Source organism: Cryptomeria japonica, chromosome 11 (genome assembly GCF_030272615.1).
Source record: "Cryptomeria japonica chromosome 11, Sugi_1.0, whole genome shotgun sequence".
Taxonomy (NCBI): Eukaryota; Viridiplantae; Streptophyta; class Pinopsida; order Cupressales; family Cupressaceae; genus Cryptomeria; species Cryptomeria japonica.
This window is the reverse complement of record NC_081415.1, coordinates 732,490,331-732,778,688: the sequence shown is the minus strand read 5'-3', so window position 1 is coordinate 732,778,688 and position 288,358 is coordinate 732,490,331. Positions and strand designations below refer to the sequence as shown.

The window sequence follows — 288,358 nt, the reverse complement described above, 5'->3', positions numbered from 1 at the left end:
TGATGGAAAGTTGCCTTTGAAATGTTTATCTTGTAATAAGATAGGATATTTTTTTTAATAGATGCCTGGAGAGAATGGCTAAGTATAACAGACATGATAAGTTTGATAAGCATGATAGGAATGATAGATATGACAAGCATGAGAAGTATGATAAGCCCTACAAGCCTAACCGAAAGTATAGAAATCAGAAGAACTGTTATTATGCTGTTGATGAAGGTATTACAAATGAAGAATTGGAGGGAGATGAAGTTGTATTCCTTGCCATTAAGAAAGATGGACCTGTACCTGTTGATTCCACTAGCTATACTATTGAGGAGAAAGCTTTAGCTGCTAAAGTTAAAGAGAAAGATGAATGGGTGATTGACAGTAGTTGTTCACATCATATGACCGGTGATAAAAGCAAATTTGTGAGTATGGAAAGGTATGATGGTGGAATAGTTAGATTTGGTGATGACAAATCCTGTGTGATCCGTGGGAGAGGTTCTATTTCTTTTGATGGTAAGCATAACACTGATGATGTCTTTTTATGTTGAAGGTTTGAAACATAATCTTTTGAGTGTTGGACAGATGGTTGATAAAGGTTATGACCTACAATTCAAGGATGGTAAATGCAAGATCTTAGATGCCTCCGGTATAGAGATTGCATCTAGAACTAAGACTGAAAGTAACATTTTTCATTTGAATGCTGGTGAGAAAAGCTATTTGATTGCTCAGATTGATGAGAGTTGGTTGTGGCATAGGAGAATGTGTCATGAGAACTTTGATTCAATGATTAAGATCAGTTTTGCACATGCTGTTAGAGATCTGCCTAAGATTGTTAAGCCTGTTAATCGGGTATGTAAGGAATGCCAATTGGGTAAGCAAACAAGGATTTCTTTCAAGAGCAAACAGTATACATTAGATGGACTACTAGATCTTGTGCATACTGACCTATGTGGACCTACAAATGTTAGAAGTGTCCAGGGTGATAGATATTTTATGCTACTAATTGATGATTATTCTAGGATGATGTGGGTTGTCTTTTTTAAGGAGAAATTAGAAGCATTTGATAAATTCAAGATATTCAAAGCTAAGGTTGAGATTGAGTCTGGATTGAAGGTGAAGTGTCTAAGATCTGATAGAGGTGGAGAATTTTGTTCCAGTGAGTTCAATTCATTTTGTGAGATGCATGGGATTAGAAGACAATTATCTACTTCTAGAATCCCTCAGCAGAATGGAGTTGTTGAGAGGAAGAACATAACTGTTTTGGATGCTACAAGAACTATGCTAATTTAAGGAAATGTTCTGAAGATCTACTGGAGAGAAGTTATTAGTATTGTTGTTTACACATTCAACAGAGTTCACATCAAGGGAGATACCGATAAGACCCCTTAGGAGCTTTGGTTTGGTCATGTTCCTACTGTGAGATATTTCAGAGTATTTGGTAGCAAATATTATATCAAAAGAGATAAGGATATAGGAAAGTTTGATGCTAGAAGTGATGAAGGTATTTTATTGGGATATTCAACAAAGAGCAAGGCCTACCGGTGCTACAATAAGAGACTAAGGAAGATAGTGGAGAGTGTAGATGTGAAGGTGGATGAGAACCTTGGAAAAGAAATCAGAGCATGTGGTTATGATGATGGACAACATATTGTTTTAGCCCCTATTCAGCCTGAAGAGCCTAGGTAGAATGATTCGGTAGAGACTGTGAATCCGGATGTTACTGGTGAAGGAGTGCAGGAACCTGAGAATCAGAACAATCAGAAGACTTCGAGGTATGTAAGACTGAATCATTCTAAAAATCAGATTATTGGTGATAATAATAAAGGTGTGATGACTAGGAGAAGGTTAGCTGTTGAATAAGTAGCTTAATTTCCAAAGTTGAACCTAAAGATGTTGCTGAAACCTGTAAAAATGAAAGTTGGATGAGAGCTATGGAAGAAGAACTAGATCCGAATTGAATAGAATAACACTTGGGAACTTGTGCCTAGACCTAAGGATAAGAATGTTATTGGTACTAAATGGGTATTTAGAAATAAATTGAATGAAATCGGTGAAGTCAGAAATAAAGCTAGACTGGTCTGCAAAGGATATTCACAGCAAGAAGGGATTGATTATGAGGAGACTTTTGCTCCGATTGCTAGACTTGAAGCTGTTGGATTGTTACTTGCTTATGCTGCTTATAAATATTTCAAGGTATATCAAATGGATGTCAAATCTGCCTTTTTGAATGGTGATCTTGAGGAAGAAGTTTACATTGAGCAACCTGATGGATTGTCATTATCAGATGATGGAGACATGGTATGTAAGCTAAAGAAATCTCTTTATGGATTGAAACAAGCTCCTAGAGCATGGTATGCTAGACTAGATAAATATTTGTTGAAATTGGGATTTAGTAAAGGTGTTGTTGACAGTAACTTGTACTTTAAGATAGAGAATGATAACATCCTAATTGTTGAAGTCTTTGTTGATGCTATTATCTTTGGTGGTAATGATAACTTGAGCATGAAGTTTGTCGGTGATATGCAAAAGGAATCTGAGATGTCTATGATTGGTGGGATGAAATTTTTCTTAGGTTTGCAGATTGCACAGACTGAAAAAAGTATATTCATATCTCAAACTAAGTATGTGAAGGAATTGTTGAAGAAGTTTGGATTAGATGACTCCAAACTGGTTGGAACTCCTATGGTGACGGGCTGTAAATTGTCTAAGAATGATGAATCTCCTAAAGCTAATCAGAGTTTGTACAGATCTATGGTTGGTGGATTGTTATATCTTATTCAAACTAGGTCAAACATTATGCATGTTATGTGCATGGCTGCTAGGTATCAAGTTGATCCGAAAGAGAGTCATGTCACTGTTGTGAAGAGGATATTCAGATACTTGAAGGGAACTATGGACTATGGATTATGGTATTCGAGGAATGATGATTTCATGCTATGTGCCTACACTGATGTTGATTGGGCTGGTGATGTTGATGACCGGAAGAGCACTACCGGTGGAGCATTCTTTTTAGGTGAGAAGTTGGTTTCATGGGCTAGCAAGAAACAAGATTCAATGTCCTTATCTACTGCTAAAGCTGAGTACATTGCTGCTGCTAGTAATTGCACTCGGGTAGTTTGGATGAAGCAACTGCTGAAGGATATCGAAGTTATTTATGATAAGCCTACTGTTATATACTGCGATAATTCCAGTGCTATTAACATGTCAAAGAACCCAGTGCAACATTCAAAGACTAAGCATGTGTCAATCAAATATCATTACTTGAGAGAGCAAGTCAGTGAAGAGAAGGTGAAGCTAGTTTTGCCTGCAGATACATCTGTCTATTTGAGAGACAAGTTAGGGGTATCCACCCTTCCTGATGAGAACTAGATGCATTGAGTTGCATCAATCCGATGGACTTCAGAGCTTTATCTCTTTATCCAGATTGGTGAGTCGGTGTTGCTCCTCTGCTGAAGTAGTCTGTGTTTTTCAAGTAATTTCAAAGATTCATGTTTCTGTTTTGGGGGGAGAGAGTTTTGGTTATCTATTTTGAGAGCTTTGGCATTGTTGTCAAAGGGGGAAAGAGATCAGGTGAAAAACTGCTTTATCTATCCTGATCTTAGGGGGAGTTTGTTGGAGATATCTTCTTTTCTTTGCATTGATTGTTTTTCACATTCATATGTTGCCATCAATGCCAAAGGGGGAGATTGTTCGATACTGTTGGTCATTTCTGCTGCTAGGATATGTTGTTGTCATTGATGTCAACATATTCATGTGTATTGCTCCGGTGATTGCTATTTGGGAAGATCTTATGATCCGGTTTGTAGTGTTGGTTTGCTGATCACTGTTTTGCAGCGTTTGGTATATCCTCTGGTATATTCCGGTGTGATCAAATCTGGTGCTGAGTTTGTGATCAAATCTGGTGCTGAGTTTTTGGGAAATTGCTTGAGATGGTCTTGTGTATCTTCATTTCAGATGGATCATGATTTGGTGCTCCGCAAGTTATCTTTTCTTCGTGATAGTTGCAGATTAGTTGTGTTCTTGAGCTTTCAGACGTTGACCGATGAAGATTTGATAAATGGTGTTAGTGCAATTGTTCCTGATGATTCTAACGTGCTTGTTGGTGTTTCCTAGTCATGTCCTATTTGTTTTAGCGATCCGCATTGATCATTGTGCGAGTTTTTGGTGGTTTCTATCAACCAGTGATGATTTTCGTGTTATGCGGTTTTCCTGGTGGTGTAGCGTGTTGCAGTTGATCTTGTCGTCATTTCCAGTGGTGTTGTGCATTTGGGAATTTGTTTTAGGACAATGTTATGCTATGTAAACCATTATATTGGTCCGATGGTCGATCTTTGTATCATGTGATGTAATTTTGTAATTGAGGGTTCAGGATTTAGCCGACCTTATTGTCAAGGTTGATGAATTGTATATATAGGTGATGTAGTCATGTAATTTAGTTGTTGATGATGTGTTTGCATTATCAGAGAGAGGTTTGTGTGTGAACAAGTGATTTATCCTTCAGTGTTGAGTTTGAGGTGAGATTGGTGTTGCAGGGCAGACATCTGTGCTTAACCGGAACTATGATCAGGCATTTGGAGATGTTTTTTTGGGCCATTACATTTGAGCAGTGAGCTCTAGGCAGTGTGACTAAATGCATGTGCATTCCCCATTGTAACATTTTCACATACTACTGTAGAGTATCATCTTACTGTGGGTAGGTTCCCACCGTGGTTTTTCCCTTAACTGGGTTTTCCACGTCAAAATCTTGGTGTTGTGTGTTGAGTTGTTAATTTGCTTATCTGTCTTATTACTGGAGTTTATCAGATTTGTGTTTTGTTTGTTATTTCGGTGAAGGCCGATTCACACCACACCCCCCCCCCCCTCCCCCCCCACCTCTCTTAGTCTTCCTTCTTGGCTGCTGCTAACATAAAGTTCCTACATTTGACACCATAACTCGAAAGTTTAATGTTGAGATACTTAATAGCCTCTTTCACCAAATATACATTCTCTCTATATGCACAGAGTCAGGAAAAAGTGAAGACTGTATTTGGTATAAGAATTGAATGGCATTTATCCACTTTTAAAGCATGGGGCAATAGCTCTTAATTCCTCACTATATTAAGTATAGCTGCAATCTCCTCATTTACTATAATTTTATTATGGGCAAATAAGGAGATGGGATCATTCTTATTAATCATTTAACTGAAATAAAGAAAGAAATTCTAGAAATATCAACACATACCCGAAATAGGCATTTATTCATGCAATTGTATTGAAAGCTAGAAAGAATGCAGTGGAGAATTAAGGTAAGATGTGAAGAGAAAACTTGTCAAAATATGTTGGAAAAAGTCCGAAAAAACTAAAGGAAGAGCACTCTCAATTAGAAGAGAAAAATAGCTTGCTTCAAATATTGCAAGAAAACTAACATGCATATCTAATCTCCAAAAAGATATCAATTCATGGGCTAATTTAGGGCAAAACTCCAGAAAAGGCTGGAACATATACAAGACGAGAAGAGAAATGTTGAAAGAGAATTAATGAAAAGATGGTCAATTTTGATGATGTTAGATCTTGGAGGACTATCGAAACTGGAAATCAACCTTTGGAGATTGGGACTGGTGCAGGGCACCATAGCAATTTTGCTCCAATGTTGTCAATAGATGTTCTAGGTTGAGTTTTGTCATTTCATGGATGTAATAAGGTCCATTAGGACCATCTTTGATGTATTTGTGTCTTGTAGGGTCCGGGTGTTGAGTTTTGTCAACTTTGTCAAAATCTTGCAGAAGTTGCAATGTTGCACTTTGTGCAATTTTGGTTTGTTTGGAAGACCAATGGTCAGTAGTTCAAGAGTTGGTTATGGACTGTTGGTTTCCAACTGTTGGTGTTTGTTAAACTTATATATTTGCCTTTCAGCCTCGAAGCAAAAGTTGTTGATGCAAATTTTGAAGAAAAGCAATAAAAACTACATCATTTTCCTGCGTTTCACTGGTTTTTTTCTGTTGCAGCGATTAGTCTGTACTGGTACGGAAGAGTGATGACTCAAGACCAGATGAATTTGAAAGAAGAGTGAATCCCCTTCAGTTCGGAACCAGTTTTGTGAAGTTTCATTAAGTTTTGAGTATTCTATAAGAAATTCTTTGGAAACAGTCCTGAAACCCTTGTTTTGAGGGTTTGAAGTGAAAATATGTGAATACCTGACCATTCCACCATTGAAATTTGGCCAAAATCGGTGGAATGGGTGGGCTAGGGGTACTCCACATGGGTTTTGAAGGATTTGTGCAGGAGATGAAGTTTGAGGCATTTTTGAGCTAGCTCTAGCCTAACATCTTCATGTGTTAGGCTTAGGAGTGTAGGTAGAAGTAAGATTTTGTTGGAGAGCAATTGGATAGTGGAAGTGGAGGCTAAAAACCACTTATTGGGACCCTACGTGATGTGTTTGAGCCTGAGGAGTGGAGGTTTGAAGTTTGGCACTTGTATTTCTAACACTTGCTTTGTAAAAGTGGCCTAATTATGCCTAAAAGCCACATTACAAGTCTAAAACAGAGGTATCCATTAAAAAACAACCCCTAAGGCAAATTGGATATGTTGTAGACCGGCCAAAAGGGTATCCATAACTGCTTTTGTTTGTCTTGAAACTGTCCATATAGAGAGTTAGGTTGGAAAAACCCTCTGAGTAGGGCTACATGGAGTCTAGACTAGTTGTGAAGCAACCCCCCTCAAAGCAAGTCATGGAGCCTAAACCAGGGTATGATGAGTGTTGTTATGATGCCCTTAGTCGCTTAGAAGCCTGCCTTTGAAAGGTTAAAACATTTTGAGGTCTGTCCTAAGGTTGTGTTAAAATTGTCATTGAGTTGGGGTCTAGTGAATGGATTAGGTGAGTTGGGAGAAGATTCCCACTTTGAACTTTTGTGAGCTCTGTTAGGTGGTTGAAATGTGTTAGTTTTGACTTGATGTCCTGCTCTGCATCAGGGACTCACTTAAAAAACAATTTGAAGGTCAACATAATCGACTAGGCATAACTATCAAATACAAGCAGTGCAAGCATAATAACTTGTGGTTCTAATCCAGTAAAGGTTTGGGGTTCCCCTTCTAGAGAATGTCTTCATACAATGGGACCAGTGGCAGATATTGTAGATGCATTTGCACTACGTTTCCTTGAAGGCTAACTTGTTGATGAACAAGTAACTCATGGATCGAGAGAAGACATAGTGTCCACTATAAAAAGACTAATAACTTGGCCATTGAAGTTATGGGTTTCAGACTGCCAATTTGGAAAAGTGACTTATGTCACTTATTGTACTTAGTTGGAAAATAAGCTTTCTTTCTGGGAAAGATGAGTGAAATCTAACGAAATGAAGCTTATTTTTAAATTATTATAGTTGCCACATAGTTATAGGTGGTTATCAAGAGGGAGCCTGTAAATACAGGTCATTTTGTATTGTAAAAGGGAGACTTCTTTAGAAGGGGGAACTCTTATAGGGAGATTCTTACAATGGAAACTGGTAGAAGATAGACTTTTTGAGAAACTTGTTGAAGGGCTTTTGTGTTCACACTACAAAATGGTTTATAAATGTGTATAATTTCACAAAGATAATAGAGAAAACTTTTGCATTGTATGTTCTGGATGTCTTTCTGTGTTATCATTACTGATTTCTCATACATTAAATTGATAGTTCTTCTGTGTCATTGTGTAAATCATAGGTTATACATTGAAACATTTATAAACTATGCAATTGATGTAATAAAACACAATCATATCTTTGAGTCTTGGTTTGAATGTGTTGAAGTAGCCTATCTCTTCTTACATTGAAATTTTTTATCCTTCTTTCATTGCATATCAAAATATACTTTGTAGTCAAACTCCCTTTGTAATTTCTTACAGCTTGTGAAATCCCAATTGGCATTTGTGTGTATCACAGGGATTTTTGTGAACAACTCTCCTTTAGCATTTCCCCTTTCCTTTCTATACTTTTAGGTCAAAACTTAAAAGAACACAAAAACTTTAAAATCCCTCATCATACGAGGGACCCTCTCAACCACAGAGGAAAGTTGTTAGTCCAGTAGTAACTTATTCAACTGTTGGAACATTTGTCACTACCCATTAGACGAGTCACTTTAAAATCTGCAGTGACAATCTGTTTACTAATAGTGATAAATCTCACTTCAAAACAAAAAACAACCAATCAAAACAGTTCAAAGCATATACAAAAGGTAAAACTAATAATGTTCTTTTCTTAAACTAAGCTTTACAATCTGAAACTAACTCAAGGAACCAGTTTGAATGAATACAGAGACTAAACCTATAATGTTTTCCCTTAAACTAAAATTCAGAACAAAAGCTAATTCTTCACATTAGTCTGAATCTATAGAGAAAACACCTAAATATTTTTCCCACGTAAAAAATTTCAAACCAGAAGCTAAACCCAAAAGTTAGTTCGATATTGACAGAAGCTAAAAGAATAAGGTCTTGCCAATAAACTAAAATTCAGAGCTAAAACCAAGAAACAACTTGAATTTATATAGAAGCTGAACTCTAACGGTTTCCTAATACCTTCCAATTCGTGGCTAAAGCCTAAAACTAATCCAAGTCACAGTTTGAATAAAGTAGAAGCTAGACCTATAATGCTTTTCTCATTAACTATATTTCAAGGCAGAAACTAGGCAAGACATCAGTTTAAATATAAACAGAAGATTAAACTTCCGACGAGACACTTAACCAAGATATCAGTTGTTTAAACCTATAATTTCACATCAGAAAGTAGCTCAAGACATCAGTTCGTATATAAAGAGAAGCTAAACCTTTTTTATTTTCATTAACTAAACTTCCGACCAGAAATTTAACCAAAATATTAGCTAGGTTTAAATCTGTAATGGTTTTCTCATAAATTAAACTTCGTATCAGAAATCAACATACTAAATTGTCTTTCAGATATCATAGATTTACCCAGAGATTCGTCAAAAATAAACATCAGAAGGGAGAAAAAAGAAACCAAAGAAAAACCCACTAGAAATCGCCCAAAATTTCCAAGTATTATTATTCAGAACATACCAGAAAATGTAGACTCACGTCAGTTTGCATTTTTCTAATAGGCTTTACATAATCAGAAAATGTAGTAATGAGAAATTAAATAGCCCACCTCAAGAAGGATGCTGCTCCAGCAAAGATTTCTAGACTCCAATTGCTCTATATTTACTGAAATGAATCTACCCGTGGATGGAATTGATCTATAAAATGCAGGAGGAACCTATTAAAAACTCAGATCTGAGTTTAAACTCTGAAATTCAGATCAGTGAGATTTCACGGTTAGGAAGAGGGAAAGCCATTAATGACTCAGAAAATATTGGATCATAGGGGCAAGCAAAAAGAGGCGGGGACTGGACTTATACACCATTCCTCCTCCTGTCTTGTGTTGGAATTCTGAGTCGCTGCATGGTCATTGATTAGAGAGTAAACGACATAGATTTACGCTTCATTTTTTATTTAGTAGTTAAAGACACCTCATAGTCGGTGTGACAAGGAATTTCATAAAAAATGTATTGCACCTAAATATGATAGATTTGACCACTTAACTGAAAGGGCTTAGAAAACCTTAGCGTGAAGAACAAAATTCGGTTGGGAACAAATAATTACGATATGCCTTAATTGTTTTCGATTGTTTATTTGTTGTGCCTGTGGATTAGATTTTTATGGATTTAAGTAATGTAAAATTTGTGTTTTTAGATGTAGAAGTGTAATGAACGCCAAATACGTACAAAGATGTAAGTAGAAAAGAAAGCTTAACAATAAGATTTTATATATCGACCAAAAAAAAAACAATAAGATTTTATATTATTTTTGAGGCGTTATTTACAAGTGTGCTTTAATAGAATTTATATTTTTACTATAAATATTTAAGATATATTTTATTGAAGATGTTAGTATAATATAAAAAAGTTTTATTTTAATTAATTACTGAAATATTTTATGCAGCATATATCAATATTTTTATTAGTTCTGTTACGGGAGGTTTCAACTTAAAATAGTGATTAAACTCAATGTTCATAATCAATCAAAAAAATTCTCTTTCTAAGATTTATTTACGTTTGCTAGTTTCTTCGGTAAAGTATATTTTTTAAGAGAAATATTAATTCAAAAAAAATGTCAATTGTTATTGGCATGTTTGTACAGTTGCAAGATGTCAAAAAAAAACAAAAATGTTCCCGATACAAGAGAACACACATCTCAAGACATTGCTTTGTGCTTTGCAAAATTGCAGACGTTTCAAGGCAAAGATTTTCTCAAATTATTGGGTTGCACAAGAGTGCAGTGGTTTCAAGACCAGAGCTCAAAAGAGATGGAAATTAAGTGGTTGAGTGGCATCTTGCAAGGTTATTCACGTAGCCAATTGTTTCATGAATGTATCATTGCATGTCAATTTGACTTCGGAGAATACAAGAGATGGTAATGAAAGAGGGGTTCAAATTGGTGGTATGGTGAAGAGATTGTTTTAATCTAGATGAGGGGGGTTGTGCATAGAGGTGGCAATGTGTTGCTATTGCTTCAAATGTTATACGCAGTTTTTCTTTTATGCTAGAAAATGAGACAGTGTTGGCTCAACATCGCCACTATCTTGATATTGTAATTCAATGCATGCAAGACCGTGACACCAATAAGAAATGTTGAAATGCAAAGAGCAATTTCTTGTATGTCAGAAACATTTAAAAAATCAACTATTTGGGATTATATGAGATTGGGGTAAATGTTTGTCATTATGACTTTTTCTTAAAATTGTTAAGAATTTTCTATAATCTAGCTTATGTGATAATGTAATGTCCTTGTTAGGAACCTCCTATTAAAAAAAAATCAGTGAAAGATTGCACATCGGTACCAAACATGACCTGTAGATCAAAATTTGCAATCCTTGTGCTATATAGGAACACTATGACAAATGTATTCAATTGTCTTGAAACTTATTACATATTAATGTAGAATTTTAGCTATGGAGGGGAAGTAACTTTTGACACAACAGGACTCGAATCAATCTGGATCTCTAACACAACTTTATTTTTTATCTATTAAACTTCAAACCACATCTAACATATTACTTCAATTAAATCATGAAAGCACAAAACATAATCAACTCATGAACACCAAATTTGTGTGGAAAACCCAAGAAGGGAAAAACCATTGTGAGAATCACCCACATAATATAGATATAAATTCTTACAATGATTAGGCCACAGGCCAGGAAGCTCACTACTCTGGACTTGCTACCTAAGGCACACAAACTTAGGACAAGATACAAAGGACTTGCACAACTGAAACTTGTTTCGGGGTAAGTTACAGAGAGTTGCCAAAAGAGACACGTTATCTTCCTGCGGGAATAGGTAAACTGAAAAATGAATAGTATCTATTGATCATGAAAGTGACCTTGAACCTATGTGTTAAGTATCCAATATCATGGAAAATACATCCGACCTCGAACTCTATTACCAAACACTATCAAAACTCTTCTTAGCTAACTTCAGCACACCTTTTCCATCAAATCTATTTGCATATCATTCACACTCACATCACATCATTTCAAACACATCTCACTCTTTTGTAAACTTCAACACATACATTTACTCAACCTTATATACAAAGATATTCATTAAAACTCTCAACTAGGTCAGCAAAATATAGCATATAAAATTATATAAACTAAGTCATCCAAACCAATAATATCCAATGTGATCCATTGTAGGAGAAAGAGGGGAACTAAAATCAACACCACGCATCCTTGTAAGTTGATTCCAATGAACCACATACCCTAACACATCTTCTAAAGTTGATTCCAAATGAAACATGTAGATAAACAATAAAACTTAGCAACCAGTCAGCCCAAAAGCATCTTCTAATGCAAATTACCTAATGTGGATCTCCACACACCACAGTGAGACCTAAAATAATATTCTAAATCAACCTCCAATGAATATCCAAACCAAAAAAGAGTGATCCAAACAAGATAATCCATCTAGGCACACTAAGACCCAACACAACTGACCATACCAAGCACAAACTAGCATAACTTGCAAAACAAAATCAACACCAGATATTCAAATTGGAACATTGTACAAACCAAATAAGCATGTCCTCCATGTTGTCCTCATTTTTGGGATATGTCACAAAAAAAAGGATAACCCCTACAAATTTTGTCTAATTTGTAGCCCATGTGCTCTAAGCATATTTTTTGAGGTAGTCTTCATTCCCCCTCATGCGTGATTTAGGACCCTCGATTCTTGATTCAGAGTTTCTATTCCTTTTCTGGGTCTTTAAAGTTAGTTTTTTATGTTTTGGTGTAAATCGGGGTTACAAACCCCAAATTACACTTCCCCTTCAAAAAATTTAGCCTGGTGCAAATTGAGTTTGTAATCCCGATTTACACCACTTCATCACCAAGTCCTATTTTTGTTGTAAGTTGGAGTTGTAACCCCGACCTATACCAAGTCCTCCCATTTTGGTGCAAGTCGGAGTTACAACCCCGACTTACACCAAGTTCTCCTTTTCTGGTGCAAGGCGGGGTTATAACCCTGACCTGCACCAAGTTTGCTCATTTTGGTGTAGATCGGGGCCGTAACCCCAACCTGCACTGAGCCCACTAAAAATAGTGTAGATAGAGACCATAACCCCAACCTACACCGAGGCCTTATCCAATGGTGCAATTTGGGGTTATAACCCCAACCTACACCATTTCCTTTGCATTTTGCTAAGTGTTGGTGCGAATCGGGGTTGTAACCTCCACTTGCACTGTGATTCTTTCTTAGGTGTAAATTGGGGTTATAACCCCGATTCGCACTAAAGATAGTTTCTTGTTTTTTTGCGTAAGTGCATTTTGGACTTATAAGTCTAATATGCACCTTTATGATTGTTGTGTTAGGGTTTCAAGTAGATCCGAAGCAAATATGAACTAACAATTATATGCAAATTTAAATAAAAAAGATAAAAGAATAAAACTGAACATAGATAACATAGAGATTTAACGTGGTTCACCCATAATGGGTTACATCCACCATACACAGTCGTCCAATATTTCTTATTATCTAGCAAAAACAATACATCAACCTCACAATGCCTTAAGCATCCCAGCCACTTATAACATGTGTTTTTAGGGCAACAAACATAGTCGGCCTTTTTAGGGTTTTATTACAATGTCGGTTTTCATCAACAAAAAAATGGCAAAAAAAACCCCGACAAGAATACGTGCTGAGTGTACAATACTTTGTTGATCAGTCGCCACAAATCAATAATCTTCCAGTGGAGACTAATCAGGCTCCACACCAAACAATCTCCCACTTGGAGACTGATACTAGATGACACCATTGTACTTGCAGCATTCGTTGGATAAAACATTGGGACTCGACTGGTATAAATTCCACAATTATCAATCAAGAAGACCAACAGAAACTGATGAAGAAATCAGCTTCTCCTGTGGAACTGCCTTCGTGAACATATTAGCAGGATTCTCACTTGTGTGAATCTTCTCAAGCCGCAACTAACCCTCCTCCAAAACAGTCTGGATGAAGTGGTACCTGAGTTGAATGTGCTTTGTCCTTGAATGAAAGGCAAAGTTCTTCGCAAGATGAATGGCACTCTAGCTATCGATATACAATGGGCGATCATCCTGTGTCTGACCCAATTCCTCCAAAAAACATTATAACCAAATTATCTCCTTGTTGGTTTTTGTAGCAGCAACATACTCAGCTTCAGTGGTTGAAAGTGCAACAACCTTTTGCAGCCTAGAAATCCAACTGACTGCAGTTCCCCCTATAGTAAAAACATACCTTGTAGTACTCCTTTGTGAATCAATATCACCTGCCAGGTCAGAGTCAACAAATCCACTTAGAGCAGCAGTAGATCCTTTAAAATATAATGCCTTCGTAGTAGTTCCTTTCAAATACCGGAGAGTCCATTTCATGGCATTCCAATGTTCCATACTGGGATTACTCGTAAACCTGCTCACAACTCCCACTGCATATGCAATATCTGGCCTTGTGCAAACCATTGCATACATCAGACTGTCAATAGCTGATGAATACGGGATGTTAGACATTTTGTTTACCTCTTCATGTGCCTTTGGGCACATCTCCTTAGTCAATTTGAAATGACTAGCCAAAGGTGTACTAACTGTTTTTGCATCCTGCATGTTAAATCTTTTCAACACCTTTTTTATATACTCGCTTTGGGACAAATTCAAGGTTCTATTTTTCCTGTCCCGTGTAATCCTCATACCAAAAATTTGCTTAGCCACACCCAAATCCTTCATAGCAAATGACTTGGTTAATTTATTTTTAAGATCATTTATATGTTGCATGTTAAACCCAACAACAAGCATGTCATCAACATAAAGCAACAGGATAATATAACTGCCATTATCCAATCTCTTAAAATATACACAATGATCATAATGACATCTATGATAACCATGTTCAGCCATGAAACTATCAAATTTTAAATACCATTGTCAGGGTGCTTGCTTTAGGCCATACAAACTTTTCTTCAACCTACACACCAAGTTCTCCTTACCTTTGACCTCATATCCCTATGGTTGCAACATGTAAATTTCCTCCTCTAAATCTCCATGGAGAAAAGTTATTTTGACATCTAATTGTTCAAGATGTAAATCATCTGCAGCCACAAGACTAAGTACGGTTCTAATTGAAGTCATTTTTACAACTAGAGAAAATATTTCATCATAATCTATACTCTTTTTCTATGCAAAACCTTTTACCACAAGTCTGGCCTTATATCTTTTCTGACCTCCTTCCTCCTCCTTTAGCCTATAAGCAGGTAAAGGGACTAAGTCCCAGGTCTTATTTTTTATTAGGGAGTCCATCTCCTCTTTCATGTCTAACTCCCATTGTTGTTTGACATCCACTTGCATTGCTTCTTCATATTCTTCTGGTTCACCAAAATCAATTAATAAAATAGAATACAAAGAAGGAGAAAATCTTTCAGGGGGTCTACTTGACTTCGTAGAACGTCTAACACTTGCAGGAGTTTGTGGGACAATCTGTTGTTGCTAAGAATCAGGTACCTTTGGCATTTCATTTTTAGGAATCTCATCCAACACCACATATTCTTGTTTGTCATGTTCATGCTTCTTTTCCTGCATCTGTTCTTTATGCATAACCTTCTCATTGAATATAACATATCTACTTCTAATTATTTTCTTATTTTCAAAATCCCATAACCGACAGCCATATTCATCTATCCCATATCCAATGAAGGTACATTTATGAGATTTAGCATCAAGCTTGGTTGTGTTTTCTTTATCAACATGGACAAAAACTTCACAACCAAAAGTTTTCAGAAAAGAATAATTTACCTTTATACCAGTCCATGCCTCCTATGGAATACCACCATCCAAAGGGGTTGAAGGTCCTCTATTTATCAAATAGATAGTAGTATGTGTAGTCACACAAATCTGTCCAGCTTAATTAAATAAATATTCGCTATTTATTTGATTAAAAATCTACTAGCCATCAATTAATTAAATTAATATTTAATTAATTCATCCCCAAACATTCTTCTATTAATTAAATAAATTATTCAATTTATTTTAATTAATTCATTAAATCAAATTCCATTCAATTAAATAAATAAAATCTATTTATTTAATAAAATCCCCTTTTCCTCTTTTAAATAAATTAAATAAAAAATTTATTTAAATCATTATCCCCACCCCACTTGCATTTTCCTACAAATGCAACTTGCACACATTTATTGAAATAAATAAATTTTTATTTTAAATAAAATCCTATTTTCCCTCACCCACCAAATCCACTTGCAAGAACTAATCCCCTTCTAGATTCTTCTAACCCCTTCCTAATTAGCCTAATCCATTCCCTAATTATTGTCACATTCCTAAGCAAAATGGAGTCACTTCTCAAAGCCTAAAAGTCTTTGATAACCATTAAAAGCTTTCAACCTTCAACCACTAAATGTCTCAAAGTCTTTGATAACTATTGAAGGCTTCCAACTTTCAACCACTTAATCCACAAAGTCTCCAATAACCATTAATGGTTAACCCAAACCCTCCTACATGGTTAAAACATTTGTTTTGACTCAACCTTTACCCAACCCAAAGGTCTCATCAGGCCTTTAATGCTTTGACCATGATTATCTCTTAATCATTTGCACAAAGGTTTATCCTTGGATTAACTCTTAATCCAATGGGTAATCTTAATTTAGGCTTGACCCTTACCTTCTAGATAACCATGAGGTCTTCTTAGGCATTCAATGCCTCTAACCCCTTTCAATCCAACCTTATGTTGACACTTGTCACCATTTTATTGGTGCAAATTATGCACATGGATCCCCAACTTTCAAGCTTGATCCTTGATTAAACCTTTCAATCCTGGCCATCCATTGCTCCATTTTTCTTATAAATAGAGCCCATTCCTTCATAATCCAGATCCTGAAAACTTGTATGCATTTAGGTTATAGACATTTTTAGAGAACATTTTAGCATAAGCAATCTAACATCTTATCATTTTGGTTAAAATATATCATTTTAGCATCAATAGATTAGTATTAGCTTTTCATTTCACATTTAGAGCTATACTACAATCTCAATCCTCCATAAGCATCCATAGTGCAAAAAGATGTTGAGAGCTACACTATTTTGGAACTTGGAGAGGAGAGGAACAAGGGAGAAGAAGCTAAGACCATGCTAAGAGGCAGTTGGAGATGCCTCATAATCTTTGTTTTGTTTATTAAATATATTAGCATGCTCTTAGTGTCTCTTTTGGTATGCCTTTTTAGATTAGTTTTTGATTGACTAACACTAACGGTTTTTGTTTCTTTTGTGTTATTCTATCATTGACTAACCTTGTGCCATTTAGGAGGGCATCATTTGGTGAACCCAACGTGAATCGAACACCAAAAACATATCCTTTTTTTTTAACTCACATGTTTGCTTGTTGAAAGTGCCACACAGGTCGCGCTTTGGCGCTATTGAACACGTTCTAGCGCTACCAACACTTTTTCTTTCAGCGCTATTGTCCCTACAATAGCGCTATTGTAAAAGTTTCAGCGCTTTTGACATTATTCTAGCGCTTATGTTCTTTTTCTAGCGCTATTGGAAAACTTCTAGCGCTTTTGCCTTTCTGTCTCTCCTGTTTTTTCAGCGCTTTTGTGTAAAGTAGCGCTTCTGTTTAAACGTAGACTAGTGCTATTGCAACAGAATGTTGTAAAAATCGCATTGTAACCCCAAAAATGGAAAATTCTTAGGCTTGTGGAAGCCCCCCTTGAACATTGATTTTACTAACTCATTTTTGTTCATGCAGGTTAAAAACTTATCATAAAAATCACAAATTTGTCCTTTGGTGCTTAAAAAACTTTTTAAAAAAAAAAAAAAACACAAAACAATAAATTTTCATTGTTTTCTAGTTAGGCTTCATCTTTGTTTTTGGTGCTTAAAATCAACACACAAATTTGCTTCCTTGCATCAAATCTAAAAATCACAAGCCACACTTCAATTTTGGGCAAGTAAAAAGAACAAACCACTTGTTTTAGATTTTTTGGAAAAACGCATTTTTTTACTTCAAGCAAACGTGTTTTTCATTAAGTTGACCAGGATTTTTTGAATTCTAGATTACACAACACATTGCTTTTGAAGTTAAAAAGAACACCATGTCTGTTGGAGCAACATCTCCAAATAGTTAGATCACATTTTGACTTGATGGATTAAAAAGAACAAGTGTTTTACGTGTTTGGCATGCTTGTGCACAAAGGTCAGTCGAGTGGTCCTACCTCTAACACACACTATCCTCTCCCTTGGCTCTCATGGTCCCAGGTGCAAGAGAAAAGTGTTAGTAACACTCAAATTTTATCTTTTTAAGAGAGGCCTGCCAAGGGATCGATACTCTTGGGAACGACCTTGAGCGGTAAATCCTTCGAGCCGCTATAGAAATCAGGTGAGAGCGAAAGTTGTAGCCTTGGGTATAGCTATTCCTACAGTGTAGCTGGCCGAAAGGACAAATGGGCCCCACCACCAGTTACAAGGCTCTTAAGTGAGTCACTGCAGAATGAACTTATGTCCAAAAACATCGAACATGACTAAACACCTTTAAGTAGTAGCCCACCCGTTCTATTGATTGAGGATATTTCCGATATAATTTAGTGCAAGAGCATAGATGGTTTTACTCCCAAGATACTCACCATACATATTTCCTTGAGTAGAAACATAGCTTTTTGAAAAGTCGCTTGTGGCTTGAGAAAAATGGTGACTCCCCCATCATAGGGATCATCTATTTGTTATGCTCGTGCAAGACTTAGTATATCACATCCTTACCTGCCACGGCGGGATTCATAAGGTATGTAGTACCAAAGTCGAAGAAATATCAAGATGTGGGCTAAATTTATCACAATTGGCCATTTGACCTTAGGGATAAAAAGTGTTTGAAGTGTGTTCATTTTAAAGACCTAGTGCAAATTGAGCCAACTTCAGGCTTTGGAAATACACCTTAAAATACATCTAAAGGAAGGGTCATATACAAGTCCAAGGATTGGGTTGATCTAGACCCATAACTCATTTGTGCCTTTTCGGCAACATTCTTGTGTTTGTGTGCTTGCTTTGTTTTCTTGTCAAAGAAAAATCAGAAGATCAATCCCAAAAGCAAAGTATTCATCCAACATTTCTAAAAAACAACCAAAAATACCAAAAACAAAGTGCAAACAACAAAGAGTCAAATTTTATGACCATTCTTCACATCTTGCGAAAGAAGAAGTGTCATCAGAATATCAACTTGAAAAGAAGACCATTAAGCTCAAAGGCTTTGATCAAAAGGAGGAAATTCTTCTATCTCAATAGACAAATTTTTGTCTCACATAGAGTCTTTCTACATCGCATGTGTCTATACCTTCAAGGTAGAACAAACGAGTTTGATTCAGAATCATTGAACCGCAGAGCTTTTATGCAATATAGAGCTCTGAGTTATCACAAAAATCAAGGAGGAAAGATTAATCCCAATTTCTTCCCAAACATCTGTATCACATACAACACAGCTCGAGAAATACCACCCACACCTGAAAGGGAAGAGGTAGAGTTTGTCCCATTCGTAACACAAAGTTTTTATTGAAAGTTGAAAACGTTTCATCTATCAGCTATTCATACATCATCATTCCATCATCAATCCATCCCAACTCTCAAAACATTAAGAGGTTCTCGTCCCAAGATTCTTTTTTAAATATTGCTTGAATCAAACACATCACATCACTTTTTTAGATTGTTTCTACATCTAGGATAAGCTCATCCTAAGAGACACATCTACGCAGGGTAAAACTAGTTCATGAGTGAATCCTCTCATTACTAGGTAGTTCAATCTGTAACACATCTCAGATTTCTCTACACCTTATCACATCCAAACTCTTCAAACAAACAAGAAATTCAAAGAAGGAATTTCGGTTACATCTACCTTAAAGTGCTAGAGATCCACATACAACACAAATCACCAATCATCAATCTTTCATTTCATCAACAACTCATCATCATCTTCAATCAACTTCAAACAAAAAAACTTGCAAGCAAAATGGCTCAAACCCGATCACGGTCAAGGCAACGAGAAATAGAAATTGAGGAAGAAGAAGACGAAAATCTCAATGAATTTCAAGAAGCACTTGGAGGAAATATGAATGACGAAAACCCAAGTACTCCCACTCCTGCAACAATCGAAAGGGCTCAGCATAACCCTCACTTTAACAGATTGTTTGATGAAATACTCAGGAGCAATGCGGATGCTCACTTCTTAAAACTCGCTCAAGAAGGAGCCAAACTCCCCTCTGACTTTGATCTTGCCCAATTAAGACAAGCATCAGAAAGACAAAGTCGCCATGAGGAGGAAAGAAGTAGAAATCACATCAGATATAACATTCCTCGAGGTAACCCACCACCTCCTCCTCCAAATGAAATGGAGATGTTGTGGCAACAAGTCGAGAATCTCACCCAACAACTTCATAGTGGTGTTAAGACCAATCAATTCTCACTTAACGACATCTGTCCCTATCCGTTTGATAGGAATCTTTATATGCCGCCCTTTCCACGAGGATTCGAAACACCCAAATTTGAAAAATATAGAGGAAAGGGGGATCCCCGTGATCATGTCCGAGAATTTCATTCCGCTTGTCTTGAAGTGGCATATGAAGACACATACCTAATGCGCTTTTTTCCCCAAAGCTTGGGAGGAACAACCACATCATGGTTTTCCCGACTACCAGGTGGCATTAGAACATTTGAGGAACTCATCCAGAAGTTCCTATCTCATTACTCTTATAACATTGAACGCGACATCACCATGGCTGATCTATGCAACACAAAACAAAAACTAGGTGAACTCTTCTTAGTATTCCTGCAACGATGGTGCCAAATGTCTAGATTACATTCTCTTCAATTACCTGAACGAGAACTAGTGGAAATATTCATTTCCAACTTAAACGAAGAAATGGAATTTCACCTAGATGTCAAAGACACAGACTCCTTTAACGATATGATCACCAAGGGTTTAAAATGTGAAAGGGCACTCATCAAGAAAGGACTCATCAAAATCTTTAATGAACCAAAAGATGGTCCTCGCCCGCCAAACTTCTGGAACAAAAACAAGAATATCTTCAACGATGGAGTTGTGGATGCTCGGACTATCCAAAATGCACAACCTGTGGTTCGGTTTGCAGGACAAAATCCTCCACCTCAGAATAACACAAATGTTCCTCTTAATCAAGGTCGCATCACATCTCATGATGAACCAAGACCTCGTCCACAAAAACAAAAATGCACATACACTCCCTTAGGGGAACCCATTGAAACAGTGTTGCGACAACTCATTTCTCAGAATTTGGTCACTCTACCTAAACTATCCAACTATGAGCCTCAGGTCAAACCGGCATGGTGGAGAGATACTGAACACTGTGAGTTCCATCAAGGAAGAGGACACAAGACAAGTAATTGTCACCGATTGAAAGATCTCATTCAGGATCTTATTGATCGAGGAGAAATTGAAATTGAAGGACATGACCCAAAAACAACCAATAATGATCATCTGATGTTCAAGAATCCACTTCCATCACAACATCAAAGGGGTCCTTCCACTTCCAGGCGAGGCACTGATTCCACTGATTATACACAGGCTGCGTATAATTACACTGTAAATCATCTGTATGATGCCAATGAACAAGTTGCAACTATAACCTTCAAAAATCCCAACTCCAATTGCAATGTTGTTACGCGTCGCGGCAAAGTTACCATAAAGGCAGCTCCACAAGGCACCACCTCCATCCCAAAGAAATACAATCTTGTGGAACAATTAGACAAAACCTCTGCGCTTATATCCATTTTAGAGCTTTTGCGCGTATCACCATCTCATAAAACAATCTTGGATCAAGCACTCCAAGAGGCATCAGTCCCTACAAACCTGAATACAGACCAATTTCAAGCCATGGTTGGAAATCTAAAGTCATCACCTTGTCTCACTTTTTCCGAAAGTGACAACTCTTCTTTCCAACAACCTCATAATGCTTCGCTACACATTGAAGGCTTTATCAACCAACACAGGATCAAACGAGTCTTGATAGATAATGGAGCAGGCCTAAACATTTGTACACTACAGTTGGTCACAGCCTTGGGATATGCAATAGAATCAGTGGATCCTCACAAGAAGATCACCATCAAGGCCTATGATGATGCAGAGCATTCATCTAAAGGAGCTGTGGTACTACCAATCCGCGTGGGCCCTGTGGTAAAGCACATCATCTGTCAGGTTCTGGACCTTCCTCTGCCATACAATCTATTATTAGAGAGACCTTGGATACATGCCATGCAAGCTGTTCCATCTACCTACCATCAATGTATCAAGTTCCCACATAACGGTACAAAGATCACAATCCTGGGCGATGCAAATCCCTTTGCTTTTTGTCATAATATCAACCATCAACCAGAGATTACTGTTCCTAATAATAGGGAAGCCATTTTCTCCACATCATATGTAAGTCCCGCCTCTCTTGCCAGTTCGAACACCCCTATACCCAAGCAAGAAAAACTTAAAATGAAAGTAGTAGAGGAAGGTCCTAGAGAATACAACTTGAGTCAACTCTTTTGTGTGGGACAAATGCCTGCTTCTCCTAGAACACATGGTAAACCACAACAGTTACTCCAACAACCACTAATCACGCCTGCATGTGCCTTGACGTCTTTCATCCTTGGAAAGAATCAAGAGGAAGAGACACAAGATGAGGACCTAGCGGAATGGATCTATAAAGATCCCATCACCACTGATAAACCGCAAGTTACACTTCCTACGGAACAGTATAGCAAAGGCCTCCTCATTATGCAAAGAATGGGATATGATGGTCAGAGTGCTTTGGGATACTACAAACAAGGATGACATGAACCTCTGCTACCAGAATTAAAGCCCAAAGGTAATACAGGCCTGGGCTTTGAAAAAGAAATCCTAAACTCAGATTCAAAGGAAAACCCAGCAAACCATTTTGCCCACCTACTGCAAAGAGGACACCTTTCATAATCAAAGCACCATCAAGCACTATCCCCACTGCCCCATCGAGGCTCACAACCCCACTGCAACCATCATCAATGTCATTCATCCCACCAAATGAACCAGTAATCCCACCAGCAACACCATTTGTAGCAACAACTGTATTGAAACCCACAGCAACATCTATGGCACCAGCCGTTCCAACAGAAGCCACTAAGTCAACACTGCCGATACTTCCAGTAACAAATCCTTTAATCCCCATCAAAATTCCTGCAGCACCGATCACTACAAAGGTACATAAACCAATCACGCCTGTAGTATTCAACTCCAGCGACATCCCAGTATGGTATAGCAATCGGACGTTGCAAAGTGATTCAGAGACCGACTCACATGAGTGGGAATTTGATTCTATACAACTTAACACTTCAGATGAGGAAGACACATCACCACCTCCGCCACACAAAGACATCCCTATTTACGGAGAAGCACAGATAAAGACCACTTGGGTACCTGAGCTGGAAATATCTTCCACAGACCCTACGTCTCATCCTACGCCTAATTCTGACAGGGAGAGTACCATCAACGACCTTCACCACACTGTCTTAACCCTCACTGATACATCTAACGCACTTAACCTAATCGATGACATAATGCCCATTATCCACCCTAAACTCATCGAATGGACCCAATCAAATCCCCCATGTCTTGACCTCTTCCAAAATGATGAGGCTATCATTGACTTTTTGGAATTAAGGGATAATCTACCAAGCAGGGATCACAAAGTTGGATTCGCCATTCAACTTAATAGGGCAGCATACTTCGGGGCGGATGCCAAACCCTTCAGCTGCAAAAATATAACAATAAAACATGGATCTTCCAGTGAAAACCACACTGTGGCGCTGTTTGATCTGACAAAAGTAAAAAGAAAGAGCGTATCTAATGGTGAAAACCTCTCTGAGGCGCCTGAGGATGAAGGGTTTGACATTCTCCCTGCTAATACACAACAAGAACGATCAACGATTCTTATCAAGGAAACCAATGAATACAATGTGGGGACTCCTGAAAATCCTCATATTATACATCTGGCATCTCTTCTCACTCCAGAGGAACAACCTAAATTTATAGAGTTCTTCCAGCAGCGTCAGATCAACTTTGCATGGTCATATGCAGACATGCCTGGGCTTGATCCTGATTTAGTCATGCATCACCTCACCGTAGCAGAAGGAGCTAAACCTGTCAAGCAGAAGCTTTGTAAGATGCATCCCCAGATTGCAGTGCTAGTCAAAACAGAACTCAAGAAACTCCTCAATGTTGGTTTCATTAGACCAATTGATTATGCAGAATGGATCTCCAACATTGTGCCAGTTGGCAAACCAAAAGGGGGCATCCGCATTTGTACCGACTTCAGAGATCTAAATAAGGCATGTCCTAAGGATGATTTCCCCCTACCAAATATTGACATCATAGTGGATCTAACAGAAGGACATGCGATGCTTTCACTCATGGATGGCTTTTCCGGCTACAATCAGATAAAGATCGCACCCGAAGATCAACATAAGACAGCCTTCACATGTCCATGGGCACATACTGCTGGAATGTAATGCCTTTTGGTCTAAAGAATGCAGGAGTGACCTATCAACGAGCAATGACCACCATCTTCCATGACATGATACATACTATGATGGAAGATTATGTGGATGACTTACTAGCAAAATCACTCACTAGAGATGGGCATCTCCACATCTTAGATAAAATCTTTGATAGACTGGAACAATACCATGTTTGACTCAACCCAACGAAATGTGTCTTTGGAGTAACCTCCGGGAAGCTTTTAGGATACATTGTCTCAAGCAAAGGTATTGAGGTCGACCCAGCAAAGGTAAAAGCAATCATGGACATGCCACCTCCAAACAATATCAGTCAGCTAAGGACATTACAAGGGCGGCTTCAATCCATCCGAAGATTCATTGCACAATTGGCTAATAAGTGTCACCCATTCACACACCTGCTACACAAAAACATCCGCTTTCAGTGGGATGCCCGATGCCAGCAAGCATTTCAGGCGCTTAAAGACTATCTCATGAATCCACCATTGCTGATGCCACCAGATCCAAGTAGACCGTTGTTACTTTATATCTCAGCAACAAGTACAACATTGGGTGTACTACTGGCACAACATAATGCAGAAGGAAAAGAGTGTGTTGTTTACTATATCTCTCACACACTAGTGGGCTATGAACTCAATTACACACCTATTGAGCGAGCTTGCCTAGCAGTAATCTTAGCAGCCACTAAACTGAGGCACTATCTGTTAACACATAAGGTACAACTCATTGCAAAGATTGATCCACTCAAGTATTTACTCAGCAAAGCAGCACTGACAGGTCGCTTGGCCAAATGGGTAATGATTCTAAGTGAATTTGACATTGAGTATGTAGATCGTAAAGCTATCAAAGGTCAAGTTATTGCAGATCAGTTGGCCGATGCACCACTCATAGGCGATCATCCTCTCATTTCCAATTTTCCAGATGAAGAGATATTCATGATCATAGAGGTACAACCATGGAAGCTATATTTTGATGGTTCATACACTAGGCACGGCTCGGGGGAAGGCATTCTGTTTATCACACCTCAAGGTGTTAGCATCCCGAAGTCTTACAGGCTCACATTTCCATGCACCAACAACATAGCAGAGTATGAGGCCTTGATCATAGGACTCAGGCTAGCCGTACAGTGGAAATTACAAGAACTGCAAGTATATGGCGACTCACAACTGGTCATTCGACAAGCAATAGATGAATATCAGACCAAGGATGATAAACTCATGCCATACAAGCAAATGGTGGACACTCTAAAGACATCATTTACTACTATCACTTTTGAGCAGATACCAAGAGATCAGAATTGAGCTGCTGACGCTATGGCTACCATCGCATCTCTACTAGATCTTCCGTAGAGTTCAACATGCTACGAGTTCTTGGTAGAACAGCTTTGGATCCCTACTTATGATATCCCCAAATCCGAAATGATATGTCGCCTTGTTGGTTCCGAATCCCCATGGTACGGTGAGTTCTACACCTATCTACGCGATCATGCCCTTCCTCCCAACCAATCAAATAACCAACGAAAAACCTTCATTCGCCAAACTGCTCGATATACCATTATTGCTGAAACCCTATACCGATGCGGTCTTGATGGTACTCTCCTTCGATGTCTGGAACAAGGTGAGATAACAAAGGCCTTAGAAGAAGTCCATGAAGGAATTTGCGGGACTCACTCAAGTGGTCCATCACTAGCCAAGAAGATCATGCGAGCTGGATACTATTGGCCATCTATGGAAAAGGATTCCTACTACTTTGTCAGGAAATGCAAGAAATGTCAAGTTCATGGCAACTTGATACATGCACCAGCACAGGAACTGCAACCAATCACAACACCATGGCCTTTTTGTCAATGGGGCCTTGACCTTGTAGGTAAGATTCATCCATCTTCATCCAACGGCCATAAATTTATCATTACCGCTACCGAATACTTCACAAAGTGGATCGAAGCTGTTCCACTTACCCAAGTCACTGGCAAGCAGATCGCCTCATTCATCCTCAACTACATCATCTGCCGGTATGGTGTGCCCATGTCCATCATCACAGATAATGGTCTTCCTTTCAAAAATCAGGATGTCCGCGAGCTTTATGAGAAATTTCATATCCAACACCGCTTTTCCACTCCCTATTACCCACAAGGCAATGGTTAGGCTGAAGCATCCAATAAAAACATATTGAGAATCCTAAAGAAGATAGTCAATGATGCCGGTCGTGATTGGCATGTTCAATTGAATCCAGCATTATGGGCATATCGAACTAGCATTCGAACCCCTACAGGCACAACTCCCTACTCATTGGTCTATGGTGCTGAAGCTATCTTACCTATTGAGGTCGAGATACCATCCTTAGGGGTTTCCTTGCACAATCTCATTGATGATGAAGCATACAGAGTATCCCGTCTTCAGGACTTGGAGTTACTAGATGAGAAGCGACAAGCGGCATACAATCACCTCAAAGCCTATCAGCAGTGCATGAGTAGAAGCTACAATCACCGAGTTAGATCTCGTACATTTGAGGTAGGTGATCTTGTTCTTCGAGAGAATCCTCGTAACCAACCAAACAGAGAACATCAAGGCAAGTTTGAATCAAACTGGCTGGGCCCATATGTTGTCACTGCTGTATTTGGGTCCGGGGCATATCAGTTGGCTACATCAGACGGAGAACCACTCGCAGATCCAATCAATAGCATGCACCTCAAACGGTTTTATAATTAAGGTGTACAAGGCATCAGGTTCCCCTGCATATCAAAAAATACCAAAAACATTCAGAAAAATGTCCTAAAGAAAACACAAAAAACATTCAAAAAAGTAAGAAAAAAATCATACATCCAAACGGTGAACAACCACTCCGGTGGCACCTTGGGTAAGTGCGATGGTGAAAACCTGGCAAACAGGCGCCACTTGTAAAGGCCATGGCTCCAGTATCTTTCAGGCTCGTTGCGATCACATTCATACATACACACATCCATCCATCCAAACCATGGCTTGTTATTTGATCTGCAATTAAGAAAGTACTCCACGCGTCTTGCATCCCGCTTTTTCATAGTCAGGTCTAAAACTGGGGGCAATGCTCTTAACCTATTGATGGAAGTGGATTCTACATTACTGATGATTCATTGACAAAAACATTCAAAAGTGTCTCACAAAATCCAAACAAACATTCAAAAATGACTCTCAAAATACCAAAAACATTCAAAAATGTCTCACAAAATCCAAAAACATTCAAAAAAAAAAATGTCTCACAAAATCCAAACAAACATTCAAAATCGTTCCACAAAATCCAAAAACATCGAAAAAATCATCGAAAATCAAACCAAAAACATGACAACACCTTGTACATATTCATCCGAGCAGATACAAAACAAACATTGACATAATACTCACACGATGACCACTTATCAATCAACCAAAACAATCAACATCAACAATCCAAAACTATCTTAAACAAGGATACATCCTTCCTTATCAAAACAAAGACAAAGTGACGTTTTATTTGACAAGAAAATTATGTTAAGCTATCAAATGCTTGGTTGATTCGTGAGTAATTCATTTGTTTATCTATATCGGAATCTTTCAGCATTGTTTTGTATCGTTTGCGCATTATTTCTGATGAAGTTCTGGGGCATGTACTAATGGTGTCTATGTGGGCAGTTCACCAAGCTACGTGATCATAGGCACAAATGCAGTCATAGATCACTACGGCTTGCTGACTACAGTGTATACCTCGACCATATGAACATGAACCATTACCAAGGATCCATATTCTTTTATTCTTTATGTATATACTGTTTGTTTACAGGTACAATGCTCATTCTTTGCTTCCTCCTCATCCAATTTGGATAAAGGTTTTATTTTCTTAGTACGGTATGCACTTGTCTCAGGATCTGATCAGCCTAAGATCAAGGAGGATGATCCAAGTCATGCATGAATGGAGATAATCCTTGTCTGTTCTGCAAGCAATACTCTGGTCGACTTGACCCTTATATCAAGTCGTTTGTATTAACTTGCTATATAAAATCTATGAAAGGAATACTCAGGTTATCTTGAATCATTATGTCAAGATGCTTGTATTCTCTTCCAACATTTTAAAGCTCAATGATGAAAATAGAGCACTATGGATTATCATTTCACCTCATCTGTTTATATCTTGCATTCCGTTGCATATCACCCATCCATTCATTCATTCATATGTAGGATTTACATGCAAAAATGACCAACAAAGCTAGTCTTGGATACAATCATGACCGAGTACTCTGATGCATCATCAATGCATCACACAAAGTCTTACAAACCTTGCATTCCTCATGATCATATCATCCTCACATTTAGTTGCATCTTGCATTAAATATTTAGTTGCATCTTGCATTAAATATTTAGTTGCATCTTGCATTAAATGTTTAGTTATATCTTGCATTAAACATTCATGTCATTTTAAAACTTAATATTGCATATAGTTCATTTTGGACATTAGTTTTCATCAATCATTTTGCATCATTGCATTAATCATATATAGGTCGATTTATTCGTAGGATTAAATTGTCTTTGATTATATTTAGTCCTTTACTAAGCATTCATATAGTGTCAAATATCCATCATCATTTCATTATCCTTTATCATTTATCATTGCATACATTCATAAATAAAACATTGCATTCATTCATCCAGTTATTAAAGTATTTTATTATGCTCATTTTAGGATTCATTTCACATCGCATTCATTATCCTCTTTTTTTAATTGCATTAAGGTGCAGTTATTAAACCCATCAATTATAATATCATCATATTAACATTTGTACTTAAAATCATATTTAAAACCTTTAGAATCATAAATCCACTTGTTTATTAAACATTGGTTCATAACATTTTATATCCATTTTTACATATTGCATTCATTTAACACATTATTAAATAAACATTTGTCCTTTACATTGTTTATCCATATTACATTCATCTAAAAACACATCTAGATGCATATCCATACATAAAATCATTCATTCAACCATTGCATTAACATCATCACATAAATCATCTCATCATTATATTGCAAATCGAAAACACCAAAATCCTGTTCATAAATCATAAACATATATCATCATCATGGCATTACATACATAAAGCATTGCATCCAACAAATCAAATACATCATATACATATAAACCTGCATTCATATGTCAGTATCCCACATCATAAATCATCATAAAAACATGCATAAAAGGAAACATCTCATCAAAATGCATACATGTACACATATCCATCTAAGCAATAAATCATCATCATGCATAAACATCCATACATAATCAAATGCATATCATCACAATATGGGATCTCCTCATATATATCATCTCATATATCAGAGTACAATGAAGTCTACAAAAATGGGCTACCAAAAGCCATCCAAGATACAGTCCATAAATAAACAATGATACAATACATATATGCAAAAATGCTCTCTCAAATGCCGCTCTGGCCAGATGCTGTACCACCACCAGCGCCACCTGCTCTCCCACTGGTGCCTGCACCACCTGATCCATCTCTCCGTGGAGGCCTCATCGAACCCCCACTCCCTCCGGCATCCCCTGATCTCTCCTGCCTCAAAGGACCCATCACACCCCCACTACTCTGCACCCTTTGTGATCGCTCGGATCTGGTCTGCTGCATCTGCGAATAGTTGAGAGCTCACTGGCTAATTGGTACAACCTACTCATATAAGCCCCACCAGTACTCTATCTCTGCCTGCGCTCGCCGCATCTCCCTCATCAACTCCCTTATAGGACCCTGTGCTCCTACCCCGATCCAAACCCTCTCCTGCAGCTCGGCCAATCTCTCCACCATAGTATCTCTCTCCTGCAACACCACCGTCAGCTCTGCCTCTCGTGCAAATAGCTGCACATCTCTAGCTGCTACTTTCTCCTCTAAACTCTCTATCCGGGTCTGCAACTGAACTATCATATGATCCCGCAGATCTCCAGTAGCTCCCTCCCTGGTGTCCATCGCTGCCTCACATGTATCACCCTCTCCAGTAGGTCCCTCCCCTGCACCACCCTCTCCAGTAATCCCCTCTCCTCTATCCATCGGGATCTCTCTCTCCATCCCCCTCCCACTCAGCTGCACTCCTCCCTGCATCAAAGGTCCCTGTGATATCTGAAGAGGTAATCCACCTCTCCCTCTCCGCTGCCTCTGCATCCCCAACCCACCACCACCACCACCTCCTCCTCCTCCTCCTCCCCCCCCACCTCCTCCATCTCCTCCTCCTGCCCTAGGTCCTCGACCTCCTGCTCTCCTCCATCTCTGTCCCCTCTCATCCTCAAACGCTGGGATCGGCTCAGCTGGCTCTGATATACGTAGGATCGAGTGCGCCGCTTGATACTGTGTGTACTCCTCTGTCACACCTGCATCAACGACTCTCAATCGTAGATCCCATGGCCTCGCCTACAGTTTCTGAAACTCTACCAGTGCCTGATTATAAGGTAGCACTGGACCCCATGCATACCTCTCTTGAATCACCCGTGCATACTCCCCTGATCCGCTAGGCAGTCCCTGCTGCCGTCTGAACTGCCTCATCACTCGTCCAGGCACCTGTCTCTCCACATCATATGTCATCCTCCCAATGAGGAATTGGGTCATGAACACATAAGGCAGTGCCTCTGCATCATCATCCCATGGCTTACACTCCAAGTATGGCCGCCATATCACTGCATCTAAGTCATCCAATGCCCGCTGCCACCACTCTAACTTCCCCAAGTGGGGCTGACTCATCATACCACTGTACATAAACATGTACGGCTGATCCACTGCACGAAATCTAAGGCTCACCGGTCGGGTCACTGGTAGGTGCTCCCATGCCCAAATATGTAGCAGCGTCATGCCCACTGCTAGAGAACCCCTCCCTCGATACACTACCTCGTGGAGCTCCTGATACATGTGCGCCAGCACGCACGACCCCCATGTAAATCGGGTCCCCTCGGTCATCATCATCTCTATCACCTGTCCCCATCCCACTGCCAATCCATGTGACCGCCTGTCTGGACACAAAAGACCTCCCACAATCCCTGACAAAACTGCTGGAAGAGGCTCATATAGTGCCGCTATATCCTCCCATGCGATCGAGTCATCATCAATATATACGTCATCATAAAAAATCCTTTGACATGAAAGAGTCCCCCAGGATCTGTCATATGTGACCAGCTCCCCTCGAATCGGAATCCGAAGGATGCACCACACTTCCTCCAAGGTCACAGTCATCTCCCCCTGTGCCAAATGAAAGGTGCACGTCTCACTATGCCACCGCTCTGCCAATGCTGTGATCAGGCCGTGATTCATCCGAATCACGGGCATGTGCATCACCTCGTAGAGACTAGTCGCTGCTATACAATCAATCTTCGTCTGCGTCAAGCAGTCCCGCAACCCCTGTGTCGCAGGATGACGCTCGCGTAACTACAACACGCGCAGATCCTCCTGCACATAGACATTCATCAAATCACCATCAGTTGTTTTGTTTTCAAACTTTCTTAAGTTTAAACCTAGACTATCATCGGATACTTTGATCAAGTATCTTCGGGTCTCAACAGGTAAGCAATCATGGCCACCTAGACTTCAACGGGCATTTATCCTAACAAATGACCTAAGTCTCATCAGGCTGCTATGGTTCAAAACAACTCCCACTTCACCTCGCCATCCATCAATCATTGGCATCAGGAGATTTGTTTTGTCCAACACTGGGGCATCTCTTTATCCTAAGGCAAAAGCGCTATTTTACCCACAAAAGCGCTAGTTTTAAAACAATAGCGCTACAATCCTAACAAAAGTGCTCAAAAAGCTATACAACAACGCTACAACTATAAACGCACTAAACCAGCTATACAATAGCGCTCCTTAGCAACAATATCGCTCAATTCACCCTCCAATAGCGCTACTTAGTCAATAGCGCTAATACTTTCATACAATAGTGCTAATTAAACACAAAAGCGCTCAAACAAAAGTACAATAGTGCCATTGTGACACAATAGCGCTAGTTTATGGAGCAAAAGCGCCAAAACCAGAGTTCCAGCGCTCTTGCTCCGACTTGACTTGGACTCAGCTAAAAACCTATCAAAAATACATGAAAATTAAGTTTTCAAATTTGTGTACCGCTGGTCTGTAGTCCTCTGGGCGCTGGAACTATTGGACTCGCTCAAATCTGTGCTCGGTGATTGGAATCGGCATCGTAGCTACTCCTTGCTCCTCCAAATGTCACTATCAGAGCTCTCGTTTTCAACTGGTCGCGGTCACAGATGATCCTATTTTCACCCCTTTCATCCCATTTATACCCCTCGCCGTCACCGTAACTTCGCCCCGCTCATCGCCGTGGTCCCCGTGAACTTCTCGAACCCCCTATTTCTCCATGTTTCCCCCGATTTCTTCTATTTTTCACCAGTATACCTAACTTCTTCTCTTCTACCACCCTGCCAATTTTCATTCTTTTTCGATAGATCACCCGATTTTTTGAAATTTTTCGGCCCATCTCTCGAGGGGGCATACCACCCATTAAATTTACATTTTATGGGGCATTTCTTCACATCAATTTTTTTTTCTTTGAAATGACGTGATAAACCGCACCGTCTCAAAGAGGGGCAAATGTAGTCACACAAATATGTCCAGCTTAATTAAATAAATATTCGCTATTTATTTGATTAAAAATCTAGTAGCCATTAGTTAATTAAATTAATATTTAATTAATTCATCCCCAAACATTCTTCTATTAATTAAATAAATTATTCAATTTATTTTAATTAATTCATTAAATCAAATTCCATTCAATTAAATAAATAAAATCTATTTATTTAATAAAATCCCCTTTTCCTCTTTTAAATAAATTAAATAAAACATTTATTTAAATCATTATCCCCACCCCACTTGCATTTTCCTACAAATGCAACTTGCACACATTTATTGAAATAAATAAATTTTTATTTTAAATAAAATCCTATTTTCCCTCACCCACCAAATCCACTTGCAAGAACTAATCCCCTTCTAGATTCTTCTAACCCCTTCCTAATTAGCCTAATCCATTCCCTAATTATTGTCACATTCCTAAGCAAAATGGAGTCACTTCTCAAAGCCTAAAAGTCTTTGATAACCATTAAAGGCTTTCAACCTTCAACCACTAAATGTCTCAAAGTCTTTGATAACTATTGAAGGCTTCCAACTTTCAACCACTTAATCCACAAAGTCTCCAATAACCATTAATGGTTAACCCAAACTCTCCTACATGGTTAAAACATTTGTTTTGACTCAACCTTTACCCAACCCAAGGGTCTCATCAGGCCTTTAATGCTTTGACCATGATTATCTCTTAATCATTTGCACAAAGGTTTATCCTTGGATTAACTCTTATCCAATGGGTGATCTTAATTTAGGCTTGACCCTTACCTTCTAGATAACCATGAGGTCTTCTTAGGCATTCAATGCCTCTAACCCCTTTCTTTCAACCCAACCCTATGTTGACACTTGTCACCATTTTATTGGTGCAAATTATGCACATGGATCCCCAACTTTCAAGCTTGATCCTTGATTAAACCTTTCAATCCTGGCCATCCATTGCTCCATTTTTCTTATAAATAGAGCCCATTCCTTCATAATCCAGATCCTGAAAACTTGTATGCATTTAGGCTATAGACATTTTTAGAGAGCATTTTAGCATAAGCAATCTAACATCTTATCATGTTGGTTAAAATATATCATTTTAGCATCAATAGATTAGTATTAGCTTTTCATTTCACATTTAGAGCTATACTACAATCTCAATCCTCCATAAGCATCCATAGTGCAAAAAGCTGCTGAGAGCTACACTATTTTGGAATTTGGAGAGGAGAGGAACAAGGGAGAAGAAGCTAAGACCATGCTAAGAGGCAGTTGGAGATGCCTCATAATCTTTTTTTGTTTATTAGATATATTAGCATGTTCTTAGTGTCTCTTTTGGTATGCCTTTTAAAATTAGTTTTTGATTGACTAACACTAACGGTTTTTGTTTCTTTTGTGTTATTCTATCATTGACTAACCTTGTGCCATTTAGGAGGGCATCAGTATGTACAACATCTGTCCAACAATGTAAGGGCAATCTAGCATGCAATCTCATGCTCCTCACGCATTCCATGATAGTCCTTCCTATTCATTCTCTCTAACACACCATTTTCCTGTGGAGTTCCTGGAATTGTCTTCTGATTTTGAATCTCATTTAAGGAGCAGTAATCTTCAAATACTTTGTTGCAAAACTCACCTCCATTATCTAATCTGAGACACTTCAACTTTTTTCCTATCTCATTCTCAACCAAAGCTTTCCATTTCTTAAAAGTTTCAAAAACATCTAATTTTTGTTTTAGGAAATACACCCATATTTTTTCTAGTTGAGTCATCAATAAAAATAACATAATAACAAGAGCCACTAAGAGATGATACCTGAGTCATTCCCCATACATCTGAATGCACAAGCTCTAACTTCTCACTCTTCTTCTCTTTCCCAACCTTGAGAAATCTGACTCTTTTTTGTTTACCATAAACACAGTTTTTACAGAACTCTAAATCAATCTTTTTTAGTCCTGGCAATAGATTTTTGGGGTGAAGGATTTTCATCCCTTTCTCTCTCATGTGCCCAAGCCTATGGTGCCACATTATCGAAACTGTTCTTGCAACATCTATTGTTGATGTCCCTACAGTAACTTTATCTATAGCAGCTAGAGTAGAGTAAGTGTTACCAATATACAGATATAATGTGTCTACGTTCGCACCTTTAGCTACTACTAATGATCCTTTAGTGACCTTCCAGATACTGTCTGAGAAGGTAACTATGCAACCTTCACTACCTAGTTGCCCTGCAGAAATTAAATTTCTTCTTAAATTAGGAACATGTCTTACCTCCCGCAGAAATCAATCATTTCCATTCTGCAACTTGATCTTTATCTTTCCTTTTCCAACAATTTGATAGGGCTCATCATCATCCAAATATACCTGTCCAAAATCACCTTGAACATAATCTAGAAAATATTTTCTATGGGGTGTAGCATGAAATGAAGCCCCAAAATCTATTACCGAGTAATCATTAACATTATCCAAACATAAGATTAAAGCATCTTGTAAAGTATTACTTGCAATATTAGCTTCCTTACTGTCATTTTCATTTTTGTCTCCTTCTTTATTTTTCTGAGACTAACAGTATTTCTTTAGATGACCAGCTTTCCGCAGTACCAACAATCTTTCTTTCCTCTAAATTGAGAGCGTCATTTCTTTGACTTCCCTCATGACTTCTCATTCCTAGGGCCTTTTCCTCTTTCCTTTGATCTTCCTCTGTTCTCCACATTCAAAACACTACTTGATGATGTTGGAGTCTCACCTGTGCTTTTGCTTTGCATTTCCTTGCTTAGGATAACACCAACAATATTATCAAATACCAAAGTATTTTTACCAGAGACAGAGTTACTTATAGCCATAACCAAGCTATTCCAGCTTTCTGGCAAAGAACATAAAATCAAGAGAGCCCTAACCTCTTCTGCAAAAGTAATTTTTACTGAAGACAATTGATTGGTAATTGTATTAAATTTATTTAAGTGCTCCGCTACAGATCCTCCCACAGTCATTTTCAAATTAAACAAATGCTTCATAAGAAATACCTTATTCGAAGCCTAGGGTTTCTCATACAACTTAGCCAATGTCGTCATCAAATCTACAGTCGTTTTTGCTTCTATTATATTGAAAGCTAGGTGCAAGGCACAATCGAATGGATCCCAGTGCCTTTCTATCTAAAATGTCCCACTCTTCATCTGACATTGTCATCACTTTCTTTGCCTTTCCTTCCAATGGCCGCCACAAATCCTTTTGATACAGGTAATCCTCCATCTGCATTTTCCATAACTGACAATTCTAGTCGTTAAACTTTTCAACCTTGAATTTGGAATCCTCCATTGCTCCCACTCAAATCTGAAAGTCCTACCAATTTATAGAAAACCTTGCTCTGATACCAATTGTCAGGGTTTCAAGCAGATCCGAAGCAAATATGAACTAACAATTATATGCAGATTTAAATACAAAAGATAAAGGAATAAAACTAAACACAGAGATTTAACGTGGTTCACCCAGAATGGGTTACGTCCACCATACACAGTCATCCAATCTTTCTTATTATCTAGCAAAAATAGTACATCAACCTCACAATACCTTAAGCATCCCAACCACTTATAACATGCATTTTTAGGGCAACAAACAAAGTCGACCTTTTTAGGGTTTTATTACAATGTTGGTTTTCATCAACAAAAAAATGGCAAAAAAAACCCGACAAGAATATGTGCTGAGTGTACAATACTTTGTTGATCAGTCGCCACATATCAACATGTTGACCCTCTCCATGCAAATCAGACATATAAGTTCGAAATGCACTTCATGAACCACATCTTTGGTCTTTTTTGTCCAACTTTGGGAATTCTTCAAATCCATTTCTACAACTCCACTCCAAATGTTAGATTCAGCACATTGGGACTGGATGACTATGAAATATAGGCTACCTTGCGACAACATGAAGATTTCATTGGTGAAGAATGTTGGAAACAAGACGAGGCTCTAAACACTTAGTCATTTTTACGCATCTCTAGCCTAGTGTCATTTTATAATCTCAATTGACACCTCAAGTGTTATTTTGTATTCAAGTTTTTGCATCCAAAACTTGCACGTGTCCTAAGTCAAATCGAACTCTAGCTTTGACTTGGTCAAAAATTAGTTGTAACTTTCCTAGTTTCATGTTGCACCTCTCCTCTCTATATATGAGGGTGTTCATTGTAATAATTAGGAGTTAATATTAGGAATCTTTAATCTATATGCCAAAAATTTGTCGAAGTGGAGAGCAAAAGTGAAACTTTGTGTTCTTATTGTTATTTTGCAATCTTGATTGAATAAGGAGAAACCTTTGACATCCAGACTTTATGTTGGATTCATTTGTGGTTTATGGTGAGAGTGTTCTTATGTCATTCTTGTTGTAAATTCTTATTTTGCTCAAGTAAAGGTGTTTTTGAGGAAACATTGTTAAAGAGTAGAAACAATTGTTGGTTTGTCGACTTTGTGTCATATTTCAGCTTTTGTTATTAGGATTAATAGAAGGAGATAATAACTTGAAGACTTTGAGCTTTGTATTGTTATTCCAAGAAAAGATTATCAAAGTTGTAACAGGATATCAAGATAGAGACTTTGTGCTTTTCTTCGTTATCTGAGGTACACAATTGTGGGTTACAGAAGTCATATGTAAAAGGTTGATAGGATAGTGATTACAAGACTTTGAGCTTGAACAATGTTTTCCTATCCCGAAGAAGCAACAGAGGACTTTGGGCCTTTATGGAAACTTTGCTTCTTTACTTATTTGTATTTTGATCATTCCTATATTTTGAGTTAATTTATAACATTGAAAGTGTAAGAATTATTATTGCTCTATATTGTAAATTCTTTCTTGAAGAAAGAAGAGAGAATAACATCTATTCTGAAAAAAGAGGATAGGATGATGCACCACCCAAGTTTAGATTAGAAATTAGAAGTTGTGTTTTATTTTAGGAAGATAGAGTAGTAAGTTAAAGGGGTATCCTTCCCTTAGAAATTAGGAGAGATTTAAGGTCACACACTGTGTTTGAAACCACAATTTTGTAAACTCACCTAGTTTGCAAAATTTTTAGCCAACACTCCAAACCACAACATTTGAATTCACATATCCAAAAGCCACCAAGCAAATTGTGGACCAATTTAACTAACACTCATTGTCAGAGAACAACAATAACTAATCTCATCATTTGAGCAACCAGAGGATGTGCAAACTTGATAGTACACCATTCACAAAACATTAACATAATTTCCAAGTCCACACACCATACTCTTCATAGTCTGGAAGAAAACATTCTTCCATTGGGGAATTAAATACTCTTTTCAACATGTTGAAACTTTTGCTACACTGATCTTTTGAAAAATCCTCATGCAAGAACAACATATTCACTAGGAAATATGACAACATCTAAATTCTCAATACCAGACTAAATATACCATTGAACATCTGCTACAACTTTATATAACTTATTGTAACATCAATGACAACACAACCTCAACTAAGATACCAATCAAACTCAAAAACAACACCAAGAAACACATATTGACATCACACATATTTGCTCATCTTCCATGACAAATTCATCTGAGACACCAATCAAACTCAAAAACAACACCAATTTCTAACACCCTTGATCAATAGTAAAAAATAGAAAAACCTTCATATACTTATGTGACAATATAATAAACAACTCACCTTTCAGCAATTGTCACCAATAGTAGTTTTCATAGCACATGACTATATCCAAAACTGTTGAAATACCAAGATCAATGAAAGTGGGGGCGAACCATCAATCTATATAAACAAAAAGACTCCTAATCAATAAAAACTTTAACAAAATGATATTGACATTTGCAATAGATCATAGGCCAATTCAACAACATTTGATAAAACAATCAAGAGATCCAAAACATAGATTCAACACCATGACACCAATATTTGAGTGGAAACCCTTAAAGGGTGAAAAACCACTATGAACAAGTTTTATATTAAAGGCCTCATTGAAAAACCTCACTTGTTACAAATGAGGAGCACCAACTCCAAGCCTCACTAGCTAAATTAAGGACATCTATCCTAAGAGCACCAACCCCTTGCAAATTTAGGAGCACCAACCCTAAAGTGAAGAAGCACCCACTCCTTGCACATTCACAAAATGAACATCTCAGAGGATTACTCTATTTCCATATAAAACATCTAATGTAATGTCATTCTTTAAATCATTCACATTCAAATTATCACAAAATTCTAGTCTACGTTCTACATTTTTTCACAATCACAAACTGTTCTTCAAGTATATTGCAAAAACCCCTATCTTCATAACAAACTTTGCAACCAATCAAAAAGGTGTCAAAGTATACAGTGCTTGATTGAAAACAAACATCCTACTCACTATTATCATCAAACCCTTACTATTGTTATGAAACCCTAACTCACTGAATCAAATAATGAAATCAATCATAAGCAACATTGACAATAATAACTTATACAAATTGTATGTCAAAAATGTGGTATCAACCTGCAAGAGGAGGAAACAATTCAAACACACACATGAAACATTGCATTAGAGGTTAGAAATCCAAACAAAACAAGTTAAATGAATCTAAACTCTTTAAATCGTTCCATGCTCCTCTATCTCCAAGGATCTTCAAGATTCAAGGTGGCTCTCAGCTTGGAAGAGCACTTGATTCTTTAAGATGACAACCTAAAGAATGAGATTTATGATTCTAATACCTAAATGGAATGCAACCAAGATCCTAGTGATGAATTAGATATGAAACTAGATGATGATAGGATGCAAGATATTGATATGAAGCTTAAACTAGTATGAAAATGATACTAAGATGAAGCTAACATGATATATAGAAGATTATAATGCTATCAAAATGATCTAACATGCTATTCTGTCAAAGAGAGATAATATGCTTAATGTTATGAGACTATAAGTTTGATGCACAAAAGACTTTTTTTTTTTTGAAGAAAGAATGGGCTCTATTTATAGGTAAAATAGGGCAATGGATGGTCAGGATTGGATAATCTTAACAAGGGTCAGGATTGAAAGTTAATCAATCCATGTTTACAATTCTCACCAATGAAATGGTGACAATTGTCAACAAGAGACTGCTTGAGAGGAGATGAAAGAAGCATTAAATGCTTGAGAAGACATGAAGGTTACCTTAGAAGGTAAGGGATAAGGTTAGGTTAAGGTTATCCAATGGATAAAGCTTTTACCCAAGGGGTAAACTCTTGTGCAAAGGTTAAAGGGATAACCATGGTCAAAGCAATGAATTCTTGATGAGACCCTTGGGTTAGATGAAGGTTGAGTTAAGCAAAAAAGTCTCTAATCATGCTAGAGGGTTGAGTTAACCATTAATGGTTTGAAGACTTTGGGGACAAATTTGTAAGAGTCCTTCCAAATTTTGGGGTATTCAACAAGTTAGCTTGTTGAAGGCATAAAGGCTTTATTTATTTGGAAGACTTTCCTCCAAATTTGAGAAGTGACCTCCTCAAATTTAGGGAAAGGGGATAATTGATGGGTTAGGGTTAATTGATTAGGATTAGATGGATTCTAGAAGAATTTAGGAATAGGGTTTAGGATGCAAGTGGGAGATGTAGGAAAATGCAAGTGGATGAGGAAAATAGAATTTAATTAAAATAAAATTAATTTATTTCAATTGTGGTTGCAAATTGCATTTGTAGGATTTTGCAAGTGGGGGGATTTTAATTAAATGTAAATTTAATTAAATGGGCTAGAAGGGGGATTTTAATTAAATGTCTTAGATAGAAGAATGGTATATTAATTAAATCTTAATTTAATTAATTAGAAGATTTAAGAGTAATTAAATAAATAAAATTCACTTAATTAATTGTGCAACTTTTATGTGTCTACATTTTGCCCCTCTTTGAGTTGATATGTGATCACATGTTGATTCAAAGAAAATTTGTTGGATATGCTGTTGGAATTTGATCGATATGATGTTGTGGATATGAAAATATTGATTTGATATGAAAAGTCAATATGATGCCCCAGATTTGATGAACGATATTGATGATGCCCCAGATATGAAGAATTGATTTGATATGAAACTGATGTCGATATGAATTTGATGTGATAATGCCCCCTTGGGAGATCGTTCGTGCACAAAAGGCATGAATGATCTTTTGAAAGAAGAAGAATGTTATTTGAAAGATAGAAAAGTGGATAGGGCTGACATGCATGAGTTTGATAAGATTGATTAGATTGATTGGATTGAGATTAAGATCAAGTCTGGTTTCAGGTATGACACCTCCTATATAAGATATGGATGATCGAGCGTCTAGTTTCAGGAATGATACCACTTGTATAAGACATGGATGATCGAGCATCTGGTTTCAAGAATGATATTGCCTATATAAGACATGGATGATCAAGAGTTTGGTTTTAGGAATGATATATCCTATATAAGACCGATCAAAATTTCTGGTTTCAGGAATGATATATCCTGTATAAGAGCTGATCAAAACATCTAGTTTTAGGAACGATATATCTTGTATAAGAACTGATCAAAACATCTGGTGTCAGGAAAGATACATCCTATATAAGACATGATAGGAGATAGTTTGTGAATAAAGATTCCATGATGATGCGATAGATATGCATGCGAGGGATGCAATGATGAATGTGACTAGATGATGATTATGACGCAAATATATGATTCATGATGAGATGAACGAAAATGTGATGATGCATTGCTTTGATTTATGAGATGTGAGATGTATCTTGAAAATGAGATGTATGATATTAATAATGATGTGCGACTAAATGCAAGATTAAAAATGATGTGCAACCTAATGCAAGATTAAGATGATAATGATGTGTAGCTAATGCAAAGCTTAATATTCATTCTCGTTCTCAATGTTGCCATCTATTGTGATCAAAGTGTCAGTGCTTCCTTTGTTTTCATCATCGAGCCTTGATTTGTTGAAAGTTGATACAAACATCACGGTATAATTGAACCATAATGACCTGAGTATAACTTACATGGATTTTGATATTACAAGATGACACAAGCGTCGAGGTATAATTGAACCAAGACAACTTGAGTGTTGCTTGCGTAAAACAGACAAGAGTTAACCTTTGTCCCATACAAATCTGAAATGTCCTTAGCGATATGCCACCAGATTGCTTCGTAGGACAAATTTGCATGATAAAAGACCACTCACAGATAGCAGACAAATAAAACATCACATTCCTTCCTTTCTTCTCTAGTCGTAAGACATCCTAGAGGTGCTCAGGAGATATGATAAGCAAAAATTAACAACCATAAGTAAGCATGCATGCTATTGGAAATGTATTCTTGTCAATTAAAACATCTTGAAAATAGGTCTTTGTTTAGTTGAAATCAGTTCAAGTTCATGATGTCTAGCCTTCTCGCGTTGTTGTTTGTCATTTGTTGGTTGTTTTGATCCTTGTTGTCTTGCTACTTTTTTGGTCTGATGTTGAAAATGTTGAAGGCGAAATGCCCCCAACGAGGTTAGGATTTTGCTCCTTGCTGCTGATACTACTTTGATATGGATATGTACACTGATCACCAAGCCATGGTGGGATACGATTTGCATAATTGATTCAGATAAACCAAGGGCAGTGACTATGCTAAGTATGTCCAAGATTGATAAGTATTTGTGAATTTCAGGTGATGTCTCAGATGGGTGGATATGATATGTACAATATGAGTTGTGAAACATGTACTGCCATCAATTGATAAAGATGAGGCTAACTAGAATAAAATCCAGTAGTCATACTGATCTATGTCATTGTTTTGATTTGTTCGATGATTGATAAGAATGTTTGGTTTCAAAGAGTGAGTACCCCGTATAAGACCGATCTATTTGATTTCGAGTGTACTTATCTCTGTATAAGACATGTTGGTGTTGATGTTGATAGATGGATTGATTATCAAGACTCGATGATTGATAGGAATGTCTGGTTTCAAAGAGTGAGTACCCCATATAAGACCGATCTGTCTGGTTTCGAGTGTACCTATCCCTGTATAAGACATGTTGATGTTGATGTTGATTTCGAGTAATGAATTGATTAACAAGACATGTGATCAGTTTGATTGTAGAATTTTGATTTTTTGCTTATTGTTGATTTTGTTTGATGGATGGTTCATGCTTTCGTGTTTTTGATTTTTGATTTATTTTTATTTGATTTTGCCAATTTTGTCAATTTTTTGTTTTTGGATATTTTGATTTTTTTGAGTTTTTTTGGATATTTTGATTTTTTTGAGTTTTTTGGATATTTCAATTTTTTTGATTTTTTGGATTAGAAAAAAGATGTATTTGGTTGCCTCAATGTATAGAAAGACAAGGAATATTATGAATGGATGACTAAACCATTGAGGTGGAAATGGATTTTTTTGTCCATAGTTTTGATCAAGATCAAGGATGGAATATGGGATATGGATAGAGATAGGATATGGATAGCACTGGATGATAGATGCAATGAATAGATAGGATTGATAGATATTGATTAGAGGATATGGATGAGGTAAAGCAAGATTGTAGATAGAATTAGATGATAGAAGAAATGAATAGATAGGATAAGGGATATGGATTAGAAGATATGAATGAGGTAAAGCAAGATTGTAGATAGAATTGGATGATAGAAGAAATGAATAGATAGGATAAGGGATATGGATTAGAAGATATGAATGAGGTAAAACAAGATTGTAGATAGAATTGGATGATAAAAGATATGAATAGATAGGATAAGGGATATAGATTAGAAGATATGAATGAGGTAAAGCAAGATTGTAGATAGCACTGGATGATAGAAGATATGAATAGATAGGATAAGGGATGTGGATTAGAAGATATGAATGAGGTAAAGCAAGATTGTAGATAGCACTGGATGATAGAAGATATGAATAGATAGGATAAGGGATATGGATTAGAAGATATGAATGAGGTAAAGCAAGATTGTAGAAAGAATTGAATGATAGAAGATATGAATAGATAGGATAAGGGATATGGATTAGAGGATATGGATGAAGTGAAGCAAGAATAGAGTGGATGAACTTTGCCCCCAAGCATAGAGGTTTCCATTTTCAAAAAGGTAATATGTAAGATTGTCACAGTATTTAGCACCACCTGAATAAGTGTATTTGAACTTTTCAAAGATAGAGACCCAACCCACACTTAAAACCTTTGGAAAATTCAACTGAACATTTCTAGAAACTGGGAAGCATACTCAAAAGGGAATAAGAATCTCAAATTGGATCAAGGTACTTAGTCTTTGATTACCCATGTGTGTGCAAGTGAGTTCATTTTGGCTCATATGATCATTGTAATCTTCAAAATCCAACATGGCTATCTACATGAGTTATCTTGACTTCAAAAGCATCCTAGATAGAGCCTCGTTGTCAGCAAGCATCCATAGCCTCGACGAGGTTATCGTTGTAATCTCATAAATACTGCTCCATTGCCAGTCAAGTGTCCATAGCCCCGATGGAGTTATTCACATGTTCCCATAGCCAAGCATTTTGATATTGCATTTTGATTGATATCTCCCTTTTTTTTTTCTTTTTTTTTTCTCTTTTTTTTTCTTGCATTGGCTTGTAAGTGATGAAACTTACATGGGTCTGATAATTACAGTGGCACTGAAGCAAGATCTTAGATTTTTCACTAGCCATGTCTTCAATTTAAGAGACCACAATGATTTAGAGCAATCTATTAAGCGTATGAAATATAGTAATCAAAAGATGTTAGTACCAAGATACGATAAGTGGTTCTTTTCTGGATTGAGTGTTTATCCCAACCAAAAGAAAATGTTAAAGAGGAACAACCTTGAATTCAGAAGCGTTCCATGAATAGATATCTAGGAAAAGGTCTGAACATTAGATTCAAGCATGGGCACGTATGTGACAAAATGACACAAAAACCTATCTCACAGATGAAGGATTTATGCGAAGGATTGAATGATAGGGATAGAAGGATGGAAAAGAGGTGTTGGATAATAGATAGAATGTTTGAAGATTTGTGTGAGGATAGATAGAAATATATTCAAGATGAGTGTTGGTACTTGAGAAGTGATGAAGAGATGGAGGAAAATTGAATTTTGGGACATAAGGACCCAAAATAGAGAAAGAAAATGATAGAAGAATAGTTTTGGAAAGATATTTAGATAGATGGTTGAAAGAAGTTCAAAGATGTGTTCCTTTGTTGATCTTGATTATGGATCATTTGAGGTGATGGATTAGTGATGGAGGGAGGTAAGGACCCAAGATGGATGGAAGGGATGAAGAGTTTGATTGTGGAATGAAATGACCTAAGATAGATTTGGAGGGTGAAGAGATTGACTTTGGAATGAAAGGACCTAAGATAGATTTGGAGGATGAAAGGATTCCTTGATCTTGATCTTGACTTGGAGTAGGATCATTTGAGTTTGTGCTTTTCTCTTGATTTTGAATTAGATTAGTGGAGGAGATGGAAGTGATATCATGCTCTTTCTTAGGAGATGGATGTTGAATGGGACTCTGCTCTTGAGATGAAAGAGGATCATCGTGGATGGAATACCAAAATATTAGGGGATCATCATAAGATTCTTGATAGGTGGGATCTTGATAAAAAATGGGATTAGATTGGAGAGCCATGATATCTTGATCTTGATTCACGCTAGGAGTCATTTCCTTTTACTGAGTTTCTTTTTTCTTGGTTTGATAATGAATGATCAAAGTTGATGTTTTTGATAGGTTGATGTAGAGAAATTTATTCCTTTTGATAAGGGCCCTAGGACTAGGTTGTCTCTTCTTTAACTTAGTTTTGTGATGAAGACTTGTTCGTCTCAAAATATGAGGAGTGGTCATACACGAATGATCAATGGTTTCCTTCGATGTTTGGATTGAGATACTCTATTTGAAAACTTAAGTCTACTTTATCAAGTAAAGGTTTAGATGCCCCCTTACAACAAAGTGTATCAAATGATATGGATAAAGTCTCCTAATATGGAAACTTGATTTGACAACTTAAGGTTTAAACTTGGTATGTTGTTTGTTAAAATCTGTTAGATGATGGACCTTTTGATCAAGGTGATGATAATACCTGCTTTTGATAGGATAAAGTCTTATCCCTAGATAGTTTTGGATTTGACCACTTTTGTTCTAAGACTAATTTGTTTGATTTGGAAATGATTTCTTTGGTGTTTTGATTTGATTTCTTGTGACCGTGTTTGATATTGGACCTGAAAGGATACTCAAGAAGTTTGAATTTTATTTTATTTTTATTTTATTTTTTTAGAAAGGCTTGTTTTGCTCTTTGGTTTTCTGAGTTTTGACCATGCGCTAAGCCAGAGACTAGGTGCGCTAAAAAAAATTCTCAACACGCTAGAGAAAAGAATCCATGCGCTACGCTGCCCCCTGATACATGCTAACTGGTTTATTTTGCTTTTGCCTTGGTTCAAAAAGGTCATGCGCCAATATGGGCTACCAATGCACTAACTGTTAAACCCTACGCGCTAAAGTTTGGCTTCCATGCACTAAGCTAATGCTTCAACGCGCTAAACTATTTTCAAAATGCGCTACTTGAAACTACTAGAATTGGATTTCTATGAAGCACTAATGTTAAGACTTAATGCACTAAGGTGAAGGTCTAATGCGCTAAAATATGGTCCCCACACGCTAAGAAGTTGCTCTCACATACTAAACTGCCCTGATATATTTTGACTTGGTTGTTTTTTTGCGATTTTTTGAATTTTTAACACTTGTGATTTTGATGGATGATTTTGTTTTGGATAATCAAGTTTACTAAGTCGAATAGATAAATTCTTGATTACTTGGTTTGATATTTCCCTAATCTTATTAGATGAAAGTCTTTCCTAAAGATAGTTGAAATGTTGATAACCATCTCAAAAGATGTTTTGTTGGATTTGAAAATCTTCTCCACTTTATGATTTTTCCTTGTTTGAACTGACTTTTGAGTTTGATTGTTGGATACTTTGCAAGATATTTTAACATTTGTAACAAGAATACATAGCGCACATGAAGACAATGGTCATCCTAATGCTAAATATTGAGTGTATGTTCTTTTGAGGATGTTTTCAAATCCCCGATGTTATCATTGGTTTGATTTACAACAAAAGACACATTAGATAGACTCTTTATTCAAAGGTCATTGACAATATCATAGCCCACTAGTCTCGATACTCCATCAGCTCAAATAGCCTTGTCAACCCTTAGAGGGCGCCCATTTTTTTGCCTTTTTGCCAGAAACTAACTCAAAGTGAATTTCTTCACAATTGAGTAGTTATCTTGGGAGATATATGGTGAGTAATCTTGGGGGCAGATTCTTCCCCACCCTTGCACTATGATATTGCCAATGTTTGGTGATTGACTCGGTTCAAAGTTTCTAATGCTAAGGTTCATAATTAGGCGTCATGTTTGGTTGTCAGTGATAAACTCCCTCAGGAGGCTTCCCAACCTTTAGAACAAAGGCTTTACGTATCTCAAGGATACTGAGGGAAGGCTAATCGCTACGCGCAACCGTTGAAAAGGACTTTCGTCACTTTCCACTTTTGATTATAGTGGGTTGGAACACTTGGCATCAAAGTCATTTCCCACTTAGGTCGTTCCCTTCACACCGGCCAAAGAATGGCTTTAAGAGTTTTTCAACCCCTCGGGAAGGCAAGCCTGCTAAAGGATTTAAAATGCTTGAAGTACATAAAGCATAAGAGTGGTTTGGCTTTTTGATCACCTAGTTAATGGGAGAGTATATACCTTCCACTTTCGAGACAAGGCAAACAAGGTTCTTTTTAGCCTTCAAGACAATGATTTGCTAACTTCTACTTGGAGATGTTGCTCCAACAAGCATGGTGTTCCTTTTAACCCTTCATAGCAAAGTATGTATTTCCAAAAACCTTTGAAAAATAAGCCTGGTCAACAAAGTAAATTGTGATTTTGGTCAACAAAATTAAAGTTGATAGGGGAAATTTTTCCCTCTTTGCTTTGCATAAAATGAAGATGAGGTTCTTTTTCCTTTTGCAATGAATTGAGATTGATCCTTTTAGTCACCAAAGGAAGGTGAAGTTTGTTTTAACCTTGCTAAAAGTAAGTTTGCTTGTTCCCTTTAGAGCTCCAAACAAAATGTTTTCCCTAACTTGCAAGAATGAAAGGTTTGTTTAGTTTTTCTTTTTACCTTGCAATAAAGAAAGATTAATTTTCTTTTAAGCACCAAAAACGAGTTTGATGTTCATTTTATGAACTCCAAAATAAAATGTGCGGTTTATTTTAACTTGTACAAGAAGGGAGAGTGAGTTCTTTTTAACCAACTTTTGTTGAAAGAAAGGAAAAAATGAAACTTAAAGCCTCTAAACTAACTCCTTCCCCTGCACAAAAAAGATTAGAACCTGCACACAGTCAGTGATCAAATGTTAGTGTGGGATTACACAAGCCTAAATTCTGATCTTGGTTACAAATTTTACAATCTCGATCCTGAAATGCCCTAAAATTTGACTAAGTCTGAAATTTGGAGGATCTTCCAAAAACTAGATTTTGCATTATAACTCCTAGAGGTCCGAAACCCCTCTCAAACATCCTGACAATATATATGGAATATATATGTTATATTCATATATATTCTGCCTCCCACAAGCCTAATTTCTGACTCTGCTACAAATTTTTGCCTATGTCAACTCTATGCGCTAAAGTTCGATTTGAGTGCGCTATAGAAAGGAATGGATGCACTGGCAAATAGACCAAATGCGCTAAGTTGTTGCTTTGATGTGCTAAAATAGTGCTCCTATGCGTTTGACCAGTAGAAAAGGGGATGCGCGAAAGAAAAGATCAGATGCACTAACAAACGGTTTCTATGCGCTAATATGTGTGATGGATGCGCTAAAGTTTAGCATAGATGCGCTACAAAAACTTCCGAATGCGCTATTATAGTATTTTGGCATGATTGTTGTCTTCTACCTACATAAAAAATGATGTTGTTTTTGGGGACATGCCCCACGGTGGGTGCCAGAAATGTATGTCAAAAATGTGGTATCAACCTGCAAGAGGAGGAAACAATTCAAACACACACATGAAACATTGCATTAGAGGTTAGAAATCCAAACAAAACAAGTTAAATGAATCTAAACTCTTTAAATCATTCTGTGCTCCTCTATCTCCAAGGATCTTCAAGATTCAAGGTGGCTCTCAGCTTGGAAGAGCACTTGATTCTTTAAGATGACAACCTAAAGGATGAGATTTATGATTCTAATACCTAAATGGAATGCAACCAAGATCCTATTGATGAATTAGATATGAAACTAGATGATGATAGGATGCAAGATATTGATATGAAGCTTAAAATAGCATGAAAATGATACTAAGATGAAGCTAACATGATATATAGAAGATTATAATTCTATCAAAATGATCTAACATGCTATTCTATCAAAGAGAGATAATGTGCTTAATGTTATGAGACTATAAGTTTGATGCAAAAAGACCTTTTTTTTTGAAGAAGGAATGGGCTCTATTTATAGGTAAAATAGGACAATGGAAGGTCAGGATTGGATAATCTTAACAAGGGTCAGGATTGAAAGTTAATCAATCCATGTTTACAATTCTCACCAATGAAATGGTGACAATTGTCAACAAGAGACTGCTTGAGAGGAGATGAAAGAAGCATTAAATGCTTGAGAAGACATGAAGGTTACCTTAGAAGGTAAGGGTTAAGCTTAGGTTAAGGTTATCCAATGGATAAAGCTTTTACCCAAGGGGTAAACTCTTGTGCAAAGGTTAAAGGGATAACCATGGTCAAAGCAATGAATGCTTGATGAGACCCTTGGGTTAGATGAAGGTTGAGTTAAGCAAAAAAGTCTCTAATCATGCTAGAGGGTTGAGTTAACCATTAATGGTTTGAAGACTTTGGGGACAAATTTGTAAGAGCCCTTCCAAATTTGGGGGTATTCAACAAGTTAGCTTGTTGAAGGCATAAAGGCTTTATTGCTTTGGAAGACTTTCCTCCAAATTTGAGAAGTGACCTCCTCAAATTTAGGGAAAGGGAATAATTGATGGGTTAGGGTTAATTGATTAGGATTAGATGGATTCTAGAAGAATTTAGGAATAGGGTTTAGGATGCAAGTGGGAGATGTAGGAAAATGCAAGTGGATGAGGAAAAGAGAATTTAATTAAAATAAAATTAATTTATTTCAATTGTGGTTGCAAGTTTGCATTTGTAGGATTTTGCAAGTGGGGGGATTTTAATTAAATGTAAATTTAATTAAATGGGCTAGAAGGGGGATTTTAATTAAATGTCTTAGATAGAAGAATGGTATATTAATTAAATCTTAATTTAATTAATTAGAAGATTTAAGAATAATTAACTAAATAAAATTCACTTAATTAATTGTGCAACTTTTATGTGTCTACACAAATTACTTCACTTCTAGTCATATTCATAGATTAAACATCTTCTTATCCTCTTTTAACTACTCTAAATTTCATCATCAATGTCTACAACAATATTTTAGAAAGCACATTTTGTTTCATTTGAAAATTGTCATTATTATGTTCCTCAAATCATGTTATGATATACTCATGTACATCACCCTTGTATCCTTTTGTACGGTTTTTTCATTTTCAATCGAATGTAAAATTGATCATGTTATTTTACTGTTGGTATTTGAAAAAGAACAGTTACAAAAACTGTTGAGAAGGAAAACATGTAGTTATTAAACATTTAAACTATATGTTTTTTTTTAATTGTGCATAGTATGATCTAAATAGTCAACTTTAATAACAATATTTAGGCTTCTTTTGATAACAACTGATTATTAGTTGTTAAGACTTAGATTTATTTAATTGTTATAACCAATCTGTGTCATTTGTCTTTGTGTTGCTAATCTTTGGTCCTCATGTTGCCTAAGCTAAAAGAGATAAAAACTTCATCATATTTGCACAAAAACATTTATTTTAAAAAGTATGATGTGCATGATAACTATCCATTTACTATCCTTAACTCTTCAGTCTATAAGAGGATAAAAAATGATTGTGGATTCAAGTTTCTGTCACGGTGAAAGAAAAACATAATATTCTTATTAAAGATTTTACACAATATTCACAAACTAATATGCTTGCTTGTGTGCTTTACAAATGATTGAGCATTGATATTGGCAGAAGAGAATAATCACAAGATGCTTCAATATTCCAAATACAAGCACAACTTACACCAAGAGACTTTTATTCAAGTTGTCATAATTGATCAATGCAATCAGATTGAAGCATAATGAAGTGCTATCATAGTCATGTTTTTTCTTTGTCACCTTGCAATATCAACAACAAACTCATAACAAAGGCATATTGTTTTTAATCTTATCCTATCACATACATATCTTGCTCTACAAGGACACTTATTGACATCAGTGATAAACATGCCAAAGCCAACAAACTCCACCTTTGACATTGATGTCAATATCTATAGTAAATGTGTATCCCTGGACTCCCCCTGTCTACAACCATCTGTCTTCAATCGTGTTAAAGAATACCATATACACATTGTTGAACTATTGTTTAAAACATCATTGAGTTGTTGTTCAAAACATCTTTTCTAATACCAAGCAACAAAAATCTACAACAAAGACCTACCACTAAATCATCAACAATTGCATCAGCTTCACAACTACTCAACTATTGTCCAAGAAATTTACTACCCTTATCCCCCCCTTTGACATCAATTAAAATGGCAAGTAGCATGATGTTTCGGGAAAGAAATAATGAAACAATAAAAACTCCCCCTAAAACCAATCCACTTTTGAAAGAACTAAGTAATAGAAGAGAGGGGTAAGACCCCTAATTGTTGTCTTAAACTTTCAAACACATCCTTTGACAAATGTTTTGTGAATTTGTATTCTAACTTACCAATGGTTGCAACATATTCCAAAGCAATGTATCACCATTTAACACATGCTCTCTTATGAAATGATATCTAATATCTAAATGCTTGGTTCTTGAGCGCATAGCTAGATTTTTGGAAATATTGATTGTGCTTGTGTTGTCACAAAAAATTGAGACTGGTTTAGACACTTTTACCTTCATATCAAAAAAGTTTGTATCATCCAGAGCACTTGAGTGAAACAGGAATAGGCAGCAATATATTCTACCTATGTTGTTGACAAGGATACTAGTTCTTGTTTTTTACTTTGCCAACACACAAGTCTATTACCCAGAAATAATGTTGCACCTAAAGTACATTTCATGTCATCAAGACATACTACCCAATTAGAATCAGTATAAGTAGTAATAGTGAAATCATTATGCCTAGGATACCATAATTCATGGTCAAATGTCCCTTTGATGTACCTAAAGATTCTTTTAACTGCATTAACATGAGAATTTTTAGGAGAGGACTGATATCTTGCAACTAAACCAACAACTTGCATAATGCCAGGCCTACATGTTGTGAGGTAAAGTAGACTACCCATCATTGATCTATATTTAGATCCACATTTGGTGATTCATCAAACTTACTTGACTTGCAGCCTATCACCATTGGTGTGTCAATTTGTTTACACTCTTCCATGTGAAACTTTTTGAGCATTTCTTTTGCATACTTGGTCTAAGATAGGAAGATGCCTTTATCCAACTTTGAAACCTGCAATCCAAGTAAATAGGACAACTCTCCTAGCATGGACATTTCAAACTTAGATTGCATAAGTTTTAAAAATATTTTGCTCATGTCATCATTGTTACATCCAAACACAATGTCATCCACATAAACAATTACCACAAGGACTTCATCACCTTCCACCTTGACATATATATTGTTTTCCACTCCTCTTGTGAATTCATTTTCCACAAGGTACTTGTCCAACCTAAATTACCATGCTCCAAGGGTTTGTTTTAAGCCATAAAAGGGCCTTTTTCAACCTGTAAACAAAGTTAGGATTCTCTTTGCATTGGAAACCTTCAGGTTGTTCCATATACACTTCTTCATTAAGATACTCATTGAGGAATGTTATTTTAACATCCATTTGATACATTTTAAAGTTTTTACAAACTGAAAAAGCTAAGAAAATCTTGATTGCTTCAAGTCTAGCCATGGATGTAAAGGTTTCACTGAAATCAATAACTTCAATTTGAGAGTACCCTTTACAAACAAGCCTAGCTTTATTCCTTATAATCTTTCCATTCTAATCCATCTTGTTTCTAAAGACCCATTTTTCTCCTATTACATTTTTATCTTTTGGCCTAGGGACTAGTTCCCAAGTTTTATTCTTTTCAATCTACCCTAACTCCTCTTCCACAACTTTAATCCAAAACTCATCATTACTAGCATCAACATAGTTTTTAGGTTCTATTGTTGTTGTAGGCATCTAAAAATGGTCAACGCTTGCGATGTCATACTTTAACATGTCCACGTTACCTTCTTTTAGGTTTTCACATTTTACTAACACTTCCTATATGTTGCACATTTAATCTTTATCATTTGTCAACATTGTGTCATTATTATTCTTTCTCTTCCTTTTCGATCTCATTTAGTTATTTCAATTTAGGTCTTAATGATATCATTCTCAATTACCATTTCATGGTCATGATCAACTTTTAATGTTAATTAGACATCATTTATCATTTTCAATCATTATCAAATTCTATCAATCTTGGTAAATTTATCATTGATCCCTATCAATTATCAATCATCCTTTATCAAATCAATCTTGTCAATTTTGATCAATTTGTCATTGGTCTTTGTCATTATCGATTTAATAAACTTTTGGTCCTTGTCAATTATCTTCTTGATCATGATTGTCATAATTCATTTATCAGATTAATTGTGTCATGACATTGGTTTGATCTATTTCATTCATTTTCTCCCTTTCTAGGTTTAATAATTCTTTAATTATTAATCCTTTACTAATATTTCTCTTAGGATAAATGAATTTATTCATTTACCCTATGTCTTTCATGTCACAATTAAATACTTCATTTAATTGGCTAATTAGTATTTTATGAATTAATTAATAGATAATAATTTATTAATTAATGTCATCTAATTGCTATTCCTTTTTTTTTTAATTTCCCCATTTTCCACCTAATTTCTAATTTTTGAATTTCAAAATCCCACTAATTATTCCCTCCTAACTTTTCCCACTAATTTCTCCTCTTTTTGTGCTTCCCTTTTGTCATGATTTGTGAAGATATTTTCATGGCTAATTTGTCATATTTTGACATGGAAACTTGTCAATCAATTTATCATAAATTTTGTCATTCAATTATGGCATTTTCAAATCAATTTTCTTTTTTTGAATCAATCATTCGAATTTCATGATTTTCCTCAATTTTGGTCTATAAATTGAGCTTCTTTTTTTCAATCATTTTAACAACCATGCTTCAAGTAACTTTATGTTGTCATTTTCATCTCACAATTTTGTTTCCAACTTGATTTATGCTTGCAATTGCACTTGTAGGTGAAATCCACAAAATTACATTTGAAGGTGAAAGAAGCACAATGGAATCACATGGAGGAGTTTTAGCATTATAGTTTGAATATGGTTTATTTTGAATCTTGTCTTCATGTTTTCATTGATTGGATTAGGAGTATTTTAATAGCTTATTAGCTTTCATGGTTATCTAATGTTAGGCTTTGAATTCTTTGTTTGAATTCCTAGTTACATATTTTTGGTGAACCTGATGTGAATCTAACTAATTTTCTGCCTTTTGAGTGCTTCTGAGTTGTTTTTCATGTTGATTTGTAGAAAGGAAGTCTTTCTAGGGAGTTTCAAGTCTTTTGCGCTTGTGTAGGGACTTTATGCACTTGTGCAAAGAGTTTCTACACCTATGTTGCATAGAATTGCACCTGTGTAGGGATTTTCTGTGCTTGTGCAATACCTTTATGCACCTGTGCAAAATACAGTTTTATTTGCTAAAAGCTTGAAAATTGCTTATATATTTATTAGTGAGCAGTTGTAGAGTTAATTTAGGCTTTGATTTCATCAAATAAGGACTTAAAATGAACTCACCTAGTTCTAATTAGGGTGGTTAAAGAACAACAATCCTCATATCTTTACTTTTCATGCAATTGGGCTAAAAAAGAATATGAAAATCTTTCAATTTGGACACTAAAAATGAGCACAAATCTTTTCATTTTGTTTCAAATCAGGTGCAATTAGTCTAATTAGGGTTTTAAAAGGCTTAAATGAACTCATCTAAGGCTAATTAGCATGGTAAATAAACAACAAACTATCACACTTAGGGTTTTAAGGTCATAAGACCTACATTTTAGTTTTAAGCATTGCAAACTTGTGCATTGTAGCACTTAAGGTTTGCATTGGCTATTTGGAGCATAGATCCATCATGGGTCTTTGAATATTGATCAACATGATCATAATCATGATCAATTTTGAGTTCAATTAGGCCAAGTTTCATTGGAATTAGGGTTCACATGCATATTATGGCCTCAATTTCTTAGAATTTGCCTTCTGTCTGATTAATTGTCTTTATTTTGCAGGTTATTGCCCTTCTACACCAATTTGAGAGTTTATGTGCTTGTGTAGAGACTTTTTGCGCCTATGTACATACTTTTTGCACTTGTGTAGATACTTTATGCACATGTGTGAGACTTTTTGTGCCTGTGTAAAAGTAGATTCTGAGGTATAAATTTCCAATTTCACTTACAAACCATGTCAATTTCATCCCATTTTCAGTGTTTTGGCTTCCTGTGCTACTAATTATCTATGCAACAACTTGGCGAACATTGGCGAAGACCTAATCATAAACTACTAATGCATTTGGTGCAGGACGCGGTCAAAGAGTCTTATAAAAAATAGAGTGTTTGTGATTTCTATATTAGCTCACACTTCAATTTCTTAAGGTTAATGAACAAGTCATTGCCATGTTTTATTAGATAATTTGCATGTGTTAACCTTTAGAGGGCCTACCTCCCGAGTAGCCTATAGGGTCGGGTTAGAGGGAATGACCCAAGGGGTAACAGGCCAAAGTTGAGCCCTTCCAAACCACTATAAACAAATGTGTTTGTGACGAAAGTTGCAAGCAACGAGTATTACATGCTATCATAATGACGTTATGTTTCCCTCTAAGTCTATGTGGCACGTAAAAACCTATAGAGTGCAACCTCCGTAGGTTGGGAGGCCTCCTTTAATGAAGTAGAAAATGATGTTGATTATGACCACCCAAATGGATGCCTTGACTACAACCCTTTGTGTTTAGGGACCAAAAACCTTCTCTTTGTTGGCGAAGAGGTCAGACCTCTGAAGCCATCCCATAATTTCGTGGCTCATTGTAGAGATGGCGGTTCCTTGGGAAGTGATGACCTAAGCAATTCAAAACTTGGTATGCTCGTAGAAGTGAGTGTCATGGAGGGGAGCCAATGCTACCAAGTTCCTAGGTTATTTGTTATGAGTCAACGGGACTGAGAGTAGTCTCAAGTGGGAATCCAATAGACATTTTCCTTTCCAGCCTTAGGATTTTGTCATTGAATGTGCATGAGTGTCTTTTGTCAAATTCAAATAAACATTTTGTCTTCCATGCTTGTTAAAAAGTGAATCATAAACAAAGGACATAATCAACCTCAAAAACATTAGAAAAAACAATTTTCCAAAAGAAATCATAATCAATAAGTGTCCAAACAAACCCTCAAACAAAGTCAAACTTGGTCCAAAACATTTCAAAGTATCCATCCAACAATTTGCAAAAAATTTATCAACATGGCTTGGCAAAACATGGGGTACCCTTGTTTCAAAATTCATGTCACTTAGGGCTAGGTTTTGCATAGTTCAAACTTAGGTCTTAGGACATATTGTCATTACCCTTCATTTTAGTTCATTTCATTGCAATAATCCTCATTTTTCACTTAGGTTTAAGGTCATTTTCTCTAGGTCATTATCGTCCTTTTTCATTGCATTGTCATACCAAAGCTAAGTTTTCACTTAGGTCATATTATTGCCTTGAATATGCCTTTCTTGCATTACATTATTGAAGAGGGGAAAATCTAAAGCCTAATGGTTAGTGTATAAACCAAATAAAACATAAAATAATGCATTCAAATACACAAATAAACCATTATACCTTAGCTTCTACTCTTCCTCCGATTGAGCTTGATGAAGTAGAGGTGCCCTTGTTACTCTACTTTATTTGCTCCTTTGATGGTGGACTATGGATTTCTCTCCACTACACAATGAGATTGGATTTGGATTGGATTTGAATGATGATGATGGATGAGAGGGATTTGGCTTAGATGGGGGAATATTTGGGAATTATGATGGCATGATGGATGATTTTGGATCTCAAATGGACAACATGAGAATATGATGGAAGTGGATTTTCATGCTTTATGAGGAAATGAGACTCTAATTTAGAGATTGGAGGAGGCCAAAATGAAGGGCCAAGATTGAATTTGGGATGAAGGGTTGAGATCGATTTGAGAGGGAGCACATGGATTGAGAGGACAAGGTGTGGAGACCAAGAGATATTCCATAAAGGCATTTATTGTCTCCACACCTCTCAAGGTACATGGGGAAGAGCTCCCAAGTACATTGGGAGGAGAAAAGGGAATATAAAATTCCTTGGGGGGAGGGAGGAGGAAGTGAATATTCCAAAATAAGAGGATGTGTGGGAAGACTAAATGGAAAAAAGGAATTAAAAATTCATTGGGAATAAGATTCATGGGGAGATTCAAAGAATTTTAAATTTCCTTGAAAGGATCAAAGTTGATCATTAGGGATGTGTAAATGATTAAGGGGATTGATTAGGTGAATTAATGATGGATTAGAATGCAAGTGGGAAAGTTGGGAGGATGTGACATGAGGAGAGAGAATGAGTGGATGAATATTAAATTAGAGAATAATGATAAGCATGATTATAGAAGAATTAATTAGACTAAGTGGGGATTAGGAAAAGTGATTTGTAGGAATCACTTTAGCTAAGTTAATTAATTAGGATTAATTAACTAAGAGGAATTTAGAAGAATGGGGAATTTAATTTATTTATTGATAAATTAATTATTGGACTATAGAGATAAGATTGATTAAATTTGATTTAACTAACCTTGAGACAAAGGGACTTAACACAATTAAATTGGTTAATTATATTGAGAGGCTTAAATTAATCAATTATTAATTTAATTAATTTTAGGTGTCTACAGTTATATCATTGCAAAGTCCAATACCCTAGGTCTTGTCTTAGGTTAACATTGTCAAGCATTTGTATTCATATCCTTGGTTCATATCATTTTGTCATATCATATCATATCATATCATATCTTGAGACCATATCATATCCTTAGGTCCTTGTTATAATCATTGCCTTCTTGAATCTAGTCTCAAAATTAGGCTTTGTCAAACTTCAAAAGTTCAAATCTCTAGATTAAACCCTAAGTTGTTGTTAGGGAGTCTTGACCTTGTCCAAATTTTGTCCTCTTGTCAACATCATTTTGTCAAACCTAGCTTAGTATCCAAGCATATAGGTGCAACATTGTCATTTGTCCTATCATCATTTTGTCCTCTGTTCTCTTGTCCTTTTAAGGTCTTGGCTTCATTTCAATTTCCCAAGGTTGCATCTTTAGGTTTGCATTCTAAGAGTTTGTACAAAACTTTGTAAAGTCCAAAAACATAGGTTGCATTCTTTCTCTAGATTACATTATCATTCACTAAGGTTGCATTTAGTTGCACACTATCGTTATTTCAAAAATCCAAAAAAAAGACCAAAAACATAAGTTGCATTGTAAATCATTGTTGCATTTAGTTGCATTTCATTGAGATTTTTAAAATTAAAATTTTTTAAAAACACAAGTTGCATTTGTCATCCTTTTAGGTTGCATTTGTCAATTCTATTAGTTGCATTGCATAGTGACATGTTTGTTGAAGTGAGGTCCCAAATTTCTTATGAACCATGTCGTCGCAATTGAACAATCGATCATTTCAACCAAATTTATACATGTCTCAAAACTTGGATCAAACTTTTAATAATGAAACAAGTGTAAAGAGGAAAATTTGAGCTTAGAAAATTAACTAAATGGAAGAGAGAAATTACTAAGGCAATTTTCACTTGGAGGACTTTACATTCAAAAGAGGAGATGAATCCACTTGATCCAATCCTAAACGAGACAAGGATTGAATACTGAGTGGATTGGATTGATTTGGGTTTTCTTCTTTTGTAAATTGAATTGTAAAAATAGTGTAAAATGTTAAGATTTGAAGGAAAATATGCGGAAATAGTGAGCTGTAGATTCCAGATTCAACTGTGCACCTAGATTTGAGAAGTTTGAGATGATTTGGAACTGCCCCATGAAATCTTTAAAAAATAGTCGAGACCATGTGTAGGGACTAGGGTGCCAACCGCCTTGGTCCTCCGAACTTTTCGTGCGTCAAAAAGGGTTTTTCCATCTCTGCAAATAAAGCTTAATTCCAGAAGTACAACTATGCACCTACTTCCTACATACAGAAAGAAGAAGAAAGGGGTTGGGAATAAGGGTTTGCCTTAGTCAAACCTCAGTTTGGAATCAATCTTGAATGGAATAGTGCAAATGCTTGAAATAAATGATGGAAAGGTATACCTTCAAATCTGCAATAGATGATGATGATGCTTTGCTTCTTAGATGTAATCACATATGTTGTATAAAATGGCATTAACATGACAAAACCCTAGCACACACACATGCTTGCAAATGAATGATGTAATGATGCTCCAATGGATAGATGAAGAATATGCAGCCTTGAGGAATGCTAGGTGATGAATGCTTGAATGTTGTCTCCTTGCCTTCTCCACCTTGTCATGCTCTCACCTTATGATCATATGCTATTCCAAATGAGAGGGGAAGACCTCCTTATATAATTGCCTGTCGTCAATTATTTAATTTTCGGACATAGGCCGACATGGGGAAGTAATTTCCTGCTCAAATTTGAGATAGGGCCTAGGGGCCAAAATAGGTCCTAATTAGGGAGGACTAGCGCGTGGCACCCTAGATAAAGAGCTATGAAAGGTGCAAGGTGAAAACAATAAGGTTTGGTTGCATAAAGGAGGCATAAATGGGTCTTGATCAAGCATGAGGATGAGACCAATAAGGTGAGGACCCAAAATGCAATCAAAATTGGAAGGGGTACAATTTTAGGATGCTACAACAAGTATCCAAATACAAAAATTGGAGGAAAAACTACCTCAAGAAAAAGAGATCTTGGAACAAAAAGTGAAAAACATGAAAAGATTAGGTCCCAAACTTCCAAACTATTTTGAAAATTTCAAGGTCTAAATCCAAACATTGAGCCCATTGATGTAAAATCTCTCATCGAACAATCAAACATACCATTTCTCCTTGCACAAATAAAGATGATGAAACAATTTCAAGCAACAAGCACAAATTTTAACCAATTCCGAAATCAGACTTCATTTGATCAAACCTTGTTCAATCAAATCTTGAGACAACAACCAATGATCCAACATACATAGCCAATGGACCAACATATCTAACCAACACATAAAATGGTGCAAGTTCAACAATACGTTCAACCAATCACACAATGTCAATAATTGGTTCAACCAACTATGGAGTATCAATAACTACAACCAGAATTTCAAAAACAAAAGTTGCAACTCACATTTGGCCAAACTTCAAACATGTCAAATCAATTCAACCAAAACCCAATCCAAATTCAAAATATAACATCAAACCAAAACCAAATCACCTTCAAACAAGTCCAAAATCAAAACCCAACTATGCCAAAACCTCGAAAGGATTCAAATGCATCTCCAAAGAAAGTTGGCTCTATTACACAACTCTTAAAAAGAGTCCTAAGTAATTATTCTGAGAAAGATCAAAATCATACAGCTATGTCTAGCAATGGCTCATCCCCCTGTAAGAAAATCGACTATCCAATGACATCTATCTTGATACCCTTTGAAGCTTTGTAGAAACCTCCCATATCATCCTCATCAAACGATATAACCAAGGATGAAATCCCCCAAGGGTTATCCGTAATTGAGTGTCAAGCTAATCCAATTCATGATGCAAGTCCCCACCATGCTTCAGAAATGCTAGACCCAATGCCGCCATGTGCTTCATTTCCCATAAAACCTATTTTAGAGGATCCCATTCAAATTCCATCTCCCTCGTGTCAAAGTATTTATTCCTTGCCAAAATCCCCGGTGCATATTCAAAGTCCAACCCCATGTCATGAGGATAATTTAGAGCATGAAGAAATGAGTCCTAAAATGGATTGAGATCAAGATATCCCAATCCATCCTATCCCAAATGTTCCTCTTCCATTGCATGACCAAAATGTCCTTTTAAGTCCCATTGACAATCCACTCTCTGAGCAAGGTCAAGATATCCTTTCCATTATTCCCAATTATCTCATTTAAAGCCAAGATCAAAACACTTTTAAAGATGAATCCAATGGTCTTCCTCCTTGTCAAGATTAAAGTATCCTTTCAGCTTCATGTCCACCACAAGACCCTATGATTCCTTTAGATCCTCCATAAGATTCCTTTATTCCTCTATCTTCATGTCCTTATCCTCCATATACACCCCAAGCTCTCATTTATTTTGATGATCCCATTATTCCTCCCACTCCATCTCATGAAGAGCATGTCATTGATCTTGATTCCCCACACGATCCTAGTCCCCCTATCATTGATCCTAATCCCCCTCACAATCTTGGTCTCCCTCATGATTCTAACATGTTGGTGCAAGATGTTCAAGACCCCCCTACATGCACAATGGGCTCCTCCACTTTGGTCTAGTCTGATCCGCTTCATGATCCCATCATATCATATCCACCTCATAATGGACTTACATCTTCCTTTGAAAGCACAAAGTATCTTACAAGTCAAAATATGTATAAAATCAAAGGGGTAGACCTTCACAAGCAAGAACCCCTCTATATCAAAGAAAATATTAATGGTCATGGCATTAGTGGCATTCCTCAAGATGTTTGTATCCCTACCAAACTTGAATCCAAACATGCACCTTCCCCTTCATCCCTTCCATCCATTTTAGGTCCCTATATCCCTTTATCCCCTATTCAAGGTCAGAAAAGGCAAAAATCTTTGAGCACCTTCCATCCATCCAAAAGACCTTCATTTCATTCCTATCCATCCATGCATTCTTTTCCTTTTCCAAGCAATTTGGATGCCAAGCATAAAGGTCATAATTCAAACAATCTGCATGTGTTAAAGGATCAACATGTCCAATCTAATTGACATGTCAAAATAAAGCAAAATATGATCCAAAAAGAAAAAGAAAAATCCAAAAGGACACAAAGGCCCATTGCTAAAAAAGAAAAGTTAAAATCTATATGGGTTCCTAAATCCCTTGTGCAAGCAATGCATTCCAAGGAACCACAAAAGCATGAAAAATAAAAAAAAATGTGGATTCCCAAGCGTCTCCTTGAAGTAAAAAAAGAAGCACCAAAATTGGAATCCAAGACTATTAGTCCTCCATCCAAACCTTCCAAGACTATTCCTCCATCACCTCCTTCATCTATTTTGGGTCCTTATGTCCCAAAATCCCTAGCTATTCCTCCATCCAAATATCAATATCCAAAATCCATTTTCCCTCCATCAATATACCACCCCTCAAGGTGTGTGCCAATGTTGATCTTTCTAGCATTTCCATCACCTCAAGCCCAATTCTTCCAATATCCTATCCATTATCCAATGAATATTTTCCATCCTTTTGTCCCTCTGATCCCATCTTTTGCATAAATCCTAGCCTTAGTTCCATTTCATTTCCATGTCATTATCCTTCCAATGACTTTGAGTATACCTCCAATAGCCATGGTCCATTGTAGCACATTTTTCAAGGCTAATATCCAAATAAAAGATGCTTGAGTCCTTCTTCCATCCCCTATCATGTGTCCATTTTCTACTAAAAAGTCAAAATACAAAAAAATAATTGAAAACAAAAAAAAAAGTTGAAAAAAGAGCAAAAAGTGAAAAGTGAAAAAAAAAGTAAAGAAAAATAATTTGTCCACTAGTGAAAACCTGCCAAACAAGCACCTTGGGAAAGTACCATGATGAAAACCTAGTAAACAGGCATCATGCGTACTCCATGAACTTCTTGCATACCATACTTGGGGGAAAGTTTTATTTTTCCTATCCTATCATATCCTATTACCTTTCACTATCCTAGCATGTCCTATTGCCCTCCATTATCCTATCATCCCTCATGTCCATATTTCCTTTTCCACCTTTGATCTTGACAAGGCTAAGAATCTTCATGAACGTCATGCATCTTGTTCACAACTTTTAGTCTATCATAGCTTTTGGTTTTTATCCATTAGCTTATTACAACCTTTCACCTACATTCCTTGGCTTATTGCAACCTTTTGTCACTATCCCTTAGCCTATCACAACCTTCAATCCATATCCCTTATCCATTTTTGGTCTTGTTTATCCTGCCCATATCTTATCATAGTCCATACACTATTTTCTATCCCTTGATCTTGATCTGACATAAGGACATAAATTGCAAAACATGATTTCAAAAACCTCTTGACATGTCCCTCATGCCATGCCATCGCTTTACATTGTCATATCCTGTCCCTTATCCCATTGTGCGAAATCCCTTGGAAATTTAATTTGCTTTATCTCCATCATAAAATTCCTTTGTCTTCTCTCTATCAACCAACATTCCAGCAAGATTACTTATCCATTCCTCATATTCCTTGCCTTGCTAGACACTGGGATCATGAAAAAATTAATAAAAATCAAATAAAGTCCTGAAAAAATCCCTAAAAATAAAAAAATGTCCTGAAATAATCCCAAAAACATTCATAAAATATCGTGAAATAACAACAAAAATCATAAAATGTCTTGAAATAATCCAAAAAAATTGAAAAAATGTCTTGAAAAAAAAAGCACAAAAAAATTAAAAACTTTAAAAAAACCCTAAAAATTGGAAAACACTAAAAAACAATCACAATCGCTTTCATTTCACCAATAAACAAAAACACATAAAACATTGCACTTAACAAATCACACATCAACAGACAAATTGTTCAACAAACTAACATTAACATTCCTTTTGTTAGCATTATCATGGGTCTTGTATAGGATGTGGTATACTCAAAACCAAACTGTGTCCTGTCTTAGACAGGGTACTGCATTCCTTGAAACTAGACAACATGATTGTCCTTTCAGTATCACATTATCACTTTTGGCAATGAAGATCATAATGTTTGTTTGACTTGTTTGAATTTGTGAGTCTTAATTTTTATTGATTTATTTTGGATCATGTTCCTATGTTGCTTGATGATGTCACTGAGTGATTTAGAGTGGTCAGGATGGTTCATGATCATTTTTGGTTTTGTCTTCTATTTGTGAAATGTTTTCGTAGCATTTCGGGGTAAGTATGTCTTGGGATTCTGTGATAAGTGCGTTTTCTTTGTGAACGCCACACATACCTCAACCCTTGACACACCTCATGTCTTAGGGTGTTTTGACTCATTCCTTGTTTGCAAAGTGTTTGCTTTACACAAAGGGATTGCATTATTGCCCTGACCTTCATTGCCATGGTGTGTCACATCCGTTTTGCCATATCAAATAAAGGTTCTCACCTACTATTGTTCATTTGTGAAAGAAAATTTTTCTTCATCACTAATTCTTCTCCATCTAATTTCCTCTTACTAACAATTCTTCCGTTGGTCCTTGAAATCATCTTGGTCTTATCCTAGCGATATTTTTTTTTGACAAATTGGCCTCTTTTCTAAATTTATCACCCAATTTCTCAAGGGGGCACCCTTGTAACCCACCATTGTTGGGGCAATGTGTTATGCGATTTTTATTTACTATTCCTTGAAACAACGCTTAGAATCGCATTGTCTCAAAGAGGGGCGAAATGTAGGCATCTAAAAAGGGTCATCACTTGCGATGTCATACTTTAACATGTCTGTGTTACCTTCTTTTACGTTTTCACATTTTACTAACACTTCCTCTATGTTGCACATTTGGTCTTTATCATTTGTCAACATCGTGTCATTCTTCTTCTTTCTCTTCCTATTTGATTCTATTTAGTTGTTTCAATTCAGATCTTAACGATGTCATTCTCAATTATCGTTTCATGGTCATGATCAACTTTCAATGTTAATTAGACATCATTTATCATTTTCAATCATTATCAAATTTTATCAATCTAGACTGATTTATCATTGATCGCTATCAATTATCAATCATCATTTATCAAATCAATCTTGTCAATTTTTATCAGTTTGTCATTGGTCTCTGTCATTATCAATTTAATAATCTTTTGGTCCTTGTCAATTATCTTCTTGTTCATGATTGTCATAATTCATTTATTAGATTAATTTCTTCATGATATTGGTTTGACCTATTTCATTCCTTTTCTCCCTTTCTAGGTTTAATAAGTCTTTAATTATTAATCCTTTACTAATATTTCTCTTAGGATAAATGAATTTATTCATTTATCCTATGTCTTTCATGTCACAATTAAATACTTCATTTAATTGGATAATTAGTTTATGAATTAATTAATAAATGAGAATATTTTTATTTTTATTTTTGATCGGTAACTTTTTTCCTTCTATTGATACAAAAATTTAAATATACAAATTTTGCAGTCTTTTCACAATGTATAAACGCAGAGAATATGAAATCCAAACTATCCACAGTCCAAACTTGTGAATTACCCTACCCTATAGCTTATAGTAGCACCAAAAAACCAGTTTTGTGTTGGTTCTCCAAACCAAATTTTCCAGTAATAATAAAAGTTTTAGAGTAAAAACTAACAGATGAAAATATTTAGGAGCAAAATAAAAAACACCGGCCAATACGCTGCTCACTCATTATCCCCCTGGGTCACCTTCAAGGTCAGTGCTTTCCCTTTTGCCGCTTCAACCTTCATCTTTGGGATGTAGTCCAGACATCCGAAGTCAAGGTCACCCTCCAAACTCGCTAGAAATTGAATGCTTCTTCCTTCTTCAAATCTATCTCTCAGGTCCCTGCCAACCTCCATCCTTGCCACCACATGCAGAGCCTTAAGGACTTCATCCACTTTGGTTAATTTCATAAAGAGTTTCATCACTTCCCACCCTACTTGAACATGTTCATGACATTGGTCTTTGATTGCATCCTCTAGACCATGATTAAAAGGAAGCAATTCCTCCTGATCATCCCCTTCCTTGATTCGAATGCCAACTCGCGGTACCACCCATTCCAAAATTGAATCCAGGTTAATAAAAAAATCCCCATCAATCAATTTGATCAATGTGACTTTTACCTTTTCCACCTCTGGTTCGAACTCACAAACCCATGCCAGAAGCAAAGAGTACACCTCCATGTTAGTTCGATATCGGTGACGGATATAAGCCACATCCTCTGCAAGCATAAGATGAGCTGTCGCCCACAAATTCTCCTCGTTAAACCAAAAAATTCCTTGCATCCGCTTATTTGATACCTTGCCCAAAAAGGGCACCAACTTCTTGTCTATTTGCAGAGTGAAATTTGCCTCCATGGTCACCTGTAATTTCAAAATAGCAGTTTCTGCAATGCAATCTCATACAAAAGCTTCAAAGATACAAGTAGTTCTACTTCAAACAAACCCTGGCACGCAGCTCAAAGGGTAATAAATTTCACCTTCGTCGTATGGGATGGGTAATGAGTGTGAAGGATTAGGCATTAATGCCATGAGATCAAGAGTAGGATTTTCTGCCATCCTCCCCTCGCTCCAATTGTGTGACTTGCCACAGACAACTCCTTCTTCAAAGAGCAGTCACCACCTTGGCAGATGTACTTGCCAAATTTTGCTTGCATTAACAAGTTGAAGACTGCACATTTCTAAAAAGTTGCAATTAGTACCATTCCCACACACGACCATCTCTTAACCACCATTTGGCCACACAACTGTCCAGTTTACTTCCAATATTTGACAACAAGTCTACCATTGCATTTGCTCCCCTCCTTATATGTGAGACATGAAACTTCACAAATGTGTTGAGTTTCTCTCAGATCATAGCCACCCATTGGTTTAGCTTCCAACATGGTGTGTTGCCTTTAGCTATTGCATTGATAACTATCTGAGAGTCCCCTTCTAAGTGTAGCTATTGGAATTTCATGTTTAAGGCTAGTTCTATTGCTAGAAAAGCCGCTTGGACCTCTACTTCATTGTTAGTGTCGTCCTGCAATCATTGAGCTCCTTTGAATAGGATAAATCCGTTGTCATCTCTCGCCACCACTCCAACACCTGAGGTTCCCAGTTTTCCTTTTGATGGACCATTGAAATTGATCTTTATCCACTATTTTCTCAGTGGTTCCCATTTAATTTTCTCTAAAGAAAAAGCTGGATCAACCCCTGAAGACCCATTAATAGGTTGGCAATGGATAAGAGGTCAATTTGCCTGGGTATCTCTATCTTCTTTTGTGAATGGATGTTTTGTTAAATTATGATTCTTGGCTGCCACAAAAATTGCTTCAGTTATTTCTCTTTCCACCCTTGCACACAAATACTCCTTAGGTTCTGATTTATCTTGGCAAATTCTCCTGTTTCTCTCCTTCCAAATTTCCCATACTATAAGAGATGAGGCCACTAGCCATAAGCTGGAAAAGACTGATTTTTCGACAGGGTATTCTCCAACTTATAAAAATGTCAAAGATCAAATTAGGAAGTGGGGTGGTCCAATTCATTTTACCATGGAGGAATTTCCATACCTTCCATGCCTCCTCACATTGAAGTACCAGATGATCCAAAGTTTCTTCTGCTTTCTTACACGTTGTGCACTTAAAAGGATCTAGGAAGCCTAATCTGCATAGTCTGTCTCTAGTCAGGATTCTCTTTCTTAAAACCAACCATGAGAAAGCTCTTGCTTTCGGGAGGATGGGAGAGCTCCACAACACTTTAGTTGGTAAGTCCACCCTTGCTTCCAAATTTTCTAAAATATCATAGCCAATTTTGACTGAATACTACCCATTTTTTGATCCACACCATCTAAGCGTATCTTTCTTATTCGAAAGAGGTGGCATATACTCCTATAGGATGGACTTCAATTAAGCCTTCTGGTTTGAAGTCATAGGAAGATTGTTCAGCTTCTTCCATTCCCAAAGATCTACTCCATTTATCCCGCACTTAGTGATGAAATCTGCTACCTTCACAGCCCACTGTATTTCCGTAATTCATTTTATTTTCTCATAGCCTTGCCTTTGGTTGAGTGTTGGCCTGCCCTCCTAGGAGTCCTTCTAGAATTTAGCCATTGTCCCTTTACCTAGTTCCCATGTTATATGCTCAATGATCACATGTCTTCATGAACATATGAAATTCCAGGTAGTAGAGCCTTTGGGGAGGATTCTGAGGGTGAAAATTCGTTCCTTGCTCATCTGATCTAGATATTTATGTTTTAAATTTTGTACCCACTTTTGGTTCAGATGAGAGTACATTTTCCATACCAGCTTTGAGCTTTGATCCCATTTCCTCATTAAGCAAAGTCCACTTCCTCAAACACACCCCCCCCCACCCCCGCCAACTTGGGTTGGCAGACTTTGTCCCACGCCACCAAGGGGATCTTGTCACTTGCCTCTTTGTCATTCCAAAGAAATTTTCTCATTCCTCTGTTAATGCATCTGATCACTTTCTCTGGGATCTTTAGAGCCATCATGGAATATATAGGTAGGGCAGATAGTACCGATTTGAGGAGCATTAATCTTCTAGCCAAAGTAAGCCATTTACTTTTCCATCCTTCAAGCCGATTGACACTACTATCAAAAAGGCTATGTCATAATTCCATATGGTTTGGACCCCCAAATAAAGGGATACCCAACGATTTTCCAGGTAAGGTGCCCACTTTGATTCCTAGGATGTTTATGATTTCTTGTTGTCTTCCTCCCCCTGTGTTGAAAAATAGAACTTCTGATTTTGTCTAGTTGACTTGTTGACCAAATGCCCTGCAGAATGTATCTATTGTCCAACTAATTACTCTAGCCTCTTGTAGTGAAGAATGTCTACATAACAAGGTGTCATCCACAAATTTCTAATGGGTGATCAAATCCATTCCTTTCGCTATTTAAATCCCTTTCCAACTACCTCGATTCCTCTGAGAAAGAATCAATCTTCCTAGCACTTAAGCCAAAATGATGAATAAGAAGGGGGATAAGGGATCCCCTTGTTTGATCCCATAGGAGGTTTGGAAGAAACCTTGTGGGCTACCATTTACCAGCACCGAGGTCCAAACTCCATCTAAACATGCACGAACCCAGTTAATCCATTCTTTTGAGAAACCAAATCTGTTAAGGACCTGGAATAGGAATTCCCGATCCACCATGTCATAAGCTTTTATGATATCCAATTTAATCAACATTCGATCTACTTTTGCTAATCTTATAGTGTGAATGGCTTCATGTGCAATTATTATTCCTTCAACAATTGATCTTCCTAGAATAAACCCGCTCTTCTCTTCTAAGATAATATGATTTAAAATTGGTTTCAATCTATTAGAGATGACTTTCGTTACTATTTTAAACATGGTATTACACAAAGAGATTGGCCTAAAATCACTAAAAGATGTTGGGTGCTCCACTTTGGGGACAAGGGCGATAAGTGTACAATTCAATTCCTTTGCGACATACGCCTTTCTCTGCGATTCCTCCACCACATCCCAAACCTCTTTCCCAACTAAATCCTAAAAAGTCTGATAGAAGAAAGCCGGGAAGCCATCTGGCCCGAAGCTTTGTCCCCCATCATGCTGAAAACTACCTTCCAAACCTTGTCAAACTAAATAGGTTTCATGAGTGCCTGATTTTATGCTTCTATGATCAGCTTCGGAATAGCATTAAGTCCATTTTGTTGATCCTCTAAACTTATATTACCCTCCTTCAATAATAAAGTCGAGAAGAAATTGACTGCCTCACTATTGATATCCTTTGGTTCCAAAAGGACATTTTCCTTGTTATGGATGGAGGTGATTTTGTTCCAGGATCTTCTAACCTTGACCGAATTATGGAAGAATTTAGTATTTTTGTCCCCTTCCTTAAGCCAACACTCCCTTGATTTTTGCCACCAATAAATTTCTTCCTATGCCAAAATCTCATTGTACTAATTTTTAAGATCACGTTCTTGCAAAAAAGACTCTGAGGACATTCCATTTTGAATCATTGTTTCTTGTAATGTGGCCAACTTCTCCTCCAAGTCATGCTTATTAGCAAAAATATTCCCAAATTTAGTTTGGTTCCACTCTTTAACCTTAGACTTAACAAACCTAAAAGCCATAGTACCAAGCGCCCCAAGAGTCTTAGCCCACCATTCTGCAATCAGGTCTCACAAACTCCCGTCCCTCAACCACATCTTTTCAAATTTAAAGGGGCACCTAATGGGAGGGCCATAAAATGCTATAATTAGCTCCACCGGTAGATGGTCAGAAGCAACCATTGGTTGGATATTTGAGACAAAAAGGAGGGGGAATCCGCCCAAGCCCCTCCCAGGAAAAAACGATCTAGTTTTTCCACTACATGGCTCCCCAAAATCCTTCTGTTCGACCCAGTAAATTGTCCTTCCTTGGATTTTATTTCTTTGAGACCATTATTGATCACAAAATTTTAAAAATTTTCTTGGGAAGGTGTAGGACCTCTCTTACCCCCCACTTTATCACTTGTTTCTAGAATTGCATTAAAGTCTCCCCCAATAATGATAGTTCCTTCCTCTAGATTTTGGATGAGAGAGGAAAGGGATTTCTATAAATTTCCTTGTTGATTTGGTTTAGTCGGTCCATACACATTAATAAAAAAGAAATCAACATTTAGAGGGGAGGAATGGATCTTATACACCTGCCACATACGAGAGTCACCCAAAACCTCTACCCTGTGATTGGATGGGTTCTAGAGAATACCCAGACCTCTTGACACAATCTCCAAATCAACAAAGACTCCCTTCCACTTCTTTTGAGATCTAATGAGCATATCTGAATCCTCTTTATTAAGCTTAGTTTCCTACAAAAAAACTACATCTGGCCTTAATTGATCCAAACCTCTTTTGATCAATCGATGTTTATCAGGGGCATTGCAGCCCCTGACATTCTATGTTATGATTTTCATTGTACTTCAGGAAGGGTAATTCCCCTCCCTATTGTGAGTTTGCATTGTCCCTTAGCACTTTCAGCCATTGTGATTCTAACTTGATTTGATTTGCTACCTCTAGATCTTTTTTCTCCCAGATCAATCTTGTTCCATTCAGGTTCAACCTACTCTATTGTCCTTGTCTCCAGGATGTCTTCCTCATCCATACATCCCCATTCATCATCCTCCTCTTCTCCCTCAAATTTTTTGCTTACGTTAAATACACCCTTTTCTAGGGCATCCTCCTGCATACCCTCCATCTTCTTAGGCACCTCCACCGGTTGTCCCTTTCCCACAAGGGATGTGGCTCTTGACTGCACTTCATCCATGACCTCTACTGCCTTCTCCACCTGAACAATAGCTTCTTCTACCCATCCTGCTACCTCCAGTTGTTTATCTCTTAGGGAAACATCCACTATTATCTCTTCCTCCGAAGATATCATCTTGTTTGCGTTTGGCAAAGCCTCCTCTTGGATCAGGGGCATCTGCGTATTTTGAATAATGCCAATCTCTACTTTCTTCTCACCCATTTCTTTATCTTTTCCCGCTAATATGTTTAACTCTTCTTGGATCATTGATTCCACATTTTTCCCTTTCGGGCCAATCAAACAAGTATCTTCCGTGTGACCATCTTTTTTGCAATATTTACATCTTTCACTTGATTCTTCAATCTAAATCTTTTGAAGCAATTGCCCTTCATTGGTGATGATCTCTATATTTTCTAGAAGAGGGTAATGGGGTTTCCAACCAATGCATATTCATGCATATACACTGAAATCTTTGGATTCTATCACCTCATCCGCTTTGATGTAAAACCCTAATTTATTTCCTATAGCTTAAAAAGATTCCTCATTCCTGTATTCTTTGGGCAGGTTGTATAAACGTAACCAAATGGGTACCATTTCAATGGATGCCTGAAAAGGGTTGAAATTTGGTTCCCACTCCCAAATATATAAACCTCTGCCCCCCACAAAAAGAGTCCACTATTTAGAATCCACTGTTTATCCTTCTCATTCTCAGTGATGACCAAGAAGAAACCATTTGGCATTGTTTTTAGCTCAATCTTTCATTTCCATTTTTCCACACACCATCCTTTCATTTTACCCATAGATCCCCAATCTCCAAAACATTTTAAAAATAGACCCCACACCTGGAAAAATGCCACTGATCCATTCCAGCTTTTGTTATCTAGTATCAATGAGATTTTCTCCAATATCTCCTCCTCTCTCCTCATTGGGGCAGTATTTGCCTTTTGCATTTTTGACTTTGGACGCTATTCTTTCTCCTGGGAATGCTGCTGTATAGTTTTTGGCCTGCATTCTTTATTATGATGCCCCACACTATTGAAATTCTCATTACTGCCAAAATTTGCCTCCTTGACTCGAGAATCCTCCCCCCACTATTTGTGAGGGTTAAAAAACATGTTCGGATCCTCCCAAGCCCTATTTGGTTTTTCCCAGGGTCGTTTACCATTTCGCATTTGGTTGAAGCCTCGATGTGCATTCTAAAGGTCAAACCTTCTCTCCTGAGAGTATCCTCCCTGTGCTTGAAAACCCTGCAAATCCCTTCGCCGAAGCCCTAGTCTCCTGTGACACTCCATCCACCTATTGGACATCCCAATAAAAATGGTTTGAACCAAGGATGTAAGCACTACAGGCAAGAAACCCCACTATTTCTCCAAGGCTCTCCCCAAGGTAAGGGTACTCCATTTTTAACATGGTAGAGACGAACCCGTGGGGGTTTGAACCTAGGTTGTAGGCACTTCAGGCAAGAAGCCCCACCATTTCACCAAAGGGTTATCCCCATTAAATGAGAATATTAATTAATGTCATCTAATTCCTATTCCTAATTTTTTAAATTTCCCCATTTTCCACCTAATTTCTAATTTTTGAATTCCAAAATCCCATTAATTATTCCCTCCTAACTTTTCCCACTAATTTCTCCTCTTTTTGTGCTTCTCTTTTATCATGATTTGTTAAGCTATTTTCATGGATAATTTGTCATAGAATTTGAAAGCTATTTTTCCTCAATCATGTCATAAGTCATGAAGCAAATTTTGTGCATAATTGTGTCATAATTGATGAGCATAATTTGCTCTCAATTTGTCATATTGTGACATGGAAACTTGTCAATCAATTTATCACAAATTTTGTCATTCAGCTATGCTATTTTCAAATCAATTTTCCTTTTTTGAATCAATCATTCTAATTTCATGAAATTCCTCAATTTTGGTCTATAAATTGAACTTTTTTTTTCAATCATTTTAACAACCATGCTTTGAGTAAATTTATGTTGTCATTTTCATCTCACAATTTTGATTCCAACTTGCTTTTTGCTTTCAATTTCACTTGTAGGTGAAATCCACAGAATCACATTTGAAGGTGATAGAAGAACAATGGAATCACATGGAGGAGGTTTAGCGTTATAGTTTGCATTTGGTTTACTAGGAATCTTGTCTTCATGTTTTCATTGATTAGATTAGGAGTGTTTTCATGGCTTGTTAGCTTTCGTGGTTAGCTAATGTTAGGCTTTGAATACTTTGTTCAAATTCCTAGTTATAGCTTCTAATAAATAGAAATCAGCCTGCTCACCTGATTTTGTAGTCTTTCTCCTTGTTTGTATACGTGCCTCTTTGTCTCCAATAATTTGTTCTTGTGAATGGTATTTTGCCAATGTCTTTGATTGATTTTTTGATCCTATCTTCTCTACTACAAAATTTGGTTTGCTTGTTGTATCCAATGATTAATTTATTGTGCCTTTTTCTTCTTTAGATGATTCTCTTTCAACTTTAGATTCTGATTCAAAATCTTCCTTTTTAACTTCTCCAATGTTACCTTTATCAACCTGCATTTCTTGATCAACTTACACCTTCTCATCAATGTTAACATAAGCACTTTCAATAATTCTTTTCAATCTTTTGTTAAAGTGCCTATATGCCTTACTATGTGAGGAATATCTTTAAAAAATACCCACATCACAATGTGATTCAAAACTTCCCAAGTTTTCATCATGTCTCTTAATAAAGCATTTGCTACCAAAAATTATAAAGTACTTAACAGATGTAGACTTACCAAACCATAACTCATATGGAGTATACTTTGTTCTGACCCTCAATTGAGCTCTATTCAACATGTATATTGTTGTATGAATGATTTCCTTCCAATATATATCAAGTAACTTGGCCTCATCCTACTTTGCTCTTGCCATCTCCTTTACTGTCCTATTCTTCCTTTCTACTACCCCATTTTGTTGAGGTATTTTTGCAACAACATATTGTCTTTTGATCTTATGTTGTTCACAATAATCCTCAAATTATTTTGAAGTATACTCCCCACCCTTATTAGATCACAAGCACTTTATCTTCAAATTTGATTCATTCTCCACCATTTTTCTAAATACCTTAAACTCGTCAAAAGCTTTAGATTTATGTCTCAAAAATTTTACCCAGGTCATTTTGGTATAATCATCTACAAAAAGCATAAAATACTTTTATCCATTGATTTCCCTTGTTCTAAAAGGACCACATAAATTAGTGTGAACAAGTTGTAAAGGTCTAGTAGATGAATGTTCTTTTGAAGCAAAACTTATCTTTGTTTGTTTTCCATGTTGACATCCCTCACAAACAGTATTTTTTTGTTTATGAATGAGTGACATACCTCTCACATTGTGATGCTTGCTCACCTTGACTAGATTGTCAAAGTTCAAGTGCCCAATTATTTTGTGCCATAACCATGCTTCCTCTACCTATCCCATAAGACAAATATTGTCATAATAATTAGTACTTGTGATATCTTTTAGATTGTAAACATTTTCCTTGGTTCTTTTACTTTCTACAACCAACTTCCCTAATTTTCTTTTTATTTCATAGCCTTGATCATTAAACAACACATTGTAACCATTATCACAATTTTGGCTAACACTTAGGAGATTATGTTTTAGACCTTTAACAAAGTATATATCGTGAATAGGTATATTTTCATTCAACAACAAAGATCCCACACCTTTAATATGTCTAGAGAAATCATCACCAAAACTTACAGAACCACCTTCATAACTATCCAATTTAGTAAATTTATTCCTATCACCAGTCATGTTGTTTGAACAACCACTATCTATCACCCATAGATCTTTCTTTTTTGTCTGAAAGGCAGCTTGAACAAACAAAAACTCACAAATATTTTTCGTCATCTTCGGTTTCCAAACCTTGTTTGCCTTTGTATCATATTTTTGAAATTACACACCCTTCTCAAGACCAACAATATGCTTCTCACTTTGTTTTTTAACCATATGCTTGGAATATTTCTTCACATGACCAATGTTATTGTAGTTGAAACATCTTAGATCGTTCATTCTATATAAAGAATTTCCAAAACCAAATCTAAAATACCTTCTTAAAGCAATTTTACAGTCATTCATTCTATGTCCAAATTGATTACAATAGAATCAATGACCAACAAAATATGAGTTAAATCTAAAAGGAAACATTTTACTAGCAAATGATGAACTTTTGAACATGTTCATTTGACCTCTTGCATGCATATTTGGATATGTCCTTTTGAAAGAGGAATTTTGATCAAACTTTGAAGGATTTTTAGAAGTTTTGTTGTCCTTTACTTGACCGTCTAAATTTGCACCTTTGCTTTCAGGTTTGAACATGTCGTGTAGTGATTTATTATCATAAGTATTTGAACTCTACACAACTTCAAAACCCAAACTAGTACCATTATTGGATCTTGTTTGTTTTCTCAACATGTGTTCTAATCTGGTGTTTCCATATTTTTCTAGTTTCTTTCTAAACTTTACAATTTCAACCTCCAATTTTTTACACTCTCCATCCTCAGATGTTGTTAGTGTAAATAATTATTCATCTTGGATATTATTACATCTTACTTAAGTTTACTTAGGTACATGCATTTAATAGTAGTTTGGGTATGAGACACTTGAGTGTTTGTGCCACATTGGGATAGTGTGTGTAGGAGAATTTCTACCTTTTATGATGTTGATCTTATCTTCTTGTTACATTCCAAATCATGTGGAATATTATATTATTTCTCCTACCTACCCACACCTATTTCCTACCTACCCTTGTTTCTTATTGAGCCACATGTCATGTTTGTGTTCTCACATATCCCTAGCCTTGCCTATATAAGCCCTAGCCTTACCTATATAAGCAAACTCATCTACATTGTTTATACGAGCAATCAATCTATATCTTGTAATGATCCAGTTGATCATATTTTGCATCTTGATAGAATACAGCTTATTCCTATCATCTATTTTGTTCGCTCTTATTTGTGTTTTCCATTGCCTCTTGATCTTGGAAAAATATCACATGGTATCAGAGCTGGTCTATGTCTCACATGGTATCAGAGCTGGTCCAAATCTCACATGGTATCAAAGCCATTAGAGTGTCATTGGTTTGCCAATTGAGAGAAATTTGATGCTATTGCAGGTTATTATTGAAGTTTGATGGGTCAAATATGATGTTACCATTGGATTGAGGAGGTCCAAGAAAGTCAATTTTGCCTTTTATTTCATCCAATCGGACTTCAGAGGCCAAATTTAGAGGCATTTGAAGTTTGAAGCTGCGACGGAAATTTTCCAGAAATTATAATTTTGCAGGCAATTTTCAAATAATGATATCTCACTCATCCAGACTCCTTTTTTTGAGCAATTTTTTTTGTTTTGAGGTAGTATTTCATGATCTATACTGTGGTGCAAGATTTTTCTATTTTTTGGAACAGGTTTTTCAAAAATCATGAAATCTTGATTTTTTACAACTTTGGAGGTTTCATTTGGGCTCATATGGACTCCTTTTCAAGTGCCATTTTTTTTGAAAGTGCATAATTTTTTGTTTACTTTCATAATCTGCCATTAGTTTGCAGTGATTTTGAGTAGAAATTGTACTTTCAGTATTTGGTCATTTTTTGGCCTATTTGGTACTTGTATTTTGCTTAGATCTCAGTTTAGATCACTAGCAGTATTTGTTGAAGTCTCTTATATCTCATTTTGAGAATTTGTAATCATTGAAATTAAAAGTCCACTTTGCCATTATTTGCAAGTGCCAACATGATCTTTTTATGGGGGGTTAGTTGTTCATTTATATCTCTTGGTGAAATTCCATTCAGAGGCATCTTCATCTCTAGTATTCTATAGGGCTTCTTTGTTGGTGGCATCATTTTCATGTTTCCACATTTAAATATTTTATCATGATGTATGCTCTTGCTTGAGCAATGTTGTACTCACACTATCATAAAGTGCCACACCTCTTTGTATCTTGTCATTATTGACTATTTGATGTAATCCTCTTGTACACATAGATTAGGAATATCTTGTGAGACTTGGTGCATGACTCCAGTTGAGACTTAGATTGTACACATTTGTACATGGCTCCCGTGAGACTTGGATTGTACCAATATTTCTGCCATTTATGAGTATCTGGATGATGCTCAAAGTAGGTTGTCTCCATGCCTGATCTTCTTTTTTGTTGCATCGAGTGATTCATCGTAATCAACTTGGTACCTAGTTTTGTCACACTTTGACATTATTGGTGCAACATTGGTTCTCCTTCTTCCTTATGGGGAGGTATTTTGGTCATCATCATTGGACCATCCTTGCAGGAGATTCGACATTGAGGTGGGGCTTCATGGTCTCTTCTTCTCTCTTATGGGGAGGACATGTTTTGTTCTTCTTCTTCATCATTGAGAGCATTGTGTGCGTTCATCATCTCTCTTTTGGGGGAGGGTTTTTTCCCATTGGGTTTTTCTCTCTTTCCTCGCTTTATGGAGATTGCATTTGCATTTGTACATGGGTACCTAACATGGCCTAGTAGCCGAGACCCATCTTGCATTGCTTAGTTGCATTGTAGACTTTAGTGCATTTCCCTAAGTTGCACTTAAGGGGTGGTGTTGGTGTAAATAATTATTCATCTAGAATATTATTACACCTTACTTAAGTTTACTTAGGTACATGCATTTAATAGTAGTTTGGGTATGAGACACTTGGGTGTTTGTGCCACATTGGGATAGTGTGTGTAGGAGAATTTCTACCTTTTATGGTGTTGATCTTATTTTCTTGTTACATTCCACCTCATGTGGAATATTATATTATTTCTCCTACCTACCCACACCTCTTTCCTACCTACCCTTGTTTCTTATTGAGTCACATGTCATGTTTGTGTGCTCATATATCCCTAGCCTTGCCTATATAAGTAGGCTCATCTACATTGTTTGTACGAGAAATCAATCTATATCTTGTAATGATCCAATTGATCATATTTTTCATCTTGATAGAATACAGTTTATTCCTATCATGTATTTTGTTCTCTCTTATTTGTGTTTTCCATTGCCTCTTGATCTTGGCAAAATCTCACAGATGTCAAATCAAACTTTGTTACTTCTCCCATTTTCTTTTGCACTTCAAGTTGTAGTTCCAAATCAGTAACCAATTATTCCATAGTTTTTGTTTTGTTAATCAAGCTTTCCTCTCTTTCAAGGCTTGGTATTTTTGAATGTTTGCCTTCTTCTTTAATCTTTTAATCTCTTTGAGTGCACACAACAACTCATGATGAATACTAAGAGGGGGGGGTGAATTAGTATACCAAAAAATACTGAACTTAAACACTTAAACAGTTTAGCAAAAAACCGGTATAACAGTTTTACTAACAAACTGGTTAACACAAATGCAAACCAAACAACAAATAAGGCATTCACCCACATAAGCACAATCACCATAACACAAGAGATTTTGACGTGGAAACCCAAATGGGAAAAAACATGGTGAGATGAAACTCACAAGTAACTATCTACATAATAGTAACCAGACCGATTAAGGTCATACAATGTTCTTCACCAGAATAGATCTTGTTAGGAATCTCAATCTTTGTTAGGAGATAAGTCCAATTAAAGACTACCTTGTGAGAGGATTTCAAATCCACAGATGTGATCCACCTTGTTAGAGGATTTACAAAGGCTTTTCTGGGCCTACCCGGTTAAGGTTTCTGACTTGTCAAAGATGTGAGTAATCAACAAGTGAATGATCTAGCAAATAGCATAGTCTGTTTGGTTAGATCCATGATAGCTCATTGCTAATGCATTTTATCATTACTTCAATCTTCAGTAAATCCACACTATTACAACACATAGACTTGATCTTCTCTCCTAAAATCGCACATACAAAAACTCATCAATCACCAAAAACCCTAATAGCTACATCTTCTAAAACCCTAGACATGATGTTCTTAAAAAGGAATCTGATTTCGTGTCGGTCCAATAGGATTACATTGCAAGTTTGTAGGTTCATTGAATCTAGACACATTTGATAACATGACACAAATTACCATCAAAGTGTTAGTGGATGGTAACTCATCACAAAAATACCGGTTGGTAACTCTCATAGAGTATTACCGGTTCATACAACTTTACCGATTACCAGTTGGTAACTCATCACAGAGTAATACCAGTTTAAACATTAAACCAATTACTGGTTGTCCAAAAATGAAGACTAGGAAAATGATAACTGCTGCTTCAGTTTCTTCGCTCTACTTGAGATCCTCAAACCGCTTGAGGTCTCCATACCGCTTGAGATCGGTAAACACTTTCTGCAAAACACCGATAGTCTATAGACTATAATGTAATACCAGTTTGGAACAAATACCAATTGAGCATAAATCATACATACAAAAAGTGATCTCAAAGCAAGTGTGTTTCCATCAATGACAATCACAACATAAACATCAAAAATGCCAACAACTCACCCTCAAGATCAACATCCACCATCTATGATTCACTATCCATTTCATATACAACATCTTGATCCACATTAGCATTGTCATTTGCCATTAACAAAACCTCACCTTCCTCACTTGCAAAATCTTTAGAGTCACTATCACAAACATCTACAAATAAACTCTTTTTCTTTTTGGAGAAAAAAATTCTTCTATTGTTAAAGAATTTCTTTTTACCTTGTTTATCATTGTTGTCTTTATCATCGTTGGAATCACCATAAGGGCATTTGTCTACAAAGTGTCCAATTCTCCCATAGTTAAAGCATTTGAAATGAAGTTTACCCTTATACTTTCCTAAACCCTTAGTTTTCTTGCAAGGTGAGATTCTATGGTTTTAAAATCCTCGGAATCTAAAGATGCCTTACTCTTTTTATCAGCCTTGAATGTTGCCTCTCTACTTGAGGATTCTTCTTTACATGTCCTCATTTTATATGTTGTAAGTGTTCCATGTAGATCATCCATGAAATACTTATCTATGTGTCTTTCTTCTTCTATGGTATATATTTTAGAGTCAAATCTAGTTGGCAAAGATATTAAAAACTTCTTTACAACAACCTTGTCTTCCTTTTCTTCTCCAAGTCTATGAATGCCATTCATTGTTTCATCTATTCTAAGAAGATAATGTGCAACTTTTTCTTCTTCACTCATCTTTAATTCCTCAAACTTTCCTCTAATAGTTTGGATATTGCTTGATTTACCCTATCATTTCCAGGATAAATATTATTTAATTTGTCCCATACTTCTTTGGAGGATTTACAATGCATAACTTTAACAAAAATGTCTTTTGATAATCCACAAAGTATAGCATGCTTTGCTCTTGTATCAGTTTCATACTATCTTTTACCATCAATATCAGTAGGTATAGTGTTAGGAATGCTATAACCATTTGCAACTGAACACCAACCATCTACTCTTGGGGAGACCAAATAGGTTAGCATTCTCACTTTCCAAAAGGCATAATCATTTCCATGAAATAGGGGAGCTTTAACAACTAAAGACCCTTCTTGTGTTGTGAATATTAGTATTCTATTATTAGGACCAACCTTAGGTTTTTAAACCTCTACAAGGAACCTATGCTCTTATACCACTTGTTGGAATACTATGATCATTGGGGAGGGTTGGGGGGGGGGGGGGTGAATTAGTGATCTATATAAACAAAAAGACTCTTAATCAATAAAAAATTTAACACATTGATATTGACATTTGTAGCAGATCATAGGATAGTATCAACAACATTTGATAAAATAGTCAAGAGATTCAAAACATAAATTCAACATCATGACACCAATATTTGAGTGGAAAACCCTTAAAGGGTGAAAACCCACTACAAAGAAGTTTTATATTAGGCATCACTAGCAAAATTCACTAGTTAAAAATTAGGAGCACCAACTCCGAGGCTCACTGGCTAAATCCAGGACATCTATCCTAGGAGAACAAACCCCTTTAAATTTTAGGAGTACCAACCCCAAAGTGAAGAAGCACCCACTCCTTACACATTCACAAGATGAACATCTAAGATGATTACTCTATTTCCATACAAAACATATGATATAATGTCATTCTTCAAATCATTCACATTCAAATTGTCTCAAAAGTCTAGTCTTTGTTCTACATTTTTTCATAATGACAAACTATTCTTCAAGTATACTATGAAAACCCCTGTCTTCATAACAAAATTTGCAACCAATCAAAAAGACACCAAAATATACAGTGCTTTATGGAAAGCAAATATCCTACTCATTGCTATCATCAAACCCTTATTGTTGTTATGAAACCCTCACTCACTGAATCAAATAATGAAATCAATTTGAAGTAATATTGACAACAATAACTTATACAAATTACTTCACTTCTATTCATATTCATAGATTAAACATCTTCTTATCCTCTTTTAACTACTCTGAGTTTCATCATCAATGTCTGCAACAGTATTTTAGAAATCACATTTTGTTTCATTTGAAAATTGTCATTATTATGTTCCTCATATCATGTTATTACATTCTCACGTGCATCAACCTTGTATCCTTTTATACAAATTTTCAATTTCAATCCAATCTAAAATTGATCATGTTATTTTATTGTCAGTATTTGAAAAAGAACAGTTACGAAAATTGTTGACAAAGAAAGTACGCAGTCATTAAATGTTTAAACTATCTTTTTTTAAAAACTCGTCCATAGTATGATCTAATTAGTTGAGTTTAATGATAGCCTTTAGGCTGCTTTTGATAACATCTAATTATTACTCATTAAGAAATATTTATTTAATTGTTATAACCAATCTGTCATTTGTCTTTCTATCGCTAATCTTTATTCCTCATGTCGATCGAGCTACAAGAGATAAAAAAATTCATCATATTTGCACAAAAACATTTGTTTTAAAAAGTATTATGTGCATGATAACTATCCATTTACTATCCTTAACTCCATAGTCTATAACATAATAAAAAATTATTGCAGATACAAGTTTTTGTCACGGTGAAAGGAAAACATAACACTCATTATATATTTTAAACAATATTCAAAAACTAATATGCATGCTTGTGTGCTTTACAAATGATTGAGCATTGATACTATCAAAAGAGAATAACCACAAGATGCTTCAATATCACAAATATAAGAACAACTTACACCAAGAGACTTTTATTCAAGCTATCATAATTAAACAATGCAATCAGATTGAAACAGAATGAAGTGCTATCATAGCCATGTTTTTTCTTTGTCAACTTGCAATATCAACAACAAACTCATAAAAAAGGCATATTGCTTTCAATCTTATTTTGGCACTTATATATCTTTCTCTACAAGCACACTTATTGACATCAATGACAAACATGCCAAAGCCAACAAAACCAACAAGTTTGACATTAATGATAACATAACTTAGATTTCCAATAGTAACACACTAGAAGTACATTGTGAGGAAAAAAATAATGTGTAGTAAGTAAATATTAAGTTCACCAATTCTCCTTGCAAGAAACTAAGTGGGGAATTTGAGAAGACAAAATAAGCCTCCAATAAGAAGTTTCCTTGCTAATAATTTTACCATTTTGTTGGAAGAACCACCAAGACTTTATGTCCCAAAGATATGTCTATGTTGTTGAAGTATTCTACAATAGGATGTGTGACCTTATCATTTCCTTTATCCCAATTTGACTACTTTTTCCTCACTTGAATTTGTCATCTTCCCTAATACAAGTACATCTTTATTGATGACAACATTATATGGATCCAGTGAAGCCAACAACTTTATTTTATGATGCAGCCATAACCGGTAAAACCCTCCAAGAGAATCAACCGGCTTATGCAACAAGAGTGACACAATGAAAGTAGCAAGAAAACATACAAGATTGCATAAACATATCATATTATTGTTGGCATTTTTGATGATGTTGTGATTGTCATTGATGAACACATACTTGTTTTATGATCACTTTCTTTATGTATGAGTTATGCTCAACCAGTAATTGTTCCAACTGGTATGATGTATTATAGTCTTTAGACTATCGATGTTTTGCAGAAGGTGTTTTCCGGTCACAAACTAACTGAAGACCTAAAGAGGTATGAAGACCTCAAGTGATTCGAGGATCTCAAAGTGGTATGAAGGAACAAAGTGGTAGCTAACATTTTTCCAGTCTTCATTTTGACAACCAGTAATTAGTAAAATGTATGAATCGGTAATCGGTAATGAACCGGTATTACTCTGTGATGAGTTACCAACCGGTATTTCTGTGATGAGTTATCATCCACCGACACTTTGGCGGTGATTTTGTGTCTTGTTACCAAATGTGTCTAGATGCACTGAACCTAGGAACTTATAATGTAATCCTATTGGACCGACATGAAATTAGACTCCTTTATAAGGACATCATGTCTAGGGTTTTAGGAGTTTATGAGGGTTTTGTATGTGCGATTATAGAATAGAAGATTAGGTCTATGTGAAGAAACAGAGTGTGGAGATATTGAAGACTGAAGTAATGCTAAATGTGCATTAACAATGAGCTATCAAGGATCTAACCAAGCATACTATGCTACTATCTAGATCATCTACTTGTTGATTACTCATATCTTCGACAAGTCTGAAACACTTAACCGGGTAGGCCCACCAAAGCCTTTGTAAATCCTCTAACAAGGTGGTTCACAACTGTGAATCTAAAATCCTCTCACAAGGTAGTCTTTAACAAGACTTATCTCCTAACAAAGATCTATATTCCTAATAGGATCTGTTCTGGTGAAGAACATCGTATGACCTTAACCGATCTGGCTTTATTCTGTAGATAGTTACTTGTGAGTTTCTGCTCACCGTGGTTTTTCCCATTTGGGTTTCAACGTCAAAATATATTGTGTTATGGTGATTATGCTCTTGTGGGTGAATGCTTTATTTGCTATTTGGTTTGCATTTGTCTTAACCAGTTTGTTAGTAAATCTGTTATACCGGTTAACTGCTAAATTGTTTAAGAGTTTGAGTTTAGTATTTTTTGGTATACTAATTCACCCCCCCTCTTAGTATTCATCAATTATTTCTTTAGAACTTCTGGCAACCATCCGGTTATCATCATATAATCATCAAAGAACATCTAACAATTAACCAGTTACATACAGGCTGCCAGCCAAATACAATCCAAACCGAGACTCTAAGAATCAACTAGATCACAAAATGTGAATCTTAATCCTTACTCTTAATTCTAATTCCTCTGCCCCCTACAAATGATTACATAACATCATATTTATACCCACCAGAATGTATCTAGGTCACCCTTATAAGATTACATTTACCTGTATCGGTAAATGTAACGTGTAACTAGGTTAGCCCTAAGAATTAAAGAAATCTTTCTGAAAGATAACAACCAAGAGATGTGGTTCAGTAGGAAGGTCGACCACTCGCCAAAGAAATGTCGGACAAGACCCAAAATAGATCCAGACACCAAGAACCGTACTGGTAAGCATAAGAACTATCCCAAAACTTGTAAACAGTCAACCGAAAGCGATAACGAACCGGAAAAGAACCCAAATAAACTGAAAATCTGGAATTAAGTACACAAACCAACTTGAAAACTGAAAATAAGATCTACCACAAAAAGAAAGCAACTACTGGTGCCAACCAATAAGAACATAAAAAAATGCATAAAGAACTAAACAAGAACAAAACTGAAAGGAAATATTTTTGGTTGATGCAAGATTGCTCATCGACCTGGGATGCTCCTGCATCATTTCCTTTATCCCAATTTGACTACTTTTTCCTCACTTGAATTTGTCATCTTCCCTAATACAAGTACATATTTATTGATGACAACATTATATGGATCCAGTGAAGCCAACAACTTTATTTTATGATGTAGCCATAATTGGTAAAACCCTCCAAGAGAATCAACCGGCTTATGCAACAAGAGTGACACAATGAAAGTAGCAAGAAAACATACAAGATTGCATAAACATATCATATTATTGTTGGAATTTTTGATGATGTTGTGATTGTCATTGATGAACACATACTTGTTTTATGATCTCTTTCTTTATGTATGAGTTATGCTCAACCGGTAATTGTTCCAACTGGTATGATGTATTATAGTCTTTAGACTATCAATGTTTTGCAGAAGGTGTTTACTGGTCACAAACTGACTGAAGACCCAAAGCGGTATGAAGACCTAAAGTGATTCGAGGATCTCAAAGTGGTATGAAGGAACAAAGCGGTAGCTAACATTTTTCCTATCTTCATTTTGACAACCAGTAATTGGTAAAATGTATGAATCGGTAATCGGTAATGAACCGGTATTACTCAGTGATGAGTTACCAACTGGTATTTTTGTGATGAGTTATCATCCACCGACACTTTGGCGGTGATTTTGTGTCATGTTACCAAATGTATCTAGATGCATTGAACCTAGGAACTTGTAATGTAATCCTATTGGACCGACATGAAATCAGACTCCTTTATAAGGACATCATGTCTAGGGTTTTAGGAGTTGATGAGGGTTTTGTATGTGTGATTATAGAATAGAAGATTAGGTCTGTGTGAAGAAACAAAGTGTGGGGATATTGAAGACTGAAGTAATGCTAAATGTGCATTAACAATGAGCTATCAAGGATCTAACCAAGCATACTATGCTACTATCTAGATCATCTACTTGTTGATTACTCATATCTTCGACAAGTCTGAAACACTTAACCAGGTAGGCCCACCAAAGCCTTTGTAAATCCTCTAACAAGGTGGTTCACAACTGTGAATCTAAAATCCTCTCACAAGGTAGTCTTTAACAAGACTTGTCTCCTAAAAAAGATCTATATTCCTAACAGGATCTATTCTGGTGAAGAACATCGTATGACCTTAACCGATCTGGTTTTATTCTGTAGATAGTTACTTGTGAGTTTCTGCTCACCGTGGTTTTTCCCATTTGGGTTTCAACATCAAAATATCTTGTGTTATGGTGATTATTCTCTTGTGGGTGAATGCTTTATTTGCTATTTGGTTTGCATTTGTCTTAACCGGTTTGTTAGTAAATCTGTTATACCGGTTAATTGCTAAATTATTTAAGAGTTTGAGTTTAGTATTTTTTGGTATACTAATTCACCCCCCCTCTTAGTATTCATCAATTATTTATTTAGAACTTCTGGAAACCATCCGGTTATCATCATATAATCATCAAAGAACATCTAACAATTAACCAGTTACATACAGGCTGCCAGCCAGATACAATCCAATCCGAGACTCTAAGAATCAACTAGATCACAAAATGTGAATCTTAATCCTTACTCTTAATTCTAATTCCTCTGCCCCCTACAAATGATTACATAACATCATATTTATACCCACCAGAATCTATCTAGGTCGCCCTTATAAGATTACATTTACCTGTATTGGTAAATGTAACATGTAACTAGGTCAGCCCTAAGAATTAAAGAAATCTTTCTGAAAGATAACAACCAAGAGATGTGGTTCAGTAGGAAGGTCGACCACTCGCCAAAGAAATGTTAGACAAGACCCGAAATAGATCCACACACCAAGAACCATACTGGTAATCACAAGAACTATCCCAAAACTTGGAAACAGTCAACCGAAAGCGATAACGAACTGGAAAAGAACCCAAATAAACTGAAAATCTGGAATTAAGTACACAAACCAACTTGAAAACTGAAAATAAGATCTACCACAAAAAGCAAGCAACTACCGGTGCCAACCAATAAGAACATAAAAAAATTCATAAAGATCTAAACAAGAACAAAACTGAAAGGAAATATTTTTGGTTGATGCAAGATTGCTCATCGACCTGGGATGCTCCTGCATCATTTCCTTTATCCCAATTTGACTACTTTTTCCTCACTTGAATTTGTCATCTTCCCTAATACAGGTACATCTTTATTAATGACAACATTATATGGATCCAATGAAGCTAACAACTTTATTTTATGATGCATCCATAACCGGTAAAACCCTCTAAGAGAATCAACCGGCTTATGCAACAAGAGTGACACAATGAAAGTAGCAAGAAAACATACAAGATTGCATAAACATATCATATTATTGTTGGAATTTTTGATGATGTTGTGATTGTCATTGATGAACACATACTTGTTTTATGATCTCTTTCTTTATGTATGAGTTATGCTCAACCGGTAATTGTTCCAACCGGTATGATGTATTATAGTCTTTAGACTATCAATGTTTTGCAGAAGGTGTTTACTGGTCACAAACTGACTGAAGACCCAAAGCGGTATGAAGACCTAAAGTGATTCGAGGATCTCAAAGTGGTATGAAGGAACAAAGCGGTAGCTAACATTTTTCCTATCTTCATTTTGACAACCAGTAATTGGTAAAATGTATGAATCGGTAATCGGTAATGAACCGGTATTACTCAGTGATGAGTTACCAACTGGTATTTTTGTGATGAGTTATCATCCACCGACACTTTGGCGGTGATTTTGTGTCATGTTACCAAATGTATCTAGATGCATTGAACCTAGGAACTTGTAATGTAATCCTATTGGACCGACATGAAATCAGACTCCTTTATAAGGACATCATGTCTAGGGTTTTAGGAGTTGATGAGGGTTTTGTATGTGTGATTATAGAATAGAAGATTAGGTCTGTGTGAAGAAACAAAGTGTGGGGATATTGAAGACTGAAGTAATGCTAAATGTGCATTAACAATGAGCTATCAAGGATCTAACCAAGCATACTGTGCTACTATCTAGATCATCTACTTGTTGATTACTCATATCTTCGACAAGTCTGAAACCCTAAACCGGGTAGGCCTAGCAAAACCTTTGTAAATCCTCTAACAAGGTGGTTCACAACTGTGAATCTAAAATCCTCTCACAAGGTAGCCTTTAACAAGACTTGTCTCCTAAAAAGGATCTAGATTCCTAACAGGATCTGTTCTGGTGAAGAACATTGTATGACCTTAACCGGTCTGGTTTCTATTTTGGAGATAGTTACTTGTGAGTTTCTGCTCACCGTGGTTTTTCCCATTTGGGTTTCCACGTCAAAATATCTTGTGTTATGGTGATTATGCTCTTGTGGGTGAATGCTTTATTTGCTATTTGGTTTGCATTTGTCTTAACTAGTTTGTTAGTAAATCTATTATATTGGTTAACTGCTAAACTATTTAAGAGTTTGAGTTTTGTATTTATTGGTATACTAGTTCACCCCCCCTCTTAGTATTCATCAATTGGGATCAGAGCCAACCTTTCTATAAGTTTAACCACTTGGACGGAGATATGGGGGAATACACTGTGAGGGAACTTACTCATCGGCTCACTCAGACTGAGAAAGCCTATGATGAAGTCAAAGTCAAATATAAAGCCTCAGTAGCAAAAAGAAGAGAGCATGCTGAGAAACTGCTAGAGCTTATTGAAAATAGTTCTTCTGATGAAGCAGACATGGAGGCCCTAGTTGAAGAAGTTGAAAAACTGAATGAATCTAATGCCAACCTGAGAAGGGAACTAGAAGGATGGACTATCAGAATGTGTCAAGAGCTTGAGAACCGAAGGAAAGCTGAAGATCTGGTAAAGACAAAGATCATGAGATCTCCAAGATGAAGCAAGAAATCAATGCCCTTACCGCTCATCTCCAAGAGAGTAAAGTGGAAAAAGAAGAAATGCAAGGTGATCTAAACTTGGCTATTTATGAGAATGCAACCTTGAAGGAATCTAATGCTTCTATTACCAAAGAACTCACTGAGACAAAGGAGATACTTGCCAAATTCAATAAGAGTACTTCTAAGCTAGAGCAAAAGCTTGAATCAACAAAACCTGTAAAGAATACTACTGGACTTGGTTTCTCCAGTTATGAGGAAGGTGAGACCTCTGGAACAAAAGATGTAGCATCAAAGAAGTAATTGACATCAAAGACTAAAGGTACACAAAAGTTTAAACCTATTTGCTTTAATTGTCTCAAAGAAGGACATACTACTAATGTGTGTAGAAATAAGGCCTACAATAACTTTCCTTATTTTCTAAACAAAAAGCCTAGCTCCAATAGATTCAATGGAAACTATTATGCATGCAACAAGTTTGGGCATAGAGCATTTGAGTGCAAGTCTATTATGCACAACACTGGGAGATATCCTCAAAGGACTCAAGGAGTTTTTCTTGAATTCTCTGTGAACCAGAATCCAAAGTGGAATAATGCCTATGACCATTAGTCAGGTAATGGTGGCTATCAAGCGGCAACCGGTTGGAGAGCAACCTGTTTGATTTGTCATGGTAGCGGTCACACTACTGCAACATGTAGAAGGAAGAATGGTAGAATGAACAATGGACAATGGACAACACTTGGAATGATATGCTATCATTGCAACAAACCGGGACACCCTGCTAGAACCTGCAGAATGAGAAAGAACCTATTAGATGATATACCGATCACTCCAGAAGGGAAGATTGATGTTGAAACTAATGCTCTGCAAAAAGGATTAGAAATTTTTTTTGATGGCAACACACACACAAGAGCGCAAGAAATAAACGTTAGTGTTAGCAACAAAAGTTTATCTGAAACAGGCATATCAAGAGAGATATTAAACATGAAATAGAAAGCATACAAACATAGAATAGATAAACTCTACTCCTCCAAATGCTAATCAAGATGCTCATAGTTTCTCCTCCCTTTTTCCTCTCCTCTCCATGTTCCACATGAGTGTAGCTCTCATCTTTTAACACTATTTTTGGATGTCTTATGGAGATTCAAGATGGTTGGATGTGATAAACAAATACTATGCAAGCGTAGATAGTGATGCTATGAAAAATCTATATGCTAATACCATTATAGCAATAATACTCTAATGCTTCCTTCTTTTCTTGAGGAGAAGGGTTCTATTTATAGAAGAAATGGGGAAATGAAGGGTTAAGATTGAGCAATCTTAACAAGGGTTAGGATTGAAAGATATTTAATCCATGTGAGACTTTCAACCCAATCCCATGTTGACAAGTGTCACCATGAGGAGGCTTGAGAGGAGAGATAAGGAGCATTAAATGCTTGAGAGGACATGATGGTTACCCTAGGGGTTGGGTTAGGGTTAGGTTAATGGATATTCCTTTTATCCAAGGGATAAATGAATGTGCAAGGGTTAAATGGTTACCTTAGTCAAAGAAATAAATGCTTTGAAGAGACCCATGAGTCAAATGGATGGTTAAGTTAGAGGAAAGTCTCTAAAAAAATGTAAAAGGTGAGTTAACCATAAATGGTTATGTAAGAGCCTTTAATGGTTTGGAAGACTTTAGAGGTTAACCATTTTGGTGCAGGAGCACCTAGTTGAGTCAAAACTCCATTTTGGGTATTTTATGCTTCTATGTTTGTAAAGTCTTGTGTTAGGTTGTCTTTTTTGTTTTAGGTTGTTTTGAATCATATGAAGTGGTTTTGGTCTCATTTTGGGCTTAAGAGATCAAATCTTACATTTCAGGTCTTGAGTTGACAATTTTGGCAAAAATGTGAAAAATTGCCAAAAAGGTCTCCTAATGGCTTCAAGAGCATTGAAACATGTTTTTTTAGTGTTTCTAAGCATGTCTAAGTTTTTTAGGAAAGTTTATGAGGTTAGATTGTGGAAAATGCATCTTGGAGCAAGAAAAGTTGTCATTTGGCTTAAGAAAGTTGTCAAAAATGTCATTTTCTTGAAAAATGTAATTATTGAAGCCTCTTGTCCATACAAGGGCATGGAAATCAACTGGAGAAACTATATAAGGTCTCCCTTTTCCTTGGAAAGGGTTGGTGATTGGATTTGCAAGAGTAACTCAATAGAAAACAAGTTTTTTTGGCTTTTATGACTATTTTTTGTTCCTTTTGAAGGGTAGTCTGTATTGTAGCAATTGTATCCATACTGTACCTTTTGGAAAGTGTTTATATTGGTCATTAAATGCTTCCCAAGTGATTTTTGTACTATTTTACTTTGGAAATTGGTTTGTGTAAAATTATTTCATAACTGGGAATCTGCTGCCCTGCCAAGGGTTTGGAGTTGTAAAATGTGTCAACTTGGTTGATCCAGGTCTAGGATCCCTCCAATGGATACTTCCAAGTTGATCTTTGTATATATAATGTACATTCTTTTCTTTTCATTCCAAAAGAATGGTTTAAAGATGCCATTGAGTGAATACTAGGCAAGTGTTTGTCATTTGGCTAGTAGTTTGAATAACACTCAAAGTTTGCACTCAAAAACAATTTGGGTGAGAAAATGGATGTGACAAGGTCTGGCCATGTGACCAAGAATTTAAAGTACCATCTTGATGTACTATAATAGCTTACATCTTTTAATCATTCTCTTTTTGTAGATAAAATAGTGAGTTCACTGTTTTTTGTGAAAATTGTTGTCATTTTGCTAAATGGGATGCTCAAAGCATTATCCATGCCTTGGAACACTAAAGGCAATGTAATAGGAGATATATTGTTATGTGGTAGACCTCATTGAGGTACAAATCCATTAAAAACTCTTAAAATGCAGGTCCAAAAGAGTTAACAACAATTTGAGTGGTAAAAGGCAGTGAAAAGACAGTGGCAGAGGCAATTCATTGTTTTCCGTCTTGTGTGCCAAGTGTTTGATGTTTTCCTTGCAAAGAAAAATTAGGGGAAGGTTTTGTGAGGTGTGGTAGAGGTTCTATACCATGGAGGAGGCTTGAAGAGTGGAGTGGGAGAGTCTTTCAAACATTGCTTGCTCTAAAACCTACAAAAGCCTCCATTTATGCCATAAAAAGTGGATAGTATGAAAATTGCACTAACAGTGGGCAAATCCCCCAAAATCCTTGAGCATACACTCCTAAAATAACATCCCAAACTTTCTTTATGGTTTAAAAGGCCATCGTTGATCGGAGGGAGCAAAACATGGCCAATTAGGCCTCCACAGGCTAGTAGCCCTACTGCATAACACACAACTTTGACAGTTTTTGCAAATTTCATGTACCCAGTAGAAGATGAAACTTGGTTACTTATGAAATGTGATGGAAACATTCTAAGAAATCCACCAATTGTATTTTGGGACTCCTAGATGGTGTGTATCCTCATTTGGGGTAGTTGAGCCTTGTTAAGGTCTTTGAGTAAGTTAAGGGCATTTGTCCTCAAAACAAGATCTTGAGCACCCAAAGTTGGGTAATACCTCACTGCCCCTACTTTTACATGATGAAAGACCTTAGTTCACATTGAAACAAAAGGTTGAGGGCCCCAAGAGCCAAGCAAGAGCTAGTATAGGTGGAAGGGTTAAGTACTTTGAGTAGTTTTGTGCATGGGCAAGTGACAACACCAAGAGGGGAGTTTGTTAGGCAAGCCAACCATTGAGGACTAGGCATGATAGCAAAAGGACAGATTGGATAGTCAAATACAACAGACTCTACAAGTCCTTAGTCAATAAATTGATCCTTTTGAGCAACTAGCCTTGTGAGTACTTACCTGCCAAACTCCCTATCACATTTGAAGACATAAAGCCTTTAATGTTTATTGAAGACTTTGGAGGTTTTTGAGAAATGACTTCCTTTTATTTAGGAATGTGACAATGATTAGGATAGGATTAGGCTAATTAGAAGGAGTTGGAAGAATCTAGAAGGGATTTAGGCATGCAAGTGGATTTTGTAGGAGAATGCAAGTGGGAGGAATTTTGGGATTTTCAATTAAACTAAAATCATTTATTTCAATTACATGGTGTAATTTGCATTTGGATAGATATTTAAATAAATATTAATTTATTTAAATGTGAATGTGAATTTTGGATTTTATTTAAATAAATCTCAATTTATTTACATGAGAAAAAGGAAGATAAAGCATTAAATGCTTGAAGACTTTGAGAGAAACCATCAAAGGCTTAAGAAGACTCTAGAAGGAAGCCGTTAAGTTTGAAGACTTTAAGGGAAACCATTAAAGGCTTAAGAAGACTCTAGAAGGAAGCCATTGAGTTTGAAGACTTTAAGGAAAACCATTAAAGGCTTGAGAAGACTCTAGAAGGAAGCCATTAAGTTTGAAGACTTTAAGGGAAACCATTAAAGGTTTCAAGTGGGTGAGGATAAATAGGATTTTAAATAAATAATTTATTTATTTAAAATAGTTGTGCAACTTGCATTTGTAGGAAAATGCAAGTGAGTGGAGGATAAAGGTGATTTAAATAAATATTAATTTATTTAAATGTGAGAGATGGGATTTTGGGGGATTTAAATAAATATTAATTTATTTAAATGTGAGAAGATTTAATTAAACAAATATAATTTATTTATTTAATTAATGGTCTGAATTTGGTTAAGTGAATTAAATCAAATAAATTGAATAATTTATTTAATTAATAGGAGAAGAGGGTTAAGATGAATTAATTAAATATTAATTTAATTAATTATTGATTGATGGTTAAATAATCAAATAAATACTAAATATTCATTTAATTAAGTGGACAGATTTATGTGTCGACAGAAACCGTTCAAGCATGAATGAATAAAACATGGAAGAAGAAATCTGAAGAAGTGCCACAGGATGAACCGGTTTTTGCACCTAGTGTGGAATTCTCTGAACCAACAAACTGAGCTTCAGAAAAGCTTAGGGGGAGCAAATCGGTGAAATTTTTCGAACCCCTAGTTTATATCGATAAAAGACCTTAACCGATATATGTTACCTGTCAGAAGCGGTAAAACACAAAATTAGGGTTTATGACCTAACAGTAATGCATTTATTATGATAGGTGAGAACTTGTTTAAAATGAATTTTTCAATTATATTTTCACTTATCAGTTTTCGAGCAAAGAATTTTTCAAGTGCAGAGCGACAAAAGGCAATTCGACTTGCGATTACGAGATATTTCAAATCTTGCAGAAGAATCCAGAGATATTGTCAATCAATCAAGTGAAGAACACCAAGCGGTAATCCAACAACCAAAGTGGTGTGTTGCGAAGCTACATTAGCAAACCCTAAATTTTGAAATTCTTGTTTATCAGTTAATCATGGCTTCTGCATTGCACTCCAGTTCTAGTGTACCTATGGACTTGGTTGAATTCATTCAAAGAAAAATGAAATACAATGCCCTGTCCTAAATACCTGTCGGAGTCATTATCAAAGGAGATATTTCAGGGTACATTGACTGCAAATTAGAAGATCTAGGATCCCTAGTGATTCATTCCCAGCTAGGTCTATTCTGTGGGGATGACAAGAAGATCAAACTAGAATACAACATCCTGAAGAGAAAGAAACTTCACAATGCAGTTTACTTTCTTGAAGAGTTCACAGAAGAGCACATCCGCATCATCCTGAGCAGAGTGCATGGTGACAAGATGTATCTTGAGAGGATGCATGACATTACACCTGAGGCAATTCATGTCATCATCGATTTCTGCAACAGTGGTGAGGTGCCACCCCTAAGGAAGGTCATCAAGAATGAAATGACGAAGCTCATTGGTTCTCTGAGTGACCAGTAGGGAATGGCCGTCAACACCATCAATGATGATTTTGTCAAGTATGCTTGCATGGTGATTGGATATCAGACGTTTTATGCTAGCAGAATAAACTCTGTCTTTGTTGGTGTGGTAAATGTCGCCTATAGAATGATCAAGGAGGACACCTCATTTGATCTATGCACTTGTTTGCAGAAGCAACTTCTATTAAACTTGAAGTCCATCAAACAAGACAATGCTCTAAGGTTCAAATTTGGACAACTTTTGATAGGTCTATTTTTCTACTTTCAAGGCTATTTCCTGGGAGTCGGTGATATTCAATGGTTTTCTAACCAATCGGTCACCAAACCAATTAGGGAAAGTCTCCAAGCGATGGGAACTAGATATCCTGAGGTCTTGAATAAATATTTTGATGAATTCAAGAGGAAGATGAGTCAAAGGATGAGAATATCTGGGGATATTATTAAGAAATATGAAGAGGACATATGCTTTACCATTAAAGTAGATGAGTGCATAATGGAAGCAGTAGAGCCCAAAAAGGAAGAGGTAGAACCAACAGGATATGAGGTGATGTATGACATTTTGGATGGGTATGCCTCTACCCTGATTGCCTCTCCTTTAAATGCAAAGAAAAAGAGAACTGACACCTACTTGGAAAGGGTAACATCGATTGAAGAACCTTCAGTGAAAAAGGGAAGGGAAGTGCCATCGGTATCGACACCGGGTATCTCAGCTAGCCCAAAAGTGACCAAGTGGTCACCTGCCAAGAAGAAACCGAAAGTTGCACCCGCTAAAGTATTTGAAAGGAAGTGGAAGACCAAAAGAAACTCATCAGAGTCTGAGGATACAAAATTTGAAGTACAACCTAAGAAGACTAGGCAAACAAGGAAGAAGGCAAAAACTACGGGCAATGCACCTGCATCATCAACATCGGTAAATATTGACATCTCTTCTTATAAGCAGATGACACATTGTCAGAGGACTACTAAGAATATTAAAAGAAAATTACTTAGTGATCTGAAGGAGTGTTTTGATGATTTTATCGATAGTGAGAAAGAGGAAACAAAGTGGGAAATCATTAATTATTTGTGTGTTCATGACCGGCCGCCATGAGAAATTAGATCTGAGACACATGATTCTTTGTACAATTCTTTAGATAATAAATGGCACATTACCATCGAGAGAGAATAGGAGATCAGAGAAAAGATTTTTGCAGAATACTTCCCTGATGCTTCAAACTTTGAATTGTTTGAAATCATGAACCGGTACAAAGGTCTCTTCTTCATGAGAAAAAGAAGACTCTTGCTATTGGAAGGAAAAGCCTCTGAAGTGGTGAAAGACACACACTCCCATACTAAATCCGTTGTGAAAATGCATAAAGTAGCTCAAGCAAATAGAGAAGTTGAATAGGAAATGGAAACTAGAAAACCGGATGAGGCATTTGATGGCGAAGGAGAACCAGCTACAGAACAGGTTGACACTATTGATGTGGACGCATTAGATGGTGAAGATGCCACTTCGGACATAGAGAAGGAGAAATGAGATAAAGAAGAAGCAGAGAAGTAGAAGCTAGACAAGGAAAAGGATGACAAAGAGAAAGCAAAGAAAGAGGAAGAGAAAAAGAAAGAAGAAGAGAAGAGGAAAAAAGATGAAGAGAAGAGGAAACAAGATGAAGAGAAGAGGAAACAAGAAGAAGAGAAGCAGAAAGAAGAGGAGAAGAGGAAAGAAGAGGAGGAAAAGAAAGAAGAGGAGAAGCAGAAAGATGAGGAGAAGAAGAAACAAGAAGAGGAAAAGTGAAAAGAAGAAGAAAGAAAGAAGGAGGAAGAGAAGAAAAAGCATGAAGTGGAGCAAAGGGAGAAAGAAGAGGAAAAGAAAAAAGCAGAAGAGAAGAAGGAAGTAGAAAAGAACAAACAAGTGGAGACTCCAAAGGCAACCGGTGGTAAAGCCAAACTGGCTGACATCACCAGTCCTATTGACCTCCAATTTGCAAATGAATTGGAGCTACTGCAAGGCATAGCTAGCACAAGAAAGACTAGAAACATTGAGGAGGAAAAAGGAGCAGGATGTCATTCACACTGTGATTGACACCCTTACCAGTTTGATTCCAGGTACCAACCTCACCGGTATCGATTCCTCTTTGGCCAAACTAAAACTTTTAAGTACAAATGTAGAGGATGAGGTACAATGCTTGGAAGAAGTTGCTGAAGCTAATGCACAAAAGAAGCATCAAAAGGCACTAAACACTGCCTTAGTTAAGAAACTAAATGAGCTCTGATCTCAACTTCAGAAACAACAGAAGGATATAAGAGATGCTATGGATGAGGGAAAACTACTATTGAGCAAAATAAGCCAGCCCCATCTATTTTGTGATGATGTGCTTGCACAAAAGGATAGAGTGCAATCTGATTTGCAGGCATACATAAGCAACTTTAAGACGCCATGTGACTCTTTCACCACATATGGGAAAACTGTTCACCGGTATCAGCTTCATTCTGCCAGGATAGAATTGGAGATTAGAAACCAGACAAGAGATTTGCAGGAGCTTCAACTGGTTTTATTACCTAGACTACAAATTCTTCAGAAGTGCTTTCTCAATTTAGAAGCTTTAACGGTAACTCAAGAGATAGTACAATTGATGCCATGGAAGAATAGGTATCACAGATGCAGACAGAAAGTGAGGTTGTTACCTCATTACTTGAGTCATGGTCATTAGCCATGAAGAGTTTTATGTAGGATTTTAAATCTATTTTTGATAAGTTTCACTCATTATTGTCATAAACATTTACTTATTTTAATGTTAATGACAGGGATTACTCTGCATTACTTTGTCATTATTGGCAAAGGGGGAGTAATATTTAAAATTTTGATGCATGTTATGTATACTTTCATGTTACCTCTTTAAGGGAGTAGTATACATTGTATTGTCTGCAAAAAGGGATAATGTATATGCATAGGGGGAGTAATTTTGATTATGGCATATTTTTGTTGTAAAAAACCTAGATGTCAAAATTTTCTTAAGTGTTGTCATCAATGCCAAAGGGGGAGATTGTTGGCATTTTTGATGATGTTGTGATTGTCATTGATGGACACATACTTGTTTTATGATCACTTTCTTTATGTATGAGTTATGCTCAATCGACAATTGTTCCAACCGGTATTATGTATTATAGTCTTTAGACTATCGATGTTTTGCAGAAGGTGTTTATCGGTCACAAACTGACTGAAGACCCAAAGTGGTATGAAGACCTCAAGTAGTTTGAGGATCTCAAAGTGGTACGAAGGAACAAAGCGGTAGCTAACATTTTTCCAGTCTTCATTTTGACAACTAGTAATTGGTAAAATGTATGAACTGGTAATTGGTAATGAACCGGTATTACTCTGTGATGAGTTACCAACCGGTATTTGTGTGATGAGTTATCATCCACCAACACTTTGGCGGTGATTTTGTGTCATGTTACCAAATGTGTCTAGATGCACTGAACCTAGGAACTTGTAATGGAATCCTATTGGACCGACATGAAATCAGACTCCTTTATAAGGACATCATGTCTAGGGTTTTAGGAGTTGATGAGGGTTTTGTATGTGCAATTATAGAATAGAAGATTAGGTCTGTATGAAGAAACAAAGTGTGGAGATATTGAAGACTGAAGTAATGCTAAATGTGCATTAACAATGAGCTATCAAGGATCTAACCAAGCATACTATGCTACTATCTAGATCATCTACTTGTTGATTACTCATATCTTCGACAAGTCTGAAACACTTAACCGGGTAGGCCCACCAAAGCCTTTGTAAATCCTCTAACAAGGTGGTTCACAACTGTGAATCTAAAATCCTCTCACAAGGTAGTCTTTAACAAGACTTATCTCCTAACAAAGATCTAGATTCCTAACAGGATCTGTTCTAGTGAAGAACATCGTATGACCTTAACTGGTTTGGTTTCTATTCTATAGATAGTTACTTGTGAGTTTCTACTCACCGTGGTTTTTCCCATTTGGGTTTCAACGTCAAAATATCTTGTGTTATGGTGATTATGCTCTTGTGGGTGAATGCTTTATTTGTTGTTTGGTTTGCATTTGTCTTAACCAGTTTGTTAGTGCTTTATAAGTCTATCTAAGAGGGGGGGTGAATCAGTAACAACAAAAACAATACCACTTGAAACACAAACTGATAAAGTTACTTAACTAGTTTACTTAATACTATGCATGCAATCCAAAATGATATTAAAGCGTCCACAACAAGTAAAACATCCACCATAACACAAGTGTTTATACGTGGAAAACCCAACTGGGATAAACCACATTGAGATGGGACTCACAAGTTAACTATCTACAGTAATAGGTAACTGACCGGTTAAGGTCTACAAAGGTTCTCTATTAGGAGAGAATCTTGTTAAAGATCCCAAAAGCCCTGTTAGGAGCTATACCCTGTTAAAGGTAGTAGCCTGTTAGGAGTAACCTCGGTAGAGGATTTCAAACCCAAACTAATGGATCACCTTGTTAGAGGATTTGTATAATGAAGCTTGTTAGATCTTACTCGATCAGGGGATTTGACTGTTGTAGTGATTAGAAAACAAGTGGTGTGATCTAGAAGTAGCACAACTTGCTTGAATAGATCCTCTTTTGTTCACTCAAAACTGCATCACCGACATACTCTACTACGCCTTCAGTAAATCGCAACAACGTAACACTTCTATCTCGCATCATAAAAATAGTTCATCATATTATTATATAGACATTAGATCTCATGTCAGCTCAGGAATCATATCATAATTTCCTAGGTGCAATGTATCTGGACAATCTAACATAACTCATCACATATTGCCACCAAATTTGTCAGTTAGGGATAACTCATCACTAGTGATAACTCATCACACAATTAATAAAGCCAGTTGGAACACCGATACTGGTTAAGAGTTAACCTCTTCCAATATTATAGATCGATTATTCTCCATTAGCTTCTTTCATGGTCTCCGCTCAATCTCCAAGTCGGTGTCATGTCATTCATGTATATACCGGTTGACTACGTATACCGGTTAGACACCCTCAAAACCGATTGAACTTCACTATACATATAATACTGGTTTTGTAGTACAAAGGACTTAGGAGTAATATCAGTTTGTCTTAACTAAGATGACTAAGATAATGTGAATATATGTGTGTGTATACATGTTCTATCAATGACAACACATGAAGTCATCCATTACAATCATCATCAAGCCAACAATCCCCACCTTTGGCATTGATGGCAACACTTAGAAAATTTTACAACTTTACAACTAAGTGTGCTTACAAAAATTGTACGAACATATTTCTACTCCCCCTTAACAATACATACAAAATTTTCATAACACATACATATTTCTACTCCTCCTTTGACAACAATGCCAAATTGAAAAGTTATATATATATATATATATTTGCATCAAAAATTACATATACAAAAAATATAAGTGTCTTTTTAAGGAGTGTTCACAGCAATTTGCAAAAAAATTTCACTGAAAGTGATCTTCATATGAGTAAAATCATTTCCCATGTTTCCAATAATGTTTTAGTGATCTCAATGGTTGTGATAACCTGTGTAGTGAATTCTTCCATTGCATCCACTGTGCTCATCTCTGGAGTAGCCAAAACCATTTCTGTATCCTTGTATTCTCGTTGTAAGATGTCCACTTTAGGTCTCAACTGGTTCTTTAGCTCTTTCAAGGATTGGAGTCCTTAGTGTGTTCATAATCATATACATCTAACCGATTATCATCAACTGATTTGCCAAATGCTAAGGCTGAATCTTGTCAAGGTATGTAGGTAGTACATATCCTTTCTAGTTCATGTTCTATCTCTTCTCGCCTCTTCTTCAAATATATTTAGAAAAATGAAACGTTAGATATATAGACTAGTATCCTTCCTCCAGTTTCAATAGCAGTCCTCAAAAGATCTTTATTTTGGGATGAAGCAATATTCCCTATATCAATATCTTTCATTATTTTCTCTCCTCTCTTGTTTCTATAATTATTCTCAGCTAAAGTCTGAGTAGCTTCTTCAAGGGAATTCAGTTGGTCAGATGCATCAACAACAAACTGGCCAAGCTTACCAATAGGAGTTGACAAACTTCCAATGTCAGTCTCTGGTAGAAGACTTGATAGAATCTCAACGACAGTTTGAATTGTTTTGGCTTCCTTCCTCTGCTCTTTCAATATTTTCTTTTGAGCTCTAGATTGCATCACTATTGCAATCTCCATGAGTTAATATGCACTCATATTATCTACATCTATAGGCCCTTTGATGCCTATTGAGTCATCCTCATCATCAATTTGTTGCTTTACTTTTTCTTTTTCCATTTTAGCTGGTATGTTTTCCTCTATTTTCTCTTTCTTTTCCTCCTTTTTTTGTTTAGTTTCCTTTACTTCAACCTCTTTCTTAGGTTCCTCTTTCTCTATTTTTGTCTCTATTTGTTTCTCATGTGAATCTATTGTTACTAGTGGTAGTTGATTTTCCACTTGGTGTAATTTTTCAAGAGGCGGGTGAATATCCACACTAGGTTGAATTACCAGTGCTTGAGCTGCTTCCCGTGTAACAATAATGACCGGTTGTTGTAAAGGTTCCATAACTAGTGAAATGATATTACTAGTTGTATCAATAGTGTCCTAGATTTCGTTAGTATCATCTACAAAGATAACCAGTAGATAAGTAATTTCATCATTATGCTTAATAAGATAGACAATATCCGGTGGAATAATCTCTTCTTCATCTAGCTCTCATCGATCTCCAGTCTCTTTTTGGTCATCATTATGAGACTTCATCTCCTCATGCATCCTTTCAATATTTATAGCTATCTGATGAGTTTAAACTTCAATAGATTGAACCTTCCCATTCAATAACTTCAATCTTCTTGCCTTAGAATGAAACTGTCCTTTGAAATTATCAAGCAATGCTAATAATTCATCTCTAGATAATTCGTGAAAATATTGAATGAAAACACTATCAATAATTTCTTGATCTTGGTCAACAACTACTTTCCACTTATTTGCAAGAATGGAATACAAAGAATCAGAAATATCCTTTTCAATATCCTGAGGCAACCAATTGTATTGACACAAGTGGTTGATTATCTCTTGAACAATTTGTTGCTTTTGATCATCATCAAATGAATCAAAACATTTTTTCACATTATCAAACCTATTCCTCCCTAATGTTTTCAATGTCTTCTCAAAATAAGTCATAGGCTTGTAAGATACAACATTAATAGGAATACTTGGCTTTGACACTTCTTCTACTGGGTTGGCTTTCTTACCAGTTGCTTTCATTTTCTTGGGATCCTCTTCAGTGTCAACATCCTCAGATTCTGCTGAAGAATAAGTTTCCTACCTCTCTTCTTCATTGTAGTCTTCTATGTAGCTTGCACTTCGGGTGCTGGTTCCTTTTTTACTTGAACACTTCTTGTCACCCTTGTACTGGTAGTCACTGAAGGTACTTTCTCAACTTTCTTCTTCTTCTTCTCTTTGGCAGAACTGGGTTCAGTAGGTGCATTTCTTTCCTTGTATGTTCCTAGTCTTTTTTTTATTCTTATCCTTGGGAGACATCAAAAGGTTGTTGGCATATCCAATTAATAAGTCATAGTTGACTTCATAACTCATTTGATCCATCTTGTCTTCCCTAGGTTTTACGGCCTCCATAAGACAAAATTCTATGGTGACTGTGAAACAAATGTCTTTTGCAAAGTGTTTCACCACATTTTCAGGTAGCCTCTCCCTCATGCTCATCTTCTTTTAGAACTCATTAAAATATCTATTCATTGCAGCAAAAAATGTGTTCTTTATGGCCTTAATGTCGTTCTTGATTTGAGTAGTTACCGATAGGTCCTTTGACCATTGAATGTCACCAATTCCTGGTAGGAAGTTCTGAAAATAAAAGAATAGACCAATCAATAGTTGACCATATTTGAACCTTTGATTTTTGTCTTTCTTAATTTATTGCACATTTAACATCAATCAGCTCCTTATAGCCTTGCATAGGTTATAATCTGTATTCTCAACAATCATTTTGTAAGCTGCATGCACAGAAGTAGATGGCACACTGTTCATTCTACTAGAATAAAATATCATGTCACCAATGACCATAGTTGCAAGTTTAACTATTGGGTCCTTAATGTTGTTAACTGAAAGTGCATGACCATCAGAGGTAGTCTAAGTTAGTGTAACCACAGTCTCTTTTGAAATCTTCCTCAACTTAGGAACTTCACCAGTTTGCCAAAAACCAGTCACTACATGAATTTCTTCCTTCTTGATTGTATGAGACCTTTCAAGATACATATTTTCACCATGCACACGACTAAGAATTATCCTAACATGTTCTTCTTCAAAATCTTCAAGAAAATATGCCGCATTGTGAAAACCCTTTTCATAAACCCTAATGTACTCAGGTTTGATTTTGCTGCTTTTATCACACAAGGATATCAGTTGAGAATAAATTGATAATGATCCTAAATCCTCAATTTTACAATAAATGTAACTGGATAAATCACCTTTTATCATAACACCATCAAGAACTTGAGATAATGCATTGTATGATACAATTTTGTCTGATTTCATAGACTCCATAGGTTCAGCAGTGATCATAAGTTTCTCTACTTGATTAGACGACGATGCCATTCTGGATAAACTCAATTTGAGAGAGATTAACAAAAGAATACCTTAATTCCTCTGCACTGGCAAGGTTTCCAATTGATCTCTCGAATGTACACCCATTTCGCCTGCACTAATCTTTGAAACTGTTTCAATCTTTTGATCTACAACACAAATCCTTCTACAATCAGCTAGCAATTCTCTTTTTCGCTCTGCAGGTGCTCAAGAACTCTTCTTCTAATGCAATTAGGGTAAAAATAACATAGTAAAACTCATTTTTATAAACTTACCCACTGCATTAATTGCTTAACCGATAGGGTAACAAACCCTAATATACAGCTTAACAAAAGTTCCCAATACTGATAGGTATATAACCGGTTGACAATCTTTTGAAAAATCGATAGACAATGATATCAAGAATTCTCACAAAACAACTCAAAAATGCAAACTCTCTTACCATACATTCTTCAGGGGGTCTTGAAGTAGATTTACCACTATGCTCCCCTTAGGCCTGTTGAAAGGCTTAATTCACTAGTGTAGGATTCTCCACACTAGGTGAAGGGATAGATTCTTCTGCAGGATGTCATCACTCTTCTTTTTCCATATTTTGTTCATCTCCTCTTTGGTTTCCTCAATATTTACCTTTTGCTTACCTTTCTGATCTTTAGAGTGGTTAATCGGTTTGTTCTTCTTGGTTCTACATAAATTTTCCATGTGTCCCAGTTTATGACAATGATAGCAAGCCATCCCAGATGATCTCCAAGGTCCTGCATTATCTCTTCCAGATCTCCTTCTGCTGCTCATAACCACTTGACCATAATAGTTACAAATGGTGCAAATCACATTAGTTACCATTTCCATTTCAAATGGACTAAATTGGTTGACATAGGGTTTCTGCCAGTTCATGTTTCCTCGGTTCTCATAGGTTCTCCTACAGTCACCATTAGGTCTTGGATTCATGTGAGGTGTCAAATTGTTTGCTCCATATCTGCATTCAACTAATCAATGTCCATACATGTTGCATGTAAAACAATGACCTTCAAATATCCTAGATACATACCTAGCATTTGCATTATAGCCTGTATTCTCATTAGGTCTGCTTCTACATACATTTGTAGTATGTCTAAGTTTGTGATAGATAAAGCAAATGGGTTTAAAAGCTTTCTTATCGATAGGCTTGTTAGCCTTAGGAGCAGTTTTACCGTTGTGTATGTTGCTCTTTGTACCAGAAGATTCTCCTTTCTCAGATGTATTGAAATCTAGTACAGATGTGTCACCTTTCATCCTCTAAGATTGGATTTGCTCATCCAGCATAGAAGAACTCTTATTGAACTTTTCCAGCTTTCTATTAACCTTAGTGAGCTCTCTGGTAAGATCTTCATTATGTTTTGTCAGAGTCTCTCTTAGAGATGTTGCCATTTCAAGATCTAGCTGCAAAGCCCCCTTCTCTTCTTTCTCCTCATGCCAATGCTCATGCAAAGTTTCATTCTCTTATTTGATTTTAGCAATCTCATGATCTCTTTCTTTGATTAGGTCTTCAGCTACCCTTCTTGCTTCAAGCACTTGGCTCATGCAGATGGTTAGGGCTTCTAACTTTGTTCTCAGATTTAGCTTTTCACCATTCAGGTTTTCAAATTCTCCAGCCAATGCATCAATGTTAGCTTCAACTGAAGAACTATTATTAGATATCTCCAAAAGTTTCTCAGTCAACTCTCTCCTTTTGACTTGTGAAGCTTTAAATCTAACCCTTAGAGTTTCAAGCTCTTCATTGGTAGCATAAAGACCTCTAGCCATCTCTAAATAACTCATATCCCCCATGGTGGCTTTAGGGTTTCCTTCCAAACGATTAGGCCTTAAGGAATTTTGGCTCGGATACTAATTGATAGACTTATAAAGCACTGAGAGGGGGAGGGGGGGTGAATCAGTGACAGTAAAAACAACACCACTTGAAACACAGATCGGTAAAGATACTTAACCAGTTTACTTAATACTGTGTATGCAAGTAAAAATCATCTTAAAAACAAGTATCAATTAGAAACAAAGGGAAATCACGAATCCCTATCTAATCAAAGAATCTTAACAAACTAACAATGAAATAACAAAATCAAGCAAATAGGGATTAAAATAATTCAAATCAAACTCCCTATTCCAAGATTGCATATAGCTTCCATTGCTCTTCTCTTCTCTGTGGTATGATGGCTCTCAGATATTGCGCTGATAACCTGCAAGTGACACAAAGGTTCAAAGTTCATGATTGTTGAAAATGGAGATTGGATGCTCAATTTATAGAAAATTGAAGAGGATTGATTGAAAGGTGGAACAAATTGATTAAGAGGTGGAACTCAAGTGAGCTCACATGTTGATTGATAGTTGAATTGCTGATTGTAGGAGTGAAACAAAATAGATTGAATAGATTAATTGAGTCAATTGATTGAGAAAAAGTTGACTGAAAGAAGAAAAAGAATGATTGGAGGAAATAAAGAGGATGACAAAGAGAGCTTAATTTAGAAAAAGCTAACTGAAAGATGGAAATAGAGATTGGAGAGATAATTGAATTAATTAATTAATTGATTGAATTAATTAATTTAGCATGTACTTGCATTTTAGATTTAGATTTTCAATTTAATCTTTGCATGAGATTTATTCAAATAATTGAATTTATTTTAATTCAATTTAGTATTTGAATATATTTAGAACTTGACTTTGATTTTCAATTTGGTTTTTGAAATCATGCACATATAATTGAATTTGGAAGAAATTAGAAGAATTAATTAAATGAAATTAGAACTTACCGATTTGGAAATAGAAGAATTAATTAGCTAATTAAATAATTTAAAGAAACTATTTAATTATTTTAGAAATGGATTTTAATTAAATAATAAAGATTATTTAATTTAAAGGATTAAATCACAATTAATTAAATAATAAATATTTAATTAATATTTAGAAAAGGGTTAAATGATTAGATGATGATAGAAATAGAAATTGAATAATTTATAATTTATTTAAATAATAAAGATTATTTAAATTGGGGAATAAATGAGAATTAATTAAATAATAAATATTTAATTAATATTTAGAAAATAGTTAAAATGATTAAATGATGATAGAATAGGAAATAGAATAATTAGTAAAATGATGAGGAAATATGAATTTAGAAGAATATGATTAATTAACTTAATTAAATAATTAAAGAATTATTTAATCAATTAGACGAATAATTAGTACATGATCAATGAGACATTTTTAGGTGTCTACATTTGCCCCTCTTTGAGACAAAGTTGAAACGACATTGTTTCAAAGAAAATGAAAATTTTTGCCCCAATATGCCTTGGTACTATTGTATTGTGTAAATATGCCCCCTTGGTAGAGGTGGTCAGAAATCTCAAAAATTGAGACCATGTTTTTGATATCAGTGTAACGAGCAAGCGTGTGAAGTTTCGTGCAATTTCGAGATCGTTTGAGTAAGCTACAAGATGTTTGAAGCTGGCGGAGACAACGAGCGTCAAGGTGTCAAAAAACCCTAATTTTGAGCTATAAATAGAGATTTTTAGGTTTCATTTGGTCATTTGTAAGTTGGTAAATTCTTGGTTTTCTCTACAATTTGTGTGCTTTTATCTGAGTATTTGATCGTCATGGCTGGTTATAGAGCTCGATTGCATATGTTTGACTGAGTACATTCATATCAGAGACCTCCTGGGACTGGCGACATGGTATTTTTCCAAAATTTTCCTTTTTTTTTACCTATTTGTTGCTATTTTCCAAAAAAAATTCCATGATCAATTTTTGCATTGTGTTACGCAATTGCTTGTCGATGTTTACGCATTCATTGTTAATATATTGCAAACGCTCTAAATGCTATGCATGCGCCTTAAGTGTTACACATTCCTGTTAAACATGTCGCATTCGCTCATTTCTTTACGCAATAGTGTGTATTGTAAAGCATGTGCTCATTTCATTACTTGTTAGATTTTAACGTCACACAAGAGTCATAATTGTACCGCATTAGTCATAACTATCACGCATTTGTTGTAAATGTAATTTTTGTCATGCATTTGTGTAGAGCCCCTCCCTGATCAAGCTCTAGTTAACTCAGTTGACCATGGTTGACCTTACTAATAAATGCTATAATTCAATAGGATGGGCTATGTTAGACGGAAAGATTGGTGAGAAAAGTAATTGAACCAGGTTACATAATCATTTCACCTCGAGGTGTACATTTTGATGTGTTATGGATACATAACTTTATATGATTCTAGAATAGGATAACTTTGAGACTATGTATGTCATTATTGGATTTGCAGGACTTTACTATGATGATAGAAATAGGATGCATGTCTTATATATGGATCAAAATTATGAGGATTATGATAATTACTTATGTGGATTTATTTGGATATAAGATATATCAATTTTTTTAAATGTAAATTGTATGTAGAGTGTTTGATGTGTATTCTTATTCATGTGTTTAATATTATATGAGGTTATTTGGAATTACTAATATGTAATTGGGATGCGCAAGAAAATTATCCATGTGACCATGGAAACATTATGGAGAACCAAACCTAGACCTATGTATGTTCATAAAACCAGGGGTTGTCTATCTGGAGAGACAACACCCCGTATGTATCGTATTTTATTTATGAAAGTAAATGTTGTGTGTGTGTTAAATGAAATTTATTAATTTGTGTAAATCCAACAAGAGACAAATTTTATGTGTAATTTTGTAATGTATTTTATTGTGTCACTTGACACGTGTTGATTTATGTCTTGAATTTTGACTTGTCTCTTGAAGGGAGTTGTTTCAACCATAGCCTTTTCAAACATTTGAATGTGGTTCTAAATTTTCCTTGGGTAGAGAGTCTTTGGAGTGGTCAACTCAGGTTTGACCTGAAAGTTAGCTTCAGATGGGTTTATAAGGGGTCAAATGGACTCCTAGGGGTAGTTTAAAGGTGTTTCCTAAAGTCCATAAGGTAAACCTATGGGTTAGGAGTATTTTTAGGCATGTGTCTACTCCCATGTGACTGTTTAGTCACCTCAAAAAGTGGGTTTCCTAAGGTGAGCGAAAATTCAAATTAGAAGGTGCCATCTAGGTTAGATAACCTTCCCTTTTGATGTGAGATCCTTTTTCACACTTTCTCTTACTTTTTCCTTTTTCAATTTTAGAAACCTGTGAGAACTCTCACTGAGATCTTTTTAGGCAAGAATGAGAGACTTTGTGGGTAATCACCCACTCTCCATTTTTGGAGATCATGTAATTTTGAAAAGAATGGTTTTGGGATAGAATTTTGGCTAAGTGTAGAAGGAAGGATTTGTGGAATTGGGCTGCTCATCCTCAAACTAGTTCTAGCAAACCCTTAGGCAAATTGAAGGTTGGTTCAACTTCTCATTTTTGTTTCTTTTTGCGTTGCATGTTTATGTTGGAAAGATTGCTTGTCTGTAAAAGTTGTTTCTTGTATTTTCCTTTGTGAAAATTATTATGTGACCTATATGTTACTTCTTTTATGCATTTTCCTATGATTTGGGAGTAACTGAGGCCTTCTACTCTTGGGAGAGTAGGATGGTCTTGTGGGTGGTAGAAGTTTGATAGCCCTCGAGTGAGAGCCTCTCATTATGAGAGTGAACTCAAGGGGTGTATATGTGACCCTTGCTGTATGGCCTGGTTTATGCATTTGGGGGTCATAAGGGGAGAAAGTATGACATGAATGCCTTGGGGGGCATAAGAATGTGGGGTTAATGAACTTATGATATATCTTTGTTTGCCATGAGGTGGCTTTGTGATCTACCATTGTTGCAGTCTCCTCAGGGTATTTGGTCCACTATCACCCGTGTAAAAACATCATATTTTGTGATGAAGTGTAGCCTTGGTTGGGAAAGTGTTTGTTGAATGTTTTTCCCTTGCTTGTTGTGTTTGCATGTGTGTAACCTGTCTAGGGCTTGGTTCTCCAAGCTCGGGGGTGGCTTCTAGTAAGCCTAGGCTGGGAGGTGAGCTCTCCATGGTCAAAACCTTATGATTTATTTGTAGGATGACTTGGAAAGAAAAGAAGAAGACAAACTAGGAGTTGTTGGTTTACTTGATTTGCAGAAAAAGATTAGGGAATGGGATACTATATTTAGTTGTAGCAATGTATATAAAAAGTTACATGTTGTATTTATTTTGAAAAGAAATGTATTTATTTGTTTGAGCTTTCTTTGATAGTAAAGAGAGGCTAAGTGAGGTTTTCTTCCCCTTTGTAAAAATTAGTAGTTTGGGAATGATAACAATTTTCTATTTCTTGTTATATATTAAAAAAAGAATATTCTTCTATTAAGTTATTATTGCAAAAATGAAATGTTTATATTTGGAAATAAGTTCCTATAGCTATTGAAATAATGTTTGTTGTATTTATATTTATTCTGAAAATAAAAGTCCATTTCATCTCTTATGCATAATGAAAATAGTGTAGATACATAAACTAGAATAGCATGTAAGTTATTAGGCTAGAAATGATCTCTTAATCCTATTTATTTAATTTCAAGTGCAAATATAGTAAATTAGAGTTTATCTAAACCTGCCATTTTATTCCTTACAAATATTGCAGAAAACAAACCTAGATAAAATAAACTAGCTCTAGAGTTAACTATATGATTTTTAAAATAGAGAGACATACATCTATTTAAATCTATTCGATTAAATATTCTGCCTTAAATGTTTTCAAAAAAAAAGATATGGATTTAGTCATGAAAGGGAAATCCAGATATCCAAACAGATTTAAAAAGAATAGGGCTAAGTTTAAATGCCATGCACTTTAAATTCAAATAGGTATGCATACATATTAAAAATAGATATACAAAATAAAAGGGAATATCTAGCCATTTAAGTTGGTGGTTTATTTGTCCATTTATATCAGTCTTTAAAAATCCATGCATATATATATTTAAAAAAAAAAAACAAAGTGCTTAAGTGTGTGTATATATATATATATACATATACATATATACATATTCACACACACACACACACACACACACACACACACACACACACACACACACACACACACACACACACACATATGTATATGTATATATATATGTATATGTATATATATGTATATATATATATGTATACATATGTATACACATATATATACATATACATATACATATATATATACATATACATACATATATACATATATATACATATACATATCTATATGTATATGTATATGTATATGTATATATATGTTTATATATATGTATGTATATATGTATATGTATATATGTATGTATATGTATGTATATGTATATATATGTATATGTATATATGTATATGTATATATATGTATATGTATGTATATATATGTATATATATACATATACATACATATATACATATACATATACACATATATGTATACATACATATACATATATATACATATACATACATACATATACATACATATATACATATACATATACATATGTATATGTATATGTATATGTATATACATATATATACATATACATATACATATACATATGTATATGTATATGTATATATGTATGTATATGTATGTATGTATATGTATATATATATGTATATATGTATGTATATGTATATATACATATATACATATATATACATATACATATATATACATATGTATATGTGTATGTGTGTGTGTGTGTATTGTATTTTGTAAATATACAAAAAAATAAAAATAAATAAATAACATAAAATTTTCCTTGGGCTCCAAACCCTACCCCATGGGGTCCCAGAGGCAATGCTCCCACGGGCTCCCCCTGGGCAGTGTAGGCTCTCTGCGAGCCGCAGTCCATAGAGGCACCGCTGCGGGCCGCGTCTCGTAGGGACATTGCAGCGTCTCTGCGGGTCGCGGCCCGTAGTGGCGCCAACGGTGCCACTGCGGTGGTTGCGCCCTCACACGTTGCCGCACCCCCATTAAAACTTTGCGACCACCTTTAGCTGCCTCTGCCTAGTAAATTCGACCCTCCTCCCTACAAAAAAAAAAGGAAGATAAAAACCCTAACCTGGTTCGGGTTAGGGTAGCTTGATAGCAAATAAAAAAAAAGATTTGAATGAAGGGTAAAAAAAAGATTTGAATGAAGGGTTAAGTTATATAAAAAAAAATTAGGTTATCATTTTTATTTTATTATTTTGGTTTTTTTTAATTGTAGAATCCTAATTCTTACACACACACACACACACACACACATATATATACATAAGATTATATATATGAATGTATAGGTCTAATTGTAGATTAACTATTTTATTAGGTGTTTATATTTTATACATGTTTTAATAAACATATGGGTATATTTAATTATGATGTTTTAAATTTTAGAATATTTTGGAGTTTAAACGTTTAGGAAATTTATAATGACTTTGTAAGTCAATTTGGCCATAGGGGATTAATTATAGTCCACCTAGATTTAGGCTTGTCGAGACTAAACTTTATAGGGCAATTTTTATTATGGAGTTAATTAGCCCTTTAGTCAAATTTTAATACACATTATAATTATTGTTAAATTGATATATAGGTGTTTTAAAAATCTAAGTGCTAGAGTTAATGTAACTAATTCCTATAGCGATTGAAAGATTAATTGAGATTAATAATATCCCTTGTCAATTAATTTAGAGATTTTTGCGTAAATGAATTTATTTATTTATTAAATGGTGAGATAATAATAATTCCTTTGGAAGAGGATATCGGGGTGGAATTATATATATTCAAAAATAAGTCCAAGACCTTGATCTTGCGAACTCATTTAGCCTAGATAGAATCTTATACTAAATAAAGAAATTAACATTTTAACATGTGACACTTCAATTTTCAATTGCTCGATTAATTAATATTATTATGTTAAAATCATATTAATAATTAATTTATAGACGGAAGATTTAATCAAGTTATAAAGGTAGGATGCATTATCACGGATGGAGGAAACTTGTTAGGAGATAAATAATTATTATTGAATCAAGTAATTATATTAATGCCTATTTAGTAGAAGTCGATCTAATTAAGAATTATAATTTGCAACTGTAATAAAAAGGACATTCGATGTGAATTTATTATTGCCCTTATAAAATCATTTTGTTCCATTTGATTATAGGAGTTATCGTAATTTGTTATGTCAGGAATATCCTAACTTTGTCGTCTAGGGGTTTTATAGAAACCTAAGGCTTCTAGATAAATTTGTTCTATTCATCACTCATGTTAGAAAAATGTTTTATTATAATTTAAGATTCTGCTTGGAACAACTTGTTAAGTTGTCACATCTAATTAAGCGTAGGTTGCATATAATTAAGTGTTTCAAAAAAAAATTGTTGTTTGGGTTTTTGCCCAAAAGTTTGGGCATGACAGTTTGAAAATATTTTAGTTTTTCGGGATTCGATATCTGATATTTTCAACTTGTTCTCATTGCAGGAGAACATTGGAGTGATATACTGCCGATAGAGCAGACCTAGTGGACTTGATCTTCGAGCTGACTTACTTGATGAGGAGATTGAGCATATCCGATAGCTTGGTCTATATCATGTTTTACACTTGCCAGAGGTTATGACCAACGGGGCCATGATTACAGCTTTGATAGAGTGATGGCATTCTAAGACTTGTTATTTCCATCTTCCGACTGGTGAGGCATCCATTATGTTAGAGGGTGTATGGTGTATACTCCGTATTCCAATTCATGGTGAGAGAGTTGCATATGACCATGATGATGGCATTGTTGGACTATGTGCACTTTTTGAGTGTGAGATGCAGGACTTGCAGACTAGTGACCATTATGACATCCCTTGGGTCCGATTAGACTATGATGACATGACTATTGTATTATGCAGTGTTATCGGTGGTTTACTGATACCTGATAGACAAGGTCATGGATTTCCAATTGGATGGGGAAAAGTGCTCCACGATATGATTGTTCATCGACGACTGTATGCGTGGGGTCCTTGTCTACTAGCCATGTTATACTATCAGATGCATGGTATTGTGTATCTTGGATATCGATCTATCAGTTGTGGTGTGACACTGCTCTAGACATGGGCATGGGAGCATATTTCTATCTCTAGGCCTATCATTCATGCAGATTTGCAGCCTGATGAGCCTTATGCTTTCAAGTACATGGCAGGTATTAGACACAGGGGTTCAGATAATACCTTGTATTGGAGGCATCAGTTTGACATATTGTAGCATTTTATTTGGAGACCATACTTAGATTGCCCCGGTTGGGAGGATGATGCAGTTCACTTGCCTTTCTGCCGATAACAGAGATATTTTATCAACAGGACCTTTGAGACCCAGCGAATTATCGAGATGTATCTTCCAGGGCGGGTTCTGAGATAGTTCGGTGAAGTACAGGTGACACTAGTGGTTACTGCTTACTTTGCTCGTGTATGTAGGAGGTTTCTGATTGGGGTGTTTGTATTCAGCCACATGTTGCTTCTACTGAGTTTGATTCTCTGCAACCATTACTCTAAGGTTGGGGTAGAGGTGTAGCAAATCCAGGGATGACAGTGGAGTATGATGCATGATTTGCTAGGAATAGGCCAGTGCCACTTACTGATCCTATTGTTCTAATTACAACACAACAGATTCGCCATCCTAGACAATGTTTGAGGATAGATGCAGGGGAGAGAGCCAGAGGAGGAGGAGAGGGTGGAGCTGAGAGAGGAGGTGGGGTAAGTGAGGGAGGAGATGAGGTAGGTGAGGGAGATGAGGATGTAGACATTGGTGGAGACACTGAGTCTATTAGCAGTGAGGATAGCGATGATTCTTCAAAGTCATCGAGTAGCGAGGATGGAGATGATGATGAGGATATGCCAGAGTTGGAGGATGTGCCTGCTATAGAGGGTGGGAGAGGATAGGTTGATGATGAAGATGAGTTGCAGACTCTTAGAGCACGGGTCTAGAGTTTAGAGGATGAGGTCACTAGACGAGATGTCAAGCGGGAGACCTACCATGCAGATTATGGTGCCCTTGATGCTGAGAGAGATCATCTCCAGAGGGAGAGAGATGAGGTAGTGCAGAGATGTCAGATCACCATGGATGTTTTTGATAGCTTTTTAGAGCAGGTACATATGTGCGCGACTAGGCAGATAGGTATTTCACTGCTGCACAGGAGGCTATTTATTATCGACAAGCATATGAGAGAGCCATCCTTGAGGGTCAGAGAGGGCCTAGCTTCAGCGCGTTTATGGGGAGGAGATAAAGTAGATCTACTTCATGATGGACTAGTAGTGGTTGCATTATGGGACCACCTCGACATCTTGGGGCAGGATCTAGTGGACAGGATCCACCTGCCGACAGAGGCAGTGTTGGTTGAGACATTTTTTGATCATGTTATCTGAGCCTTCAGGCTTATTTATTGTATTCACACACATTATCATTTTTGGGTCATATATATATATGATATGCAAGTTTTGGCAGTGATCTATTTATGTTTTTTCTTCCATGTATGTTTATATGATGCTATGAGTTTTATGATGCATATCTATTTATTTTGATATGATTAATGAATGCAATGGTAGTACATGTATGTATTAATGATGCTAGTGAATGCAATGAACTCTATTATGAATGTAATGGAATATGATGCTCTACAAAATGGAAGGATTAGTAAAAACCTGTTTTGATAGCTAAACACACACAAGGAAACACAAGAGACAAGAGCTAGTCATTAGTGTTAGGAAATCAAAGTTTGAATACTATCCTAAGCAAACATATCAAGAAAGACACTACTAAACAAATAGAAAGCTTAAGGAATATACAAAAAGTAACTAAACATTTCCATATGCTCTCTACCATGCTGGTAGCTTCTCCTTCCTTGTTCCTCTCCTCTCCAAGTTCCAAATTAGTGTAGCTCTCAGCAGCTTTTTGCACTATGGATGCCTTATGAAGGTTCAAGATTGACAAATGATTATTCTAAATGCTATGCAAGTGTGAACAAACTAATATTTAGATGCTATGAAATGGGAATGATTTATTTTAGACCAAAATAACAATGTATTTATGATTTTATGCTAAATGCTCTTCTCTAAAATTCACTATAATGTAAATGCATACAAGTTTTCAGGATCTGGATTATGAAGAAATGAGCTCTATTTATAGGAAAAATGGAGCAATGGATGGTTGAGATTGAGTAATCTCAACAAGGGCCAGGATTGAATGGTATTCAATCCATGTGAGGACTTTCAACCCAATCCCAGGATGACAAGTGTCAACATGAGATGGGTTGAGAGGAGAGGGAAGAAGCATTAAATGCTTGACATGACTTGAGAGTTAACTTGGGAGTTAAGGTTAAGGTTAAGGTTGGGTTGAGTGAATAAATTCATTATCCAAAGAATAATGCTTTTATCCAATGGATAAACTCTTGTGCAAGAGTTAGTGAGGATAACCATGGTCAAAGCAATAAATGCTTGAGGAGACACATGGGTCACATGAGGGTTGAGTTAGGGGTCAAAGTCCCTAACCATGGGTGCAAGTGGATTTAACCATAAATGGTCATGTAAGAGCCATTAATGGTCATGTAAGAGCCATTAGTGATTTGGAAGACTTTAGAGGTTAATTTGTTGAACACACAAAGCAATTAATGCTTTTCAAAGGCTTTGGAGTCTTTGAAAAGTGACTTCAAGTTGCTTAGGAATGTGACAATAATTAAGGGATGGATTAGGCTAATTAGGAAGGGGTTAAAAGAATCTAGAAGGGGGTTAGGATCGCAAGTGGGTTTGGTGGGTGAGAGAAAATAGGTTTTTTATTAAAATAAAATTCATTTATTTCAATAAATAGGTGCAAGTTGCATTTTTAGGAAAATGCAAGTGGGGGGATTTAATGATTTAAATAAATGTTTTATTTAATTTATTTAAAAGAGGAAAGGGGATTTAATTAAATAAATAGAATTTATTCATTTAATTGATTGTGAATTTGGTTTAATGAATTAATTAAATAAATTGAATAATTTATTTAATTAATAGGAGAATATTTTGAAGATGAATTAATTAAATATTAATTTAATTAACTGATGGCTAGTGGATTTTTAATCAAATAAATAACAAATATTCATTTAATGAAAATGGACATATTTATGTGACTACATTTGTCCCTCTTTGGGACGGTGTGACTTATCGCATCGTTTCAAAGAAAGAAAAATAGGTGTGAAGAAATATGGGCCAAATTTTTTGAAAAATCGGGCGATCTCCTGAAAAAGAAGGAAAATTGGTGGGGTGGTAGAAGAGAAGAAGTGAGCAATACTAGTGAAAGAATGGGAGAAAATGGAGTGAATACGAAGAAACAACAAGCCAACGAGTACCCTTAGGTCATGTAAGAGATACAGAGCAGATGTAGTGTGTGGTTTGGATTGATGTTATACAATTTGGTCAAAATTGGTTGGACAATTTGGTGCAATTGGTTTAATTGCCCCGACCGAGTCAAAGAGTGATAGTTGATGTCAGTTGGTCACTTGGACATGATAAAGTCTAAGTAAGTGAATCAAAGTGACCAAATGTGACTTAGACAATTGATGTAATTGTCTGATGAGGTCAAGGTATATGAAGCAAAATACTCATTGAGACTTTAGACAATTGATGTAATTGTCCATTGGATTGTGTTGGATTGGTTGATCAATTGATAGTGTGGGCATGGGATGGATGGTTGTGGTGAATCATAGTAGCCCTGTTGAGACTAGGTCATTATGATAAATGTCTGATGTAGTCTAGGATTACCATGATCGATTACTTGTTGAGACCTGAAGAGACTTTATTAGAGTATCTGTTGATAGTCTAGGTATGTGGGAGTCGATGTACCTATGCAGATAGAGTAACTTGCTTGATTTAGAGGATGACTTAGGATGGGAAACACAACCCCTCCTATTAGAGATGGATGGTGAGGAACATGGCTTGATTGATTTGATGGGGCGCGATGTAGGGTATGTGATGTTGATTATCGAGATGGGGAGGGTGGGGGGTTCAATGTTAGATAGAAGAAATGGAGGACCTATGACTCATTCTTATGGAAGAAGAGGAAAATAGAGTATGCACCCATTGTCATTACTATATATGAATGATATGCAACTATTTATGAATGTATGGATGGATGGAATGCAATATATACAGATGAGGTGAAATGATGATGCATAGTGCTTTATTTTCATCATTGAGCATGGTAATATCAAACTTGGATGAGGTAGTAGGAACCAAGGATGGAGCATTGTACCTGCAAACAAACAACATAAATAAAGCATAAAGAAAATGGACCCTCCATAATGGTTCATGCTCATATGGTCGAGGTATACGCTGTAGTTAGCAAGCCATAGTGATCTATGACTGTATTTTGCATAAGATCACGCAGCTTAGTGAACTTCCCATGTAGACACCATTAGTACATGCCCCAGAACTTCATTGGAATAATTCACAGAAGACATACAAACAATGCTTAGGAAGCATCTTGGCCACTCTAATCACTTGTGGATATCCCGAAGTAGCATAGGAACCTGATATAAATGAATAAATAACTAACAAATAGACCAAGTACTTGATAGCTTAAATATAATTTTCTTGTCAAAGAAAATGTCATCTTGTCTTTGTTTTGGTAAGGAAGGATGCATCCTTGTTAAGACAGTTTGTGTGTTGATGTTGATTGTTTGGTCAATGTGATAAGTGGTCATCATTTGAGTTTTTTACAATGTTTGTTTGGTATTTTCTTGGTTGTGTATGTACAAGACATTGCCATGTTTTTTATTGATTTTTGACTTTTTATGATGTTTTTTGGATTTTGTGAGTGTTTTTGAATGTTTTTGGTATTTTGATGATTGTTTTGAATGTTTTTGGATTTTTGTGAGACAATTTTGAATGAAGAAATCAATGAATCACAAGTAATGCAGAATCCACTTCCATCAATAGGTTAAGGGTATTGCCCCCAGTTTAAACATGACTATGAAAAAGCGGGATGCAAGATGCATGAAGTACTATCCTTGATTGCAGATCAATAACAAGCCATGGTTTTGATTGATGGATGTGTGGATGCAATGAATGTGATCAAAACAAGTCTAAAAGACAATGGAGCCATATCCTTTACGAGTGGCACCTATTTGCTAGGTTTTCACCATCGCACTTACCCAAGGTGCCACCGAAGTGGTTGTTCACCGTTTGGATGCATGATTTCTCTTTACTGTTTTGATGTTTTTGTATTTTCTTCAGGATATTTATCTGAATGTTTTTGGTATTTTTCTGATATGTATATGAGCCTGATGCTATGCACAACTTAAGTATAAAACCATTTGAGGTGCATGCTATTGATCAGATCTGCTAGCGGTTCTCCTTTTTTAGTAGCCAACTGATATGCCCCAGACCCAAATACAGTAGTGATAACATATGGACCCAGCCAGTTTGATTCAAACTTTCCCTGATAATCTTTGTTTGGTTGGTTACAAGGATTCTCTCAAAGAACAAGATCACCTACCTCAAATGTGTGAGGTTGAACTCGATGATTATAGCTTCTACTCATGCGCTATTGATAAGCTTTGAGGTGATTGTATGTAGCTTGTCGTTTCTCATCAAGTAGCTCTAAGTCTTGAAGACATGATACTTTGTATGCTTAGTCATCTATGAGATGATGCAAGGAAACCCGTAGTGATGGTATCTCAACCTCAATAGGTAAGATGGCTTGTGCATCATAGACCAATGAGTAGGGAGTTGCGCCTGTAGGGGTTCGAATACTAGTTCGGTATGCCCATAGTGCCAGATTCAATTAAACATGCCAATCACGAAAGACATTATTGACTGTCTTCTTGAGGATTCTTAATATGTTCTTGTTTGATGCTTCGGCTTGACCATTTCCTTGTGGGTAATAGGGAGCGGAAAAGTGGTGTTAGATGTGAAACTTCTCACAGAGTTCATGAACATCTTGATTTTTGAAAGGAAGACCATTATCTATGATGATGGACATGGGTAAAACATATCGACAGATGATGTAATTAAGGATGAATGAGGCAATCTGCTTGCCAGTGACTTGGGTAAGTGGAACAACTTCGATCCACTTTGTGAAGTATTTGGTAGCGATAATAATGAATTTGTGGTCGTTGGATGAAGATGGATGAATCTTACCCACAAGGTCAAGCCCCCATTGACAAAAGGGTCATGGTGTTGTGATTGGTTGCAATTCCTATGTTGGTGCATGTATCAGGTCTCCATAAACTTGGCATTTTTTGCATTTTCTGACAAAGTAGTAGGAGTCTTTTTCCATGGATGGCCAGTAGTATCCAGTGCGCATGATCTTCTTAGCTAGTGAAGGACCACTTGCATGAGTTCCACAAATTCTTTCATGTACTTCTTCCAAGTCCTTTGTTATCTCATCTTATTCCAAACATCGAAGGAGAGTACCATCAAGATTGCATCGGTATAGAGTTTCAACAATAATGGTATATCGAGCGGTTTGGCGAATGAAGGTTTTACGTTGGTTATTCGATCGGTTAGGAGGAAGTGTGTGATCGTGGAGGTAGGTGTAGAATTAACCATACCATGGAGATTTAGAACCGATAAGGTGACATATCATCTCGGATTTGGGGATATCATAAGCGGGAATCCAAAGTTGTTCCACCAAGAACTCATAGCGTGTTGAATTCTGTGGAAGATCAAGAAGAGATGCAATGGTAGCCATAGCATCGACAGCGTGATCTGATCTCCGGGTATTTGCTCAAAGGTGATAGTAGTAAATGATGCTTTTAACTTGTCCACCGTTTGCTTGTATGACATGAGTTTATCATCCTTGGTTTGATATTCATCTGTGACTTGTTGGATGACTAGTTGGGAGTCGCCATATATTTGTAGCTCTTTCAGTTTCCACTGTATGGCTAGTCGGAGTCCTATGATCAAGGCCTCATATTCTGCTATGTTGTTCGTGCATGGAAATGTGAGCCTGCAAGACTTCAAGATGTTGTCACCTTGAGGTGTGATAAACAAAATGCTTGCCCCTGAGCCATGCCTAGTGTATGAACCATCAAAGTATAGTTTTCATGCTTGTGCTTCTGTGATCATGAAGATCTCTTCATCTGGAAAATTGGAAATGAGAGGATGATCTCCTATGAGGGGTGCATCAGCCAACTGATCTACAATAACTTGACCCTTGATAGCCTTACAATCCACATACTCGATGTCAAATTCACTTAGAATCATCACCCATTTGGCCAAGCAGCCTATTAATGTTGCTTTGCTGAGTAAGTACTTTAGTGGATCAATCTTTGCAATGAGTTGTACTTTATGTGTTAACAGATAGTGCCTCAGTTTAGTGGCTACCAAGATTAGTGCTAGGCAAGCTCGCTCAATAGGTGTGTAATTGAGTTCATAGCCAACCAGTGTGCGAGAGATGTAGTAAAAAACACACTCTTTCCCTTCTGCATTGTGTTGGGCCAGTAACACTCTTAATGATGTATTTGTGGTTGAGATATAGAGTAATAGAGGCTTACTTGGATCTGGTGGAATCAGCAATGGTGTATTAATGAGATAGTCCTTAAGCATCTGGAATGTTTGCTGACATCTCTCATCCCATTGAAAGTGAATGTTCTTATGTAGCAGGTGTGTAAAGGGGTGACATTATCTGCTAGTTGTGCAATGAATCTTTGGATGGATTGTAGCCACCCTTGTAATGTCCTTAGTTGACTGATATTCTTTGGTGGTGGCATGCCCATGATCTCTTTGACTTTGGCTGGGTCAACCTTAATGCCTTTGCTTCAGACAATATATCCTATAAGTTTCCTTGAGGTTACTCCAAAGACACATTTCTTTGGGTTGAGTCGAACATGATATTGTTCAAGTTTGTTGAAGATTTTCTCTAATATGTTCAGATGGCCTTCTCTTTTTAGTGATTTTGCCAGCAAGTCATCAACATAATCTTCCATTATGGTATGCATCATATCAAAGAAGATGGTGGTCATTTCTCATTGATAGGTTGCTCCTGCATTCTTTAGATCGAAAGGCATTACATTCTAGTAGTATGTTCCCCATGGACATGTGAATATAGTTTTATGTTGATCCCCTGGTGCGATCTTTATTTGGTTGTACCCTGAAAAACCATCCATGAGAGAAAGCATGGCATGTCCTATTGTTAGGTCCACTATTATGTCAATGTTTGGTAGGGGGAAGTCATCCTTAGGACATGCCTTGTTTAGATCTCTAAAGTCAATACAGATACAGATGCCCCATTTGGTTTGCCGACAGGAACAATATTGGAGATCTAATCTGCATAATCAATTGGTCTAATGAAACCAACATCCAGGAGTTTCTTAAGTTCTGCTTTGACTAGTACTGCAATCTAAGGATGCATCTTGCGAAGCTTCTGCTTGATAGGCTTGGCTCCTTCTATGATGGTGAGGTGATGCATGATTAAATCCGGATCAAGACCAGGCATGTCTGTATATGACCATGCGAAGTTGATCTAGCATTTTTGGAAGAATTCAATAAACTTAGGTTGTTCCTCTGGAATTAAAAGAGATGACAGATGTATGTGGTGAGGAGTTTCAGAAGTCCCCATGTTGTATTATTTTATCTCTTCAATAAGGATTGTTGATCATTCTTGCTATGTACTAGAGGGGAGGATGTCAAACCTTTCATCCTCAGGTGCCTTCGAGAGGTTTTCACCATTGGATACGCTCTTTCTTTTTACTTTTGTGGGATCAAATAGTGCCATAGTGTTGTTTTCACAGGAAGATCCATGTTTTATTGTTATATTTTTGCAACTGAAAGGTTTGGCATCCACCCCAAAGTATGTTTTGCTATTAAGTTCAATGGCGAATCTAGCTTTGTGATCCCTACTTGGTATGTTATCCTGTAGTTCCAAAAAGTTAATGATTGCCTCATCATTTTAGAAATGGTCAAGACATGGGGGATTAGGTTGGTTCCATTCGATGAGTTCAGAATGGATAATGGACATTACCTCATCGATCAGGTTAAGTTCATGAGAGGTTTCAGTGAGGGTCAAGATGTTGTGGTGAAGGTCATTGATGGTACTCTCCCTATTAGAATCAGGCATAGGATGTGACATAGGGTTTGTGGAAGAAGTTTCCAGTTCAAGAATCCAAGAGGTCTTTATCTGCACTTCTCCGTAAATAGGGATGTCTTTGCGAGGTGGAGGTACTGATGTGTCTTCCTCATCTAAAGTATCAAGCTGGACAGAATCAAATTCCCACTCATGTGAGTCAGTCTCTAAGTCTCTTTCCAGTATCCGACTATTATACCATACTGGGATATCCTTTAAGTTAAACACTACAGGTGTGATCGACTGATGTACCATTGTAGATGCAATGATCGGTGCTGCAAGAAGGATTATGGGGATCAATGAATTCGATATGGGGAGTATCAACATTGTTGAATTTGCTGCTTCTGCAGGAATTGCCAGTGTTGTCGATACTGTTGGGGGTTCTGATAGTGCTAATGGTGTTGTTGATGCGATTGTTGCGGTTGATGGGATTATTGGTTTGATTGGTGGGATGATTGGTGTTGTGGATGTTATTGTTGGGATGTTTAGCCTCAGTGGGGCAGTTGGTGTGGTGCTTGATGGTGCTGATATAATCAAAGGTGACCTCTTTAGAGTTTTAGGCTGATATAGAGGTTTGCTATGTTTTCCTTTGAATCTGAGTTTAGGAAGAATCTCTTTTTTGAAAACCTAAGCTTGTGTTATCTTTGGGTTTTAATTTCGGCTGCAGCGGCTCATGTTGCCCTTGCTTGCAAGGTCCCAAAGCACTCTGACCATCATAACCCATTCTTTGCATAATGAGAAGGCCTTTTCCATACTGATCTGTGGGAAGCTTAGCTTGTGGGATGTTCGCGGTGATTGGGTCTTTATAGATCCATTATGCTAAGTCTTCATCTTTGGTTTCTTCTTCTTGACTCTTTCCAAGGATGAAAGGCATCAAATTACATGTTGGCTTGACTAGTGGTGTTTGAAGTAACCGTTGAGGTTTACCATGAGTTCTAGGAGAAGTGGGTAGCTGCCCAACACAAAAGAGTTGGCTGAGATTGTACTCCCCCAGACCTTCCTCTGTCATTTTCATCTTGAGCTTCTCTTGCTTGGGTATAGTGATGTTTGAACTGGAAAGAGAGGTGGGACTTACGTATGAGGTGGATGAGGTGGCTTCTTTGTTATTAGGAATGATAATCTCTGGTTGATGGTTGATATTGTTACAATATGCAAATGGATTTTCATCACCTAGGATTGTAATTCTACCCCATTATGAGGAAACTTGATACACTAGTGGTAGGTGGATTGAACAACTTGGATTGCATGTATCCAAGGTCTTCCTAACAATAAATTATACAATAGAGGAAGGTCCAGAACTTGACATATGATGTGCTTCACCACTGGGCCTACTCGGATTGGTAGCACAACTGCTCCTTTGGATGAACACTTTGCATCATCATAAGCTTTTATGGTTATCTTTTTGCGGGGATCCATTGATTCAACTGCATATCCCAATATTGTGACCAATTGTAAGGTACAAATATTTAGGCATGCTCCATGGTCGATCAAGACTCACTTGATCTTTTGTTGGTTGATAAATCCTTCAATATGGAGTGAGGCGTTATGAGGTTGCTGGAAGGATGTATTATCACTTTCAGAGAAAGTGAGACATGGTGATGACCTTAGATTTCTAACCATAGCTTCGAATTGATCTATATTTAGATTTGCAAGGACTGATGCTTCTTGGAGAGCTTGATCCAAGATTATTTTATGAGATGGGAATAGGCACAAAAGCTCTAAGATGGAGATAAGTGTGGGCATCTTATCTAACTGTTCCAGAAGGTTATACTGCTTTGGGATGGAGGGGATGCCTTGTGGAGCTACTTTAATGGTGATCTTGCTGCGACGTGTAATAACATTGCAGGTAGAGCTTGGATTTTTTATGGTAATGGTTGCAATTTGTTCATTGGCATCATATAGGTGATTAACAGTTTAATTATAGGTGGCTCACATATAATCAACGGTATCTATGTTTTGCCCTAAAGTGGAAGGACCCCTTTGATCTTGTGATGAAAGTGGATTTGTAAATATAAGATGATCATTATTTGTTGTTTTTGGGTCATGTCCTTCAATTTCAATCTCGCCTCAGTCAATAAGATCCTGAATAAGATCTTCAATCTATGACAATTGCTTGTTTTATGCCCTTTCCCTTGATGGAATTCGCAATGTTCATTATCCCTCCACCATGAAGGTTTAACCTGAGGTTCGTAATTGGATGTCTTTGGTAAGGTCACCAGATTTTGAGAAACCAACCAACGTAACACCATTTCAATAGGTTCCCCTAAGGGAGTGTATGTTCATTTTGGTTTAAAATTTTGTTGGCATTGCCTGGGTTCCTCTTGAGATATATTGCATCCTTGATTTGGAGGAGCAACTATGTTATTCTTGGGTGGGGGGTTCTGTTTGGCAAATCGGACCACAGGTTGTGCATTTTTAATAGTTCTTGCATCTACAACCCCATCATTGACAATGTTCTTATTCTTGTTCTAGAAGTTAGGCTTGTCACTATTGAAGTGTGGGTGAGGGCCATCCTTTGGCTCATTGTATATCTTGATAAGCCCTTTTTTGATGAGAGCCTGCTCACATTTTAAACCCTTGGTGATCATGTCATTGAAAGAGTCTATGTCTTTTACGTCTAGGTGAAATTATATTTCATTGTTTAAGTTGGAAATATATATTCCACTAATTCTTGTTCAGGTAATTGAAGGGAACGTCTGCTAGACATTTGATGCCATCATTGCAAAAAAACTAAAAAATAGCTCTCCTGGATTTTGCTTAGTGTTACATAGATCGGCCATGGTGATATCACGTTCAATATTGTGTGAGTAATGTGCTAGGAACTTCTGAACTAGTTCTTCGAAGGTCTTAATGCCACTTGGTAGTCGGGAAAACCATGATGTGGTTGTTCCTCCCAAACTTTGGGGAAAGAGTCGCATTAGGTATGTGTCCTCGTATGCCACTTTGAGGCAAGCGGAATGGAATTCTCTAACATGATCACGAGGGTCTCCTTTTCCTCGGTACTTTTCAAACTTGGGTGTTTCAAAACCCTCATGGAAAAGGTGGCATATGAAGATTCTTATCAAAGGGATAGGGACAAATGTCATTAAGTGAAAACTGATTAGTTTTCACACCACTATGAAGTTGTTGGGTGAGATTCTCAACTTGTTGTCGCAACATGTCTATTTCATTTGGAGGAGGAGGAGGTGAGGGATTTCCTTGATGAAGGTTGTATTTGATGTGATCTTGACCTCTTTCATTTCAATTACGACTTTGGCATTTTGATGCTTGCCTTAGTTGTGCAACATCAAAATCAGAGGGTAGTTTGGCTCCCTCTTGAGCAAGTCTTACAAAGTGAGCATCAACATTGCTCCTGAGTATTTCATCAAAAATTCTATTGAAGAGAGGGTTGTGTTGCACCCTTTCTATTGCCGTTGGAGTAGGAGTACTTGGATTTTCATCATTTGGGTTTCCTTCAAGACCTTCTTGGAATTCATTGAAATTTTCCTCCTCTTCTTCCTCAATTTCTTGTTGTCTAGACCTTGATCTGGTTTGAGCCATTTTGTTTACAAGTTTTTGTTGAAGTTTGATGAAAATGATGATGAGTTGATGATGGAATGAAAGATTGATGTTTGGTGAAGTTTTTTGCATACAGATCTCTAGTACTAAAGGTAGATGTTACCAAAGTCCTTCCTTGAATTGCTTGTTGTGTTTTGTTGACAATGTTTGATATGATAAGGTTTAGCTACCTTGTTTGATTTGAGATGTGTTACAAACCCAACTACCTAGTAATGAGAGGATTCACTCATAGACTAGTTTTAACCTGCGTAGAAATGCCTCTTAGGATGAGTTTATCCTAGATGTAGAGACACTCTAAAGAGTGATGTGCTGTGTTTGATTCAAGCAATATCGAAAGAGAACTTAGGACAAAAACCTCTTCATGTTTCGAGAGTTGGAATAGATTGATGATGTGTGAATGTGGGAAATGGATGAAATGTACTTCAATAAAAACTTTGTGTTACAAAAGGAACAAAATCTTCCTCTTCTTGTTCAGGGGTTGGTGGTTCTTCCCTAGCTGAGTTATATGTGATACAAATGTCTAGAAAAAGGTAGGATTGATCTTGCCTCCCTTGTTTTTGTGATAACTCAAAGCTCGATATTGAGTAAAATCTTCACGGTTTAATGACTCTTGATCAAACTCATTTGATTTCCCTTGAAGATATAGACGCATGTGACGTAAGAAGGTTCTATGAGAGACAAAGATTTGTCTATTAAGATAGAAGAATTTCCTCCTTTTGATAAAAGCCTTTGAGCTTAATGGTCTTTTCTTCAAGTTGATATGTTGATGAAGATTCTTATTTCTCAAGATGTGAAGAATGGTCATATAGTTTGATACTTTTGTTGTTGCTCTTGGTTTTTGATCTTTTGTTGGTATTTTGAAAATGTTTATGTTGGATGAATACTTATTTTTGGAACTGATTTTTTGATTTTTCCTTTGACAAGAAAAACAAAGCAAGCACACAAACACAAGAATGTTGCCTCAAAAAAGCACAAATAGGCGTGGGTCTAGATCAACCCAATCCTTGGACTTTTATGACCCTTTCCTTAAAATGTATTTTTAGGTGTTTTCCAAAGCCTAAAGTCAGTTCAATTTGCACTGGTTTGACACAAAAATGAAGACACTTCAAACACTCTTTATCCCTAAGGTCAAATGGCCAGTTGCGATCATTTCAGCCCACATCTTGATATTTGTTCAACTTTGGTACTACATACCTTATGAATCCCGTTGTGGCAGGTAAGAATGTGATATACTAAGTCTTGCACAAGCATACCAAATAGATGATCCCTATGATGGGGGAATCACCACTTTTATCAGGCTACAAGTAACCTTTCAAAAAGCTATGTTTCTACTCAAGGAAATATGTATGGTGAGTATCTTGGGAGCAAAACCTTCTATGCTCTTGCACTGAACTTCTCACAAATATCCTCAGTCAATAGAACGAGTGGGCTACTACTTAAAGGTGTTTAGTAATTTTTGATGTTTTTGGACATAAGTTCATTCTGCAGTGACTCACTTAAGAGCCTTGTAACTTACGGTGGGGCCCATTTGTCCTTTCGGCAAGTTACAATGTAGGAACAACTATACCCAAGGCTATAGCTTTTGCTCACACCTAATTTCTATAGCGGCTCGAAGGATTTACCACGCAAGGTTGTTCCCAAGAGTGATGTGTCTCTTGGCAGGCCTCTCTTAAAATGATAAAATTTTGAGTGTTACTAACACTTTTCTCTTGCACCTATGACCACGAAAGCCAAGGGAGAGGACAGTGTGTGTTAGAAGTAGGACCACTAGACACACTCTTTTGCACAAGTGTGCCAAACACAAAATACACTTGTTCTTTTTAACTTATTATTGCAATGGTGATCTATTTATTTAGAGATGTTTCTCCAACAACCATGGTGTTATTTTTATCTTTCAAAGGCAATATGTTGAGTAAACTAGGAAAAATGAAATCCTCGTCAACTTAATGAAAAGCACGTTTGCCTGAAATAAATCGCTTTGAAAAATGAGACAAGTTGATTATTCTTTTTATTTTCCCAAAGACCAAGTGTGGATTGTGATTTTTTTAATTTGAATTTGATGCAAGGAAATCAAAATTTGTGTTGTTGATTTTAAGCACCAAAAGAAAATGAATCCTAACTTGCAAGAAATAAAGTTGTTTTGTTGATTTTAAGCACCAAAACGAAGTTTGTTTCCTAACTTGCAAGAAATAAAATTGTTTTTGTTTGAGTTTTTGTGGTTCTTTTTAGCTTGTAACAATGATGTTCTTTTTAGAGCTCCAAATGAAAGATGTGGTGAATTTTAAAACCCAAATCAAAGTGTAGTTTATTTTTAACCAAAAAGAAAGTGACTTTATTTTATCCCAACTTGAAAGACAAAGTTAGCAACAAAAAAAAATTTACTTCCTAAGCTAAAAATCACTAAAATTTCTATTGTAGGGGTTAGTCAAAACCTGCACAAAAGAGAATAAGTTAGAAAAATGTGCATGTCTGGGGGGCTTCCACAAGCTTAAAATTTTTGGGTTTTCGGTTACAAGGTATTTTTTTACAATGCTTTGTTACAATAGCGCTACTCTGTGTGAGAATAGAAGCGCTAATTAACACAAAAGTGCAAAAGTAAGGACAAAAGCACTAAAATAGAATATTTCTATAGCGACAACAATACAAACGCGCTACTAAAGAAACAAAAGTGTTATAAGATAAACAACAACACTAAGTTTTGGACAATAGCGCTATTGTAGAAACAAAAGCACTAGAAGACCAAACAATGATAGCGCTAAAGCACGAACAAAAGCGTCAAAGTACGACCTGTGTGTCAAGTAAAATAGTCAAAAAGTTAGTAGTTTCAAAAAGTTGTTCTTCAATTCATGTCGGGTTCACCAAATGATGCTCTGCAAAATGGAAGGATTAGTAAAAACCTGTTTTGATAGCTAAACACACACAAAGAAACACAAGAGACAAGAGTTAGTCATTAGTGTTAGCAAATCAAAGATTGAATACTATCCTAAGCAAACATATCAAGAAAGACACTACTAAATAAATAGAAAGCTTAAGGAATATACAAAAAGTAACTAAACATTTCCATATGCTCTCTACCATGCTGGTAGCTTCTCCTTCCTTGTTCCTCTCCTCTCCAAGTTCCAAAACAGTGTAGCTCTCAGCAGCTTTTTGCACTATGGATGCCTTATGGAGGTTCAAGATTGACAAATGATTATTCCAAATGATATGCAAGTGTGAACAAACTAATATTTAGATGCTATGAAATAGGAATGATTTATTTTAGACCAAAATAACAATGCATGTGATTTATGCTAAATTCTCTTCTCTAAAATTCACTATAATGTAAATGCATACAAGTTTTCAGGATCTGGATTACGAATAAATGGGCTCTATTTATACGAAAAATGGAGCAATGGATGGTTGAGATTGAGTAATCTCAACAAGGGTCAGGATTGAATGGTATTCAATCCATGTGAGGACTTTCAACCCAATCCCAGGATGACAAGTGTCAACATGAGATGGGTTGAGAGGAGAGGGAAGAAGCATTAAATGCTTGACATGACTTGAGAGTTAACTTGGGAGTTAAGGTTAAGGTTAAGGTTGGGTTGAATGAATAAATTCATTATCCAAAGAATAATGCTTTTATCCAATGGATAAACTCTTGTGCAAGAGTTAGTGAGGATAACCATGGTCAAAGCAATAAATGCTTGAGGAGACACATGGGTCACATGAGGGTTGAGTTAGGGGTCAAAGTCCCTAACCATGGGTGCAAGTGGATTTAACCATAAATGGTCATGTAAGAGCCATTAATGGTCATGTAAGAGCCATTAGTGATTTGGAAGACTTTAGAGGTTAATTTGTTGAACACACAAAGCAATTAATGCTTTTCAAAGACTTTGGAGTCTTTGAAAAGTGACTTCAAGTTGCTTAGGAATGTGACAATAATTAAGGGATGGATTAGGCTAATTAGGAAGGGGTTAAAAGAATCTAGAAGGGGGTTAGGATCGCAAGTGGGTTTGGTGGGTGAGAGAAAATAGGATTTTTATTAAAATAAAATTCATTTATTTCAATAAATAGGTGCAAGTTGCATTTTTAGGAAAATGCAAGTGGGGGGGATTTAATGATTTAAATAAATGTTTTATTTAATTTATTTAAAAGAGGAAAGGGGATTTAATTAAATAAATAGAATTTATTCATTTAATTGATTGTGAATTTGGTTTAATGAATTAATTAAATAAATTGAATAATTTATTTAATTAATAGGAGAATGTTTGAAGATGAGTTAATTAAATGATGGCTAGTGGGTTTTTAATCAAATAAATAGCAAATATTCATTTAATCAAAATGGACAGATTTATGTGACTATAGAATCTATAATGAATGTAATGGAATCTATAATGAATGTTTGATGAAATCTATAATGAATGCTTAATGAAATCTATAATTAATGTTTTTGTATGTTAATGGTTGAACCAATTTTATCTCAGATACACCGTGAAAAAATGTTAGTTAGATGATAGAAAGAATGTTAGAAAGAATACGATTTAGAAAGAAGATGAGAAATCAACAAACTATCAATAAGCAAATGAGTTGAGAATGAAATTGAAAGAATCACGAACCCGTGTCACATATTTTATTGCGTCAATATATATTCATCACTAAGCCTTATTATTGAACAATGAAGCTTAGCACATTAGGGTATAAGGAACCAAGATGCAAAGATATCTCATTGTAGAAACAAACACTTAGCAGACAAGGAGTGAACCCTCCATTCTGGGAATTACGCTAGGGGTTGAGGTATGTGTGGCATCCAATAGCTGAATGCTCCTCTCACAGACACCCACTAGAGCAATTTCCCTAGAATTTCATCGGTTTACACTACAAACAACAAACAAAGAAAAAGATAATGCCCATCATAGCTCCTCTAGTCACTTGTGGACATTCCTGAGTAGCATAAGAACAATATCTATCACCAAATGATAAAAGATAAAGACTGACCCAGACAAAATTTAGCAGATATACTGACCTTGTGCCTTCGTTCTCAGTTGCTTGATGTGATGGTTGATAATGTTTGATCTCAAAAAGTTGCGGACCTCGTTTAAGACTGACTTGTCTAATTTCGAGTGTATCATCTTTTGTTTAAGACAAGATAATGACCACTTTGATATGGATATGAAATGATTGATAAGACAATTTGATCAGTTGATTGCATATGTTTGACAAGATAGTTGTATCCTTTGTTAACTTCGTGCGAAGTGTTTGCTGGATATCTGCTAGGGTATTTGTTTCTTACAAGACATTTTATTGCAAGTTTTTTGATTGATTGATTTTCAATTTTTAGTTCTTTTCCAAGAGCTTTTTCAATGTTTTTGGATTATGTGGATCGATATTTGAATGTTTTTGGATTGATTTTTTTTAATTTTTTTAATTTTTAATTTTTCAGGACTTTTTGCAGATCTTTTGGATTTTTTCAGGACTTTTTGCAGATGTTTTGGATTTTTATGTTTTCCATATTTGAATGTTTTTGGATGATTTTTTCAGGACTTTATATGGATGTTTTTGGTATTTTTTTATGGTTTTCACCATTTTTGGATTTTAAGTCTTTCAATGTTTTTGGATTTTTGAGTCTTTCAATGTTTTTGGATTTTTGAGTCTTTCAATTGTTTTGGATTTTTTTAGTTTTGCCCCTATTGTGTAGACCTATATGACATGATGATATGTAGAATGCATGTGGAGACAAATGAATTTTTGACATGACCTATGTTAATGCAATATGCATGATGAAGATGCTTTTCCTATTCAAACAAGGTTGACTACATTTGTTTTAGCATTTGTAATACACTACTTGAATTGCAGGTGTAAATCATTTCATAAATAAGCAGCTAATTGATCCCTAAGGCCCTTTGGAACATTAAAATAAACACACTTAGTGACTTGGATTTATAAATGGAGACAAGGAAAATTTTCCCATTGGTTCTTGAAACTTTGATCTTCTTTTGCCCATGTGTGTGCAGTTGAGTTAATTCTTGCTCTTGTGTTCACTAAAGATCCTTAGCATCCTATATGACTAGCTACATGTATTATCCTAACTTCAAAAGAATCTTGAATAGAGCCTCGCTTCCAGCAAGCCTTGAGAGCTCCGATGAGGTTATAGACTATAATTTCTCAAATATTGCTCCATTGCCACTAGGCGTTCATAGCCCTGATGGAGTTACTTGCATGTTCCCATAGTCAAGCTTTTTTTTTTTTTGGTCGCACTTGCATTCGTGATATTTTAGTTATATATCATTGCTCTTTTGCCTTGAGATGGATATTCAGCATAGCTCTTTTTTATTTTTATTTTCTTTCCTTGACTTGTAAGTAAAGAAACCTACTTGGGTGTGATAATTACAGCCGCGCTGAAGCAGAATTTTAGATTTTTCACTAGTCATATGATCAACTAGGTGTCTATAATGAATTAGAGATCTTCTTAATATGTTTGAGATATAGCAATTGATACATTTTGGGTTAACAAGTCTCACATAGTGAAATCACTACCCAACCATGAGTAAAGCGTTGTCATAGGGTAATGTTGAAAATGAATGACCTTAGGACCTCAAAGACTTCATGTTCGAATATCTAAGAAAGGAGATAACCCTTGCTTCTCTTAAATGTAAATGAATGATAAACTTGGATAGTTGCCTTGTTTTATTGGTGTTGCTATATGAAAATGTAGAAACTTTTGAGAATGCGATGTATTTAAAAAAGAAACTATATGTAATGCAATGTTTTGAATAATATGATATGCAATGTGGAAAGTAAAAACCTAAACTACACAACACTTAGGTATAATATCATTTAAGGTGCATGTTGTTCATAGGGTCAGAGAGTGGATCTCCCTCCATGGTAGGCAAATTATATGCTCCATTGCCTATGACCCTTGTTATGATGAAAGGGCCTAGTTAGTTAGGTTCGAATTTCCCTGGCTTTTCTCGTTCCACTAGGTTCCTTTGATTTTCTTTAAGGATTAGATCTCCTACTTGAATAGTTTGTGGGCGAACCCGTTTATTATAACTTCGTCTTAGTTTGTTTTGATATCCTTGTAGATGGTTGAATGTCATTTGTTTTTTTTCATCAAGGGTTTTGAGTTCTTGTAACCTTGCTACCCTGTAGTCTTCCTCTGATATGATGTTCTGTAAGGAGACTCTTAAAGATGGTGTTTCTATTTCAATGGGGAGTATTGCTTCTATCCCATAGACCAAGGAATATTGTGTTGCTCCTGTAGGTGTGCGTACTCCTGTTTTGTAAGCCCAAAGAGTAGGATTTAACTTGAGATGTCAGTCCTGTCTTGTGTTAGTGACTACTTTCTTAAGAATTTTCAATATTGTTTTATTTGTAGCCTTTGCTTGTCTATTGCTTTGTGGATAATATGGTGTGGCAAATATTTGTTGTATGTGAAATTTGTCACACAACTCTCTCACTTCCTGGTTTTTAAATGGACGGCCATTATCTGTAACAAAGCATAGTGGAATCCATATCTACATATAATGTAGTTGAGCATGAATTTTGATATCTGCATTCCAGTGGTGTATGTAAGAGGAATTGCCTCAACCCATTTGGTAAATTACTCAGTGGTTGTCAAGATGAACTTGTGCCCATTGGAAGAAGTAGGGTTGATTTACCCACTAGATCTAATCCCCATTGTGAAAATGGCCATGGTGATGTAGTGGGTTGAAGATCTTGTGCTGGTGCATGAATGAGGTCTCCATGCATTTGGCATTGTTTACACTTTTGTACATACTTGTAAGCGTCCTTTTTCATAGTTGGCCAGTAATAACCTGTTCTCAACAATTTCTTTGACAATGGAGGACCACTTTGGTGAGCCCCACAGATTCCATCATGGACTTCCTTTAAAGCATGGTGTGATTCATTCTCAAATAGACATCAGAGAAGAGTTCCATCGAAACCCTTTCTATACAAAGTATCAGCTCTAATGGTGTATCTAGATGCCTGATGAATAAAGGCCTTCTTTTGATTTCTGGATAGATCCTGTGACATATATTGAGTATGTAAATATGTATATATTTCATTGTACCAAGGTGATTCTGGACCCACAATTACCCATACATATTCTGATAAGGGAGTCTCATATGCCGGTAGCATCAACTATTCTATGGTGAACTCAAACTGAGTATCGTTAGCAGGCATATTCAAAAGAGATCCTATGGTAGCCATTGCATCTGCTGCCTGGTTTTGTATCCTTGGGATCTATTCGAAGCTAATTTTGCTGAAGTGCTCCTTGTAATCTTCGACCATCTTCTTATAAGGCATGAGTTTGTCATCCTTCATGTTGTAATCATCATTGACCTATTTTACAATCAACTGTGAATCACCATAGACCTGTAACTCTTGTATTCTCTATTGTAAAGTTGTACAAATCCCTATGAGGAGAGCTTCATATTCAGCTATATTGTTTGTGCATTGGAAATTGATCCTAAATGACTTAGGTATAGCATCCCCTTGAGGGGTGATGAAAAGAATCCCTGCTCCAGATCCATGACTTGTATATGACCCATCAAAATATAATTTCCACATTACAGATGTTGTTAATGTAAACACAGATTCGTCTAGAAAGTCTATCAGCAATGGGTGGCTATCCTGTAAAGGAGCCTTTGCTAATTGATCTACTATAATTTGTCCTTTGATGGCTTTTATGTCTATGTATTCTATATCAAACTCGCTCAGGATCATAACCCACTTAGCCAATCGCCCGATCAATGTTTCTCTGCTCAATAGGTACTTGAGTGGGTCAAAGAGTGCAATGAGTTGCACCTTATGACTCAACATGTAATGTCTGAGCTTTTGGGATGCAAATATTATTTGCTAAGCATGCTCGCTCTATAGGGGTGTAATTAAGCTCATAGCCAATCTGAGTCCTACTTATATTATAAATGGCTATTTCTTTTCCATTTTCTCCATGTTGTGCCAATAGAGATCCTAGAGTTGAGTTTGTTGTTGATATGTATAACAATAGAGATTTTCCTAGAGTAGGAGATATTAACATTGGTGTATTTAAAAGATAATCTTTTAGATCTTGGAAAGCTTCGTAGCATTGTTTTGTCCATTTAAAAGTAACTCCTTTCCTTAGTAAATGCTGGAATGGGTGACACTTATCTGCCAACTGTGCTATGAATCTCCTTATGGATTGCAATCTTCCTTGTAACCTTCTAAGTTGTTTAAGTGTTGATGGAGGTTGCATATCAATGATTGCCTTGACCTTGGCAGGGTTTATTTCAATTCCTCTGTTTGACACTATAAACCCTAACAGTTTACCTGTTGTTATGCCAAACACACACTTCTTCGGGTTTAATCTGATAGTATACTGTTCCAACTGATCAAATATTTGTGCAAGAACTGCAAGATGACTTTCTCTTGTTTGTGATTTAGTCAATATGTCATCCACATAATCTTCCATTATGTTGTGGATCATGTCATGAAACAATGTTGTCATGGTTCTTCGGTATGTTGCTCTGACATTTTTGAGACCAGATGGCATCACATTCCAGCAGTATGTTCCCCATGAGCATGTAAAGGTCATTTTATGTTGATCTTCTAGTGCAATTTTAATCTGGTTGTATCCTAAAAAACCATCCATTAAGGATAGCATTTCATTTCCAGCTATCAGGTCAACTATCATATCGATATTTGGTAGCGGGAAGTCATCCTTAGGACAAGCTTTATTTAGATCCCAAAATTCTATGTAAATTCTTATGCCTCTTGTGGGCTTAGTCATAGGTACCAAGCTGGATATCCATTCCGCATAGTCAATAGGTCTAATGAAACCTACATCCAACAACTTTTGTAGTTCTATTTTAACTAGTAATGCAATACTTGGATGCATTTTTCTCAATTTTTGCTTGTAAGGTTTAATTCCTGGTATTAGAGGTAAATGATGCAACACTAACTCAGGGTCTAAGCCTAGCATATCTGAATACGACCAAACAAATTTTATAGGTTGTTTCTTGAAAAAATGAATGAATCTATCTTTTTCTTCTGTTCTTAGTGATTTTTCCAGATGGATGTTATGTACAACCTCCCTTTCTACTATGTTTACTTCTTTTGTTTCCTCTATAAGTAATGTTGAACTTTCTCTTTCCATAGGAAGATTACCCAAGTCACTCTTGCCATTATGGGTAGTTTGATCCTTATCTTCTGTTGCAGAAAAACTCTCTTCTCCAAAGTAGGTTGTTCTATCTAGGTCTACAACAAACCCTGCTTTGTGAACACCTTGTGGAAGCCCCTCTCTGACTCTGAGAAATTTTGCAATTGCTTTGTCATTTTCAAACCAATCCAGCATTGGTTTTCCTTCTTTCCCCCAATCAATCAAGTGTGAATACACTAGGGGTAAATCATTACTCCCTTCTTTAGTAGACTCTGATAACATGAAGACTTGATTGTTTGAATGACTTTGTGTATTTTCATCCTGTATAAGCTTTATTTGATACCTTGATATTACACTTTTTGGTGGGCTAGAATCATGGAGTGATAAGAACTCATAGTCATGAGAGTTTGTCTCACTTGCAATATATGTTTCGTCATGTGAGCTATCATCACTTATTTCTTCCTATTCCTTCCGTTGATTCTGGTTTAGATTGATTGGTCTTCTTTGGACATTAGTTACCCTTCTTAAGCCTGGTATAAGCCTTTGCAATCTTTCTTCATCTGATTCATTTGGTTGAGCCTAAGTAGATTCTCATGGCAGAAGCAATGATAATAACCATGAATGAGATTTAGGTGGTGATGGTAAACCTGCATTTGTTGCCACATTAGCCTATACTGTTGTGTCAATAACTGCATCATTTTGTAACTCAGTGCTAGGTTCTTGCAGGAGTTGTCTCATGTCTTTTCCATCCGATTCTACACTAGGTAATGTGGGCACCTGATTACTTGTTTGAGATGAAGATGGAAGCACCTGTGTGGACAAATCCCTTTGTGGTATGTAGTCTAACGGTTTCCTTGGTTGATTTAATATATCAAGGGTATGCTATCTTTCTTTTGTGATATGTCGTACATGCTTATATCCCAATCCTTGATTCCCTAGATTATCATTAGAAACAACAGGTTCTAGTCTTCCTTATTTCTGTAAACTAAGGCCTGTGGTACCATCATATCCATGTCTCTGGAGAATTTTGAATCCATTTCTATACTGATCTGTGGGTATTCTAGGTATCGTCATGTGATATTCTTCTCTATATATCCAATGGTTAACATCTTCGTTCAGGGATTCTTCTTGTAAGTCACCCCATCTAATGAAAGAGCATAAGTCTATGTATCTGACAATTTCTTTTCCTTTGTCTTGTTTTTATACTGTATTGTGAGGTTTCCCAAAAGAATTAGGAGAAAGAGACAATTGTTTCCCACTTAAAGTATTTACAATAGAATACTCTCCACAACCCATATCTTTTATTTGTAAGGAGGATGTTGTAGGCATATCCTTTTTTGCTTCTATGATCTTTAATGTTTCTAGTTGTGTAGTGAGAGGTGCAGCCTGATTGATAGGTACCTGATTATCCACACTGTCTTTCAGGTAATTGCAATGTTGGAATGGATTTGGATCACCATTTATGGTGATTTCAATACCATTGTATGGGAATTTGACACACTGATGAAATGTGGATGGTACTGCTTGTATGGTGTGGATCAATGGGTGGCCCAATAACATGTTATATCCTAGCTCTCTATCCAAGACTTGAAAATTGACCTCTATCATTATAGGTCCTACTTGTACGGGTAATGTGACAATACCTTTTGATGGACGTTCTTCATCATCGTAAGCCTTGATATTTATCCTCTTGGAAGAATCAATGTGAAGTTCAGAATATCCTAGTGCTTTGACCAGCTTTAAAGTACACATGTTGAGACCAACTCCCCCATCTATGAGTACTCTTTTGATTCTTCTCTTATGAATGTAAGCTTCCAGATGGAGTGGATCGTTATGAAGCAGTCTATCACTAGGAATATCTTGTTCTGTGAATGCAATACATGTGCCTTGTGTCAAATTTCCTACCATAGACTGGAAGGCATTTTCATCTATATCTTTGTCCACTACCAAATCTTGAAGTGTTTTTTCTAGTATAGCTCTATGAGTGGGTGAAATATGCAATAGTTTGAATAATGATATTTGTGCTAGATTTTTCTTAAGTTTCTCAACAACATTGTAAGTCCCTATCAGTGGTGGATGATTTGGTGGTATCCCTTGTAAAGTTACCTTTGATTTGCTAGTAACCACTACATAGTCTCTGTCTCTAAGAGCTATGGTGATTGTAGCGACTGTATCATTTGACTTACGAGATTTTTTGGGTTCATAAGCTATTTTATCAAGATTTATGTTAAATCCATCTTCATAGTCTTTATGTGTATGTTTGACATCCATGATGTGTTCTATGAGTTCATCTTCAAACCAATCTGAGTGAGATGGTTGATCATGCCCCCAGTGTCTAAGACAAAGATTTCTATCATCATCGTACTTTGGTGCCTCTGATATCATACAAATTTGGTTATCATCTGTATGAGTGTCTTGATATTGGTCATCTTGATCAAGTGTTTCTTGTGAATCATTGTTTGCAACATCTCTTGAGCTAATGGCATGAATAGTGTAATCATATGAGACCTTTGTGTAGTTAGTTGTATTGTCTTGGGTACCTAATGTGGTATCTTTCCCTTTGTCATGCTTAACAAATGGATCCTTAAAAATTGTATAATTTGTGTTCGCTGAGGTTTTATTGGTATTGATTGTGATGTTCCCTTGGTCTATCATATCTTGGACCAAGTTTTTAAATTTGTAGCAACTTGTTGTTTTATGACCTTTAGTTTGATGATAATCATAGAAATCATTATCATTCCACCATGTGGGTTTGAAAGGACCTGGTTCATACACTCTTACTTCAGGTAAAGTGACAATGTTTGTTTGTATTAACTTTTTTAGCGCTGACTCAATAGGTTCTCCTAGAGGTGTGTAATTTATTCTTGGAACATTTACATTGGGGTATCTTGTGTTCATATTTTGTGTAGCATTTACATTTGCGGAGGTCATGTTATTCCCTATATGCGGATTAGATGACTAACTCATTCCCAAAGATAAAAATAGGTTGAGTTCTGTTTATCATTCTGGCGTCTACAATACCATCATTGGTCACATTTTTGTTTTTCGACCAAAACTTAGATTTGTCATTATTGTTGTTGTTGCCATACTTAATAAGACCTTGTTCTATTTGTCCCTTCTCACATTTGAGAGCTTTTTCCATGATTTGTTTGAATGTGGTTAAACATTGCATTTGTATCAGATATTTAATCTTGGGATCAAGTTTTCTGTGAGCATGTCTACTTGCTCTGTTTCTAGGATAATGGTCTTGCACCTCCTATAAAGAGCCCTCCATTGTTGTATAAAGGATGTAAATGTTTCATTATCATATTGTTTAGCGGCACATAAGTCCATCAAAGTAACTAGGGTGTCAATGTTATGTGAGAAGTTTGCAATGAATTGTTCAGCTAATTCTCTCCATGATGTGATGGTTGGTGGTAAATGTGAAAACTACTCTAAAGCCAGACCTCCCAGACTTTTAGGAAATAGTCTCATTAAATAAGTATCTTCTGAGGCAACCTCTATACATGCCATAAAAAATTCTCTGATATGATCTCTAGGATCACCCTTCCCTCAATGTCTATCAAATTTAGGTGTTTCAAAATGTTGTGGGAAAGGCGGCATGTACAATGTGTGATCAAATGGATAAGGACGTAAGTCTTGCATTGTGTAGCTCTTTTTATCATTATTGGTTTACATGGTCATCATTTGTTGTTGCAAATTCTATATTTGTTGTGTCAAAGGTAGACCTTGTGTTTGTGTATGTCCCACAAAAGGATTCGTGGTTGCATAACTAGGAGCTTGTTGGAAGGTACCATGGTTATAACTTTGTGTGTTTTGCGTTCCACTAGGTACTATCAAGTAAGTGATATGAGAACCCATGTTTGGTTGAGTTGTAGTTGTTATATTGGTAGGACCTAGATTTTCATTTTGATGACTATATGTTGATCCTATAGAATAGGAAACCAGAGGTTGGGTTGCACTTGTTGCTTGTGTTTGAATAGGTGTTGAGACACTTGATATCATTAGTATGCTTTGTGTTGGTATACTAACATTGAACTCCAAGGTTGATGCACTTATTTGAAAGTTTGCATTTGCATTGACATTTGTTTGGATAGGTATGTTTTGAGGAAAACCGGAGGTCATTGCTTGTATTTGTGTCATGGGTGGTGTTTGACTGTTATCTTGACCTAAAGTTTTTCCCGATGATAAAATCTTTGTGACATCAAAATCTTTAGGTAGTTTTTCCCCATTTTGTATTAACAATGAGAGATACTTGCCCCTATCACTATGTATAAGTGCATCTAGGATCATAAGGACATGTGGATCATGTTGAGTAGACTCAATTTCTTCCTTTGTCAAATGTTGTTGTAATTCATTTAGGGTAGACATTGTCTGAGTGCTTGAGTGTTGACTAGTCAACATTTCCATATTCCAAGTGGGGTGTACAAACCGTGTGTTGTTTGGGTCCATTATTCCTTTTTCTTTTTGTGACCTCGTGATGGGCATCTAAAATTTCTATATGAGGGTGGTTCTATGCAAGACGATGACTAACGCTAAACTGTAGACGTAAATATGAGGTATGCAAGACTATACTAGACTCTCTATTGAGGATTTTGACTTGAGACCTGTTGAGCATTTCTGGATTTCTCTAATGCAAGTCTTTCCATTTCTTGCCTAAGTTGTTCTATCTCAATCTCTCTATCAATTCTACGGGCAAGTTTAGACTCAATATTTATGTCGTATATGACTCCTATATATTGAGGTGCGCTTCTTCTTAAGTCCCAAGCTAAGTTAGCTAGACCATCAATGATTTCTTGTTGACCACCGTTTGGTACTAGATTAGGTTGCTCGAAGGGGAGCAAACCATCACCTAGGAGACCCATGACGACACATGCTATGACTTATTATTGACAAAGGACTTAGACGTATATGAGGTCTAAATGAAGATGTATATGATAATGTGGACTCAAAATTAGGATTATGCAATGACAATGGATGACAATGAAGACGTGAATGAGGACTATGCAAGGACTTTAAGATGATAATGAGGACGTAAGTGGGACTATGCAAAGCTTAGGATGATAATGAGGACATGAGCGGGACTATGCAAAGACTTAGGACGATAATGAGGATGTAGGTGGGACTATGCAAAAGACTTCCTAGGGTCACAAGTATGTAAGGACTTTAAGTTTTTGGTTTCAAAATGGACTTTGTTTTCTGTAACTTCGTGTATATGACAAGTTTTTGTAGTTTTCCAAATCTAAGAATAATTGCTTGGAGGTATGTATAGCTGACTGACTCAATTTTCATACAATCTCAGAAAATTCTGAGATATGTAGGATAGGGCCTGAAATAGCCCAAAGGAATGACTCAATATTGGTCTTGAACAACGATACATAAAAAAGCATAGAGTACAATCTTAGGCTAGAAAGTGGACACCATTCAATAAGGCCCTTACAATAAAATACTGAAACAAAATGAATAGATAGAGAGTCTGGCAGCACAATCAAACCAATAGAAAATAGAAACTCAAAATTTGACAGAAGTGAATGCGTGACAATACTTGTGTGATTGCATGATACTTATAGATCGAATGCGTGAACTTGATAGAGCGTATGCGTAATTCTAATAGACCGAATGCGTGATGATAATAGATCGATTGCATAGCAGTAACAAGGCGATTACATGACAGATAGACAAACAACAAAAAATAAATAAATAAAATAAATCTAAACTCAATCAGAAACCTGCAAAACCAGCTGTGAGGCCCTAGCCAAATCTCTCATCATCCAGTCAATATTGATTAGACCATATTTAACTTGATAAGAAAGAACTAAGCTATTATATCTATCAAAGGCCAGTTGATCTTCTGACTCTTGTATTTGCTTTTCTGCCTAGAGAACCTTTTGATAGCATTTGGCTTCTCTTCTTTGTTGTTTCATCCTTCTTGCACCTGAAATCCTGAACTGTACTTTTCTTGCTATAAAATTATATAATAAAATCATGAAATAGAAGTAATCTTTTCCGAGATTAACCGAATTTTAGATAGAAATAGATAGATCAAATAACACATAGAATAAAAAATTGGAGAACAATTTTCCTTGCAAATGCGTAATCCGGAAAGGGCAATTGCATGATCTAAACAGGGCAATTGTGTGACCTTGTTAGAGCGAATGCGTAACCCCGAGGGGTCAAATGTGTGATGATGTCTATGCAATTGTGGGACAATGTAATCACGACTGTGTGATGAAATATCTGTTCTCAAAATCCATGTAAAATCTGTAAAAAAAAAAAGCAAAAATCTGTATGACTTGCAAAAATTACATAGAGAACAGAGAAGGTAAATTAGCTGTGTTTCATGTCGGGTTCACCAAAATGTAAGCAAGTAAAATTCATCTTAAAAACAAGTATCAATTAGAAACAAAGGGAAATCACGAATCCATATCTAATCAAAGAATCTTAACAAACTAACAATGAAATAACACAATCAAGCAAATAGGAATTAAAATAATTCAAACCAAACTCCCTATTCCAAGATTGCATATAGCTTCCATTGCTCTTCTCTTCTCTGTGGTATGATGGCTCTTAGATATTGTGCTGGTAACCTACAAGTGACACAAAGATTCAAAGTTCATGATTGTTGAAAATGGAGATTGGATGCTCAATTTATAGAAAATTGAAGAGGATTGATTGAAAGGTGGAACAAATTGATCAAGAGGTGGAACTTAGGTGAGCTCACATGTTGATTGATAGTTGAATTGTTGATTGTAGGAGTGAAACGGAATAGATTGAATAGTTTAATTGAGTCAACTGATAGAGAAAAAGTTGATTGAAGGAAGAAAAAGAATGATTGGAGGAAATAAAGAGGATGACAAAGAGAGCTTAATTTAGAAAAAGCTAACTGAAAGATGGAAATAGAGATTAGAGAGATAATTGAATTAATTAATTGATTGATTGAATTAATTAATTTAGCATGTGCTTACATTTTAGATTTAGATTTTCAATTTAATCTTTGCATGAGATTTATTCAAATAATTGAATTTATTTTAATTCAATTTAGCATTTGAATATATTTAGAACTTGACTTTGATTTTCAATTTGGTTTTTGAAATCATGCACATGTATTTGAATTTGGAAGAAATTAGAAGAATTAATTAAATGAAATTAGAACTTACAGATTTGGAAATAGAAGAATTAATTAGCTAATTAAATAATTTAAAGAAACTATTTAATTATTTTAGAAATGGATTTTAATTAAATAATAAAGATTATTTAATTTAAAGGATTAAATCACAATTAATTAAATAATAAATATTTAATTAATATTTAGAAAAGGGTTAAATGATTAGATGATGATAGAAATAGAAATTGAATAATTAATAATTTATTTAAATCATAAAGATTATTTAAATTGGAGAATTAATCAGAATTAATTAAATAATAAATATTTAATTAATATTTAGAAAATGGTTAAAATGATTAAATGGTGATAGAATAGGAAATAGAATAATTAGTAAAATGACGAGGAAATATGAATTTAGAAGAATATGATTAATTAACTTAATTAAATAATTAAATAATTATTTAATCAATTAGACACATAATTAGTACGTGATCAATGAGACATTTTTAGGTGTCTACACTATGCATGATATCCAAAATGATATGAAAGCATCCACAACAAGTAAAACATCCACCATAACACAAGTGTTTATACGTGGAAAAACCAACTAGGGAACCATGATGAGATGGGACTGACAAGTTAACTATCTGCAGTAATAGGTAACTGGCCGGATAAGGTCTACAAAGGTGCTCTATTAGGAGCAAATCCTATTAAAGATCCCAAAAGCCCTGTTAGGAGCTATACCCTATTTAAGGTAGTACCCTATAGGAGTAACCTCAGTAGAGGATTTTAAACCCAAACTAATGGATCACCTTGTTAGAGGATTTGTACAATGAAGCTTGTTAGAGCTTACCCGGTTAGGGGATTTGACTATTGTAGTGATTATAAAATAACAGGCGGTGTGATCTAAAAGTAGCACAAATTTCTTTAATAGATCCTCTTTCGCTCACTCAAAACCGCATCACTAAAATACTCTTGCCCTCAGTAAATCGCAACAACTTAACACTTCTATCTCGCATCATAAAAATAGTTCATCATAATGTCATTATATAAATATTAGATCTCATGCCGACTTAGGAATCATATCATAATTTCCTAGGTGCAGTGTATCTGGACAATCTAACATAACTCATCACAGATTGCCACCAAATTTGTAGGTTAGGGATAACTCATCATGACCGGTGATAACTTATCACACACTCAATGAAATTGGTTGGAACACAAATACCGGTTAAGAGTTAACCTCTTCTAATCTTATAGGTCGATTGTCCTCCATTAGCTTCTTTGATAGTCTCTGCTGAATCTCCAAGCTGGTGTCATGCAATTCCTGTATATATGGTTAGATACCCTCAAAACTGATTGAACTTCACTATACATATAATACTTGTTTTGCAATACAAAAGACTTAGGAGTAATACCAGTTTGTCTTAACTAAGATGACTAAGACAATGTGAACATATGTGTGTGTATACATGTGCCATCAAGGAGAATAGATGAAGTCATCCATTACAATCATCATCAAGCCAACAGATACAACATAACACAAGACCTTATCCCTGAAACGCCCAATGTTGAAATTCACCAAACACTGCTCCTTTATCTCTATCTTTTGATCATATTGCAACCAGCTTACCTCATAAGGACAAGGATCCATAAGCCTCTTCAATCCAAGCTTCACAACCATCCCCTTAGATACCAAATTGTTAGTACTTCCACTATCTACAATAACCTTACAACACTTACCACTTGATTTACACACAGTCTGGAAAAGACTCTTCCTCTGAGTAGATCCAGTATCCTTTCTCCTAAACATAAGGGATTCTCCTTGCTCTGGTGCACAATCAAATCCGGTACCTTCACCTTTTGGTTCCTCAGTTTCCACATGACTTCTTGCCATTCCCTGCTTACATTCATAGAATCTATGTCCGATTTCTCCATATTTGAAACATTTACTAAGAAATTCTCTACCGGTATGGCTAGTGCCTTTCCTTTGTATCTTTTGCTCTGGTTATTTACTCCACTTAGGTTTTGATTCATCTTTCTCAAACAATTTCTTCATACTATCACTCATCTAACCTTTGAATTTATCCTTCCCTCTATTCAGTTGTCTTCTTCTCATCTTCTCCTCAACCTTCAAAGCATATTGGTAAGCTTCCTCAACTGTGGAAACCCTCAAAATACTCATTTCATCCTAAATGTTAAAAGAAAGTCCATTGATGTACCTTGCCACCCTTTCTCAATCCATTTCTCCATGTCAAGATCTAATCACCACCTTGTATAATTCCTCAATATATTTCTTCACAGTCATATTTCTCTATTTTAGGTTCTACAACTTCTTGAACAACTCCAATTCAGAGTTTCCCGGTATGAACTTGGCCTTCAATCTTGCAACCACCTGTCTCCACCAGGTGATCTTCAATTCACCATTCTCCACTCTGTCTTTCTATAATTATTCCACCATAAGGCAGCATGCCCTTTCAACTTGGTTTGTGCCAACCAAACTCTCTGTGGGTCCTTGACATCCTCAAACTCAAAGTAATCCTCCAACTCTTTCATCCAATCAATCAGATCCTCTGGGTTCAGCGTTCCAAAAAATTTGGAAATTTCAACTTTATGAAATTTACTCACTTGCGCTACCACTCTCGGGAATCTTTCCTCTCTTTCATCTTCTAGTCCTTTAGCTTCTTCAAGCTCTTCACTGACTTCTTCATATTCATCCTTAGAATCAAGGTTTCTCCGCAAACTAGCCAAAGCATTTCAAATTTTGTTCCTCACTTCATTCTTGAAGTCTTCCATCATCTACTTTATCCTCTGGGGGTTTGTCCTTCTAGGCAAAATATCCTCTTCCACTTCAGTGAACTACCTCCACTTGGTGATCTGACTATTGATTTCAATTGCCTCCCCTCAGTGATCTATTGAATACACACGGAGCCTGCCTCCAATCAACAATCTGTCCCCCCAAAGGAATGAATCATTATTCGCAAACAATTTTTCCATGAGCCAGTCCATAACCAGCTCTGATACCACTTGATGCAACCATAAACGGTAAAATCCTCAAATATAATCAACCGACTTATGCACCAAGAGTAACACAACGAAAGCAACAAGAAAACATAACAAGATTGCATAAAGAGATCATATTGTTCTCAGTGTTGGCAACAAGTGGTATCAGAGCTTGTTATGGAATTAAGTGGAATTATATTGTTATCGATTTCAATTGAAAGAAATAGAATAATGATAAATGTTCTCAGGCAGTAAATAAGCATAAATTGCATAATCAGATATCAAAGAGCGAATCACAACTCTAATCTAATCAATATTACTCAATAACAATAGAATAATGCAATATCAATTGAATTGAAAGAATGATCTATTTAAGACTCCCTCAATTGAAATAACAAGGCTTCCATTGCTCTTCTCCATTGTTGTTGATGTAGGTGGCTCTCAGGTATTGCACTTGATTTCCTGCATAAGATAGACAATGATTTTGAAGACTATGATTTTTGTGATTCTATGATTCTAGAATGAAATGAGAAAAGAGGTTGAATTTATATATTTTCAACACAAAGGGGGTGAGAAATAAAACTCAAGTGTTGATTGGGAGACAACTGATTTAGATTGACCAGTTAACAGAGTTGATTGATTTGTTAACAAGATTAATTGGCTTGTTAACTCATTTGATTGAGTAGTCAACTAGATTGATTGGAGAGTGAACTGAATAGATGGATTAGTAAACTCATTTGATTGATTAGTGAACTAGATAGACTAGGGAGATGACTGAATTGATGGATTAGTCATAAAAAGGTGATTTTGAGTTAAAAGGATGATTGATGAGTTAATTGAGTTAACTGATTAGACAACTGATTTGATCAATCAGTTCTGATTTTAGCATGTGTTGTAGGAATTTGAAATTGAATTTGATTTTCATTTTTAATTTGGATTTGAATTTGGTCATTCGAATGCTGAAATGCACATGAAATTAACTAAAATTCAGATTTGGGGAAATGTGAGTTTGGAAATATGAAATTAGATGAAATGATATGAAATTCGAATTTGGGGGAAAATGAAATGATATTAGATGAAATTAAGTGGAATTATAATTTGGGGATTTGGAGGAATTTAATTAATTAATTTAAATAATTTAAATGAAATTATTTAAACTTAGGAGATTGAATTAATTAAATAATAAAGATTATTTAACTAAGGAATAAATCATAATTAATTAGATAACTAATATTTAATTAATAATTGAAATAGGGTTAACTGATTGAAATGATTTGAGAATAGAAATAGAATAATTAGAAGTGTTGAAAGGTGATATTTAGAAGAAATAGTTAGTTTAATCAAATAATTAAAGAATTACTTAATTAAATAGACAAATAATTAGTGTAGAATTAATGAGACATTTTTAGGTGTCTACGTTTGCCCCTATTTGAGAAAATGTCTAAACAACGTTGTTTCAAAGAAAATGAAAAGAAAAAATGCCCCAGTATGCCCCAGTGACGCTTAGGATATAATGCCCCCTCGAGAGATTGTTTGTGCATTGAAAGCATGAATGATCTCTTGAAAGAAGAAGAATGTTAGATGATAGTTGGAAGAATGGTTAGTTGATGACATGAATGAGTTTGATTATAGAAAAGAAATGGTTAGAATGATTTGTAGACTTATTGAATGATAAGATTGATGGGATTGATAAGATAAAGATAAAGTCTAGTTTCAAGAAGGACACATCCTATATAAGACAAAAAATGATCAAAACGCCTGGTTTCAGGAAGGATACATCCTGTATAAGACTAATCTATTTGGTTTTGGGAAGGATACATCTTGTATAAGACAAAGATAGATGATCATGTCTGGTTTCAGGGAGAATACATCCTATATAAGACAAATGATAGGTCAGGTTTCTAGAAGGATACATCCTATATAAGATGAAGATAGATAAAAAATGGATGAATGATAAAATATAATGAAGGTGAGGAATAATTGATCGATAGATAGAATAGTTGAAATGATAAAATGATAGAATTATAGGTGAAAAGATTGAAATTAAGTGATGAGAGAGATCATGTTAGATGAAAGAATGATTGGAAAGAATGATCAAGTAGAAAAATGCTTGATGAGAGTGATATGAAAAGACAATCAGGATGATGAGATTAGAAAAATTAAATGATATGATTGATGATGAATAGTCTTCATGTCTTTATTCATAGTGCAATACATTTTCATTATTGAGCCTTATTATGTAACAATGAAGCTTATTACATCAGGGGTATGAGGAACCAAGATGTATAGATATATCATTGCAAAGAAACAAACACATAGAAGACAAGGAATGAACCCTCCATTCTATGAATTACGCTAGGGTTCGAGGCATGTGTGGCATTCACAAGCTGAATGCTCCTATCATAGACACCCACTAGAGCAACTGCCCTAGAACTTCATTGGTTCAAACCACAAACATCAAACAAAGAAAAGGATCATGACCATAATGACTCCTCTAGTCACTTTTTGGACATCCTTGAGTAAATAGAGACATGATCTTCGCCAATTTGAAAAAATATAAAACCAACTAGATCAAAATGCAACAACCATACTGATTTATGTCTTCGTGTGATTGCTTGATTTGATTTTGTTAATCTCTGGTTTCAGATGTTTTGGACCTTGTTTAAGATTAACCTATCCAATTTCAAGTGTACCGATTTTATTTAAGACAAGATGTTGATCATATTGATAGTTTGAAAGTGATTCGATAGATTAGATAGTTGATCAGGTTGATTGCAGATGTTTTGACAAGATAGTTGTATCCTTTGTTTAACTTCATGCGGAGTGTTTGTTGGATAACTGCTAGGATATTTGATTCTTTTGAGACATTTTATTGCAAGTTTTTGATGTTTTCTAATTTTTAGTTTGTTTTCGAAGAGCTTTTCGATGTTAAGGTTTTTTGGTATTTTCTCAATGTTTTTGTTATGTTTTCAGGATCGTATTTGAATGCTTTTGTTGTGATTTTGATGTTTTTTTATTTTTAATTTTTTCAGGACTTTTTCAAATGTTTTGGTATTTTTATGGTTTTCAAATGTTTTTGGTATGGATGAAACATGACCTGCTAGTAATTGATAAAGATAAGACTAACTTGGACAAAATCCAATAGTCATACTAATCTATGTCATTGTTTCGATTTGTGTGATCATTGATAGGAATGTCTGGTTTCAAAGAGTGCCCCGTATAAGACTGATCTGTCTGGTTTTGAGTGTACCCTTCCTTGTATAGGACATGTTGATGTTTGATAGAGTTTGATTGATTAACAAGACATGTGATCAATTTGATTGTAGACTTTGAGAGCTAACTTCTTGTTGATTTGATTTGATGGATGGCCCATGTCTATTTTTTTTTAATTGATTTTTTCAAGACTTTATATAATTTTTAGAATTTTTTCAGTTATGCCCCCAAGTATGCAGACCTATGATGATAACATGATGATGCATATGCGGTGGAGACAATGAATTTTTTATATGAGTTATGCTAATGTAGAATGCATGACAAAAATGCAATTCCTATTTGAACAAGAATGAGTGTGTGTGTCTTTCATTCTGAAATGCACTAATTGGATTAAAGGTGTGAAATGTTTCAGAGATAGTAGTTCAATCCATTCTCAAAAGACTTAGACCGTCCAACCTAACACACTATGTGACTAAGATTTATGAATGGAGGCACGGAAAACCTCTCCATCTATTCTTGAAATTTTGATCTTTTTTGCCCATGTGTGTGCAATTGAGTTCATTCCAACTTTTATAACCATCAAAGACCCTTGGAATCCTATGTGGCTAGCTACGTGAGTTATTCTAACTTTGAAAGCAACTTGGATAGAGCCTCACTGCCAGTAAGATTTTAGTACTTTGACAAGGTTATGCACTATAATCTCTCAAACATTGCTCCATTGCCAGCAGGCGTCCATAGCCCTGATGGAGTTACTTGCATGTCCCCATAGTCAATACCATCAAAACTATTAGCCAAATGTTCTAACCAAGCCTTTGCCACCTTCAATTTCACCTCAAGGTATGTTGTTAGTAAATGGCATATATTTATTGCTACACTCATTTAGAGTGACATCAATCTTTGATATCTCATATGTTAGTTTGGCCTTGTCAGATGAAATCATGTTGTCACAAGTCACCTTTCGGGCTGTATTATACCGCTCAATCAATTGTCAATTTGATGCATGTTGAAGAGTTTTAAACTCTTTGGAAATATGCTCTGTCAAACCTTTTAGTTTGTCGGATGGGCTTCCAATCTAATCTACCTTATATTGTGATGCAAGCTGCTGCAAAATCAAAATGCCCTACTCAATAACCTACTTATCTTTAGTCCCTTCCTTCCTTAACTTCTGAGCTGCAACATACATCAATTCAAAGCTGCTCAGTTGCTCAATATTCTTCTATGCAAAATCAACTTGACCGGATGAGTCAAGTGCCAACATTGAATGACTATCCAAAATCTTCCCAGAGGATTCAACCTCTTGACTTGCACCAATGGCTTCGCCACTTGGTGCAGTAACCTTTTCAACCTTAACCTCTTCAGTATGTACATTTGGTGTCAAAGGTTCAATATCCTCAACCTGCTTATTTTTTGTATCCACATTAATAACCTCTATATCGGAAATGTTCTGTTCTGGTGTATCTAGCTTATCCTGTACAGTTTCAATGTTATCTATTGGTATCTCTATATTAGGTACAAGTGGTTCTACTAGAGGAATATCCTCTGATAGTTTCTGATCCAAAACTAGTGTATCCATTCCCAATTTACCTTTCCCCTTATCATCTACCAGGATGTCTGGAGTGTTAGACTTTTGAGGGACTTCTGGTGATGTAAATAATCCTATTTTATCTACAAAGCATTTTACCCAAGCCTCATGTGTCTCCTTAACTATCTCATTTACAATACCTACCATGAGACTCACATGCCAATGTTTGCTCTAGAAAATTGATTTATTTGCAAACTCTAAACACTGTTGCATCTCTTCATCAGTTATAGAACCACAAACAGTTAACAATTCTTGTACCTTTATGTGTCTCTCTTCTTCAACTACAGATAACCTTCTAGTATCTAGTTTTTTTATACAAATCTCCCGGTATCTGTTTTTCAATCTCTAAAAGTGCTTTTTTATATATTTCTAAGTACAACAAAACTGATTCCTCTATCTCCATTTTCTCCTTATCATCCATGTGTACATAGTAATGTTGTATATTAATCAAAATTCCATCTTTAGTAATTTGATCAATCAACTCAACAATTGAAAGAGGAGGAATGACTTCAATACTCTTACCGGATTTGAGAGCTATATCTACATTTGATTTCTTCTTCTTGTCGGGAGTAGAAATAGACTCCTTGACCGATTTCCTCTTCTTTGTGGGCTTCCTCTCCTTCAAAATTTTCTTAGGTGCTATCAGAGGGATAACCTTCACTTTCTTCTTCTGTACTTCCTCAACCTTCTTCTTTGGTATTCTGATGAATGTTTCGGGAATCTGTGAGGGCACAAACATTAGTATCAGAACCGGATGTAACAAAGGCAATATAAGTCTCTGGTTTCTTCCTCTTTACTACACCCTTGCTGGTTGCTGCTGTTGATGAGGCCTAAACTACTACCAGAGAAGATCCTTTAGCTAGTCCTATGATCTCCTTTATCTCAGAGGACATATTCTATATAGATTCCCCAACCTTCTTGATCTTTCCTTCCCTTTTCTTTTTACAAAATCTAATTTCAACTTCAGTTTCTTCTTGCTTTCCAATCCCAAAAGCTTTCTCTAATTCATCAACTAGAACATCAATAAGAGTCTTGGAATACAAGTCCAAGATCTTAGCATCTACCTCATAGCCCATCTCAGTTATCCAGATCTTCCGAGGTTGCACTACCTCCATCAATGTTTCATCCTTCTTTACCATAAAATAGATCTCAGTTGAATGTTTATCTACAATATGCTTTGGAACCCTTTCTCTCTTCTTCATTGCTTTCTAGAATGATTTGAGATAACCCCAAAGAATGAAGTCCCTACCTTGTCCCATATTCCTTATAGAATCTTTGATTTGTTTTTCTACTGGTATATCAAATGCTCATTGGGTCTTACTGGTTCCGGGTAACTCATACAAAAATAAAAGCATTAAACAAACAACAAGGTTGCCATATCTAAAAATACCCTTTTTCTCACCCTTAATCTTCCCTAGGTTTATAATCAATTCATCACACATCCATTGACATAGATCTAGATTTTCATTCTCCTTAATCATTTTGAGAGCACGAAAAATGCATGAACTGGAAACAAAGTTCAACCGATTTGATTGGGTTACTTTGTGACCGATCATCATGCTTGCAAATTGAACTGATTTATCTCTGATAGTGCTAATTCTCATTGACCGGTTGTCAGATGTTGCACCAATTAACTTCTCCACCTCATTGTTAGATATCTTCTTCCTTCCAGGGGTTGGACAGGTCTAGATTATGTTGGGACTCATAAAAATTTTGATTATTTGAGAGGCCCATTTCAAAAAAAAGGGTAAAATGAAGCCAGTACCCTTCCCTTGCATGCCTGTCATGTGGGTCATGAAACTCTCAGCAAATCTGATCAATGAAATAAAATCCAAGAAAAGGAAATTGCCAAGTGTAGAACCAAAATCTTCCTTGTCGTGAGCTAGATGGCGTTGCATGGTTGCAAACAGAGTAAGGGTTTTGAAACTTCCAAGCAGTTTTGGTCGCCAGGCATGAAGAACCATTTATCCCACATTGGTGGTGGGGAGGAGAGTTTTAATATTTAAATACAAAGCCCCACACATATCAAGTCTCAAAGATTAAAGGCTTTTGACAAGGATAGCTCAGTGTTGGTGGGCCTCCACGTGCGCTCACATCTCAAAGCTCCTGAATTATGCAGCATAAGGGCAAATTAATCAGCGAGCAAGTCGGGCAGATCAATGGTGATCGCAAATGATCCGATGGTAGTCTCTATACCACGATAGAAAGATGTCCATCGAATACTCACTGTGACTTTGGGATAAAGCATGTGCAGAAAAGGGGCAAGTTAAAGATCGAGTAGATCATTGAGATCTAACAGTAGATCTGAGGAAGATCAACGGTGGAGTGAAATTCTAGGGCTATCCATGACTGTCATTGTATCGTAGTTGTGAGGTGCCCGGAATGAATATCCTCATGACTGGTGGTAGACAAGTGGCACCCAGATGGTGGCCAACTGGATGTGTAGACAAACAAAAGAGTGACTTATCGAACAAACCTTGGCCTCGATGGATCTCTAAAAGGACTCACTGAAGGCATCAGTTCCATCGACACAAAGTACATCGAAGAAATCATAACTGGTCCTGCCAATAAACTAACAGTATCGATGAAACTACAATATTGATGAGACTTGTGAACAGCTCACCGAGGGAGAAAGTTTGGCCAAAAGAATAATATCGAACAAACCAACAAAACCAAAGGCGACATGGCGGTCCAGGCAGATCTCATGAGCGAACTAGTGGCTGACATGTGGTGACACGTGGCAGAAGGGAGCAGATCACCCAAGGTAAAATTTGGGCAAGTCTCGAAAGATCGGATAGTGATACGAAAGATCCAACAATAGTTGCTATACCGTGATGGAAAGAAGCTTGCTAGTTATCCCCCGTGACTTGGCGACAAAGCACGTGTGGAAATGGTGAGTGGCTCATGTGTTAAGGATCGAGCAGGTTGAAAGCAGATCAACGATCATCGCTATATCATGGGATGAAGAAGCTCACCAGTTATTCTTGTGACATAGCGACTGGTGAGGTGGTCATCTAGGTAGGCTCATAATGAATCAAGATGTGACACATGGCGGGCCTGCTAGAAGAGAGAATATCCAGGGCGAATTAATGGGTGGGCAAGTCAAGGAAGATTTGATGGTCGGACGGATGATCCAATGGTGGTTGCTATGTCATGATGGAAAGTAGCTCAATGGCTAATCGATGCGACTTGGCGACCAAGTGGCTGGACCCGACAAGAGAGCAATTCAGAAAAGAAGACAAGGAAGAGAGAAGGAAGTGGTGGGTCTGGTCATGCTCAGGTGGCAAGACAGGTGGAATCTAGAGGGACTCATGAGCCAATCCAAAGGTGACATGTGGCAGAGATTTGCGCGAGAAATTCAAAGTTTAAAATATAGTTTCTGACTATAGTGAAAAGGTAGAAATTTAAATGATTGAGCTCATCTGAGAGATTGATGGCTGAGGGGTTATTTTTTCCTAAAAATATAAGTATTATATATCAAGGGAAAACTCTAAAAATGAGGAATCCATTTATGTAATCGAGTGTAACCCATGGCCAATAATTTTGGGACAATTGCCTCGAGATCTCAAAATATATTTTTTAGTCAGAAAGAGAAGATTTTCTACAGGCCAAGTGTGTGGGCGGTTAATGCAGAAGATTTGGCAGTTTCCATTGTTAGAGATGAAATCCGATTTTTTTCCCTTCCTATTTATTTTGAGTTTCTTCTCATTGTAAGGGTTCTATTTTTTGTGGAGAAATTCTCTGAAGGAGATTTCCAAGAGGGGTTCTATTTTTGCATGTAGTTTTCTTAGTTGTAATGGTTGATGTTCCTTTTCTTCTGTCATTGGGTAGATACATTTTGCAGATTGTTTCTTAGTTGTAGGTCACATATATGTAAGGCATATATAAAATTGCATTGGATTATCTTCAGGCATTTTTTATTTTCAATAAATCCAGTCTTCAAGGGAGTTTGGGTTTGTCCTCTCAAAGTGGGAGTGTAATGGGTGTTCTTAGTTACTCTTCAAGGAAGATTTTAAATTCTATGAACAATCATTTTGGATTTGGGTCAATGTTTGGATAAGTATGATCCTTTGATTGAGTCTAGAATGTATTAATGTCAGACATTAATATAGGGATATCTTTTTCAATGAATCTGATGTGCAACTTAAATTTCATTTGTGGTTTTTGCATTGACTCTATGCCTGAGTTAAGGCACTGATCTATTATAGCTAGAAGTTTCTTGCTTCTTTTTTTTAAATCAAATCAGAATATTTTTTGTTTTTTGTTTTGTGGTAATGTTCTACCTATCTCACGCTCCAATCTAGTTGAGATGTTAATGTAGATCTAGCCCATCTGCAGTAACCTCCTTGTTGTTGAGCCTTTTGAGATTCATCTGCTTTTGTTGATGCTATCATATGTGTGTAATGGGTCTGAGTCAATGCATCAAAGGTACACCCACCTAGGTTTTGTAGAGCCTAAAGAGTAGAAGGATTCAAATCCTTGTTATGTTGTCCAAGTCCTGAAGTTCTTCATTGTATGAAGCTGGCTATTTCATAGATAGATTGCATGTGAACTTGGTTTGCTCATTTTTGAGAAGAACAAAAATGGTGACTCTGCTGGGGAATCTATGAGTTTGGCCAAAGTCATTTGGGGAAGAGTCTTAGAAGTTTACAAATCTGAAAGTTATTTTCAGATTTGAAAGTGTATACCCTGTAAGAACGAACCTAAGATTTGGAGGTGCTCTTCAAATTTTCAGCCAGAGGTGAAGTAGACAGCATCAGAAAATTTACTCTAGGTATTCCTATTGTTGAAGATAATTATTTGTTCCTTATTAGGTGAAATAGTCACCATAAAAGGAAAAGAAATCTGCACTTTACATACTTCATGTTTTAAAAAAAAATCAGTTAAGTGATGGGAGAAGTATGTGGTTTGGAAGTTAATGACTACATGTGTTTTGCAAAGTGTTTGTAAAATAGTAAGATGCATTGTCCGAGTAATGGTTGAGTAGATTTCTCAAATTTGATGGATTTAGATGTGGTTCCTAGATCTGAAAACCCTTTGTCAAATCTGAAAGAAATTGGTAGGGAGATTGAAATATATCTTCAAAGAATCCAAGATAAGTTCATCTTTTTTTTAAGAAGGAAAGTAGGGAAGAGAAAGGAAGAATCATCATATGTTTTTTTATGAAATATTTATTGCTGCATTAAATGAGCTCCCAGTTGATGTTAGACCCCATGAGTCTATTTGAATTCAATTATTCTTAGAGCTTGATGAGCCTGACTCAGTCAATTGGTCTTCAACCTTGAGGGAAGAAAGTGTTGCACACATTAGAGAGTGGATAGATGAGATTGAAATGAATAAATCTGAAAATGCACATAATATTGTATACAGTGATGGAGATGTCTCATATGATGCTGAAGATGACTCTTGCTCTCAGCCTGATAATGCAGATGTGTATTCAGGGCAAGAAGAAAATTGTGAAAGTATAAGTTATTATTCAAATAATCATGAGCCTGTCAAGGTTTCAGATTTGAATAATATAGATCATCTTGTTGTTAAGTTCAATCCACAAAGTGTTTGCAACCAGGGTTATGAAACCATGTTGCAACATATTGCAACACTTTATGAGCAGCATGATAAAGGTTATGTTGCAGGTATTAGTTATTGTAATGATGAAATAAATGTGCACAAAGAAATGAGCACAAAATATTTAATGCCTGCGTCAGATTGGGACAATGTTTACAACATAGAAGGTAAAGCCAAGGAAAATGAAAAAAGAGGAGAAGGTTCACTAAGTAGTGAACAAATCTCAGAACTCCTAGTTGTTGATCTTCAGAGGTATACATCCAGAAGTGTCCCCAATCTCTCATACCCAACTGGTATACATTTTGATGCTGATGATATTGTGAGACATGGACTAGCTTTGATACCATGTGGGATTTTGCCAAGATCTAGAGGAAATGGAAAGCACAAATAAGAGAGACAAAATAAATGATAGGAATAAACTGTATTCTATCAAGATGCAAAATATGATCAGCTGGATCATTACAAGATGTTCAATGATTACCCATACAAACAATGTAGATGAGCCTTCTTATATAGGCAAGGCTTATGGATATGTGAGCACACAAACATGACATGTGGCTTAATAAGAAACAAGGGTAGGTAGGAAATAGGTGTGGGTAGGTAGAAGAAATAATATAATAGTCCACATGAGGTGGATCACCCACTGAATGTGGAGTGTAACAATAGGATAAGTCCACAAATGGTGGAAATTCTCCTACACACACTATCCCAATGTGGCACAAACACCCAAGTGTCTCATACCCAAACTACTATGAAATGCATTTCATAAGTAAACTTAAGTAAAGTGTAATAATATCCATGATGAATAATTATTTACACCAACACCCCCCCTTAAGTGCAACTTAGGGGAATGCACTAAAGTCTACAATGCAACTAAGCAAGGCAAGATGGGTCCTGGCTATGAGGCCATGTTAGGTACCCATGTACAAATGCAAATGCAATCTCCCATAAAGCGAGGAAAGAGAGAAAAACCCAATGGTAAAAAACCATCCCCCAAAAGAGAGATGATGAAAGCACACAATGCTCTCAATGATGAATGAGAAGAACAAAACTATGTCCCCCCCATAAGAGAGAAGAAGAGAACATGAAGCCCCCCCTCAATGTCGAATCTCCTGCAAAGATGGTCCAATGATGATGACCAAAATTCCTCCCCATAAGGAATAAAGAGAGTCAATGTTACACCAATAATGTCAAAGTGTGACAAAACTAGGTACCAAGTTGACGACGATGAATCACTCGCTGCACAAAATGAGGATCAAGCATGGAGACAACTTGTTGTGAGCATCATCTGGATACTCAGAAATTGCAGAAATACTAGTACAATCCAAGTCTCACAGGAGTCATGCACAAATGTGTACAATCTAAGTCTCAACTGGAGCCATGCACCAAGTCTCACAAGATATTCCTGATCTATGTGTACAAGAGGATTACATCAAATAGTCAAAAATAACAAGATACAAAGAGGTGTGGCACTTTATGATAGTGCGAGTACAACATTGCTCAAGCAATAGTATACATCATGATAAAATATTTAAATGTGGAAACATGAAAATGATGCCACCAACAAAGAAGCCTTGTAGAATATTGCAGATGAAGATTCCTCCAAATGGAATTTCACCAAGAGATATAAATGAACAATTGACACTCCATAAAAAGATCATGTTGGCACTTGCAAATAATGGCAAAGTGGACTTCTGATTTCAACTTTACAACTTTTCAAAATGAGATATAAGAGACTTCAACAAACACTGCTAGTGATCTAAACTAAGATCCAAGCAAAATACAAGTACCAAATATGCCAAGAATGGCTAAATACTGAAAGTATAATTTCTACTTGAAATCACTGCAAACAAATGGCAGATTATGAAAGTAGATGAAAAATTATGCACTTTCAAAAAAAATGGCACTTGAAAAGGAGTCCATATGAGCCCAAATGAAGCCTCCAAAGTTGTAAAAATTGGGATTTCATGATTTGCAAAAAACTTGTATCCAAAAATCAGAAAACTTTTGCACCATTGTACAGATCACAAAATTCTACCCCAAAACAAAAAAAAATTGCTCGAAAAAAGGAGTCCGGATGAGTGAGATATCACCGTTTGAAAATTGCCTGCAAAATTATAATTTCTGGGAAATTTCCGTTGTGGCTTCAAACTTCAAATGCCTCTAGATTTGGCCTCTGAAGTCTGATTTGGATGAAAAAAAAGGCAAAACTAACTTTCTTGGACCTCGTCAATCCAATGGTGACCTCAAATTTGACCCATCAAGCTTCAATAATAACCTGCAATAGAAAGCTCCAAAATGCAAACCCCAAATAGCATCAAATTTCTCTCAATTGGCAAACCAATGACACTCTAATGGCTCTGATACCATGTGAGACATGGACCAACTCAGATACCATGTGAGACATGGACCAGCTCTGATACCATGTGAGATTTTGCTAAGATCTAGATGCAATGGAAAGCACAAATAAGAGAGACAAAATAAATGATAGGAATAAACTGTATTGTATCAAGATGCAAAATATGATCAACTGGATCATTACAAGATGTTCAATGATTGTACAAACAATGTAGATGAGCCTTCTTATATAGGCAAGGATTATGGATATGTTAGCACACAAACATGACAAGTGGCTCAATAAGAAACAAGGGTAGGTAGGAAATAGGTGTGGGTAGGTAGGAGAAATAAAATAATAGTCCACATGAGGTAGATCGCCCACTGAATGTGGAGTGTAACAACAAGATAAGTCCACAAAAGGTAGAAATTCTCCTACACACACTATCCCAATGTGGCACAAACACCCAAGTGTCTCATACCCAAACTACTATTAAATGCATTTCCTAAGTAAACTTAAGTAAAGTGTAATAATATCCATGATGAATAATTATTTACACCAGCAGATATTTTTTAGGGTGTGAGGTATGATACATATGATATTCATTCTTTCCCTACAGTTGATTTGAATAGTAGACAAGATGAAAATGCATATAAGGTTAATAGATGTGACAATGTGGATTCATATGCTGATATGAATTCAGAATTTGATATGCATTGTGTGGATTTTCCTGTTAAAAAGAATGACAGATCTGAAGTGGTCTTCTCAGATTTGCAAGTGGCAAATGACCAATTGACAAATGATCATGCATTTTCATGTTTGCAAGAGGCTGGTAGGAATTGTGATCAACAAGATATTGAATTGCAATCATTTTATGAGAAAGTATTCCTCTCTAGTTTGCAAGACAATATTAAGGATGAGTTTTTCCCTTTGTGCAAACTAGTGATCGACATGTGCCTAATGTTCTCAGCTTTCAGAAGGACTTGGGTTACTTTTCTTTTTAGTTGGAAGATAATTGTAAAGAATATGATAGTTATGTGTCAATTGATGATCAACATTTTGAAGTGGGGTTTGGTTTTCAAAGATTGAAGGATTATGAACATGCTGATTATCTTTTATGTGATGGGCTAATGAGAGGTTGCAGAGTTTGTGATTAGGCAGATGATAGTGAAAGTTCCAACTTACCTTTAGTTCATGGAAGTGAGAATCGTGTTTTTGATAGAGGTAAGAATTAACTTAAATTTTGATGGCCCGGGGCCATATGTAAATAATTTCTTTTGTACATTTGCTTTGTTTTCAGTTGTGTGGTTTTCAATAAGGAACCCCTATTTTTGAGAAGAAGAGAAGTGTCCTATTTTTTTGGGTGGTCTGCTCTACCAAAGATTTTGGATTTTTGTGTTGATCTTTCAATGAACCATCCCCAGTCAAAGCCACTGTTGGGACTCATAAAATTTTTGATGATTTGAGAGGCCCATTTTAAAAAAAAAGGGTAAAATGAAGCCAGTTGTCTTCCCTCGTGTGCTTGTCATGTGGGCCATGAAACTCTCAGCAAATCTGATCAACAAAAGAAAATCCAAGAAAAGGCAATTAGTAAGTGTAGAACCAAAATCTTCCCTACTGTGAGCTAGATGGGGTCGCGTGGTTGCAGACAGAGTAAGGGTTTTGAAACTTCCAAGTAGTTTCAATTGCCAGGCGTGAAGAACCATTTATCCCACATTGGTGGTGGGGAAGACAGTTTTAATATTTAAATACAAAGCCCCATGGATATCAAGTGTCAAAACTTAAAGGCTTTTGACAAGGCTAGCTCAATGTTGGTGGGCCCCCGCATACGCGTGCATCTCAAAGCTCCTGAATTTTGTAGCAGAAGGACAAATTAATCAGCAAGCAAGTCGGGCAGATCAATGATGATCATAGATGATCCAAGGGTGGTCACTATACCACGATAGAAAGATACCCTCTGAATACTCACCGTGACTTGGTGAAAAAGCATGTGTAGAAAAGGGGTGAGTTAAAGATCGAGCAGATCGCTGAGATCCAATAGAAGATCCGAGGAAGCTCAATGATGGAGTGAAATTCCAAGGCTATCCATGACTATCATTGTACTGTAGTTGTGAGGTGCTCAGAATGAATATCCTCGCAACCAGTGGTAGACAGGTGGCACCCAGATGGTGGCCAGCTGGATGCATGGACAAACCAAAGAGTGACTTATCGAACAGACCTTGGCCTTGATGGATCTCTAAAAGGACTCACTAAAGGCATCAGTTCCATTGACACAAAGTACATCGAAGAAATAAGAATTGGTTTCACTAATAAAATAACAGTATTGATGAAACTACGGTATCGATGAGACTTGTGAATAGCTTGCTGAGGGAGGAAGTTTGGTCGAAAGAATAATATTGAACAAACCAACAGAACCAAAGGCGACGTGGCGGTCCAGGCAAATCTCATGAGCAAACTAGTGGCTGACACATGGTGACACACGGCAGAAGGGAGCAGATCACCAAGGTAAAAGTCGAGTAGATCATGGAAGATTGGACAATGATGCAAAAGATCCAATGATGGTCGCTATACCGTGATGGAAAGAAGCTTGCCAGTTATCCCCCATGACTTGGAGACAAAGCACGTACAAAAATGGTGAGCAACTCAAGTGTTAAGGATCGAGTAGGTGGAAAGCAGATTGACGATCATCACTATACCATAGGATGAAGAATCTCACCAGTTATTCCCCATGACATAGCAACTAACGAGGTGGCCATCCAGGTGGGCTCAGAATGAATCAAGATGTGACATGTGGTGGGCCCGCTAGAAGAGAGAGTAGCCCAGGTGAATTAATGGGTGGGTAAGTCAAGGAAGATCTCACAGTCAGATGGATGATCCAATGGTGATCACTATGTCGCGATGGAAAGTAGCTCAATGGCTAATCGGCATGACTTGGCAATCAAGTGGAGGGACCTGACAGGAGAACAATTTAGAAAAGTAGACAAGGAAGAGACAAGGAAGTGGTGGGTCCGGCTGTGCTCAGGTGGTAGGACAAGTGGAGTCTAGAGGGACTCATGAGCCAATCCAAAGGTGACATGTGGCAAAGATTTGCGCAATAAATTCAAAGTTTAAAATATAGTTTTTGACTATAGTGAAAAGGCAGAAATTTAAATGATTGAGCTCATCTGAGAGATTGATGGCTAAGGGGTTATTTTTGCCCAAAAATATAAGTATTATATATCGATGGAAATCTCTAAAAATGAGAAATCCATTTCTGTAGTCAAGTGTAACCCACGGAAAATATTTTTGGGGCAGTTACCTTAGGACCTCAGAATATATTTTTCAGTCAGAAAGAGAAGATTTTCTGCAGGCCAAGTGTGTGGGAAATTAATGCAGAAGATTTGGCAGTTTCAATTGTTAGAGATGAAATTTGATTTTCTTCTCTTCCTATTTATTCTAAGTTTCTTCTCTATGTAAGGGTTCCAGTTTTTTTGGAGAAATTCTTTGAAGTAGATTTCCAAGAGTGGTTCCATTTTTGCATGTAATTTTCTTAGTTGTAATGGTTGATGTTCCTTTTCTTCTATCATTGGGTAGATACATTTTGCAAATTGTTTCTTAGTTGCAGGTCACATATATGTAAGGCATATATACAGCTAAATTGGATTGTCTTCAGGCATTCTTTATTTTCAATAAATCCAGTCTTCAAGGGAGTTTGGGTTTGTCCTCTCAAAGTGGGAGTGTAATGGGTGTTCTTAGATACTCTTCAAGGAGGAGTTTAAATTCTATGAACAATAATTTTGGATTTGGGTCAATGTTTGGATAAGTATGATCCTTTGATTGAGTCTAGAATGTATAAATGTCAAGCATTAATACAGGGATATCTTTTTCAATGAATCTGATGTGCATCTTGGATTCCATTTGTGGTTTTTGTATTAACTCTATGCTTAGGTTAAGGCACTGATCTGCTATAGATAGAAGTTTCTTGCTTCTTTTTTTTAAATCAAATCAGAATATCTTTTTTTTTTCTGTTCTGTGGTAATGTTCCACCTATCTCATACTCCAATCTAGTTGAGATGTTAATGTAGATCTAGCCCATCTGCAATAACCTCCTTGTTGTTGAGCCTTTTGAGATTCATCTGCTTTTGTTGATGCTATCATATGTGTGTAATGGGTTTGAGTCAACGCATCAAAGGTACACTTGCCTAGGTTTTGCAGATCCTAAAGAGTAGAAGGATTCAAATCCTTGTTATGTTGTCCAAGTCCTGAAGTTCTTCATTGTATGAAGTTGGATATTTCATAGATAGATTGCAGGTGAACCTGGTTTACTCATTTTTAAGAACAACAGAGTAAATCAGTGATCGCATGATTAGCCTCCTTGGTGATCTTATGGGGTCAGTCTAACCATATGAATTCACCATGGACTTGGGTCAGTGCATACCAGATCAATTTGTCTTCAAATTTCGGCATCTCCAAAATGTCGATAATACCCTAATCCTTTAGAATTTGAAATTCCCGTTTCATCGACCCATCCTAGTTTAGCAAGGTGCCAATATACATGTTCTTGATCTCAATAGAACCCAAATCCTCCAAAGTGCAGTGAATGTATGCATGAACATCTTTGACAGACAAAATGCCTTCAGGAACCCTAGAAAATGTGCTATCTGAATCAATGACCTTCGCAATCTAAGGGCATTGCTTGAAAACAGGGCATGTACTGTCCTTGATATTGACAAAAATAGGGGTAGCCACACCTATCATAGTGGAAGATGATCCAAAAGCCATTGCAAACAAAAGATAGCTTGAAAACTGATAAAATACCTCACAACCTTCATTGGTGAAAGCTCTTGAAAATCCACTATGAATGCACTAGAATTCACTTGAAATCCTTTTGATCACCTTGAATCATCTTGAATTTGCTTTGTTTCACTTTGAATGCTAGGTGATAAAAAATGAACCAACATTTCCCTTTTATTTTGCGAAAACCTTAATTTCTCATTGTCATTAATGCATTTTGGCATATGATATCGGATTCAAAATCCATTATCTCAGCACCGGTGAATCTCCAAACTGACTTCTCCAAGATCTAAAATAGGTTTTCAGACCTCTACTGGGGACAATGCAAGATCCGTCATTAATTTTCCTCCCCCTATGGCTAATGCCTTACTTACCGGATAAGTTTCCTATTGGTGCATGAACATTTTGCTCTATCGGTTGATCTTTAGATTTCCTAACCCATTCCCTCTCATGCTCCTTTCATATATCATCAACCTTTTGTTTTCCTTTCTCATCATTTCCTACTGGATTGTTCTTTCTTTTGCAATATTTGGCAATATTTCCTATTTTGTTGCATGCATAGCAAGTGACATTATTTTATAGAATTGCCTTGTTGAGTCCTTGACCATTCTTCGACCTACATTGATTAGCCATATGTCCAAACTTTCCACATGCATGACATATGATATTCATTCTACAATATTTTGTCCTATGACCATACTTATTATATTTTGAACACTGACCGGGAACAACATTATTATTCTGATTTGCTCTAGTTCTGCATTGACTTGCTCTATGACCAAACTTATTATAAACAAAGCATCTACCATTAAATTTGTGTGTATTTGGTTGCCTTACTGGTATATTTTGATTCTGGTTGTCAGGTGGAATCTCCTGATTTGTAGTACTGGAGCTTTCTCCATGCCCAAATCCAAGACCTCTAGTGTCTCCAATGTCTCTTTGATCCTTCAATAATTCATCAAGCCTTGCAGATCTGGCCCTGAAATTTTCTTTGTATTCATTTGCAGCATCCAAATCACTTCTTAGGATTGACATCATTCTTTCCAACTCTTGCTCATTGTTCTTTGATTGCACCAACTCAGTTCTCAACACATCATTCTCATGCACCAACCTTATACATTCCTCAGATCTGTCTTTCAGAGATCTGCCAAGTTTTTCTTCATTATTCTTCTATTATTGAATCTCCTTGGACATCCTCATATTCATGGCTTGCATTTCATTTTTCATCACACCATTCTCTTGACTCAGCTTTTGACATTGTTCCTTAAGGGCATCCTTCTCTTCATCATCTGGATTTTGCAAAAGTTGCTTCCTTTTAGCTTGAATAGATGACAACCTCTCCTGTAGGGTAAGAATGAATTCCTTTGCAGAGTTCAATTCATCTTGCAACTTCAAGTTCTTCATCCTTTCAGCATCATAGTCCTCAAGTGACACTTCAAGTGGTTTCTATAGAATCATCTCTAGGGATTTAAGTTGTTAGACTTACTCCAAGGTACCAGGCTCTGACACCAATTGTTGGAATCCAAGAACACTGAGAGGGGGGGTGAATCAGTGTTTTGTTGGTATAATCAATTTTAACCTTATTAATAATGCAGTTCAGTAACCGGTAACCATAAAAGAATATAACAACAAATAGAAATGAAACAACCACAAGAGCATACACCATAACATGGATATTTATACGTGGAAAACCTCAAAGAGGAAAAACCATGGTGGCATTGAGGACCCACAATATCTATCCACTGGCTAAATGAATAAATATTATAATAGGGGCCTGCACATGTAGGAAGGCCAACAGCCTAGAGCACACCGATCATCACAAAAAGAGTCTCACCGACTACAAACAACACATATGGAGTTACAAACAAAATTTTGAACTCTGAGAGTGCATCTGCTATGCTGGATGAGTTTCAGTTAAAGCACAGTCTATACCAATTTACACTATGTCCTTCCTTACCAATATTTTTCTTTGCTTCCCAAATCTCTAAACCACTATCCAAGACCGACTACAAAATATTACATTCACATTATGTTGATCAAGATTGCTCCCACAACATCACATCACTATATCTTATTACATTCTTTCTCATTACCAAAATAACCTAACTGAACTGACTTAAATACCCTTCCCAAATACAAACATAAATGCCTTATGTCAACTTACAATGATGTTCCAATTTATTTACATGTTGGCCTAAGCAAAAATAAATTTCTTAAACTTCAATACTAATGCCTTGTAGACCTGTCAGATCAATCTCCCATGTTGGCCTCATATATCGGTTCCTAGATTGTCAGTTTCCCTTTCCTGCCGATGTCGGTTGACAAACAATATATACCCGGTGAGTAACAGTTAAGTGACCAACCCAAAATGGTGTGTGTTGCCATCAATGACAACACAACTAAGTCGGATGAGTGTTAATTGCCAGCATTTACCACAATGAGATGCCCCAAAGAAAGGAAAAATCAAAGGATAGTGGTCACAAACACAAAAAAAAGCACATAATGGATCCACTAACTCTAGGGTTAGTAATAAACTAATTATAAATAATGTATATCAAGAATAATTGTATTGAATTGAACTCATCTCCTAAAGGTAGTGGAACTTCGAACACAATAGAAGAAGAGCGCAAGAGATAAAAAAAACAAATGTCTTTTTTTTAGTCAACATGGAAGAGACCTGTAGCGTCCTAAAATTGCGACACTTGTAATTTCGACTGCATTTCGGTCTTCACGATGGCGACGCAACACGCAACCTGAATGGAGACCCCAAAACTTGTCCACGACACTAAAAACTGCATTTTCTAGCACCCTGGCATGAACCTCCTTTGCACCCTGTTGTCCCGGGAGGTGGGACCAGAGCGCCCAGCGCCCTGGTCCTTCAGGACCAAGGTGCTCAGCGCCCTGGTCCCTGGGCCTATTTTGGGCCCGGTCTCCTATGGGGTCTCGGGTCTTTTTGTTTGCAAATTGGAAATTATCATTTCCTGGTCGGCCTAAGGTCGGGAAAATCAGTCTATTAACCCTAATTGACAAGTATATAAATGGCATTTTCCTCTCCCATTTTGGGTAAGAAGGACATATGTGTACAAGCGTGGAAACTATACTCAAGCATTCAAGCATTCAAGCATTCCTTCAAGCAATTGATCATTTCAAGTCTCCATTCAAGGCTAAGTGTTGCATTCAAGACAAGGATTCAACCATTGAAGAGGAGATCACTTACTACATGCTACAACATACTACATACAACAAACAACAACATCTATACCTTCGCACATAAGGATACAAACATCCTTACAACAAGGTATTAGTACTTGTTTTACATTACATACATTTACATTTACAACAATTTCTCACTTCTTGGTTAATTCCAAAACCGGGGTTTGACCTAAAGGCAAACCCCTAATCCCTAACCCCCCAATCATCTTTGCTTTTCTGTGTGTAGGTTGTAGGTACGCAGCTGAAATTGAAGATCTGGAATCCTTGTGCAGAGACGAACAGATCCCCCTTCGTTTCGCGGATTTTTCGGAGGACCGTGGCGCCAGGCGCCATCTTCCTAACAACTTTTGCTCAAATTTGCAGGATAGCACCGTATCGACATTTTACTGCTAATTCCAGGTCCGCAGCTTCATCCTATATCCCTATCTCAGTTTATAAGCGAATCTTTGTCACTTTCTATGCATTCCTAGCTTAATTCTAAGTTTTTCAAGAAAGAAAGAAAGTATACTCCTTTGAATGAATCATTGCATAGTATTATGAATAAGTTATTGGAACAAAATGTGCTTACTCTTCCTCCTATAAGGCAAATTGATCCTGCAAAGATTACTTCACTTTATTTTGATAACAAATCTTTTTGTCACTTTCATTGTCAGCCTGGGCATGATACTGAAAAATGTTTTTCTTTAAAGAGTAAAATTCAAGATTTGATTGATAATAATACTATTTCTATTTCTGGAGTGAATGATAAAGGCAACACATCTGTAGCTCCTCCTAACCAAAATCTTCAGATTTTTACTGATCCACTACCTTCTCATACCTTTAATGCGATTGAGGCTAATGACTCCTCTCTCTCATCTGATGGTCTTGTGTCTATGACTCCGAATGTGATTAACTTTGTAGAGCAGCAAGAAAACCCTAAAGAACCTTCCATTACATTTGATTCTAGTGAAACTATCAGGGCACCTGATGGTCCTTTATACATAGTTGCAAAAGTCAAGAATACACCTTGCCGTGGAGTGCTTATTGATCCTTCGTGCATGGTTAATGTTATTACTGAAGAATTTCTTTTTACTTTGCAATTGAATCAAGTGATCTATGATAAAACAGATGTGATTGTGAAATTATTTGATGCATTTTCTTCTCCTGCAATTGGTTCTATTACATTGCCTATTGAAGTTCATAACAAATCCCTTGATGTGAACTTTTCTATTATCCCTTCATCTGAACAATTTCGTGTGAAGCTTGGCTATCCTTGGCTATCTTCCATGAAGGCTATTGCTTCTCCTATTCACAAGTGTTTGAAATTTCCCTATAATGGTGAAGTTGTTACTGTTAATCATAGTCTCTTTAAACCAGCTGAAAGAACTTCTAGCGTTCCTATTGATTATTTTTGGCCTAAACAATTCCAATCTCTTCCTCCGCGAAGTGATCATCTTTTCAAATCTTATCAAAAGTGGAAAACAGATATGATCCTATCTCTAAGTGAACCTAGAACACCTAAACTTGATATTCCTATTGTTCTTGAGAAGGAAGTTCTTCCTTTGAAAGATAAAACTAATGTCTTTCCTCAAGAAGATTCCCAACCCATTCCCATGGATGTGACTATGTCTATGCCTAATAAACCTTCTAAAAGTAGACCTATACCTCCTCGTCATGATGGACTTGGTCTTCTTCCTAAACCAAAAATTCCTCCTTTATATGGAGCAGTTCCTCCTCCTTCCTTTTATAGAGAGAAGAGACCTTCTTCTTCTCCTATTATCCAGCCTAAGAGACCACCACCTAAACACCCAAGTGATAGGGATGAGAACATTCCTCCTCCTCAATCTTCTTCACTTCCTACTAAGACTAGACGAAATCGTTCTGCACGCGAACGCCGACGAAAGCGTCGTCTTAGAGCTCAAGCAACTGCTTCTCAAACTTTGCAATCTCCAAAAGCACCTTCAACAAGCATTATTCCATTTTCTCCAAAATCTCCTAAACATAAGATGCATGATGGTCTTGATCCTGTGTGAGTTAAAGACCCTATTTTTATAAATCTTGATGATGATATAGATGAAAATGTTACTCCTCTTGCTTCTGATAATGAATATGAACTTGTTGATATTGATAACCATTTATCTAATGAATTTTCTAAAGCACTTATCCTATCTCCTAAACAAGAACAACGTGGCTTGGAACATGAACATAGCCCTTGTTTGGATCTTGTGATAGCTCCATCTGCTGTGTTGGATGTTCCTCCTCTAGCGTGTTCCCTACCTTCTCAAAACATTGATCAGCAAGATCGGGGGGTAGATGACGTGCTAGACTAGTTACATTAGCATAGCAGATTCTTTCCTCCTCTCTTTTGTTACTTCTTCTATATGTTATTCTCATTCTTCTATTTGTTGTCCTTAGTGTTGTCTACTTGAGGACGATGCAAAACATTGAGATCTCTTTTGGTCTCTCTCATGTTGACTCAAAAGACACATGTGTTCCCTTCTTCTAGGTGACCTTCCTTGATTGGGGAATGAAGAACAATTATGCATACATACATATGATATATACATGACTTATCATACAACATACTGACCTCGAGGAAAGTGAAGTCACCTCGTGCTTTGTGTTTTGTGTCTATTATCCTTGGGTTTATCCCACACTTGGGGGCTAAATCTTTGTGATAACGTGCTCCTTTCCTTTCTCATTTCTTATGTGTATCACTACGTTAAAACAATCACCCCAGTTGAGGCGTGTGCGATCGCTTTAACATAGGGGGGCATACACCCTATCTATCCTTTCGAGATACTTGAAAATTTCTTGGTGAACTTAGCTTTGCCTTGAAAATTTTTGGTATTTTTCTTTTGCATGACTCATAGTGAGGGAACCTTACTATTGACAGTCATGGTTCTCCCTCGTGATCTTCCCTTTTACTTTGTCAATCGAAGTCGTAAGATCCTTAGTCCACTGGGGGCTTGGTGTGTCTTGCCTCCTTGACGTGGTGAAAGTCTTTCAATGTTGTTTCCTTGTACTTTACCGGAAGTATGAGCATACATACTCCCGCTAAAGTGGGGGCTAAATGTAGCGTCCTAAAATTGCGACACTTGCAATTTCAACTGCATTTCGGTCTTCACGATGGCGACGCAACACGCAACCTGAATGGAGACCCCGAAACTTGTCCACGACACTAAAAACTGCATTTTCTAGCACCCTGGCATGAACCTCCTTTGCACCCTGCTGTCCCGGGAGGTGGGACCAGAGCGCCCAGCGCCCTGGTCCCTGGGCCTATTTTGGGCCCGGTCTCCTATGGGGTCTCAGGTCTTTTTGTTTGCAAATTGGAAATTATCATTTCCTGGTCGGCCTAAGGTCAGGAAAATCAGTCTATTAACCCTAATTGACAAGTATATAAATGGCATTTTCCTCTCCCATTTTGGGTAAGAAGGATATATGTGTACAAGCGTGGAAACTATACTCAAGAATTCAAGCATTCAAGCATTCCTTCAAGCAATTGATCATTTCAAGTCTCCATTCAAGGCTAAGTGTTGCATTCAAGACAAGGATTCAACCATTGAAGAGGAGATCACTTACTACATGCTACAACATACTACATACAACAAACAACAACATCTATACCTTCGCACATAAGGATACAAACATCCTTACAACAAGGTATTAGTACTTGTTTTACATTACATACATTTACATTTACAGCAATTTCTCATTTCTTGGTTAATTCCAAAACCGGGGTTTGACCTAAAGGCAAACCCCTAATCCCTAACCCCCCAATCATCTTTGCTTTTCTGTGTGTAGGTTGCAGGTACACAGCTGAAATTGAAGATCTGGAATCCTTGTGCAGAGACGAATAGATCCCCCTTCGTTTCGCGGATTTTTCGGAGGACCGTGGCGCCGGGCGCCATCGTCCTGACAACTTTTGCTCAAATTTGCAGGACAGCGTCGTATCGACATTTTACTACTAATTCCAGGTCCGCAGCTTCATCCTATATCCCTATCTCAGTTTATAAGCGAATCTTTGTCACTTTCTATGCATTCCTAGCTTAATTCTTCTATGCACATTCTTTACAAAAGAGGGTAGTCTTGTTGTCTTAACCCTTGAAACTCATTTAGCATCCAATCTTGCATTGTGTGGGATTGGATCTCGTGGGTTTCAACCCCTCTTTTGAATGTAAAGTTTCCCTAAGTGAAAACCATCAACCCTAGCGATCTCCCTTCTCTCTCCTCGAAGTTGGAAGAGGGGAGAGCAACTAGGGTTCGATTGCGATTTTCCGCTTTACAAGACCAAAAAGAGATCTCAACACTTTGCATCGTCCCCAAGTAGACAACACAAGGCACAACTACAAACAATAGCACATGTATGACATATTAAAGAATTGAGATACAAATAGAGGAATATCACAACAAATTTGACCTTTTTATTACCTTGCACCAATAGAGTAATAAGGGTCATTCAAAGAGAACCTAACATAGCACAAAAATATATCAAGCAACACATCATGAGAGAAGCACATTACAAACAAGCAAACATACAAAAGAGAATCTACGACATGAATGGAGATAGTCAAACAAATTATTTTCCTACCAATATTTCTTAACATCATTTAGGGAGGGTGGACAAGATGCAAGAGGAGTCACATCAAGCATGGTAGATGGAGCTACTACAAGTTCCAAACAAGGACCATGCTCTAATGATGAATCACTTTATTTGTCACTAGGAGATAGGGTTAATGCTTTTGAAAAATGTGAAGATAAATCATGATTAATCTCAACAATATGAGCTAGGGTTCGCCCGCTAGCTCAAACAGTTGACATGGTTGTGCTAAGGCTTTGGGTTTGTCCCATGTAGGTCCAAGGTTCGATTCACTCTGGTCGGGTTTTCCCTGTTGCACGCCATGTTTGAGCCTCAGCTTGCAGCTCCAGTGGACTAGTCTCACCTCCGCTCGCCCCCTCCGTCCCCCAAAACCTGGTACAAAAATAAGCCCAAGGCAAGGGTAATTGAGGTCACTGGGCAGAGTCACAAAACCATAAGGTTGGGGATACCACTAGGAAATCAAAAATATATATATCTTACATATCAGAATCATTAGAATCCACATGTGAGCATTAACAAAATTATCATCATCTAAATTAATAAAAATAGGATCCCTAACATGAAAAGAAGTTGAACCATCATTTTTCCTAATAATTTTCCATTTGGGTTACTTGAGTTGAAATTCCTATCTAAGGTTAGGCAAAGGCTAGACAAATGGGACCAAGTCAACATCTGGTGTGTTCAAGGAGGAAGTGTTTTGGTAAGAAAGCTCATTAGCCTTGGAATGACATCTTCATCAACATTCTCTTGCATAACAATTCCTTTAAGTTTTAGTCAAGGCTTGTGAAGGTTGACGATAGGCTTATTTTCTTCTCTTATAGGGGGAGGAACAAAAGAAACCCCAATATGTTGAGAGATATGTCAAACACTTTCCTTTGTAGGACATAGGAGGTGGGACTAAGGCATATATAGGAGGAATCAAAGGAGTAGGAAGGATACCAGGTCCACTATGAGGAGGAGGAATATCCATGGGTGTAGGGTCTCCAGGTTTATTCAAGTTCATTATCATCTCATTGTTTCATTTTTTATACGATAAGGAAAGGATCCTATTTTGAGGCTTTAAAGGCTCAAGTTGTTTAGGTCAAAAGTAGTCAAGCGTGAAGATTCCATGCTTTGTTGTGGGTTGGTAAAGGTCATGATTAATAATAATAATAGTGCCATTGTGAGGGAATTTCAAACGTGTATGAATTGTAGAAGGGATACTTTTCATGGAAGAGAGCCAAGGATGTCCCAACTTCACACGAAATTGATCTGATGTAGGATTAATAGAAAAAGTGGCATCTAAGCACTTAGTACCAACCTCAATGAGAAGAGTAATAAAACCAATAGTGGGGAAATAAAAACCATCATATAGCTTAACTATAACATCAGATTTATCATATGTTACTTGATGCAATTGTTGAGTAAAAAGATGTTCTTCAGTAATGACATTCACCATACATATTGGATCAATGGGCATCAAGTGCAACAATAGTATCACTAGGATCAAAAAGATTGCATAGGTATTTTGTATGTTGAGGTTTGACAAAAAGATTCACAACATTCTTAGATCCTATACCAAGTTCATTAGGAGAAAAAGCAAGAGGCTCGAACTCAACAATATTGATAGGATGAGAATGCAATAGATTGGTGAAGATTTAGAGATTTTGATTAGGAGGAGTTACATACTTATTCCCTTTGTCATTCACACCAATTATAGATATAATATTGTGATCAATAGAGTCTTGAATCTTATTCCTCAACTAGTAACATTTCTTATTATCATGACTAGGTTTACAATGATATTGACAAAAAGCTTTAGGATCATAACAAGCTAGCAATGGTTTAGAATGGTCAATTGGTTTGATGGGAGGAAGTTTCAACACATTAGCATTCATCAACCTCAACATTATACTATGAAAATACTCTGAAAGCGGAGTTGATTTTTTTCTAAAGTATTTGGATGAAGGGGCCACACCTAATGTCGTGGTTGCCATTTGAGTGTTGATGTTGTCATTTATCTTGATGAAACCTTTGTGTTGTTTAAACTTCATAAACAATTGTTGAGAAATCTCATTCTTATCAACTAGTGCCATTGAAGAGGATGGTTCAAATTAACTCACTTGTATGAAGCATTAAAAACAATTTTGTAAAAGAAGTAAACTGTAAAAATAGAAGCTTATCTATAATGAACACCATGATTAGGCACAAGACAAGCAATTTGTGAATAATTTTTTTTATATCTACCAATAAAATTAGTCACTTTTTCTTTAACTCCTTGCTTACATGAAGCAAATCAGTCGGTAATATTAGGACCAATGTTATTTTGAAATTGTTGAATCAAAGCATTAGCCAATTATTGAAAAGAAGTAATAGAATAAGGAGACAATGAACAATACCATTACAAGGATTTATCTCTAAAGGTTCTAGTAAAAAAAAATGCCATTAGTACTTCATCATGAGAGAAATCTCTACACAAAGTTTGAGATGTCTTAACTGTTACTACTTATCAGATTGCCATTAGTTTTATGTCAAAGTTATACTATATACTCTAGTTGGTTATCTATTACCGAAATATTCAGTCGGTATGTACAGTTTAGTCAGTTACAAAAGAAAGCAGTCACAGAACGTAGTATACAACGAGCTATCTACTGAGTATCTTTACATGTCTACTGAGAAGCAAAGATGACACACCGAGTTGATTTACACCAAGTGAAACATGTTACCAGATTCATTGAACCTGGACATGCATATGAAAAATGTGTTACAAGATCAAGGCACATCTAACCGTTATCACATTAGAAATTGCACTTAAAGATTGTGTATGATTTTGAGGTTATCTAACCAATGAAATATTTTGCATGGTTATTCATTCAATAAATCATGTTTGTAAGATCGAAGCAATGAATTGGATCACCATCATAAGAGATCTATTTATACAGCATGAGTTAAGAGTAAAAGGTGTGTGCATGAGTGAAAGAAGACTGTTACAGAGACACAGAGGTCACCGAGAAGGTTTTCAGAGAACAGTCGAAGAATAGAGTAAACAGAAGGGTTTACCGAGTTACTATATGGGTTACCAAGGTATGCTATAAGAAAGGTAATCTATTCTGAGCACATAGAATTTGCTATAACATTCCAGATGTAAAGTTGCAGATATTTGTAATGATTTTATTGTATTATTTTGAAGTTGTAAGAGAAACCTTTAACAGGGTAAAAGACTCTAATCAAGTCTATAAATTGTAAAGCCTCTAACCAGGTGCAGCATTTAGATGAAGTGTTGTAAAATCCTTTAGCAAGGTAGATCTAACAGATCTTGTTACTCCTAACAGGGTAAGCTATCAGAAATAGCTAAACATGTAGTTCTAATCGAGCACTCTTTATTATTGCAGTAATGAAGTTGTGGGTGCCATCCCCACCGCATTTTTTCTCTCTAACCAAGAGTTTTTGCGTAATCAAAATATATGTGTTATGGAGTGAATCATGTATAATTGTTATCTATTTGTTTTAGTTTTATATTATGTTACTGCACTATTCGGTTTATGCATAATAGTAAAGATATTGTTGAAGAAATGTTTTGAAGTACTGATTCACCCCTCCCCTCTCAGTACATTAGCTTTCCATATTAGGCCTAACAATTGGTATCAGAGCTTGAATATTGGAAAAGGGTTTAACTACCTAAAGAGATAGATCTTATCAATGAAAGGCTATAAACAATCTTGGAGGATTGTGTATTTACAAGAAGAGATAGATCATGCTAATCAAGTGATTGCAGACATGCAAAGGCAAATGTAAAAATCTCTGAAAGTGAGAAGAAGATTATTTGATGATTTGCAAGACTCTCAAGAGTTAGTGGAACAAATTGAGACATCATCTAAGAATAGTATATTTGAAGAGACTAAAGAAATGATTGGAGTATTGAAAGAAAAGAACAAAGCATTGGCTGATCAACTAAAAGCAATGAAAAGAGAACATGAACATTTCAACACACAGATGACTAAAAATTTTGATGCATTGAGAACAACTGAGGATAAAGTAAGAGATCTAGAAAGAGAGAAACAATGACTTGAAGTCTTAGTATCTGATAAGAATGATGAAATCATAAGGTTGACTGGAATTCAACAAAACCTATCAGATCAACTAGGTTATGCACATCATGAAGGAATTCTGAAAAATGATGAGAATCAAGCATTGAAACTTGAAGTATCAAGGTTGACCGATGAACTTGAAATAGAGAAGAAATCCAAAGAAACACTGAAGAAGAGTTATGAAGCATCAAAGATGTTGGATGAGAAATTGAATACAAGAAGACCCAACAAAGATGCAGGAGTCGGTTACAAAGGAAAAGACTCTACCGAGAAAGGAATTCATACTACCAAGAGAGGAGAATCATCAAAGCAAGCTGGAAACAAGAATAACATCAAAAGAAAGAAGCCTATTTGCAACTACTATGGAAATCAAGGTCACACTGCTAACATATGCCAAATCAGAAAAGGTAAGCAACCGAATGCCACTAAGTCCAATGGTTATTGTTACAATTGCAATAAATATGGTCACACATCTAATCAATGTAGGACAAAGTCTATTAACAATTATCAGAAGGCAAAATTCAAAGGGTTTTGTAAAAACTGCAATAGATATGGACATAGTACCGAGAAGTGTTGGTTTAAGAAAAAGAACTACATGTGGTATGCACACCGAGCAAATGCTAGAGGTTACCGAACTCACACAGATCCTTACCAACATTATTCTGCAGTACCATGGGATTACAATACAAGGATATGGTGTGAATGTTGTGGAAGATATGGACATATAAGTGTCAACTGTTTTATAAGGTTTGGGATGTACAACCAAAGATCATGGAGAAATCTTGGTATGGCATGTTTTCATTGTCACAAAGCTGGACACTTAGCTGGAGATTGCAGAGATCGACCTAGAAAAGACACTGAAGAAATAAAAGAAAAATTAAAGATGATTTGGAAAAAGAAGGAAATTGTGTCAAATGAAGAAAGCACCTTACCTACTGAGTTAGGTGCACCTATTCCAAATTAATCGATAAAGGTATGAAGGGACTGCATTCTCTGAAGGTTAAAATCTTAATAGTTCCTATTCTATTATGTACTTAATTCAAAATCTGCATAATTAAGATGTATTAGTAAGTTTGAAATTCTATCAAAGTCTTTGAAGCAGTTTACAGGAAACTTGTCAAGTCGGTGAATACAGGAAACCTGTCAAGTCGGTAAATGAAGGAAGTTTGGTTACTCGGTTAAAACGAGAAAAAGGAGAGTAAATCGGTTAAAGAGGAACTGAGTGCATTTAATGTTTTGACCTAATCCGCACGGAGCCCGATAAGGTATTTTGTGTACTTAAAAGCATTTTTCACGATCATTTACACTTACCAAGTTTTCGAGAGAACAGAGCAAGCAATTCAAAGGCGATCAAACCTTCGACAAAGAAAATTCAAGGTATTTATATCAAATCTCAACACACTGTTAACCTAGTTTACCGATCTTATCTAGTTGCCATTATCTACTAAGTATAAAGCGTCTGTCGTTTGAAATCCTGAAACCCTAAGGACTCTTTGTTAGTTTTTTATCTGAAATCTTCAAATGGTGCCCAAGATCCAAGATCCCATAGTTGTCAAGAATGTAGAGAAGCCCTCTTTGAAATACTCTCTAACCCCCAAAGTCGCTTTTGAACCGGATGACAAAACTGCCTTTTCACTCATCCCGGATAGAGTGTTGTTAGTCAAAGATGTGAGATTCTTCACCAAATGTCATGTTGAAGAACTCGGTCATGTTGAAATCAGAGACACCTATGATGAGCTATGTACCAATGGTATATTGAACAGCAAGTATGAGCACATCAAGATCAAGGGATTAACTAAAGCCCTAACCTATCCTCATGTGTTCAAACCCCAGTGGGTCAAGTTTGTTCTGAGCAGAGTTCATGATGATTTCATGTGGCTAGAAGAACAACCATTTAAGATTACCAAGGAAATCATTCATCTGATTATTGGTTACCCTATCTATGATCATGCTTGAGCCCAAAAGATGATATCATAGAAGGAATTGATCAGTTTAACCAGAATGGAATCTGATTGCAGAGGATTGAAACTGAATAATGTCACTGATGAAGAACTAAAATTTTCCATTAGAGTTATGGGCTACTGTTTCTTCCAATCAGCAAGGGAAAATAGTGTTCCCTATGCAGCAGTAGACTTGGCTTACAAAATTGTGAAAAAGGGAATGAAAATTGACCTATGTGAGGTATTGCTGAAGAACCTATTTGAAAATATGAACACCATCAGGAAGCTGAAGAAGAACAACTCGGCTAATACTTTAAAGTTTGGATCACTACTGGTATGCATGTTTTTCTACTTTGAAAAATTCTTTCCATCAATCAGTAAAGTTGTTTGGGAGCTACACCGACCTATCACCCATCACATTAATGACTTCATTAAGAAGTTAGGTGATAATTTCAATGATATCATGGATGATTACTTTAGTAAATTTCAAGAGAAAATGCATAACAGATATAGGATACCACCCCAGCTAGTAGAGAAATACAAAAATGATATATGTTTTGAAGTTGACACCGATTACTGTTATGTGAATGATGTGGAACTGAGGACTCAATCTTTGTCACCAATGGGTTACAAGATTGATTTTGACATCACAAAATAGAAAATTGATGCATTTCTTACATTGTCCAGACATGCTACTGAGCTGAGGTATGGTACCTATGAGGAAGTAAAGGAAAAGGTAAAGATGAATATTGTAGTACCCAAAGCTACAAGAAAGGCAACAAAGATGATTAAAGCATTGTCTGAGAAATTCGGAGAAGACTCTTCCTCTACACCTGTCAAAGGCACCATTGCCATTACTGGAGAGGAATTTGAAGCCCAAGCGGTAGCTATAACACTGAGCACTGAATTACCTAAGGGTAAAGTGTTAAAGAGAAAGAAACAAGACACATCAAAATTCTCACCGACTCCACCTCCAGTAAAATGGCCTAACACTAGAGCATCTGCAGCATCACCGAGCAAGAAGACAAAGAGTGTTACTGTTCCCAAGGTAATAAAGACATACAAGAAATCTACTCGGAGACTCATTTTGGCAAAAGAGTCTAGTGATACCGAATCGGAAGATGCAAGCAAATTTCAGATTGTCAAGAGAAAGAAGGTAAATATACATAGTGTTGAAAACTTTTGTGCTAATTTGAAAGAATATGGTGGATTTGGAGGATTTAGATATGTTAAGTATGAAACCAGGAACAATGATGAAAAGAGACAAATTGAAGAAGCTGTCATCTGCACACTTCTAAAGTTTCGATTAGCTCCATTAGAACTAGCTAAGTCACTTCCAAATGAATTGTATCTGCATATTGATAATAGGTGGAAGTATGCAATGGACTCTAAGAAACAAATCAAAGAAAGAAGTCTAGTCCATCTCTTTCCTGATATGTCAGTAGCTGAAATAAAGGAACACCTAACAACCTACAATTCAAAGTTTCTTGTCAAACAAAGAGCCTTAAAACTGATGAATGGGCTATATATTGAAGTAGAAAATGAGACAAAAGCAAAGTGGCAGGAAATCTTCAAAATCAAGACTGCCGGTGAGCAAGCTACAGTTGAAATCATTGATGTCATCGAGCACGATCCTAATGTCACCGAGCAAGGTCCTGATGCTACCGAACAAGACCCTACTGACACCATTCAAATAGATGAAGATGTCATGGATATAGAGGCACCAGAACAGGAAATGATAGAAGGCACTGCATATGCAAAACTTGTATCTAGTGAATTCATTTTGGAACAAGTTCAGCCTTATCCACCGGTCAAGCAACCTATCTCAACTGAAACTCCTCAGGATACAGATCAAGGCACCGAAGGTCACAAGTCTGCAACAAGAGAAGGTACTACTCAAGAACAGACATCTCAAGCACCTTCAAGCACTGAGAATGTTGCAACTGAGACACAAAGTACCGAGACATCGAAGGACTCTATAGAGGCTAAAGGAACCGATCCAAGTGTTGCCTCTATCGAGCAATCTACCGAGGCTCATCAAGCCTCACAAGCAATTATCTTAGTTCCATCGGTGAAAGGTAAAGAAAAGAAAGTGAAGAAGCATAGTTTTAAAGTTGATTTGTCAAAACCCATAGTGTTGCCCAATGTAGACATAGCAAAATTAAAGGGGCAAGCACTCATTGATTTCGGTGAACTATGCAAAGCAAAGGCTAAACAAGAGAAGCAAATGGCCATTCAAAAGAAAAATAAAGTACTTCAGAAGGTAAAAGCACTTTTAATAGATATGCTACCTGAAGCTACAGTATCAAGTGATGCAGCCATCCACATTCAGCTGGATGAACTCCTAACAAAGATAGAGACATCTGGAGTAGATGCATCGAAGTATTTGAGCAAGCTGAAAGACAAAGAGCTCACTGCCAAGATGATAGAAGAGGTACAAAAAGCTATAGCTATTGGCAAAGTTAAACTTGTCAAATTTATTGCTGAGTTGACTCCTCAACTCAAGCACATTCATTATTTATTTCAGAAACTCTGTACATTTTCTTTATTCATTAAAGACATTAAGAATAAAATAGAGGCAATTGAGAAAGAGATCACCGATCTCTCAAATAAGTTGACCATCGAGCCAAATTCAGTTTAGAATTTTTTCACAAAGTTACAACAGCTCATGGCTCAATAGTTGGACTTAAGAAATGATGAACACAAGATCCGGATGGACATAATGACACTTTAGACATTATTCCTTCCACATCTTTCATCAGTCCAAGAACAGATCAACCGAGCCACATACTTATCTACTAATGAAGAGGGAAGCACTCTAGATGGCTTAATATCACTATTGGTTGATATTCAAGCACATCATTCTTTAATGGACAGTGTAAAGGATGCACTCTCTATCACTCTCACCGACGCCCGGACCAAGTATAAATCCATTTTTGACCAGTTACCGCCCTCGAATGGAAATTAAGTTTTTGATGTTTGTCAAAAAGGGGGAGTGATACTATATTTGGGAAGTAATATGTTACAATACTAGGGGAGTGATATAGTATTAATACAGTTTTGGGAGAATGATAAAGTTTTCAGAGTATAGTATACAGGGGGAGTATACCGAGAAAAATAAGCAGAGTATCCAAGAGCAGTATACAAAATAGTAAGCACAGAACAAGAACAGAACACCAAGCATGCAAAATCAGAGTTTTGTATAGTATATCGATAAGGGGAGTATATCTAATATATTATTATTGACTATTGTATATACTGTCAATATAGTCAAATTTTGCAAGTATATAGATTATTGAGTTATAACTTTGAAAGTAGTTTTTGTCAAACATCTCAACTAATGTCAAAAGGGGAGATTGTTACTACTTATCAGATTGCCATTAGTTTTATGTCAAAGTTATACTATATACTCTAGTCGGTTATCTATTACCGAAATATTCAGTCAATATGTACAGTCTAGTTGGTTACAGAAGAAAACAGTCACAGAATGCAGTATACATCGAGCTGTCTACCGAGTATGTTTACATGTCTACCGAGAAGCAAAGATGACACACCGAGTTGATTTTTAAACTGAGTGAAACATGTTACCAGATTCATTGAACTTGGACATGCATATGAAAACATGTTACAAGATCGAGGCACATCTAACCGTTATCACATTGGAAATTGCACTTAAAGATTGTGTCTGATTTTGAGGTTATCTAACCAAAGAAATATTTTGCATGGTTATTCATTCAATAAATCATGTTTGTAAGATCAAAGCAATGAATTGGATCACTGTCATAAGAGATCTATTTATACAACATGAGTTAAGAGTAAAAGGTGTGTGCATGAGTGAAAGAAGACTGTTACAGAGACACAGAGGTCACCGTGAAGGTTTTCAGAGAACAGTTAAAGAACAGAGTAAACAGAAGGGTTTACCAAGTTACTATATGGGTTACTGAGGTATGCTATAAGCAAGGTAATCTATTCTGAGCACATAGAATTTGCTATAACATTCCAAATGTAAAGTTGCAGATATTTATAGTGATTTTATTGTATTATTTTGAAGTTGTAAGAGAAACCTTTAACAGGGTAAAAGACTCTAATCAAGTCTATAAATTGTAAAGCCTCTAACCAGGTGCAACATTTAGATGAAGTGTTGTAAAATCCTTTAGCAAGGTAGATCTAACAGATCTTGTTACTCCTAACAGGGTAAGCTATCAGAAATAGCTAAACATGTAGCTCTAATCGAGCACTCTTTATTATTGTAGTAGTGAAGTTGTGGGTGCCATCCCCACCACAGTTTTTCTCTCTAACCAAGAGTTTTTGCGTAATCAAAATATATGTGTTATGGAGTGAATCATGTATGATTGTTATCTATTTGTTTTAGTTTTATATTATGTTACTGCACTATTCGGTTTATGCATAATAGTAAAGATATTGTTGAAGAAATGTTTTGAAGTACTGATTCACCCCTCCCCTCTCAATACATTAGCTTTCCATATTGGGCCTAACATTCACATGAGTCAAGGAGTCACCTTTTCCATTGTATTTCCAATTAAGGAATTTACATATGCTTAGGAGGAACTACATGAACAACGTCATCAGATAGTGGGCTTACTACGTCAAATGTGGGAACATTGAACTTGGATTGAGTTATGGAAGCCAATTGGTGTTGTAAGAATGTAATAATTTGAGCTAGTTTATTGATAGTTGCTTTGGTGGATGGATTGAAATTAGACATATTGCATTGGGACAAAGGATTAACATTGTTGTAGGTAGGTGGAGGTTGAGAATAAAGATGGGGAACATTATGGTATGTTGTGATGGGAGATGGTTATGAAAAAAATGGAAGACTCATTGAAGTCCAGGTATGTAAGAATACTGATTAATAAGATTGACCTCGAGTGAACTCACAATACTCGTTCCCACTTTTTGACCAACTTTGACACTTGGTTGAACATTTTGAAAAATATTTTCACTTTTCGACACCTATAACCTTTAAACCGTTAAGAATTTGAAGATGATGTAAACTAGTGATTTGTAACATCTTGTTTGTACATTTTAAATATAATTTTTTAATTTTTTTTCAATAAAATTTTATTGATTTTTCCATCTCCCTCGAAAAGCTTTTTTTTTTCAGCAAACATTTTTTTTAAGAGTGATGTGCACCTTGAAATGCATAACTTTTTTTTCTATAAATGAGGAAAACTTAATTCTTTTGAATTTTGGTTTGTAACATCAATACCAAGGGCATTCAGTTGGTTTGATAGTGATATGTTGAATATTTTTTATTTTATTTAGTTTTGAAGTCCAACTAATTATAATTTAGATATAGGTGTATGTTTGAACACATAACTTGTTCTATATACATTAAAATTCAATTTTATTTTTTTTGTTAGAAAGAAGACATCAATACCTAGGGGATAGATATTTTTTAGATTTTTTTTAATTAGTTTACTATTTTTCCCAATGCATTGAACAAAGAAGTTCATGTTCGGTGAAAAACCTACATTCATAAGAAATAAAACAAAAATATATTAATGAAATTAAATACATTAAAAATTCTACTATTTGGAAAGCTTATAATAAGGACTAAATACTTAAAAGAACAAAACTTCTAAATAAATTCATTTGACCCCCCAAAAGTTAATGTAAAATTGGTTTTATCAGCATTTGATAGATGCAAATGAGACTCCATTGCAAGTATGATTTAGAAGTAGAGAGTTTCTATCCAAGAAAATTTGATCTAAGAACCTTTGATCTAACTCTCTTAAATTAATTACTTCAAATGGGACCTCTTAAAGCTTAAATCATTATATTTTCTAAAATATGTATGATTTGAACAAAAATCACGATGTACCAAAAAATGGGAACCAGTATTGTGAGTTCACCCCCCCCATGACTAACATGTGTAGGATTTATATTTTGTGTTGAAGTAGTCATGATAGAAGATGTAAATGTAAGCACACTAGGAAAGGATGTAGGCATAGGAATGGAATGGTTAACCTAGCTAGGAGGTCGACAGTGTTGGTAGTGGGCCAACGTCCCTTGCAGAGATTCACGACATGGTTTAATAGCCTCCTGTGGATTCTATAAGTTGAGTGGTTGTAAATGGAATTGACAGGTTGATATTTTGGTGCAACGACAACCCTAACTTGTAACAATTGGTATCTGAGATTGGTCACAGGTTAGAATTACATAGGCCACAATGAGTGACTTTGGGAGGGGGATTGTTGGGAGTGGGCCAGCATCCCTTGCGAAGATTTGTGACATGGTTTAACAACCTCTTGTGCACTCTATAAGTCTAGTGGTTGTATCGAGCATTGACAGGTTGATCTTTTGGTGCAACGACAACCCTAGCTCGTAATAGAGAGTAACCAAGGACTTCGACACAATTGTTAACTGGAAAATATTAGTATCAACAATATGAGCTAGGTCATGCAACAAATCCACACCTATCTTATCACTTTGGACAATTAATTTCAATCCTTCAATCAAGGGGATTGCCTCACTATCTGGGTATTGTTGACCCATCCATTGTTGAATATTTTCAAACTCGTTATCAATCTTCTCCAATTGGTCACTATTAACACTCGGATGGGGATGTGTGATGTCATTGGTTGGATTAGAGGAAGAACCATCATTCACATGGAATAAGTTATCCAACTTATCCTCCATATCCTTATTATTTAAACCTTGGGAAGCATAGAGTCTATAACTTCTTCTCACTAGAATACTATATGTAGGACTAAGGCTAACAAAACTCATACACAAAGGAGGAAAATTGAATGCAAATATTGAAAAACTATAGTTAAACAATGCAATTTCTTTGTAAAATGATTGATTAAAAAATACATTAAATAATTTGAAATATTAATTTGAACACTAGATGCATCTAAATCTAAACATAACATGTCATAACAATTAGATCTAAAAACACAACTGAAAAATTATGGAACCCACAAGTCAATTTTAGAATAAATTAGGGTTTTTTATGAATTTAACTTCTAAATTTATGTCATTCAATTGCCAATATGATTATGAGTGCAAATATTAATGTTTTAATGTGCATACAAATTAGATATGAGACAATAAAATAAAAAATAAGCATAAAAGAAGTTGGGTTCACCAAATTGTTTTGGTAATGAGAATTAGGGTTTCACCAATTAAGATAATAAAACTACTAATCTTACTTAGGGGACTAATACATTGAGAGAGGTGTGAATCCAATAGATATAGCCACAATTCAATTAGGAAAATGACTTAAATTTTGATTAGATTCATTGGTTTTGTTTGCCACCCTCTTTTAGTTGAAATGTGGATTTAAATTGTATGATTTTGGGATGAAACAATGGATAATTAAAATAAAATGCTACAGGTATCAGACAAAGCCACAAATAGGAATTTAAGTAGAATAAAAGAATCAAAACCTATTCTTGAAAGTTTAGGCTAGGTAGTCACCCTAGTCCTTTAACTCTGAGGAAGCTAAGTAGGATCTATTTCAGATCAAGAAGATGTACTAGATTCATTATCAAAAACTCAGGTAGAAATTCTAGGACCGAGAAGGTGCGTCATCTTGGTCCTCCGTTTTTCGCTTCGTCGAAACCTAAACCTATTTGTTGTCATCAACTCTATCAAAATATTTGATTACAACTATTGATTCAATTCACTGCACACAAAAAGAGAGGAAAAAGGTTGTGAACAAGGGGTTTCCCTGGGTTAAACCCTGATTTAGGAATTAACCTTGAAATTGAAATGATAATTGTAATGGAAATTACAAGAAAATTCTTTCTTTTTGAGTGAAATATATGAAATTAAATGCTTGTAATTGAAATGTATACCTTGATGATGTTGGCCATTTGGATGAATTGATTGTGTTGCATTGATGTTTTGGCATTGATGTCAACACTAGTTGTTTGGATGCTTTACCAACACCCTTCTAGTCCTGGTAGGTTGAGTAGTTTCTGGTTGGTTTGTATCCAACATGATCTGGTAGGCTCCTGTATGATTTGGTTATGGAATTTTCTTATTCATGATGCTCATATTCATATTCAGTTAGTTGGTTTTGGTTTGGTGTTTAGATGCTATCTTGTTTGCTTGGAAGCTTGGCTTATGGTTTTGGCAAGGGTTTCACCGGCAAAGCTTTTGATGAATATCTTTGGTGATATGCATAAGTGGTGTTGGTGCATCTTCTGGTGGAGTTTTAGGATGTTGTTGGTGATCATGTTCGAGACTTGGCGGATGGAGATAATTGCTTTAGCGTGTGGACCTATATTGGGTCTTGGTTGATCTAGGTTATGGACCCGTTTAATGAAATGTGTGGATTAGACATCTCGATGTGTTTCTGGAATGTCTTATGGGTTGAATATTGTTTGTTTGGTCTTAGGCCGGCATGTTTTGTAATTATGTATTTGGTTTATTGTCTAGTGGCTGACCTGATTGTTTATGGTCAAGCGTTTGTATATATATGATATAAGATCTCATTGTAGATCATATATGGTCATGGGAAATGGATATGTAATGTGCAGATAATGTAATATCATTCGAGAAAATGATTTGGTCGATCATTGGAGATTGAATTGGATTTATGTAAGAGGATTTAGTCCTCTGGTATTGAGCTTAACCACAACTGTACTCAGGCATAGGAGATGTTACCTTTGTAGTTCAACACTTCTCTGGATTGTAGTCTGGATTTCTATGTAGTTAGTGAGACTCCTTTTGTGATGAGCAGTGTGCTCTAGGTTGTTGGCCTTCCTACAAGTGTAGGCCCCTCAATTATAATTCACATACTTATTGCAGAAGTATTATCTGACTATGGGTAGGCTTCCCACCATGGTTTTTTCCTTTACCAAGTTTTCCATGTATAAATATTGGTGTCATGTGGATGGTATTTATTCTTTGATTATTATTTATGCTTAATTGGTTTAACTGCTATTTTGGTATTAATTATTTGGGTTCTGGTATTAAATTTTTAATTTCTTAAGGTTTTGGTAATTTGTGACAACTGATTCACCCCCCCCCTTCTCAGTTATCTTCCAGTTATTTGAATTGTCTAATAGATGAAGCTTGTTTGAATCCTCATGCAAGGGTTTTATGATGTATTGTAGAATATCTTCATAGAAGGTTGATCATGAATGCCATCTTGAGTGCTTGAACTTAACTTCAATTCTCCTCCTTGATTCTTGATGAAGGTTTGATTACTTGCTCACTTGAATTGAATTTGAGATCTTGAATGAGGCACTTAGAAGATAGGTCTCAAATAAGAGGGGTAAACCTCCTTTTATACCTAACTACCCAAAAATTATTTAAATTTTCAAATTAGGCCAACATGGGATCTAATTTCCTTCTCACTTGATGTGACTGTTGTGAGGACTGAATTTGGGTCCTGATTGAGAGGACAAGGGCCTTAGACTAGGGTGCCCTAGCACCTTGGTCCTAATAATTAGGACTAAACCTTTGGGAAAAGACAAGACAAATTATGAATGTAGATGTATAAATCTGACGACTTTCCTAATAAATATTTAATATTTATTTTAACCCCATTCCTCTTATTAATTAAATTATTTTTAATTAATTTCTTCATTTTCATATATTTGATTAAATGAATTACTCAATTTATTTAATTAAATTCACCTAAACCTTTCCTAGCCTTTAATTAAATAAATCACTTTATTTAATTAATTCCCCTTTATCCCTTTTTATTTAAATTTACATTTAATTAAATTGATCCTTGCAAATAAATAAATCTATTTTATTTGTTAAATCCCCCCACTTGTATTTATGCAAGTTGCAACTATTTTAGTTGAAATAAAGTAATTTTATTTTAATTAAAATCATTTTCCCTCCACTTGCATTTTGCTACATCTCCCACTTGCCTCCTAAACCCCTTCTAGATTCTTCTAATCACTTCCAATTTAGCCTAATTCATCTCCTAATTATTGTCACATTCCTAAGTAAAGAGAAGTCACTTCTTTAGGCCTTCAAAGTCTTCAATAACCATTAAAGGCTTTGTGTCTTCAAATGGTTAACCTCTAAAGTCTTCCAAACCATTAAAGGCTCTTACATAACCATGTATGGTTAACTCATCTTTGACCTCTAGTTAGAGACTTTCCTCTAACTTAAGCATCTTTTTGACCCAAGGGTATCATCAAGCATTCATGGCTTTAACCTTGGTTATCCTATTAACCCTTGCACAAGAGTTTACCCCTTGGGTAAAAGCTTTATCCATTGGATAACCCTAACCTAATCTTAACCCCTACCTCCTAGGGTAACCTTCATGTCTCATCAGGAATTTAATGCTTCTTGCATCTCCTCTCAAGCAACCTCTTGTTGAAAATTGTCACCATTTCATTGGTAAAAATTATAAATATGGATTGATTAACTTTCAATCCTAGCCCTTGTTAAGATTATTCAATCTTAACCATCCATTGCCCTATTTTTCCTATAAATAGAGCTCTCATTCCTCATTTTTCATATCAACAATCATTCATGCATCTACATTATAGTCTAATTTACTATTTTAGCCTCTCTTTGTTAGAATATCATCATATCATTTAGGAATATTTTTAATATCATAAGATATTCATGTTAGGATAGTATATCATTCTAGGATAATTGGCTAACCTTTTATCATATCGTCATATTCATACTAGCTTAATCATCATAGTTTTAAACATCATATATATCTTAGAATGAATTCATGCATATAAATCAAGCATCACTCATTCTCGGAGTTATCATTCCTAAGTCACTTTTCTCAATGATCTGAGAGAAAAACATTGAATTTAGGGATCCTATGAGATAAAGAACAATGGGACACGCCTTGGGAAGTTTAACTAATTGGGTTAGTTCATATACTTGTACCAAGAGTCTCATTGGTGTGTGAGTCTTTTGGATTTGAGTTGTTTGTTTTCATCACCGCACTTTCCCGCATACATTTCTGGCGCCCACCGGGGGGCCCGTCCCCATAAATAACATCATTTTTTGTGCAATCCAAGGATTACAAGCATGTTGTAATACCCTTTTAGCGCATCTGGAGTATACTTTAGCGCATTGGTGGCAAACATAATTGCATTCATTGCACTGTTTAGCACATAGGACCCATCTTATAGCGCTTTGGAACTTCTTTTTAGTGCTTAGCATTCTTTGTTACTTTCTTACGCATAGAAGTATTAGCATAGCACATTCATGAACCAAAGTAGCGTGTAGGGGTCATCCTTTAGCACTTTTATACCATTCTGTAGTGCATCTATGCGGAAGTTCAATGCATCACTCTAATAGAGAAAAAAGGACAGTTTGTAAGAGAGTTAGAAAATTAGGCTTGTGTAAGCCCACCTAAAGTTTTAATTTTTTTTACAAACTTTCTTTTATTGCAGCTTACTAATCATTTCTTGCGGGTTGGAGGAGTTAGATTTAGGAATTTGATTTTCTCCTAGTTTTTCAAAATGATTTAAAAAGAACTCATTTCCCTTTGGTTAAAAAGAACCTCATTTCATCTTGGGCTTAAAACAAATCAAATTTTCTTTTGGACTTAAAATGAATCTCATTACAAGTTTAAAAGGAACAACAAAATCAAACACTTTGATTTCTTGCAAGATTAGGGAAAACACCTCAAATGTGGGCTATAAAAAGAACAATAAATTTCCATTTTATTGCAAAGGTAAAAAGAATCAATCTTTCCTTTTATTTTGCAAAACTATTCCCATTTTTCAAGTAAACGTGTTTTACTTTTTGTTGACCAAGATTTCACCTTCCTAGTTAGACAGCAAATTGCTTTGAGGGATAAAAAGAACACCATGCTTGTTGGAGCAACATCTCCAAATAACTCTTAGCTAATCATTGACTTGAAAGTTAAAAAGAACATTGTTTGCCTTGTCTCAAAAGTGGAAGGTATATGCTCTCCCCTTAATTGGGTGACCAAAAAGTCAAACCACTCTTATGCTTTCTTTTACTTCAAGCAATTAAATCCTTTAGAAGGCATGCCCTCCCAAGTTGCCTTTAGGGCGCCATAAATGATCGACGAGAGGGGAACGACCTAAGTGGGAAATGAATTCATCGCCAAGTGTTCCAACCCACTATAATCAAATGTAGAGGCTAACGAAAGTCCCCTTCAACGGGTTTTCTCAATAATTAGTCTTCCCCCAGTATCACTGAAGACTGAACATAAGCCTGATTAAGAACCTTAGCATTAGAGACTTTGAACCGAGTTAGTCACCAAAAATTGGTAATATCATAGTGCAAGGGTGGGGAATAATCTTCCCCCAAGATCACTCACCATATATCTCCCAAGATAACTACTTAATTGTGAAGCAATTCACTTTAGGTTAATTTCTGGCAAAAGGCAAAAAAAATGGGCACCCCCTAGGGGTGACAAGGTTGTTTGAGTTGATGGAGTATCGAGACTAGTGAGCTATGATATTGTTGATGATCTTTGAATAAAGAGTCTTGTTGATATGTCTTCTTTGTAATCCAAACCAGTGAAAACATCGAGGATTTGAAAACATCCTCAAAAGAACATACACTACTTGTTTAACATAGACAAATTGTTATCTCTTCTATATGTTGTGTTTTCAAGTCATTTTCAAAAAATCACCCATCAAATCAGAAGTGTTATTTTTCAACATCACAACAAAAGCATCAAACAAAGAAATCAGGATAGTTAGCGCATAGGAGCAACAGCCTAGCGCATCTCAAACATTCAGTAGCACATTCACACCAAAACTTAGTGCTTTCATTACTCAACTTAGCCCATGACCAGTATCATACTGGTAAAATTTTAGATAGCGCTTGTCAACATCTTTATAGCACATTCAAGCATCATCCTAGCGCGTTCAAAGCATATCATAGCGCTTTCATAGAAAACATTAGCGCATAGCAGGGACATATTAGCGCATAACTTATCCAATAATTTTATTATCAAATAGTCTAAAATAGCATGTGGGAGACACAACATAGCGCATAGTGAACATTCTGTAGTGCTTCAATAACTTTCTTTAGCACATCAGGTCTCTGTCTTAGCACATGATCAATATTAGTGAAAATCAGAGAGCAGACCAGTCACTTTGGAAAAAATTTATCAACAGTTTCAAATACCCTTTTGGGTCCTCTAACAAATCCAGCAACAAAACTTTGAAAAAGATCATCAGTGAGAAATATTTGAATCTAACAATGCACTCTTAGAAAGAGTTTTTCAAATCATTAACTAGCTTGAGATTAGACTTCATCCAACAAAATTAAGGAATATCATAATAGTGATCAAAGTTCCACCATCCAACGAATCCTATCAAAACAATACCTAATTGGGCCCTCAAGTTGTCATTTTTGTTAGGTCCCGGAGACAACTCAGAGGGGGGGGTGTTGAATTAGTTGTCTAATAAATTCAATCCAAAAACAACTCAACCAACTTAATGCTTAATACCAGTAAACCAGTTAAGTATGCTGGTAGACAGTGTTAACAGTTAATTGCTATACTGGTAAAGATTAATGCATGAAACATAAACACAAAGTCATCCACAACACATAACACCAATATTTGTACGTGGAAAGCCTGTAAGGGGAAAAACCACGATGGGAAACCTTACCCACAATTAGACGATACTACTGCAGATAGTAAGTGTACATAAATGGGGTCTACACATGCAAAAAGGCCAACAGCCTAGAGCTCACTACTCAATCACAAAATGGGACTCACACTAACTACAGTTGGATGGTTAAATCCAATAAGAATGTACTGCACGAAATAGCATCTTCATATGCTAGATTCAGTACTGGTGTAATGCTGATATGCTTCCACAAAAAACTAGCTTCGCCTTCAAATGATGTCTTTGTGTATAGCTCTGCTTAATCTCGCATATACCTTCACTTAATTCTTTTTTGCATTCCCACATTCGATCTTACAAATAAAATATTACATTTATACCATAACCTAAGACCAATTTTAGTATGTCAGCTCTACAAAATATTACAATAAAAACATTTTACAAACAATATAATATCTGATGCAATAACCAATTAAACATGTTGGCTTAAAGCATTTACAACAATAATAAATCATCTCCATAGCGTGCCATGTTGATCTTGAAAAGATAAACCTACCAGTGTAACCCCAGGTAACCCTGGACCTATTTGTCGGTAAAAGCAAATATGCAAATATGAATATACCAATGATTAATTCTTCAAAACAAAGTGTCCACATGATGTCTTCGACATTACCAAGTGTCTTCCATATCATTCCAAGTGTCGGTGATCATTATATCCTACCGGTGAACCATATACCAGTAACTGTGCAATAGTTACTTGCTTGATGGTGAATGTTGCTGGATCTCCCGAGTGCTAGTGCTTTAGTAGGTGTTGACATCAATGACAAAACCACACCAAAATACCAACAATCTCCCCCTTTGGAATTGATGGCAACACAAGATGGAAAAAACCATCAAAGTGCCAAAACATAAATGCCAAAAACCAAAAACCAACAATCTCTCCAAAAAGATCATAACTAGAATACAGAGAGTAATAGTCTCTCTCAAACAACAATCTCTCCCCCTGGGAGAAACATGTGTTATTCAAAGTTCTCTTAAAAGATAATGTGTTTTTCCATAGATATCTCTCCCCCTTTGACATCAAATGCCAAAGTTATAATAATAAAACCAAGTTCATATACAAAATACCAATCAATTCAATATACCAACTACTCCCCTTGAGAAGTAGCTTCCTCATCAAAGACCGGAGTAAAATATTTGTCTTTTAATTCTGTCAATTGATGACAATCATCAACTGTCTAAGTCTCTATCGGTGGTGGTACGACTCCAAGCTGATCTTGAAAAGATAAACCTGCTGGTGTAACCCTAGGTAACCCTGGACCTATTTGTCGGTAAAAGCAAATATGCAAATATGAATATACCAATGATTAATTCTTCAAAAAAAAGTGTCCACATGATGTCTTTGATATTACCAAGTGTCTTCCATATCATTCCAAGTGCCAATGATCATTATATCCTGCCAGTGAACCATATCCCAGTAACTGTGCAATAGTTACTTACTTGTCGGTGAATAATGTTGAATCTCCAGAGTGCTAGTGCTTTAGTAGGTGTTGACATCAATTACAAAACCATACCAAAATACCAAACTCATGTCATTTGACACACTTTGTCATGGAGGCGAATCAAACTAAACCTCTACTTGATAAAGTAAACTTGAGTTTTCAAACAAAGTATCCATATCCAACATCAACATCAATATCAACCTTTGATCATTTTTGTATGACCACTCCTCATATTTTGAGAAGAAGAAATCTTCGTCAAAAGACTATGTTGAGGAAGAGACAACCTAGTTCTAAGGCACTTATTCAAAATGAATAAATTTCTCTATATCAACCATCAACTCTTTGCATCACATCATGCATTCTTGCATCATATGTTGTTGTATATCTAGGGAAAAACAAATGAATTTGACAAAGAGCCTTTGAGAAGTAGGGCTTACATTCAGAAAGAAACATTCAACCAATGCCTTAATCATGGAGGAAATATTAACCCTTCTTTGTTTCGAAAGTTCCTTATCACTTATAACGAAGCTCGACCTGAGCCACCAACTCCACCAAGAACCCCAATAGAAGAAGAGGAATTCATCATGGTAGAGATATATTAATCCACGTTGTCACTCGATCTCAAAGAAACAAAAAGAAGGAATCACAACCAGAATTGAGTATGGGTCATAGATTGTCCAATCCTTTTGATGAGTATGCAAATATAGGAGAAATAGAGATCAATGAAGAACTTCTCCAAGAATGTCAAGAAAATGCAGCTTTCCAAAAACTTGTAGAAAGACTTATAGAAGTAGATAAGGAAAAATATCTACTCACGCTAACTAGCAAAGGAGTCAACATTCCTAAGGATTTCGATGCAGAAAACTTAAGGAATATAGATGAGAGAATTTCAAGAACGAGATCAAGAAACTATGCCTATCAAGAACAACAAAGAGAAGAAGAGGCACATGATCAAGAAAACATACGCAACCAAGATTGCACCCATGAACAAGACAAAACCCACGAACAAGACCATGCCCACAATCGGGACAATCTTAATGAACAAGGAGAAGATCCCCATCGAAGGACAAATGAACTCATGGCTTCTCTTACACAACAACTCAAAACACTGCAAATACAAATGCAGGACATGCAACAAGGAACTACAGTATGATAGTCCTTGGACGAAATCTGTCCTTATCCTTTTGATAGGAGATTGAACATGGTACCTTTTCCCCCAAATTCAGATATACCAAAATACGACAAATATGATGGTAAAAGTCATCCCCGTGATCACATTTGGGAATTTTGTACCATGAGCTTAGAGTTTTCTCACAACAACACATACTTAATGAGATTATTCCTAAGAAATTTGGGAGGGAAAACAATGAAGTGGTTGTCTAAACTTACACCTCCCATCAGATCATTTGATGAGTTGGTAAACAAATTCATAACACAATACTCCTATAACATTCAACATGCAATCACCATGATGGATGTGTGTAACACAAAACAAAAGAGCAATGAAACATTCATGGTGTTTCTACAACGGTAGAGGCACATGGTTTCAAGATATCCCCGGATGTGCCTGAAAAAGAAAAGATGGAAATATTCATCGACAATCTAAATAGTGAGATGAGTTATCAACTCAAACTCCAATGCATACCATCTTTTGCAAAATTGATAGAAAATGGTATCCAAGTAGAGGAATCTTGCATCAAAAAAGGAACATTGAAGTTCTTTAAGGAAGGTGTTAATTCGTCAAACACTAACACCTTTAACAATCAAAACAATAACAAAACTTTAGACAAATCTAGATTTTGGACAGTGAATAAAAACATTGTTAATGATGGGGTAATTTGTGCCAACAATGTGAAGTCTAAACAACAAGTGTTGACTTTATCAGGCAACCCACCATCCAATAATGATAAAAGAAAAAGTGCTAATCAAGGCACTAATACTTATTAGCAAAATAGCAATCAAGAAGCTTCAACATCAAACACCAACAAAAATCATCAAGGAAACAACAACAATAACCAAGGAAACAACACAAACCAGAGGCAACACCAATACTTTCCCATATTGACACATATACATGCCATTAGGACAAACCTTAGAATCAACATTTTAGGAACTCTTGGTGAATAAGATCATCACATTGCCAACCACAAGCAACTTTAAACCCCATGTCAAACCACCTTGGTGGAATGACTCACATTATTGTGACTTTCATCGAAACAAAGGGCTTAACACAAATGATTGCATGAGGCTGAAGAACATAGTTCAAGACATGATAGACAAGGGTGATTTAATAGTTGATGGTCATAAAATGAATGGTGACCATGAAGCCTTCAAAAATCCTCTTCCAAATTATGACAAGGGAGGAGCATCAACATCAAACAACACCAAAAGAGATCATATTAGTCACATATACAAGAACACCATCAATCATATATTGCAATATGACAATAAAGTAAATGTCATAAAAATCAAAGACAAACAAAAACAAGCGTTGATAAATGTGACAACCAAAGCACAAAAATATGTCTTGAAAGGGAACACATCCACATCGACAACTCTCCCCAAGACTCAATATAACTTGGTTGACCAAATACGGAGAACTCTCGCTCAGATATCTATACTTAAGTTACTCAAACTTTCACCAAACACAAGGATATCTTGGAACAAGCACTTATCGAAACAACTATACCAAATAATTTGGATATTGATCGATTCCAAGCCATGGAGGCCCACATGATGGTGTCGCACAACATATCTTTTTCTAAACATGATGATGTCTCCTTGAATCATCCACATAACACCCCTCTCCATATCAAAGTCTTAGTCTATAAACATCGAGTAAAAAGAGTGTTAATAAGTGGAGGATCTAGTCTCAATATCTGAACTTTAAATCTTATCCGTGCATTGGGCTTCTCTGAGCAGTCTATTTATCCAAAAAATAAAATCACCATCAAAGCCTATGATTATGAAGAGAGATCTTCTGAAGGAACTATAATATTACCCATTCAGGTTGGTCATGTACAAAGAGACACCATGTGCCAACTCTTGGACATAGACTTGACATACAATATACTATTGGGTCATCCATGAATCCATGAAATGCAAGTGGTGCCTTCCAGATACCATCAATTTATCAAACTCCCCTACAACGAACAAGAAATTTAATATCTACAAATAATAACCCTTTTCAGTATTGCAATGCTATGGGAGCAGCTCAAGATAGCCTCATTCCACACAACAGGGAGGCCCAAGCTTCCTCAACATCTAATCATCAAGAAGAACTCAACTCTCTATCCATAAACTTCAAGAAAAAGATGAAAATAAAGGACCAAGGCATGGGGGAGTACTCTTTTGAACCCTTGTCTATCTAAATTGCCAACGTCACCAAAATCTTATGGACAACCTTCCACATCAAGACATCAGGCAATGCAACCCATCACCAAGTTTAATAGTAAATTTATCCAGCTTGGCACACTGGTTAACGAATCAGAAGAGAAAGACATCCTTAGTTGGCTATACAAGGATGAAGAAGAAATCAGGGCTGCTACCATAGAAGTGGTCGTACCAACAAAATAGTATGGAAAGGGGTTCTAGATCATGCAACAAATGGGATACAAAGGCAAAGGACCTATTGGCAAGAACCAAGAAGGCATTATAGAACCCCTGCAACTTCCTTCACAATTTGCAAGAGATAAAACAGGACTTGGGTATGGACAACATGTTCCACCTATGCAAAAGCAAAATATCCATCAAAAACCTCAGTGGGGAGAAAAGAAAAAATATAAGGAAGACTCATGCCAAGAAGCACTACACCAAGCAGAAAAAAAGATAAGGAAGGAGCAAAAGCATCAAGAAAATGAGAAACGACAAGAAGAGCTCTCTATTCAAAAGGAGGAAGCTTCTTATAAGAAAGTGCATCATTTGCAAGAACCCAATCAAACCAAGGTGAAACCACCACCTGAAGAAATTGCTACTCATGAAAGAGAAACAGTGTACAAACAAATGAAAAGAGTACAAGCAAGCACCAACCCTGAATTAGAACAAGCTAATAAACTGGTGCCACTCATCAGTGATCTTTTCTCACCATACAACATACTTGTCAGATATAGCGAGGTAACCTCGGACAATGATCCTGAAGCTAATTCCAATGAATATGAGTGGGATAGTTTCTCTGATATTACTTAACATATTGAGATGGATGCCATCCACGCATACACACCCCTTTCTTAGGAGGGACAAAGCTTAGAATCTCGACTGCTTGAATTCAGACCATGACATATCTATGAGGCTAGTGAGAACGAGCAGCGACAATACCAACAAGGCAATATCGAAGATAATACCATAATACCATCGAAGACCTCAAAAATATCATAGACCTCACCAATATCCCAAATGAATATAATGATGACTCTATCATGACACTTACAGTAGTTGATCTTAACCCACCAAATGACTCCTTGCTGCTCATATATCCTGATCTCATAGACTAGGAGGAACTCGAACATCATGATATACCAATATTCCCAAATGATGAATCTATTGTCCAATACCTATGTTCAGTCAATCTAAAAACATGCTCTATCAGTTAACAAAATAACGATATTTACAATCATGGGAGTGTCAAGTCTCTCAGTCGCAAAAATGAAATAAACAAAGGATCTAATGGTGAAAACTAGTCAATGACAATATTAGATCACAAAAAAGTAAAAATAAAGGACGTATCTGAAGTTGAAAACCTTTTTGAGGCACCTAAAGATGGGAGACTTGACACTCTTCCTGAACATTATCAAAAAAGGTCACCAATATTTATTGAGCCAACTCAATCAATAAACATCAGCACTGAAGCAGTAGTCAAAACCACACATCTGGCAGAATCACTCATAGAAGAAGAACAACCAGATTTTATCAAATTTTTCAAGGAAAAACAAATCAATTTTGCTTGGTCTTATGCTGACATGCCAGGGATATATCCAAATCTAATCATGCATCACCTATCCATTGCTCCTAGAGCTAAACCTGTCAAGCAGAAACTAAGAAAGATGAATCCACATGTGGAATTATTGGTCAATGTAGAACTAAAGAAGTTATTAGATGTCAGATTCATCTGACCTATAGACTATGTTGAATGGATCTCAAACATTGTACCAGTTTCAAAACCTGACAAAAGCATCAGAATATGCACAGATTTTAGAGATGTCAACAAAGCATGTCCAAAGGATGACTTTCCTTTGTCAAGCATTGACATCATTATGGATCTAACAATAGGCCATGCAATGTTATCATTAATGGATGGCTTCTCTGGCTATAATCAAATCAGGATAACCCCTGAGGATCAAGATAAAACTGTGTTCACCTATCCATGGGGAACGTATTGTTGGAACACCATGCCTTTTGGCTTGAAAAATGTTGGGGCAACTTATCAAAGAGCCATGACAACAATCTTCCATGACATGATGCATACCTTCATGGAGGACTATGTGGATGATTTACTGGCTAAATCATTCACCCAAGCAAAACACCTAGGCATACTAGATAAAATCTTTTAATGATTCGAATAATTCAAGGTCAGACTAAACCCTAAGAAGTGTGTCTTCGGGGTCACATCTAACAAACTGGAAGGCTACATTGTATCAGAATAGGGCATCGAAGTAGATCTAGCAAAGGTATAGGCTATCATGGAAATGCCACCTCCCAAGAACATTAGCCAACTCAAATCTCTATAGGGACGACTGCAATCCATCAGATGATTCATCACTCAACTAGTAGATAAATGTCTCCCATTCAATCATCTACTTCATAAGAATATACCTTTTAGATGGGAAGACAAGTGTGTAGAATCATTTCACCAGCTCAAACAATATCTGATAACCACCAGTTTTGGTACCTCCGATAGCAAGCAAGCCGCTCATTCTCTATTTATCAACAACAAAAGTATCATTGGGGGTACTATTAGCACAAGAAGATCCAACAGGAAAAGAATGGGCTATTTATTACATCAGCAAGACTTTGAATGGATATGAACTAAATTATACATTCATTGAGAAGGCTTTCTTAGCAATGGTGTTCACCTCTCAAAAGTTTCATCACTATATGTTAGCCCACACAATCAAGTTGGTAGCAAAAATAGATCCTCTCAAGTATCTACTCAGCAAAGCATCTCTAACAAGATGATTAGCTAAATGGGTCATGATTCTGAGTGAGTTTGATATGTAGTACATAGAACATTAGACTATCAAAGGATAGGTATTTGTAGATCAACTGGCAGAAGCACCACTACCAAACCAATAACCACTGTAGGTGGAATTTCTAGACATGGATGTACTCACTATCACCCCCAAGCAATGGACCTTATACTTTGATGGATCCTATACACAACATGGATTGGGTTTCAGCATCCTACTCCAGAGGGGCACACAATTCCAAGATCTTATAGACTGATGTTTCCATGCACCAACAACATTACTGAATATGAGGCCTTGGTAACATGAATCAAAATGGTTGTGGAAGGGAGAATCACAGAATTAGGAGTCTATGGAGATTCTCAATTAGTTATCAATTAGATTAACGATGACTATCAGACAAAGGATGATAAAGTAATGCCTTACAAAAGAATGGTGGATCATTTCAAACATTACTTTGTGCACATCACCTTTGAGAAAATCCCAAGATTGGACAACAGAGCTACTAATGCAATGGCCACTATCACTTTACTGTTGCAAAATCCAGATAAATGGAGTCATTATGAGTTCCTGGTAGAGAAATTATTTTCCCAGCCTATGATAATTCCACATGCCAAGTTATCTAAGCCCTAACCAGTTCAGATTCACCTCTATACAGGATGATCTATGATTATCTAAAAAACAATACTCTCCCACCCAACCTATATCGCAACCAAAAAAAAAGCTTCATCTGACAAGCTGCCTGCTATACCTTAACCGCTGACACACTTTACCATCGAGGTCTAGATGGTACTCTTCTTTGATGCCTCGATCGTAATGAATATGACTCTCCCTTACAAAAGCTTCACAAGGGTATCTGTGGTAAACATTCAAGTGGTCCTACTCTTGCCAAGAAACTTGTGAGAATGGGATATTACTTGCCAACAATGGAAAGAGAGTCCTATCAATTTTCTAAGAAATGTCCTAAATGTCAAATTCACGACAACCTTATCCATGCACCGACATAGGAGCTATAGTCATTCACCACATCTTGGTCTTTCTGTCAATTGGGACTTGATTTGGTGGGGAAAATTCATCCTTCCTCTTCAAATGGGCATAAGTTCATTATCACCACCATAGAGTATTTCACCAAGTGGATTGAAGTAGTCCTGATGACCACCGTAACTAGAAAATAAATCTCATCATTCATCCTCAACCATATCATTTATAGATATGGCATTCCCAGTGTTAGGTACCGGAGACAACTGAGAAGGGGGGGGGGTGTGAATTAGTTGTCTAATAAATTCAAACCAAAGACCAATTAACCAACTTAATGCTTAATATTGGTAAACCAGTTAAGTATGTCGGTAGACAGTGTTAATAGAAAATTGCTATACCGGTAAGGATTAATGCATGAAAAATAAACATAAAGTCATCGACAACACAGAACACCAATATTTGTACGTGGAAACCCTGTAAGGGGAAAAACCACAGTGGGAAACCTTACCCACAATCAAATGATACTACAGCAGATAGTAAGTGTACATAAATGGGGTCTGCACATGTAGAAAGGCCAACAGCCTAGAGCTCACTGCTCAATCACAAAATGGGAGTCACACTGACTACAGTTGGATGCTTAAATCCAATAAGAATGTACTGCACAAAATAGCATCTTCATATGCTGGATTCAGTACCGGTGTAATGCTGATATGCTTAGACAAAAACCTAGCTTCACCTTCAAATGATGTCTTCGTTTATACCTCTGCTTAATCTCACATAAACCTTCACTCAATTCTTTTTCTCATTCCACACTTGATCTTACAAATAAGATCTTACATTTATACCATATCCTAAGACCAATTTTAGTAGGTCGACTCTACAAGATATTACAATAAAATCATTTTACAAACAATATAATATCCGATGCAATAACCGATTAAACATGTCAGCTTAATGCATTTACATCAATGATAAATCATCTCCATAGCATGCCATGCTGATCTGGAAAAGATAAACCTGCCGGTGTAACCCTAGATAACCCTGGACCTGTTTGTCGGTAAAAGAAAAAATGCAAATATGAATATACCAATGATTGATTCTTCAAATAAAAGTGTCCACACAATCTCTTCAACATTACCAAGTGTCTTCCATATCATTCCAAGTACCGGTGAACATTATATCCTGTCGGTGAACCATATACTAGTAACTGTTGCACAGTTTACTTGCTTGCCGGTGAATGTTGCTCGATCTCCAAAGTAGGTGTTGACATCAATGACAAAACCATACCAAAATACCAACAATCTCCCCCTTTGGCATTGATGGCAACACAAGACGGAAAAACCATCAAAGTGCCAAAATAGAAATGCCAAATACCAAAAACCAACAATCTCCCTTAGACAACAATTTCTCCCCCTAGGAGCAACATGTGTTTATCCAAAGATTTATTTTCAATACCAATCTCTCCTGAAAAAGATAATGTGTTTTTCCATAGATATCTCTCCCCCTTTGACATCAAATGCCAAAGTTACTAAAATCAAGTTCATACAAAATACCAACTACTCCCCCTAAGAAGTAGCTTCCTCATCAAAGACCGGAATAAAAGATTTGTCTTTTAATTATGTCGGTTGATGACAATCATCAACTATCTAAGTCTCTACTGGTGGTGGTATGACTCCAAGCTGATCTCTAAGATATTCAAAAGTCTCCTTAGGCAAAGGTTTTGTGAAAATATCTGCAAGTTGTTCTTTAGTATTCACATAAACCAGTTTTATCTCCTTTTCTTCAACTTTTTCCCTTAGAAAATTTAGTTTTATAGAAACATGTTTTGTTTTAGAATGTAATACCGGATTCTTAGATATATCAATTGCTGCAGTGTTATCACAATATATAGTAATGGGTTACTTGCATTTTACCTTTATGTCTTTCAACATTTGCTTAAGCCATAGTACCTGTGTATAGTTAGTTGTTGCTGCAACATATTCTGATTTTGCTATTGATTAAGATGTACAACTCTGTTTCTTACTCAACCAAGAAACTAGTCTCTTTCCAAGAAAGAATGCTCCTCCAGTGGTGCTCTTTCTATCATCCACATCTCCTACCCAATTTGCATCTGTGTATGCACATAGATCAAAATTTTCATCTTTAGGATACCATAATCCAAGATTTGTTGTGCCTTGTAAGTACCGGAAAATCCTTTTTACTGCTAATTCATGATTTTCCCTAGGATTACTCTGAAATCTAGAAATAATACATACTGCATTCATAATATCAGGCCTGGTTTGTGTCAAATACAGTAGACCTCCTATCATAGATTTGTATCTAGTTGGATTAATAGTTGTAGATTCATCCCTTTGAGATAATTTGTCATTTGTAGTCATAGGTGTGCTTACTGGTTTAGAGTCCTCCATCCCAAATTTCTTTAGTAATTCTCTCAAGTACATGGATTGACTCAAAAATATACCTTTATCAGTATGTGAAATCTGCAATCCTAAAAAGAATTTTATTTCTCCAATCATAGACATTTCAAATTCTTGCTGCATTTTAATAGAAAATTCCTTACATAATCCATCTTCTCCTCCAAAAATTATATCATCAACAAATACTTCAATGATCAAGATGTCATCATTAGTTGTTTTGTAATATAAATTGCTATCTGCATTTCCTTTAGTAAAACCAATCTTTAAAAGATACTTATCCAACCTTGCATACCAAGCTCTTGGGGCTTGTTTTAATCCATACAAAGCTTTTCTTAACCTGCAAACCATATCATTTTCATCTGTTAGAGAAAATCCATCAGGTTGTTCAATATATACTTCCTCTTCAAGATCTCCATTCAAAAATGCACATTTAATATCCATTTGATAAACTTTGTAGTCCTTGTGAGCTACAAAAGCCAAGAATAATCTAACTGCCTCAATTCTGGGCACCGGTGCAAAGGTTTCATTGTAATCAACTCCTTCTTTCTGAGAATATCCCTTACACACTAGTCTTGCTTTATTTCTAACAACCTTACCATCTTCATTAAGTTTGTTTCTAAATACCCATTTGGTTCCAATTACATTTTTATCTTTAGGCCGGAGAACTATGTCCAATTATTATTTTTCTCAATTTGTCCTAATTCTTCTTCCATAGCTTTAATCCAGAATTTATCTTCACATGCCTCATTGATAGATGATGGTTCAATTTGAGAAATAAGACATACCTCTTCATTTGCCAATCTTCCTCTTGTCATAACTCCTTTAAATTTGTTTCCAATTATCTGATCTTCAGAATGATTCAATCTTACATACTAGGGTGTCTTAGTTTGTTGTTGTTCTTCAATTACTGTGGAATCCTCTGATGATACCGGGGTAACTAGATCTTCATTCTGTACCAATGGATTCAGTGTAGGTTCATTTGTCATAATTTTTGTTGCCGGTTCAGTGTCTATATACCTTGAAGTTCCTCTGAATTGTTCATCAATCTTTACATTTGTACTCTCAACAATTTTCTACAATCTCTTATTAAAACACCTATATGCCTTGCTCTTAGATGAATAACCAAGAAATATTCCTTCATCACTTCTAGGATCAAATTTGCCAATATACTCATCTCTTCTAATATAACATTTACTTCCAAAAATTCTGAAATACTTAACAGTAAGAGTATTACCAAACCATAGTTCATGAGGGGTCTTACCAGTTTCACCTTTGATGTGAACTTTGTTGAATGTATAGACAGCAGTGCTAACTGCCTCTCTCCAATACACATGAGGTAGATTTGCTTTTGATAACATACTTCTTGCTGCATCCAAGATAGTTTTGTTTTTCCTTTCAACAACTCCATTCTGTTAAGGTGTCCGAGGTGCTGATAACTGTCTTCTGATTCCATTCACTTCATAGGATGCATTAAGGTCCTTAGATGTGAATTCTCCTCCTTGATTTGATCTTAAACATTTGATTTTATTACCGGTTTCATTCTCAACCATTGCTTTGAATAATTTGAACTTCCCAAGTGCTTCTGATTTTTCTCTAAGAAAAGTAACCCAACACATTCTAGAATAATCATCAATAATTAGCATGAAATATCTATCACCTTGTAAGCTCTTAGTTCTAGTTGGACCACATAAATCAGTGTGAATTAAATCAAGAGCATTATTGGATTTTTCTGGAATACTTTTGAAACTAGCTCTAACTTGTTTTCCAAATTGACATTCCTTACAAATTGTATTATGAGGTTTCACAATTTTAGGTAGATCTCTAACTGCCTTAGAAGTGCTGATTTTTACCATGCAATCAAAGTTTACATGACATAGTCTCTTATGCCATAACCAACTTTCATCTATATGTGCAATTAAGCATGCCTTTTCATTGTTGTTCAAATGAAAGATATTACCTCTAGTTTGATTACCGGTTGCAATTTCCAAACTAGTTCTATTCATGATTTTGCATTTTCCATTTTTAAATTGTAACTGAAATCCCTTCTCAACTAATTGACCAACACTTAAAAGATTATGCTTTAATCCTTCAACATAGTAGACATTGTCAGTGTTATGCTTACCATCAAGAGATATTGAACGCTTACCTTTGTTTGAACAGGCTTTGTCATCTCCAAATCTTACTAAACCTCCATTGTATTCTTGAAAGTTCAAGAATTTACCTTTGTCTCCAGTCATGTGATGTGAGCATCCTGAGTCAATGATCCATTCATCCTTTGCTTCAACTTTAGCTGCTAGGGCTTGTTCTACCGGTTGAGCAGTAGGTGTCGGTTGATCTTCTGTTATACCAACAAAAACTCATCCATTGTCTGCTAGATCCTCATTAGAACCATCAGTCACACCTTCATTAGCAATGTAACAAGATTTGTCTTTGTTCTTCTTAAATCTGTATCTTTGATATTCAGGATTAGGCTTGTATGTTCTTCTAGCTTCTTCTCTTAGTCTTGCATGTCTATCAAGGAATCTTGAAGCCATATGACCAATCTTATTGTAGTTAAAACATTTAAAGGGTGTTTTACCTTCATACTTACTTCCAACTGGACCTTTTGGCATTTTTCTTGCAAATTGTGCTTCAAGTTCTTCAAGTTCTTCAAGCTCTTCATTCTCCTTTCTGGTTTCTTCAAGTTCTCTTGCATAAAAGGCTCTCCAGTCTGATTTGTCAAATGATGGAGCAGATGATGTTGATGCTTTAAAGGCCAAATCAGTTTTTATAGTAGCAACAAGACCAAATTCTTCAATTTCAAAGGCTAAAAGTTTTCCAATCAATGTATCCCTAGTTACTAATGTATTAGGCATTGTTCTCAACTCATTTATAGTAGTAACCTTCATTTTGTATGCCGGTGGTAATCCTCTTAAGATTTTTGAAACAATTTCATCCTCATTCAGAGTTCCTCCACAACATTTAATACCCAAAACAATTTCATTTACTCTTTCCGTAAAAGCAGAAATCCTTTCATCTTCTTCCATTTTCAGATGTTCATACCAGACTTGGAAGCTTTCAAGTTTTGCAATCTTGACTGTGGAATCTTGTTCATTTAGTGTTTCCAAATGATCCCAAATAGCTTTAGTAGTAGACCTATCTGATAATCCCATGATTTGTTGATCTGATAATGCACTCAAAAGTGCTTCTCTTGCTTTGCAATCATTCTCTTCATCTTTAGCTAAGGTAGTTGGAGCAGTTTGACCAGCTATAGCAGCAGTATAACCATTCTTTGTAACTTCCTAGATGTCTTTACCAATGTAATTTAGATGTGTCTCCATCCTGATCTTCCATATCCCATAGTTGGTTCCATCAAGTTTAGGATTGTCCTTCCTGAAATAATTTGTAGACATTGGATCTCCTCAAGTTGTTAAACTTCTACAAAAGAGGACTAAGCTCTGATACCAATTGTTAGGTCCCGGAGACAGCTAAGAGGGGGGGGTGAATCAGTTGTCTAATAAATTCAAACCAAAAACCAATTAACCAACTTAATGCTTAATACCAGTAAACCAGTTAAGTATGTCGGTAGACAGTGTTAACAAAAAATTGCTATACCAGTAAGGATTAATGCATGAAACATAAACATAAAGTCATCCACAACACATAACACCAATATTTGTACGTGGAAACCCTGTAAGGGGAAAACCACAGTGGGAAACCTTACCCACAATCAGATGATACTATAGCAGATAGTAAGTGTACATAAATGGGGTCTGCACATGTAGAAAGGCCAATGACCTAGAGCTCACTGCTCAATCACAAAATGGGAGTCACACTGACTACAGTTGGATGCTTAAATCCAATAAGAATGTACTACACAAATAGCATCTTCATATGCTGGATTCAGTACTGGTGTAATGCTGATATGCTTATACAAAAACCTAGCTTCACCTTCAAATGATGTCTTCATGTATACCTCTTCTTAATCTCACATATACCTTCACTCAATTCTTTTTTGCATTCCACACTTGATCTTACAAATAAGATCTTACATTTATACCATATCCTAAGACCAAGTTTAGTAGGTCGGCTCTACAAGATATTACAATAAAATCATTTTATAAATAATATAATATTTGATGCAATAACTAATTAAACATGTCAGCTTAATGCATTTACATCAATGATAAATCATCTCCATAGCGTGCCATGTTGATCTGGAAAAGATAAACCTGCCGGTGTAACCCTAGATAACCCTGGATCTATTTGTCGGTAAAAGCAAATATGCAAATATGAATATACCAATGATTAATTCTTCAAATCAAAGTGTCCACATGATGTCTTTGACATTACCAAGTGTCTTCCATATCATTCCATGTACTAGTGAACATTATATCCTTCCGGTGAACCATATACCAGTAACTGTTGCACAGTTTACTTGCTTGCCGATGAATGTTGTTGGATCTCCAGAGTAGGTGTTGACATCAATGACAAAATGATACCAAAATACCAACATCCAGTGCCATCATCACAGAGAACAAACGTCCTTTCAAGAATCAAGATGTGTGAGAGCTATGCAAATGATTAAAAATTCAACATCTCTTCTCCATACCATACTACCCACAGGGAATGTTCAAGCAGAGGCATCAAACAAGACAATCCTAGAAATCCCCAAAAAAATAGTAAATGATGTTGGTAAGGATTGGCATTTACAACTCAATCTGATACTTTGGGCCTATAGAACAAGCATCTAAACACCTACAGGGGCTACACCATATTCATTGGTATATGGTTTAGAAGCAATTCTACCTCTTGAGGTCGAAATTCCATCTCTTTGAGTATCTTTGAAGGGCCTCATACCATATGAGGAATATCGAGTAAACAGGTTGCGGGAACTAGGGCTTCTTGATGAAATATGACAACATACCTATGACCATCTCAAGTCATATCAACAATGAATATGCAGAAGCTATAATCACAAAGTCATCCCAAGGGCTTTCAAAGTCAGTGATCTCATCCTAAAACAAAATCCCATAAATCAGCAATATCAAGAAAAGAAGGGGAAGTTTGTACCTAACTGGTTGGGTCCCTTTGTCATCATATCAGCCTACGGATCAAGAGCATATCAATTGTCAAATTTAGAAGGGCTCGACAAACCAACCAACAACATCCATCTAAAAAAATTCTATACTTGAGTCTCCCAATGCATGGATCAAGCAAACAAAATAAAAAATAAAAAACCCCGAAAAATACAAAAAATAATTAAAAAAACAAATCAAAAAGTGCAATAAAAACAAGTGGTGAAAACTTGGAAACAGGTGATATTTGTGAGAGAATAGCTCCTCTATCTATCAGTACTCATATCTTTGACCCATCAAGTCTCAGTTAATAGCCATCACCAAACACTCGTACAAGCAACATTATTTCAGACATACTTAACGTGGTCACTATCCTTGATTATCTAAAAATAGTTATCCATATCATATCCCACCATGGCTTGGTGATCAACGTATATATCCATATCGACAAATATCTATGACTGGGGGTAGCATTGCTCTTTCTTTGGCATTCAGACAACAAAAAGGATCACAACATACTAGGGAACCATTGTCAAAACTGCTCATCAGGCTAGAAAACGAGATCATTATCCAACTACAACTTTAACACACACACGATGGATGATTTTTCTAAATTATGATTTATTTACATTTTGGCATAAAGTTTTGACTATTTGTATCTTGATTTATGAATCATTAGATCTCTTGAGCTACTCAAGGATGCACTGAGCTAGAGAAGCAACGAAGAAATCTAACATTTTCTTTGGTTTTATGTCTGTGAGGTGATCATTCATATGGTGAATTTTTTTCTTAAGACATGATTGGAAATATATCATTGAAGACATTTTTCACTTTGCACATAAAAATGGTTAACTCTTGTCTATTTTACGCAAGCAATACTCAGGTCATCTTGGTTCAATTATACCTCGATGCTTGTGTTGCCTTGCAATATAAAAAATCCATGTAAATTTTACTCAGGTTGTTATGGTTCAATTATATCATGATGCTTGTATTAAACTTTCAACATATCAAAATCTCAATGATGACCAAAAAGAGCACAAACAAGTGACTTAACAAGAATGACAACGACAAAATTAAAGTGATCATTTAGTTGCATATCATTTTAAACTTGCATTTAGTTGCATATTATCTTAAACTTGCATTTAGTTGCATATCATTTTAACTTGCATTAGTCTTTCACATCATTATCATTATGATACATCTCATTTTCAAGATACATCTCACATCATTATCATTATCATACAACTCATTTTCAAGATACATCTCACAAATCATAACATTCAGATAACATTACATCTCATATCAAAATAAAAAAATCAATAGCATTATTATCTAAGCATCTAATCATCCTCATAATATCATCATATCAAAACATAATAAATCATAAATCAATCATCATCAATAAACACATCACATGTGGATCAAATAAAATCAGTGCCATATATATATATATATATATATATCTCAAAAATGGTCAAAATGTACAAGGGATATCATGTCTATCAAAATACAACAAAAGTGATAAAAAACAATAGAGACAGGTCTCTCAGGTATGACTATCACCTGAGCCAGATGTTTTGACAGTAGATGTCCCAGCTCTTGGATCTCCACTGGGTGGATCACGTCAGACAAGCCCTGTAACACCTCTACTCTCTATCCTCGTATGACTACAGTCATATCGAATGGACACCATTGCAACATAGCTAGAAGCTCTGTGATCTCGAGGGACCACCTCCTCGTATAAATGCCTATAATACTCAGTCTCCTTGGCTGAGTATTGTATCTCTCTCAGTGTGTCCTGAACTGGGGCACCAACTGTGGCTCTCTCTAACCTGTCAACAAGCACCTCTGCCCGACCCTGATGCTCTATCTTCGTATCATGCTCTGCGATAACCTGCATAATCTATTGCTTTTACGCTAACACCTATGTTTGTGCCTGCTGCACTAAGACTTGTAGCGCTTTGATATGAGAATCCTGACGATGGGTGGGAACCCTGATCTGAACAGGTACATGTGTCATGGTCCCACCCACACCTATCCATGTCTGAGCCATCGGTGGAGAAAGAACATCAGATCTCCTCCTCTGGGTAGGTCTCCTATCATCCTTTATCCTGCCCACCGCAACTAGCACCATACCTACCCTACTAACCCCGCCAACACCAAGAATGAGACCTCCTCCTCCTCCACCCCCTCTCCTTCTATCTCCATGCCCTCTCTCTATCTCCTCCTCTCCCCCCTCCATCTCCTCAACCTCCTCCTCCACCACCACCACCTCAATCTCCTCCACCACTGCCTCCACCTCCCTCTCCTACTTCCTCTCCCTCATCCAAATCTCTCTATTTGGCTCCCCCTCACCTTTGTGGCTGCTCCTCATCATCATCATCAAAAGCGGGCAATAGATCTACTGGATTAGATATACATGCCACTACATGTGCCATGAAGAAGGATGAAAACTCCTTTGTCATCCAAGCATCCACAACCTCAACCCCATAATCCCAGATCTATCCCGCCAAGGTCATGTACTCCTCAACAGTTGCTCCGTTGTCTAGGGTAGGTCCACACTTTGACACATCTTGTCACTAATGAATGTCATGTTTTGTGAAATGTACCTATACCTGCAAACACAATGCACTCAATAAATCATTATAAGCAATGGTTAGTGAATTAAAACAATGAAATGTAAAACCATAGCTAATCGACTTATTGCCTCCTAGTAAATGTGAGTATGAAAAATGCTCTCATATCGGATTATGCATATTCCAATGACTTGACTACACTTAGATGGAGGATTTGAGTGATGAAAATTCATGATCTCGCAAGAATAGCATGATTAAGCTACATGATTTCATGATTGATCTATAAAATGAACTAAGATTAAGATGCAATTAAGCTAAAATTGAGCATGATAACATTGCTAAAGAATGATAAGCTATAAACTAGATGCCTATAGTAACAATGCATAAGATGAAAATGAGATGGAATCCATATTACTCAAAATGAGGTCTATTTATAGGATTTCCAAGGCTAGGGGTGAGGTGGCAAGAATCAACGATCAAGATTGATCTGAAGATATCAATGATTAAATTGGAGGTTGGCAAAGGGGTTAGATTAAAGGGAACATCTACCATCTCTATGGTGACAAGTGTCAAGAGGCTTCTAGAAGGAGTTAGATGAAAGATAACACTTAGTGACAAGTGTCACAAAGATTCTAGAAGATGTTAGATGAAAGGGGACATGAGGGTAGGTAGAATGGGTTAAGTTTAGGAGTGGTTAGGTTTAGGAGTGGTAGAAGTTAGGAGAATTTGAATTTAAAAATTCAAATAATAGGAAAAGGCTAATTAATCTCAACAACTCATGAATTTGATTTGTTTTAATTAATTGGGGATTTTAGAAGAAGTGATTTTGGATGGAGGGAATTAATTAATTTGAATTAATTAATCAAAGAGGATTATTGGAATGAACCTATTAAATAAATCCTTAGATTTATTAATAAGTAGATGAAAGGGGAAATTTAATCAAAGAATAATCTCATTTTGATGCTGATATTGGTTTGATAGGATGCCCCAGCTCTTGATTGCTAAATTTTGGTATGATGATGCCCCCTTGGGAGATCAATTGAGATAATTGATCATTGGAGTTTTTGCAAAATTGATATCCTGATAGATTTGATTTGATATCTGCAATTGTGTTTTGATGAAAATGTGAGTTCTTTGATTAACTTGATTGCTTAGATGGATAAGATTGATAAATCTTGATTGATTAGATTGATAAGATTGAGATTCAGTCTGGTTTTAGGAAGGATTCATCCTGTATAAGAAAAATATGATCAAAGCATCTAGTTTCAGGAAGGATTCATCCTGTATAAGACATGATCAGAACGTCTAGTTTCAGGAAGGATACATCCTGTATAAGGCATGAATCAAAATCAGATCGTCTGGTTTCAGGAATGATTCATCTTGTATAAGATATGATCAAAATCAATTAGGTTTGATTGATTGATTTGATTTGATAAGGTTGATAGATAAAGAACTGACAGTTTGTTGATATCAAGTTGCTGAAATATGTGGATATGTTGATTGTTGATTCTGTTGAGGGAGATAGCATAAGATTTTAGTTGGGTCGACAATATTTGAAGATATATGAGTCATCATTCTGATTGCATATACACTTGTGATGATACTTGATGATTCTTGCAATAGATTTAACCTTGGATAAAAGGAGCTTTTATGATCCCATGCAAAAATGAAATGCAAGCTAAAATGCAATGAGATGCAAAGCAACGACCAGACCAGTCACTAGATTATTTTGCATTTTTGTCATCATTGAGCTTTTTGAAATGTGGGAAGTGAGTGCAAACATCGATGGTATAATTAAACCATGATGACCTGAGCACTTCTTTCCTGGATTTTGATATAGCAAGTTAACACAAGCATCTAGGTATAATTGAACCGAGATGACTTGAGTGTTGCTTGCGTAAAACAGGCAGTATTAATCATTTCAATCTGCAAATCAGAAATGTCTTCAATGATACTCTAATGATCATGTCCCGAGACAAATTTGCACATATTAATGATTAATTTTCAGATAGTAGACAAGAAAAATATCATGTTCCTTCCTTGTTCCTCTAGTCAAAGAATCCTGGAGTCACTTAGAAATCATGATAGCAAAAATCAATATAGAAAAGTTAATCAATCATGTTAAAATCATTATCCAAAAAGATATTATCCGCTGAAAAGTGTGTGATGTGCTTAGATTGATTTTGTGATAGCTTGATAGTTGATAGTTTGATCTCGTGTCCAATGTTGGATGTGTCTCAGTTTTTGCTTGATAAGAGATGTCTAACTATTTGTTCTACCTGTTTGATTAAGTTCAAAATGATCAAGAGTTTGCCCCCAGCTAAGTGCAGGATTTTGCCCCAAGCCTAGAAACAAAGTTGTTATGATATATCCAATGATCCAAACCATGGTAAGAAGCCACCTGAGATGTTTGTGTATGTAGAAAGGCTTATGATGCATATGAATAGCGATGATAGAAGATGAATGAATGCGAGTAGGAAGATGCATGAACTAATAGATGGAAGAGCTAGCCGACAGATAGCCCCTGTTTGTCAGGTTTTCACCGTCTATTTTTATTGCACTTTTTCTAATATTTGATTTTTTGGGGATTTTTTTTCTTTTTCACTTTTTAGGATTTTTCTAGTTTTTCCCTTTGTTTTTTGATTTTTTCTGATTTTTCACTTTTTTTAAATTTTTTTTATCTGATTTTTCATTGTTTTTTATTTTTTCTAATTTTTCAGACATAGAATTTCTTCAGGTGCATGCTATTGATGGGTTCTTCAAGTTGATCCTCGTCCTGTGTTGATAGCTGATATGCTCCTGATCCAAATACTATTGTGACCACAAATGGACCTAACCAGTTTGGTTCAAACTTTCCTTTCTTTTCTTGATCTGCTTGGTTGCGTGGATTTTCCTTTAGCACTAGTTCTCCCACTTGAAAGATTTGTGGTTTAACCTTGTGATTATAGCTTCGGCACATTCTTTGCTGATATACCTTTAGATGATCAAAGGCATTTTGTCTTCATTCATGGATCAGTTCTAACTCTTGTAGTCTAGATACTTTGTGTTCTTCATCTGAGATGAGACCTTTTAGTGACACACGTAAAGAGGGTATATCTACTTCGATTGGCAATTGGCTTCTGATCCATATACAAGAGAAAAAGGTCTGGCACTTGTCGGTGTGTAGATACTGGTGTGGTAGGCCCAGAGAGCAGGGTTTAGTTGAATATGCCAATCTTTTCAAGCATCATTCACTATCTTTTTGAGGATTTTTAGAATAGTTTTGTTAGATGCTTCTGCCTACCCATTTCCCTATGGATAATATGGTGTGGAGAATTTGTGCTAGATTTTAAACTTCTCACATAGCTCTTGTGCATCTTGATTCTTGAATGGTCACCCATTATTAGTGATAATGGTCATTGGTATTCCATAGCGACAGATGATATAATTCAAGATAAATGCAACAATTTATTTTCCTATGATGTTTGTGAGAGGTACTACCTCAATCCATTTTATAAAGTATTTTGTAGGTACAAGGATGAATTTCTATCCATTAGATGAAGAAGGATTATCTTTCCTACTAGATCCAGACCCCATTGGCAAAAAGGCCAAGATGTTGCTAAAGCGTGAAGTTCTTGTGCTGGTGCATGAATCAAATTCAGATGAATCTTGTTCCATAGTCGACCAATAATAGCCCAAGCATATGAGTTTTTTCAAAAGGGTAAGACCACTTGAATGAGTGCCACAAATTCCATTATGGACTTCTTGTAAGGCCTTCTCAAATTCTTCTTGTTTAAGACATCTTAGGAGACTACCATCTAGACCTTGTTTAAAAAGGGTATCCATGACGAGAGTAAAATGGGAGGACTGAGGAATAAAGTTTCTCTTTTGGTTCTTCGATAAATCTAGAGGTAAGATGTTATCTTTCAGGTATGTGTAAGTTTGGCCATAGCGAGAGGAATTATGTCCAATAAGTTGACAGATGGTTTGGGAATTAGGACAATTAAAGGTGGGATGAAACAACTCTTCTACCAGGAATTTATAACATTGTTGATTTTCTTGTGTCTGTAATAGAGAAGCAAGTGTAGCCATGGCATCTCCTGCTTTGTTGTCATTTCTTGGAATCTGTTAAAAATTTATTCTACAAATTACTTCTTGAAATCATCCACCATCTTTTTGTAAGGCATGAGTTTGTCATCTTTTGTTTGATAGTCATCATTGATTTGATTAATGACAAGTTGAGAGTCTCCAAAGACCTAAAGTTGTGTTATATTCCATTCCACAGTCATTTTGATACCTGTTACCAATGCTCCATACTCTGCTATATTGTTTGTGCATGGAAAGCTTAATTTGTATGCTTTCGGGATTGTATGACCTTGTGGTGTGATGAATAAAATTCCTGCTCCCGATCCATTTTGTGTATATGAACCATCAAAGTATAATTGCCATGCTTTTGTTGTGACTGTTAGGATATCAGCATTAGGAAATTCAATCTATGGAGGATGATCATCTTGAAGTGGTGTTTCTGCTAGTTGATCTACGATGACTTGTCCCTTGATAGCTTTTCTGTCAATATATTCGATATCAAACTTGCTTAGAATCATGATCCATTTTTCTAATCGTCCTGTCAATGTGGCTTTGTTGAGCAAATACTTTAGAGGATCAATTTTAGCTATTAACTTGATGGAGTGAGATAGTAGATAGTGTCGTAGTTTTTGAGAAGCAAACACTACTACCAAGCATGCTTTTTCTATTGATGAATAGTTAACCTCGTACCCCACTAGTATTCTATTGATATAGTAGATGGCTCGTTCTTTTCCTTCCTTATCCTATTGTGTGAGCAAAACTCCTAATGATACTTTGGTAGTTGAGACATAGAGTAATAATGGCTTTCCTAGAATTGGTGACATTAGAATAGGTGGTTGTATGATATATGCTTTGATCTTGTTGAATGCTTCTTCACATTGATGTTCCCATTTGAAATTAACATGTTTGTGCAATAGGTGAGTAAATGGTTGACATTTATCTGCTAATTGAGCCACAAATCTTCTGATTGACTGGAGTCTTCCTTGTAGTGATCTTAGTTGACCGATATTCTTGGGAGATGTCATTTCCATGATTTCTTTTACCTTAGCTAGATCTACTTCGATACCTCTTGCTGAAACAATGTATCCCAATAGCTTTCCTAAAGTAACACCAAAGGCACATTTCTTAGGGTTTAGCCTTAGCTTGTATTGTTATAACCTATCAAAGATCTTTTCCAGTATCTCTATATGTTCTTCTCTATTGTATGATCTAACCAATATGTCATCCACATAGTCTTCCATGAATGTATGCATCATGTCATGAAATATAGGTCATAGCTCTTTGATATGTAGCACCTGCATTCTTTAATCCAAAAGGCATGACGTTCCAACAGAAAGGACCCCATGGGCATGTGAAAGTTGTCTTTTCTTGATCTTTGGGTGCTATTTTGATCTAATTGTATCTGGATAAACCATCCATTAGAGAAAACATGGAGTGTCCAATAGTTAAATCTACAATGATGTCGATGTTAGGCAAAGGAAAGTCATCCTTTGGACATGCGTTATTAAGATCTCTGAAGTTTGTGCATATTCTGATGCTTTATCTGGTTTTGAAAAAGGAACGATGTTGGATACCCATTAAGGATAAGCTATAGGTCTGATGAATCCTACATACAATAATTTCTTTAGTTCTGCCTTGACTAGGAGAGTGATATGAGGATGCATTTTCCTTAACTTCTGTTTGACTAGTTTGGCTCCTAGACTAACATTCAAGTGATGCATAATAAGCTCTAGATCTAACCCTGGCATGTCTGCATATGACTAGGCAAAATTGATTTGCCATTGTTTGAAGAATTCCATATAGTGTTGCATTTCTACCTCTGATAGAGATGTTGTTGGATGAAGAATCTTTGGTTGTTCTGTTGTGCCAATGTTAAATGTCTTTGTCGGTTCGATCAAGATGGATGACCTTTCTTGATAGTGCTCAGGTAAAGTGTCAAGTCTCCCATCTTTTGGCACCTCGAGGATGTTTTCATCGTTAGATGCATCCTTTGTTTTTACTTTTTCCTGGTCTAATGTTGCCAATAAATGGTTTTCAGCATTAGACCTGATATTGTTTTCTTTACTTTCACTTTTGTGACTAGGAGATTTGGCACCCACTTGACTGGAAGATGCGTTGCTGACATTCTTGGTGAGAGTTGTTACAGGTTCAATTGCATTAAGATATATAGATATGGCATGGTCATTTGGAAAGGTATCAATGGTAGTATGTCCTTTCCCAATCAATAAGCTCGGGGTGCATTAGAGGTGAGGGATCTTCAAGTTGGGATGTTTCAAGGGTTTCAAGGGTCATGATGGATGTATCAAAGTTTTCAATATGTGTGTTGATGTCTAGAACAGTACTCTCATTAGAATGATCTCACGTAAGAAGTTCCTAATCGTCCTCGGTTAAGTCCAAGTTAGCCGAATGTGATTCTAATTCAAGTGAACTAGTTCCTGACATTTGTCTTGCATATGTGTGAACTACATCGACTTCTACATCTCCTTCAAAGAATTTTTCTTCAACTGATTCTTTAGAGTGATATGAATCCCATTCCCATTCATTAGAATCTGTATCACTTGCAGCCTGCAATCTACAGATTTGGTCATATAACATTTCTTCTGCTTTTCTGGCTATACTTTTCCTTCTTTCATATTCAACCTCTTCAGGACTAAGATTGAGTTTTGTCAACTTTTCTATGAGTTCTCCTGAACATATATTAGCTTCTTTCTTGTTTTTATTCAGATTTAATACTACTTGAGAGATGTTTTTAGTTTGTTTCTCTTGTTGATTTGAATCTTGCTTCTTTTTCCATTTTGTGTTTGCTTGTGCTTGTTGTTGAGCAGATTTTTCTTCCCTTTCAACTGCCAGTTATTCTTGTTCATTTTCATATTCCTCTTGTTGTTGACTAAAAGATGTGTCTTCTGATAGGGTGATTTGTCCATATCCCAAACCTATTTTGTTTGTAGTCTGCTGAGTATGAGGTTGAATAGGTTCTGAGATACCTTCTTTTCTTTTTCCTATAGGGCATGTTCTAGTGTATCCCATCTTTCGAAGAATGTTGAATCCTTTTCCATATTTTTCTGTAGGTATTCTGACATTGTTGACTTTTTGTTGAACTTCTTCATCTTTATATAGCCATTGTAGCACATCTTTGTCTTTTATTTCCTCTGATAAGGTTCCAACACTAATTAATGCTCCATCAAATATTGGAAGATGCTTCATAATTGGTTGTTGTTTAGAGTTTGATGGTTTTCCCAAGGATTTAGGAGAAAGTGGTAATTGTGATATTGAATATTCTTCTCTTAGTTGCATTTGTTTTTCCATACTTGACAGAATAGAGGCAAATGATTTTTCCTTGGATTGTGTGCTCGAAGATGTTGCTTCCCTGTTATGAGGAACAATTACTTCCTGAGCCATTTTTAAATTGCTACAATATTGAAACGAATTTGCATCTGCAGAGATTGTGATTTCTTGTCCTTCGTAGGGAAATTTTACACATTGATGGTATGTTGATGGGACAACTTGCAAGTCATGTATCCATGGTCTCCCTAGGAGCACATTATATGATAGGTCCAAGTCTAGAACTTGGCATGTTGTGTCTTTTTGTAGAGGTCCCACTCTGATTGGTAGTATCAAAATTCCCTTGGAGGAACATTCTTCTTCATCATAGGCTTTTATAGTGATCCTTTTCTGGACATCAACTGCATCTTCTGAATATCCTAAGGCATGAACAAGACTCAATGAGCAAATATTTAGGCCAGTTCCACCATCTATTAGAACACGCTTAACTCATGTTTTGTGGATGAGGACTTCAATATGCAAGGGAGCATTGTGAGGGTGTTGCAAGGACATGTCGTCTTCTTCAGTGAATGATAAGCAATGAGGGGTTGTGAGGTGTCCCACCATGGTTTAGAATTGATCGACATCAATATCTTTGGATACGGTTGTATCTACTAATGCTTGTTCAAGAATTTTTTTATGTGCAGGTGAAAGTTTTAAAAGTTCCAAGATGGATATTTGTGCGGGTGTTTTCTGCAATTGCTCCACTAGATTGTATTATTTTGTTGTAGTGGATGATGTGTTTATTGTAGGACCCGACAAAACAACTTTATCTTTTCTTCTTGTGATAGCCCGAGCATGTTCTTGATTTTATTTTTCTTTAACTACAATCACATTCACCACATTGTCATATGTATGAGCAGGTTTACCTTTGCTTTACCCTTACCATTGTTTGTGACTCACCTTTCTCATAGTTTGGAAGTGGAGTTTTAAAGGTTGTATGAGATTCATTTGTTGTATGTCCATCCATAGTTATTATGCCATTATCAATTAAGTCTTGTATGACATGTTTTAACTTTTGACAATTATCTGTGAGATGTCCCTTGTTTCGATGGAAATCGCAATATTGATTATCATTCCACCAAGGTGGTTTGACTTGAAGTTCATAGTTCCTTTCTTCTAGTAAAGTGATCAATTTGTATGCAATAAGTGTCTTTAGTGTTGATCCAAGGGGTTCACCAATGTTTGTGGATTGTCTTCGAAAGAGTTTTGATAGTTGCTCTTTGGTGATTGTTGTTTTGTTGTGTTGTTGCCGAGTGAGTAGATAAATTGAAAACCGGTTACTTTGGTTTTACATTGTTGTTATCTACTATTCCATCATTGACAACATTTTGATTTCTATTCCAAAACTTTGGCTTATCATTGTGATTGTTGTTATTGTTGTTGTTAGGAGGATGGACTCCTTCTTTGTATATTTTCAACTCACCCTTCTTTATCATGGCTTCTTCCATTCTGATTCCATTGTCAACCATTTTTCCAAAGCTTTGATTTCCTTGCATTTTGAAGTGATAACTCATTTGATCATTTAAGTTGTCAATGAATATGTCCATTTTTTTGTATTCTGGCAATGTACGAGGATACCACGATGCTAGGTGTCTCCATCGTTGTAAGAATGTCATGAAGGGTTCTTCGCTTTTTTTTTTAGTGTTACATAGGTCTAGCATTGTTACTTCATGTTGTATGTTGTAGGAGTATTTTGAAACAAACTTATCCACCAACTCTGAAAATGATCTAATTTCAGGTGTAAGTTTGGAGAACCATTCCATAGCTAGTCCAGTTAAGCTTTTCAGAAATAGTCTCATTAAGTAGGTATCCTCATGTGCAAACTCCATACTCATTGTGCAAAATTCTCGTATATGATCTTGAGGGTCAGTACTTCCATCATATTTTTTCATATCTTAGGGTTTCAAAACCTATAGGAAATGGTATCATGTTTAGATTTCTATCAAAAGAATAAGGACAAATTTCTTGAAGTGAGTATCTTCTAACATTTCCTCTTTGCATCTCTTGGATTTGTGTTTGCATTGCTTGAAGTTGTTGTGTGAGAGTCATGATAGGATTATCAACAATGATTTGTTCTTGCATTACCATGATTTTGCATTCTAGGAGGATTGGGATCTCTTCTTGTATCCTCATTGAATTGAATATTATTCAAGATTTCTACTTCATCTCTTCTAGGTATGTTGGTTTCTTCATTGGTCCTGGTGTTATTGGGAATTGATGTGTCATTCATGCGGAGACCAAAGATGTCTTCATATTGTTTGTTATTAGGGGGAGGGTCACTTTTCTTTTGTGTCAATTTATTCACATCAAAATCTTGGGGAAATGTAGCACCAGATTTGGCTAGCATTGGAATGTATTTTTCTATTTCTTCCTCCAACAATTTCTGCATAAATTTATCAAATTGGGGATCTTTCTTGATGTCTCTGATGTTTTGTTCTATTATTTCTTCTTCAACTTGTATTTCATCTTCATGTTCCATCGTTATATGCTCTTCGAATGTTTTCAATGTTTCAATTTTAGTTTCAGCAATCCTTCGTCTTTGAGCTCTAGTTAGAATGGGCATACACATGTGTTATCTTGCTTAGGATTCGATTATCCAAAAGGTTGTTTTGGGTAAGTGATCAATAGTCAATTTCAAGGCAATAGAGTGATATGACACTAAAGGAGAATTCAAGTGTTTAAAAGTTTGCAAGTTTTTTGATCTTCGGTTTAGGAGTGCAATGATGGTGATTTGATAAGAACCAAGTCTAGTAGGAATGATATATCCTACGATGTGAGACAAGATTATCCTGACCAAATGTTTCAGTTTCGTGATAAAAGGATGATTGATCCTAATGAGAAACTATGTTTGAGTGATTAGTTTATCAAAGAGGGTGATAATGCACTTTGAGATGTTTAGATCTTGAACTTGTTGGCGGTGAGCACTTGAAAATCTTGGGGTGTTTATCTTCTAGAGTCTGATTTTGATGGGTGATAACTTGACCAAGAAAACCAAGTAGACAATATAAGCACAAATTGATAGATAACAAGTGTTTATGTTTACTGCAAATTGATCAGGCAGAAATGACAAATCTGAAATAGGCATGTAAGACATAGCTCTGGATTGACAAATGCAAAGTTTTGTACAACTAGATATGCAGTTTAGAACGACACAAGATATGAGTCTATACGACAAAGCGAAAGTTTTCATGTAAAAAGCATAGGCTTGTACAACACACTTTTCTGAACCATATGACAAAACAACTGACTCGTATGACATAGAATGCTGCATAGAATGACACAAGATTTTATGCAAACAGGTTCGTACAATAGAGATCCTAACTCCTACGATAGATAACCAGACAAAGAAAAAAAATGTTTGTTTGGTTGAATTTTTGATAACCAATTTTTAGATGTCTGATTTGTTGATTTAGGGATGAATACACAACAAACACATGATGTGATAAGTGACTCCAAGCATGCTAAACCCTAAGGAAGTTAGTTGAGAATGAAAACCTTTGCTTGTTGACTTAGGTACACACCCAATGGCTAATTAGAATACGATCGTTGAGTCTCACGCAATGGATTCTCAACATCGTATTATCCGACTCCAAACACTAATGGGGGCACGATATGGCAAGTGTCTTGGGGAGAGTTACTATCTCTCTTGCACAAATATTATCACCCTTTCAAAGGTGAATCGGGTAGCTTCTATTTTAACCGGCACTAGTAAGGGATCCGTTCAGTGCGTCGGGGTATAAACTCAATTAAGAGGTCTCCCAGCCTTGAAAACCAAGGTTTGATATACCTAAAGGTACAAAGGAGAGCTATTCTCGAGCACTTTCGTTGCTTTGATTTTCATCAAAAACACATTTATTTTATAGTGGGTTGGATTACTTGGTGTTAGTCGTTCCCACTTAGGTCGTTCCCCTCTCACCGGCCTTAAGGGCTAAGAGTTATTACTCCTTGGGAGGGTAGGCTTGCTAAAGAAATGCACTGATGAAAGAAAAAGATGAGTCTATCTTTCTGATCACCTAAGAAATGTGAGAGCATACTCACCTATCATCAAATACACATAAGACATGATAGTTCATTTTTTAGCCCAAATTAAAATGTGCCTAGAAAACTTTAATGAATGCACAAAGTTTAATTGAATTCATAGGCAACCTGATAGTTCAAATACTTAATGTAAGTACAGATCCAATAGCCAACAAGATGAGAGGGGGGGGTGAATCATACAAACTTAATCTTCCATAAAAACATTAGATTCAACCTCGGTAACATATATTTCAATAATATAACCAAAACTGTTAAACATGCAAAATCAAAAGCATATAAACATCATAAACCTCATAACACCAGATTTAACGTGGAAACCCAGATAGGGAAAAACTTCTCTGGGATTTTGGACCCACTAAGAAATATACTCTTCAAGAGTATGCTCGGTTAAAAGCAAATCCTGTTAAAGAATACAAACATATTGCTAGATGTGACCCAATTAAGGGATTTCCCTCAGATCTGTTAGGATCTTCACCTTGTTAGAAGTGACCTTGTTAAAGGATTTTAAACACTCAATCAGAATGTCACCTTGCTAGAGGGTTTTACAAATAAGACTGTTAAGTCCACTCGGTTAAGAGATTTTCTATCACTTTCACAAAATAACAATAATAAAAATCTATCTGCAACTTCACATCTAAAATGCTAAAGCAGATTCTTATTTGTTCAATACAATCTAGACATAGAACTAATCTTGTCCATCTGTTGGGCTTCTATACTCTATTATTCAAACAAGTCTTCAAGCTTCTGTGCTCGATAATCACTATGTAGCATCCCTGTGCATACACTTGCCCGCATCCATTGTTTAGCAACAATTCCCTATTTATAAACAATTAGCTAACCGCTTAATCTCCTTGATCACATTTCCCATGATCAATCATAGCCATCAGATCTTCAATCTTGTCCAAGTTCAATGCATCTTTCAATCTGAAAACATTTTACCCTGCCTAGGAACTTGCATGTATTTCTTGGAACTTGTGCCAAGGTATTGTGGTTCAATCTGAACTGTAGATCTTCATGTCGACTTTCCTTTGCCATAGATTCATTAACAAACTATATTTATGGCATACCAATCATTTAATTAGTTCCATCTCATCAGATTCCTTCATTAAATAATGCATGTAACCATTTAATGCATTCTGTTATAGCTTGGTTACAACTCGGTAAATACTAAACTTCACTCGGTAGACATTCCACCTTCATTAACTGATAACGATAACTTTAGGGTTTACCGACTAGGTTCTTTGCTTGGTAACATAGTATAGTATTAACCTTACAATTTACAACATATGTATGATGTTAAAACAATCTAAACATCATGATCTCATCATTGTCTGACTCGGTAATAGTTGCCCCATTGAATACCTTATTCATCCCCTTATTCATCATAATCTCTCCTTTGTCTTTTATCGACATCTTTATATTCTTCAAATCATACTTCTCAAGATATGGCAACATCATACTGAGTTAGAAAATCAATTTCTTAACATCAATGACAAAATAATAATATCAAGACAGTAAACATCCTTAATCAGTTATATCCATAATCATCAACAACCTTCTCAATATCCTTATTGAAATGTCAACAATCTTTCATTGTATGTTATAATGCTATATTGCCAACACAACCTGCAAAATAAATTCGTTAGTAGTCTTGATTGTGTTTTTGAATTATATCTTTGACAAGCGTATCTTTGTAAATCATTTTGCAAGAAAGAGTTAGGCTGCTAAAAATCTCACAAACTAGTCAAGGTTAGTATTAGAAAATTTCATATTAGAATCAAAAAACACTAACATGCAGTTTATCAAAAAAATCAGAGATGCAGAAACTTGTTCGATGTGATTTACCAGTTAGTACGACACAAATTTAGATTTCACATAGGAATAAAAGCAGACTCATATGACATAGGATTTAATAGGTAGAAATTCATACGAAATGAATTTAACTATTGTACGACACTAAAAATTAATTCATACGATACATGATTTATTAGGAAATTAACTTGTACGACATGAATTTATACCTCATACGACAAGGAAAATGGGCTCGTACAAGTCAGGATAAAGTGTCATCCTGAGCTAAAAGGGAGTTTGTATGAGGAGGAAAAGCAACTTGTACAACTTTCTGAACTAGAGCCAGACAAAGATGAAGTTTGCTAAAGATTAAGAGGCCAAAAGTGATGATTTCGGCCCCATGGTGGGTGCCAAAATGTCATGCTCTATGAAATGTACCTATACCTATAAACACAATGCACTCAATAAATCATTATAAGCAATGGTTAGTGAATTAAAACAATGAAATGTCAAACCATAGCTAATCAACTTATTGCCTCCTAGTAAATGTGAGTATGAAAAATGCTCTTAGTCTGATTATGCATATTCCAATGACTTGACTACACTTAGATGGAGGATTTGAATGATGAAAATGCATGATCTAGCAAGAATAGCATGATTAAGCTACATGATTTCATGATTGATCTTTAAAATGAACTAATTTTAAGATGCAATTAAGCTAAAATTGAGCATGATAACATTGCTTAAGAATGATAAGCTATAAAATAGATGCCTATACAAACAATGCATAAGATGAAAATGAGATGGGATCCATATTGCTCAAAATGAGGTCTATTTATAGGATTTCCAAGGCTAGGGGTGAGGTGGCAAGAATCAACGGTCAAGATTGATCTGAAGATATCAATGGTTAAATTGGAGGAGGTTGGCAAAGGGGTTGGATTAAAGGGAACATCTGCCATCTCTATGGTGACAAGTGTCAAGAGGCTTCTAGAAGGAGTTAGATGAAAGGGAACACTTAGTTACAAGTGTCACAAAGGTTCTAGAAGATGTTAGATGAAAGGGGACGTGGGGGTAGGTAGAATGGGTTAAGTTTAGGAGTGGTTAGGTTTAGGAGTGGTAGAAGTTAGGAGAATTTGAATTTAAAAATTCAAATAATAGGAAAAGGCTAATTAATCTCAACAACTCATGAATTTGATTTGTTTTAATTAATTGGGGATTTTAGAAGAAGTGATTTTGGATGGAGGGAATTAATTAATTTGAATTAATTAATCGAAGAGGATTATTGGAATGAACCTATTAAATAAATCCTTAGATTTATTAATAAGTAGATGAAAGGGGAAATTTAATCAAATTAATTAGTTCATTCAATTAAATTGGGAAGGGGGGGTATTAATTAAATAATTGCTTAGTCAATTAATTATCTTCAGACCATTTTTAGTTGTATACAACGAGCATACAAACAGGCTCCCTCTGGCATCCCATGTTGTGTACCATACTGCCTATGAACGTGATTGTGCAAGAATCGCTCAATAATAAAGGGCATCCACCCAATCAGGTACCTCGACATATTTACATAAGGCATCTCTAGCATGTCCTCTTCCCACACCTCACAATCCATATACGATCTCCAAATGACCGTATCGATATCATCTAGTGCCCTCCGCCAATGCTCTAGTTTGCCCAGCTTACACTGGACAACTACACTTGTATACCCATAAACATAGGCCTGACCAATTGGCCTATCCCTATCTGCAAGTGATCTCGACACTGGTATATGCTCCCAGGCCCACACCTGTAATAATGTCACCCTAGTTGATAAACTAGTATATCCCAGATATACTACCTAGTGAGGCTCTCTATATAGATGGGCCAACATACAGGACCCCCATGCAAACCTGCGTCCCTGCATCCCCATGTCCTCCAACACAAATCCCCATCCAATGTCTAGTCCCTTTGACCTACGGTTGGGACACAGAAACCCACCAATAAAACATGTTAATAGTGATGGCAGCGGGGCGTAACCTAAATCCAAAAACTCCTGCCATGGGATCTCATAGCCACTAATCTCATCATCTTGAAAGATGTGGTAGAGATCCTCTATGCCACCCTCCTCGGTCTACTCGTAAGGCAACAAAGCCCCAACCATGGAAATCCACAGAATCTGATAGTAGTCCTTTGGTGTGACTGTCATCTCACCAGTTGCCAAGTGAAAGGTGTTTGTATCACTATGCCACTTCTCTGTCAACATTGTCATTAAACCTCAGCTAATGATATACAAAGGCATGTTTAATAAAGAGGACAACCCACATCTCTTAATAACATCTCTGTCAACCTATGACAAATGTGGGATAAGTGTCCATGGCCTCAAAAATTGCTCTTGAGATTGGAGCACACCAAGCTCTGCTTACAAATCAACAAGTATCCATCATCAGTTCTCAATGCCATCCAATCTATTAGCAATCAAAACAAATCAACTTGAAACAACGAAGCTTATCAAGAACACATCAAAAACATATTCACATCAATTAGTGAATCAATTAGTGCATCAAATCAGGACTCATATCAAAAATCAAAATCAAGATCCATATTGAAATTAGACTCAAGCACCCATATCGAAAATCAAAGACTCATATAAAAAATCATACCCATATCAAAAATCAAATCCATATCAAAAATCAAAGATCCATATTGAAATCAGACTCAAGGACCCATATAAAAAATCAGACCCATATTGAAAATCAGAAGCAAAGATCCATATTGAAAATCAATCAAGACTCATATTGAAAATCAGAATCAAGATCCATATAAAAAATTAGAATCAGGACCCATATCGAAACTCAATTAAGACTTGTATCAAAAGCAAAATCAGGACCCATATCGAAATCAAAATCAAGATCCATGTTCAAATCAAGACCCAAATCGACTCAACAAATCCATATCGAAAGCAACAAGATCCATATCAAACCCAGACATAGATTGCAATATAGTAGCATATCAAAATTAGACATCATCATAAAATAACTCACATTGGATCATGAACCATATCAGAGAAATCAACGGACCCATATCGACATCTATCTAATATGTTCAACTCATGACGCATTCTTGACAACATTGTTTTTACCCACTTTGGACCCTACGCACTAAACCAGGGCCCCGAAATGCTAAGTTGCCACACATGCACTAATATTTTCCATCAATGCACTAAAGCACACACTCAATATGCTAAACCTAGCCTATGCGCTAACTAGCACACCATTTGCGCTACCCTGTTTACCCAACGTGCTAAGTTATCCTATGCACTACCTAGCCTACCCATTGCACTTCTATGCAGACTCTATACTCTAACCTACCCTGCAATCACACTACAATGTGGCCCTCAGATGCTAAACCTAGCTAGGGTTTGCTATGTGCTAGACAACCTACCCTACGCACTAAACCAATAAAATCTTACCCAAAATTTAAAAATGTGACTAAAATAAATAACATTAATAAAAAATAAAGATGGATTTTGGCCACTTACTAGTGGGCCATAGGCAGTGGGTCTCTGGTGTCGCCTAATGCGCTCAAATCAATGCGAGGAGTATGGAATCAACATCGTCATCAAAGATCCAAATGTCACAATCACAAAGAGACAAGTGTGCAAATGATTTTTCAAAGTCACTGTTTACCTTTTAATAGGGTAAAATCAAAATGGTTAATAAGTGGGGCATGTATTTTCCTCCCACTTTTTCATTTTTAACCTTATCAACATCATTTTTTGGGAGATGAATCAATAATGTGCATTCAACGCAGTCAATATTCTCATATCACAATTAATTCAAAAATGCTCATCAACTTGACAACTTTTCACTAAATCCTTGATTCATATCCCGATGGGGCATCATCAATATCGTTCATCAAATCTACATCTGAGGCATCATATCGATATTTCGACACACAACATCATATCAATCAAATTTTGGCAGCATATTCGGCAAAAAATTTCTTTGAATCAACACACGTCACTTCAAAGAGGGGAAAAATATAGATGTATAAATGTAACCACTTTCCTAAATAAATATTTAATATTTATTTTAACCCCAGTTCTCTTGTTAATTAAATTTTATTTAATTAATTTCTTCATTTTCATCTATTTGATCAAATGAATTACTCAATTTATTTAATTAAATCCACCTAAACCTTTTCTAGCCTTTAATTAAATAAATCACTTTATTTAATTAATTCCCCTTTCTCCCTTTTTAATTAAATTGATCCTCATAAATAAATAAATCTAATTTATGTATTAAATCCCCCCACTTGTATTTATGCAAGTTGCATCTATTTTAGTTGAAATAAAGTAATTTTATTTTAATTAAAATCCTTTTCCCTCCACTTGCATTTTCCTACATCTCCCACTTGCCTCCTAAACCCTTCTAGATTATTCTAATCACTTCCAATTCAGCCTAATTCATCTCCTAATTATTATCACATTCCTAAGTAAAGAGAAGTCACTTCTCAAAGCCTCCAAAGTCTTCAATAACCATTAAAGGCTTTGTATCTTGAAATGGTTAACCTCTAAAGTCTTCCAAACCATTAAAGGATCTTACATAACCATTTGTGGTTAACTCATCTTTGACCTCTAGTTAGAGACTTTCCTCTAACTTAAGTATCCTTTTGACCCAAGGGTCTCATCAAGCATTCATGGCTTTAACCTTGGTTATCCTATTAAGCCTTGCACAAGAGTTTACCCCTTGGGTAAAAGCTTTATACATTGGATAACCTAACCTAACCTTAACCCTTACCTCCTAGGGTAAACTTCATGTCTCCTTAGGAATTTAATGCTTCTTGCATCTCCTCTCAAGCAACCTCTTGTTGATAATTGTCACCATTTGATTGGTGAGAATTGTAAACAGGGATTGATTAACTTTCAATCCTAGCCCTTGTTAAGATTATTTAGTCTGAACCATCCATTGCCCTATTTTCCCTATAAATAGAGCTTCCATTCCTCATATTTCATATCAATAATATTTTATGCATCTACATTATAGTCTAATTTACTAAACATTGTAGCCTCTCTTTGTTAGAATATCATCATAGCATTTAGGAATATTTTTAATATCATAAGATATTCATGTTAGGATAGTATATCATGCTAGGATAATTGGCTATTTTTTTTATCATATCATCATCTTCATACTAGCTTAATAATCATAGTTTTAAACATCATATATATCTTAGAATGCATTCATGTATATAAATCAAACCTCACTCATTCTTGGAGTTGTCATTCCTAAGTCACTTTGCTCAATGATCTGAGAGAAAAACATTGACTTTCAGAATCTTGTGAGACATAGAACAGTGAGACACCCCTTGGGAAGTTGAAATAATTGGGTTATTTCATATACTTGCACCAAGAGTCTCATTGGTGTGTGGGTCTTTTGGATTCGAGTTGTTCATTTTTGTCACCGCATTTTTTAGCATACATGAACATATAGATTTGTGGGGTGGTGTGAGCAAAATCAAAATAGTCATCGAGCATTGAAAGACGAACACCAAGGTGAGGTCTAGGTGAGGATGAAATTGTATGCAGATACAAATAAATGACACTATATCAGGAAGGATCTTCTTTAACCTATTTGTCAATACCTTAGCCATAATTTTTTATATTGTGTTGCAAAGGCAGATAGGTAAAAATTCATCTAGAGCATTGACCTTCTCTTTCTTAAGAATAAGGGCAATAAAGGTGTTGTTGATTTTTCTTAAGAATTTTAAATTTGAGTTCCTAGTAGCTTCCAATGCCTTTGCTATTTCCAAGCCCATAGTGTTCCAACAGTTTTGAAAAAATCCAGTTGGGAAACCACCTAGCCTTAGGGATTTATTAGGAGCTTTAAGGCCCCTTCAATTTCATCCACTATGAAGTTAACATTTAGAGATTTATTATGGGCCTCAGTTACTAGTTTAGGAACATGTCTAATGAGGTCTTCTTGAGCCTAAAGGTTCAACTCATCCAATTTTTTCAAAAGGACAGAGAAGTAAGATACTAACTCACTAGCTATCTTAGTCGAATATTCAATATAGGAACCATCTTATTTCTTCAATTTCAAGATCCTTATTTAAATCCTGGTACTTATTCCTCCTCTTCCATGTAGTTTTCTCTTTGCCTCCAAAACACCTGTTCTTTTGCTAAAATCTCTTCATAATCTTTTAGTAAGTCACTTTACCTCACAAATCTATTTTGATAGATCTCATTCTTCAAAACTTATTCATTCAAGACTTCAAGTTCTTCTTTCAAGACCTTTTTAGATTCAAAATTGTTTTTAAAATGATCTGTATTTCACTAAATAAGCTTCTATTTGACCAAATTTAGCTTAGAGACACAACAAAAAAATTTGGAGCCTGAAAAAATGCTCCTCTAACCACCAAGTATCAATTATATCACAGAAAGTTGCACCTTTCATCCATATGTTTTGAAAATTAAATGGGGATTTGATGGGTTTTTTGTCTCCCATTAGTACTAACTAAATTGGGTAGTGATTTGACCTAGAGAAAGGAAGAATAGATCCCTCTGATCCAAAAGGGATGGAAGCCAAGTTCCTCACAAAGAAAAAAATATCTATTTTTTTGGCTATATTATTAGACCCTAACCTTCCATTATTTAATGTAAGTGAGTCATTCCCTAACTCAATTTCTAGAAGATTATTTTTTGCCACACAATTCCTAAAATCCTTTTGTGATCGATTAGGTTTTTGAATGCACCCTATTTTATCTCGTCTATGTAAGATTGCATTAAAATATCCTCCAATAATGTTATGAGGAAAGGGATTAGAAACAAGGAACCTATCCAAATCCATCCAAATTTATTACTTTTTAAGACAAGCAATCAATGTATAGACATTTATTGACAAGAAGTGTAAATTTGATGAGGGACTATGTTAGTTTGTCATCCACTAGTTTCTCAAATATCACTCAAGATGGATTCTAAAGAATAGATAGACCTCTGAAAGTGACACCTGATTACACTACCTCTGTCTTCTAATTTTTGACTTTCTTCATGAAGATATCCACCTCCAATTTTATTAATTTATTTTCTTGAATGAAAAAAAAATGTCTATCTTTGTTAACCCTAACCTGTGCTTGACCAAGCACTACTTCTTGGGGGGCATTTAAGCCCCTAAAATTCCAAGATAGGAGTATCATGGCCCTTGGGTAAGGGTGATTCCCTTTCATTATCTTAGTAGCATCATGATTTTGAGTTGATCTTCTACCTCTCCATCTTTACTTCTGAAATTTTTCATGCCATTCCCTTTGGCTATGCTCTTGCCACAAGACAACTTTGATTTTAGGGACAATATCTAGTCAATTCTAGACTTCTTAGTTAATCAACATCTCTACATCTAACCAAATTTAACTAGCCCCTCTAAACAATAACTCTTACTTTGCTTCCTCTATCTCTCCTTCCTCCAGTAGCTCCTTCAGAAGCTCCTGTTTCTTAAAATTAAGCTTTTGATTTGAATTCAAGTCTACTTCTACTACCTTGGCTTACTCTCTTGGGATGCCAAAAAATTTAGAGACTGCCTTCACCTCTAAAAACCCATCAACCTTATCACAATTTCAATAGATATTTCTTAGCTGAGATCTCCCCATGGACTCCAACCTCCTCCATTTTGTTAGGACTTTTTTTCCTTGTCACTATATCGTCCCCTTAGATCACATTATTGTAGTGTCATAAATTATACACCCTTGCTAGGGTGGTACAATTTCACACTTAGGTTAGCACCCGTCTTAGTGTGTCCTGCATCTTGCAATTCTAATGCCCCTTTGAGCATTTAATTAATTAATTTCATTAAATATAAGGTCTTGTTTCATCACTTTAAATATTATAAAGTTAGGCCCTTTATCCTAAGCATGCCCCTATTCATCGTCTTCCTCCAATGAATTATTTAATCATAAACCCTAATTATGTCTTATTTTGACCGTGTAGGCCCGATTTCACATATCAAAACATCTTGAAATTAGTTGTAACTTTGGGATGCGCTCTAATATCTATTGGTATTTTGGTATGGTTTTGTCATTGATGTCAACACCTACTGAAACACTAGCACTTTGGAGATCCAGCAACATTCACCGGCAAGCAACTATTGCACAGTTATTGGTATATGGTTCACCGGCAGGATATAATGTTCACCGGTACCTAGAATGATATGGAAGACACTTGGTAATGTCGAAGACATCATGTGGACACTTTGTTTTGAAGAATTAATTATTGGTACATTCATATTTGCATATTTGCTTTTACCGGCAAACAGGTCCAGGGTTATCTAGGGTTACATCGGCAGGTTTATCTTTTCCAGATCAGCATGGCACGCTATGGAGATGATTTATTATTGTTGTAAATGCATTAAGCCGACATGTTTAATCAGTTATTGCATCGGATATTATATTGTATGTAAAATGTTTTTATTGTAATATCTTGTAGAGCCAACCTACTAAAATTGGTCCTAGGTTATGGTATAAATGTAAGATCTTATTTGTAAGATCGAGTGTGGAATGCAAAAAAGAATTGTGTGAAGGTATATGCGAGATTAAGCAGAGGAATACACGAAGACATCATTTGAAGGTGAAGCTAGGTTTTTGTAGAAGCATATCAGCATTACACCGGTATTGAATCCAGCATATGAAGATGCTATTTTGTGCAGTAGATTCTTATTGGATTTAAGCATCCAACTGTAGTCAGTGTGACTCCCATTTGTGATTGAGCAGTGAGCTCTAGGTTGTTGGCCTTTCTACATGTGTAGACCCCATTTATGTACACTTACTATCTGCAGTAGTATCATTTGATTGTTGGTAAGGTTTCCCACCATGGTTTTTCCCCTTACAGGGTTTCCACATACAAATATTGGTGTTATGTGTTGTGGATGACTCTATGTTTATGTTTCATGCATTAATCTTTATCGGTATAGCAATTTATTGTTAACACTATCTACCGGCACACTTAACTGGTTTACCGATATTAAGCATTAAGTTGGTTAATTGGTTTTTGGTTTAAATTTATTAGACACCTGATTCACACCCCCCCCCCTCTCAGTTGTCTCCGGGACCTAACAATTGGTATCAGAGCTTAGTCCTCTTTTGCAGAAGTTTAACAACTTGAGGAGATCCAATGTCTACTAATTATTTCAGGAATGACAGTCCTAAACTTGATGGAACCAACTATGGGATATGGAAAATCAGGATGGAGACACATCTGAATTGCATCGGTAAAGGCATATGGGAAGTTACAAAGAATGGTTATACTACTGTTGTAGCTGGTCAGACTGCTCCAATTACCTTAGCTAAAGATGAAGAGAATGATTGCAAAGCAAGAGAAGCACTTTTGAGCGCATTATCAGATCAACAAATCATGAGATTATCAGATAGGTCTACTACTAAAGCTATTTGGGATCATTTGGAAACACTAAATGAATGAGACTCCATAGTCAAGATTGCAAAACTTGAAAGCTTCCAAGTTAGGTATGAACATCTGAAAATAGAAGAAGATGAAAGGATTTCTGCTTTTATGGAAAGAGTAAATGAAATTGTTTTGGGTATTAAATGTTGTGGAGGAACCTTGAGTGAGGATGAAATTGTTTCAAAAATCTTAAGAGGATTGCCACCGGCATATAAAATGAAGGTTACTACTATAAATGAGTTGAGAACAATGCATAATACATCAGTAACTAGGGATACATTGATTGGAAAACTTTCAACCTTTGAAATTGAGGAATTTGGTCCTGTTGCTACTATAAAAACTGATTTGGCCTTTAAAGCATCAACATCATCTTCTCCATCATTTGACAAATCAGACTAGAAAGCCTTTTATGCAAGAGAAATTGAAGAAACTAGGAAGGAAAATGAAGAGCTTGAAGAACTTGAAGCACTATTTGCAAGAAAAATGTCAAAAGGTCCAGTTGGAAGTAAGTATGAAGGTAAAGCACCCTTTAAATGTTTTAACTGCAATAAGATTGGTCATATGGCTTCAAGATGCCCTGATAGACATGCTAGACTAAGAGAAGAAGCTAGAAGAACATACAAGCCTAATCCTGAATATCAGAGATACAGATTTAAGAGCAAAGATAGATCTTGTTACATTGTTGATGAATGTGTGACTAATGATTCTAATGAGGATCCAGTAGACAATGGATGGGTTTTTGTTGCTATAACAGAGGATCAATCAGCACTTACTGCTCAACTGGTAGAACAAGCCCTAGCAGCTAAAGTTGAAGCAAAGGATGAATGGATCATTGACTCAGGATGCTCACATCACATGACAGGAGACAAAGGTAAATTCTTGAACTTTCAAGAATACAATGGAGGTTTAGTAAGAATTGGAGATGACAAAGCTTGTTCAATCAAAGGTAAGGGTTCAATATCTCTTGATGGTAAGCATAGCACTGACAATGTCTACTATGTTGAAGGATTAAAGCATAATCTTTTAAGTGTTGGTCAATTAGTTGAGAAAGGATGTTAGTTACAATTTAAAAATGGAAAATGCAAAATCATGAATAGAACTGGTTTGGAAATTGCAACCGGTAATCAGACTAGAGGTAATATCTTTCATTTGAATAATAGTGAAAAGGCATGCTTAATTGCACATATAGATGAAACTCGGTTATGGCATAAGAGACTATGTCATGTAAACTTTGATTGCATGGTAAAGATCAGTACTTCTAAGGCAGTTAGAGATCTACCTAAAATTGTGAAACCTCATAATACAATTTGTAAGGAATGTCAATTTGGAAAACAAGTTAGAGCTAGTTTCAAAAGTATTCCAGAAAAATCCAATAATGCTCTTGATTTGATTCACACTAATTTATGTCATCCAGCTAGAACTAAAAGCTTACAAGGTGATAGATATTTTATGCTAATTATTGATGATTATTCTAGAATGTGTTAGGTTACTTTTCTCAGAGAAAAATAAGAAGCACTTGGAAAGTTCGAACTGTTCAAAGCAATGGTTGAGAATGAAACTGGTAAGAAAATCAAATGTTTAAGATCAGATCAAGGAGGAGAATTCACATCTAAGGACTTTAATACATTCTTTGAAGTGAATGGAATTAGAAGACAGTTATCAGCACCTCGGACACCATAGCAGAATGGAGTTGTTGAAAGGAAAAATAGAACTATCTTAGATGCAGCAAGAAGTATGTTATCTAAAGTAAATCTACCACATGTGTATTGGAGAGAAGCAATTAGCACTGCTGTCTATACATACAACAAAGTTCACATCAAAGGTGAAACCGGTAAGACCCCTCATGAACTATGGTTTGGGAATACTCCTACTGTTAAGTATTTCAGAATTTTTGGAAGTAAATGTTATATTAGAAGAGATGAGTATATTGGCAAATTTGATCCTAGAAGTGATGAAGGAATATTTCTTGGTTATTCATCTAAGAGCAAGGCATATAGATGTTTTAATAAGAGATTGCATAAAATTGTTGAGAGTACAAATGTAAAGATTGATGAATAATTCAGAGGAACTTCAAGGTATATAGACTCTGAACCGGTAACAGAAATTGTGACAAATCAACCTACACCAAATCCACCAGTATAGAATGAAGATCCAGTTACCCCGATATCATCAGAGGATTCCACAATAATTGAAGAACAACAACAAACTAAGACACCCCGGTATGTAAGATTGAATCATTCTGAAGATCAGATAATTGGAAACAAATTTAAAGGAGTTATGACAAGAGGAAGATTGGCAAATGAAGAGGTATGTCTTATTTCTCAAATTGAACCATCATCTATCAATAAGGCATGTGAAGATAAATTTTGGATTAAAGATATGGAAGAAGAATTAGGACAAATTGAGAAAAATAATACTTGGACATTAGTTCCTCGGCCTAAAGATAAAAATGTAATTGGAACCAAATGGGTATTTAGAAACAAACTTAATGAAGATGGTAAGGTTGTCAGAAATAAAGCAAGACTAGTGTGTAAGGGATATTCTCAGAAAGAAGGAGTTGATTACAATGAAACCTTTGCACCAATAGCCAGAATTGAGGCAGTTAGATTATTCTTGGCTTTTGCAGCTCACAAGGACTACAAAGTTTATCAAATGGATATTAAATGTGCATTTTTGAATGGAGATCTTGAAGAGGAGGTATATATTGAACAACCTGATGGATTTTCTTTGACAAATGACAATGATATGGTTTGCAGGTTAAGAAAATCTCTGTATGGATTAAAACAAGCCCCAAGAGCTTGGTATGCAAGGTTGGATAAGTATCTTTTAAAGATTGGTTTTATTAAAGGAAATGTAGATAGCAATTTATATTACAAAATAACTAATGATACCATCTTGATTATTGAAGTATTGTTGATGATATAATCTTTGGAGGAGAAGATGGATTATGTAAGGAATTTTCTATTAAAATGCAGCAAGAATTTGAAATGTCTATGATTGGAGAAATAAAATTCTTTTAAGATTGCAGATTTCACAGACTAATAAAGGTATATTTTTTAGTCAATCCAAGTACTTGAAAGAATTACTAAAGAAATTTGGGATGGAGAACTCTAAACCGGTAAGCACACCTATGACTACAAATGACAAATTATCTCAAAGGGATGAATCTACACCTATTAATCCAACTAGATACAAATCTATGATAGGAGGTTTATTGTATTTAACACAAACCAGGCCTGATATTATGAGTGCAGTATGTATTGTTTCTAGATTTCAAAGTAATCCTAGGGAAAATCATGAATTGGCAGTAAAAAAGATTTTCCGGTACTTACAAGGCACAACAAATCTTGGATTATGGTATCCTTGAGATGAAAATTTTGACCTATGTGCATACACAGATGCAAATTGGGCAGGAGATGTGGATGATAGAAAAAGAACCACTAGAGGAGCATTCTTTCTTGGAAAAAGATAAGTTTCTTGGTTGAGTAAGAAATAGAGTTGTACATCTTTATCAATAGCAGAATCAGAATATGTTGCAACAGCAACTAACTGTACACAGGTACTATGGCTTAAGCAAATGTTGAAAGACATAAAGGTAAAATGCAAGGAACCCATTACTATATATTGTGATAACACTGCAGCAATTGATATATCTAAGAATCCACTATTACATTCTAAAACAAAACATGTTTCTATCAAACTAAATTTTCTAAGGGAAAAAGTTGAAGAAAAGGAGATAAAACTGGTTTATGTGAATACTAAAGAACAGCTTGCAGATATTTTCACAAAACCTTTGCCTAAGGAGACCTTTGAATATCTCAGAGATTAGCTTGGAGGCACACCACCACTGGTAGAGACTTAGATAGTTGATGACTGTCATCAACTGGCAGAATTGAAAGATAAATCTTTTACTCCGGACTTTGATGAGGAAGCTACTTCTTAGGGGGAGTAGTTGGTATTTTGTATGAACTTTATTTCTGTAACTTTGGCATTTGATGTCAAAGGGGGAGATTTATCTATGGAAAAACACATTATCTTTTGAGGAGAGATTGGTATTAAATATTAATCTTTGGATAAACATGTGTTGCTCCCAGGGGGAGAAATTGTTGTTTAAAGGAGAATGTTGGTTTTTGGTATTTGGCACTTTCATGGTTTTTCCATCTTGTATTGCCATCAATGCCAAAGGGGGAGATTGTTGGTATTTTGGTATGGTTTTTTCATTGATGTCAACACCTACTAAAACACTAGCACTTTGGAGATCCAGCAACATTCACCGGCAAGTAACTATTGCATAGTTACTAGTATATGGTTCACCGGCAGGATATAATGTTTACCGATACCTGGAATGATATGGAAGACACTTGGTAATGTCAAAGACATCATGTGGACACTTTGTTTTGAATAATTAATTATTGGTATATTCATATTTGCATATTTGCTTTTATCGGCAAATAGGTCTAGGGTTATCTAGGGTTACACCAGTAGGTTTATCTTTTCCAGATCAGCATGGCACACTATGGGGATGATTTATTATTGTTGTAAATGCATTAAGCTAACATATTTAATCAGTTATTGCATCAGATATTATATTGTATGTAAAATGTTTTTATTGTAATATCTTATAGAGCTGACCTACTAAAATTGGTCTTAGGTTATGGTATAAATGTAAGATCTTATTTGTAAGATCGAGTGTGGAATGTGAAAAAGAATTGTGTGAAGGTATATGCGAGATTAAGCAGAGGAATACACGAAGACATCATTTGAAGGTGAAGCTAGGTTTTTGTAGAAGCATATCAGCATTACACTGGTACTGAATCTAGCATATGAAGATGCTATTTTGCGTAGTACATTCTTATTGGATTTAAGCATCCAACTGTAGTCAGTGTGACTCCCATTTGTGATTGAGCAGTGAGCTCTAGGCTGTTGGCCTTTCTACATGTACAGACCCCATTTATGTACACTTACTATCTGCAGTAGTATCATCTGATTGTGGGTAAGGTTTCCCACTATGGTTTTTCCCCTTACAGGGTTTCCACATACAAATATTGGTGTTATGTGTTGTGGATGACTCTATGTTAATGTTTCATGCATTAATCTTTACCGGTATAGCAATTTACTGTTAACACTATATGTCGGCACACTTAACTGGTTTACCGATATTAAGCATTAAGTTGGTTAATTGGATTTTGGTTTAAATTTATTAGACAACTGATTCACCCTCCCCCCCCCCCCTCTCAGTTGTCTTCGGGACCTAACAATATCATCAAATCTAACGGCCCCAAAAATTTGGTGAAAAGTTGGCCGGACCGTGGCGGGAATGCACATGGTCCATGGTTTTTCCCTAAAATTTTGGGAGCAAAATCCTATGATATGATAATGCTTAACCCCAAAATATCAGTGAGAAATTCAAATCCTAGGTCAGCCTAAACATGAAATTAATATCTAGGGTTTCATACTTATGATCTCTCTTTCTTCATTTGAAAGGGTCTTCTTCTAAGAATCTAAGAACAGGTTTTTGGACCATTAAAGCCTTCTTTGTAGTGAAAGAGTAGATCTTTTAATTCTTCAACAACATTCAACATTCATCCATCAAACATTCATCAAGCGTCATTTTATCAATAAGGAGCTTTTGAAGATGTAGAAGAAAAATAGGAGATCATTAACTGATGATTGGCTTGTACCTCTCCCTTGGGGTTGGATATGGTTTCATGTTGTTTTCATGTCTTAACATAAGCTTCATTTTGATTCACATTTATGGTTTAGATCATTTTGCATTTTGGATTTAGAGCATTTACTTTGTCAATTATAAGCAATTGGGGTTTACTCTTTAGGGTTGCTCTAGGTTATTTACTTTCATTCTTAGGATCTTGCACACACATTTTCAGTACATTATTGGCTATTCATGGAGGTTGAAATAACCAACATGGGCATTTGACTAAGGCAAAACCCTATATAGTCACCCCAAACTCTATTTTTCAGCTTCAGGTACAGGTTTGGATCCAAGCGTTGCTGGAATTTTTGGGACCAGAAGAGCACACAGGGATAGTTCTAGGTTGTAGATCTTGGCAAAAACCCCAAGGACAGGGGCGCAGTGCCCTGGTCCTGCCCAGGATGGTGGCATGGTGTCATGGTCCTGCCCTTTATCAGCAAGACTTGGTAGAACAACACTTTGCAGGCTCCATAATCCCTCCTATCATTGGTAGCTCCAGAATTGCAGAATCAGGACAGTGGCGTGGGACCTTGGTCCTAGACATTTCTGCTCAAATTTCAAACACAGGTGCACCTTTGATTTTTCCTTCTGATCTATACTTTTCAGCAGTGTATCAGTTATTCTTTGATCTACATTCTCGGATTAAGGTTTGCTTGCTTGCTTGCTTTCTAGGTTAGATTGCATTTTGCATCATTCCTCTCTCTCTCATTTGTAGCAAAGGGATAGAAAACATAAGCATTAATCCATGACTCTCTCTTTCTCATAAGAAGTAGCCAACGTGTGTTACCTCCCTAGGCTCTTTCATATTACATGAGTGTGTATGAGAGTGGGATTAGGGATTCCATACTTAGTCTCACTTTTTCCCCTACACATCTTTGGTGAGCCTAATGTGAATGAAATTTCATTTTCAATGCATTGAATTGTTACATCTAGATCCCGTTTATTTCATTTACTTTCAAAACAAAACAAAAAAAAAGATAGATTTCCTTCATTTTCCTTGCATTGTGTGTTTAAGTTTCATGCAATTTTCATTCCAAAATGTTAGATTTGTATTTACAAGATGTTCATGCTTTTGATGATGTATACAATTTTGTTGATTATGAGTTTAGTAACGATGAATTAGATGAAGCTCTAGATTAGTTTTTGAACCCTAAGCCTTCTAAACCCTCATTTTTCCAAAAATTAATCAACGTTGTTACTATGCCATTTCGTGGTAATGAGAAGGATAAGTTGAATGATCCATCTCATGGGTACATTCCTATCAATTCCTCCACTACATATAGAAACATGGTTGACTCCCATGATTCCCTCTATGATGTTATGTCTCCTTTTGAGTCCAAAGATAAGCCTTTCAATCACTATGATCATTCTTTATTGGATGATGCCCTTGATGACTTTATGTCTTTGCCTAAAATTTCAAACAAGAGTAATGCATCTAAACGTTTAATCAATATGATCAATGTGAATGAACATAGCAAACTGCTTTTTGTTGTCTAATGTGCTTGTCCTTCTCCAACTTTGCCTCTTCCTAATCAACCTCTTTTCACGGTTCAAGGTGGATATAGTCATGATTCCTTTATCACTCCAAACAAACCTATCATTATGGTTTAAGGAAAGAATCCCACTAAGGAGAGTTATAATGTAGTTGCCCATACCTATAACATGAGAAACAATAGGAAACCTAATCCTCCTCCGATTGCTCCAACTTCTCTACATGATCATCAACCCATTCTTCCTCAAGCACCTCACATTTCACAAACCCTTGGTAAGGAATATGATCTTGTCGAACAACTTAAAGCTACTACTGCCAAGATATCCCTTTGGGATTTGCTTCAAACTTCCTCGACTCATCATGGAATGCTACAAGATGCCTTAAAAATGTTGAATGTACCATCCATAGTGACATCCAATAATATGGCTTCCTTGATTCACTCTATTACAACACGTAAGGCTCAAATTGTGTTTACACAAGATGAGCTGCCCTCTAGTAAAGTTCAACAATAATATGATCCCTTAATGATTGTGGTTATCATAAATGATAGTGTGATAAGATGATCACTAGTGGACAATGGTTCTATCCTTAATGTTTATAGCATTAACTTGTTGCATAGGATCAATGTTGATACATCTCTTATTAAGCCTGATTCTCTCACTATCTATGGCTTTGATAATGTTGCTAAATATTCACTGGGTATCACCTTGCCTGTTAAGGTAGGTTTTGTTACCTTACCCACACCTATCCATGTCATGTCTAGAGATTTGACATACAACTTGTTTCTAGGGAGACCTTGGATTCATAACATGCAAGTTGTTCCCTCTACATTGTATAGACAAATTAAATTCATTCACAACAACACAACATATACCTTGTTAGGTGACACAAGGTTGCAGGCTTGTTTACAATCATCAAGTTCTAAATCCTCTTCAATCAATTCTTCCCCAACTATTAGATAAATCCTCTAAAGCTTCTACTTTGATTAGTGTGACCAGTTCATCAAACCTGTCTCCTATATCTAGATTGATTCCCAATACTTTCTCAAGTGGAACTATAGTTCTTGAGGAAGAGTCTTCTCAACCCGACTCTACGATTAAGAACACTTTCTCTCTTGAAAAGATTCTTGTAGAAGATGATTGGGGATCCCTTGTTTCAATCCCACTTTCTTAGGGGAATACAAAATTCCCCCTAAAGAACCTAAGGTTGAAAAGAAGAAAGAAGAAGAAGAAGCTAAAAAGAAATCTACTTTATCTAGGTCATTGAGTAATAACTTTGTGGTGGCTTCTTAGACTTCATCTCCCTTAGTTTCTGGTTAGAGGATTTTCATCCTTCACTTTTTGAAAATCCTCCTTATTCTTCGAAAATGACAAACCTTTATGGTCCTGGTTTTTACATCCTAGCTAGGTGTGGATATAATGGAAATGGATGTGGTGCTCAAGAACAAGGGATTAAGGTTCCCTTGGAAAACAACTTTCGTTATATGACATTTGGGCTTGGTTATGATCCTTTCAAGCATACTAAAGCCTCTAAGAGACCATCTATTAGTGATAATGTCATTTATGCTTCTCTCTCACTAAAATATCTAGAATATATTGACTGTGACCGTTATTGTGTCTTTGCTTTGGATGCTTTTTCTACAATGATTCTTTAACTGAATTATTGGAAGCTTATGACAACCTTCCTCATTATCATCATAACCGTAGTTTTCCCTATTGTCTAAATGCAGAAGCTTACTTTGGGAAAGAAAGAAATAATTATGAGATAGTTAAAGAATTTCCTCAATTAAAAGATGCTCCTCAACAAAGCAATCTCCTAATAAATGACACCATTGATATCAAGATGGATCCTTTTGTTGAAGATAAAATCATCAAGATTGGGAAATGTCTTGATGAAGAAGAGAAAAAATAGTATGTCGAGTTGTTACATGAATTCCCTGAGATCTTTACTTAGATATATTCTGACATGCCTGGCGTAGATCCTAAGATTGTCACTCATAGCATTGTCCTAATTCTTGATGCTAAACTTGTGAAGCAAAAGATTCAAAAGGTCCACCCTAAAGTGGCATTACTTGTTAGAGGTAAGATTGAAAAACTGTTGGATGCTGGATTCATTCATCCTATTGATTATTCCCCATAGATTTCAAACATTGTGGTTGTGGCTAAAGCTGAAAAACAAGATTAGGATGTGTATGGATTTTTGTGATTTAAACAAGGCCTCTCTAAAGGATGACTTTCCTCTCCCAAATATCGATATGACAGTGGATTCGGTAGTAGGGCATGCTTTATTATCCTTTATGGATGGTTTCTCAGGATATAATCAAATCTTCATTAATCCTCAAGATCAATATAAAACTACTTTTACCACCCCTTGGGGTATGTTTGGTTGGATTGTGATGCCTTTTGGATTGAAAAATGCAGGCACAACCTATCAACATTATATGACTCTCATCTGTCATGACTATATGCATAAAACCTTAGAAGATTACGTTGATGACATCTTAGCCAAATCTATTCTTCGTACAGATCATGTTAAGATCCTTCGTCAAATCTGTAAGAGAATTCATAAGTATAACATGTGTTTGAATCCCCGAAAATGTGTTTTTGGTGTGGATAGTGGAAAAGTATTAGGATTCATAGTTTCAGATTGTGGCGTTGAGGTGGATACGAAGAATATAGATGATATTGCTAAAATGTCACCTCCTGAGAATGTCTCCCAACTAAAAAGTTTGCAAGGAAAGATTCAAGCTATTCGTAGGTTTGTCTCTCAACTTGCAGATCATACCTTTCCCTTCACACAATTACTTAAAAATAATATTACTTTCCAATGGAATGAGGATTGTCGTCAAGCATTTGAAGACCTAAAAACCTATTTGGCCAATCCTCATATTCTTCAACTTGTTCATCCTACTAACCCTTTCCTTCTGTACATCATTGCTTCCCCTCAAGCTCTTGCAACCCTTTTGGCACAATGGGATAAGGATGATAGAGAATGCCCAATTTATTACATAAGCCACACTCTACTTGATTACGAAGTCCAATATTCTGCAATAGAAAGATAGTGACTTGCTTTAGTCTTCACAACCCAAAAGTTGAGGCATTATCTCTTGAATGCTGAGATCCATGTTATCATTAAATTCGATCCTCTTAAACATTTTTTCTCCAAAACTAACCTTTTCGGATGCTTAGCTAAGTGGGTTATGATGTTGACCAAGTTTGACCTTAAGTTTGTCTCACAAAAGGCAATAAAGGGTCAAGCATTGACTGACCACTTAGTTTATGCTCCTTCACCCTTCTCCCTACCTAATCCAGAGTATTTTCCTGATTAATAGATTTTTTTCACTGAGGTTGATGAGACTTGGGAATTGTACTTTTATGGGTCTAAGTGTCGTACAAGATTGGGGGTAGGGGTTGGCTTAATCTCTCCTAAAAAGATGCCTACTCCTTTATCATATCATCTCAATTTATTATGTACCAAAAACATTGTTGAATATGAGGCTCTTATAGTTGAAATTAAAGCAGCCTTGGCATTGAATGTGAAACATCTACATATTTATGGAGATTATCAACTAATCATAAGACAAGTGACGGGATTTTATCAAGATAAGCAAGACAAATTATCACAATATAGAGATCTAGCTATAACCTTGTTACAAAAATTTGATTCATATACCATGGAGCCCGTTCCTCAAAAAGATAATGGACATGCTAATGTGATCGAGGACCCCTTGGTAGATCTTAAATTCACTAATCACAACCTCACTACCCTGACTATTGCTGCTAATCCTAGTGATGTGGCATATTGTTGCATTATAGATTTTGATGAATGGTACTCACATATCATGAGATATTTGAGTGATCGTACCTTTCCTAACTCTACGAATAAGAATACTAGGGCTAGGATTCACAAATCGGCTGCTAGATACATTATCCCTTCTAATGTTATTTATAGGGGGGATTATAATGGTCTTCTCCTTTGATGCTTAAACAAGGCCAAAATCCCTATTGATCTTGAGGAAGCACATTCAAGTGCTTATGGGGGGCATTTTGGGGGTAGATCTTTAGTTCGGAGATTGTTCCAAATGGGATATTATTGGCAAACCATGGAAAAGGATTCCTTTGTGTTTGTTAAAAGATAACATTAGTGTCAACAACATAGCAATTTGATCCATGCCCCTGCCACATAACTTCGATCTCAAGTGGCATCTTGGCCTTTTTCTACATGGGGTTTGGATCTCATTAGTAAAATATATCCTCCCTCATCTCAAGGACATACCTTCATCATAACTGCCACTGATTACTTTATTAAGGGGGTGGAATTTGTTCCTCTTCGATCCACTACCACTAAAGTAATTTATCAATTCATTTTGGAAACATAATTTCCCGATTTGGGATACCTTCTACCTTAGTTTTGGATAATGGAACGTCATTCAAAAATAAGGATGTGAAGAATTTTCTCGAGAAATATCATATTCAACATAAATTTTCTACACCTTATTATCCTAAATCAAATGGTCAAGTTGAATCTTCTAATAGGATAATTGAACAAATTCTTTGAAAGACTATAAACAAGCATGGTAAGGATTGGCATACTCTTTTAACCTATGCTCTATGGGCTTATCACACAAGTGTACATGTTGCTATGGGTTTTACTCCTTATAATCTCATTTATGGTGTTGATGCCATTATGCCTTTGGAGTTAGAAATTCCTTCTTTGAGAGTTTCTCTTAGGGGTATAGTGGATGATGATTCCTATAAAGAGCAAAGACTTCAACAACTTGAGATGCTCGATGAATGATATATAAATGCCCTCAAACAAGTTCAAGCATATAATAAAAATTTGGGATGAAGCTACAATGATAAGGTTATTCAACATTCCTTCTCAGTAGGTGATTTAGTCCTTTACGAGAATCAACGCAACGTGAATGCCTTAGTTGAGGAGAAAGGAAAATTTAGCCCTAATTGGCTTGGAACATACATTGTTGTTGAGGTCTATGGATTAGGTTCTTACAAGATAGAAGGTATGGAAGGTATGCCTCTCAAGGAACCCATAAATGTTATGCACCTTTGTAGATACTGTGCCTAGCTCTCTCTCTCTCTCTCTCTCTCTCTCTCTCTCTCTCTCTCTCTCTCTCTCTCTCTCTCTCTCTCTCTCTATATATATATATATATATATATATATATATATATATTCTACTTGTTGTTCTCTCTCTATATCTCTTTCTTCCAAATTGGGTGATATGTTAGCATCTCTTCATTAAAGTATGTAGGATTAATTGATGTTATATTGTTTGGTCTACATTACTTCATTCTTGACAAGCATGTTTCATTACTTTGTTGTTTGTCTTGGATTCTTTTATGTAAATTGTAATTGATTTACATTTCATATGTGCTAGAATGTTATACAATTTCTTATGTGTTAAGTAGAATTATATCATGTTATGTTTAATTAGAGTTAGTTAAATCATATTAGTCATATAGTTCTTAGGCGTAATACATTCTTCTTTTACATCGTCAAAGTAGCATTTAATTAAATACTTAGTTAATTAAATCACACATGTATCAATTTAATCATGAAGCATTGAGAAATCAATCACATGGAAATTAAAATTAGACATACATGTTCATCACTCAATATGTTACTTCTAATCTAAGCAATGCATATATTGTTTAAAGCATTAAAATGACATATCCATGAGTATCATAATATATACATCAATACATCAAGATCATCTCCTATCCCTAGGACTAGTAGCTGGAGGATGGTGGTTAGATGCCCCCTCCTGATCTGGCCATGGGGGTGTATCACGATATGGACCGTGAGTGACTCCCCGAGGAGCTCCTGCGATCCCTCTTCATCATAATCCCATGGTATGTGGTTGCCTCTATCTGTGACGCTACTAGGTCACGCTCTATCTGTCATAATCTCTCTTATAGGATCTCCATCTCTGTTCGAATAGGGGAGAAAAGGTTCTCATGTCCTCCTGCATTCCTCTGGGATCTGTGTGATATCTGTGAGGAACTAGGAATGTGCGCAGTCACGATGAGGTTTGTCACTGCATTTGAATTAGAGAACGCCACTCTTGGACAATAGTTGCAAGAAAGAGAGAAATTTTTTATCAATAACATTCAATATCATCAAATCTAAACAAGTAAGATACATAAGTTAATCAATAACGGGACACCTTACCTAGATCTCCCTCTCTCCAGTAGGGATTGTGGAAAGCGGCCGCCTGAGACTGGGACCCACTAGGCTCTTTGTGCCCATACTATCTCTGTATTGTAGGTGTGGGCTGATGGGGACTAGGATTAGGACCCCTTATAGGGTCCTTCTTCGATTATAATGGAATACTTAATGGATCTAGGGCTATGGTATCCTCCACAGAGTTATGAGGAACTACATCTGACTCATCCTCCTCCTCCTTATGCTCATCCTCATCCTCCTCATCCTTGTCCTCCTCCTCCTCCTCCTCCTCCTCCTCATCCTCCTCATCCTCCTCATCATCATCATCATCATGCTCTTCCACATCCTCCTCCTCCTCCTCCTCCTCATCCTCCTCCTCCTCCTCCTCATCCTCCTCCTCCTCTCTATCCTTCTCGTCATCTCCATCCTGATCTCCCTCTCTGGTGCCAAGATTGTCTCCATCTCCACTGCCTCCTACTCTCCTATGTCGTTAGCCTGATCATCTGAGCCCTCCTCAGATGTATCAGATCCCTCTCTATCGCCTAACTATCTCAATGGTCTGGGGTTCCCTCTAGGGAAATCTGTTGGGAAGATGATTGTAGGGTATGTCCTCCCCCACCATGTGATGTACCGTCGATGCACGCCTAAATCATCTCTATAGTCTATCGCAATGTCCTGATCTGACCCGTCTGAATCTATGATGTCAATCTCATCACTGGTAGGCTTAGGAATGGCTCCTAGCCTCAACATCATGCATACGTGTTAGATGTACACAGGCACATTAGTAGGAATGGATTTCTCAAACCCAAATTGTTGTTAAACTTGGTCAAAGTAGAATGGAACGACTATGTAGATGTACCGCCCCTCTAGTAGATGGTTCCTCTACATGTTGAACATTTGTTTGTGTATCCCTACCCACATGTACATCTTGAGGTAGGGTCTCCATATGATTCTACCCACTGTCAATATATCTAAGCTCAACCTCCAATGTAGGAGATCATTGAATCACCACTCGCAGGTAAGGGGATAAGTAAATACCCTAGGCTACTCTGGAACCAAGTCTATAGGGACTCAAATAGGCCTAGTGCAGGTAATATGCATGAACATCCACACTTGTAGTATTGTGCATATCATTAGCCTGCATCCATGTCCAAACACATACTCCCTAAGGTCATGATTAAGATGTGCAAGCATGCTCTGACCCTAAGAGCATACCCAACTATGTCTCTCCATCACTCAGATACTATAGATGAGTCCTCCATGCATATGTGTGTCATGCCCATTAGGGCACACGGCTAATGCAAGGGTCACAATCATGCATCACCTCACTAATGGAACCTCGTCAGTAGGGTGTAGGAGCCAGCTAACCATGATACGACCCCTCGTCTCGCTGAGTATCACTCTCCCCATAATATATACCTACTCTCTCCTATAATCATCCTCTGTCTAGTCATATCAATATCTCACAGTCTCCCCTCTAATGGGAAGGTGTAGAATATGGTATGCATCCTCAAGGGTGATTGTCATCTCCCCCATAGGTAATGAGAACGTCGAGGTGTCTGCATCCCACCTCTCCATCAAAACCATCAGCATCACACAATGGAATCTGATGGTTGGCATAATCATCACATCCCACAAGATCATTGCATGTATTAACTCCCTCTCCCCCATTGTCATCCTTAGGATCTGCTCCCAAAGGCTCTGAAAGGTGAGTCTGGCAGTATGCTCACGGATGTATGGCAGTGTTTGCAAAAAGAAAAATATTCTATCATCAGTAATCAATCATCATTATCATCTAATCAATTTAATTATTCTATCCATTCTAACATTCATCTCCTGATCCTGTGTCACCATTGGTCGCCCCAAATAAGGACCAAGGCACCCTACTAGGACCAGGGCACCCAAGTGGGACCAAGGAACCCTAGGACCCCCAAGTACCCGAAGAGGGGGCCCGGACTCGGTCCTGGTGATGACATCATCATTCCTAAAACTGCGAAAGCATGAAAAAGTCAAATGGAGTCAACATAAGGGCAACTCATCTCATTGAGTGGTCGGCTGATGAGTATGGACTGACGCAGGATCTCCATCTGCATAGGTTGCTCAGGTCGGCGTCGAGGCACGATGGCTAATATGTGGGCTCCTCTGCTATGAATAGTGCCAAAAAGTGAGAAAGTGACAAATGAAGGTGTCACTTTCATATTTATGTGTTATGACCTTTTTCACTTTATGTTTTTAAATTAAAACCCTAATTTCTGCACTTTTTCTTCAATATATCATATCTTGAGCTAGGAAGCTCTGATTCTCGCACCATCATTGGCGTTGGAATCGTGAGTTTTCCCTCTCACTTTGCATTAGCTCCATAACATGCTTGGATGAGTAATCAATCCTTTTTACAAACTTGCTTTGTCAAAATATTTATCACAATTCATTGTGGTAAGCATGATACCTTGTTTCACCTCACTAATAAGCAAGTCAAAACAAGGGGGGGCATATAGCTATTGATGGGATGGGGAATGGGATAGACTAGCCTATTCTATGCTCTTGGATCCTCTCCTTGGATCACTAGGTGTTATAACCACCCCTAGGGTCTCTAGAACTTCCTCTGCTTGTGGAATCCCCTGACGTTGCCCAATCCACCCACCAACAACTTGAAAAACTACTCCTAAGGTCTCACCTACTCATGAGTTTCAAGGAACCCTTACTTAGGCTAATAAGGGTTTGGCTTGTTCCACACCTTCCTATGTCTTAGAAAGGATAGGTTAGGTCCAATACATTTTTTTTCCACCCATTCATGTGCCCCCAAGAGGTTTCAAGCTTCCTACCCCTTACCGATTTCACAATTTTGTCTTTTGCCTACAAAATAGGGCTACAAGGATTGTGACCAATTAGGCCTCCTACCCGATCCTTTAGGGCTCCCTCTTGCAAATGATGCACTTTCTTGTGAAACCTCCCAAAATATCTACTATTCATTTGGTAAGGACTCAAGGATTTTTCAGGTTTTAGGCCTCCAAGTGTCTGTACACTACCCTAGGTGGATTTTAAGGTTTTTTAAGGGTTTTAAAGAGGCTTTTTAGGACTGCCAGAGTCACATTGTTGGTCTGATGCTCTTGCCACCTTGTCTAGATTGGTGGAAGATCCTCCTTCACACCAATGGTGCTCCACTCACTCCTCTACAATGCCTCCAAAGGGTGCCTCCTTCTCTGACCTTCCTTGCTCTCCAAGACCTCTGCAACTTAACCCTTCCTAGTCGGGCACTGTCCAGTCTCACCTAGGAGTGGGTCTTTAGATGGCCTCCTTGAATTTTCAAGGGCCTTTCTTCCTTGGAATTATAGTACAGGTTTTTTACTCTCATTCCACATGGTTTCATGGTGATTCCACAATGGGGAATGGAGTTATGAGCCCATTGACACAAACCAGTCCAAAACTGGACAATGAGAAGCAAGTTTACAAACTATTTACAAACACACGCAACCTACAAAACAAAACCTAATCTAATTGCTCACAATGGAATTAAATACACCATACAAGACACTCCACACAATTTTTCTCAAAAATCAATCCATTAACAATCTTATTTTACTCCTTTTGTGCCGACTGGCAACAAAATTGCAGTCACAGTCAAGTCACTTTGCTTGGGTCGTACAACATCTGACATCCAACCATTATCTTAGGGTTTTTAACTACTTATAATACCCTTTCCTTGGTCTATGTTCCCATATTAAGGTTGTCTATGCTTAAAGTAAATATTTTGACCACTAGGTGGAAAAGTTGCTTGACAACTTTGAAAAGTTGTCATCCAACTTTTGAGCAACTTTCTCAATGTTGCTTTTCTTGACTCCTAGGCCCACATTGGGATAACCTAAGGACACCACCATGCTATGAAGGACCCCTAAACACATCAAAGGCACACATACCCTCTATTTTCAAGAAAATCTCATTCTTGACTTATGACCCTAAGACCAAACTAGGACCTAAACTAGGACCAATGAGCACATGGCTCTTATTGTATATACAATGGCTTCATAAAGAAGCAAGAACACAATCAAAAGAAAATGGTGGGAGCCCTTTGAAGGGTGCTCATGCACCAGCTATCCATGAATTTCATCACCTTCCTTAGTAAGCATTATGTGATTTTATGATCTAACATGTCATTTTGCAGGGTGTGGTTCCTAATTGTGTACAACTGATACCGTCGGGGGCTTCATCCAACAACTTATGGCTATATCCTTTTTCAAAAGATGTTTACTTTTCTGTACTTTAGCTTGCATATGTACATAGTGTCATATGGCCCCTAAAGTGGGGGCTAAATGCAGTGTCATAAATTGTACACCCTTGCTAGGGTGGTACAATTTCACACTTAGGTTAGCACCCGCCTTGGTGTGTCATGCATCTTGCATTTCTAATTCCTCTTTAAGCATTTAATTAATTAATTTAATTAAATCTAAGGTCTTGTTTCATCACTTTACATATTATAAAGTTGGCCCCTTTACCCTAAGTGCACCCCTTTTCATCTTATTCCTCCAATGAATCATTGAATCATAAACCCTAATTATGTCTTATTTTGATTGTTTAGGCCCAATTTCGCATATCAAAACATCTCAAAATTAGCTGTAACTTTGGGATGCACTCTAATATCATCATATCTAACAACCCCAAAAATTTGGTGAAAATTTGGTCGGACCGTGGCGGGAATGCACATGGTCCACGAGTTTTTCCTCAAAATTTCGAGAGCACAATCCTATGATATAATAATACTTAACCCCAAAATATTAGCAAGAAATTCAAATTCTAGGTCGGCCTGAACATGAAATTAAGATATAGGGTTTCATACTTAAGAACTCTCTTTCTTCATTTGAAAGGGTCTTCTTCTAAGAATCTAAGAACAAGTTTTTGGAGCATTAGAGCCTTCTTTGCAGAGAAAGAGTAGATATTTGAAGTTTTCAACAATATTCAACATTCATCTATCAAACATTCATCAAGCATCATTTTATCAATTTGGGGATTTTGAAGATGTAGAAGAACAATAGGAGATCATCAACTGACGATTAACTTGTACATCTCCCTTGGGGTTGGCTATGGTTTCATTTGTTTTCATGTATTTGCATAAGCTTCATTTTGATTCACTTTCATGCTTTAGATCACTTTGCATTGTGGAGTTAGAGCATTTACTCTGTCAATTATAAGCAATTGGGGTTTACTCTTTAGGGTTGCTCTAGGTTGTTCACTTTCATTCTTAGGATCTTGCACGCACACAAGGTTCTTGCAAACACATTTTTGGTACATTATCGTCTATTCGTGGAGGTGGAAATCAACAAAATGGGGATTTGACTAAGGCAAAACCCTATATAGCCACCCCAAACCCTCTTTTTCAGCTTCAGGTACAAGTTCGGTGTCGCTGGAAGTTTCGGGACCAGAAGAGCACACAAGGACAGTTTTGGGTTGCAGATCTTGGTAGAAACCCCAAGGATAGGGGCGTGACACCCTGGTCTTGCCTAGGACAATGGCATGGCACTATGGTCCTGCCCTTTGTCAATAGGACTTGGCAAAACAACACTTTGTAGGCTCCAGAATCCCTCCTATCAGTTGCAGCTCCAAAATTGTAGAATTAGGACAGTGGCGTGGCACCATGGTCCCAAACATTTTTGCTCATATTTCAGACATAGGTGCACCTCTGATTTTTCCTTCTGATCTGTACTTTTCAGCAGTGTATCAGTTGTTCTTTGATCTACATTCTCGAATTAGGGGTTGCTTTCTTAATTGCTTTGTAGGTTATATTGCATTGTGTATCATTCTTCTCTCTCATTTATAGTAAAGGGATAGAAAACCTAAGAGGTAATCCATGACTCTCTCTTTCTCATAAGAAGTAGTTGATATGCATTACCTCCCTAGGCTCTTTCGTATTCCATGAGTGTGTATGAGAGTTGGATTAGGGTTTCCATACTTAATCTCACTTTTTCCCCAACACAATTATATTCCATTTTTTGGGCAGAAAATTGGAGTCTCACATAGACAATCAGTCTCAATAAAAAGTAAATCTTAATTTAGGTTTTTTGCCAACCCTTTAGAGGTTCCAAGATTTCTCATTGCTAGGTCTAGTGAATCCAATAGCTTTATTTTTTTGAGGTTCCTCTTGGCTCTTCCCCCATCATCAAAGCTTATCCTTTCTCCAAACCTTGTTCAAATATCCCTTCCTCTACATTCTATTGCGACTCTAATAGGTGTTTTGGCTCCTTTGCTTTCTTTGAAGCCTTTGAGTTTCTTACCCCCCTCCCCTAGGTTGTACATTTAGCCTCAACTCCCAATCCAGAACTACTTGCTTCGATGGTCTTTCTCAAGAGACAATTGTTGGAGTGATTTAGGACAATTATCTAATCATTTATTAATTAGGTCCTTTAATTAATTTTTCACTTAAGATGAACTTAGATGCTTTTTATTATTCTAGATTTTAATTTTTGACCATTAGTTCTAGATGTATTTGAGTTTAATTTAGCTCCTACTTTTCATTACTTTAGTTCTCCTAATTCTAGCATTAGGTTTGCACTAGGGTTTCATTCATCCTTTATAAGGATTCATTCATTCATTATAATTTGCACCTCTAATATTATATCTTCAATTATTCTTTGTGCAATAATACAAAATTCTCTGGTTGTTATACAACATACAATCTTTGTTTAATCTCTTTTACGTGATAGGTGTTTTTCTTCTATATGATTCTTGGCTCTTGTGGTTGATCATCAATTTCTACATTGTATCAAAGCTTTAGATCTATCAAATTCATGTCTACATGTTTGAGGGATCCAACTTGGGGTAATTTTTCTACGCACATTGGGCTCAAATGGAGGCTTTCATCACATTTGTAGCATAGAAAACCCCCAATATCGATAGTCATTTCATCAAAATCCAAACAATTGAAATTTTCCGAACCAAAATGGTTGAGGGCAAAAAAAGAAAGGTAAAATCAAGGGGTAGCTAAGACCCTAAAATATGCTATCAATTTGTTGAAATCGAAGATCAGGGAATTCTTTGCAAATTTTTTGGAAAGTTTTTGTTTTCCATTTTCGACAATTTTCTCTTTTTTTGGAAAATTCTTATTTTTGGAAACTTAATATATTCAAATAGTTGCTATCTTATTTTTTTTCCATTTTTGGTAACCCTTCAAGCCTTCCAAACCATAAAAAGAAACAATTGGTTTTTTTCTCATAATTTTGTCATACAAAGTCAAAATTGAGAAAACAAGATATCTATGGAAATCTAGTTCTAGTGCTAATATGATTTTACAAATAGTTTTATCAAATTCTACACTAATTTTTTTGTACCAAGCCTTTAAATTCAACCTTCAATTTTTCGCTTTTGGGGTAATAACTTGAGCAAACAGACTCTGTTTTTCGACTTCCACACATCATCAAAAGCTTTGAGCCCTCCATATAGATATATAATCATTGTTTTTAGAATTTGAACCATGTACTTAGTGATATCAGTTTTTTTCATTTCTCAATTTTGTGGTTTCTTAGCTTATAAGAGTGTAGAAGTGTTTGTTTTTCTTGTTGGGGGGGTGGGTTAGAATCATCATCTTTCATATTCCTATATTTCTCGAACCATATCCTAATGATGGATCCTTCTTTTGAGAAACTTTCCCCTCATAACTATCATAGCTAGAAAATTACAATGATTAGATTTCTTCTATCTATGGGTTTAAGGTCTTGTTTAGATCAAACCTAGCCTAGCTTGACAAGTGAGTTTGAGATCATTCAATTTAGATATTTGTTGGATCATGCTATGGGTTTGTTTAGCCTACATATTTTAGATAATATCTAGTTTTATATTGATTCATGCACCACTCCTAGGATTATGTGGCTCAAACCTGAGCAAATTTTTGGGGGTATCAATGAGTTTTGTGCACTTTAGCTCGAGAGATATTTGAAATCATTGACACCTAATTCATTTCCTTCCATTGAGGACTTTTTGGAGAAGTTTTAATCCATTAAATCATAGTTATAGGGTTGTGGCAAGAAGAAGACTAACAAGGGGTGCATCTTCTTGATTTTGTCCAAACTTTGAGGCCAATTTCAATTCTTTGTTTCATCATTCTATTCCACCATGGATGCTTTGGGTGTACTGCATTCACTATGCCTTCATTCGAGGTATTTTGTGAGCACTTGACACAAGAGCAAGCCAAGTTATCATAGCTTGATTTAGTTTTTGGCTCCAAATATTAGGCCTTGGTTGCTTAGACTCCTACATCTATAAGAAAATAGAAGAAGAAGAAGCTGAAGAACAGAGGTACATAGTCTGCTTGGCTACATCTAGCTTTAGAGTCTCATGGACATGATTCACATTCTTCCACAACTTCCAAGAGGTCTTCATCTAGGAAGGACAAACCTAAGTATGCTTATTGCACTAAGATGGGACATGATGAGCATAAGTATTATGCAAAGTAGATTGATGAGCTAACTAAAAAAAATCCTTCCAAAGAATAATATTCAACCACCTTCATTTGGTGCATCCTCTTCCACCACTTCAGGACCTAGACACTATATATATTTATCTATGGAACATGGTGAAGACAAGATGAAAAGGTGTGCTCTCTTTGCATTAACATATTCTCAATTCTCTAGATCACTTCTTGATTCAAGAGGTTCACATCATATGACATCATCAGAGGATATGTTCTCTTCCTTTGAGCATCATCCATTTCCATAGATATTGACGGGTAATAAAACTTACATGAGTGTTAATGGGAGTGGTTCTATTGAGGTTGATGGTGGCACATTTGATGATGTTCTTTGTATCCCAATATTATCTTCTAATCTCCTTTACATTTACTAGATTACTCATTGTGGGACAGGCAAGACAATTGAGTTCACCCTTGATTTAGTCCTCATTAGAGATTTGCATAGTAGATAACTTAATATAGTTGGCAATGTTAATTAGGCATCTTGATTGTATGAGTTATCATATTTTCCTCCCATTGAGAATGCAGTTCCATTGATAGGTCCTACTCTCATGCATCAAGGGTACATCAAAAATTTGAGGAGAGATTTGGTCACTTGAACCTATGTGTGATTCAGTCATCCACGGTGGTTCTTGAGAGTTATGTTCATCATCCTCCACCTCCTGCTTCTTTAGAGATTAGTTTAGTTTGGAAGGATGATTGCTCTCTTCCAATTTTAGCAAAGTGGGATGAATAATTGCCACATATTTTAGCATTGCTTGATACATCACATACTCCTGACATTGGGGACATGATTGGGGATATTTCGTTCCTCCTTGATGGCAATTTGAGCATTCATGTCATTCCATTTCAGTGCCTTAAAAGGTTGTCCAATATGTATCTTCATAATAGTTTAGATTTTCTTCAATTGATTTGGCATCTTTTGATTCAGATTGTTGGATAGTTAAGCAGTCTTCCATGGCACACATAATGAGACATTTCCTTCCATCTCCTTTCATGGAGTCATTTCATCTTTGGCTACTCGATTTGTTTCTTCCTAAGGGGAGACAGCTGGTTTTTTCAGACTTGGATCTTCACTAGCATACATTCTCAAACCTTCATCTTCAACATTGGAGGTTCTTCATTATGGGGGGGATATATCATCTCTTCTTCTCTCTTATGGGGGGTATATTCATTGTACTTCCATGACCAATTATGTAATTGTCGGGCCACTTGGAGTCCTTCATCTTAGTCACACGTAGTACCTTTTTCATTTCATTATATCTCTTGCTTTTGGAGAGGGTTTTATTCCCCATGTGGTTTTTCTCATTTTCTCCATCCAAAGAGACCTCATTGGTGTAAGTTGGATTGGTTTGTACATGAGTACTTAATCAGGCCTAATTGTTGGGACTTATTCATGCATGCATTTTTCATTCTTTGTTGTCTCTTTAGCTTATCGCTAAGATAATTTTAAGGGGAGTTGTTGGAGTAATTTTAGGATAATTATCTTTTTTTATTAATTAGCTCCTTTAATTGGTTTTTTCACTTAAGCTAAACTTAGGTGCTTTTTATTATCTAGAGTTTTCTTTTCTAACATTAGTTGTAGATGTAATTGTTGGAAATGTGAGTTATGTTGTCATTAATGCCAAACTTGGTGTTCTAGAAGGATTTTGGTCTGGATATGATTTTGCACGATTGCAGGTTTCTTTGTTTGATATTACTATTGAGTTTGAAGTGTTGTTGTTGAGTTTGATGTATGTCTCTTTGTCTTGTGTTGTTGAATTTGTGTTGGTGAAATATCTTTGGAAAGTTACAATTGTGTGAAGTTCAATATGCATGAAACATATTTAATGTCCTAATGGAAGAATTTTTTGCATTCATTTGGATGATGTAGGTTATGTTATGTGGTTCCAAATATATATTTGTGCTCTGCGAATGTTGCATCATCTAGTTTATGGATTGTATAAGCTTGTTGTTTCTATTCTCTGACAGTAAGGGCATTTGTCAGTTTAGTCCAAAAAGTGCTTTGTGGCCTCTAGATATGTTGAATCTTGTGTTTTGGTTTGGTGGATATGTTTATTTGGTTCGTGCAGTATTTCAATTTAATTCTTTGGTTCTGTTGGTTTGTGCTTGGTATATTCAGCCATGATATATTTTTCAATGTGCACAATTAGATTATCATACTTTTTGGTTTGGATATGCATTGGAGTATAAGTTAGAACATTGTTATGGGTCTCACAGTGGGGTGTGGAGATCCACATTAGGTAATTTGCATTGGAAGATGTTTTTGGCTAACTGATTGTAAAGTTTTAATGATAATCTACATGTTACATGTGGCAGTGACTTTGGAGGATGTGTTAACATGTGTGTTTCATTGGATTCAACTTGGAAGGATGTATTATGATGGATTTGGGTCCCCTCTATCTCATGGAGTGGATCGCCTTGTGTATTTCTGGTCTAAGTAGGTTATTTTTGTGTAATATTTTTTATTTTGACTATCACCAACCCTCAACTAGGTTTTTGATGATCTAGCTTGTATTTAAGGAGTGTGGATGCATGAGTTGTTGACAATATGCTAGATTTGGTTAAGTGTTGTCATTGATGTCAATATTGTATCCTAGCTGGAGACTATCCTGGTTGAATCTATCCCAGTTAGTCTTGGTGATCTTCGTGGTTTTGGCTGTGATTCTGATCTAGTATGATCAAATATCTAGAATCAATTTTGGATGCTTATTCTGATGGTTGTATTCTTTCTATATTTTGATGGTTTCATAATTTGGTTATCACTTTTGGTATTTTCCTTTACCGGCTTGTTCTTGGCTTTCTCGACTAGCTTTTAGCTTTACCAGCTTTTGGCATTCTCAGTTAGCTTGTTGTTTTGGTGCCTTGGTAAGTGGATTTTGGGTCCGACTTATGGAATCAGTTTCTATCATATCTTTTATTCTTTTTGATCATATCCCGAGTGTTTGACAACTTTGCATTGGATGGTGTGCTATTATGGTGGTCCTATTTGGATCCAGTTAAACTTTCACTGAGGGTTTCTACCAGCAAGTGAAGCGTGTTGGATTTTGGTCTTAGCAGAATCCCCAATGGATATAATTGTTTGGTTACTTGATTTAGGTCCATGCTATACAATGTAAATCATAGTATTGGTCTAGTGGTATCATGTGATATAATTTTTATAATTATGGGTTTAGGGTTTAGCTGACCTTGTCAATAAGGTTGATGATCTGTATTTATAGGTCACTTATTCATGTAATTTGATATGTGATGGTTATGGGTGGTTAAGTCTGCATTATCAGAGAAAGGATTATGTGCGAATAGAATCATATCATTCCAGTGAAGGTTGGAAAGGTTCTGTATTGCAGAGAAGACATCAGTGCTTAACTAGAACTGTATCAGGCATTACTAGATGCCACTTTCATATTTCATTGCTTTCCAAATTGGAGTCTGATGTTTATGTAAGTTAGTGAGACTTCCCTTTGTGATGAGCAGTGTGCTCTAGTCTATTGGTCTTTCTGCATGTGCAGACCCCATTGTAATTATTCATAATACTATTGCAGGATATTCATCTGATTGTGGGTAGAGTTTCCCACCGTGGTTTTTCCCTTTCCATGCTTTCCACATCAAAATATTGGTGTTATGTGTGTTGTGCTTTCATGATATATCTTTCATTGTGTTGTTCTTTGGTATAAGGTTTATAATTGAATTGATTGTTGTTATTGTTAGTAAACTGATTCACCACCCCCCCCTCTCTCAGTTTACTATCGATATCAGTACATTCCAACATGATTTGTATAGGTGATAGAGTGTGAATTGATGTTAAGTGAATTTTAATGATATACAAGCATATTTGATATTGCGTGTGTGTGAAAGTTAGTTTGTGAAGAACTTTGGAGGTGATATATTCAGTGTCAGTGTTCTAAGATAGTGGTAGATGTCAGACATGTTTGCAATGATATTGGTTTCTTGACACAAAGGTTCAAGGACATTCAGGAGATTCTTCTCATATTAATTCTACTATTCTTTTTGTTGCTAGAAGACAATGGGTCTCTTGGTAGCTCTTTGTATCTTGTCATAAAGCAGTGAGCCTCAGTTGTGCAAGTGTTATCATGCTATCAGATCTGGCCTCCAAATCTAAAAAAGTGTGATAACCCCCCATAATTTTTGTCCAATTTTGGCCTTTATACTCTAAGTATATCAAAAAAGGTAATTTTCGTCCAAAATCTCCCTATTGACTTGGTCCTTAGTTATTTTTCATTTAATTATTTCCTTGGTAAGTTTTAGTTTTCTTGTTTATGTTAGTTTTATTTTTGCCTCAATCTTGGTGTTAGATTAGTTCCTAGGCCCGATTGTGCACATGTCTCAAGGTTTTAGCTGTAAATCAAGACCATAGACCTGAAATGCACCTAAGGATGCAAGCCAGGTCTGTGGACCCGAGTTACATCATTTATTACCCACATCCTCAAATTTTATGGAGTTGTGTTTGTTTTAAAAATAAACTCTTTAATCTTTTATCCAACTTTTGTCAGTAGTTATTTGTTATTGTTCCCTTCTTTCCTTGTAATTGCCTACCTCTGGTTTGCATTTGAAGGCTTCTCAAGGACATTTCCCTTGCTTGTATTTTAACAAATGTGTTCTTCCCTTTGTTCCTTTACTTTTATGTTTAGGGATTTTTCTTTTAACTTGTAAATGACACTACAACCATGGTGTCGTTTGGATCCACGGATTCGAGCAACATCATGACTGTGATTTGTGGCTTTTTAAATCTTTGCATAAACCACCTTTGGTGTTGTTTGAGTTTGTAGACACAAACTCCACTGAAAAATGGTGTTGTTTGAGCCTTAAAACTCACACAACACCACAATACCCTTGTTGCAGTTAATACACCACCTTCGTGTCGTTCAGATCTTGAAACCCAAACTACACCAAGAGATTGGTGTCATTTGTGCTTGTGAACTTGGATGGTACCACTTTTAGCTTTGCCCTTGTGTAAGTCAAGTTGATGAACTCGACCTGCACAATTGTTACTTGAAATCTTTTGATGTGTATGTTAGATTCATGGAATCGACTTACTTTTGGAAGGTGTCAATCCAATCTATAAACCCAATTTGCACTGAACTTTCCATGTTCTATCTTACATGTAGATCAAGCCTATAGACTTGATTGACATCTACACTCGGAAATTTTTCTAAGTGTAAAAATATGTGATACAATTGATTACTTAGAAATATTCTAAGTATGAAGAATAAACTTTTATCTATGGAGGAATTTTGAAGACAAGATCTTTTCAGTATTCTTGAAGATGTTTGGGGCTAATTTGGAGATCTTTCTCAAACATGTTGCAGTCATAGCTACCAGATGACTTCACCTTCACCAAGTTAGAAAAAGATGAAATTTAAAAAGAAAGATCCTCATCTGACCTTTCCATAGTCTTAGGTGGCCTCTAACATTGAACATATTAATGATACCAATATTGGTCATGTAAACTTAGAAGAGTTTCTCAAAAGGGTTGAGAATCCTCCAAACTACTATTTGATGGAACCCACTATCAATAGTGGTATACATCTGTGCAACCTTTCCCATGTCATTTTAGAATCTTGAATTCATACTTGCAGTGGAAAATCATTTTGATCTAGTTAGTATAAGTGTCAAAGATGATGATGGGAATAAGGTGTTGGTTTTGGATGAAGATTTTTTTGATACATTGTTCAAGTGTCTAGATATAAGTTCCTTTTCCAACCTAGATATGTAATCAACCAAAGTTTAATATGAGAATAATTTTGACATGCATAGGAAGAATATTAATGATAATTGGTTATAAACTCCTAGGCCAACTATTGTTGGGTGGCCCAAGACTACTAATAGGAGTGATTTCATAGAAGAAGTGAATAACCTAATCACTCGTATTAGTAGGGTAAGGGGATTGCCTACTTTAGATATATACTACAAAAGGATGTATCAGTACATTCATGTCGTAAGGCAAAATAACAAGAGGATCTTTTGGGGAAGGCAAATTAGTGATGCACTTTGTGATCAACTTACCAAGATTCTTGTTGGCAACAACAATGAAGGAAGATTGAGAGGGGGAGGGGTGAATCAATCTTCACCAAATCTACTAACTTAACTACAAATATAGATTTAATAAACTGTTGTAATAACAAAGATAAGAAAATTGAAATCACAACACATGACACCAAGATTTTTGATGTGGAAAACCTGGTTAAGGGAAAAACCATTGTGGGAACCTACCCATAGTAAGATGATATTCTACAGTAGTATGTGAAAATTTTATAATGGGGAATGTGCATGCATTCAAGCACACTGCCTAGAACTCACTGCTCAAAAAATAATGATCCAGAAGGCTACAAACCTCAAGGAAGTCTCACTGACTTAGAACAAGAATTGTACTACAATCCGGAAGGAATGAATTGAAAGAATAACATCTCCAAATGCCTAATTACAGTTACTATTAAGCTCAAATGTCTGCCCTACAACACCAATCTCTGCTCAATCACAATGTCGAAGGATGAATCACTATTCGCACATACACCATTCTCTGATAACTCAAACACAACCTCTATCACCAAATTACATGACAATATCACCTATATATACAAATCATCAACCTTGACAACAAGGTCGGCTAAACCTTCAACTCATAATTACAAAATTACATCACATGAAACAAAGATCGAAAAGTGGACCAATATAATAATTTATTTAACATAACATTGACCTAATTCAAATTCCCAAATGCTCAACTCCACCGAAAATCATGCAAAGATCAATCGCAACATGCTACACCACTAGAAATACCTCATAACATAAAGATCATCACTGGTTCATGAAAACTGCCAATAACTCACACAATCGATCAATGCGGATCATAAAAAAAATAGGGCATAGTTAAGAAACACCAACAAGCACATTAAAATCATCAGTAACAACTAAACCAACACCACTTATCAAATCTTCATCTATCAACGTTTGAAACTCAAAACACAGCCAATCAACAACTATCACAAAGTAGGATAACTTGAAGAACATCAAATCACGATCCATCTGAAATCAAGATACACAAGACCATCCCAAACAATATCCCAAAATCTCATCTCAATATTTGATCACACCAGAATATATCAGAGGACATACCGAACTCTGCAAAGCACCAATACAACAAAACAAAACTGCAAACCGGATCATAAGATCTTCTCAATCTACAATCACCAAAGAAAATCATAGGAATATGTTGACATTAATGACAACAACATATCCTAGCAGCAACAATGCACAACAATCTCCAACAATATCCCCCTTTGGCATTGATGGCAACATATGAATGTGAAAAACAAAATGCAAAGAAAGAAGATATCTCCAGCAAACTCCCCCTAAGATCAAGATAGATAAAGCAGTTTTTCACATGATCTCTCTTCCCCTTTGACAACAATGCCAAAGATCTCAAAACAGGAGAAAAAAAAAATACACTTACTCTCCCCAAAAACAGAAACATGAATTTCAAAAATCTCTCCCCCTAAGACACAAACTACTCCACCAAAGGAGCAACACCAACTGATCAATCTGGATAGAAAGATAGGGCTCTGATATACATAGATTGATGCAACTTAATGCATCTAGTTTTCATCAGGAGGGGTGGATACCCCTAATTTGTCTCTCAAATAGACAAATGTATTTGCACACAAAGGCTTAGTGAAAATATCAACAATTTGTTCCTTTGTAGATACATACTCTAGCTTCACTTTCTCTTCACTGACTTGTTCTCTCAAGTAATGATATTTGATTGACACATGTTTAGTCTTTGAATGTTGCACCAGATTCTTTGACATGTTAATAGCACTAGAATTATCACAATATATCATAGTAGGCTCATCATAGATAACTTTGATATCCTTCAATATTTGCTTCATCCAAACTACCTGAGTGCAATTACTAGCAACAACAATATACTCAGCTTTGGCAGTAGATAAGGATACTGAATCTTATTTCTTACTAGCCCATGAAACTAATTTCTTACCCAAAAATAATGCTCCACCAATAGTCCTCTTCTGGTCATCTACATCACTAGCCCAATTAGCATCAATGTAAGCACATAGCATGAAATCATCATTCCTTGGATACCACAAACCATAGTCCACAGTTCCCTTCAAGTATCTAAATATCCTCTTAACAATAGTGACATGACTCTCTTTCAGATCAACTTGATATCTAGAAACCATGCACACAACATGCATAATGTCTAGCCTAGTTTGAGATATAAATATACCTTTTCCAGCTTGTAAAATCTGCAAACCTAAGAAAAATTTATTCTCACCAATCATAGACATCTCAAATTCTTTTTGCATATCATTGACAAACTTCATGCTCAAGTTATCATCTCCTCCAAAGATAATATCATCAACAAAGACTTCAATAATCAAGATGTTATTATTCTCAATCTTAAAGTACAAGTTACTGTCAGTAGCACCTTTATTAAATCCCAATTTCAACAAATATTTATCTAATCTACCATACCAGGCTCTAGGGGCTTGTTTTAATCCATAAAGTGCTTTCTTCAGATTAAATACCATGTCTCCATCATCTAATAATGAAAATCCATCAGGTTGCTCAATGTAGACTTCTTCCTCAAGATCACCATTCAAAAAGGCAGATTTGACATCCATCTGATACACTTTAAAATCTTTATAAGCAGCATATGCAAGTAACAATCGAATAACTTAAACTTTGGCCACCGGAGAAAAATTCTCCTCATAATAAATTCCTTCTTTCTAAGAATATCCTTTGCATACTAGTCTTGCTTCATTTCTGACAACTTCACCGACTTCATTTAATTTGTTTGTGAATACTCATTTAGTATCTATAACATTTTTATCTTTAGGTCTAGGCACAAGCTCCCAAGTATTATTCTTTTCAATCTAATTTAATTCTTCTTCCGCAGCTCTCATCCAATTTTCATCTTTATAAGCTTCAACAACATCTTTAGGTTCAATTTTAGAAATCAAACATACCTCTTCAGTAGCTAGCCTTCTTCTAGTCATCACACCTTTATTTTTATCTCCAATAATCTTATTTTATGAATGATTCAATCTTACATACCTCGAGGTCCTCTGATTTTTTTGATTCTCAAGTTCTTGAACAATCTTCACCGACAGCAGCAACATCCAGATTAACAGTCTCTACCAGATCATTATGCTTTGGTTCTTCAGTCTGAATAGGGGCTAGAACAACATGTTGACCAACATCATATCTACATGCTCTAATCTCTTTTCCAAGGTTCTCATCCACCTTCACATTTGCACTTTCCACTATCTTTATTAGTCTTTTATTGTAGCATCAATAGGCTTTGCTATTTCTTAAATATCCCAAGAAAATTCCTTTATCACTTCTAGCATCAAGCTTTCCTATATCCTCATCTCTCTTGATATAACATTTTCTACCAAATACTCTGAAATATCTCATAGTAGGAACATGACCAAACCATAAATCATGAGGAGTCTTACTGGTATCGCCTTTGATATGAACTTTATTGAATGTGTAAACAACAGTGCTAATAGCTTCTTTCCAGTAGGTTTTTGGAACATTTCCTTCAATCAGTATAGTCCTTGCAGCATCCAAAACAATTATGTTCTTCCTTTCAACAACTCCATTCTGCTGAGGGGTTCTAGAAGCAGATAATTGTCTTCTAATCCCATGCTTCTCACAGAATAAATTAAATTCACTGGAACAAAATTCTCCACCTCTATCAGATCTCAGACACTTCACCTTCAATCCAGACTTAGTCTCCACCTTTTCTTTGAATATTTTGAATTTGTCCAATGCTTTCGATTTATCTTTCAAAAAGATAACCCACATCATGCTGGAATAATCATCAATTAGCAACATGAAATATCTATCACCCTGCACACTTCTAACATTTGTAGGTCCACATAGGTCAGTATGCACAAGATCTAACAATCCACCAAATGTATATTGCTTTCTCTTGAAAGAAATCCATGTTGCTTACCCAACTGACATTCTTTACATATTGGATTAGCAAGCTTAACAATCTTAGGTAGATCTCTAACAGCTTGCGTAGAACTGATCTTAATCATTGAATCAAAATTTACATGACGCATTCTCCTATTCCATGACCAACTCTCATCTATCTGAGCAATCAAACAACTTTTCTCACCGACATTCAAATGAAAAATGTTACCTTCAGTTTTAGTTGCAAATGCAATCTCTATACGAGAGCCATTTATGATCTTGCATTTTCTATCTTGAATTGTAGATCATAACCTTTATCAACCATCTATCCAACACTCAAAAGATTATGCTTCAAACCTTCAACATACAAGACATCATCTGTATTATGCTTACCATCAAAAGAAATAGAACCTCTACCATGTATTACACAGGATTTGTCATCTCCAAATCTTACTATTCCACCATCATATTTTTCCATACTCACAAATTTTCTTTTATCACCGATCATATGATGTGAACAACCACTGTCAATCACCCATTCATCTTGCTCTTCAACCTTAGCAACTAAATCTTTCTCCTCAACAACACAGCTAGTGGAATCAACAAGTACAGGTCCATCTTCCTTAATGGCAAGGAATACAACTTCATCTCTTTCTAATTCTTCATCTGTAATACCTTCATCAACAGTATAATAACAATTCTTTTGATTTCTATACTTTCGGTTAGGCTTGTAGGGCTTATCATACTTCTCATGCTTGTCATATCTATCATTCCTATAATGCTTATCAAACTTATCATGTTTGTCATACTTAGCCATTCTCTCCAGGCATCTCGAAGCAAAATGTCTTATCTTATTACAAGAGAAACATTTCAAAGGCAATTTTCCATCATACTTACTAGCTCCTTTAGGCAATCTCTGGGCAATCAATACTTCAAGCTCATCCAATTCTCTTTCTTTCTCTTCCATCTCTCTTCTTTCTCTTTCATTACTGGATATTTTGTACTCATCGGGATCATACTTATGCTTTCTGGATATAGATGTTGATGCTCTAAATGTTGTCTCATACTTTTCATGTGACTTGTTAATACTATTTCAGGATTGCTCGTAGGCTGCATTTTGATCAAGTGGCAGTGATTTCTTTTGATTTTTGGCCATTTTCTCGTTTGTCAGCATGCGTGCCAAGTGGCCTCTCGACGTTGCCTCAATTCGCTCTCTTTTCTTTCTCAAAGTTGAGAGAACACAGAGTTGTCATGTGGCTCATGTTTTTATATTGGTGTATGCTTCTCGGCCCCACCATCCATCGTGTACAGATGAAGACACTTGATGTCCCCACATTTCATGATCTGGTTCTCTTTCTACACTCGACTTCAGATATCCCCCGAGCCATTGTGTGTCTTCCATGATAGTTCGTGAACCAGGATGGGGTTTGCATCATGGTTTTCTTGTTGGGAAAGTGTAGGGATCGCCATGACGCAGTTGAGATAACAACTTCAAAGGTTGTTTTGCTGGGTAGCATCTCACGATGTGCCACGCTAGGTTTTCCTGTCAAAAGTGGTTGCTAGGATGTTGTTGATGTTGTGAGCTGTTAGTTAGGAGCTGAGGGTTCTATTTATGCTTTCTTTTTCTTGCTTTGAAGGGTTCAGACTTTTAGAGAGTTTTTTAGACTTTGGCTCATTAAAGAGGCCTTTATGTTGATTAACTTTGGTGAATGATAAACATGTCAGATTGTGCCTATGTCCTTTGTGATTGTTTTATTTGAGGCTTAATATATTGACTTTTGTGTTGTTTTCAAGTTTAATAACTTCTATAGTATTGTTGTAAGACTCCACAGATTAAACTATATTTTGAGACTTGTTATTTGTTGGATGAATGGTTAATGCCATTTTACATTGAATGGGTTTTGTTGAGTTACTCTCTCGAATGGTTCTGAGCATGTAGATTGTTGAATGATCTTTAAAGCCGCATGTCTCTGGGTTTTATATGCTGTCAATGCTTTTTCAAAATATTTTGGTGTATTGCCTAAGTAGTGTAGATCATTTGTTTTAAGTTTTTTCCTTCCCCTTTTCTCCCCCAATTGTATGAAGAGTCGGCTTCTCAAACTTGGAGGTCATTCAGTGAGTTTCGCGCAAAACATCCCCCATCACTGAATTTCCCATAAGGTTGTTAGCATTTAAGGTAAAATTAAGAGTCAACATGACTCTCCAAACTCACTTAGCTCAAATGAAACAATCTTTCCAACCAACATATCTCTTGTCATTGTAGTCACACTCAGATCTCATCAATAGCAGCTACCTTATGTTTGTAAGTAGGAGGCAAAGATCTCAACACCTTAGCAACAATTTTATCTTCTTCAAGGGTTCCACCGGCACATCTGATACCTAAGACAAGATCATTCACCTTAGCCATTGTTACCTCCTATTTTTGCATTCATTGATTTTCCTTACATTGGCATATTCATGCCAAGATAATGTGTGTTTACTTTAGCATAGTCAATTCTCTTAAACTTTTATCTTTCTACTTTAAGTTTGTCTCGGTTGATGCGTCTTTATGTCTAAAGTGTTCATGTCTTTGAACCTTTTGTTTGAACCTGGAGTTTAGTTCAAGAGTACATCGGTTCATTGGTTCATCGGGTATTTGTGTGTATTATGTCTTAGTTGTGACAAGTCAAACTTGTGTAGAAAGCTCATGCAGAGAATGAAATTGAACCTTTGAACCTTCGTTGGTTCAAGAGTTCAATGGTTCAATGGTTCAACAGTTCCACATTCAAAATGGAAGCATTTTAAAAGCGGAGGCCAAAGGAGAGAAATGAATGACATGGAGGGGAATATTCTAGGAATCTCGGTGATTTATTTGAAAGAATTCTCACTTAAGGAGCTAATCATTTCCTTGATAAGAGATTGCACGAAGTGTTTTGTAATAAAAGCATGTGTCAAAAGTGTCACTTCAGCGGTAACTTGACACGAATGAATAAGTTGTGGTAATCATGAAACCGAGTTTTAAGCCATTTATATTGATTTAAAAAAAAAAAGATTTGTATATTCATGAAGAAGCTAATTAGGAAAGGTGGAGGTTCGATGCTGGAGGTAATTTTCTCATGATTAGCAAACACTCAATTGCATGAAAGGTGAGTTGAAAATCTTCAGCGTCTCTGTCATTTTTGTGCTTCAAGGAAGAAACTGACAAATTTTATTGTAGTAGCCATAGTGGGTGTCATTGCAGCCTGTATTAATGTGCTGAATTTGATTGAAGTTTAAAATGAAACCCATTCCACCAAAATTAGGGTCAAAATCAGGTCTTAGTTTTTCTCTCCCAGAATTTGGGGACACCTCCTTAGCTCATGGTGATTTAGATGAATTCTTAGAAAGAGCTAAGAATCCCTCTGGTTCACCCATGATGGAAAATATTGTGAATAGTGGGTTAATAGAAGCTACTATTTTTCCACCTACTATACAATGCCCTGAATTAGTGCTCAAGTGCATGAACAAGTATGACCCAGAACATAGATGTATTAGAAATGCAAATGGGGTTGTCCTATTGAATGTAAATAGAGAAACTATTATGGTTGTTTTGAAAATCCCTACTAAGGAGTCGTATGAGGATTGGATGATAACCACGTCCTATAGATTCTTCTTAGAAAAGAAGTCCCAATATAGAAGTATCATAGCCATAAATTGGCTCTTGAAATTTCAGAAAGGTGGTTTTAGATTACCCAAGCCCTTAACCAGAGAGAACTTGATCAGGGAGGTAAGGGACATTGTCATTTTGCTACACAAGGTGAAAGGGAGCTAGTAGGTGTTTTATTGGGAAGACTAGATGTACTTTTTCATTCAGGTCATATTATATGAGAAGTGATCTATAGATTGGGCAGAGCTAATTGCTGAAAGGTTACATGAAGGACTAAGTAACTACCTCAGGAAAAAAAACTTCTATATGTCCTCATACTTATTCTATTATTTGGCGTGTGTCAGACCTTGGCCTATTTTGTATCATGAAGAGTGGGTTGATGGAATGAAAAATTATGATTATCATCCACACCTTTAGCTATAGAAGTGCCATGAGGATTTACAGATGGTTCATGATGTGTCTGCAAGGAGATTAGTCTATAAACTTCAAGGGAATGTAAACAAATGACTATTTGATGAGGCTATGCAGCCAGTGAGCACATATGGAAGTCATTTCATCCAGTATCCTTAGTTCACCTACATCAGGGTTGGAGTTTTCGCAAGAGAACCATTTAAATTACCGAGGTTTGTCCTTGATCGCTTCATGTTGATTAAACTTTGTAGGTAGCTTGCTCACATTGATAAGAGGACACTAGATAAACAAGATTTTGGTATTTCTTTCCCAATTGAATTGGGTTATTATATTTGCCATACTGTTTCTAATGCATTGAACCTAAAGGTTCACTTCAAAAAGCTTAACCTTTAACACTATACAACTAGACCTAATTTTGACAACAAAGTTTATGCTCAGGTGCATCTAGCTCTCAAAGAGAGTTTTTCTCATATCCCACAACTAGAAGACTTCTAGGAATATTGCAGAGATGAATTTGAAGTAAGGAGGAGAACATTTTCTAGGTGCACAGTGGATCAGATTAATACCTTTCAGCTTAGAATGAATGTAACAGGGGTTGTGGATAATGGCGAGGATTTGATTGATCCACAGTATGCAAAGAAAGTACAGGGTTCCCCAATCCCTGAGATAGAATGGGATAAGAAAGAGGAGGATCAAATATAAATGAGAACATTACCTATTATCTGTAGGATTGAGTAGTACTTACGAAAGCAGAGACTAGGAAAGCTAGTAATCAAAGATTCTCTTGCTCCAATTCAAAATGTTTTATCTAATAAAATATGTTAAAACTTGTGTCGCAGCTGGCACCAAAGTAAAACTTGAGGTAAATACTATCAAAGGTTTGAATAAATCCCTTGTAAGCTAGCTTCCCACCCATGTTACCATATCAAGAACCAAAAACAAGGGCAAAAAACTACCAGAAAGCACAGTAATGGTTGATTTACAAGGATCTCTTGAAGCTGAGAATATAATGGCAGAGCAAAACATTGAGACACCCACCATGGAAGTTGGTGATACTGAAAAGATTGAAAAAGAAGAAGAAGGCATTGGAAGTTCATTGATCTTAGCAAATGTTGGTGTTGAACAATCCCAATCAAAGAAGGATGCAGATTCCAATGCTCCTCATTAGTTAGATACTACTCTTAGTAGCAAAAAGAGAAATGTGGTTCCTGTTTCAGTTCCTATTGAAGATAGGGTTAGTAAATGTTTTGGTAGAACTCCAAAGTCCAAAAGGATGAAAATAGTTTTGAAAATGGATTTTGACCAAGATACTGGCAATTGGATTGCTAAAATAGCTCACCTTGTTTCAGATAAATGTGGTTCCTGTTCCAGTTCCTATTGAAGATATGGTTAGTAAATGTTTCAGTAGAACTCCAAAGTCCAAAAGGATGAAAATAGTTTCAAAAATGGATTTTCACCAAGATATTGACAATTGGATTGCTAAAATAGCTCACCCTGTTTTAGATAAATAAGTAGAAAATCCTTCAGCAAAGGATTTCATTGTTGAAAAGATTAATTTAGGCGTTGGATCATGGGTAGCTGATGTACATCATTTGGAAGCTTCCACAAAAAGAATAATAAGAAGGACATGGAAGGACAAAAGGGATAAACATGATCTCAAGGAGACACTAAGGCACATGGCTGAGTATATAGATGCTATTCATAATCCCAATGCCTAGCCAATTTCATAGCTGCCCATGCCATTTGATCCCAAGTCACCTACTAATCAGAAGCTTTTGGGTCAAATTCAAAAAATCAAGATGCTGATAGAAATCTTTTGATAGTCTTAGAGGATCAAGTTAATACTGAGAGGGGGGGTGAATCAGTATTAATGATAATCTTAAAATTTAAAACTTGAACTTACAAAACTTCTTCAAATCAAACATAAACCAGTAATAAACTCTTTACCATTACCGGTAATCATTGATAACCAACTATTAAATTGGTTTATCAGAACAATTCATTAAGTGTTCATCAATATGCATAAACTAAAAGTAAAACGGAAAAACACATAAAAACATTCACCATATGAACACCATGTTTTTCCCGTGGAAACCCAAATAGGGAAAAACCACGGTGGGAATTGGTACCCACAAAAATTGTGCACTCTTTTAGAATGCACCCTATTAGGATCCTAGCACGGTTAGAAGCTTACAATGATGCCCTGTTAGGAGTAGACCATGTTAGGAGTCACTTAGTTAAGGGTTGGTGCAGGAGCACCTAGTTGAGTCAAAACTCCATTTTTGGGTATTTTATGCTTCTATGTTTGTAAAGTCTTGTGTTAGGTTGTTTTTGTTGTTTTAGGTTGTTTTGAATCATGTGAAGTGGTTTTGGTCTCATTTTGGGCTTAAGAGATCAAATCTTGCATTTCAGGCCTTGAGTTGACAATTTTTGGCAAAAATGTGAAAAATTGCCAAAAAGGTCTCCTAATGGCTTCAAGAGCATTGAAACATGTTTTTTTAGTGTTTATAAGCATGTCTAATTTGTTTAGGCAAGTTGATGAGGTTAGATTGTGGAAAATGCATCTTGGAGCAAGAAAAGTTGTCAAAAATGTCATTTTCTTGAAAAATGTAATTATTGAAGCCTCTTGTCCATACAAGAGCATGGAAACCAACTGGAGAAAATATATAAGGCCTCCCTTTTCCTTGGAAAGGGTTGGTGATTGGATTTTCAAGAGTAACTCAATAGAAAACAAGTTTTTTTTGCTTTTATGACTGTTTTTTGTTCCTTTTGAAGGGCAGTCCGTACTGTAGCAATTGTATCCATACTGTACCTTTTGGAAAGTGTTTATATTGGTCATTAAATGCTTCCCAAGTGATTTTTGTACTGTTTTACTTTGGAAATTGGTTTGTGTAAAATTATTTCATAACTGGGAATCTGCTGCCCTGCCAAGGGTTTGGAGTTGTAAAATGTGTCAACTTGGTTGATCCAGGTCTGGGATCCCTATACTTCCAAGTTGATCTTTGTATATATAATGTACATTATTTTCTTTTTGTGCCAGAAGAATGGTTTAAAGATGCCATTGAGTGAATACTAGGCAAGTGTTTGTCATTTGGCTAGTAGTTTGAATAACACTAAAATTTGCACTCAAAAACAATTTGGGTGAGTGAATGGATGTGACAAGGTCTGGACATGTGACCAAGGATTTGAAGTAACATCTTGATGTACTAGAATAGCTTACATCTTGTAATCATTCTCTTTTTGTAGACAAAACAGTGAGTTCAATATTTTTGTGAAAATTGTTGTCATTTTGCTAAATGGGATGCTCAAAGCATTATCCACGCCTTGGAACACTAAAGGAAATGTAATAGGAGATAGATTATTATGTGGTAGACCTCATTGAGGTATAACTCCATTACAAACTTTTAAAATGCAGGTCCAAAAGAGTTAGCAGCAATTTGACTGGTAAAAGGCAGTGAAAAGACAGTGGCAGAGGCAATTCACTATTTTTTGTCTTGTGTGCCAAGTGCTTGATGTTTTCCTTGTAGAGAAAAAGTAGGGGAAGGTTCCTTGAGGTGTGGAAGAGGTTTTGTACCATGGATGAGGCTTGAAGAGTGGAGTGGGAGAGTCTTTCAAACATTGCTTGCTCTAAACCCTACAAAACCCTCCATTTATGCCATAAAAAGTGGACAGTCTAAAAACTGCACTAACAGTGGGCAAATCCCCAAAAATCCTTGAGTATACACTCCTAAAATAACATCCCAAACTTTATTTGTGGTTTAAAAGGCCATCGTTGACCGAAGGGAGCAAAACATGGCCAATTAGGCCTCCATGGGCTAGTAGCCCTGTTGCATAACACACAACTTTGACAGTTTTTGCAAATTTCATGTACCCGATAGAAGATGAAACTTGGTAACTCATGAAATGTGATGGAAACATTCCAAGAAATCCACCAATTGTATTTTGGGACTCCTAGATGGTGTGTAGCCTCATTTGGGGTAGTTGAGCCTTGTTAAGGTCTTTGAGTGAGTTAAGGGCATTTATCCTCAAAACAAGATCTTGAGCGCCCAAAGGTGGGTAATACCTTACTGCCCCTACTTTTACATGATGAAAGACCTTAGTTCACAGTGAAACAGAAGGTTAAGGGCCCCAAGAGCCAAGCAAGAGCTAGTATAGGTGGATGGGTTAAGTACTTTGAGTAGTTTTGTGCATGGGTAAGAGACAACACCAAGAGGGGAGTTTGTTAGGCAAGCCAACCATTGAGGACTAGGCATGACAGCAAAAGGATAGATTGGATAGTCAAATAGAACAGACTCTACAAGTCCTTAGTCAATAAATTGATCCTTTTGAGCAACTAGCCTTGTGAGTACTTACCTGCCAAACTCCCTATCAGGGATTTAGATGATGAGTCCTGTTAGGAGCTTTGACTTGTTAGGATCAAACTCACAAGAGGATTTAACACTCTGATATAGAGCTACTTGGTTAAAGGATTTACAATGTAAGGCCTGTTAGGACCTACCCAGTTAAGGGATTTTGACTATTGTAATTGTTAGAGAACAACAATGAATGATCTAGGTACAACACTTAACTGCTTGCTTGATTAGATATAATTAAGCTCCAAATTTGCTACTCTTTGGCAGATCTCATACTCGGGTTCGTTTTCACACTTTTCTTAAAAATATCAACACAACAAACATCAACTGTACTGACATAAGTAACCTTTTCAACTTAGTCGGTTACAAAACCCTAAGCCTTACAACATAGATCATCACAGATCTTTTACAACTCATTACAAATCATCATTGGTCATCATATGGATCATTATAATCAATTACAAATCAATTACAATCATTGAATGATCATCACATCTTGATCTAATATAAAGTCAAACCCTTAGAACACTCTGCTAAGCACTTTGCATATTCCCAAGAAATTTGCTCTCCCAATGTGCCAAAACATCTTTCAAACACTTCACGCATTTCATGCCATGTCATCACCAACATTTGAACTTGATGTAGATCACCACCAAACCAAAAATCATTATCGGTTAAGAGAATTCTTTACCAGTCCTTAAACCCTAGCAAAAATACAACAAAAATCATAAACATGATTTTCGATAACCAAAACATGATGTGGTTCTAGTTAGATACATATTACAATGATACAAGATCACTCCAAATTGCAACACTTCAATCATCACCAATCACCAGATCAAATCAAAACATTCCTCGTTTACCGGTTAAGGTCCTAATTCCCAGTTCACTATTTATAATACTGGTAAGGAATTTAAGGTAGACCAAAAAGACTTAGATGAGAAAATACAATATAGTAAACATTAGTTGCCATAAATGACAACACAAATAACTGATCAAAGTCATCCAAACATGCAATCTCAATCTCTTCATCACAATATCATCACAAACAGTCCTTTACTGGTTCAGTCACCATTCTTGATCTAGATCAGTTATGCCAATCATGCCAACATCTTCCTAGAATGGTTGGATGGGATCAATCAATCTGGCACAGAGTACTTCAAGAATATGAGCAAGGTGTATGAAAATGCCATAACTGTAATGAGAGAGATAGAGACAAAAATTGCTAACTGGAAAAAGGAGGAAAACAAGTGGAGAGCATTTGATAAGGAATTTAGTTTGAAAGTTTCTTTTGAATGAGAAGTGTGAGGCATAACAAAGCCTATGAGCTTTGTTATTTAAGAACTGTATTTCAAAAATTTAATGTACACCATAGTGATGTGTAGATGTGAAAATTCCTTTCATACTTTCTGGTTAAAAGTATATGCATAGTTCACTTTCTCATTTTCATTCATTGAAAATCTAAGAGGGAGTTGTACCTCAGAAAATTCAGAGGGAAACATTCTGGTGCAAAGGGTAGGAGGATCTTACCCAAACACCTAAGGAATCTTACCCACACCCACACAACTCATTCCTCAATACCTCTCATTGGTTAAAAACATCACCTCTAATCAATAATCTCTCAGAATACAAACATGAAATGCATCAAAACCAATGAGAGATCTGACTGTCACATTGAAAACTCAAAAAATGCACATAAAAATATGGTTTTTATTGCTCCAAATGATTGCCTTCGACCAAACACTCACCATATCTCCCAATATCATTTTTTTACAACCTTTTATAGCACTTGTGTCCTTCAAGACCGAACCATAACCACCCAAATATCTCTAACCACCTATTTTTGTCTTTTTTTGCAATTTTGACAATAAAAGTTGCTCAAAAAGTTGTCATTTGACAAACAAAGTTGTCAATATGAAACAAATTGACCCCTAACTCTACCAACACATAAAAATGGCCTTAATATTACCTTATAAACATTTCAAACATGTTTTATTCCTCACAAACCTATTCTACCCTTCAAAACCCAATTTTAGCCCTTTCTAGGCCTAATTGCCAATTTTGACAATTTTACACTTTTTGACCTTTCTATTACAATTCATTGCATTTATTGGCTCTATTGGCCATGATTACATTGTTTTAAGACCTTAAATTCCTTTTAGACTTCATTTCTCATTGATTCTTCATGAGGGCCTATTAGTGACCCTAGTGCACCTTGCCTCCATAGGTCTTCATATATGCTCCATAGGTTCTCCTGCACCATACTCTCAGGGACAAAAGATTAAAGGTCCCCTTGAATGGTTTCCTCCTCTTTCTATTCTTCTAATTCATAGGTACTTTCTCCTTGTATCCTTCAAAAAAATTTCCATGCTTTGGTGGCTCATCGAACATCCTCTCAAGTAAATGGTACTCAATATAAGCACCTCCAACATGGTCATCCATGTAAACACTCAGCAAACCTGCATACAAATGATTAGAAAAAACAAATATATTATCATCATTTATTTCAATATCAACTTGTTCCATCATAGGAACCTCTTGTACCAACATTTCAAGTGGTTCACTCCCACCATTGCTTTGTCATTCTTCCATTATGGCTTCAAACTCCTTCCACAAGTCAGGTTCTTCCTCTTCACCTACTACTACCAACTCTCTTTCACTCTCATTCCATTCACCTTGGCATCTCAACTCATTACTCATCCTCAAGGCTTCCTCATTAGCCTTCTTCTTTGCTGCTATTAGCCTCTTCACAGGCTAAACTATCCTCTTTTGCACCCTCAAGTGCCAACTCTTCACTTTCCTCTCTAGGTTTTCAACCTTCACCCTCATTTATTCTTCTTTTTTCTTTCCTTCCTCTATCCTTCTCTCCAATTATTCTTCTATCTTCTTCCATCTTTCTTCACTTTCCTCAAGTGCTCTTCTCAAGCTTTTCAACTCTTCTTCTTCTCTTTTCTTCTTCTCTTCTTCTTTCTTATTTCTCTCATCTTCCTTTATTTTCTTCTTTTCTCTTGCTTCTTTCTCCTTCTTATCACCATATAGGTAATCCCTCAAAAACATAGCCAATTCTCTTTCACTCCTAGTCAAAACCATCTTCTCACACAACCCAAATACTTTGCTGGGCTCTGATACCAATTTGTGCAGAGGGTAGGAGGATCTTACCCAAACACCTAAGGAATCTTACCCACACCCACACAACTCATTCCCTAATACCTCTCATTGGTTAAACACATCACCTCTGATCAATAATCTCTCAAAATACAAACATGAAATGCATCAAAACCAATGAGAGATCTGACTGTCACATTGAAAACTCAAAAAATGCACATAAAAATATGATTTTTATTGCTCCAAATGATTGCCTTCAACCAAACACTCACCATATCTCCCAATATCATTGTTTTACAACCTTTTATAGCACTTGTGGCCTTCAAGACTGAACCATAACCACCCAACTACCTCTAACCACCTATGTTTGTCATTTTTTGCAATTTTGACAATAAAAGTTGCTCAAAAAGTTGTCATTTGACAAACAAAGTTGTCAATATGAAACAACTTGACCCCTAACTCTACCAACACATAAAAATGGTCTTAATATTACCTTATAAACATTTCAAACATGTTTTATTCCTCACAAACCTATTCTACCCTTCAAAACCCAATTTTAGCCCTTTCTAGGCCTAATTGCCAATTTTGACAATTTTACACTTTTTGACCTTTCTATTATAGTTCATTGCATTTATTGGCTCTATTGGCCATGATTAAATTGTTTTAAGACCTTAAAGGCCTTTTAGACTTCATTTCTCATTGATTCTTCATGAGGGCCTATCAGTGACCCTAGTGCACCTTGCCTCCATAGGTCTTCATAGGTGCTCTTGCACCACATTCATAAGTTTACCCAATTGTTTGGTTACTGCTTTGTTCTTTATAGGGGCAATAGAGTTGTGACTATTTTATTTTTATCAAAGGACAATTTTTTTAACCAATATCCATGAAAGAGTGTATGTTCTCATCTTCTCCCATCTTCAACATCTCATACTTTCCTTTCAAACTCTGTAACTTAGCAACTTTCACTTGTTTGTCTCCTTCATACTAGATTTCAAGCTTCTCCCAAATCTCATGTGTTTTCTGAAGTCCCATTAAATTTGTCATCTCTGAATTATTCAAGGCACTCAATAATACTTCCTTCGCTCTAATATTATGTTCAACTTCCTTGATCTCATCTGTAGTAACCAGTCCATTTGGAGGAGCAGAATAGACATTCTTTGTAATCTTCTATTAATCTTCCCCAAGACATTTTAATTGCACTTCCATCCAGTTTTTCCATATAGCATAGTTACTTCCATCAAATCTCAGGTTGTCCTTCTTAAAGATAACACTTCCAGTTCTAGCTGCCATCCCGGATCTCCTTAAGTGGTTAGGCTTCTTCTGGAGGATCCAACTCTCATACCAATTGTTGGCAACAATAATGAAGGAAGATTGAGAGGGGTGGGGGGTGAATCAGTCTTCACCATATCTACTAACTTAATTACAAATATAAATCTGATAAACTACTGCAATAACAAAGATAAGCAAATTGAAAGCACAACACACAACACCAAGATTTTTGACGTGGAAAAATTGGTTAAGGAAAAAACCATGGTGGGAATCTACCCAAAGTAAGATGATACTATGTAGTAGTATGTGAAAATATTACAATGGGGAATGCACATGCATTCAGGCACATTGCCTAGAGCTCACTGCTCAAAAGATAATGACCCAGAAAGCTACAACTCTCAGGGAAGGCTCACCAACTTACAACAAGATTTGGACTACAATCCCGAAAGAATGAACTGAAAGAATAGCATCTCCAAACGCATGATTACAGTTCTGGTTAAGCTTAGATGTCTTCCCTACAACACCAATATCAACTCAATCATAATGCCGAAGGATAAATCATTGTTCCCACATACACCATTTTTTGATAATACAGACACAACCTCTATCACCAAATTACATGACAATATCACCTATATATACAAATCATCAACTAAACCCTCAACTCATAATTACAAAATTACATTACATGATATAAAGATCAACCATTGGACCAATAGAATTATTTACATAACATAACATGGACCTAATACAAATTCCCAAATACTCAACTCCATCAGAAATCACGCCAAGATCAACCGCAACACGCTACACCACCAGAAATACCACATAACATGAAGATCATCTCTGGTTCATGAAAACCACCAATAAATCGCACAATAAATCAATGTGGATCATAAAAAAAAATAGGACACAATTAGGAAACACCAATAAGCACGTTAGAATAATCAGTAACAACTACACCAATACCACTTATCAAATCTTCATATGTCAACGCTTGAAACTCAAGAACACAACCAATCAACAACTATCACAAAGAAGGATAACTTGCGGAGCATCAAATCATGATCCATTTGAAATGAAGATACACAAGACCATCCCAAACAATATCCCAAAATCTTAGCTCAATATCTGATCACACTGGAATATACCAGAGGACATACCGAACTTTGCAAAGCACCAATATAGCAAAACAAAACTGCAAAACGGATCATAGGATCTTCTCAATCTACAATCACTAGAGAAAATCACATATGTTGACATCAATTACAACAACATATACTAGTAGAAATAATGCACAACGATATCCAACAATTCCTACCACCTTGAAGTTCTATATGACTTCATACTTGGTATATGTTGCAGCAACAATGAGAAATTTTCCAGTTCTATCTACAAAAGGTGACAAAACGTCTATTCTTGTCTGGAAGTACTACCCACAATTGACTTTGAAGAAAATTCAATATCATGTTAGAAGAATCAATGATGATTTCTTTAGTCACTTCTTCTGATTGTTTGACAAAATTTTAGAAGATAAAATAATTTTAGATCGAGCTTGGTAAATGGTCAATAATTATGGATGCATGTTCCTCCAATTTCCTACCTTCATTTATCTAAGAGTTGGTTATTTTGATGACCAAACATTCATGCTTCCCAGGTATCCATCCAATAAGATTATTTTGATGGATTTGGAACAGAAAATGATATATGTTCATGAGAGACAGTCTGGTTCATATAGGCTAGGATTCAAATTCTCTTTGCCCATTGGAAGATATTCTATAAATTCAGTTTTCAAAGCTAGAGCCATGGATGAAGAGATGAGAAGAGTCAAAATGAGATTTTTCAAATCTCGAAAGGATTTTGATTATAGAAGTATGAAACAAAAGTTGAAAATATCCCATACTTATGTCCAAAGGATTGAGGATATTTGGATAGATTGGAGAATTGAGAAGGAGGCCAAAAAACTTGACTATTGTCATCTCACCAAGGAGAAAATAGTTAATCTCAACTTGGCTGATATACCTGAAGATCTTCATAATGATGGCAATATTCTTGCACCAGCATGTGAGACTAAGAAAATTGGTAATGCTCCTCTTCCTTTGATACAATGGTCACAAAAGGAAGTTGTTTCTATAAAAACCTGATTTCAAAAGATTCTTGCAAACACTAATGTGTGGCTCGCATCAAAAGATATTCAACTTAAGGAGTTCACCATAGGTTCAGAAGAAGACATAATAAGACCTATTAGAAAGAAATTGAAGTTGAGGAAAAAGAACAAAAAAAGACCCCAATGCCTCAACCGCTACTCCTAGGTTCAAATTTATAGTGGGAAAATGTAAAGGAAAGGAGCAAGCCGAACCATCTTCTCCAACTGCTCAAGAGGAGAAAGAGTTGGATGTATTAGGTGAACACTTAGATTATGGACCTCTTGATTTAGACAATGAGGCAATAGATAGTGAAGATGAAAATGAGGATTAGCCTATAGAGGAAGAGCATGGTGAAGAGAAAGAATAAGAATTTGATGAAGAAAGTTTACTAGAAACTTCAAAGGGTGGAGAGCCAGAGAATATTCAAGAACAAATTTCCCAAGCACATAATCTAGTAGCAGTCACTTCATCTTCACAGGTTTCTACTCCTGCCTCTATGCCTTTTGGATCTACAATTTCATATGTACTAACAAGTTCTATTGTTGAGTCAATACCAATTGGAATTACCCCTAATAATGGTATTCATGTGCCTGTAAATGAGTATGCACTAGAAACTCTTCAAGATGACATTATTAATGTTTTCTCCTCTTTACCAGAAGTAACCTCCAACATGTTAGGTGATTTTGATAAATTCTTGGTGGAAATTGGTTCCAAACCAAATGAGTCATCTATTGAAAACCCTCCAATTTTTGTTATTACCACCTCTATTGTGTTAGAGTAAAGGTTTTAATTTAATCATGTTGATTAAATTACCTTTATTCCTCTCTTAAGATTTCACTTTAGTTTGCATTTGTGACATTTAATAATTATATTAATTATTAAATGTCTACCTATTAGGGTTTCTTTTAGGGTTGCACAATATCCTTTTATAAGGATTCATCATTGTAATTTATCTCTCTCTCGGATGAATACATTTTTCAGCTTTCAGAGCACCCTTGCTTGTTTGTCTCCATCTCTTCTTTCTGTGACAGGTTATTTGCATGCAGGTGATCTTCGGGGTCTGTGAAGTTGGCTTTCTCAACTTCTACATGGTATCAGAGCTGGATCTGCTGCAGCTTGTTCAGACTTTTGAAAGATTTTGAAATCCAGGTTTTGGTTGCATCAGATCTGTGTTTGTCTTCTGTTTTTTATTTTGGAATAGGGGGGTATTTTTTTTCGGTGCACTTTGAGCCCAAACGGACCTCACCGTTGAGCTCATAGCGCCCAAAAACCCCTATTTCCATATAAAATTCGTCCGATTTGGACACAGTTGCACCAGGAGGCAATTTTTTTTTGGCCCTAGGGCACGACAACCGAAGCGAAATTTTCAAAAAAATCAAAAAAAAATAACAAAAAAAACCCACGGTTTTTTAAAACCGGGCGCAGCGCTTTTTTAAGGCCAGCACCACCGGTGCATAGCCCGGCGGCCACCGCCGCCGGTGGTAACCACCGGCCGCGGCCCGGTCCCCACTGCCGCGCCACCGGCGAAAACCGCCGCCACCCGCGCCGCCTGCACCCCGCCGGATCCAGCTGCGCCGCCTCCGCGACGCCACCCCCCCTGCGCCAGCTCCTGGTCACCCAGAGGACCAGGGGCCTATTTTTTTTAGCCCTTGAGGGCTATAAGAGCTTATTTGGGCCCTTTTGGAGCAGTTTTACTAAATCGGGTATAACTCGGGCATTTTAGCTCGGATTTTCGAATGAAAATAGGCGTTGGAAAGCTGGTTCCGAGCCCGATCTAAAAGATGCAGATCTTTTTTTCTGATTTTTCCGTTTTGTAGTGTTTTTTGCTAGTCGAAGTCAGAACAAGTTTTTTGCACTCCAGGAGCCATATCTTTTGCATACGGACTCCATTTTTCGAAAGCGAATAGGCATCGGAAAGGTGGTTCTGTGCTCTTTCCAGATCTATCATGTATTTTTCCAGAATCTGCACCAAGTACATTTTATTCAGTACTTTGTGTTTTAACACATCTGTCACTTACTTGGACGTTTCAGACTTGGAAATAATTTGTTTGCATGGGATGGCTTCATTTGATCTGCTTTATCAGTATTAAAGTCATTTAGTCTCAGATTTGTTAATTTGAAGAGTTATCATGGGTTTTTCTACTCACCCTTCAGTTGTATTTCTAGAACGGGGTAATTATGAGTCATGGGCAAAGGGCATACTTACACACTGTAGGTGGCTTAATATTTTGCCTTATTTGTATGATCTCATACCTGAACCAACAACTTTAGAGGGAAAAATAGCTTGGGATATCATTAGAAATCACATAGTAGGAGTTATTTTGTCTAGTGTTGATTCTGACACTGTGTGGGCTATATCGGGCATTGATTGTCCTCACTCACTTTGGACACGTCTTTGGGAGATCTATGGAGACCCCAGTCTTTCTCCATTCCCAAAGGATCCTGCTTCAGATTGTCTTGTACCCATTGGTTGGAGAGATAACACACCTTTTGATCATGCTACTTTGAAGGAACTTCAATATTTAGACACCCTTACATATTCCGATGAATCAGAGGATTGTCTCACAGTTCCTACTCTTCAGACTGAGATTATATATGCATCAACATCATCTCCTTTTGTTCATGATCAGTTTGATATTGCCTCTTCTTTGGCTCCTATTGATTCAGCTAAGCAGGACGTCATACATCTTTCAGACATGGCTACTTGGGATTCTTATCTTGCAGGCATTTCGTCTTTGTTTGTAGAGTCCTATATTGCAGACTTGGAGGATTACTTTGAGGATTTTCAGCTCCTCTTTGTTGACAGCCATATTCCAGCTGTTAGCCCACCATCATCTGTGCATTCAGAGGTTGCAGTTTTTGAGTCTTCAGTTCAGTTTGGATTTGACATCTTTTGTTTCAATTCAGACAAAGGGATTCTTCAGCATCCTATTATGGCACACATCTTGAGACAGATTGATTCTTCTCTCTTCACAGGGTTTCTTCATCTTCGTCCTTTGGATCCATTTCTTCCCAAGGGGAGGAATATTATATGCCGCTTCAGGATCTCTTTTTGGATTCTACCTCAGGCATCCATATGTGCGACAGGAGTTTCTTCATTGTGGGGGGGGCTTCTAGTCTCTTTCTTTTTCTCCTATGGAGACCATTGTATATGTACTTATATGATAGGAGTTGTCTATGGGGGGTATCATGTTATCCACCTCCTATCTTTCTGTTATTAGTGCATTTATTTCTTTCATCTCTTTTTGGAGTAGAGTTTTTCCCATGAGGTTTTCTCTATTTCTCCACTTTACAGAGATTTGGTTGTAATTGGGTACCTGATCAGGCCTTGTTGCCGGGACCCAAGTTTACTTTCTTGCATTGTAGTTACCTTTGCTTTCTTGCACATGTTTGTAACTGCACTTTTGCTCATCTTAAGGGGGGGTGTTAGAGTAAAGGTTTTAATTTAATCATGTTGATTAAATTACCTTTATTCCTCTCTTAAGATTTCACTTTAGTTTGCATTTGTGACATTTAATAATTATATTAATTATTAAATGTCTACCTATTAGGGTTTCTTTTAGGGTTGCACAATATCCTTTTATAAGGATTCATCATTGTAATTTATCTCTCTCTCGGATGAATACATTTTTCAGCTTTCAGAGCACCCTTGCTTGTTTGTCTCCATCTCTTCTTTCTGTGACAGGTTATTTGCATGCAGGTGATCTTCGGGGTCTGTGAAGTTGGCTTTCTCAACTTCTACATATTGTACCTATAGTGGCCATTGTTTCTCATAGTCAAGGGGTCGCTTCTCAAACATTAGTTTTTGATTCTGAAAATGTTTTTGTACTTCCACCATGGTTAGTCTCAAACACTCCCAAAAGAAAGAAATAGGCAATTTCTCTTGATGATTTTGAATTTGGTCAATTAGTTCAGGTTAAGCCAAAGGCCACCAAGAAGGCCAAAACTATCTCAAGAGTGAAAACTGATCAAGCTAGAAATAAGTATGTTGAAGTTGCAGAACCCCCTTTGGATAAAAAAATGTAGATGAAGTTCAAGCAGAGGATTACACTGTAGAAGAATAGATCTTGGCAAACAAACCCATGATAGTGCCAAGAAAGATGCTCAAGAGGCCTTCCAATGCCTCATTGTTAGATGTGATGAGGAAAAAATAAAGAAAGATAACTCAAGATTCAAGTAGAATTGCTTACAAATGTTTTAATCAAAATCACTAAGTCTGCTGAGATTATTGAGTGTGTAACTTCATCCATTGACGAAGGAGCCATCAAGTAAATTGAGAGACTCACCTCAAGGGGTACCATAGTAGGTGAGTGGATGGATACAATACTTTATGCTTTAACAAAAGGGATTGAAACACATGAGAAGAAATTTGAAGCCTAGTTCAAGTTGAGAGATTTTCCTTTGGATGTTTTTGTTGACAATGGGGTGAATTCATAAAGCTGGTTCCCACTTTTGCCAATGAAGGAATTTGACAAAAGTGGGAATTTTGATTTTTTAGGTGTTTGAGCAAAATAGGGGCATTTGCTCGAACTTCCCCTTGGAGTTCGAGCAAACCACATTGCGGACCTGGGTTCACTCGAACTACGGATGACTTTTGGGCTCGCTTGAACCCCCCATTCACTCGAACCCTTTTTCAGTTAGGCTTTTTTAAAACATTTATAAAAAGCAAAAGTGACAGTTAAAGGGTCATTATCAAAGTTGTCTTTTTCTATTTGGTGGGGGTTGGATCGAACCAGTCATCAGCGTCACGTCACCGAGCTTTGTCTGCAGCAGCTAGCATCTTTCATATTTTAGTTTTCAACCTTTATTATATCAGGTGCACAAAATAACCCTTTGTTTGGTTTAATAATGTCTTTTTTTATTAAATTAATAAATAATTTGTTTGTTAATTTATTTTTTTAATTAAATAATTGTATATAGTTATTGTTTTTCAACATTTTAGAAAAATGTTTGATAATTTATTGTTTTTCATTATTTTAGAAAAATGTTTGATAATTTAATGTTTTGACTAAAATGTGTCAATTTGTTTTTAAAATTACATAATTGTATATATGTATATTTTTTTCAACATTTTAAAAAATTGTTATAAAAAACATAGAAAACTAAGGTAGTAAATCAGAACTTAGAAAAACATTAGCAAAAAAAGAAAATTAGAAAAATGTCACAAACATAAATATAATAAATTAAACTTTAGAAAAATTAATAAATTTTAATTTAAATAAACATTAGAAAATTTGGACAACAAATTTAAACAAATTAGACAAAATAAATCCTCTACAATGTGACCCATTTTCACATCCTATTACACGCACAACATGACCCCTTAAGACCACATATGCCCTGATGACACTATACATTCCCTTAGGAGGTCATAGAGGATCACATATAACATACTAGTGTACATATGACATTCTCTTTAGTATGTCACATATGACCCCTTATAACATCCTACTGTACACATGGCATTCCCCTTAGGATCATATAGTGTCCTAAGGGGTCATATGTGGTCTTGAGGGGTCACGCATGTGTTATAACACATGTGTGACCCATTAGAACCGCATATGACCCCTTATAAAATCCTTGTGTGAACGACATACCCCTTGGTTCATCACATAGTGTCTTAAGGGGTCATATGTGGTCCTAAGGGGTCACGCATGCATTGACACATGCGTGACCCCTTAGTAGGTCACATATGACCCCTTATAACATCCTACTGTACATATGACATTCCCCTTAGGATCATATAGTGTCCTAAGGGGTCATATGTGGTCCTGACCCATTAGAACCGCATATGACCCCTTATAAATTCCTAGTGTGAATGACATACCCCTTAGTTCATCACATAGTGTCTTAAGGGGTTGTATGTGGTCCTAAGGGGTCACACATGTATTAACACATGCATGACCCCTTAGTAGGTCACATACGACCCCTTATAACATCCTAGTGTACATATGACATTCCCCTTAGGATCATATAGTGTCCTAACATATGCATGACCCCTTAGAATCGCATATGACCCCTTATAAAATCCTAGTGTGAATGTCATACCCCTTAGTCCATCACATAGTGTCTTAAGGGGTCATATGTGGTCCTAAGGGGTCATGCATGCATTGACACATGCGTGACCCCTTAGTAGGTCACATATGACCCCTTATAACATCCTATTGTACATATGACATTTCCTATGTGTCCTAAGGGGTCATATGACCCCTTATAACATCCTACTATACATATGACATTCCCCTTAGGATCATATAGTGTCCTAACATATGCATGGCCCCTTAGAACTGCATATGGCCCCTTATAAAATCCTAGTGTGAATGACATACCCCTTAGTCCATCACATAGTGTCTTAAGGGGTCGTATGTGGTCCTAAGGGGTCACGCATGCATTGACACATGCGTGACCTCTTAGTAGGTCACATATGACCCCTTATAACATCCTACTGTACATATGGCATTTCCTATGTGTCCTAAGGGGTCATATGACCCCTTATAACATCCTACTGTACATATGACATTCCCCTTAGGATCATATAGTGTCCTAACATATGCATGACCCCTTAGAACCACATATGACCCCTTATAAAATCCTAGTGTGAATGACATACCCCTTAGTCCATCACATAGTGTCTTAAGGGGTCATATTACATTCCCGTTAAGATCACATATTGCAGATTTAATACTTTTATAATCATATGGGTCCAAATATAATCATATCCAAGCCCAAATGTTATATATCATGTTCTTGAATTTTTTAAGTATGTCAAAGATTTAAATATACACGTGTTAGATCTCTCTATCTCTTTGAAATATATGTTATCTCTCTCTCTCACTGAAATATTTGAAATTTTTACATGTATTTTTTGAAAATGAAAATGACCTCTCTCTCTCTCATGAAGATTTATATGTATAATCTCTCTCTCTCTCTGCTTACATATTTATTTTAACTTTATGACATGTACCTAGATAGATGGCATCCCAGGATATACCTTCACAGGCTCCTGATCAGGATCCACCTGTGCAGGCTCCACATCAAGAGCCACACATTGATGATGTTGATCCTCCACAGCAGGATCCCCCCTTGCTTGACATTGCTACTATTTTTTAGTACAATGATTGGGAGTTGCATAGGTTGAGGGACATATTAGATGACCCTCATACTGATGGTGTGTACAAGAGTACATGCACATCCATTTTTGATAGTTTGCGGACATTGAGGGATCGCTTAGTTTCTCATACCTCATTCTCACCTAAGGTTATAGAGGATATATATAGACAGTTGAGGAGTGAGGGGAGGGGTCCTCATTCTTTTTCTGATGTGGTGGGGGTGGTCTTGAAGGAGACCATCAAGGAGAGATGTTTTCCACAATATCAGGAGAAGAGTAAGGTGAGGGAATATCAGGTTACCAGATGTATCACCCCATGGGTTGCATCACTGATTTACCCACACTTCTTAGCTGCCCATGGTCATTATCCTAATAATGACTAGATACCATTATACTTTGCACAACAGGTATGTGTTGAGGTTCATTGTCAGATGAAACCAAACTACCTTGATATTCCAGGATATTATGGACAGGGGAGGGGCAAGATTGCTGATAGAGATGCATATCGTAGGCATGATAGAGCTCCGCCTAGACACAGGGACCTTGTTGGCCAGAGATTTCCTGCAGTAGTCCCAGCCATGGCACCCATAGTGGATCACATTGTGATTGCTTCTCAAAGAGAAGCAATTGATAGGATTGGACAGATTGCATCAGCAACAGCCACCATATCTTATGACAGGGTGGGCAGATATATGATGACTCGACCACGTTCATGATTATCCATAGATCATGCATCTTCTAATCATGCGGGGGCTTCAGATTTAGATGATCGGTATATTTCTGCTGGCATCCCCTCCCCAGATGAGGTAGCAGCTATAGTCAGAAGTGGTAGACATGTACAGATGTCACGGTATTTAGTCGAGGACCTACTACATTCTTATAGTTTTATTTCATCTCGACTTGGGATACCATCAGCTGATGTTAGACAGGAGATTCTCAGAGATGGTCAGGCTATAGTGGCATCGACGCATACCCCGAGGCAGTCATAGCATTCTCATCACTCTACACATGCTCCAGGCACTGACCCACCTACAGATCACTCTGTTGCTGCAGAGGAGGAGATATGAGTTGATCAGGTCCATATCACAGATGAGGGCCGCTTGGATTCATTTGAGGAGATACGAGCTGATCAGGTCCATATCACAGATGAGGGTTTAGACTCATTTGAGGATCAGCTGAGAGATTTGAGCCATACTGGATTTATGGACATGCTACTACAGTCAGACACTTCATCCACGATGCCCACTCATCTAGTTAGCCCCTTTCACTCCTCAGTGATACGTACAGCTAGAGAGAGATATGCAGGCACGAGTGATGTTGTTGATATGATCATGGGACAGGATCAGACTATACAGCCTACTCCAGTTGATACACAAGTATGTACATGTACATGTGCATTTAAATTTTTAGAAGATATGTATACATGTTGAAAATTTGTAGGATAAATCTAGATATATATATATAGATCATGTTTAATAAATAATCTAGAGTTCTAAGTTTTAATTTGTAGATCATTTAAATTGATCGTGGACTAATCCTTAAATTGACAGTTAGCTCATGTCACTCCTTCCTTGAGCTCTGAGCGTGTGCGTAGGAGAGATTCTTTAGATGTTGTTAGTATACAGGTTACTTATGGTTTTTGGTACATATATGTACATGTATGTATACATGCATGTTACAATTTATATTTAATTTTTTATTTAACTCTACTTGGATTTGATGTACATGCACGTGTAGAGAGATAGATATATTATATTTAATATTTAAATAAATTCTACTTTTGTAGGACTCCCCCTCAGATGGCCACTTAGTTCATAGCCGACATGATCCCTATTGATTTGTTCCAGACTTTATAGCTCATTTACATTTATCTTTTTATAGACTTTTATATTATATATATTCATGCATGTACATGGAGTTTAGACTAGATTATTCTTTATACCTGGTTTGCGTTTGATTAGATTATACATACATTTGATTAAATTAGATTTATACATACATTTGATTAGATTAGATTTATACATGTTTGATTATATTAGATTTATACTATGTTTGATTAGATTAGATTTAAATACATGTTTGATTAGATTGTATATTTCACATGCATGTATGTAATGAAGTTTAGACTAGATTATACTTTATATCTCCATTGTGTTTGATTGGATTATATAGATTAATACATGTTAGATTATATTATATTTATACATGTTTGATTAGATTAGATTTAAATACATGTTTGATTACATTGTATATTTCACATGCATGTACAATGAAGTTTAGATTAGATTATACTTTATATCTCCGTTGTGTTTGATACTAGGATTATATATATTTCCACTGCATCATGTGATATGAAGTTTAGACTAGAGATTATATATATTTCATGCACATGTACATGTGTTAGATTATATATTCCATGTGCACATGTACATACATGTTAGATTATATATGTACTTTATGTTCGATGGACTGGACTGGATTATAAATATATCACGTGCACATGTTAGAAATACAAGTAGATATGCATTAAAATTTAAAGGAACATGTTCAAACAAAAGAGTATGTATGAAATGAACAAACTAAACTTAATAGGCCATGTATTGAATAGTTCACATGTGGTATGTGAGCTTCTAGGT

At 36.2% G+C, this 288,358-nt stretch overlaps 1 protein-coding gene across 1 annotated transcript in view; it reads right to left on the bottom strand.

Moving 5' to 3' along the window:
* The window catches only part of LOC131072108 (uncharacterized), a 23,667-nt gene extending 14,152 nt beyond the window's left edge, over positions 1-9,515 (bottom strand). Inside the window, exon 1 of the mRNA XM_058008167.2 lies at positions 9,102-9,515. The gene's annotated coding sequence lies outside the window, so the exon portion shown is untranslated. The remainder of the gene's footprint in view (positions 1-9,101) is intronic.
* Between the last annotated feature and the right edge of the window lie 278,843 nt (positions 9,516-288,358).